This window comes from Lepisosteus oculatus, chromosome 3 (assembly GCF_040954835.1).
Source record: "Lepisosteus oculatus isolate fLepOcu1 chromosome 3, fLepOcu1.hap2, whole genome shotgun sequence".
Lineage (NCBI taxonomy): Eukaryota > Metazoa > Chordata > Actinopteri > Semionotiformes > Lepisosteidae > Lepisosteus > Lepisosteus oculatus.
The window spans coordinates 15,597,003-15,868,098 of record NC_090698.1 but is presented as its reverse complement, the minus strand read 5'-3'; the positions used below and the strand labels follow the sequence as shown (position 1 = coordinate 15,868,098).

General features: G+C 42.0%; 5 protein-coding genes across 18 annotated transcripts; 3 read left to right on the top strand and 2 right to left on the bottom strand.

Moving 5' to 3' along the window:
* The first annotated feature begins 44,218 nt into the window (after positions 1 to 44,218).
* On the top strand, positions 44,219 to 57,805 carry LOC102695055 (glial cell line-derived neurotrophic factor). 4 transcript variants are annotated; one of them, XM_015340260.2, is made up of 3 exons: positions 44,219 to 44,852; positions 47,717 to 47,932; positions 56,266 to 57,805. In XM_015340260.2, exons 2-3 carry the CDS (start codon positions 47,743 to 47,745, stop codon positions 56,745 to 56,747), a joined length of 672 nt encoding a protein of 223 aa, XP_015195746.2. In that variant the 5' UTR covers positions 44,219 to 44,852; positions 47,717 to 47,742; the 3' UTR covers positions 56,748 to 57,805. The 4 variants fall into 4 exon arrangements, 3 of the variants coding, with proteins under 3 accessions (XP_015195746.2, XP_006627328.2, XP_069043038.1); XM_006627265.3 differs by having other exon boundaries at positions 44,219 to 45,207; XR_001477738.2 differs by lacking the exon at positions 44,219 to 44,852 and having other exon boundaries at positions 45,996 to 47,932; positions 56,266 to 56,855; positions 57,501 to 57,805.
* An 8,853-nt stretch (positions 57,806 to 66,658) lies between these two features.
* Positions 66,659 to 178,468, bottom strand: LOC102682553 (WD repeat-containing protein 70). 2 transcript variants are annotated; one of them, XM_006627289.3, is made up of 18 exons: positions 178,378 to 178,468; positions 177,935 to 177,994; positions 176,967 to 177,050; positions 175,689 to 175,794; positions 174,233 to 174,440; positions 166,235 to 166,294; positions 161,216 to 161,349; positions 156,165 to 156,318; positions 151,766 to 151,842; positions 120,972 to 121,146; positions 99,550 to 99,649; positions 98,294 to 98,378; positions 97,239 to 97,377; positions 82,559 to 82,659; positions 80,854 to 80,933; positions 76,568 to 76,684; positions 73,527 to 73,689; positions 66,659 to 68,060 (listed from the first exon to the last, which is right to left on the bottom strand). In XM_006627289.3, exons 1-18 carry the CDS (start codon positions 178,400 to 178,402, stop codon positions 67,973 to 67,975), a joined length of 1,956 nt encoding a protein of 651 aa, XP_006627352.2. In that variant the 5' UTR covers positions 178,403 to 178,468; the 3' UTR covers positions 66,659 to 67,972. The 2 variants fall into 2 exon arrangements, with proteins under 2 accessions (XP_006627352.2, XP_015195866.1); XM_015340380.2 differs by having other exon boundaries at positions 174,233 to 174,443; positions 178,378 to 178,467.
* A 655-nt stretch (positions 178,469 to 179,123) lies between these two features.
* Positions 179,124 to 206,096, top strand: nup155 (nucleoporin 155). 6 transcript variants are annotated; one of them, XR_001477761.2, is made up of 37 exons: positions 179,128 to 179,279; positions 181,068 to 181,227; positions 182,217 to 182,354; positions 183,145 to 183,241; positions 183,475 to 183,545; positions 183,764 to 183,856; positions 184,177 to 184,337; positions 185,008 to 185,113; positions 185,396 to 185,469; positions 185,688 to 185,779; positions 185,908 to 186,005; positions 186,312 to 186,479; positions 186,631 to 186,731; positions 187,540 to 187,710; positions 188,191 to 188,301; positions 188,471 to 188,565; positions 189,519 to 189,607; positions 189,972 to 190,034; positions 190,620 to 190,767; positions 191,099 to 191,165; positions 191,461 to 191,576; positions 191,920 to 192,023; positions 192,915 to 193,048; positions 193,634 to 193,825; positions 194,244 to 194,382; positions 195,011 to 195,146; positions 195,612 to 195,765; positions 196,284 to 196,388; positions 197,183 to 197,337; positions 198,915 to 199,044; positions 199,628 to 199,741; positions 200,270 to 200,390; positions 200,724 to 200,834; positions 202,875 to 203,011; positions 203,569 to 203,675; positions 205,526 to 205,629; positions 205,737 to 205,822. XR_001477761.2 is itself a non-coding variant. In XM_015340376.2 (36 exons), the coding sequence occupies exons 2-36, from the start codon at positions 181,086 to 181,088 to the stop codon at positions 205,873 to 205,875; spliced, it is 4,179 nt and encodes a 1,392-aa protein (XP_015195862.1). In that variant the 5' UTR covers positions 179,132 to 179,279; positions 181,068 to 181,085; the 3' UTR covers positions 205,876 to 206,096. The 6 variants fall into 6 exon arrangements, 4 of the variants coding, with proteins under 4 accessions (XP_015195862.1, XP_015195863.1, XP_015195864.1 ...); XM_015340376.2 differs by lacking the exon at positions 205,526 to 205,629 and having other exon boundaries at positions 179,132 to 179,279; positions 205,737 to 206,096; XM_015340377.2 differs by lacking the exons at positions 179,128 to 179,279; positions 205,526 to 205,629 and adding an exon at positions 179,459 to 179,557 and having other exon boundaries at positions 205,737 to 206,096.
* Positions 203,632 to 212,574, bottom strand: ora5 (olfactory receptor class A related 5). The gene is made up of 2 exons (XM_006627291.3): positions 211,458 to 212,574; positions 203,632 to 203,713 (listed from the first exon to the last, which is right to left on the bottom strand). The coding sequence occupies exon 1, from the start codon at positions 212,572 to 212,574 to the stop codon at positions 211,504 to 211,506; it is 1,071 nt and encodes a 356-aa protein (XP_006627354.2). The 3' UTR covers positions 203,632 to 203,713; positions 211,458 to 211,503.
* Positions 212,575 to 213,751: 1,177 nt separating this feature from the next.
* On the top strand, positions 213,752 to 266,870 carry cplane1 (ciliogenesis and planar polarity effector 1). 5 transcript variants are annotated; one of them, XM_069186933.1, is made up of 54 exons: positions 213,753 to 213,926; positions 216,177 to 216,312; positions 216,886 to 217,021; positions 217,556 to 217,675; positions 218,360 to 218,592; positions 219,222 to 219,328; positions 219,728 to 219,869; positions 220,002 to 220,105; positions 220,294 to 220,476; positions 222,114 to 222,372; positions 223,013 to 223,168; positions 223,585 to 224,273; positions 225,832 to 226,031; positions 226,732 to 226,812; positions 227,156 to 227,320; positions 228,307 to 228,480; positions 229,906 to 230,134; positions 230,514 to 230,659; positions 231,708 to 231,925; positions 232,656 to 232,820; positions 233,880 to 234,015; positions 234,369 to 234,478; positions 235,420 to 235,584; positions 236,148 to 236,259; positions 236,833 to 237,142; positions 237,392 to 238,301; positions 239,263 to 239,468; positions 239,731 to 239,882; positions 240,268 to 240,380; positions 241,193 to 241,269; positions 241,555 to 241,638; positions 242,417 to 242,627; positions 243,817 to 244,092; positions 244,761 to 245,606; positions 247,124 to 247,302; positions 248,554 to 248,641; positions 249,632 to 249,689; positions 250,433 to 250,567; positions 250,898 to 250,969; positions 251,405 to 251,529; positions 251,640 to 251,859; positions 252,635 to 252,870; positions 253,478 to 253,571; positions 256,230 to 256,400; positions 258,127 to 258,157; positions 258,932 to 259,063; positions 260,143 to 260,320; positions 260,951 to 261,009; positions 262,036 to 262,173; positions 262,745 to 262,854; positions 263,302 to 263,397; positions 264,444 to 264,569; positions 265,481 to 265,626; positions 266,324 to 266,870. In XM_069186933.1, exons 2-54 carry the CDS (start codon positions 216,232 to 216,234, stop codon positions 266,501 to 266,503), a joined length of 9,870 nt encoding a protein of 3,289 aa, XP_069043034.1. In that variant the 5' UTR covers positions 213,753 to 213,926; positions 216,177 to 216,231; the 3' UTR covers positions 266,504 to 266,870. The 5 variants fall into 5 exon arrangements, with proteins under 5 accessions (XP_069043037.1, XP_069043034.1, XP_069043035.1 ...); XM_069186934.1 differs by having other exon boundaries at positions 219,713 to 219,869; positions 252,665 to 252,870; XM_069186932.1 differs by having other exon boundaries at positions 219,713 to 219,869.
* Positions 266,871 to 271,096: the final 4,226 nt, after the last annotated feature.

Below are 271,096 nucleotides of genomic sequence, written 5' to 3'. Positions count from 1 at the left end.
CCCTAACTCAATTCTCTTTTTCCTTTCTATAATGTTTCTTAAATTGCTCGAGTATTTTGTTGCAGAAACTCTACTTTGTTTAACCAAAGATTTTACATCTGATGTCTGGGATTCTCTAAGGATATTAAGATCACCAGAACTTTGTACAGTAGGTACACATAGATATGTTAGAAGGAATACCCTTCCAGTCAGGGCATGAGGTTATGGCAGTAGTTGCAATAAAATATATTTATTCTTAAGGGCAATAACTCATTGCAGTTGTTTCTCTACATTCAGAGCTGCTTCTTTTAATTCAGCCTAAGATTGAGGGGTGTTCAGTCTAAGATACTGTACATAAATGCATCCATGGCACTGGTCAGAGTTCTGCTTTACGATTGGATAAAGAGCTAATTAATATTCCATACTTTAATTCATTTAGACAGTTTTTAGAGAAATCTGATTCCTTACACTTACATAGCGCTTTTCTGGACACTCCACTCAAAGTACTTTACAGATAATGGGGTTTCCCCTCCACCACCACCAGTGTGTTGCATCTTATCACCTGGATGATGCGATGGCAGCTTTATTGCTCTAGTAAGCTCAACACACATCAGCTCTCAGTGGGGAGGAGAGCAGAGGGTTGAAGCCGATTTAACTGTACTGTACAGATTACTGAAAAGTCCATTTTAGGTTGTGCAGAAGATTGAAAGCTATTTTTCAGGATGTTTCAGACAAAAGTCTTTCAGTTTGTTAGAAAGAAATGTAACCATAGTCCAGTTAACTTGATTAAAACAAATTATACGTCTGGCAACGTATATACAGAAATCTAACTGGATCTTGAGCCAAAGAGTTTTGTTTTTGTTCCCAGAGGACATGTTTTACTTTTCCTGTGAGTTCTTACAGGATTACTGAAGAATGCTAGCAGAATATTTGCAGAAATACATTAGGGCTTCAGGCTCCAAAATGCTGTATGATGTTTGTTTTCTTCTAGAAATCCTGAAGGATTGTTTGTTTGGGTATTTTAATATTGGTTGACCTGAATTGGGATATACAGTACAATAGACATTTTTGTGGTTTTGAATATGGTCAGAGGACACAAAATAAATGGATTGATGAATATTCTGTTGAGGTCTGTGTTCAATATAAAATATAACAAATACTTATTTCCCTCGTTACTCTAACTTTTTCACATAATAATAATAATAATAATAATAATAATAATCATTTGCACTTTTATAGTGCTTTTCATTCCAAATAGTCTGAAAGGGCTCTACATATAGTATATGCAAGGACCGACTTCATCCCCCCACTGCAGTGTAGCTCCAGCAGAGTGACACACTGCAGGCATTCGGCACCAGCCTGGACAAGACACAGCAGCCCCACTGCACAGTGCAGTCCCACCTGAGTGACACACTGCACAGTACAGTCCCACCTGAGTGACACACAGCAGCCCAACTGCACAGTACAGTCCCACCTGAGTGACACACAGCAGCCCCACTGCACAGTACAGTCCCACCTGAGTGACATACAGCAGCCCCACTGCACAGTGCAGTCCCACCTGAGTGACACACTGCACAGTGCAGTCCCACCTGAGTGACACACTGCACAGTGCAGTCCCACCTGAGTGACACACAGCAGCCCCACTGCACAGTACAGTCCCACCTGGGTGACATGCAGCAGCCCCACTGCACAGTGCAGTCCCACCTGAGTGACACACTGCACAGTGCAGTCCCACCTGAGTGACACACAGCAGCCCCACTGCACAGTACAGTCCCACCTGGGTAACACACTGCACAGTGCTGTCCCACCTGAGTGACACACTGCACAGTGCTGTCCCACCTGGGTGACACACTGCACAGTACAATCCCACCTGGTCACCAAACCTGGACATTTTGTTTTTAAATTCTGGACCAGAGGAAAGTGTGTCACCTACTGGTCCATCAATGCCACATACAGTAGCAACCTGGTTTTCGTAAAATGTTTTTTCAGTCTAGTACTGACCAGACGCAGAATTGCTTAATTTCTAAATTACTTGCCTACTATTTTAGTAATTAAAAGTGGAGACTGTGAAAAGATCAATGTATTATTTGTCCTTCACTGGTACCTTTGGTTGATTGATTATTAAATGTTTGAATGATGTAGCCTGACTGTGTGTTTGACAGTGTTTGACTGTTTTTATCTGAATTATAAAACGAACAGCACCTTCATTTATTGAAATGCTCTTTCAAAGAGTTTTTTTTTTAGTGGAGTCACCTGAAGGTCACTTCCAAAAAGTAACATGAAGTGCATGTGCAGCAATCTTTGACACCAAGGGGCTCCTACAAGTTGAGCCAAGCTGAATCTCTGTAACTCAGGTCATGTTCTAAGAGGGTTTTGATATAGCAGCACAAGGGGATTTTAGCACAGAGAAACAGAAGATCCATAATTGGATCCGTTAAACCTGCTTTGTTGCAGCTCTTTGTCAGCTCTAAAGCTATATCTGGTGTGACTAAAACAGTCCATAGAATCACCACTTCCTTGAGTCTTCTAATCCTTCGGGAAGCTTTTATCTTTTAAGATACTTGCAAAATCTGATATTTCATTTGACAGCTCCAACAGTTTAAAAGTTCTAACCAAATACGGCAGAAGGGGCTGAAATAAAATCAAATGTATCTGAATCCATCCTTTGAATTTCACTTAAAGTTACAAATAAATAATGAAGAGCCTGGGATCACTCTTAGGTATCACAACTTAAGAAGCCGAATGTCTTTTTCAAGTCTGGGATGTGCAATTTTACATAAGTTTTATTTCCTTTTGTTGTTTTGTCACAGACATTAATATAATTGTAACTCAACAATGGAGAAAAAACTAACTTCAACAAAATAGATAGTCTATTAAAACTTTGCTGCTGGGGGTTAGTTTCTGCTGAGATGCTCACATCTAACCACCAGAGAAGCCTTTGTATCAGCAACACTGGACACCTGCTGTCTGCTATTACACCTAGAGGAGCATTAAAAGTCTCCCCGATTTTCCCATATTCACTTCCCTGCTCTTAATCACAATATAATGGATGCCTTGTGCCAAATACTCTGTAGCTCTTTCTGATAAGGCTGTTATGTCCTAAAACCTTGAATTTATATAGCTGGTGCTTATGATCCATATCCATATGCTTATGCAAGGAATCTGAGAGCAATTGTGCTGTTCATTGAGGACTCCTGATAACATAAGAACAGTTACAAACAAGATGAGGCCATTTGGCCCATATAACCTACAATACTTGGTAATTAGTAGGCGAGTGATTTGAGGATTGCAATTAGCTGTTTCTTGAAAGAAGCCAAGTTATTGTGTTCCACAGCATGTTCCAGACTATCACACCCCTTTATGTAAAAGATGTGCTTCTTGTTCTCAATTTTAAATGCACTTCCACCTACAGTAGTTTTCCTTTGTGTCCTCAGGTTCATGTTTCACTGCTGATTCTGTCCACGAGATGGACTTTGTCAGTGCCCTGCAGGATTATGAAAGTATCCTCACTCCCCCGGGCGGCTCAAGAGTGAGATTTAGTCAAATATTGACAGTTTTCCCTCAGGTTTTGTGTTACACAGAGCAGCTTAACAAGAGTCAATCTGCTAATTAAGGAAGAAAGTATCCAAATCCAAGACTTAGTGCAGCTAAGATGTTTCAGCACTTAAAGTTGAATTAATGAGGAACTTTAGGGAGTGCAGATTGTTTAAGCTCAAAGTGGATGTAGCACATTGGGATAAACATACCTTCACCTACAAACAGTGCCCTGGGATCTTTATTGACCAATAAGTCAGGACCTTAGTTTTACATCACATCTGAAGAATTACATCTCCTACAACATACAGTAGTACCCCTGGTCACCATACTGGAGAATTGGTTTGGAAATTCTTGTCCAGGGGAACAGTGCCACCTACTGGCCCAGGGAGACCAACACCACTGACAGTGGAAACCTGGATTTCCAAGGATAGGGAAGTAAGCCTTTCTAGATATGTAATTTTGTCAACAACGACTAGGGCTGTGTGAAATCTGAAATCCAGGTCACCTGCTAGTTCTGAGTTGCCCCTCACCTGGGTTGATGCCACCAAGGAGGCAGAAGCCTCTGGAAAACAAGAAAGTAACACATAGTGTAGCATCCAGTGCGTGAATTGTGATTGAATGGGATTTAATATCTCTTCTGTGACTTAAAAATATCAGCTGTATTAATTCTCTAACATGTTTTGGTGAGCTGAGAAATTATATTCCACTTGAGTGGAATTTTCACAATGAGACTGAGATTTCCGGACTCAGAGCAACCGAGACAAAGTGCTTAGATCACTTTATAGCAACAGCTTAGTAATCATCTGTGCAGAGTTTTTAGAATAGATTTTGTTCCTCATAGTGGCCCCTTGCAAATCAATATACAAGTAAATCATATAGAAATATGAGAATATAGAGGAAAACATGAGATAACTGTCGCAAGCAGGAGAAGAAAAATAAGAGAAAAAGGACATACACAGTATACTGTACCTTTGATAAGCCAGAAGCTAACCTTACTTTCCCACAGTTATTAACCTGCTCAATCACCTGACTATTTGTACAATTTGGAGATCTTATTTTATTTATTTTAATGTATCTTCTGATTATTTTAAGCTTCTAATGTTTCTTATTTGTTAATGGATCATGTTGTGTAAAATGTATTTTGTCTTATAGTTGCCCACAAAGCATATTTCCAATCTGAGACAAGTCATTAATTATTCCTTACACTTACAGTATATACCGCTTTTCTGGACACTCCACTAAAAATGCTTTACAGGTAATGGAGACTCCCCTCCACCACCACCAATGTGCACCATTATCACCTGGAGGATAAGACAGCAGCCATGGTGCACCAGAACACTCACCACACATCAGCTATTAGTGGGGAAGAGAACACGAAGCAAATGTTCAAGAGAGTGATGAAGCCAGTTCTTATATGGGATTATTAGGAGGCCATGATTGGTAAAGGCCAATTGGATATTTGGCCAGGATGATGGAGTAACACCCATACTCTTTTCGAGAACCACCCTGGGATTTTTAATGACCACAGAGAGTCAAGAGCATGGTTTTAAGTCTCATGGCGCTTTTTTATAATATAGTGCCCACATCACTATACTGGGGCATTAGGACCCATACAGAATGCAGAGTGAGCGCCCCCTACTGGCCCCACTAACATCTCTTCCAGCATCTAAACATCTTTAGTTTTCCCAGGAGGTTTCCCATCCAGATACTGACCAGGCTCACACCTAAAGATTTAAATTCACCTACAAATATTCTTTTGTTTAAGCTGAAGCTCAGCCCTCTACCTTCAATGGAACTATATTAGGCAGGTTGAAAGATTTGTTATATTGTTGTTTAACTACGGGTAAGAGAACCGATACCTGTGACCACTCTCACAGCTTTCCTGCTCCAGATTTCATGACAGATGATAACCATTTGCTGCCTTCATCCCACGGTCCCTTCAGTCTCTCCTGTGAACCCCACAAGGCCACCATCCCCCACTGTAGCAATTTTAAAGCTCACTCCAGGATTGAAGCCTGAAAAAAAAAAGTAGGGATGAACATCACAGGATTACTGACTGAGAGAAAGGAGGGGTGCACAGCCTCTCAAGGAAGATTTACATGGTTGGGAGGGATTCAGTTGACCCCAGTACCCTAAAAACCACACCAGCTGAAGCCCTTGTTGCTCTCCTGGCGTTTGTGAGCTTGCAACATCCATGAGTGCCCCCTGGCACTACCAGTCTGTGCTAGCTCTCATGCAGCCACTGTGGCACTAGTAAGTGTGAAGCACAGTGAAACCCCTTGACAGCAATAGAGTGGGGCACGGGCCTGATTCCTGCCCTGTGGCTACAGTTTGGTGCTGATCAGCAACTGTTTGGCAGCTCTGAATGGAATGTATAACAGCAAAATGAAGTAATCATTAGCTTTCCGTGTTCAAGTACTGACAGCAATATTCAGCAAGCTACACAGCGGCGATGACTGAACATGTGAGGTGTGTTGTCAGATCTGGGTTTTGAAATGCCAATAGCATCGTTGCGGCTTTACAAAAAGCTTCATCAGAAGACAAATGCAGCTGGCTTTACAGTCTGAGCACCCTCGAAGATCAAAATGGAGGAGTTTTTAAGTGAGTAAAACTTTTATCATCAGAAAGGCTTTTGGTAATGATTTTCAACTGCATTTCTGAAGGGTTACTGTGACCGGTCTAAGTTATGTTTTCTAAGAACAGTAATCTGCAGTCATCTGTGTTCTTTTCCATAAGACCTCAGAATGACTCAGCCTACATTAACCGTACTCTGAAGGTTGAAATTGCAAACACAGTCACAGTCACCAAGAGATGAAAGCAATACTGAGTCTTGGGGGGAGCTGAAATATTTATTTTTTCATGCCAGTTGATGGCATAAAGAAATACAAGATTGATTTTTGTATTAAAAAACTATTACAAATGGAAAAGCAATTGGTACAAATAGGCAATAATTCCTTCAATTAGATACCGGGGAGATGAAACAAATAATCTACAAGACCTGTGGACATTAGGATGAGAGTTAAGAAAAACTTCGATAAACCTCTTTTTTTCTCACTGTTAAGTGAGACTGTGTGCACATGTACAAAAAACAACAAATAGAAGAATGGTCACAAACGAGAATAGGTCATTTGGCGCTTGCAAACCATTGCAAGCATTGTAGTTGTTAGTTAATTGAGCCAAGAATCTCAGTATCGTAGTCCCCAAATTAAACACGTTCAACAATGTAAATAAGTCTCAGTTGTAAATATAAAAAAACTGTATAATATTCTTAGTGTTCTACTGCCACCTCGTGGCTATAAGGAAATAATACTTTTTTTTGGTTGTACAGTGGTGGTTTTATACCTCTGCCCAGAGTTTAAATGCTTTGACTTTGAGAGCTCACGGAAATTGGGGAAAAGATGATCACTCTTCAATCTTTTGATTTTGTTTTTATGATGTTAAGGACATTGTAAAATGTTTAACAATTACGTTTTTTGCTGTGTGTCCAGTCCGTATTAATCGTGCTTATCACAAAAACGGCAACCAGAGGCGTTTGAATTAGCATTAAAACAGCTTCATTCACAACTGCGATGCCAGGATAAAACAGAGGTCAGAAAAGATAGCAGTGGTGGGCCGTAATGGGCTTCTTATTGAGACTTAAACTCGAGGTAAGTTGTATGATGTGCTGGCTTTCTTTGGCTTCTGATTGTGTAATGAAAAAAATCGTTCACAGGGCATAGATGGCCACAATCTCAGGTACTCACTGGCTTGGACTGTGCATGACACACATCCCTGATGAAAGAGCTCTGCCAGCTAGATGGGTATGAAATAGAGGATTGTCAGGCATTTTATCCATCATGCTCTAATGAGAGATAGACCCCCCTTTTAGATGCCTGAGAGGAGCTTAGCCATTAAAAGGCTCCTCTCGCTAATGGCAAGTCTGAAAGCCACTCAGTCTGAGAATTCTGTTCAGCTGAGGAATGGCGCTGTTGGCAACACCTTAACACCTGCCACAGTTCGCCCTTTGAGGTATCTGAAAGGGTCTCGCACGCGGGATCGAGGACATCAGTGCTGTAGCTCCCATGAGCCATGGCAGGGGGAGTCCGTTCATCTTTCTGAAGTAATGCACAGTTGGCCTTTTCTTTTTTATGAAACAGATACAGATAATCTGTTCATTTCAAGGCTCCTAGAGCAAACTATTTGGCAAAAGACACTCGCAATACAACATCGCCTGACATGACAACGCCTGATCCTGACATGAAAGTAAAAACATAAGAATAGTCACAAGTGAGAGGAGGCCATTCAGCCCATGTGGTAGGTAGTAGTTAATTTACCCAAGGATCTGATGCAGCCATTTCTTGAAGGAAGACAGGGTATAGCTTCATCCTAATTGTTTTAAATGCATTTCCATGTCATTTCCACTTGTCTGTTTTGTGTTTCATTGTTGACTCTGAAGTCCACTGGGTTGACTCACTCAGCACCTTTGAGGTTTTAGAATACTTATATCAGGTCTGCTCTTAGGCTTCTCTGTTCAAGACTACAAGGGTTCAGTTGCTTCAGCCTGTCAGTGTAGGACGTTCCTTTGAGCCCCAGAATACATCTGGTTGCTCTTCTCGGGACAGATTCCAGAACCGTAATATTTTTTCTGTAACGTGGTGACCAAAATTGTATAGAATATTCTAAATGCAACCTTAGAGCTGTGTTATCCAAGTTTAACAGAACATTCCTTGATCTGAATCCTTTAGATTTAACTGCATGCCCAAATATTTTGTTTACGTTGTTTATTGCTTCCCCACATTGTCTGGAGGATGTAAACGATATGTCAACATGAACATCCAAGTCTTTTTCATTCATTCAATACTGAATCTTTATTCATTGGGGCACCATGGGATTTTTAACGCTGTATAGAGGCTTCAGGTGTATCAAACTGCCCTTTTACCGTATTCCTCTGCAATTCTGCAGAAACACAGCTCTCTTCTCAGTAATGCCATTTTTATTTCAAATGCCTGTTGAGTCCAGATTGAATGCAAGATCCCTCAAGCAATTTGCAGTGGGCAGAGAATCTTCCCAGCGGGTTTCACTTCCAATAGAAGGAGGTTGAAATGAGACTAGTCTTCACCTTGGGGTTGCAGCAAATTTCCTCTGCTGGTGTGGGCTTCTGTGCCTTGCTCAAAAGGACCCGTCATTTGATCAGCTTCATCTTCACACTTAATCAAACTTTCAAAGGCAAAGAATACAATTTTCGCCAGAATATCAAGCCTTCCTTTTCTTTTTTCTTCCTATCACAATAGTGTGATGAACAAGTCAGCCCTGACATTGTGTGATATCTTCAAAACACTTGAAACCTGATGACACGCTAAAAGACCGCCATACCAGATTGAGCCCAATGGGCCGTGTGTCACAATCCAGTCTCTTTTTTTCCCTGTCTGTAGCTCCCGGGTACAGTTATCAAATCCCATCTGCTGAAGCTAAGCAGACTGTCTTTCTTTCTGTGCAATGATCCCACTTTGCATGCTTGCTTTGTGACACACCTAGATCCCCTTTCGCTTGTGAAAGAGGCACATCGGCTTAAGGCTGACTTTCAGAGACTTGGCCTCTGAATTAATTCCCAGTGAGTCTCTGCTCTCACTGGAGAGCAAGTGGCAGCAGCCTGTCTCCACTGCTGAGTCATTAACACATTTTCAGAACAGTTCTCATCAGGCGGTTTTGTCTTTCCTCTGTCATTCTTTTGTACTTTTCAGGCCAGTGAACTGCGGGACATGATCCACTGCAGCCTGCAAAAACAACAAAGCAATGTTCTCTTTTCACAGAATCTGAAAAGATGACTGAAAATGCAAATAGAGAGAGAGAGAGAAGCGGCAAAATAAACTCTTAACGCTTAAGGTAACTCTACACCACCTTGTGAAAAACCCTGATATTGTCCAAGCAGTTAACAGTGGCACAAAAAATGTGCCTGAAAAATAAATGGAACACATTCCCGTATATAGACAAAAAGAAAGATATCACTCTTTTATGAACTTGCAATTATTCATGTATTTGACTGATGCTTTTATCCAATCCTACCTGCATTTTGCAATGACAAGACACGCTGTGCAGGAAGGAAATGATAAGTTCTTCTTGCAATCTGGTAGGCAACTTGTAGGATGGATCCCGAACGAAGTCATCAAAATCCATGAAACACTCCATGATCTTTCTTTGACATCCGTGGATCTTTAATCATGAAGGTGGGCGGGTGGATTCTTCTGTTAGTACAAAACCAACACCTGCTGTAAATATGTGAACATAACCTTCCTGCATGGGAAGAATGGCTACCTGTAGCAGATTTGTTTCTCAATGTGATAACAAATGGCCAAATTCCGCTGAAATTGCAAGGTCACTGGCATAGAGAACTAGAGGTTTGTGTGACGTCTTTCCCTCAGACTCAATCCTACCGAAATGCCGACACTGAAAAAGAAGCACATGGAATTATTGTGGGGCATGAATGGACGAAAACTGAATTTGATAGCCAGAGCATCTGCATTTGTGATGGCTAGCAAGGGGGGAAGGTTCTAATGAGCTTCCTTTAGGAATATAAGGAAGGTAATATACAAGAGGAGGTCATTTGCCCATTTGGTAGTTAATACTGTAGCTAAGTGATCCAAGGATTTCATCCAGCTGTTTCTTGAAAGCTGCCAGACTATAGGCTTTAACGTGGCTGGAGAGCTTGTTCCATATTGCCACAACTGTTTGGCTTAAGCAGTGCCTACTGTACTTTGATTTCAATGCACTTCCATTAATAAAAATAGTTTTTACATCCATTATTCCTGCTTAACATGTATTTCTGTAAAAGGTCCCATGAACCTCCTTGGCTTTGACCGCTCTTCAATATACATACAGTATATAAACATGCAAAGTCCTGTTTGATTAGTTGGTTATTTCAGCTGTTTTCATCTAACTGCGAACAGCTGTATCACCATCTGAGCTACCTTTTGACATGACTTTGTTTGGGTTGTTCCTCCATGCGACTGTGGGTAACAGAATCTCACAAGTAGTACTGCTCTCAGATCACATGTCACAGGGTCAGGGGCAGGAGTGTAGGAGCCTCGGGGACATTGGCCATTGATGCACGTATCTCCGAAACCGACACCAGGGGATAACATGACTCTTAATCAGCATGTGTCACTCAGGGCCGGTGACATTGTGCAAGTGGACAATTGGGGCCATCCTCACCCACATGAACATGGTATCTCCAGTTACACTCGGTGCTGGACACATGCTGTGCATTAAAATATTTCAGAGCCGTCTCAGCCTACACAAACAGGGCCACATGCAATGAGGATAACGAAGTTTGCATTGACAAAGACAAGCCAGTGGACTTCTTCAGACAAGGAACACAAGGAAAACAAGGAAACATGAACCAGAGGACGCAAGTGGAAACTACATGGAAGGGCTTTTGTAAAACTGAAAACAAGAGACAATGCTCTAGCCAAACAGTTGAGGAGCATGGAACAAGTTACCTTGGCTTGCTGTTGAAGCCCACGCTCTGATCCCCTACAAGAAATGGCTGGATGAGACACTTGGATCAATAAATTCCTACTATTTGAGTAGATGAGTCGAATGGCCTCCTCTTTTTTAAACTATTTTCATGTTCTTGAACAGCATGATCTCTCAACTGTCTTGAATTCTGATTAAAAATGCAGTGTGTGCTGTAATCAGATTTCAGAATGGAAGCATCTTACTGTGTCAGTGTATTTCAATCACTCCAGTTCAGTATTTAGGAATGGGATGAGAACTACATGTGTTCTGTCTGGTTAAAAATGGTTGCATTCTCATTGTGTTTTGGAGTGCATGAGCAAAATGGAACAATAGGTAAAACATACAGTAAATGTAACAACGGTGCAAAGCAAACTTGTTTAGTTACCAAATATCATACCACTAACAAATTAGACTTGAACATGTTTCACGTGCAGTATGTCTCAGACAAGCTGGCTGAATGTCTGGCTAGACCAGGGTCTTGGTGAGGGCAGCCTGAAGAGAATAGTGTGGTGTGGTAGTGGTGTGTGAGCATCCTCTCTAGACATCAGGTTAATTCAGTGAGGCACAAGGAGGACTAGCACAAGATTTCCACCTGAGAAAACATTTGTGCAAGGGTTAATTATCCAGGAAGTAATCTTTAGATGTACAGATGTATAGGGCTTGTAAAACTGTCTCATTGGTTCTACATGCAATTAGACTCCTGTAGGATATACAGTATCATTTCCTTCTCAAGGAAGCAGTTGTAGTCAGCAAACAGTGCCACCTACTGGACAATCAATCACATCTCCTTAAAACCTTGCCAGTTTGAACTTCCCATGACATTTTCTTTGACATTGCACAGTGTGCCCCAATACTAACATACACCCCAATTTTAAGCCCTAATTAGCTCAAGTGAGCCTAGATATTTTTTCAGTTTAGTGAGCAGTACCCTTCTTTGTACTGCTCACATTGATCAGTTGGCAGGCACTTTCGTGTTACTGTTTTTTTTGTAAAGTATTTTGACTTTTTTGTTTCATGCTTCATTTCAGCATATATTAACACACTATTGTTTAAAGGTAAAAATCCCATTTCAAAGCCATTTGCTATATTTCTCCAGACAGCAATGCAGACTCTCTTGTGGCTGTAAAAGGCTTCCTTGTGTTGTTTTGCCTTTAGACATTAAGCAACTCCAATGGGTCTAAATTTCTGGGACCTGAACGAATACCAGCTCTGTGAAGTCTGACATCCCTGACTTACATTTTCACATGTTTACCAGCCTAGCCACTGGTAAAGTAACCACTATTTGGAGTCTGGTCACATACGTACAGACATCCTTCAAGTAATAGGTTTTAGGACATTGTTCCTCAATCCAGTCCTCTCTTACGTCTCCTGGTTTTCATTCCACTAACAACTTTAGCTAATAGACCATGCTGCTCACTAAAGTAGACCATTTTAACTCCACGTCAAGACCAAAGATGGTGTTTTACTAAAAAGGCCTATAGAAACAGCTGCAACAGGGTCCAGGAGTGTGGGGCATGCATGTCCAATTAGATTTGGATTAGAGTTCTCAAAGGTATTGAAAAGCATCCAGGAACAAAGGCATCTGTACCACAAGTGAACCCATCATACTCACTTGCTTTTGCTATTGACTGCTCAAAACATTTACAGATGTCACTCATTTAATAATACATGAACCCTGTAAACCATATGTTGAACAGTTTTCACTCTATTCATGTTATTAACCATTCAGAGTAATATAAACTAATGGTACACCTTTTAATCCCTTGTTAGAATCACAAATTGCTCTTCAGCCTCTGTTACTTTGGTTGAGCTTTTAAAATGCAGTTTGATGGGTGCTCAGAGCTAAATAATTGCACGTTCATTACATACTCTTTGATACGTGAATCAGCAATCAACCATCAAATTCTTATGTACACATACTGTACATGTAGGACTACCATGCCAGACAAATGGTGTGACTCAGCTACGCAGATGTTTCACAGCGGTGGGGTGGCTTTGAGTGAGTGCGGACATTCTTGGTTCAACATTCAACGACAACTTCCTGGGACTTGCAAGGCAATTGTGAGTTGGCAGAGCTGTCATCAGACACACTGTTGATCCTTCAGTCTGTATAAAATCTCCTGTAAGTGCTCTGGGACTCCGAAAATGCTGAACAGCTGTTACAGAGCAAGTTTCAGAGGAAAGCACAAGCAATCTCCTTTCCCCCTGTGTTGATTACCTTCTGCACAATCCAAATTGGAGGTAATAAAAAAGGAAAAGAACTCCTTAAATTAAAACTGAAAAAAATAACTTATGCCCCTTTATTTATTTGCCTTTATTTAAACTTGCAAAACATTGTGCACTTTTGTAAACAAAGGTCTAAAATATTTGGACAAATCAGTTGATATCAGTATGAAGATGATATGAATAAGAGTGAACAAGCTATATTTTCCTTGCAATCACAAGACACTGAATAATCACAGGAAGTGGACACCAGTCTATAAGGTATCAACAGGACCCCTTAACCTGTAAGAAGGTCCCCCATGAAATTTCCTTCTGCAGGCGCTGAGGTGTCGCGTGCATGAGGTGACTTTCTAAAACAGGCTTCTGGCAAAGGCACGCTGCTAGCACTCTCTGGTGAGCTGCACATTACATAACACAGCACTGACTCCTAAGAGACACAACACTGAGGGGTGGTGACACTAATATAGCAGCCCGCTGAGTTACTGAACCACAGTGGGCAGGCCAAACTCCGGGCTGAAAACACATCAGAAAGAAGGGCAGAGAAGAAAGACAGCTGATGAACTCAGTTCATCCAATGGTCTACCAGCCTGAAAGATTTTAAAATAAAAAAGGGCAAATAGAGATGCTGTCTGGACATGTTATTTCTTGTGCTAAATAACAATATATTCTGAAACACTATTGCTCTTCATTCTGCTTATAGATTCATTCACAGTGGTAACACATTTAACAATAAGAAAGTGTATTGTCTTAGAAGTACACCTTTGCCTCCTTCACATTCCTACACAGGCATGATCAATTAAACAGGTCAGAATTCAGCTTGAGGAGTGAAGCTTGTTAACGAGGAATTGCTTGATTATAAATGGGTTGTTCAGAATGTTCTGAACTGTTGTGGCAACGCACCACCTAGTAACCAAGAGCCCTCTTTAGCCCTTCACCAACTGTTCCAATTTAATAGGAAGCATGTGATTCTAAAACTGTCCAGATAGCAATACAGGGTTGATCTTGCCCTGAATCTGTGATTAATTATGAGTACTGTACAAGGGTTCCTGGTGAGATGATTATCTGAACACAAAGGCACTCCCATGAGAAAGAAAGAAATGTTTTAAGCTTCTGGAATGTTTTCAATGCTAACAAATAATGCAGGCATTCTTTTGGATTCAGTTATTTTGGGAGAATTGGTGCCTGATCTTGTGATGTTACTGTGTTTCAAATCAAAAATCCCCCAAAAATTGATCCCTATTGTGTTTAATTCACATGGACCTCTGCCACCTCACCTTAGCTGTGGCCAGGCGAACTATTTTGATATGAAACTAAACCACTGTGAGGTAAATGTGGAAAAAGAAGCAAAATTATTGACTAGCTAATTTTAATTTGAGAACTTTAATGTGACATGCAGTAGCAACAATTAACAGAGCAGCTGAAAAGGAACATGAAGTGACCAATAGTGAATTAAATACATCTTTTTGGGTCTTTGCAAAATTGAGACAAAATCACAGGAAATCTACATACAGTAGAGTGCAGAGGTATTTTAATTCATTTTACCATTCCATCTAGAAAGAAGAGAATTGGGCAGAACTTAATTTTTCCGACTGACCCCAAACTTTTTTCCCCAAGATATGTCTTAGTATGTACAGTACATAAGTCTCCTGTCTTCTTTTGTGCTGCTTCTAGATTCTCAATCATTTTTTACTTCCAGATCATGCATCCACATTAGTGGAAAACCTTCCTCCTTTGAGCCACAAAGGCACTTCTCCATTCAGGATTGCATTTGATCTTCAGGAAGGTCTCTGTCCCATTCTGACATTATTTCACACATCTGGATGTGATCTGGTAAAACTAATTATCCCAAATATCAGTTCACTGGGTCTATCAATTTTAAATTAATCTGAGGAGGCAACAGAATGAATAAATATATGAGGAGAGCATAGTAGAATCTGGTGAAACAGACAAAAAGGCTGCCTGACTGTAAGGACAAGGCTGGCAGGACACCCCTTGCCTGTGAGCAATGAGCCAGGGACCTGCTGCAAGGGTGAAGATGGCGTGGAGGGAGGATGTGCAAGAGATGTACAAAAGGGGTGCTCAGGAAGCAAGATTCTCATGAGAAAGAGGATGAACGAATACATTTAACCTCCTCAAGAACTATACAGACTCCATTTGGCAGGTGTAACTTCAATCTCTATAGACAATGACATACAGTACTTACCAAGTGAGATCTTTGTCTTGATTCTCAACCGGTAACTGTGGTTTTTGTTTGAGGTTGATAATTAATTTTTGCTGCAGTTGTGAAAGGCAAATCTTTGATGATCAGCTTTAATGAATGGTTTGCAAAGGATGGAAGTTCTGCCCAGGATATACTACCATTGTGCGTTCCAGGACTCAGTTCCAGCCTACTGTGACCCTTACCAGGAATATGCATCTTTCTGATATGGATGGAAAGCACATTTGCACTTGAGTAGGACCCACAGATAGAATCTGAATGAGGGTGTTGGTGCAAAAATCCCTTCTTCTCTTCCTGGGTAAATCAGGGTTTACAGAGCTTTAAAAAACCTCCTTTCCTAAGGTACTGTATGTCCCCTTTGATAGCACAAATTGCTATCAGGCAAATTAACTCGACTGAGCAAATATGAAGTGCCTCACATTTTGGCACAGTGTACACCTTGTTATTGCCTCCAGTACTCAGTTTTACCCACCAAATGGAGATAAATATCCCAAACGGAAATGAGATAGGTATTGTTTTTTGATCCACGCATGAAAGACCCAGTGCCTGGAGTGATAGTCAACTGGAGAGGATCCATGACACCTTTTCCGGGAAAGGCAACACAGCTCTCCTGACCTTTCTCTGTACCCCCTGGCTGTGACCTTGACTAACGACGGCAGGGTAAAACCTGATCCCACCCCAGTTTGTCAGGATGCAGAAGGACCCTTCATCTCAAGGGGGCCACAACTATGTATGAAACCCAAGACTGGGCTGCTTTTAAAGGGGTTGCAGGTTTGCATTCCAGTTTCTAGCTCATCACAAACAAAGACTCCACAGTTCTTGTGAAGAGGAGCCCATTCTAGAATAACTTTCCTCAAGGAAAGAGACCCTTAAGCTACTCTACAGATACAGCACCAAAAATGGAGAAAGCTTAACAAGTCGATTCATCCCAAACTGAATAATATAGACAACATTATCCTGAAGGTTTAGATCATAAACATATGTATGTTGCATTACCGCAAGTACATCCCTGGGATCAAGGGAATGTCCAGTACCAACAGGCTCAACAACAGAGCTTTTTAAATCTACAAAGTGATCTGATCAAGTATTCAGAGTCATCAAAGGCATTAACAAAGTCAGCCCAATGAACCTCAATGTCAGCAGTGAAACACAAGCCAGGTGATAATGCACATTCACAGGAAGCACCACATTACACAGAGGGTTGGGAGACTGTGAACCAAGCTAACCAGCCCTGTGGTTGAAGCCAGGTTGATATCCTGGCTCCTTTCAAGACATACAGTAGCTGCATGAGTCCCTAATTAGCTACTAAAATTCCAATCCAGTTGGATTCCTCTTTTTCACAACTTATTTAATATTCTTATTGTTTTAAAAAACCACCTGAAAATACTGTATTTTGAGATGTGTTTGAAAACACTTTTTTAAAATATGTGCAAATGCTAGAAAAAAAAACAGAAATACATTTGAAGCTGCACTGTCTATAGCGTAAGGGAATTTTAAAGGCATTTGTTTGTATTTAAAGTACAGTTGCTTTTTATCTCTGTCGTCAGGGAGCTCTGAAGTTTCTGCAATGCAGAGACAGGTGTATTAATTATAACACGAGTAAAAGGATAAACTATTCCACTGGGCCCTCGTTTAAGACGTTTCACACTCACAGACACTGTGGCAAATGTATCTGTCTGCAGTCATGCCCTGACTGCATTGTGAAGTTTAGGCTGTGATCTCTCTCTCTGATCTGCTACACTGTTAAAGCTGCGTAACACAATACTTCTTTTATCACGCGGACCTGTAATGTGATGAGACCAGCATTTGGCTCCTCTGGTTAACAGCATATGACACATGCAAGACAGCATTATCTACAGTGCACTGTACAAACTGGAGTGCCTTGATACTACACACCGGTATCAAACTATTTGGTTCTTCCTGGCTCCTGAAATGGGAATTAATGGCACATATGCACTGAAAGGAATTTAATGTTATTTGTAATCTGTCCTTTTACATTTTTACGAAAGAATGAAAGTCTTCATTAAGATATTTTTATGGAAAAACTGAATGATAACTTGAGAACTAGCTATTTGTATGGACAATAAATGCAAAAACAAAATACATAAATACAGTAGATGCCTGATATTATAAATCAATAATTTACAGCCAGAAAAATAGTTTTAAAAGACAGCTAGGACAGACACTGCTCTTCAAAATTTGGCCCTCAAAGGCTACTGTCCAGCAAGGGCTATATGCATGTTTTAATAATGACCTGGTGCAGTCCTGGAAGAAGGGACAAAAGGTAATTTAAGCAAATACCAGTTGAATTTAAAAAATTAAGAACTCAGGTGGAGTAAAACACCTTAACATCTTGTAACTATAAAGGCCTGGTTAGTGCTAGTCAAACACAGCAGTGCTTAGTGTTGAACTCAGGAGTGCTACAGTGTTAGATACAGTAGTGCTACAGTGTCGAACACAGCAGTGCTCTTAGTGTCAGACACAGCATTGCTACAGTGTCAGACACAGCATTGCTACAGTGTCAGACAAAGCATTGCTACAGTGTCTGACACAGCATTGCTACAGTGTCTGACACAGCATTGCTACAGTGTCTGACACAGCATTGCTACAGTGTCTGACACAGCATTGCTACAGTGTCTGACACAGGAGTGCTACAGTGTCTGACACAGGAGTGCTACAGTGTCTGACACAGGGGTGCAACAGTGTTGAACACACCAGTGCTAGTGTCAGACACAGCAATGCTCCATTTTTAATCTCAATCTCTTTAGTCTCAGTCTTGTCTTTCAGTTTTGGCACAGTTGAACTGGCCTCTGCAAATGGAAAACATGGTAGGTAGTTAGATTAGGTCCCCCTTTTCAGGCCATAAAGGCCCATGGCAGAATGGGGGGCATGGGTAATGTGGTCAGCATCACCCTCCGGCCCGCCTATTATCCCCGGAAGGATTAACCTACAGTGCTCAATTGGAAAATGGAAAACATACCTCCCAAAAACAACACAAATTTCTAAACTCAATTTCTGAAGTAAACAGAGGCTCTAACAACAGCTTAACATCATTAGGGACTGCACGGGTACGCCGTATTTTATAGGGCAAAATGCAATCCTAAGTTTTTTGGAAAACATAAGACTGTGTATATAAAATTAAGTTTACAGGCATGTAAAACCTAAGCACTGTTCCAAATGACTGCAGCATACATTGTAACATTGCATGTGTAAAGCAGAATGCTCAATGAATTACCATTTGAAATTTGTCATTTTAAATTGATTATTGTGTCTCAATGACAAAAGTTTGCTTCTAAGCGGCTAGTATGCTAAATATTTATTTCTGTGGTCGTGTTCTTGACTTGGGCACATCCCGTCCAAGATTCCAGGTGCGGAATAATCAACTGATTATGACTTGATTTGTGGGTTTATCTATATTGGTGGGGCACGGCATATTGCGCACAGAACAGTAGCTGCTGGTTCCCTGACCTTGAACGTTTTCCATATGACTTATTCCAGAAGTTCAAGGCCAAATGCAGATTAGGCTGCAATCCTTACTTGCTTGTCTGTGCACACACTGCCATGTCACATTTTTATTCTGATTTACTCAAGCTATATATTGTTCAGGGACAACACAAACAAAGTTCAACGATGGCTCTGGCTTCTGTTTAAGCTAACAATAAACCTATTCAGGTGGGTAGCTGCGCCAGCATGTGTAGGCTGCAAAGGAACAAGTAATAGGTTTATTCCATGCTGAAAAAAAGAAGAGAGAAAAAACACAACATTTCGGCCGTGGAGCCTCCTTCTGGAGCCGAAGAAGGCTCCACGGCCAAAACGTTGTGTTTTTTCTCTATTCTTTTTTTCAGCATGAAATAAACCTATTACTTGCTCCTAATAAACCTATTCTTTACATAAATGTATTTTTAAAACAAAGAAGCTTTTGGGTTTGTTTAGTTATTACACTGTAACACTGTAACCATCTTCCAAAGGTGGGAATACAGTAGAACTATCTACTGTACAAAGGACTATTGCTCCTTTGCTGTGGCTCACGGGCTCTCTTGGGTTTATGAGGGATGTACTTTTGAGCTCATTTGGCACCACCAAAAAGCACGATGCAACTTGAAAAAGGGAGTAAACTATCCTTTCACCTCACAAGGTTATACTGAGGGCAGATTGCCAGTAATCAGTGAAACCAACAAAAGGTTATCACATGCACCGTCTTAACCTTCTAATTTATTAGCAAAATACAGGTACATTTACAGTAGAACAGTTTTTCCCTGAGGATCTACCATCACAGTACTGACCAGGCCCATCCTTGTTCAGCTTCTGAGATCTGACAATATTAATATTGAAGGTAGCTAATGTTACAACCTTCTAACATAATGTGTAGTCTCTGCTAAAATCAGCTTGTTTTTCTTTCAACAAATGAATGTGCAAAACTAATTGTGTGTTTTAGCACAGTAATTATACATTGTCCATCACAGCTCCAATAACTGTTGCTACCCCTGTAATTGTGTAATTGTTTAATGTTTCACATGAACCCTGAATGTTTTCATTATTGTACTCAGAACCTTCTGGAAAAACACATTTCAAACTCAAAACATTTCCACAGCCATCCCAGTTTTCTCCTGGAAGCAGGAAAACATGCTATCTGTGACATTTGTGGTCCAAGTGTTTTTGCTACTGGTACACCACAGCTCGATTTCAAACATCCAGAAAGTGGTGCAGCTTTCAAACTCAGTTGGACTTTGCTACAAACAGACTTTCCATTTAGAAGCCTCAAATCCTGATTATAGCAGTCCTGTCCGCGCTAAGCAATGCACTTACAGTTATCAGGAGAGTGACACCCTGGGCAGAGTACAATGGCACAAAAACACAGAGCTGTCTATAACCCCTTATGCTGAGCATAAGACCCTTCCATGTAACATTGCCTTGCACCTGTGAAAGTGTTGGCCAAGTCCATTTCTGAAATATGTAAGGGCATTTTGCTCTTTGTTTAATCAAAACTTTCAGATTCACGTATTTTGTAATTGGAAGAGCCAATTTATTTTTTAACCTACATTAATTTTGATTTGTCAGATTCTAATCACCTGACTCACCACTACAATAAATTGTGTCAGCACAAGAGTTTTGATGATTGAGCATGGGCTTGTCTCTGAAACAAAGCAAACCTCTTCCTGTGCACTCTGTGAGCCACACAGCAACTACAGTACAGCTGGGCTAGCACCAACTGGAGTACACATGCAGCTCTTACTGACAGCACTGCAAGCCTCCAACTTCTAGCCAAAAAGCAATACGTGGAGACAGTGCTCAGCCAATTCACTCACGTTAGGGAACAGTGCTAGTTGGAAAATTAAACTGAAGACTTTGAAGAACACTCAGAGTGGTTCCCAAGTGGAAATCTGGCTTTTCAACAATGGTATAGATAACATCAGGTTTTGATACCAAAGAAACAGGAATGTCCTCAAGAAAGATTCCTGTTAATTCCTAAATAGATGGCCACAAATTTCCTCTTCTGGATGGGCTGTTTGTCTGTAGGGGATTTTAAAGGAACCCACCCTTGAGAGCAATTATTCAAATCTAATTGCCGGAGTTATTTGGTCATTAGGTACAAATTTCACCACTTCTTTCATCTTCTGCACCACCCGGTAAGATGCTGAAAATCACCCACAAAATGAAAATTAATGTTAGATAATCTGAAGGCTAATTTCAGGAAGTGAGCGTTCCAATGTACTTAAGTCCAAATTCCTCTGTTTCATAATACTGTCTTTGCATTCGCCACATAGGACAGTCTGTAGACCATTTCAAATCACACATGTCTCTTTTTACATAAGCACCTTCAATCACCACACTTTTTTTTGCCACTCTTGGATATCACAGAATCTCCAACAACTTCACTTCAGTCACGGCCTGTTAAAGTGCTGATGTGGTTATTTTGAAAGCAAGCTGCATAAAACACTTTTAACTGGGTCTGCATTTAATTTTACCTCCACTGATAAATTCATTTTACAGCATTTACAGTTTCTCAGGCATACACACGTTGGGGAGGGGGGAGAATTGATAACAATTGGTTAGAAAAATGAACCATAAGAGTCACAGAAGGTCATACGCCAAAGCAAAATGTATTCTTTTTTTCGGCCTTCATTCCTTTCGATGGAAACATTCTCAGGGATTTCAATTTGATCCTACAACCCACTGCAGCTGGATATGTTGAAGTTGTTCCTGTTTGCTTCCCACTGACCCTTTTTTCAGATAAATAAATCTGATCTTACTCTGCTGCTATGAAGTATTGCTTTGGCTGAAACTGTGGTCTTTATTCATGAACCGCCCTGGAAATGAGTAATGTAGGGGATAAGACACATACAGTATTGCACAACTTATTATGAGTATACCTCATCTGTTTAGGGTTTTTACCCTGCATGCCTTTCTCCATTACCCAACCAGATACCAGATATTTCAATCTTGCACCTGATTTGGGAGTGAAAAAGGGCCCAGGCTTAAAATTAAAATGATACCTCCTGCAAGATAATCCTCCTGCTATTAAGTAACATGTAGCTGGGTTTCTTCAAAGCATGCTCAGATGATCACTCTCCAAGTGACACTTACCTCTCTACCCAGCCACTGACATGAAGACAGTACTTGCAGAGTGGGAGGATGCAGATGTGGAACAAACTCACTTACTCACGACACACAAAGTGTCACATTAGAGTAGGACAGAGGGGGTCTCAAATTATTGCAGCCGGCAGAGTGCGGAGGGTTAGCAGACACAGGATCCCAGCCTCTGTCAGATTGTTCACAGGACTGCATGCCTTCCAGGCATCTCTGGCACTTCCTCTATCAATTACAGCTCCCTATTAAACCATCACTGCGTCCGGGGAAGATGACACGAATGTCAAGGCCACAGAAGCAATGACAACTCTTTAGATGATCCTTCCAGCTGTGTAGACCGCTCAGCTTCCCAGTAAAACTGGAAAAAAAGTACATTGCTTGCAGTCTGTTAGTTTAATAAATATGAGTTCAGAGACAGAGTAAGAAGTAAATTACCTTTGTTCGAGATTTGTGAAGCCAGAAGAAAAAACGATCTTAGATCCATGTTGCTGTTCAAGGTTTGAGGTCTGATGTCTGGAACTGAACAGCTCACCTTGAGATATCCAAGTAGTAGTAGTGGAGTGGGAACACAAATTCTTCAACTGCTCTGATATTAAAAGATCTTCCAATTCCATCCAACACTTGGTCAGACCAGCTGTTCTGAACAGTTTCATACCTCAGGAAGAAAATACTTGCTCCCTGCTTCACTTCCTTTTCCCCGAAACATGATTTTCATATAGGATTGTCTCTTGGCTTGACTTTTTCAGGATTGTTTAGATACTAAAATCCTTGCTAAAACACTTCTACATGGATTTCAACTTGTCTTTTCTTTTATTCCTTGAATCATGAGCAGCAGACGTAAAGACTGTATTTTTCTTGGATTTGATACTGCTGCAAGATGCTTCCCTTAGATACCCCGATGTATCATAGCTCTACATCTTATCATTGTAGATGATGTACTGTATATGGTTATATGAATGACTACAATTGGCAGATTCCTCATCTTTGTGAGGAAATTATTAATTATTAAGTACAGTAGAAGCCATATACTGTATAAAGCTGATCTTCTTTACGGGGAAAAAGTGACGATCATTATTTATATATGTGTGAGATTGAAAAGGCAGCGAAAAAACGCTCTGCCTAATAAAAAGTCGCAAGACTATTGCTACAGATATTAGAAGGAGCTATTGAGGTGTCTAAGAATTTAACACCTGGCTAGTGTCAACATTTGTAGTTCTTGGGAACTATGAAGCAAGAAAGGAACTGAGGTGTTTGCTGAGCGGAAGGGTGTCAGAGGCAAATTAATCTTGTGGTTTACCTTGGTTAATGAAGTTCAAGGTAACATTTACATTCCTCAACAGTCCAGGAAAACAGCAGAAAAAGACAGAGAGGGAAGACAAAAAGATGAAAATGGAAGAGGGAAAGGGGAGCCATCAAAGACAAAAGGTCCTTGCCCAGATCGACCTTAGAATTTTGTTTGTGAAACTTGCCATTCTGTTGCTTTTAGGTACTCTGCTTTCATGTAAACAGAATCCCTAGCTTAAAAAGAGTCTCTCCTGGTTAATGGGTGCATTTTTAGAATAGAGAGATAGGTTTCACATTCACTCTCTAATGGTTGGTAGTATTCTGTGTAGTTTACAAGGCAGTTTTATCCTGCTTGTTGGCCCATGTAGTTATTAGATAGGTTCTTCGAATACTTGGTAGCAGTTTTTCTGGTGGGTCAGGACTAGGCCTCGGGGACGCCTTGTTTGTAAATAGAGTAACTTGCATGTTTTATTTTTGTTTAGTGTGCGATTGTCATTGTTAATAAATATGTGTTTAACCTAGAGTTCCAGATTTATTACTCTTTCACCAGAGAACAAAGAACTCTGGTGCCTTTAATTATGCCAACTAATCAAGTATATTCCTAACATATCTTTACAATTTGGGGGGTAGTGATTCATTATTTTAATTCTTAATGATCTTGCTTGGTATTTGTAACAATATGCTTTTGCAAAAAAAACAACAACAGTTTTCTCATGTGCTGTATAGCTTCTGCACACATGTAACAGGCTGTAACAGGAAAGGAAAGTCCAGCAAACCGCTCATTAGACAGACGGCTCAGATAAGAACTGAGTGAGAGCTCAGCTGTCTTTGCTCCCAGTTTATAAGGTCCAAAGGATTTACAACTTAAAGCCCTTGGACTCTCTGTCATTTACTATGGAAAATCCTTGGGCAGAATTTCATTAAGATCTGTTTTGCTGCTACAGGCTTCTGCAATTTATAGGCTTCTCTATACAGTACCACACTACCACTAGAACCACTACACCTTTAAAAGGCTGAAATGGCAGCTGCAAACCCTCATGGCTCGCAAATGCAAGATGTAATTATTCACAAGACATATAACTAGGGAAAGCCATTATGCCCATTTAGCCCAGTAGCTGGTAGTTTATTGATCCAACGATCTCATCCACTAATTTCTTGAAAAACGTCAGGTTATTGGTTTCAACATTTCAGGGACCATTTTCAAATCTTATTTCCGTTCCTATCCCACTGTATGTTTAACCCCAGCACACGGGAGTGCTACCTGTACTTTCTCAGTTTTGATGTAGATTCTCACTCTGGGGTCTGCCCCTGTAGTAATTAGTGAGAATTCTTTGTGAATTTTTGAGCCAGCATTTGAAAGCACAGTACTGCTGACCAGTCAGCGGGGAGCACTGAAGAGAAGATGAAGCATGAGGAGACAGCGTGTTGTTCATAGCCCACCTGTCTGAAGCACAGCGTCGCGTGCAAATCTGTGTGCAGAGGGGCAGACAACAAGCGTGCCTGTAATTCCTCCTTTCATTCCTAGTTTGACTGTGTGGCCCGCTGGACATACTGGCTCCTGCTAGCATTTAGCGCCTTGGAACCAGGCCAGTTTCTCCTGGCTGAACACCAATTAATAGCGCTTCTCCTGGCTGCCACCAGTGCCAGTGAAACATGCTGTGTGTTAGGAAAACGGATAACAGCATCCCTTCGCTCAAGAAGGAAAAGAAAATCATTTTCTCACTTGTATTGTTCTATTAACATGTAAGTCATTTGACGACACTTAGACTCCTTTGAATATTTCTTCAGCACATGTGCATACAGTATGCCTACCGAACTTGCAGTGTCTAAACGTGATACACATAGATGTCTCAGAACAACACATTTTGCATCATATACAGTACATAGTTTGCATATGTGCAGTTTTCATTTTCTGTGTTTTAGATCTCTTCAGCTCTTTAGTTTTACATTGGTGACATGGTCCTGGTATAGCCTGTATTGGCTTGAGTCCCTAGATTGTCATACTAACCTTACTGTCAGATACATTCTAAAAACGATCACAAGATAAAATTCTATTGAGATGACCCATGGCCTCTGAACATGTAAGAACAAACCTCTCTTCTGCCAGGGATGACTGGATGGGTATAGATTACCTCACGGCACTCAAAGACTGATTTTACAGGTGCCAGGAAAGAGGTCATTTTCATGACTCTACAGCTGGGGCTACCAAATGCATTTTCTTAATAATCCCCATTTAACATGTTTTAAGCTTGCAGGTACTGCTTAAAATGAAAGGAAGCCCATTCTAAAAAAATGTTAAGAAGATCAGAGCTTTCACTTTCTCTATATTTTTAATCTAAATTTTTTACTTCCATACAAATCAACAGAAACAAGTATTCCTAAACCTGAAAATGTTAATTCCATTGTATGGTTTTCATTGTTATCTTTCTGTATTCTGGCATGAGTTTAGAATGTATTATTTGGGGTACTACTTAACATGGAGGTGTGGATCCCAAATGGAAAACAGAAGATTGCCACTTTTCCTTAATGTATGTCAGTCTTTACAGAAGAAGAACATACAAGAAACCTGATCTCCAAAGAAGAATTCTCAGAGATGTTGACTAATTTAGGCTGTGGGAAGATTCTTTTGCTTTATCATGGAATTCTACTGTATCTTACAAGATTTAAATGCTTCTTTTATATTTTAAGCTTTACCTTTGGATTTGAAATTGTATTATAAATAATTCATAGTGAGTAATTATCATAGGTAAATAAAACATACAGAATTAAAAACAAAATTCTGGCGAGTGTCTATATTGAAAGTGCTGCCAAAAAATAAAAAGGAAAGAAATCTGCAGGTGCCCTGCCAAAAATTGATCTTAAACAATGTGGGAACCAAAATCCCTAAGGATTGCTTCAAGTGTTCTTGATGGCTTTGAGAATCCTGTGCATCTTTCTGGGATTCCTTGCTGGGAAAGATTACTCAAAGGATCCTGCGGGATTCCTGGAGGAATATTTAAGGGCCTTGTCCCGCGATTCAAGCATATTTATAAGTATGTGGAACAGAATTCTTTTTACAACTATACACACACCTCCTAAAACTGTTCCATTATAAACCCTGGATGTGGCACAGTACTGTAGGTGAAATGAGTCCCTGAAAGGAATGAAAGGGCAGATAGTGAGTGCTTTCACTCTGGCGGCAGATTTGACGGAAACTGTTTAAGATTCCATGTCAAGTTAGATTTAGCCTTTTTATAGCTGGCATTGCAATTCAGACCAGAACTGGAAGAAATGTTTTAATTTTTACACATTGTAACGCACGTGAAGGTAATTAAGGAATTATTTTTTTTTTATACTCACAGGTTGAATAAAAAAAGGGGGGGTTTTATCCCACATCCACTGAAAACAAACTAGTACATAAATTTATCTGGACAGGGTAATACGTTTCCAGTGTTTCAATCTAACACATTCTACAGGATTAGGCAACCTTTGTAATACCACCAAAAAACACTCTCCATGATCCTATCAGCAACAGCTGGTGGTTGCCAGCATTTTCCTTTAAGCCGAGGAGACCTCAAATCAGGTCGAAATCCATAACTAGCATCTGAACTACTGATGTGGATCAATAACAAGCATGTAATGTGAGAGCGAATCTCTTGGTTAAATGTTTTATTTATAAATGCTCTAGATGGCAAATGATTTTGTAATTCCACATCTTTATCCTTCTGTGTGGAGAAGGGATAAGAGGGATATATACACAGGGTGAAGTAATGAGAGCAAACAGAAGCCTGGAAGATGTGCCTCTCCGAGACACGGGAGAAACAGAATCATTGGGGATGAAAGGAGGCTCTTCAGCTCTTTGGGAACTGTCCTTTCCTCTCACAAGAACATGCGTGAGTAGCACAGAACTGTTCAATTCAATAACCTCCAAATTTGAGCTGTCAGAACTTCAACAGTCACTACAGTCTTTCATGTTTTTACAATTCTCTGTGAAAATTGCTGCATTATGTTTTTAGCTTGCTTCCACCCAACCCAGTTCGAATCAGACTATAAAACATAAAGTGATGTGCAGGGGATCCTTCTAGTCCCTCTAGGTGCTAGACTGAAGAAATGAAACATGGCCTTGGGTTTATTCAGGCCTCAGAGATCTGAGCAGCTTCTCAATTGAAGGCATCTATACAAAACAATCTTGATGTCGGAAACTAGCATTTAATATTAGACCATAAGTAGTACTACCAATTACTCAGACTTTGCAGAGTTTTATCTATCTAAAATTAAAGTACGACCAGAAAGGCAGCTATATTTTTTTAACTTTTTCTCACAGAAAATGCTGTACACTGCTGCAGTGAAGTTCAGTTTCTATGTTTCAATTTCTCTCCCTTCCACCCAGAGGTGCACTAAATAGAGCTGTCACACTTTTTCTGTTCATTCCTTATGAAATTTACATGATCAGTTCTTCCGTTTATTGTAATCTTAGCCAGTGGGGAGAGGCACCTTGGCAACAGTGACACGTTGTCCTGCAGATCTATATACTGTATGCGGATGAAGATGGCCCCATTGCTTTTGGCAAGCTCGAGCGCTATTTTTAGCACTGATATTGTCTTGCCCTCTCACACTGTATGTCAACACAAGTTACAACACACCACTGATAACAAACAGACTGCGACTCACAGACTAAAGTGTGTTGAGCAAAAAAAAACAATAGTTTGATAGATTTAAACAGATTTAATTGTGGTTGAAATGGTATTAAACACATTATACAGTATGGCTTTTTCTACTACTGAACTCTACTGCTACTGATCTACTAATCTGGGAATTTTATCATATTCGGATACTTCCATTTAGTATGTGTAGAAGAACTACAGTTTGAATGAAAGCTTCCCTTCACTGCTTTCTTTGATCATTTTTAAGAGGGTAGCTCTCATATACAGTAAGTGGCAATACCTTTGGCTTTGAAAAAATCAGATGCAACACAGAACTACTTGTTTTTTACATCATGCTGTACATCAGCTTGGCCTTTGCACACAAACCTGTCATGCTGAAAATAGCACCCCACCCAAAAAAGTTACCAATTTTCCCAACAGTCCTTGCTTTTACACTATATAATTATCTTTTTATGACAGAGATTCAAGCAGGGTGCTGCATCTGAGTGCAAGCTGCAAAGGAACAAGTAGAGGTTAGTTCCATGCTGAAAGTTAAAGGGAAAGAAGAAAAACCTGTGGAGTCTTCCTCAGGTACGAAGGAGGGTTAGGTAAGGTTTAGTTTCTTATCAGTTCTGCCACACACAATCCATGTTGAGGTACATAAAAAAATGCACTTCAGAAAACTATTGGGATTACCTCAACAGGTTAAAATGGGGGATGAAAAGATATTCTTGTTTGTGTGAAATGAAGAAGTTTGTCTCAATGAATGATCCCTTACCGTTCAAAACTTTTAAAGACATTTTCAAATAGTAATAATGTTTGGGAAGTGGAGTGTGTCTGTTCAACATCAAGTGACAGCTAATATGAAATTGACTGATCTCAATCTGGAAACACTGATAAATGCAAACATCTATTTTTAAAGGGTAAGAGCAAGCTGGAGTCTAATCCAGCAGACAACAGGCACAAAGGAGGTTCACCATGGACAGGACGCCAATCCTTCATGGGACACTGATATGAAGCACACTTACTTTCTGGTCTGTGACAAAAGCAGACGGAGGTATGACACAATTAGAAGGAGTGATTCTTTGCTGGTACAAGAGTTGTTTCTGATGAATAATATCAAGAAAAGATAAACAAAGTCAAAGTCATTCCCCCTGGAAAGTGTATGTGGAAAAGGAAATTCATAAAAGATGTCTTCAGAACAGAAAAAGGAACTGGAATGCAAATGTTCAATACAAGCTGGACCTGCTTTAGAGGACGATTATGTGGGATTGATAGAGGGACAATTGATGTTTTCTGATCCCTAAACTACTGGCAAGGTAATAAGCATAGTGTTCTTTTCTGATTTGTATGTCTACATTTGGAAATGTTTTGTTACAATTTACCTTAATGGCTTTGACAAAAGACTGAGTGTCATTTTAGCTTCATCCCAGTCCCATTATTTAGATCAGCTTGGCAATAGAACAAGAAACAAAGGTACCGCATATCCAGAATAAACAAGATGGACATTTCATGTTTGCATATGTTACATATAGGCAAGAAGGGTTAAAATGCTAGAGTTCAGCTGAGACAGCCCATATGGATACTATTCACGCAATACGTTAGCATCTGTCTTGACTCTGTGCCTGCAGCATAGAGCAGCTAAAACAAATTTCTACCATTGGATGGGCAAATATGAAACAGGTTAAGAAGCTGCAGTTTGGGATTTAACCCTTTGAGATATAAAACAAGTAGTTCTGATTGAAACTTTTCTTTTCATTTTGGTCCCATTTAGCCTAACCAGTAAAGACAGAAGAATGGTGGCTGCCCAGATCTCAGATCAATGTCAATGTCCACCTGTGACTGTGGGGGCAGCAGTGCTATTGGGATAGTGACAATAGCTCCTGTTGAATTAACCTGTACAATGCTATGGCAAGTGTAATGCTGTTCCTGCAATGTGCTAGCAGTGTCCTAAGAAGAAGGCTGCACAATGGTATGGAGAGAAGATTTTCAGAGTTCAAGGGCAACTGTGTGAAAAGACTATAAGCCTCTATTCCCTAACATCAAAGCCAAATAATACCAGAGAGGACTCTAGCCTGCCTAAGTCACAACCATGACCAGACCACAAAATGTTCTTTTTGTCATCAAGCAAACCTTTGAGCCATAGCTACAAAAACACTGCCTTGTTTGCAGGTTATCAAACATAATATAAGAGAATACTGTACTAAACACACAATGGAACAAGTAATAAGTTCATTCCATGCTGAAAAAAAGAAGAAAGAGAACACAACGTTTCGGCTGTGGAGCCTTCTTCAGGTGTCTCTTTCTTCTTTTTTTCAGCACGGAATAAGCCTATTACTTGTTCCTTTGCAGCCTATGCATGCTGATGCAGCTACCCACCTGAACTAAACACACAATGTATGTCTGTATGTCCACATGCAGTGAAAGCCTTCTCACTCTTCTGCAGGGAAAACGCAAGGTCCTTTTGACTTGAGTAAACTCAACATGGAGAATCTGTAGTTGAGAAAGTATAAGCAGCTGTGTTTCTCTCTATAATGAATCCTATATATTAACAATAAGAAAAGGCACAGTGGAGCACAGGGTTTGAGCATTCACCCCTGAATGTGAGAAGGAGCACATCTCCTAGTGCTGGCACGCATGTACAGCCCACTCTGTTTAAAACGCTAGTCACAGGAGTGGTTCACTGCCAATCATTTGGTAGACAGATGGGTTCTTCTAGACAAATGCCACTACCCCTGGGGAGCAGGAGTCTGCAGCTAGTGGGGTATCTTGGAAATGAACGTGAAATCAAACTCCTCTCCTGGTAGTTTGTGGGCTTATCGTAGGCTTTGTACTAGACTAACAGCAAGGTCACACATTTGGGTCAAGCCAGGCCTTAAATGAAGTCACATTGGCTGAGTATGTTGAACCATATGGGGTGTAGTGTTCTCTGACATCCATAAAACAGTGTTTATAGGCATTAAAGCTCTAAAGGCTGCCAAGAAACACAATATTAATCAATCGCTGAACCTATTTGTGCATGATTGTACTATCTAAAAAATTATTGGCTCCAAATTCATACAAAAGACAAATCTTTTTTTAATCACACCTTAAGAGTCCTGTTCATAAAACTCCAGTCAGTATCCAGTCAGTATTCTGAAAATGAATGAGGAGGAAGAAATATAGTTTGGGCGCAAAACTAAAAAGAAAACAGTTACTAACTAGCAGCTACTTAATGCAGGTGGTGCTGTGCACAGAAAATATTTAATTAATATTGCCACGCAGTATTATTCTACCAGTCTAAATCACTCACACATCGCATGCGTTGAGAAACCCTTCACTCAGAATGATTTAAATCCAACCACCATTAGACTCACACAAACACTTGAGGAAATCAAAGCATTCCTTTGGTTACATTTCCTGGAGTAACTGCTGAAGATAAATGATCATGAAAGAAAATTGTCTTAAAAGCTTAAAAGAAACAGGCATTTGCACCATAGATTAAGGTGTTTAGTCTGTGTTTACAGTTTAATGGAAAGGAATATTTCAATGGAGGTTAAAATAAATAACAAAAAGTTCAGTACTACAACTGCAAAGAACCATTAAGGATTGAATAAAATGAACTCAGAACAATAATGAGAAACATCAGGACAAGGAAAGGGAAAGGGCTGATGTACTAAATGAATATTTAACTTAGGTGCTCACTGAGGAAGAGGTTAACAACATATCTCAGGCAACAGAAAGACAAAGTTATGTATTATATCATCATAATGAAGTGTTTCTGGTACTAGAAGCCCTCAAGATGAATAAATCCACTGATCCTGATACCTTACACACTGTACACAGGGAAACAAGATGTTATTCAGAAACCATCAATGCAGCTCTTCCAACAGTGGCTCAGGACAGGGGTCCTACCCATAGACATGAAAATTGCTGATGGGGGTGACAAAACTGACCAAATTACAGTAGACCAATATTGTCTGCTGTCCATGACATGTAACACAATTATTATCAGAACTAAACGAGATGCTCACCTGCACATAAATGACATCCTAGAAAATAGTGTGGACAGAGAAAAGTTGAAAACCTCCAACTCATTTGGTCATATCATATTGCTTGTTTGGTTTCACATAAGCATATGATGTGGTGTGTATAGATTTTCAGAAGACTTTTTCTCAAATTACTGTACATGCTGTTGGAATACAGGGAAATGCAGTTGTCTGAACTGAGAATTAGTGAATAGAAAACAGAGAGTGTAGTTAAGGGATGAATACTCAAATAGAGATGATTAGTAATTAGGGGAGTACCACAAGGGTCTATACTAGGACCACTTTTCTTCTTCATTTATATCAAAAACCTAGTTATAGGTATCTAAGTATGCAGACTGTATGTATCAAGTGTGCAGACTAGACCTCATAAGGATCATTAGCAAACACCTTCGACGCAACAAAGGAAATTTTAAAAAGGATTTATACAGAATTCAGACATAATTCTGACATAATATGAAGATGATATACAAAATTTGAAATGGGTCCACTGTTTGATAAGACAGTGATGCCTGTAGTATGTAGCCTTGAATCAAACTAAAGAGAATTAAACACTTGCTCACAAAAATTTAAACTTTAGTGTGTGTAATCTAATCTTTAAATCTTTAAACCCTGAAGCTGTCAATTTTACTTTTAGCAAAAAAAACTTCACGTCAGCGACTATGTTATATGGGCTACATTATTCTTGAAAATGGTTAAGTTTAAAGTACGCAGGCTTTGTTCCTTCCACCTAAAGAATTAATATCAAAAGCTGGGTATGGCATATTGTGGCTTATTACTGAAGGCAGGGCCAAGTGGTGAGTGTTCAGTATCAAAGGTCGATCTTGTTGCCAAAAGAGCCTGGTTCTCAGGGAGATCAGGAGCAGAGATACCTGTGGCAAACAAACACACACATGCACACACAAGTAGCAGGGAGATTAATCACACGCAGCTGGCTTTTCAGTTCAGCCACTTCACCATTTGGGCCTTCTGTGTCTTAAAAGCATTTAATCCCCAATGCTGCTCAATAATTTCAGAATTCTAGTAAATTCCAAGGGTTATCCCAGATAATCCATTCAAATTCCTCTCTCTAGAGACCCCATATATTGCCAGAGATTTACAGTACAATCAAAACCACATCTGTCACATCTGTCTGCCGCATCCTTTCAGCATTTTTGGGAATTTACTAAACTGTCAGACGTTATAACCAATAACTTTATCATTTAAGTAAAAACTAGTCCAACTAGGCATTCCATCTTGTAATAAAGGAAAGGTCAAAAAGATTATTGCTCAATTCCTTATTAAATTACGTTTAGTATATAGGTCACTCTGTACCATTTTAGATAACATCAGTCACTTATCTTACATTTACATTCATTCAAAATCTGATGACATCTCAACATGCTGACTATACAGACACAAAACGCAAAATACAGTGCGCCCCACGAGAATTGGGACACCGCAACCAAAATTGTTATTTGGAATTTACAGTAAAGCCATTAGCATTCAATAAGATTCGTATCAATGATAAGTACAATAAATTATACTTTTAGTTTTAATGAAATATATACATACATAAAATCCTATTAGAAGAAAAATATACTTTGTGTTGAATGCAACATTTTCAAGCAAACAATGACACATTCAGTTGAAGCACAAGTTGCACCACAGGATCTATGAACAAAGAAGGTGTTTTGCTGGTTTTAATATCTGTAAAGGAGCCCCAGTGGCTGTTTAAACAATAAGGAAGCCCAGGATCTCCCCTGTACAGTAGCCAGTAGAGGGTACCCATATGTTCCAGTAATAGATGAGAAACTCCTCATGGGCAGAGGAACCAGCTGCTCCATTTACAGGTGTGGGACTTTGTGGCTCCCTTGTCTTAAAGTTGTGGCATTATCTGGGGGCGTGTTCAGTGTGGAGACGGGGTCCTGGATAAAGGGTGACGCATGGCCTTACTGAACACCTCTCCTAGGGACGAGCAGAACCCCCACAAGGGGAGAACCTTCCACCAACAATGCTGGAGGGGATTGTGTTCGGTGTTCTTAAAGGGCCCTCACAGCTGCAGCTCGTCCTTAATCAGCCAGGGCAGCTGTGGTTGCTAAGACCACACGTCACCCTTTATCCAGGGCTCTGCCTCCACACTGAACACGCCCCCACGTGATTTCACAAAGTACAGTACACATCTCATCTCCACAACTGTCCAAATTCTTGCCCCACTCTAATTTACATGCCATTGTTTAAATGCCATCTTTGTTCTGCTGTTGACATAAATGAGCAGCGGCAGTAGCTTACCACCCTGTGGCCTGACCTTGTCAGAGAAGGAAAGCAAACCAGGTTCTTGTTGTAAGTAGTGTTGCTGGACCAGTAGGTGGCGATCTTTCATCTGGACCAGAATTTCCAATCTGGTGCCCCAGTGGTGACCATGAACACTGTGCTACAGGAGGTGCCATCCTTTGGATGATACATTAAACTGAGGTCCTGACTACTTGGTCATTAAAGATCCCAGGGCACTGTTCATAAAAGTAGAGGTGATAGCCCCAGTGTCCTGGTTAAATTCCAGTCAGGCCTTGTACAATCAGGCCTCCCTAAAGTAATAGCATAACAGCATGTTAAATCTGAGACAAGCTGTGGGGTAATTTACCACACATTCTAAGATTCCAGCTAAAAAAAAACAACTATGCAGCCCTATTGAGAGAAAAGGACGGGGCTAATAGGTTGTTATAAGGTCTCGCCATCTAAATGAAAGTCTTTTAATAGGAGAGTTTAAATAAAAATGCCTGAAGGTGGGAAAGTTTAAGAAGAAAGTGTTTCCAAGTTGAACAGAGTTGTTTCCAGATGTTAGTCTAGAATTTTCTTCCTTCTGTCATAAATGAATAAAAATCTTAGCAGCAACACTTCAGAGGAAAAGACTGAGTGGATAATCTCTTGATCTTCCACCTCAAAGGCCAAAGAAGAATGACAAGTTCATTGCATGTAGACTCAGGCATGATGTATAAACATAATGAAATATGTATGACTCATCCTTGCATTAATACACTGTGACACATGTACACTCTAACACCATTTTGAAATTTAAATTTACACTAACATCCTTATGTTTATCCTAAAGTTTTTTTGTAGATTTTTAGATCTTTAAATAAATAAGAAAATAATTTATTTTCAATTGATATCCATTCAGAATGAATTTCCAGATGGGATGAGCCAGCAGTTCGCTTTTGGTTTGAAAGTTCAGGTGATGAAACTTCCTTGTGCCAAAGACTACATTCACCAATGAAGTCAGACATCTGTGGATCATTTTGGCTTACTCAGAATTCTTACTGGACTTTAATATATTGGAATCCTTTTCATTAGGAAATAAATGCAAATTTGTGGTACATGAATATGTAAGCTATTTCCTAAAAAAAACAATGACTGATTTCATGGCTGTGTTTAGATATTTGTGTTATTTCCTAAATTTATTCTTTTTTTCTTCCGCAAATAAGATTTTTTCTATTGTGGCTTTATAGATATAACAACACAACTGATGTTTAGACATTCTGAGCTGAATTTTGTACCACTTACTTTCATTCTCAACTGCAGAGCATTATGTTGACACTTTCTGGTCACTGGAGTGCTAAGGAAGGAACTTAAATGGTTCAAGTCTTACCTCACTGATTGCTGTCACTTTGGCACTCTTGGCAGATTTAGCTCTGAAATTAGACTTAAGTTGGGTGTTCCTCAGGGCTCAATACTGGGGCCCCTACTTTTCAGTATTTACATGTTTCCTCTTGGTCAGCTTTTAGATCACATGGCCTCAAATACCATTTCTATGCTGATGATACTCAAATCTGCATCCATACCAAACCTGACACTGATGTGGTTGTCCCTATTTTCTCTAATTGTATCTCTGTCATAAATACATGGATGACTCAATTACATGAAAAAAACCCTAAACTTTCCTTCATCTAAACTGTGACAAGACTGAAATCATATTTATTGCCACACCCCATCAATTTTGTACAGGTACAGTACCAAAGAAGCAGTTTTTTTGGGTGACCCACAGTTTTATGGTCTAGGTGGGCCTGAAGGTTTTAGAAATGCGCCTGTCACACCATTCACTTCCATTTCACTTCCATTTCACCCCTTGCAGCGATCTTTGCCCGTTCCCTTGGATGACAACGCCAACTACTCATTCCCTTCGCAGCTCAGCTTACTCATTAACTCCACACGCAGGTCGGGAGGCAGTGATCTCCCTGTGACAGATAGCGAGCACTCTTGCTTGTCATTACCCAGCAATTAAACTGATCCAGGGAAAGTTAAATGGAGTTTAATGACTATAAATACAAAGCTGCCTGATGCCCTCTTATGTTTCACTGTTGTCTATTAACAACCCCCTTGTGCCAAGTCCAAGAATCTCTCCTGTCGGAAATGAGAATCAGTATCTCTCAGAGGTCAATACTGGACCCGAGTTTTCAGCCACCTTTAACTATTAAGCTGCCACAGACCCGAAAGAACTGGGTTAAATACCAGTAGCTATACTCTCATTATAACTCCAACAACAATTTTGAAAAAATAAGAACAAAATAATCCCACACTCGCATTCAAGGCAGAGAGGCCTGGTTCTTATGTGATCGCAGCTGGAACCATCAGTTATTAGCAGTTATTAGTATTCCCTAAATTTATCACTTCAGTTTTTGTATAAAGGAAAGTAAGTCTGGAATTCACAATTAATAACAGTATTGAGCTGTGCTCTGGTCCTTATAGAATTCCTACCTATTTTCACACATGTAGTCAAACAATAAAGCTCTCAAACCATTTGCTTAAAACTTTGGCATGCTCAAGTAGTAAAGGTCCCATTTTAGAGATTATGTTGGGCACTATATTCCAGAGAGTGCTTGTGCTAGTCTGGGCTACAGTATATCAGGTCAGCTTTGATTCTCTGAGGGGCAGAGCTCAACTGGCCAGGTGTTCTCCAAGGATGATGGGCTTAAAATGGGCTTTCACTGTTATCAGTGAGATCTTCAATCCATCATAATATGTTTTCACTCTAATGCTGAATTGGATTAGTGCAGTGATTGTGTGCTGTTACCCAGTGATTAGTGCTGTGTGGTTGTGTGCTGGTGCACTGGGAGTAGTGTTATGTGCTTGTGTGCTATTGCTCTGGGATTAGTGTTGTGTGCTTGTGTGTAGATCCCCTGGGATTAGTGCAGTGTTTGTGTACAGTCGCTCTGGAATTAGTGATGTGTGCTTGTGTACTGTAGCTCTGGGATTATGCTGTGTGATTGTGTGCTTCCATACCATTGCTCTGCTGTTGGGATAAACTGGAGATATGAGTAGACTGCCTGACAATCAACAATTCAGAAAAAAAAGTACTGTATGTTGCCTGAGTTTCTCCTTTGCTGGAGCAAAATTAAACACTGGTGATTCCAAAAAAGGATAGTATATTACAAAAAATTGTAACTCTAAAAATATAAAAGGGGGACATTTTTGGAAAATATTGAATTGATTTTACTTTCTCATTACCTTCATCTTTAGCTTCATTTAACTTCATTTTTGTCACTCGGGATAATACAAATATTGTTGTGTGATAGCACAAAAAAAATAAAAAAGAGCCCTCCACTCAACCTGGAGTGAAAGAAAGTTTAAAAATCGAAAAAAACACCATTCGGTTCATCTACTTTTTTTACTTCTATCTACTTTAATGTCCACATACAGCACACAGTAAAACCTCATTACATAAACACACTCAGAAAAACATGCAGTATTATTATCAGTCACCTGTTCTGTTCGATGTTTTATGTTGGTAATTTCACAATAAACCTCTTCAATCTGGTTTGTACAACTCAACAAACAGGACTGTAAAAAGGGACAAAGGACTCAGTGGCTTCACACCTGGCAGCCCGTGCAGGACAGACTATGAGTGCCGATTGCTCTGCTGAGCTTGCCTCTGGAGCTGCTAGCTGCGCGTCTCATGGGGTATGTGAAACGTGAACACGGGAAATATGAAGCAGTTTTTAAGTGTTTCAATTAGCAAGAACACCTGCACGCTGTTCTGAGCACCGGCGCACTTTCACTTTCTTTTCAGCCTGTCAAAGAGAGGTGCCTGGGTGGGCACTGTTGAAATGGGGAGGGGTGAAAACTCCCTTAATAGACTGTTATCAAGGTGGACTGCAGGGGATTCCTCACATCTTATTAGCACTCCGCCTAGCGAATGACAAATCCAGTGACCTGGAAAGCACAGAGTTTGATCCAGGTGGAACCAGCCAAACAACTACAGTCTAAATTCCCCAGTAGCTATGACAGTGCAGCTTTCAGCAGAGAAAACAATGGAGCTCCAGACTACAGGAAGTCTGCACAGGTTAAATTGTGTCTTCAAAGGGTGAAAAATATGTAAAACCTTTCAATTTTAAAAGACCTTTGTAATAGGAGCACACACACTAGCCAAGATGGACAAGCAAGCAAGCAGGTTTCCTCACTGATCACTTTAAAACCCAGCTGGAATGAAAACCAGCTGACTCAGGGGTCTGCTGGGATTGGAACTGGAAAGAACTGTTGTGGAGTCTTGGTGGGCTCCTATCAAACAGACTCCTCTAATCTACTTTTTCGGGTTTTGTATAAAGACCGGAACTTGTGAGCAAGGAAATCTTTCACTGTCAAAGCCCACAATACAGTGATGAAGTCCCATTTTAACATAACATCTTGTATTACATCCAGAACACAGAGTTAACTGTATGCTGAACAGCTGAAGAACAAGGACACAGAAAAGGGGCGAACAAACAACAGAACCTCATGAAGTGAAAATGTCATTCAGAGTGCAAGTTAAGCCCTGTGGTCCACAAATGATAAGCTCAAGTGTATTGTTTAACACTAGAGTACTGCGACTGGGGTTTTCCAAGGGATGGCACACTACCAGGAAAGACCTTCCTAACTGTGGCTCAAATTGGGTAGGGTATCCTTACCTCACTGTGTTAGAGTGATTCCTGAAACTTTCGAGGTTTCCTGTGAACCTATCATTTGGTTAGTGAGAGCTGCAACACTCCTCCAGCCAATACTTGCCCTGCTGCCGGCACCATGGGGCTTCAGAATGAATGAGAAACAGGCGGCAAAAGTAATCTGTGGATGGGGCAAGTTTCTATGACAAGCATGTACTCCTCTCATCCTTCCCACACTGACACAAGGGTCACAGTGATATGCCAAGAAGATCAACAGCTGCCGTTTCCTTTTTGGGTGGAGTCAAAAGAAAAATAACGAATGATACCACACATGATAAAAGGAAGAAAAACAAAGAGAAAGCGAGTTCCAGGTTTCAGAGTGCTGAGGTGCAAAGGATTTATTTGGTTACGTGTGCTTTTATGTCAGGCAAGTGTCATTTACAGTATAAACGTTCCCCACTTCATAAGCTTTACAAATGTGCAATTAGATAAGCAAAACAAACAGAAAGGAAATGTGAATCCAAGACAAACAGCAGGCAAGTGCACTGTAGAAAAATGGCAAATTTACAATTTCTTTGCAAATGTAGACCAGCAGTGATAAAGGGTCTGGTTTGCAATACACATGAAGGTAATATGTCTCAATCAGCTGAGGGAAGAGGTTAGGTCACCTGTCAGCTGTGACAACTGGATATGATTAACCAAACAAAGACTGAGCCCTGCTGTGAAATGGGAGCCACAGAGAGTCATTTCTAAAAAACTCTCTGACTTTTTTTGCTCATTTTCTCTCCTCCTTTTTCATAAAGAAAAAAATTAACAAATGCAAAGTGAGTTTCAAAACATTTTTTTGACTATGGGGTAAAAATGTGCCCTTGAACTTTGAAAGATAACTGTCAAAGTCTAAAAATACCAACTGAAAAATAAAAACAAGAAGGAAAACCAACATGTTATTGATTTTAACAACATTTATATTTTTATTAGTTTTATTTGGAATTTGTAGATGCTTCTTTACTGTATGTTTGATGCTCACAACAGAGACCCCTTTACAAAAGAGGAAATGAAGGGAAAGAAGACTCTCCTCTGATCCACACACTCATTAAGCCAGTTACTTTTAGACATGGCAAAAACTCCACAGAGACATATAAGATATAATACATATAAGAACACACGTCTCCTTCAATTGTTTTCTTCATTGAGGTCACCATGCATTTTAAGCCACGAAGAAAGGTTCATGAGTTGCTGTTTTTGCTAAGTGCTGAGATGACCCTGGCAACCCTAGCTCTTGTGGTGCAGGTGAGCACCACAGCCTGGGCAGTCCCAGTCACAGTTGGCTAGTGACATGATCTAGGCTCAAATTGGTGATAGGAATATTACAGGGCACTGCCTGAAGAAATCCCAATCACTGCTGGCTAGTGACTTTATACAGGGTAAAATTAAAAATGTCAAGATCATTGGACACAGCTTGGGGAACCCCAGTCACAGTTGGCTAGTGACATGATCAAGGTTCAAAGTAGAGATGTGAATATTACAGTGAACAGCCTGGACAATCCCAGTCACAGTAGGCTAATGACATGAGCTAGGTTGAAATTAGTGATGTCAAGATCACAGGGTACAGCGTGGGAAATCCCAGTCATGGTCGGCTAGTCACATGATCTAGGTTGAAATTAGTGATGTGATGTGAAGACTTCATGGTACAGCCTGTGCTCTAAATGACCAACATCACTGGCTGAACTACTCTGGAGATTTTCCAGGATTTTATTTGTGTGTTGAAGTAATAGGCATCCCATTCTCCCTAGGCCACTTAATACAGAAACTAGTGTGAGCTCTGGCCCAATGAGCAGCTGTGGCGCTGGTATGGACTTTTATCTTAAAGTACTGGAGAAAACATTCCAAATCACGAAAAACTTTAAAGGCTAACCAACCAAGTCTGTCAGACTGCAATAGCAGATTTTTGTTTCAGGAAAATAGTGCTGTTAACATTTCTTACAAGTGCCTGAAATGTACAGTACCTTCACTAAAATTTTAGCTTTGTCCATTGGGTTGATTTCTTCAATATGTTTTGAGATACTACATACCTGAATAGATCTGCTTTTTGTGAAGAAGGCTTTGTTCCTCCATATCTGCACACCATGCCTGCCTGTGTATGACATTTCTTCCGGGTCTGGAATCACTCTGATCAGTCTTCTTTAAACTCTTTCCAATTGTGTTCATTTGGTAATGTGGTAAACTAAAAAAAAAAATCACACAAAGATTCTATATAAGGGCATAAAATGCTTTGTAGAATTCAAATTTCTTCCCTTGATCTAAAATGTACAGTAACCATCTCAAATTGCCTCATTTGATCTCATCATATACAAAAGATAATGTAACAACCCATATGAAACTTAATAAGACCAAAATAGGCATTGACTAATAAAGATTTTGTAAGTAGAACGATAATAATGGCGTCTTTAAGGGGACTGGTGAATTTAAAACAATGTCAACAGAACTGGTAACGCATCACTTAAAGGCAAGTATAATCCACCTTATACAAAAATGTTTTAGCAAGCAACAAAAGAAGAAGGGATTTTTGCCCTAGGAGTGCACAGTACTAAGTAACCACAGCCAGTCGGTTCCTGATTCGAGCCTTGCACTGCAGCTGTTTTCCAAGCTAAACAAGATATTGAATCTCCTTGTGGTTCACTTTGGCAGAAGGTAAACTAAGTTGCCATTGTGAATGAATCTGAAGCAACATTTATTTGATTATTTTGTCTACTACTCTCTGTCTTGGAGAGCCACTTTTGACAAAAGGTATCTGGCAAATTAGGAATTATCCATCCATTTTCAAACCGCCTCATCCTTTCAGGGTCGAACGAGTGCCAGAGCCTCTCTCAGCAAGCAACAGGCTAAGCAGGATAAGCCCTGGACAGGACACCAGTCCATCACTGGACAGACACACACACAAACTGTGACATGCACACACCGACACATTGACCAATTTTCCCAGAAACCAATTACTTTATCACTGTGTCTTTGGACTATGGGAAGAAATTGTAGCACTCAGAAGAAATCCACACAAACATGGAAAGAATATACAACCTCCATGCTGATAGCACCCCAGGAACTGAACCCAGGGTTGACCACCGTGCCACTATGTCACCCACCCACGAGAAATTATCATTAATAAATTACAAATTAATTTAAAAAAAAGACGGTTGTGCTGCTATTAACATTCTAGAATAAACAATTAGATGGTGGCTGGAACAGAACTCTGGAAATGAGATTGAGAAGGGAGTGGGAGAAGGAGTTCTGCAACCTCTGCAGTGGGTGAGGAACATGAAGAATATGACTATTATTTTTAAAGCTTTATCTGTCTTACCCTCAGATGTAAGCTCCATTTCTTATGTGTCATCACACGCTAAAGAATGAATGACTGCCTGTGCTGAGCCCCAGCCATAAACACAGAGTACCGTGTTTCCATGTATTTGTCTTTTAGATTTCGGTGTATGACTAAGCGATGCACGAAAACTCTCGTGTGACCTGTGCGTCACCCTCTACCTGTAGGTGGCAGGAAAGCCGCGCGCGATCTGGTGCTTTGTGACTCAAAAAGGTGAAAACTTAACCTAACATCTTCAGCACCCGCATTTATTTTTAATGTTCTCACTCTGAGTTTCAGTGAAAGACAGCACTCTTTTCATTGCCGTAAAGTCTTCAGTCTTGTTTTTCATGATGCGTTTTAGCAAATCCCGGTGTAAAAACATGATAAGGAAAACGCTAGATGAACCGATACTTCCAAAGGGTTAGGGAAAAATAAACTCGGTCGTGTCATAAATGAGTTCAAAAACAAACAAACAAACAAACAAACAAACAAACAAACAAACAAACAAACAATGAAACACAAAGAAAGGTCGCATTTTGTGGTAATCCAAGACTGGTATCGATTTATCAAGTGTGCAACTCAAGCTCACTATTTAACGGTACTTTTTAAAAACAAAAAAGAATGAACATATAGGATTCTCGAAAGTTTAAATAGAGTACTATAGGTCCGAACATACACTGCATAATTCTGCTGGTTATTATCTTTACGATTTGTAGACGTTTACAGCCTTCACTCGCTGTGCCTCAGGTGAACGGCTGGTGTATATCTTATAGAAGACCTCGTTTTCAGAAAAAGAAAATGACAGTAACAGATTTGGCGGAAGACACTTGGCGCATGGAGGTCTGATGTCTCGTCTGTTTTCTTGTAAGGGAAATTGATGGATAACATTGCGGGGTTTATGGGAGTGCCTATAAATATGTGCAAGTGTCATTTTGTAAAAATGTTGTCGCGCAGTTTGAATTACATTCAGAGCTAGCAGCACTGTTGATGTAATTCAGGTGTGACCTTGTCCATCTCGTATTTTGTGTTCGTCCACAGATTTCAAGGAGTGTTTGACGAGATACAGGATTTTACTAAGGACTATTTTATGAAAAGGGCAAAATAACCGTATTATCTGAAATAGCAGACGGATAACCCAAACATTGGATTCTTTATACCTTGAAATGGAATTAACACCATCTCCCATGATTTCGAATCATAAAAGTAAAAATAACCTTTGTATTTTCTTTTTTTTTCAATTTATTTTTACAGCACAAGTCAGTCTGGTCTCTTAGAGAAACATCTCTTGGTCATTTCTTCATTCTGACGAACGCGCTTCGTACGTTTTGACGCCGGTATTTCTCATACTACTATGTATTGAAACTTGTCTAGCGTTTCTCTCCGGGCTAGCGCTGCTCCCAGCTTGTGCGCTTTTTCGCGCTCGGACGCTCACCGGAGCGTACTCCGCGGGGTCTTGTAGTGCAATCAGCCTGCCAGTTTAGGAATGCCAGCTTTCTCCTGTGCACGGACATTAGTGATGGGTTGTATAGCCGCACTACCCAAGAACAAGAGCATAAGCTTTTTCAGACAACCCATATGATAATCTTACATTTTCACAACCTATGGACAAATCGCACTTTCAAAAAACAAGAGATGGCGTTTCGGTTCACATAAAACAATGTTGTATTAATCTTTGGCAAACAAATACTTACGAGAAAAGTGAATTGTTGATAATAAATGGAAGCTGTTTTTTTAATGTGGGTGAGTCGTTGTGTATGGTCGATCGTTTTTTGTATTACGAAAATGAAACAAAACCGGCTGCGTGCCTTGATTTATGGTAATACTTTAATATTCCAACAGAAAACTGGCAGTCACTCGTGGTCCTGTAAAACCCTGGACGCCCGCCAGGTTTCACTCCCTGTAGTAAATAACGCATCTAATAAGACTACAATTTGTTGTGTTCGCATCCACTCGGAATCCGACACCTCGTTCCATGAGCAAGGCTCGAGTAGCACACGGGAACGCTGCCCAATATTTGAAGCCTTCCGCATAGCAGGTCATCCAATACAGGGCATGCTGAAAGGCTGACATAAGCCCAGAGACATCCGAAATCCGTGGCTTCGCACTGGTGTAAACGCAGCCGGGTGTGCGAAGAGGTAAACTTTGTGTTTAGATTCTGAAACCGGGAGGGACTTGGAGAGAAACGTCAGCGACGCAAACCTATAAATCTATCTCCCAGGCAGCATCTCCTGGCAAAGAGTTCGCGCTGTGCGCAGGCAGCGGCACATCTGTATTAAGTCGAAACCTGCATCCCCCTTCATCGCTTCCAGCATATTATCCCGGGAGAACAGAAGGGGGATTAAAAGCGATCTTCTCACGTTGTCGGGAGATACCCTAATCAAGTGTGGATTGTAGAAGCGATTCATCCTACTTCTGACATTCCAGTTGGAATTAATATTGCTGGGTGACGCGATCTGCCTTCGTGTACCGAAGACTGTCCCTATTTTTTTAACATTTCTTGAAAAGTATTCGTCTTGATATAACTCAAGAGTCTGGATCCCGTTTCTCAGCTGTTTTTTTTTTATACCCAAACTATCTCAGCCAGCTGCTGTTACAGGAGCCCCGATGTCTTCATTTGACGCCTTGCAGTTGCTGATGGTGGGTATCGCTCAGATTTCTAGCGTGGATCTAAGCATCCAGTTTGCATACAACTGAGTTTGAGAGAGACCGGTCACAGACTGACCGCGCTTGTACCTGTGGCTCCCTGTGTGATTTCTGCACGGTTGAGAGCGGACGCGAAGCGATTTCAAAACTGTGCAGATTTAATTACCCCATCCCCTGCGCGGGCAGGAAAGAAGATAAATCGGGTGTGATTTTTCTGAAATTTGATTTTTTTCCCCCTCTCGGGACACCTGTGGTGTGTCAACGCTGGAAGAATTAAATGCTTTTCTTGCGGTTTTTCTTGGATTTTCTAATTAATGCTCAAAACAGGTCTGTTCAGACCCAATAAAAGGTGAGTTGGGATTGTTAGACACCTTTGGAGTGCTTTTGTTTGACATGTTGATAATCAAGCAGCCTTAATATATATTTTTTAATCCGTTGTTCTAGTGTCCAAACGTTATAGACCACGTACACGTATAACAGAAGATAAGTCAATTTTCTGCATGCTTCACTTTCAGGTGACGTTCAATTTAAAACAAATTCTGAAGTGCTTTAATGAAAGAATTACGATCGCTGAAATATGGAAATTTTCAAGAACACACGCACCTCGTATTGTAGATGTCATGTTTTATTTTTGTTTTTTGCATAACAATGAAATTAATTTAAAAAATCATATATCCTTATGCATACAAACCTTGTTATTATAAAAATAAAGTTTACCTTTACCTACGCACTCACGGCTTACGATATACTGTATAATGCGTTTAAACCTTAGCTTTAACACGTGTTGCCTTTGAACGAAACAAGTGTTATTAACTGCACTTGTCTAAAATAATTTCTATATGCAAATAAGAGACGCTAGCACACTGCACGAGTCACTAGATGTATAAAATGCTTGATGTTTTGATGTCGAGTTACTTTCATATTTCATAAACTTAAATATATCAGTAAGATTACTGATTATTGATTATTACTGGCGTTGTTATTAAAACCTTTCATTATCTTTTAGTTCACAAATTGTCCGAACATGTTTTAGTTCTCTGACGATGGTTTTCGAATGAAAAGACGATGACCCGCTTAACAACAACAACAACAACAACAACAACAACAGTAAAAGTGTTATTTTTAATGCATATGCTCACCACATAAGGGCAATTCTTTTTTTGGTTTAAATACAGTATAATAATTTGGTCTTGTCAAAATACATAGGCTATCGACGTACAGTGCCGCAAGAGGCAGGTTTTTGGCAATGTAAACAGGCGTCACAGGCTACGGTACCTTAAACTGTAAGGTTATTGTGGTTTCTGCGTTTAAATAAGGCCCTAACACAGCGGTGAAAATGATGCGAGCAGCGGAACATGGGAGAAGAACTCGAGTATCCTTTAACAAGTCATTGTAGTCAGTATTTCTTTTTAACGGATACCGCTGGATGCTTGATTTTACTCTATTACAGAGTGCTCAGAAAGACCATTTCACATTTCGTCACAAAGTGTTTACAAATAGATTGTATACTACATATCTTCGGTGCTCTCTTGTGAGTACCATTTTATACGTAGCTCGGCGGGCAGGTGAGTCTTTAAATTTACAGCATAACAGACAGCGATGATTTGACAATTTAACAATTAACACCTACTTAGAATATTCTCTATCAGAATCACAATGAGAAAATATTCCATTTGCAAATGTATACTACTGGTGGCATGAATTCTACACGTGTACTTTCATTTTTTCAAAACGTAATATCAGGTCCTAAAAGGATTTGTATCCGAATCTGAAAATAAATGTTGGAAACGTAGCCCTTAAAACGTAATTTTTTTTATATGTACATATAAGGTTTTCTGTTATATTGCCTGTTGAAAATATTCACGTAGTAAATTGTATTGAGGATTTGAATGCACGTTTTTAGTAAATGGTTTCAAGTTGGTCAACAGACAAATCAAAAAATAAAAAGGCAAAAAATTCACAAATGCAAGGTGTCAGAAACAGATCTACAATCCTCTGCTTTCAGGTGATACCTTGAATCTACAGTATATCCCGCAATATTATCTGGTTTTTACTATTTTTCCTAAAAATATTTTCTTATTTTTTTGGTAATGAAACACTCAAATATATTATCTTAATATAGACCAAATCTTAACGATCGCGTATTTACTGTACAGCACTGCCTTTCCGGGGACTATATACTGTATATATATTTAAATGGCCTACATTTCCCAATCATCCAATTCTTTTACAAAGTTTATGAAAGGCATCCCTTAAACCCCCCAAAAAAAACAAAACAAAAAAAAATGTACTGTACGTAAGGAGAATCTTACCTACAAGCCATTTTTTATCCTCAAATGAAGTGTGTCTTTTGTGTGGGAGATGATCACCGGAGCCCGGTGTAAGGGCAAGGGTAGGGCCTGACCAGGACAGGGACCACTAACCAGGCGTATCCGCAGAAGACTGATGCTACTGTGAATGACAGAAAATTGCGAGTTCAATTGTATTTTTATGTTTAAGCATATAGTGTGATCTGCTCACGAACACACCAGCAAATCCACAAAACTGAGATTGGAATGTTATGTAAAGCTTTTCGGATGCCGTGCTTAAAATAAAACTAGGGTTACAGTACATTCTAAAAAGGTAAATCAATATATATTTAAGCGTTAGTTATTTCACCTTATGATATTATTGCTATATATATTTTACTATTGTGATTATTGAATTAGATAAGTGTGAAACCTACGAATGACAGGATTTTGGGAAGGATGCTGTGGGGGCTGTAGTTTTAGAAGATCTTGTTAACGAACTGCACACGTCGAAGTGTGTTGAGCGTCGCACAATGCTTTCGGTTAAATTCTTCTTCTTCCCGATTTCAGGTTCCTTCGTAGGAATTGACTCTAAAATGAAGTTATGGGATGTTTTGGCCACGTGTTTGTTGCTGCTGAATGCCGTTTCCACGAGTCCACTCTTCAGAAGCAGACGAGAAGGGAAAAGGTCGGAATTTCTGGAACAGCTACGCGAAGTTCCTTCGTTGCTGCTGGACGGATCTGAATCTGTATCTGTCAGCTTAGAATCGTCCCCTGAAGACGAGTGTAAGTGACTCTGTTCTTTGCTATTAACACGAAAACATGATAAAAATGATATCATTCGATCATTTCCGTCCAAATTCTCAGCTTTATCAGAAACCCAGAGATGTCTAATTACACCCTAAATGCCAAGAACTCTTCTGTGCAATGCTAACAGATAAACTAGTGCTTCTGCACACTGTTTAAATGCACCATACAATAAATAACCCTTTCCATTTGCTCTTATATTGTCGTTATTTAGATGTATTTTTCAAATGAAACAAATTAATGTCTAACTATTTCTCAGGCTGAGGTTTTGGTCTGCGACATGCAAACTTTGCTTGGATTTGTGTTCCAGTAAGCTATTGATAGAGGTTGATGCCAAAATGTTGCATTTCTGTGAGACATGCTGTTCTTAATCTTCATAGATTACTTAGGTGGCTTTAAAATTAATGTCATCCCATGCTGTTACAATATAATTAATGAAACATAATTATGCACACTTTACCCTACAGTGTTTAACATTCAGTTTGCATTTAGTCACATTAATGACAATGTTTATCTTCAGACAAAAGAGCAATACCTTTAATGCCTTATGAAGTCAGGCTGTAACAGGATAAGATAAACTTACAGTACAGGAAGCAACTTTTCTAAAAATAGTTAAATTTGACTAAAACTAAAAGTAAATGAAATGTGCATTGAACCAAACAAACCACAGTATAAAGGATTATATGGATTCAAACCTAAAGTATTATCATAAAGCTTCTGTAATTTACAGAATGTTAGTTTTAGCCCTGGTTTATTCAAGGACGGAGCATGGTTCATGGGGAGAGGATTAGTGATGATCACCAAAGTGTGATTTAGAGAAGCAATGTCACAATGGTAGCAGGAGAGCTATCAGAGTACGATAAAAAGAAAAAAGATTAGACAAAAGAGAAAAGATACATTTTCCCATCACATGCTTTCCTAGACCTTCTAAAATGCATAGAATTTTATTAAATGTTACAAGTGATCTTTAAGTACTAGTTTTCCATGAAAACTGTGTTATAGTCCCCGTGAGTACATGTACTGTATGCTGAACAAAAGTTTTTGCAGCTCATAAAATGGCAAATGACAGTACCTCAGCTCACCAACAATCATTCACTCTGCAAAGTACTAGGCTCTAGACAGGAGACTGTTTGCAAGTTTTGAAAGTGATAAACGTTTGTGAAAAAAACATTATTGAATGATATCATACAATCACAACACAGTTTTTTTAAGGTCTTATGAATATAAAACTTTTTATGTGAGAGCCAAAATTCAGCTTACACAGACTTTTATATTGCCTCGGGCTGTTTTCCTTTCAGTGATTTCATTATTTATCACCTCCTTAACAAGGATTATACCAACTGCACCTTTAAAAAACAAGGAACAAAGTATTGATTGCTTAGAATCACACATTTTAACAGTTTAACATCTCCATTTACAAGGGCAGCGAGGAGGAGGAAAAGTGGTATTTGCTCATTCGGATTAGGTTACCACAGTTTATTTAAGAAAAGTTGTGGTATTTTTGCTTTTGACAGGATATATTTTTAATCCAATTGGATGTTACTGTGTGTTGATGTGACAGAGCTGAAAACAGCCAAAACCTTTTCAGGTCACATACTGACAGAGGACACAGCTTTCAAATCCAGCTATCAAATCTGTGCCAGTAGAAAACAGCAGCCAACCACCAAGCCAGACTGACTGGCTATCAACACTTTCATGCTTGGAGTCTTTGTGGTGTCAGTCTTTCTACATTGGAATGACTTTCGTACTGTCTTCATTTCTTAGAATATTCCAATTAAACAAAAGAAGGCAATAAAGAGCAAATCAGACATTTAAATTCAAGATATTGCTCAAAATAAATTATTTAAAAGGCACACGTTTTGTTCTGCTCATATAAGCTGACTGTGAACACTAGCCTCATTTGTAGCTCTTCGCTAACAGACAACTCCAGTCGAAAAAATGATTTTATAATAACAGAGTTCATGTATAGAATTAGGGTTGACAGGCATACATATTTGAACCTTTTTATATGTTTTTTACATCAAAATAAGCATCTTTTCAGAAATCAGGTTTGGGATTATGCTCATTAAAAATCCTGTTTGCTGAAGCAGTGCGTGGGTCTTCAGAGAAGAAACGTCATCGCCAGGCATTTTTGAGGGTCTAGTGTTACCAAGAATGAAATGTTTAAATTTTTCATCTGTGGAGATCCGAAATGAAACGGAGTGTATCACCTTGGTCTGTGAACGTCCGTACAAAGCAAAGAGATCTATGCAGAGCATGTAGGATTCGGGCACTTGTGGGCTTGGGCTCATCGTGTCTGGTTGGGTGCAGCAAGCATAGAGATTGTGGCTCGGTGAAGTCAATGCAATTTTGATTCCTCCTTGAATTTATATCCGGGGTCCAACACGTTCATATTGAGTTATATCATATTGGGCAGAGCGGTGTCTCTGTGGCTAAGGAGCTGCGCCTGTGGCTGGAAGGTTGCTGGTTTAAATTCCTCTTGCCGGCAGAGGAATCCTACTCCGTTGGGCCCCTGAGCAAGGCCCTTAACCCCAGCTGCTCCAGGAGTGCGGTATAAATGTCTGACCCTGCGCTCTGACCCCAAGCTTCTCTCCCTGTCTGTGTGTCTCATGGAGAGCAAGTTGGGGTATGTGAAAAAGACAAATTCCTAATACAAGAAATTGTATATTGCCAATAAAGTGATCTTATATTTGAGTTAAAAGGCAGAGTATGATGGGAGGCTGTATTTTGTTCCTTGGGCGGTCTATGACTAATCGATGCTGGGCTCCATTTTACACCCGAGAAATGTGAGCATTTCCCAGCACCTGCCTTCTCGCTCTGAAAGACATCTACGGGTCTGGTTTGTATAATGTGTGGGCTGGAGCTGTGGCGTCTGGAACAATAACACAGCTCTGTGGCGGAGGCTCACTTTCTTCAGAGCGGGCACCATCGCAAAACAGCACCGGGTTTTGGACAAAAACTCTGAAGTTCATCACCAAGTACTGAGACCTGAATGCTTGTCTGGTCCAGAAAGGCAGTGTTGTCTTTAGAATCAAGAGAAAGCTTCAATAGAATCGGCGTAAGTAAGGCAATGTTGCAAAGCGAAAAAGAGTATGCTTGCCAGGCTACGGCAAAAAGATTTGAAACAGATGACAAAAACCTCTATGTTACTGGGAAATCGTAATTCAAGGAGAATGCACCCAAACAATGTGTGTAGTTTTTTTTTTTACATAGCTGCAAAGGTAAAGAATTTAAATTGTCACAGATCTCCATACATGCCCACATGTTTTTGGTGAACTTTGTTCTCTAAATTTGAGATTGTTAGCTATTCAGTGGGCACTTTAATTATTGTCCATGGCTGACTAAGTGTAAAGAATTCCATATTGAGACTGAATGAAGAAGCTGTTCAGTTGGGATACATGTAAACAACAATATAACTCATTTGTGGTAGTTTTCCACAGAAGAAGTGTAGTTTTATATAAAAGGGTACTAAAATGGCAATTTTTAAATTTTTTTTGCCACTTTTGTTACAAGGAGATAGAAAGGTAGGAAAAAGTAACCAAGAAAAGAAAGGAAAGATACCGGTTATATGTTTTAAGCACATTAGAGATAATATCACAGTTCCCGTTGATGGGGTGTAATTATAGCTTTCACTGAGAAAAGCGTGCCGTAGAATAATTTATGCTCACTTTTGGGAGAAAATAATGTACATCAAATAAGATCCTGCTACAGAACATATTACTTAATGCACTGAGTATCCCTGGCATACTGTAGGACAGTGAATAACAGTACATACAGTATACACAGCATTGGTCCTCATAAGAAACACACTGTATGTACTCAAGCCCTTAATTTTCGAATGAGCGCCCCACACTCTGATCCAACATTGCGGAAGCCAGCATGGCTCTTTAGCTCCTTCAGAGGCCCAGTGCGGCTGAACAATGTAACAGTAGATGACAGGGAATGAGGCCGCCCTCCACCTGGTCAGCGCCAGGCCGCTCGGGGGAAACGTGCACTAAAAAACTAGGGTGCAGAGAGGCAGCAGCCAGCATCAAACACCCAGTGCAGGTTCAGCTAACAGCCTCCGACAACTCAAGCATTACCTGTAGTCCAATCCATCGGTGCTCTAGCAGACCCATGGTCCTTTGCAAAGGACAAACGTTAGCAAGCAAAGTGGTCCAGCTCAAGAGTCACACACTGGAGACAACAATATACAGTATATTCTACACAATGCCAAGCACAAAATGTAGAAGACACAAACACTGCTTGATCTGGAATAGGTTTGGCCCTGCATGTCATTTTGCATTCTTATTATTGTGTGGGCTGTGCATTCAAACGTAATGCAGTTTGTAATTGCCTATGACTGCATTATGATTTTGAGGTTAGAATATGGAACATTTGTGCATGACTGAATGAGGGCATGCTGTTATAAAGATGTGCTCTCATCAATATACATATTGATGTATTTTCTTAAATCAATCACTTATGTTTCAACGAACCTCAAAACAGAGGGGCACGACTTTTGACTTAATGTTGAATGGGTCAGATTGACTAAATAAAACTGGCATTTATAAACAGATCACCCTTTTCTTAACCTGATGCATGAATGATGGTATTGTGTTGTGTGGATCGAAAACTGGAATGCAGACAGGAAGCTGGGTGACACTAGCAGAAGACTCAGCTTCTGACAGAGCTGCAAGCCCGACAATAACTACAATGCTTTGCCTTTCTTTGCTGACAAGAACCAAAGAAAACTGTGTATATCGGTCATTTGAAAGACGCAAAAAGAAAGAAAAAGGCTTTGATGTGCAGTTCCATCCAGGCTCTTGTCTGACAGATTTCTTTGTGGTCTGCTTTTTTTGCTCGCGGCTCTTTTTTTTTTAGGAAGAGCACAAAAGCGTGCTGCAATTTCTGCTCCAGCTAACCCATGAGGCGTCAAGCATCACATATTCCACATGCTTCTGGAATTGTAAAACACTACATGGGCGCAGGAAAACCCCACAATGGCCTATTTAGAAGTGGCTGCTGGCAGCAGAACTAGCTGGCTTCCCAACACTGCCTCAAGCCTCATCCTAAATAACTCGAGAGTGTTTGTACTGACAGCAAGACCAGACTCGCAACCCACCACTCCCTATCATGCACCTCAGTGCGTCTGCCTTCACACAGGCCACTCACATCCTGCCTGTTTCCCTCCTCGGATCACAAAGGTGGAGAATTGTGACGGCAGCTGGAAATATAAAGACATCATTGAGAAGAACGCCATCTTAAAAGTTGTATGATCTGCTGCAGGAGGTGCATTCCGGTCTGTTCTGTTGGCTCATGCCTTTAACAATCTCCTCTCGTCCTTGGATGCTTTGGAACATTTAGGGCCTGAATCTGAAGGAAGCTGGGGAATTTTGGAATATCGGAAAGGAAACGTCCATTTTTTGAATCATCTAAATTTAAAAAAACAAGTGCGGAAAGAGGTTAAGGAAGCTTTTCAGACCAGCAGAGCACTTTTTAAGGAGGTCTTCCCAGAATGCCTCATCTCATGGGAGCTAGGATTTCCCTTATTATCCTGGCTTCCCTGATGTCACTCTAAAGGATCTTTGTCTCATTGGCCTTCATGATATTCAGCAGGTCAACGTCAAAGCCAGCTCACTGCCCTATACTGTTGCTGACAAAATCCACGAGCATAGAGTGATCAGTCTTTCACCGTGCAGTTTTATGAGTTGAGTCAGGTTCACAAAATTTCAGGGGGTGCCAAACATATCCCGGATTGATGTGGCTCTGCATAGATAGTGAAAAACTAAAGCAGGAGGAGAATGGCATTCTGTTTAGACTGCAGGTTAGGCAACTTGGAGTCTCTTGTACAAAAAGTTCCAAGTACCTGCAGTTAAAAAAATAATGTTGTCAATGTAGTTAGTTAAGCAGGTTGTGGTAATACTCTACCTGACTCCTACACAGTCTTTTTGTGAATGGACAATCTACACAGTATATGTGGGGGCTGCCAAGATATCTTCTCCAATCTTCAACTTCTTTTTGAAGGGAAAAGGAGCATTCTTGGAAGTCAGAGGAGAATGGTGTACTTATTGGCTTGCTGGGTGTATCTTCCTTGATGGGAAAAAAAGGTATATAGGAAGAAAACCTTTTTTGTTTCAATGTGATTGGCATTCAGGGGTAAAAAAAAAGAGGAAATTAATTTTGCTAAGATTGACAATGACCATTTCCTCCTACTAACAGCCAAATAAAACTTAAGTCTGGATAAAGGAAAATGTAATCTTGATTGAACAGAAAAATCTTAAGTTAGCTGTCTTTTTTACTATTGTGTATGGATTTTCTAGTGAGTGAGCAACTGTCATTATGTGTTTTTACCGTTGTTGTAAAATATGCTAATATTCCATCATCCAAGTGCTGATCTCTGTGTGAGGCTTGTACTTCCTATACTTTGCAAGCTTGGTCTTCCAAGGGTTGTATAGGGTTAAAAATCAACACATTCAGCAGATTCATGACTCAGCATTTTCAGCCATGGGACTCCATATTCAACAGCTAAATGACTCACCATTTTCATCCTCATGATTCCACATTCAGTAGCAAAATGAGTCAGTGTTTTCAGCCTCAGAACCCCACATTGCATAGCCAAATGAGTCAGCATTTTCAGCCCAGGGACTCCTCATTACAAATCACAGGGCAACCGAACTGTGTGCGTCTGACACAGCAGAAGAACCCTGGTGTGACCAGGAATCTGCTTTTCCAGTCTTGTCATTTTCCATCACGAAAACAGATAACTAATTCACAGGCAACGTCACAGGAATTCGCAGTGCTCCTCTAATAAAAAACAGATGGTCCATGTAGACCAACAGCACACAGCCCAAGGACAGTCTGCCTCGAGTTTTAAAAATAATCTCAGTCAAATATTTGAGACAATTCAAAACAGAGCCAGCTAACACCGGCTCTGGAGTGCTTGAACCCAGTAGTTTTCAGATTATTTATTTGCATAGATGCCTCCATTGAGTTACAATGTCTATAAAACATACATTATGACTAACCTTCTTCAGTTACAAGAAGGTCAAAAGGATACATTTATAAAATAGCCCTAAAGTTAGCACAACCTAGAAATTCCACACAGATCAAAAGTCGACCTTAACTCATTAGTTAGTAAAGACATATGCATTTTGACCAGCTCTGGAAGTCGTGTCTAATTTGCTCCCCTAGAACTGGGGGCTTTTGCAAGTCTCAGTTTTTACTCACTGACAATACATAAAAAAAGCTTTAAATGAGCCATTACTAGCATTTTCATTTTTTAAATTTTAGACATATGAACCTTATAAAGTCCGGATGTTTTCAGAATCAGAACTGTATGGGCGCATACCAACTAGAGGTCCGGTTGTGAAAATATTGCACATGTTCCATTTTATATTCTACTGACAAACAGCATTTTACATTACAGAGTTTATAAAACAAATTCCTTGCTAAATTGATCAGAGAATTGATATTACTGTATAAACTGATAATTATGCATGTGTTACAAACACGGTGCTGGAATGTCACTCTCCGAGACTGGGGTCATCTACATTGGATTTAAGGAATAAAAATTGCTTTTTTCTTGAGTTATCCTCTAAAAAGAAAAGTGACAGAAATGGTACCCAACCAAACAAAAGGTTAATGGTGTTATACTGTGACATAACCTATTCAAAGAACATTTTAATCTGTGTTTTCAACATTTAAATTGCATGGTGTGGGATTCACAAGCACTGACTAGCATCTAACCTGCAACATGGATAAAAGCTTTCAGATTTGAGAAGCTATCCTAGCATCTTTGTGAAGGATTTGCAATGTTAAGCTTGATGCAAAAGGGAAACGGTCATGGTGGCTGTCCTGTGTGAGCAGACTGTGACTGAAGGCATCACACAGGGGCAGCACTTGGGCTGTAGAACAACAAATCATGGTTATTTCTTGCTTACTCAGCTGGAGACAAGGCTAGCACAAACATCATGAAGATACTGCATGTAGACGTGCTGTACCTCTTGAAACATTCACATGTTCAGAGATTTGAATTTTTATAGCTGAATGCAGATTGATCCTTAACTTGATCAATGATCCGGTACAGTATGTAAAGGCTTTTGGTACTTGAAATGCCATCTCCACATTTACATTAGCATTCATCTTAGAACTCCATACAAAAAACCTGTTTGAACCTTTTGTTCTGTATCTCAGCAAGACAACGTTCAGTCTCGAATGCTGCCTATTGAGGAACATTTACTATTATCTGGTGTTGCTGAGGCTTTTTTGATGACCTTCCCAGAGGTGACCTTCACCTACCTTGTCTCAAACACGTTTCTTTCCCGATGCAGACGACATGCCGGAGCTGAATCCAGAGCAGTTCGAGGATGTTGCGGATTTTATCCAAGCGGCGATAAAGAGACTGAAAAGGTCCTCGGGTGGGGAAGTCCCCTCTGGGAGCAAGAGGGACCGGAGTCAGCGGAGGGCCTTGGCGAACGCAGACGGCTCCAGGAAGAAATCCGGCGGCAGGAGTAGAAGCCGGGGCTGCGTGCTGAAGGAGATCCACTTAAACGTCACAGACCTGGACTTGGGCTACCACACCAAAGAGGAGCTCATTTTCAGGTACTGCAGCGGGTCCTGCAACGCCCCAGAGACCACGTACGACTTGATACTGAAAAACCTCACGAAGAACAAAAAGCTGGGCAAGGAGAGAGTGAAGCCGCAGGCCTGCTGCCGGCCCACAGCCTTCGACGACAACCTGTCGTTTTTAGACGACAGCCTGGTCTACCACACGCTCACAAAACATTCCGCCAAGAAATGCGGCTGCGTCTGACCTCGGCTCGAAGCCGAAAGGAAGGACGCGGCGCATTCCTGCAGGGTTGAAACAAGGAACCAAGGGGCCGCAGGTGACTTCTGGAGCCAGGCTGGAAACAGGACCAAGGTTTGGAATCAGGGAAGCTCTGGGGAGTGGATGGAAGGTGGAAAATGAAAACAAATTAAGCTTAGCATCTAGACAGCCAGAGGTGCAACGACAATTTCCTTGTGGAGGTCACAGGGGAAACTGGGTACACAACTCCTCTTTACAGCCTCTTTTTCCAAATTTGCCTCAACCATCCCTGGCCTAAAGGGGCTCTATTCTAGTTCCCTGCTGCCCGATTCTGTGCTCATAAGCATAGCCTAAATGCATCAGAGGAAAATGGGCCCACATTTCAGATAAGAAGTGTTTTACATTCCCGATCAAGTGCAGTTAAAAATAACACCAAAAATAACCAAGTACTTGTTTAGAAACAGAAGACAAAACACCTAGATTTATCCCTTTGATAGATTATATATCTTATACGAGTTTTAAAACTGGTTCCAGTGTTACAGATAAATGATGTATTGTCCAGACCCTGATTTTTTTTTTGATCATGCAGTCAGATGGTGTGTTATTTACAACCCCATAGAAAAAGAACAGACAGACTGGACGACAGTAGAAACTACACAATTAAGAAAAATGCTGTTACAAGCCAGGTCTCCCCTCATTCCTGTTATGTTTGTTTACCTGGCTGGATGTACTGTATAATCAGTACCTTCTTTTTTTCAGTGCACATCACAGGAGGGAATGGCGATTAAAAGGATGCATTTCTTGCAGTCTAGGTCCAGATACTGAAGGTATCAAGTGTGGAAATGAAGGAAAGCTGTGTGTATGAGCCATGTATTGGTTAGCTCAGACCTGGCTATGCTGCTCAGAATGGATTTTAAAAGTTTACATAAAAGACTGCTCTTTCTCCGACAGAACATTTGACTCGCACCAAGGCTGGTCACTGCGGCCGAGAATAAAGTACCTGATGCAATGCATCTTTCAGATTCTTAGATACTGTATATTAAAAAAGACAATATTTATTGAGATTTAATTAACTTATTGTTATTTATTGCAGTCTGTTTGATGAAATATGTTCTTTTTTTCTTATTTATTAAAGCTTTTCTTGAAAGGTGCCAAAGTTGAACTTGCTCATAAATATAACAGAAAAAAAAACGTTTGTATGATGCTGGAAACAGCGCAGTTGAAATTGAAATAACTACAAAGCCAACAAATCGCTAACTTTACCTTTTTGGCCAACACAACGTGCAAATGTTAGAGATAATTGTGACTAGAGGAGTCTTTGCTTTGAACAGCTTACTGGACACATTTTATTCATATCTTATCTATTAAATTGTTCTATACACCACATGGGAAAATCAAGGCACAGACTATTTGTTATCCTCAAATCACACCCAAAAACGAACATATGGATATGCCACATTTTCAGAAAAAAAACAAAACAACAAAACACTACTGAGGATAAGCACAACCTGCTATGATCAGACTTGTGGAAAAAATTAAGGTTAAATGTATTGAACAAAATCTGTTTATCTGTTTGCAAGTACAGTAAAACCTCAAGACTGAACCTTACACCTGTATCTGCATGTTATTGTTAAAAATTAAAACCCAAGTTGCGGTTGTGACTTTGAATTCTGCTGGTAGCCTGATATCCCAGAGAGCCCGAACTTAACTTGTACTGTGACAACACACGTCTTCATTACAAATTCTTACTCCTATGGCTTTTAACAAATCACAGCGGCAAAGATCAAACATACAGGAAGACTTTCTCACAGATAGTTGGAAACACCTTTGAACACAAATTAACCCATTTCCTGTCTGTTTAGTCTCTGTGTCTCGTGTGTTTGGTACAAAGCTACTCTCGTGGGCGTCACTGGCATGTGCTGTCCTACCCCAAAGCAGCTATTACTGCCTCTGTACTGTGCTGCTGTGATCCCCTTTGTTTTAGCGCTACAGTGCTCACCACGTGTGAAGTTCTTGTGTTTCTACACAAATAGAAAAACAAAAAGGTAAAGTTGTGATTTCTGACTCAACAGCAGAGAAACAAGAAGTTGTGTTTCCCACAAGAATTGTTGTATATCACCTACCGTGAAACTAATGTCTCACTCAATTGTGTTACTGAACCAAAGTTCTCTACAGACTTTATTTTTGTACTATATTCATTTTATAACTTTTTATGAAATTAAACTTGTTTCTATCACTTTGAACGGGTGTTTTTTTATAACCTTTGCACAACATTTTCATTAGTCAAAGCAGGAATGTAAAATTTCATTACCAAAAGTAGAAGAAATGTTACTTTTTTCCTAATTTCTTGCTACTTTGTGCAAAGCAGGACCCTCATTCCAGACACAATGTTCTTTCTCACATGTGTCTTATTGTGGGGTATGCAAATACATCTTATGTTATTCCGTTTTAAAAACCGAACCCCTGTGGTTGCTTCCTATTCTCTTCAAGAGTGAATTGTGTATTACAGTTCTAGTGTTGTACTTTGGATACAGCAAAAAAGAAGCTCCCCTTCAGTATATTAAGAAATGCGCAAGCACATTTTTACCCCAAGGGGCATCTCTGAGAAACTCTCGGACTAAACCAGCTTGTTTTCGTACGTGACAGTAGCACAATGCTGCAAGTTGCAGCTGTGCAGATCTGTGTGTGTTGAGTTGATTCCATGGCTACAGTTACAGTGAGCACAGTCAGGCAATGGGAACTCGCTCAAGGGCTTCTTTAAAATGAGGTGATGTAAAGGCTGGTTTGTTTATTCATCATATAAGGCAAGCACTCCCTCATTCATCTGAAATTCTTCTGCTGCACACCAAGCAAATTATTTCATGAAACCTATGTGGGTAGCAACTAGCTGCATGACAAACATTGTCCAGCCTCCATGGAAGACACTCAGAAGATGAAACCTTACAAGCAGGAGTCTCGGGATGGTCCTCTTGTGAGTGCCTTGAAAAACAGAACATGCCAAATAAGGTTGGTCTGTGTTCCCATTAACTTGCAATGTTATGTTCTTCTGATACCAGCGCCACTGAGACCATGCTAGTGCCAAGAGGACTGACTCATGACAATGTAGACATACATGCTCAATGCTCTTGTATACAAATAATAGGGAAAGATGGAAGTTTTGATATGCACATGGCATTCACAGAAATGTTTATACTGCGTGCCTGACTTGCATACACAACTACAGAGGGAAAGCAGGTGCAATGAGCTGAGATCCTCCTTATAAAATGCTGCCCTGCAGCACATGTGGTTTATATGATGAAGGCCCTCTTTGCACCTTTGGTTTTTTAAATGATATTTCAGCTCCTGCTATATAACTTGGGATTTATAAATACATGGAACTGTTTAGGAGAGATTCTGACTTAGAGGTGTTAAAATTCATTTTTTTGCCTTGTGTGGCCTTAAGAACCTTGATTCATATTCATAACATGAATTTGTAACAAACAGAGAACTGAACCCAAAATGGGAGCTTAGGTTCTTTGTTATACTAGGTAGAGAGCAGCAGCCCTAAAGTCGGAGCAGAAATCCTGATAGTGATCACCAATTTAACGGACACACTCTGAGAAACCACAGATGTGCAGCACAGGCTTAGTTATAAAAACGTTCAACATGGAACAAGATCACATCTGAGTGAAACCCCCAGCATTCAAACACAGACTTTTCCACCAATGCCACAATGTTCTGGCTAAGTGTGTCTTAAAAGACCTGCGAACAAATAAGGGATTATTTTTTTGGACAGACACAGAGAAGGTGAATTAGAACAGCACACAGCCATATGCTTAATGACCTCCTATCCTAAATACTTGGACAGAGTCCCAGGATTCAGTAAACAATGGCAAGTTGAAAAGTGACACCCAGTTGTAAATCTGGGCACTTAGGTTAAATATTTCCACCAGTGAAAAGCAATACTGACATATTCTAGGATTATAGTAGCATATACACACCACAATCATAGCCATTTAGATCGTTTTAAATTCGCCTCAATGAAGGTAAAATCTGTATATCACCTTCAATTCTTCAGTTATTATGACCTTAAGTTATGTTAAGTGCTCTAACTCAACTACGTGTGATAAGAATCAAAACCTAAAAAAGAAAATTCAATAAAACAATTAAGAAAACAAGTCTTTGAAATAGTGTGATTGTTTGGATGAGATGCTTCTCAAAAAATGACAAAGATTGAACTCGTCCTGTGTGTGTCCAGACTGAAGCACTGCAGCACAAACAGGGTGGACTCAAACTGAACCTCTGAGTAAGGGACCCTTCTGTTTACACGGCTCTGCGGGTTATCACTGTACACGAGACTTAATTCTCAATTGACTTACCTGGTTAATAAAGGAATTAACAGCAGGCAAACTCATCCCTCTCTGGTGTGATTTGAGATTCCTGGTGCTTGCAAGAAAGCATTAGTCTGGCTTGCATCATCTATTCATCCATCCATCTTCTAAACAACTCATCCAATTCAGGGTCATAAGGGAGCCAGAGCCTATTCTGAAAAGCAACGGGTGCAAGACAGGATAAACCCTGGACTGAACACCTGTCCACCGAGGGCAGACAGACGCAGACACACAGTCACCCCAGGGGACAGTTTTCCCAGAATCCCCTTAACCGCTGTGCCACTGAGCCGCTCTGGCTTGCATCAATGTTGTAATGTAGAGATAGCATCACTCATGGAAAAGACTACATAAGAACATTAATTACCAGGGAACCATAATCCTAATTTTGGTTCTGTAATTAACAAAGTTAAACAGAGCTATATGAGCAAGCACTAATTTGTGTTGCTGAAGTTCTCCATGCATGATTACAATGATGTGAATATTCTGATGTTCAACAGAAGGTTTTTATTTGTATATACATTGTATACAGATTTTCCCCACCTAAGATTGCAAGAACTGTCTTTGTGCATGATCTTCTCAAAGTGATGGCCCTGCAGTGATTAAGGCCTCTGATGGTGATGAACATTGAACTGACATATCCAGAAAGACCACCCAGCCTTCCAACTCTGCCGAGTCTCTGACACTGCGAGCTTTCCTGCATGTTCCCCAATCCCAAATTAATTTCCCTCTGGTATGTGTCAGCCCTCGTGTGAGATGAGGGTGCTCGTAACCACCTGCTCAACCCAGACCTGCCGGACCATCTTCACTTGCCCCACGCTCGCTTCGTCTCAATGCCTTTTCAGGAAAGAGGAACCCAAAACCCCCAGAGCAAACCCTTTATTGCATTTCAGACCAGTGAGGCACTGCATCAGTAATAAAAATTCACATTCATATCCACAGGATCCAAGCACATAATCTAGTCTTCCTGGTTTCCTTACATCAAGATACTGCCGCTTGGGCGTCAGTCCACAGAAGAGCAACCAGATACCATCCAGGTCCTAAAGAAATGTCCTACACTGCCAGGCTGAAGGAACTGGACCTTTTTAGTCTTGAACAGAGAAGACAGCGATAGGATACCTGATATCAATATTCAAAAACCTCAAGTGGTCTTCTTCAGAATGAACAATGAAACAAAATGTAGAGGCTATAGGTGGTAACTCAGTTAAAACTAAGAACAGGAGGCGGTTCTTTATGCAAAGCGTTGTGGGAGTATGGAACAAGCTACTCACCTATGCTGTTGAAGTAAGTGCCCTGGCTTTCTTCAAGAAATACCTGGATCAGATCCCGGGATCAATTAACTGCTAATTACCCAAGGGGTTAGAGAGGCTGCATGGCCTCGTTTGTAACCGTTCTTATGACAACACAATTGAAAATGCAATAACCTGCAATCAGGAAATGAAGAGTCATGCACAGTCTTGCACACGCACACCACAATAGGAGAAGTAATTAATACTTAGTATTTATATATGTGGCTTTACCAAAGGGTAATAACATTGGCATGAATTAAGCGGTTTGCATTGAAAAGGCTCTGTAAACCTTCCATTCCTTCACTGAAATAAAACATTGTCATGTGAGGGCACCTGTAGCTTTAAAAGAAAAGAGGATGTACAGTTATCTATACAGTAAATATTAAATTTTCTCACTGTCAAATATGTTCAATGCGCCTTGTGGCTTTGTGAATACACCATGATGCCATTGAGCTTCAGAGTAGCTCTGTTCATTTGAGAACAAGAAGTTCAGTGACCTGACTGGGAGATGGGCATTGTAGAGCTTGACCTCCGACAGTTGTACTATTGACATATAGGGTTTTCATCCAGGACCCCTGCCAAACCACAGAGTGCTAATTACCCAGTTAAAGAGGGGCAGTGACTCCAGTGGGCATTTGTGGGGTGTGACATCATTATTCCAAACAGTCAGCACTGTAACGGACACTGTGGATAGTGACATCACAGGCTAATAATAGCAGCTGGGATTAAGGCGCAGCGGTGAACCTCCATTGCATTAAGATTTTATCTCAGCTTGGCTTCAATTGACAGTGGATTCTGGCTTTAAGGTTTCTTGTGCTTTTCAGTCACTGTTCTGCCAGGGAAAAAGTGAAGGGGGGAGGGGAGTAATTTTCCTAAGCTTTCCTTGAGAGATCTAGGACTTTGAATCTTTTCTTTTAATTGCTAAAACATAAACCATGCAGACTTGCGGTGAAGGGTTTTCAAATGAAAAGCACAGAGTCCTTCGATTTGCTGCAGCAAAATTCAGTAACATATTGCATCAATCCATCGCAGTTTGACAAGACTTGCTTGCTTAATTTCAAATACTTTCATCAGCACTGCAAAACAGACCTCTTTGCCACTGACTCGCAGTTTTGCATAAACAGCTTTGTGGTAACAGCTCCATGCTCCACATGCTCTTGTCGATTCGAGAGACAGCACTCCAACCTTTCAGCTGCGTAACTAACTGTTCCTAAGAGCTGGAATTTTGATTTCAAGTCTACCTCCGTTTGTCACCATGCACGTGGAGATTTACATTATTCAGTTTGTTTTTTTAAATCATGACCTAAATTTCATCCATCCATCTTCTAACTGCTTCATTCCATTTCAGGTCACAGGGGAGCCAGAAACTATCCCAGCAAGCAACAGCCCCAAAGTAAGATGCACCCTGGGTGGAATGCCTGTCTATCACAGGGCACACACAGACACACACTCACTCACACAAGGTCCAGTTTTCCAAGAAGCCAATTAATCTATCAGTACGTCTTTGGACTGTGGGAAGAAATCAGAGCACCTGGAGGAAATCCTCAAGAACACACAGAGCACACAGAAACTCCATGCCGATAGCCTCTTTCTGAAAAACAGCAAAGGCCTCAGAAACCAATGAGTTATATTTAGCAGATTAACTGGACAAACCTCTCATGTGAGAAGGTTAACAGGCTACAGAGACCATCAAACGTGGAACATTTATTGTCTCAAATGAATCTGGAAAAAAACTCTGTGACACACTTGTCTCTAGTACACCAAAATGCACTGGCAACCTAAAAAATAGGTTAAACTGTTTCAGATTATAAACTGTTCCTGGGACTGCTGTCTGAGAGAAGTGAGTTTATTTTAGAAATCTGGTATTCTATATAAATTAATTCCTGTGACTCACCTACTGTAAGTATTTTCCTTATGACTAAGAGGCACCTAAAGAAACCTCCTCATTATTTCACCTTGAGGAGAAAGGGCTTCCACATTCTTTGAGTCACAGGACAGGAATCTCCTCTGACATCAGCAGTGTGTTGTTATTTCTGTTTTTAAAATGAAGACGGATTTTATTGCCCTTCTGAATGTGAACTAGATCTTATCGCTTGAACCACCCTGCTGCTCCAAAAGCAAATGGTTAGCTCTCTCTTCTGATCCAAAAGGCACTCATACTGCCAGGTGGCTACAATTACCAAATTTTAGATATTTACCCAATGAATCACCCAACTACTCACAGCGTTCAGGAAGCCCCTCAGATTGGCTACACGCTGCTTTGCCACTGTGATGAATTCAGCTGGAAGGTTTTCAGTGAATTATCCATCCTCACAAAGCCACTTCTGGTAAGGATCACAGCAACCCAGAGCCAGTGCCCTAAGCACAGGGCACAAGGAAGGAGTCAGCCCTTCACAAGATGCCAGTCCAACACAGGACATGGACAGGCAGATAATTCAGAGAAAACAGTGAACCTAGCAAGGCTCTTTGAGAGGTGGAAGGAAACCCTGGTAGTCAAGACTCCACAGCTGTGAGGCAGCAGTGCTTACAGCTCCACCATCATGCTACCCGCACAATTAATTGTATAGCACAAATATTTAATGCAACAAACTCACCGACTTACTTAGTGACTTGGTGCAATAATTAAAATAAATAGTGAGATAAAAAAGAATAGAATAAAAACAGCTTTGCATTTCTTCCTGGGTGCAATGGACACTTGTGTGTATATCCTTAGAACAGACCAATCCATTTTGTACAGTAGTTTTTACCCAAGGAATTCACAGTATTCACATTTTCTGTGATGGACAAGGTACTTTGCAAATAACTAAGATAATAGCTATGCAATGCAGGTGTGCTATTTCTTAAAAGAGGTAAATCTATACGCAGAGAAGCAGGGATGTGCACATTGTTTGCAGTTTGAGTGATTACTGCAGGAGCAGCTCTGAAAGGAGTACAGTTGAGAGTGAATACATGTTTATGTACTACAGATCACATACAGTTCTTGAAGAAACAAAATCCCACTTCAGCCTCTCTCACTATTAGGAATATTTTTTCTGAATGACTTTTGAGATTGTACTCGAGAGACGAGATCTAGAGCACTTTGACATACTGTATAACTGATGTTATGATGCTTTGCCCTCAAGATGCATTTTCAGCGCTTCCAGAAGCTGTAACAATTGACCTCTTCTATACTAGTGTAACTTAATAGAGATTCTCCTCTTTCTGTAGCCTGAGGCATGTTTTCAATTTCTAATTTTTTCACACCTGAGTGAATTATTTATGATACTTCATTTCCCTTTTTGTGATCTAAATGTTTTCCTATCTTCAAAACACATTATTCATTACTTCTCTGTTGCTGTTGTAATAGCGATAAAGTATATATTACATTTTAGCTTGCATTGCAAAATTCTTTTTTGGCACAACAAGGCTTCATAATATTTATTTTTACCTGTGCTTCATTACATTTTTTCTTCTTTAAACATTTCATAAGGTTTATACCATAACAATATATATGCAGTACACATACCCTGTGCAGGAGGCAGGTACAAAGACTGCAGTGGTTTGAAGCATTCTGAGTAAGAACACTAGTGGTGAATTCCTCAGGAAGCAGAAGCCTGTTTAATTGGTACATTAGACTGTTATTAACTGTATTAAGTGATATGAGGAAATGAAGATGGCACATCTCCTTGACAGTTGTTCTGCCTTAGCAAAGGGTTTCATTTTGCAGTTTTCTTCAAGCAAAAATAGGGGTCTCTAGAATGCAACTACATTGAATGGCAAGAAAGCTCCAAAATCTAATTTACTTCCATTCCTTGAATGCAGGAGAACCAACAAAAACATTTTCAGCTGTCGATTTGGCAGCACTGCTTACACTATAGGACGTCTGGAGAATAATAAAACAATCTGTCTTGCTACAATTTCGACCTTTTAGTTCTGTACTGGAATGTAGACACTGAAGTAGCAGTACCAGCCCTTAAGTCAAAACCTAACAGGAAGACATTCCATGAACTTCTCATCAGCCAAACGCTTCACCCCACGGCTTCCCAATCTGCAACTTCTGGTTTTCATTCCAACCGAAGTATCAAGTTGGCAGCTTGTTTATCAATTCGACTTACCACTACAACCCATAGCGTACTGCACACACTGGCAGAAGTGGGGCCTGTGAATGCACTCACCCACATGCCTATCCTTTCAAACTGTGCCTCACAGGAGAGGTAGCTCCAACTGGGTTAATTAAGACCTTCACTGAAAATCAAAGTGAAGATGGGAAAAAAAACTGCTGTCATTTCTTTACTTTTTATTATGCATATTATGCATCACCTCATTTTCACCCACCACATATATTTGCTGCTGAACAGACTGATCTGCCGAACAATCCTGAGGAACAGATTTGAATTACTGTTCTACTTCACATTCCATGGATCTGCAGAAGCCAGATTCTCTAAACATGAATCCAGAACTCAGATCCATAACCCAGGCTAAATAATACATTACCACATCCAGCACCTTACATCTTCCTCATTCCTTTTAGACAGCATTCCATACATTTGGCAATTGCCTATGCAGCTATAGAGTCCTGGAGGAATGGTGCACATCTTCTGGATGGACTGCAGTTTGTGGTGTTCCACAAGCAAATCAACAATAAAATTCATTATATAACACCAAGGTGTGTCTGTCTGTGATATTACTCGCAAAGCAAATATGTTCGGCAGACTAATTTCATTGTGTCCTAACAAACCTGGTCAGAGGAGGACACCACATAGAATAGAAATACTTAGCAAAATAAAACACTTTCTATAAGCTACAAGCAGCAAATGATTACAATTGAAAAAACCCATATACTCTACATAAGAGAGAATGTGAATTTAAAAAATGGAACATGATTTACATAAGCAGGAGTAATTGACACTTCCTTTTGGATCACAGGCCTTTTAAGCAGAATGGGTTTGTAAATAAGTATTAAAAATAATTGTAATGAGCTTTTGCAAACAAGGTAATCTGAAATATGGACATACACATCTAGAAAAAATAACATTTGCCACATATACAATTAAGTCAATTCAGTATGCTATAAAAGTAGAGTTTTTCACCCTACTGTACAGTTTTTAATGAACATTAAACTTCAAACTGAAAGCTTTGGAAACTTTTAATCAATTTAAACTTCCCACTTTTAATAATGTTTTGATTTTTAATGGTTGACAGCTGAAAATGACAATCTGTATGTTGGCAGATAGCACTATTTTAACACATCTTGTTGGACACTTAAGTTATCACTGAAAGCACTAATCCCACCTCACAATTAAAATGGACAGTTTTTCACTCCACTGCTGCCACTAGCAGTGAGGCTCAGCCTCTCTTTTCATAATCCGCAATTCCAAAAACTGGAAAAGGGGTTACTCTGGGGGACCTTTTTAAAAAAACAAAAACAATTCTTAAAATAAAGGGTATTGGAACACACAGCCATTCATTAGATATGAAATTAATTCACAAATTTTAAAATACAAATCCTTTCTCCAAGGGAAAAATGACGTCCATGAAGCGGGAAGACTACAGCGGTATAACATCATGTGTATAAAAAGGAATGAAAGCCCACAGTTCAGATTTTGCGTTTTTTCCATTCGGGCTCCTTGTTGGCCTCCTCATCTTCTGACTCCACCTCAGCAAAGATCATCTCTGGCTGGGTCCTGATAAAAAGATTAAAGGTTTTCTTTATTGATAATTACAAAAGCAAACATCTATGAATGGTTACTCAGTGAGTCATGGGTGAAACTCATTTTGTTTCTGAACCAGTGAGGAATGCCCGTCTTGTTGGCTAGGCAGTCAGCACACTGGGAGACACTGGCGTACTGAGGGTGTCACCTGTGGACACACGACACCCTGACTCAGTGCTTCAGTGCTATTCTCTGACGAGAAAGGGTGACGTCAGGAAAAATGGTGATTCAGAAGAGGTAATAAGATACTTTAAAAAAAACACACAAAATAGGCCATATTCTTAACTATTATACAGTCTGTTTTTTTCTACAAACTCAACACTTTTATGTCAGTATTGTCTATCATAACAAACGATAACAAAAAATGAAAGATATCAAATACGTTTAAAAATAAAAGTGAAACTCAAGGCAACAACTTCAAATATACATCTACACATTCACCCAACCACACCGAAAATTGTTCTTTACTCTCTTAAAGCATTTCAAGAGAACCAGGAAAAAGCACTGCATCAATTTCAAAATCTTTTTTTTCTTCCTGAAAAAAGCGATCTAGGCTGAATGGCTATATATTTAGTAATATGTTCATGCTGATCCTGACCACATACTGTATACTATACCACTCTCTGGTTTTGAGATTTGTGTCAGTTGGCTGGGGAGTTTCTATGCCTAAATGAGAGTGATAGGTAGTTAATTGATCTCAAAAAGCCTTCGGGACACCAGTCATCTATCACTGCAGACACTTTTGGAACAAACCATCACAAAATGCACTTAAGTGCAGGCCGACCTGACTTGCTCTGCCACCAGTGCTAGCTACCTGATCTACAGTCATTTAGTTATAAGTCAAACTTATAATTAAATAAGAAAAAAACATGCTTTTGAGAAACATACAGAAATCTGTCTGACAGTGGTATAAAGAAAATTTGAATGCCTTTTCTTATTTATTTTGCTCACGCGGACAGGTAACTGAATTAGATTCCAAATTAATCTTTCAGAACTGGCCAGTCTGGAAGCAGCCAAGAGATGACAGATGACCTGCTGTTAGGAAGAGCATCATGTAGCAGACAGTCAGAGGAGCTGGGTGACTGAAAGGTTATCTGCTCTCTCCTGGGCCTTCTTAGGAGCTCTCGTCAACAGTTCGTATGAGTGACAGTACCCTGTAACATCTACAACGCTCCTGCCATTTGCAAAGTGTCAGTGGAAGATGACAATTCCAATTTCAATAGGTTCATTTGGTTAACGAGTTCTGTTTCTGCCAAAGCCTTACAATGCCTACATTAGTACAGTACTAACGGTGTCATAAGAGTGCTGTGGTGACTTCAGTATTGGCGACCCCTGGTGGACGTCACGGTGTTGCAATTGTGCTAGAAGGCCAAGGAGGCAGATGGGGTGTCAGACCACACTGCTTTCATATGGCATGACTTGGAGACTGCAGACCCTTTTGTGGACGTGTGCTATGCCCCATGCTCTCAGCAGACATACATGTTACCTGGCCAGTCCAGACAGTATTGATTAGGATTAAGGAGTCCAGACCCACAGGTCTTTGGCTCACATTCCAGGTGGGACAATGCCGTTGTACCCTTGAGCAGGCACTTCACTCACGCTACTCCAGTACATTCCTTGCTGTACATAGACATCTCCAGGACACCACAGCAAATGAGAATTTGTTCTCAATTGACTTACCTGGTGAAACAAAGGAATATAAAACTGACCTCAGCTCTAGCCACAGCATGCAGGGCTATGCACCTACACAAAAGTCCCCGTTTTGGAGGGAGATTAATGACTAGAAGATCTTAGTTTTGAAGCATTTTTCAGTTTCACTCAAATTCTGTCATCATGCAGCTTACATTTACATTTAGCTTTACTTTCACATTCCATCCGGGTCTAAGCCTAAAGACATTAACCCCACATTATGACTTACAGATTTTTTTGGGAACATTCAGTAGACGTCTAAACAGTTGAGTGATTTTTTTCCACAGAATACTGCAGAAATTTTAGGATGTTCTATGACCAAAAACCTCAAAGAAGATGGTGGAGTGAGTCTGCTTTTCTATATGGGCAGGTCAATATCAATTCAGCCACTGTCTCTCTGAGAGTTACAATTGTGTGATGAAAAAGCTGTATTTTGCAGTAGAGCCTTGAGCTTATTGAACCAAGCAGAGGTTATCAGGGTGTGAGCTGATCTCTTTCCACACTGACACATGAAGTGAAGCTTGGTTCACCCCCTTACACGCTAGCTGTGTGTGGTGCGCACTTGTATGCTTGTAAGGTTTGGCCAGAGCAAGTGTTTGTTCTGTCCAAAAATATTTAAATATTTACAGTCTGAAGTCTCAGATTAATGAATGCTTAGTCTATAAACAAAAACCCTATTTATACTTTCTGTGCACTGTGTTCCAGGCAGTTACTTGACTGCCATTTCACAACAGGCTCGAATACTCCACTGTATGTGAGGGGCAAACATTTTGGAAAGTTCTTATAAATTCTCAAGGATACTGCTTCCATCAAACAAACAGCATCTTCAACAAAAGAAGTGCTTATCCATGATCTCCTAATGACTGGAGAGCTGAAATGCCATTCTTTGGAAAGATCATGAAGGTCAGGAAGCTGTATATAAACCTCCCAAAGCGATAAGAGAAAGTCCAAATTAAGAACTGTGGTATTACTACTAAGCTTTATGATAGTTTTTAACATTTAGTTTATTCTTACCTTAAAGAAGAGTGGGTCAAGTCACTAGCCAACAGTAACTGGGATTGCCTCAGCACTGACACACATTTGGCTAAGCACTTGCAAAAGCATGGTGGGATTGCTCGGACAAAGATTTTTTTCAGGGCCTGGTGACACTGAGACTACTGTGGCCTCCTGGGTGCTTTCATGCTCTCAACGCGGTCAGTGACGGACACAGTCCTGTGACATGTTAGGCTGTGTGAGTGGCTCAGAGGTGGGCGGGTCTGTCTACACCTCCTTACCACGTGCACGGCCCTGTCATTCTCCAGGATGGGATAAAACACACTGGCGACTCCAGATCAAGCAGGTATTACCAACAAACAACTGCCAATTCAACCTTTTTTAATAAAAGCCGCATTCAAAACACTATTTTTTTGGTAGGCAGCACTATAAAAGAGCACGTTGAAACAGAAATGGCTTTACATTCTGCATATACTTTTTCTGCCTAAGCCTTCGTAGAGAGGACCAATATTTGTTCCAATAGGATGATCAACAACAACAGAGCACATTAAACAACAACTCAGTCCTAAAAACCCATGGAGTACCAGTCAGTACGGCTGATTCACTGGAAAGCGTTCTGGAGTACAGAGTAGCAACTGGTACCAAGCTGTGTGCACCCCTCAAAGGCAAGGTACTCAGGCTTCTGCCCTTCAGATGTTCAGAAACTTCTCTGTGTTCTCTAATTCCGGTTTTGTTCGATCTGCATCACAAGGCCTAAAGGCCACATTCCTTTTAATTACTTACTCATCCGTTCTGATTCACACACAGAGAATAAAGGAGTCCCTAGACACGAGTTTGTGAAGGGGGAATCCTGAGAACGGACAAGTCACATAAATGCAAACATGTGATCCCTTGTCTGCCAGCCAGCTGCCCTCATCTCCAAAGGGGGAAAAAAGGAAACCACAAAACACAGTAGTGCGGGCGGCAGCTCCAAAGCTTTAATGGGGGAATAATGTGCTGTCGTTCAACAAAAATCCACATGAAGCAGACCAGGCAGACTAAGGCTCACACCTCCTGTCTTTTAGAGCCATTCATGCATCAATTTCTTCCTTTGTTTTTTTTTTTCAAAGCAGGAATGACATCTGACAATTGTTCTTCTTATTATAGAAGAGCTGAAACAGCCCCACTACAGTAAAGAATTCTGTTTCACCATATACTTCTGAGAAAAAAACTAAATCTTTCAAGTGACCTTTTACTGAGTGGATATGCTCTATTAGGCATAGCTGTGTTGAATCAAATATTAGACAATATTAAATTAAAATGTGTTATATTTCTAAATTAAATGGGTAAAATGAGCACTCTTAATGCATTATCATTACACTTCTAAAAAGGTTAGAAAGGTTTTCTAAACTTCTGTAACTAAAGATCACACTTTCAAGGCACAGCTGGCTTTACGACACCTATCAGTGCTGAACGTGCAGTTGCAGACATTTTTAAAGGCACTAACTAAGGCACTCAGGGGGAAAATGAATAAAACAGAATTAGGCATCAGGAAACATGCAATACAAACAGGGAAAGCAAACGAGGAGAGTGTCATTTTATTACTGCTCTGGTATTAATGATTGCTCAATAAACATTTAACATCAATGATTATGTGATTTGGCTATTTCTGTTTTCCAAAGTGCTGCGCATGACTCCACACTAAAGAGCTGCAGGTAGTCTGGTACTGTGCCCGATACCACACTGTGCTGCTGCACTTTTCCGAATAGCTCAGCTCACTGGGGTCTCTGTGTGTGGGAGCGGTGCTGGATGCGGGTCTCTCATTTTCTGTTCCGGCCTAGGTGTAAACCAAAAACCCCCCCCTCCTTCCTTCTCTCTGTTTCATTAGTGCCATCCCTTGGCTGCCAGCTTGTCTTTTTTGTTCTTCCTTCCAGCTACAGCTTTGAACAAGAAACTGTAACCAAATCCGCCCACTGCAAACGGCCTTCTGAACGCAGCACAGCTTTTTAAACATTCATGTCGAGAACATCGCAGGTGTCAGGGAGTGTAACCCAAGGACTTCACAATGCAGACAATGGGCCTGTGGCTTACTGGGTTACCTCCCGTGTCAGAGGTGGACAGCTACTACCTGTGTTATCTGGCTCATGAATACACCCTTAACGAGAGCATACCATCGATCTTCAGAAAACTAAAGACAGAAGAAAAAAATCAGACCCATTTCAGCATGTGTAAATAACACTGCAAAGGTCTTACGGCTGTCACCTACAGTTTATAAATCAAAAAAGGAAGCTCATATGTGTATCGCTGAAGATTCTTTGGATTTTACCAAAGATTAATTTCTCCCAGGGGCACGACAGGATGATTATGACTATGGACTATGGAAGACTATGGAAAGTCTTGCCTCTTCAAATTGTACAGCTCATTGGTACCTAAAAGCTGTGAACCTGATCCACTACCTATGTTCAAATTCTGAGCCATAAGCCACAAAATAAAGTGGGTTTGCATTAAGTGTATCAAGCTGTTGCATCAAAGACATGCAGCACCATATACCTGTATAGAGCAGACAGGTATATAAGAGTACAGGCATAATAAATAATATACAGAGTTGAAGATATACAGTATCATGCTTAAGACTGGTATATACCTGCAGCACAATATACATATATATAGCAGACTATTATGTAAAAGTAGTATAGTAGTGTAAAAAGAGCATAAGATATATCGTGCTAGACAGGTATATGCTCATATATACCTGCAGCACAACACACCTGCCTTTACCTGGCGTAAGCTGGAGCCACCCAGTAGGGGTTCTCGGACGCCTCCTGGGCATGCCGCAGTATGGCCTCTCGGGCGTTGCTGTCGTCGGTCTTATCGAGCGCAATGTTCTTCACGATGAAGGAGGACAGCGTCCCGCCGTGTGTCCCCACACGCCCACCCCGACCTGCAGGAACAAGACAGAGCGCCAGCGGGACGCTGAGACACAGGGGTCCAGGATCTGAATCTTAATCTCACAGCTTCTGCTGCCTCGGAACATGAACACCAGTCACATGGGAATTTATCCTGGAGCACCTACTGTATCACTTAAAAGCAATGCAAAAGAGCATTTCAACCCTGAAAAAAGCTAACAAAAGGCAGAGTTATTTCTGCTGATTTTATTGGGCATAAAACCGTTGGCTGTACTTACTGGTAACTCGGTACTTAGCTTTCCAAGGGCTGCCAGATTCTGGTAACACTCATTGCTTTAGTGAGATCAAAGACACACATGAGATTTCGGTGCATACCAGCTTTGAGTACTTTAGCCCTAAACAAAAATCCAAAGACACTATATCTATATTACAGGCTCTGGATGGAATAATTTGCTTCAGTTTTAGGGAAAAAAAGCTTACCCTGTAATGCAAAGAATTTATTATTTCCTATTCTAATTTTGTATGTATCAGAACTGATAGCACAGTTATAAGCTCTATTAAATTAAAATGCGCTTCCCAAAAAAATAAAAAGCTGATGAATATTACTGCATTAGATCATCCAAAAGATGTTGGTGGGGGGGGGAAACATTTTAGAATTAATGGAACTAATTAATATATTTGAGCTATAATTACTTTTAAAAAACTTTTCCAAGCTGTGAAAATTAGCAATGAAAAATAAAAAAAAATCTCAAATGGCTAATGTATTACTTTATATACCTTATATAACCACTCATAACCTTTCCTCAAATAAACAGCTAAACACCAGTCCACAGGATACAGCAGAGCACAATTTTCTTAATTAACACATTTATGCCCCTGTTTTACTCTTTGTCTCCTGTTCTTGGCATTCCTGATCTTCAAATTAAACATCTTAAATTTGAGGAGGAGCTGTGACTGAAGACCAGCTCATTCTGAAGGAGATGCATCAATAAAACAGAAATCTGAGATTTTGGATTTTATTCAAAATACCTGTAGTCTACTTTTCACTTGATGGCACAGTGGGTTAGGTTACAAAGTTCTAGTTGTTGAGGTTTAATGTAAAAACTGCATTTTATGTGGTTCTGACTAACATCAAGCTTGTGTCTCACGCTGTGATGGGTCAGGCACTTAGATAGATTTACAGTTTAGAGAGAAGCCAGCTTCAGAGACAATGCTTTCATACTTCAAACTAAAAAGGAGAGATTGATGGACTCTCCAGAGACATGGTACTCCTATAACATCTAAAAAGTGTTATCAGACCACTAATGAAATGCAGATAAAGGGGAATAATGGTAAATGAGCATAATTAAAGTCAAGATTTACAAACCATCATTTGTTTTATACCATTCATTCCATTTAATACCACTTGTCAATAATACTGCACACATTACACATAAGTGACCTTATTTGAAACACACTTTGCAATTTCAAGCTTTAGTTGTATTGAAATGGATCTTCATTTACTATGGAGATCAGTAAGATTCATTCAGATATAGTCTCCCTTTTTTCACCAAAAACTAAGAAGATTCCAAACATCGGGTTTTGTATTGTGAGACCTGTGTTCCTTTCTTTATCAATAAAGATATGTTTCCAACCCATCACAGCAAAATCATATGCTATGTGTATGCTTTGACTAATTTTTTAACACTTGCAAACAACATAATGACAATTGTTCCTGTGCTTTCTTATCAAAGTACACAAGCTCTTTATTTTATGTGTAGTAAATATACTGTATAAAATTCACAAATGCATATGAAACATTAACAAAACCCATGTAAGCAACTAATTTACCTCTGTAAGACAACACAGTCTCTGTTGACCAAGTAGTTATTTTTTACCTTGTTGTATTATTTGTGCATTCTGGTATTTCAGATTCAGTAGATTTTGTCTGTTCATTTTGAAGTCCGTTAAACTGTGTGTATTATGAATAAAAATCAGTGCTACATGTTGAAAGGGTGGCTTATGCATTTTAAGGAGGAACAGGATGACAGTCACAGAGGATAAAGAGAGACTGCAAATACACGAACGAAATGCAGCTAGTGTCGAAAATTCAGAAATGACGCCTGACAAAATATTTATAAGGAACAAGTAATAGGTTTATTCCATGCTGAAAAAAAGAAGAAAGAAAACACAACTTTCGACCGTGGAGCCTTCTTCAGGTGTGAGAGAGACAAGGCAGTAAACAAAGGTAATGTAACTGGAGAACAAAGGCTGGGAGAGAGGAGGAGCGAAAGGCGGGAGCAGGGGACAGAAAGAGACAGATGTATAGGTAAAGAACATGCATGTCTTTTCCCACCCAACACAAAAGAAAGACAAAAGACAGTGCCTTCTGCATGCACACACAGCTGGTACGATATAAGGCATTTTTTGTGTCTAGTGACAAATGTACACAAAGATGGAGTCTTCTGAAATGGCCGGGTTCTTTTGGGAATTTAACTTGTGTCCATGAAAAACCTTTTTAAAAAACATATTTTGTTTTTTAACTTTTCACTTTGTGTATGGTAATGGAACCAATATTCTTTGCTTTCTTTTTTTTAAGATTTAAGAAATTAAAACAAGCAGCTGTTCCAGAGGGTGTCTAGGATTGAAAACTGCTGAGTGCAAATGATGATTAAAACGAAACTAAGACCTACAAGACTGAGCACAGGGCTATCATAATAGAGTGGGCAGAAACTGGGCAGTAGCCACTTGGATTTCAACACAGCGGTGACCTCTGTAAGTGTAACTGATTACTATCAATTAAAAATTACTGTCCATTCCACATCTGGTGAGTGTGAATTAGAGAAACACTGGATGAGACTTTTTAAAGCCAACAAGTATCATACCCATTTCCTGTGTGTTCAGAGGCACCCTGTGAGGAGTGAGAGAACTTACCTGGCCCTGAGACCGGAGGCTCTGGCTTATGGGACTTCACTGGGTCGAGCCGGTCTTTCTCCAGCTGCTTCCGGGTGCTGCGCTGCCGGGCCTCACGGAACATGGGAAGAGCATGAGCTGGAACGCAGAAGCAAACCAAGTTTCAGGGGAGCTTCAGAAAGCTGACTTACTCATCAAATACCAGGTGCTGCAATCTACACAGCCAGCAGCAACTGCAGAAACATAAAGTAAATCAGCCGGCGTAGATGCTGATTTAACATTGACAGTGATCTGACATTGCAAGATGTGACAAATGCCTGTGCTGGAATGTTTCTAAAAGGTTTGTGTCTCAGAGGAGGATTTGAATTCATCTGAATCGCTGTGGAAACAACATGGGTTTTGAGATGCCACGGACCCACAGCAGCCCTCTATTCATTTTATACAGTGGGACTATTTCCCACACTCCTGGCCTCCAGGGCACACCAGCCAGTCCAGGATTCCCTGGTCTAACTCTGGAGTTGGGTGAGCAAGACATCTAGAAGACCTGCGCCTGGCCATCACACCCTAAACATGAGATGCTGGGAAAGCAACAGAGACTTGGTAACAGGCCTGAGAAGAAAGATGTCCAGTCACCCAATTCCAGGTTGAAGCATCCTCCTGGATAACATGACACTGCTGGGAACAAGCAAAAAATCTGCCTCACATATGAGCCTGTAAGGCCAGTTCCTACTGGTTTTTGTTTTCTCAGTCCACTTGCATCACAGGGCTGTCCCCCCCCCCAATAGCATCAGGTTGTGTTTGAATTTTTTAATCAAAGCACCGATGCTGCTCATTTTCTAACCTGCCGAATAAATAGCAACATCCACCCCCGTTCTTTGTCCTCTGAGGGATCACAGAGAGCGAAAGCTGTAATTTTCCATGCTGGTGTCTTGTTGTTCTGAACCCTAATTGTTCCTACAAGCTGCGCTAGATGGTGTTTGTTAGAAACTGTCAATACACCACCTACATGGTACATTAAGTAAAAAGGTTACTGGCAACAGATTTCCCTTTTTTTGCAATCATTCTGTGTCCTGGCCCTCTCTAATTTTCCACTGCTCTATTCAGGCTAAGTAACTTAGGGACAAGAGCGTAAGGTTTCTTCTTGAATACGTCACATATCCATGAAAGCTGCCATTAAAAAAGCTATACTCCAGTGACATCACGTAATGTTTTAATTATAGCTTACTGTATAATGAAGGATGAAAGCTGTCCTGTCATTTTGCATGTTAAATATCATTAAACTCTTTGATCCTTTAACCTCTTTATCGTTTAACCTGAAACGATAATCACAGACAGGGGGAAACGGAACACTGCCAGGCTTTCTCTGCCTTGTCATTCTGGAGTGGGGTGTTACAGAACTGAGTGCTGACACATGGGCGCATCAGCCCGTGAGTTCACACGTATTGGTTTTAACTTGCAGCTGGCATGACCGATCATTGCCATCCCATGGTAATTCAGAGCCTGAGAGAACTGAGCACTAATGGTCTTTAGCCCAAATGCTTTGAATAAGGGAAAATCCAATTAATACGATACACATTCCACTAATGGCACAAACTGCTTTATAGTCCTTTACAGGACAGCATGGGAACAGCTTAATCCAGCCAAACCCTGATACTTAACAGAAAAAGACATTTTAACCTTAGACCAAGCTTTAACCTTCACATCATACTTTGGCTCTTGGATCTCCTAACACCAACTACTTTTAAAATCTTTTTCTTGAGAATTTCTTGTCTAACCCCAACCCTTTTTAAGTTTGTCATACTTGAGTATTTCCCTCGCACTCTTCCATCTTGAAAGAAAAAGGCAAAGGTGGCTATCCCATGAAGATAACACAGCACAACCAACTACCGATTGTCAATGTGTAAAGCAAGCTCTGAGGAGACATAATGTCAAATGATCAAACAAGCACTAGACATGACACTAAAACCAGCTGTGAAAACATTAAGTGGCACCACCTTCAACAGCATAGGCGAGACTTTATCCATGTGAATTGCAACAGATCCTCAGATTTCACAAACTCGACCTAGATCAAGACACGAACAACAAACGTCTTGAGGATAACCCTCATCAATCCCTACCCAGGGAAACATTCCCATTAACAGCAAACATGAAGTATATATTTTATGCACCTTTGAATACAAGATGACCACAAATCTTTGATAACTGGACATTCAGCCTGGCAGGATTTGCCATTTTACTCAAGTTGAGAGATTCTATCATGGCATCCATCTTAATCTCTTAAAATCCAATGTAGCACCCTGCCCAGCATGGCTCAGTATTTAACTTATGCTCATCCGTGCAACAAACTGCTTGTGTCACTGCTAGAGATCATCTGCATCTTTAAGTTCATACCTGGAAATATTGTATGTCTTCAACATAACTGGAATAATTTTAACATTCATTTTTAACCTGTTACGTCCCAGTGTGTGTTCTGTGTGTGTTTTTTCTGTTATGTCCACACTGCTGACCCTTGATTGTTCTCCCTTCCCCATTGGCCAACCATCACACCAATGTTTCAATATGATGTCATCATCAATCAGCCTTCGAGCCAATCAGAACTCATTTTATTCACTATTTAACATGGAGGCTTTCAGAAAGAAGAGGCCTTTCGTTTGACTTCGGTCCCGGTTGGTTTTGGTTATCGCTTCGCTTCGTTTCGCTTTGCTTATGGTTATTGCTTTGGCTTCGTTTGTTGGTTTGTTTTGCTTTGTATGTGTGTGTATTTTCGTATAGCTTCGGCTTTGTTGTTTTGTTGTTTTTTTTGTTAGTTTCTTTGTACTTTCGTTTGTTTGTGTGTTCATCCTTGTTTTGTCATTACCTTGCCCCAGTGTTACATGTTCAACTTTTGTGTTCTTTTGTACCCTGCTCCTGTTGATTACTCTTGTTTTCCTGGTTCATTTGTGTTTTTGTGTGAACTTTTGTATATAAGGTTAGTTTAGGTTGTTGGGTACACTTTACACACTTAGTAGACTTTGTATTAGTACACTAGTTTAGTACGGGTGAGTGCCGTTTGTCTTGTATGGTTTTGGGTAATCAGTGCAGGTTAGCTAGGGTGTTGAAGCCGAAGACTGTGTGTTTCGGGTTTTCTTTTGTAGTCAGATTAGCTTTCCCTCACTGTCCTAGCCAGCTCCATTTTTGTTTGTTATTTTCTTTTCTTTGGCACCACTCTAGTTCCTTACCCTTATCACGCTTCCTAGTCCCTCACCAAAACCCCCCTGCTTCCAAAAGAATTATCCTAAATGTTACACCCCTTTTCCCCTAGACACTTAGGGTCGTAACATAACCTTTTTAGTTCAATCATTTACAGGGGGTGAAAGGCTGAAATTCTTCACTTGTGATTTTCTTCACCGCTGCAATGCCTAAACAACACAACACATCTTGAGCTTTCTTTTGCCAAAACGATGTGTAGGAAGCAGGATTCCAGAAAGGACAGGAACATGTATCATTCATTTGCCACAATCATTTAAAGAACTCGCCTATCTAGAAAGATAATGATAAACTGAAACATTTCAGGGGAGGAGGAGGAATGAGGGCAATTCATAGAATAAGAAAGGTACCTGTTTTATCAAGTCACACTACCTGTCTAACAGGTTGTTGGGTCGGGATTCAGGAGTGATTCATGAGGCGTTGTCATAGTAAATCTGTTTAAAAATAAATACACCTGAAAATCATAATTACTATCTTTACTGCAGTACTGTAATAACGGTAGGAAATGAGTGTAGTTGTACCATTTTCATCAACAAGGCAAAACATTTTCATGATAGGCATTCATAATCAAAAGTGCAAGGCCGCACACCACTTGTGATTTTGAGGGTTGGCAATTCTCTCTGCAGCTCAACAAAGACAAGTGACATTTAGAGTGGGTCAGGATTTGTTTTTGACAGACATACTACCATGCCACGTTAAAAAGGGTTCGAACTACTCAGTATCGAGCATGAGAAGAGTAAGCAGTCTCATCGGTGCCATGTTCCCAGGAACTACTCTAAACATCTGTCAGTACTGGAACAGACGCTTTGAACCAACTTGACACGTCAACAGAGAAAATCGAACTGGAAGGTCAGGGTGTTTTATTTTGAAGAAAGCTGCAGAAGCTGCATGTTTCACAGACATTTTTGTTCCGGCATTTAATATGGTCTTTTCCTCAGTTGAGTGAGTAGGACGCACTACATTGAGTTTTGTCTGTCGACTGTCTGTCGCGCTGCTGCTGTTCACCTGCTCCTGGGAGCCGAGGTTGTCACATGGCACAGTGAACGGCAACTCGGACTTACGTGTGATGATGTAATCCTGCGTAAGGGTCTCGGCCATCTTCTCCTTTCCTCTGCTCTTCACAACGCACAGTTTCGCTCCTCTGAGGGAAGGCAGAAAAACACGTCACTGCTGCTGCCCCATCTCTCTGCTTCCACCTGGCTAGTATTGCCCCTGACACTGGCCTGTTATTACTGACACACCCTTACTCAATTCTTTTCACAAAAACAGATTTTAGGAGAGTGAAATTTCAAAAATCGTACCACAAAATATACAGCACTGTATATTATCATATATTGTGATCGCAAATTCCAATCATGAAAAAAGCAAGAAAGAAGAAAGTAATTTGTTTCTTTTAAAACATCTATTGGAGATTATGGGCACAGACTATAAACTTGAAATTCTACTTTCTATGGATGCCCCCAGGAAAACTGGGATGTATCTCCATAATTTGGGGAATGACACAGCTGTTTTACAGATGTCCAACCACCGTTCTATCCAGGCAATAGTGGTCCATGAGGGCTGCAATATTCTCAATTTTGTTGATGATCTCCTCATTATTTAGTAGAACACCAGCTGTGTAACTGACCAGACAGTAGTTAAATTATTCCAAACCTTTAGAAATCGATGACTGATTTAGACTATGTATAACACCTGCTGGACACAGTGGCTATTCAGGACCAGTTCAGGACTTCCAGCTCTATGTCCACTCCACATCTAATAATGCTCTGTGACTATTCTCAGCGTGATCTTGAGGCTGGGGTGAAAAGGCAGCCATTCAGAATGGTATACAAAATGACCCTGCTGCTTACAAACATGCGGTTGTATTCTTTTGAGAAAATGACATGCATGAAGAGGAGCTTTGCTGATGTGCAAGGTGGTAATGCTAACAGTGTTTTACTGCATCTTTTATTCATTGCTAGAACCTAATCTTTCTCACATTTGATCTCTCATTTGTATGCAACAAATGGCTCGGAGTGACTGAATTCAGACACTTGCATATTTCCATGACAGAACATATAACTGTAGTTTGTTGCAGCAGGTTTCTAAGGGAGACGGGAAGAGAATTTGCTTAAATTGGAAAATCTAGGTCATCAAAGATAAGGCTCAGAGGCTTTATTAGGTAGAAAAGGGTCACAGAAACAATAGCTAAACATTATTCAGTTTCCTGCAGTTAAACGTTAGTTTTAAAAAGACAAAAAACATCTTGGAAGCAAAGATGATACTGACATGCCTTTTCACACATAAAAGGTTTGGACAGTGTACGCCTATACACCATGTATGTCACTGCAAATAATATTGTGCTCATGGTGTTTAGTGAGTGACAATGGAAAGATGAAAAGGTTAAAACATCTTTATGTTAGAAAAAAAGATAATAATCTAGAGTTACTTATCATAAACCTTTACTATATTGTGTACAGTATATAGGCAAACTGCAGTAAAACTGCAAACTATAATGAAATTATATTACAATCATGGTGAAGTACTGAAAGGTATATTAAATCACAGTAAATATTCAGTAGTAACCCTTCACAGTCTAGGCTGCATAAAAAAGTTATATATTGTACTTAGATCTGATATAGGAACCACACTAAACAACGAGAATCAAAGCATGCAAACCAACGAACTTCAGTTTTGAGGTTTTTTTCCAGTGATCGAACGCAGTGCAGTGATGTTGTGACAGTCACTCATCCTCTGATAATAATAACATGAGCATGTTTTGTGTACCTCTGGCTCTTGACAGGATCATAGTAGACTTTAGCCAGTCCATTCCCAGTTCCAACCATGATCTGGTTCAGCTTCGGGTGCCAAAGGCATCGTACAACACTCTGTCACGGGGGGAAAACACATGTCAATCAATCGACAATCCCAGGCGTGGCTTCTACTGGCTGCGGTCATTCCCTGCTCACTGGCAACATGGGGTGGATGCACATGGAGCACGAGAACCTGCAGGGTTAAAAAGGTGAGAAAAGGGAGCAGCACAGGTATCAAGTCCCGCCATCATGTTACAGACGCACAACCACTTTCCTGGTTCCAAGAGAAGTGCAGTTCTCGAGACCCTCTTTCATTTTAATCACAGCTGCTGAAAACGAGAAGCATTAAAGGGCGGCAGGTAGCGGATAAATCATGTGTTTCACAAACATCTGATACCTCCATGTTACCACCTAGCCAAGCTGCGCATCATTTTATTTAATAGATGTACTACATTTCTTGCACCAGGTTCTCGACAGATTTCCAGATCTAGATCCTGATCATTTCTAGAGCAGTGCTGCTGCTGAGCCCAGTGTGAGAGAAGGTTATTCCTGGTGCTCCTAAGGCAAGGACTATTGCTACATGCACAGCACAGCTCTCTAGCTGTGTGAGCTCCTAAGTCTTTTGAAATGCAGAGACCTGTTTAACAGGAGCAAGCACTTTAATGGAAGCATAAAAGGCAGATACTCTGGGCCTTTAATCTGCTGCCGAAGGTGTGAATTCTGGAGTCAGCCATGTGGCAGAGCAGAAATTATGCCCCTTTGTGTACAAGTCATTTGCCAACAAAAGACCTGTTTTTTTTCTAATGAGATCTCTCTGCACTAAGCAATTAGAATTACTGAATTGGAATATTGATAATTAGAACTGTGACAATGACAGATTCCAAACAATATGAGTAAGAGCATGGAAAAATATTTGTCTCAAGAATGGCTGACGCAGATACTGCATGCTCCAGAAGAAATTAATTTTCTGATATATGCAGTGTCTAATGGCCAGACAAAACTAAGTGGGTCTGGGATGGGCAGGTAAAAGGGCAATTTCAGTTGTCATGTCTGGCGCCATATTTTTAGATCAAAGGTGGTACCTTAATGGACTCAATCAGGACACTCAGCAAACACTCAGATTAGATTTCATCTGCTTCAGATGTAGCTACTTAGTGATAGTGTTGTCAGTGACTTGTTGCACATAGACAAACCAAACTATGTTAACATTTGGAATTCCCAGGAAGCAGTTATACTCAATACAATTTTTTTTCTTGAAAATCACTGGGTCCGCAGTGCAAGTTGTAATATATATAATGTTGTAATGCATATAAATTGACAGAGCAGCAAAAAACAAAATCACTGTCCTTTACTGGGCAACTCTACCTCAAGCTCTCAAGAGTACTCAGCTACAGGTCTAGAAGTGTACACCTGGTCTCAGTAGCAGTCAGCTATTCAGACTGCTCTACAGGACTGGGAACAGTTATAAAGCCTTTGTACTGTGGACAAGTATACTGCACAGAACAGTTCATTCCTAAATGATGGGATTATTAGAAGCAAGGCTCTTCTCTTGTAATTTTGTTTTCTGGAGATGCTACCAGACTATAATAAAAGCAGCCCGCTGTTACAAGCAGCAGGAACGTTTCATAAGCTCCTCTGCTCAACCCTACAGTTTACTATATTTGGCATTTGGCAGAAGCCTGGCTCTGTGAATCAATTGATGACAGATGTAGTTGCTGTCATCAGTTTCAAAAGGCACGTGACCACACTGCCTGGGCCAAACAACAGTGCGTGTGCTGTACTTGTGTAGCACGTTTTCTCAGACGCTTATCTTTGTGAAATGTTGGTCTTTGTGAGTTAGGAATGCTTATGGCATCACCTTCTAAAACAAGCTTTGCTGCTGGCATATCTCCATCAGATTTCACGCCAGATTGCTGAATGTTTACGGAATATTACACATTGGATGATGATCTTACAATGGAATATTTATCCCCTTTCTTTGACATCTACCCCTTTAAAAGGGTGTATTCAGAATGAATTATGTCATTATATTTCAATTGCACGCTCCACAACATCTCCTTAGTACCTCTGTCAATCTCAAGATGCAGTCCTCACAGTGCAGCCTGTGCCATAACAACATTAGAATGGGTATGAAAAGGAGAAGGCCACTGTAGCCCTGAGCTACAAAAGATGCCTTTCTTTCAGTATTCTGATGCACTGCAGCGTACGTGCATGGGCAAATTATAACATTTATGTGGAAACAGGTTATGGAGTGACACAGCAAAGGTGGTGCCATATACAGTATTACTAGGCATTCAATCTCGCGTCCTCTGCTCTTGATTTTTAAATACTTCATGCCTGCCTTTAAGTAGGGGATATATATGAATGTATATTCATCTTTCATTCAACACAGGAAGTAACATTCAGAGGGAAAATGGGAGAGAATATTCTACTAAAATGAGGCATTAGAGATTCCCATAAGGAATTTGTATCCTATAAGAATACAAATATGATGTCAAAAAGCATGTCATCTAAATGTATATACCTTATCGTAATCAGCTCATATAATTGGGGAGCCTTCTTTAGGTGTGAGTTGTTCAGAATGGGATAAACCTATTACTATAAACCTATTAATGTGTGGCAAACACATTAATTGTGTTTGCCATCATAACAATGTGTCATTAAAGTGTTGTGTTCATTTTCTCTACTACGTTTTGCCTGTAGGTGAAAAAAATAGCTTGCCCGATCTTGCACTATACATTAACTGATACACAGCAAAAAATAAAACTTAAGTGAGATCAACATTGATGTGTTTTTATACACTGAACTGGGAATTTACATGAACACCATATGCACATTTGAAATCTTAAATGCACGTAAGAAAGGTGTTTGAATGAGTGGAAAAACCAAAGTCCTATTAATACAGAAACTGCCACCCTTCTTTTATTTAAAGATGAACAGTTCTGCCTTGGGGGAAGGGAACCTGAACTAACTGTGTCACTGTGTAAGCTCCTTAGCCTCCAGCTGTTCGGCAGATCAGTGTGGCACTGTAATTTAAGGATGCCTGTGCAGAATGCTGAAGAATGAGTTCAGTGCAAAATCTTTATCATAGTTTAGCAAGAGGGATAAATTCACACTGAAATTAAAAGAAGGCTGGACTGCTTCAGACAACACAAAGTCAAAGAGTATTCAAGTGGTATTTTAGCACCAACAATACCCAGAGGGGATCCTCAAGGACATTTTATATATTATTTTATCTTCTTGAGAGTATTAAAGGATCCTGGCATCCTAGTCCAGTGCTCTGCATGAAGTTTTTACAAATTGATTGATTCCAATATATCTTCACTAACCAAAGCCAACATCTAGGTTACATAAAAAAAAGCTTGCATGGCATACAGCACAATGTGTATAATTGTTTAACTCTCTGACATCTGATGCAAGGAGATTTTGCAGTGTGCTGAAACCATTTATAAAGTTTTTTAAACTGACAGCTTTAATTTTAAATGGCAGTCTTAGCAATGATCACTCAAAAATGAAATTTCCTTGCACATCACAATGGACTGCTCCTTATCATCGCAAATATTTCTATAACCTGAGCTAGGGGTTCAAGCATGATTTACGAACTAGTAGCCCATACAAAGAAGCACGTAGAAGTATTGATCTGAAACAAAAAGATGGGAAAGATCTAAATAAATTCATTGGTAAGAGAGTTAAACAGATTTTGTGCCGTTACTAAAAGAGTCAAGAAAATGGAGGAAAATCGTGGACTGGATACACAAATTAAAACAGACCAACTCTGGGTTTTAAGAGAAAATATTTAACCAACAAGATGTCATTTTTGGAAGTTGAGAAGGCAAGATTAAGAAATGTGCAAAGAGTGATATACATGAACCCAGCCAAAGGCCTTTATCCAGCAATCTGTAACAACTCCTTTCTGTCCTTTCAACCTGTGCATTGCTGTGAGAAAATGATGATACTTTACCAAAGTTCATGTCTGTTTACACATACAGTATCAAATAGGGCTGTGTTCCTGTACAAGGAGCAAATGCAAAGCAATGGGGAGGATTCTGTATCAGCATTAAAACATGAATGAAAAAAATGTGAATACCATATCTGCCAACAGCGTACTAAAACACATAAACCTAGTCATGTCATTGCCTCTTAGGTCTCAGAACATCTTCTCTTCACCAAGAACATTCTGAATTATATTACAGAGCAGGGGTGTCTTTTTACCAGCTTCATGCCCTTCTTTTAGCACCTGTGGACAGACCTTTTTAGCAATTATTTCTATTTCTTAATATACTGTAACAGAAGTTGAGAGACACATGGCACAGTGACAAGGAATGAGATACTGTACCTAATATGCACAATGCTTACATCAATACATTAGCGTTCCATTTCAGTCAGGAATCTTTACAGGAAGCCTCTACGCACTAGTCTCAAACCCACAATAAAAGCCATTCACAAAATGCTTTCAATGAAATGATGATTCTTTCATTGGAAGAAATAATGAAACATACTGGTGCTCTAGACATTTTTATTATTTTGAGCCAAAGTCTTTGGAATAGAAGATAATCGTCGATTTACAGTATCTCCGTAAAAGCTGCTGCTGTGTAAAAGCTTTGGAGTGCTGTTTTGACTGAAATTGGGCTGGGGGCATCAGAAATGGGTTTAGTAAGGACTTCAGCATAAGGCATGCACTCTTTAAAGCTTCCCACCACACTACGGGGATGTTAAAACAGTCCTGTTTTAAGACGCAGTGTAAAAATCTTAAGAGAACATAGAAGGGAGATCTAAAGTCAAGATGAGTAATTTGAATCTCGAATAAACGACAACAGTTTATGTTTCCAAAAAATCTGTTTACACTCTTATCAAACGATTTTATCATTGTGCATTTTGGCAGGGAAAGCTTCAACAGAGCTTTTTTTTATATTTTTAGGCCAGAAACACACAAATCAGATTAACAGGAATAAATCACAGCTTGAGGAACCTGTGACAGCACTTAGCTTTGTCTATATATGCTGTTTCCCGCAGAATGTTCAGGGCCGACCTGGAACACTGGTAAACAGTCAGAAAATTAAACAATTCCAGCACTTGGTTAAAACGACTTGGGAATGTCGCCAATGCTGTGCTTGAAATGGAATGGTAATTCTGGACGCTGAAGCTGCCAGGAATCCAAAGGTTGACAAGACGGAGGTAAAAAGTGGACAGTGCCGCTAATGTATTTCTTTTCAAAGAGCTTGCAAGAAAACTCACTGGACACTGTAAATGTGTGTATGCACATGCGAAGCAACATTGGGTTGTATAAAGGTCATTATGGTAACACTCTGAAAGAACCATTACATAGCTGTCAGTTTTGTTGTGAGTTTTTCCATTTTCTACAAATACACTGTGTCCAAGCACCTTTTATATATATATAAATGAACAAAGGGGAATAGACAATTATTGCAGTCACTGTACTGGAGGCCCTCACTCACTCAGACGTGTCAAACCACGGTAGGCAACTACCATTTCAGGGCGATCTCTCAGTGGTGACCGCCATGATTGCAGCTCTCTGTCTCCTGGTGGAGATCCTCAAACCCAGTAGTAATGAGACAGCCCTGTACATCGATTTGGGGCGTATTCATAGAACTGTTTCAATACATTGATATTTTGGGGATATCTTACATGAATGACTTGTTTAGGTCATGCCATAACACATTTCAATTGGCTTTCAAAAATGTTACATTTCCTCCGTTTAAGACATTCTGTCACAGATTTACTGCTGTGTAGAATGTTGCTTCATAAACACAGACATTAACCAGTGCAAGAGATCCTTGGCTATTACCCTAGGGTTCTTAATCAGCTCCGTAAGCATTGTATGGTTTGCTCTTGTAGTGATTTTTGTTGAATGACTACTCTTAGGGTGATTAGCAATAGTACTGAATTTCTTCCATTTGTACACTATCTGCCTGTTGGAAGCCTAAGTCATTAGAAATACTTTTGAAATCCTTTTCAGCCTTATGAGCATTGACAACTCCTTTAAAACCTTGTTTGATGAGGGCCATGTTTCACTTCAACAAATCTGTGTTGTGAAGAGTAGACCCTTGGTAACCAAACTTTGAGGGCAGGGCATTTTAAGCTCACACCTGAATGTCATGATTGGAAGTCCTGACTCCATGAATGTTTGCGTGTTGTTTAATTAGATTGTGTTTATATATTATTATGACTTAGATGAAGATGAAATTTCTTGAGGCACAACTAATACTGGAATACAGGTGATTCCAAAGGGCTCAAACATTTTCTCACAACTGTAAGTATTGGGACCTTTAAAGCTCTCTAACAGCCGCTGAGAAAAAGTTGCATTAGTGGTATAACACATGGTAAAAGAAGAGATGCAACTGTATTGGACAGAGGATTTGCATACACTGGATCTGGAACGGGGGTCTTTAGACAGTCTATGGGGTACAGAAAACTGTTTCTCAAAAACACAGTCAGTCCTGCTCTTAACTGCGTGTGATCTGTGAACTTTATTTCAAACATCCAGCACTGCAGACTTTTGACTGGTAAACAACACGGGTGGGACTACATCCACAACCTGAACTGTAAGCAAACTGCTTGACAGCCCATAAATTTGGAACAGAAAACAAGATGACCTCACAGGACCTGTGACAAACACACGCTGCATTCTGAATTTGTGGTTGCCCCCTTTTAATGCACCTCTCAATCTGATGATTTGAAAAAGCTGCTTTTCTGAACTATTTTATCTCCGTAGAATCCTGACAGCAGGGTCTGTCCAGACAAAGATGTTTGCCAAAGTGTGTAGAGTCCAAAAGAAAAAAAAAAAATGTTTTCTGTTCTCGAGACGCCACAGTTGCTTTCTGCCTCAGTGACCATGAAGGTATGAAGGGATCTGGTTGAATAGCATGCTCTGAATTATTCCACTCGGCTGCTCACTGGGAGAGTTCAAGGGCCTGTGGGTAGACCCAGATAACTGCGTGTGTAAAGACGTTTTGACAGCTGCGGTTGAGCACCGTAATTACAGGCCAATGCAGCGGCAGTCAAGCAGGGGTTCCCGACAGCATGATTGCCAGTCTTGTGTGTCTTGTTCTACTGTGTGACTCTCAGGACTGCCAGCTCTACACATAGACTATGAGGCCCTGCAAAGGCAGACTGCCACTTGTGTGGCAAGGCTGACCCACTAGAAGACAGAACAACAGGTGTTTGGAGACAGCAATGCCAACACACAGATGTGTTCTCTTTCCTTCGTACTGCACTGGTTTTCCTCCTCTCCAGACAGACAAAGCATGGGCATACGTGATGCGATTCAGGGGAAACTAATCACAGAACTGTTTCATTATCAAGGGCTACATTCAGCCCTTACAGAGCAAATGGCAGGGTTCTGAAAACCAGGAGCACATCAAACACTTGTGCGGCAAGAGCTGATTAAATAATGTGCCTGCAGCGCTTTCTACAACATGTGAGAATGCACTGAAGATGGCAGCTTCTATGCAGAGGCCTGCACAGTCTAAAAACTCTGCCAGATCTGAAGAATGTAAAAAAATTACAGACAATGGAGTTAAGAAATGAGGATGTACAGCACTGTATTTTATGATGGTCCTCCATATAATTGCTCTATCAAAAATGGAGGTCAAAGTCACTTGCTGAAAACAGGATTTTTTGGGGTCATTTTTAAAGCATTTTCCTCCTGCACATATTTTATTGTTTTTCTATTTTTCTATTTCAATTTCTAAAAAAGTCAAAATCGTTTTCCCCCATCTTAACTGATTTGCTCCATTTACAGTTACTGTCAAAAACTGGGGAGCAGATTCTTGTTTTTATCAGAAGACATTGAGAGCAATGCTTGTTCTGTTGGGTGTGACTCCTTTCTCTGGCTACATCCATTTGGAAAAGGATAACAAACAGTGGCACTGGCCATAAATTTCTATCTTAACTCAGAAACTCATTTTACTGGTTTACACTAATCTGCCATGATTGTGTTGCTTAGATTTCAGAAATAAACCAAATTTCACTGGGCACTGGAAACAGACCACCTAATCTCTCATATTTATAAACACAGAGCACTTAAAAGCAGTAAAAAAGAAAAAGAAATGGCTATTTTCAACTGCCACATTTTTCACATGCTTTCTTCAAAGATGAGCTGAGCTGTCTTCAGTAAGTAACAGAACGATTTTAAGACAGGTTCTCATATCAGGCTACTACACTGAGAGATGTTTTCCACTTTAGTGAGAGTGTCACACAGCACAGAGTGCAGAGCTGGTCAAAACCAGTTTTGAAATGAAATGTCTGAACAAGCAGTAAATACCATAGTGAAAATACAGAAAAACCTAAGAGCAGAAACTAGGGCTGTGGCTCATATCCAACTCTTGTCAATCTTTCTCAGGCACAAATTGCACGTAGTGCTCACTGCAAGTCCATAACACTCAAGTTAATTTTTATCTTGAGATTTAAATATTTAAGTAAAAATAAAATTAGTCAGAAATGACTGTGCCTTGAAAACATTCAGCCCCCAACACATTTTTCACATTGTTGAAATTTTTGGTACTGATCCACAAAGTATTGAGTTTCATGTCAAAACAAATGTTGTAAAACTTTTCTATAATTAAAAAAAACAGAAATGTTTATATTTACAAAGTATTTATACCCCTTGCAATTGAAAGCTCAGGTGCATTACCTCAAAAGGCACAATTTTTCCACCTTTAGTGGATCACCTTTTGTCAGTTTTTGGTAAATATAAATACCCCTCTGGTCACACAGCATGCCAGAGACTTTCCAAAAAAAAGAATCAAAATATAGACAAAAGCGCTTTCTAAACAAGTCAGAGATATGATTATAGAGAGAGACGATTCGGAGGTCAATGCAGTCCATTGTACAGAAGTGTGCAACTACAGCCACTGCCTAGATTAGGTCGCCCTCCTAAACTTACAGTAATTTCCATATAAGAAGGGCGCTTATCAGAGAAGTTACCGTGAGGCCAACTGTGACATTGAACAAGCTACAGAAGTCAGTGGTTGTGATGGAAGACAATGTACATGGGTCAACAATTTCCAAAGCAATCCAGAAAAAAGGCCTTCATGGGAGGGTTGCAAGGAAGAAGCCCTAGCTAAAACAAATCCCTATCCTTGCCTGCAAAGAGTTTGCAAAAGGCCACACCAAGACGATACTGCAGAGATGTGGCAGAAGGTCTTGTGGTCTGACGAAAGCTAAACGGTATGTTTGGCCCAAATCAAACACTGCACACCAGCCAGGTAACATCATCCCCATGGTGGTGGTATCATCATGTTATGGAGATGCTTTTCAGTGGCAGGGACTGGCAAACTCGTCAGGATCGATGGGAAGATGAATGATGGCAGGTGTGAGCCTGGTCAGTACCTGGATGGGAGACCTCTTGGGGAAAACTAAGGTTGCTGCTGGAAGAGGTGTTAGTGGGACCAGTATGGAGCACTCATCCTGCAGTCTGTGTAATAATAATAATAATAATAATAATAATAATAATAATAATAATAATAATTGCTTACACTTATATAGCACTCAAAGCGCTTTACAGGTAATGGGGACTCCCCTCCACCACCACCAATGTGCAGCCCCACCTGGATGAAGCGACAGCAGCCATAGTGCGCCAGAACGCTCCCCACACATCAGCTATTAGCGGCGAGGAGAGTAGAGTAATGAAGCCAATTCATAGATGGGGATTATTAGGAGGCCTTGATTGGTAAGGTCCAATGGGAAATTTGGCCAGGACACCGGGGTTACACCCCTACTCTTTTCGAGAAATGCCCTGGGATTTTTAATGACCACAGAGAGTCAGGACCTCGGTTTTACATCTCATCCGGAGGACAATGCCTGTTTTTACAGTATAGTGTCCCTGTCACTATACTGGGGCATTAGGACCCACATGGACCGCAGGGTGAGCACCCCCTGCAGGCTCCACTAACACCACTTCCAGCAGCAACCTTAGTTTTTCCCAGGAGGTCTCCCATCCAGGTACTGACCAGGCTCACACCTGCTGAGCTTCAGTGGGTTGCCAGTTGTGAGTTGCAGGGTGATATGGCTGCTGGCCATATCCTGTAGGTCCTAATGCCCCACTATAGTGACGGGGACTATACTGTAAAAAGGTGCCATCCTTTGGATGAGACATAAAACTGAGGTCCTGACTCACTGTGGTAATTATAAATTTCACGAAACAGGACATTTCACAAAAAGAGTAGGGGTGTAATTATTATTATCTTTCTTTTGGGGGGGACATTGTGAAGATGAATGTGTTACTCACAAATAAGTGTGAAAAAAGGATAGGGGCAGAATATGTTTTCAAGAAAATAAAGATTTTTGTTTTTTTTAAAACAAGGGTTGAACTCAAAATGTTGTAATAAAATTGACTCTCTTTTTCACTAGCCAGTCTTAAACACAGCTAAGGTTATCACTAGAGCTATCCCACTCCTTGAGTTTCTCAGTAAGTTCAGTGTTCATTCAGCTAGTGCAGAAACACAGGAGGCTGTCCATTTAAAATTAATGTGGCTACTGAAACATTGCAGAGAAAAAAAGGAAATAGATCTAATTTGGAGGAAGGAGGCCAGGCAGACGACAAATGTAAGAAAAATGGCATAAAGAATGTCTCTCCATTTATCTCAGAGGCCCTCACGATGCAGACTAGACCCTTTAGCTCCTGGTATCTCTCACCTCATTTCACACTGACATGTAACTCTTGCTTCGAAAACAGCATAGTTTCCTTCGTACTCTACTGCTCAAAACCAAATGTTATGGGGAAACTTTGCTTCTGAACATGCACAAACTGGAGGACTGTGGCAGGTTAACATTGTGTCCTTTGTTTTTGGCAAGTATGCATTCAGAACATTAGAACAGAAGAAAGTCCAAATGGCCTCCTCTCACTTGAAACATATCGAGGTAATTTAGCAATTAGTTAATTGAAGGAAGCCAGGTTATCAGGTTATCAGCTTCAAAACCATGGGTTGGTATTCCATACTCACACAGTCTGCTCTTGCATTCAAATGCACTTCCAAACAATTTGTACTTGTGTCCTCTACTTCGGATTTCATTGTTTACTCTCAAGAAATCTCTGTGTAGACTCTGTCAGTGCTTTCGAGGATCTTGAACACTTGCATCAGGTTCCTTCCTGGTCTTCTCTGTTCAAGACTAAAAAGGCTCAGTGCCTTCATCCTGTCAGTGTAGGATGTTCCTTCGAGTCCTTTAATTCACATGTGCAAGGCTGTAACATCAACAAAGTATAAAGCTAACAGTCAATGCAGTCAGGCACCAGTGGTCATAACACAGACAGTGACAGTCCAGGTCACAAATTTGCAGGAAGGTGAAAAAAATGTCACTCATCGTCTAACTTACAGTTGGTGATTGGAGATCTTGAGTCACGGTATATTTTTACTCCAACATGTTTAGCAGTATGACTTTACATGTTCCAGGTTTATAATAAGGACAGCACTGAAATCCTTAGGCAACCACAGAAGGGAATGTTATGCAAAATGCCAATTAGAAGCTATTTCTGAAGGTAAATACTCCCTAGCCATAAGTTTTGAGTAAAAAAGAAATAGTTTTCAAAAGCCTGAACTGGCTTCTTTCAAAACATACAAAGCATTTCCATCTTTGAAGAAGCAAAGCCATTTTTTGAGTCTACTTAAGATGAAAAAAAAAACCTTCTTAAATGTTTTCTGTATACTTAAACTGTGCCAAAACCTGAGCATAAAAGTGTGATCTAGACAACTAGTCCTGTTGGTTTACTCTAAAGTGAATAAATGTCAGCCCTACAGATTGTACCAGTAAATTATGAGGCATTAATCTGTGTCATGAACATGTGTTATGACTACATTTACACCACCTTAAATCCAGAGGAAATGGTTGAAAGAAGACTGCTAATGCATTACACATAGGACAGATTCCATCTCCCTCCATGGTGAACAAAATGTGTTTTATACTAGAGGAGACGGTGTCCCATTTTGCCTCGGTTTATTGCCATTATCCTACACTGTCCTGTTCACAGCAAGTCTCACTATTCTCATTTCAAGTTTCAGGTAACATCATCTACCGTATGAGCAGCAGAGGTAAAGGAATTCTTTGTAAGTCTGAAGTGAGAAAAACAACCTGCAAGAATTATGCAACAGCTCTGATCCACATCTGAGAACTATAGGTCTGTGCTGTTTTTCACACCAGCTGTGACATTACTCCTGCATTCTTCAAGGAGTAAGAGCAAACATCTATATAGAAACCCCTATATAAAAATATAATATTTTTTGACAATCCCATTTGATCACTTAAATTGTGTTTCAAGTCATTATACCTCTACTGTTCTGGCTCCAGCTTATTCTTCAGCATTTGAAATTCTGCTCAGTTGGATTTAAATCTGGAAACGGACTTAGCCAATCTAACATTTTCCACCTGTTTTTCCCCGATTCTCCTTGGTTGCACTGGATGTATGTTTTGGGTCACTGTCATGCTGCATGGTAAAGCGCCGCCCAATCATTATAGCAGCATTTTCTTCTACATCAGGAGATAAAATATTTCTGTACACTTCATGATTCATTCTGCTGTTGCCATTCACTCAAATATTTTTTGTTTTCCAGATGCAGGAACCTATTAAAACTCTTAAACAGCAAGATTGCTTTTTTCTCCATAACTGTTAATTGAAGCTCATTTCTTTAAAGAGGAATTTGTTTCCATATCCAAGATCACCAGACCCTGCTGACACTTACCTTTTGCACAACGTCAGTATATACTTAGAGGGCCGTTTGCTTTAATAGGGAACAAATCAACTGAAGCTCTCTACCCTCTCTTAAAAAAAATCCTTAAAAAATGAAAAAGTCATAGAATCAATACAAGCCGAAAAAAAAGCAGGGCCCTTTTCCATCACCGAAAACACTTGCTCCCCTGGCACCACTGACACTCAGAACTGCCAAATCTACAACTCCAATGCCTCCTCCTTTCACTCTGGAGGTCACCCAGGTGATTCACAAGCCGTGCTGTGGGACCTCAGAAGGCAAATCAGCTATGTTTTAAACTGGTGCGACACTGAAAAGTGCCTCTACTAAAATTAATGCAAGAACCTGGTTTTAGCTCAGGCATGGTCACTCAGCAGAAATGAACTGCTGGCCAGCCAATCTTTGAAAATAAGCGCAGGTGAGCCACTGAGAGCCCATAGCATGCTTGCCTCTTGCTACAGTATGTTCTGTTTCCAGTTTGGACTTCAAGGCAACTTAAGATTTAATAATAAATCTTAAATTACAAGTTAATTATAGTAATCAGATGAAAAAAATCTGTGAATGGAAAGAACGACCGTTGCATAATATTTCACTCGCTTAAGTGGCACATTTCAGAATTACAGGTAATTGTAAAAATTGTCGTGCGATGTAAGATTAGATAGAGTGGTCTAACAAATTGCAGGTTAAATTAAATGTAAAAGGCACGTTATGCTTTGGGCAAGTGCAGGAAATAGTGCACAGAATAAAAGTGCAATAAAGTTCTAGTAGTCAACGTGCAAAACTGACAATCAGCAAAGAAACTTTGGAACAGATCTTTTGCAGCACATAACTTTACACTGTCATGCTGATTCTAATAGGCAGCTTGGCATTGTAAATCAATGGATACGTCATAAAGATAAATAAAGTTTTCACCCTTTTAAGAAGTTTTTTTCCCAACTTGACAGAGTAGTAATATATTAATTATCCAAAGACAGGGAGTTTAGGATCATTATCTTTGCTGCCAATTGCTTGGCTGAGTCATAGCAGGATCCAACTAAGACATAATATATAGATATTGCTGCAAGCAAGTCTGACACCCCCCCGAGAGAACTCATGCTTGCATACCCATAAATCTTATAAAACCAAGCAATTAAACAATTGCACAACAACATAAAAGCTTTAATCAAATAAGAATGTTGATATGTTAGCGATTATTTAAAAAAAATACTTGGAGTAGTGCCCAAGAAGGCATCAATGAATGTTTACGGCGTCATTAAAGCAAAATTTGTCATGAACACATCCTGACAACGTGGTAGATCCATGAAAGGAAGAGGTCGGATTCACTTAGTCCAGGATTGCTGACTTCATCGACACATGTAGAAACACCATGCTGATAAGCATCAGCAGTAATGTTTCTTTAAACAACATTAGAGCTAAGGTCCATGTAAATGCAGAGACCTGGGTTACACTCTCCAATTCAGCACAACATCATTGTTTTCTAATTTTTGGCATTAGCACAGGTATAGCATAACTTGATCTCTTTATAGAAAGGCGAATTCAAATGTTTGGCACAAAGCAAAGCCAATATGCTATTTAATCTGTGCAAAAACAGTGAAGACGTTTAAATCACATTAGAGTAATAGGGTGACAGAAAATGACCTGAAGGCTAAGAACAGAAGGCTGAGCCTTGGCAGAGAGCGATGAAAAGTCTTTGAATCCGAGCACTGTTACCTATTTAAGAAGCAAAACAGCAGCATTGGTATTCTTGAAAGAAGTTCTCTCCCTCAAGGAAGATGTCAACAACGACCCAGCCATGTGGTGAGGCAGGCAGAGAAACACTCAGACTTTGGAAATCCGATCTCCAGCTCCCGAACACTTTCCAGTAAAGTATGTGCATGGCTTTCATTAGTGCACTGCAGCCTGTGCGGGGAAAAAGTTTTGGGAAAAGTCTCGGCAAGAAAACGGCTCACTCACCGAATTTGCTACTTCGATCTCATACGACTTCTGAAAGGTGTAGCGATCAAAGAAGACCAGCTTGCCATTTCCCTCTCCCTTCTTCACTGATGTGCCTGTCATCAGAAGCTTGTCATCAGGACTGAAACAGCAATCGGTCCTGGGAAAGCACAACATTTTCTTAGGTGAACAACAGCAGGCATAGACCAGCAACAATCCATTACAATGGAAGGATTATTTACTTTGTCTAATAAAACACACACTGTGAAGGAGATTCCCGAAAATCCCATCTGCAGGGTTTTTTAACATGAGTGATTTTCTACAACACACACATAGTGTTATAGTAGTTACCACAATTTCCTCACACATACAGAGCACTGGGCTCAATTCCAGCTTGGTGGGAACGTCTATACAGAGTGTGCATGTTCATCTGGAACTTTGCCAGGTGCTACAGTTTCCTTCCAGCTCCCAAAGACTAGCTGGTAAAGACTGACAGCCTGTGAAAAACTCTTGTTCCAGGGGGTGGGGTGGGGATTTCATATATAGATGGGTTTGTTCCCATTATAACCAGATCTGCCAGTGAGACTAGAGAAACACTATATATTGAGCATGTGGCCTGAATGCTCTTCACTCAACTGTGGCCTTTCTGATGTTATAATAACATCGCAATAGATGTGTATATTAGAGTGTTTAAATTTGCTATTAGAGAACAGCACTGTAACCATTGTCATCTCAAGGTAATAGGAATGCTTTAAATTAAAGTTTGGACTTCATCCTGTCAACCTGAAGAAGAGCAGAGAAATGCAGAATCACCTTGACAGGCCTTAAAGAGACTAAGTTGATTTTGGTTTTCCTTACTAACATAACCTCTGTTCAAAACTGTATTTTTAATCTAATTCTGAATCAACTGATTCATCAGTGCCAAAAACAAGTTATTTGAAAGCTTCAGAGGTATTAACTATTTACTTGACTCCTAACTCAAAAGGCTTGTTTACACCTGTCTCATCAGTGCAGCTGGTTGAGCTGGTCTACAGCCCCTACTTCTATTGGAAACATTTTCTACTTCCAGTGCTTACATGGGAAAGAAAGTAGACAACCCAGTTGCTACATTGAGAGGCTTCTTAAAGTTCCGGATGTCCCACGTCTTGAGAGTGTCATCTCCTGTCCACCAAAAAACAAAAGGGCAATGTAAGAGCAATTTAACAGATACTTTACATTTAAACAAAAGACATGGTACTGCAGAAAACTAGAGCAGAAACTGCCCTTTCCAGCTTTTTAGATTTGGGTCCTGATTGGGTCCTAAGAAGGATTTTTAAATGAGAATTATCTGTGGAAGAGAGGAATCAGAGGGCTTATATAAATATTACTTATTTAATTTATAAATATTACTTATTTATTATTCACTTATTACTTTAGGAAATAAAAATGACAGAAAAAATAATGTGCCACTGTACACTGTACCTCAGTGTTCTAAACTAAACGTTTCAATGCAATTCCAAACTGCTGCTTCCCCAGTAATTGTGTGTTCAAAAGATTCTTTTAAACAGAGGGTTTTGTGCAGCACTTACTGAACATATGGGAACTAACAGCCCCAGGTATAAATCCTTGTTTTATGAAGGAAAGACAAATCGTCTATAAATATGTAACAGCCCTCTGCCAAACCGTACATGAACTGTGCTTGTCTGAATATTATGTTAAACTTTCTTTTTTTGTTTTTGGTATGTGGCAGGTTTTCTTGGGTTCTTAACACGATGAAGAGCAAACAGCAGCATATGACATCACTCCTTTGCAGGTGCTGGCACAGCTGTTTATGTAACATGTCTGCACTTTTTTCCCCCCGTTATTCACATCCTTCAGCTGCTGCTCCTTGCAAAGCTGCTGTCTGTCAGATGTCACTGTACGCTACTGTCCAGAATCCCAACAAATACAGGTGCAAGAACCTGCATCCAGCTACACAGAAAGGAGTTTTCCTCAAAGCAAAAGGCTGAGGGAGAGACAACAGTGTCAGGAATAACCCCAATGCTCAACTGCAACTCTTTGCTCACTGTCACCTTGAAAAGGGGCAAGGAAAACTTCAGTCTCATAAAACTACAGGCACAGCGCTCAATTTCAGCAATATGGGTATGTGTAGTGTTGCATTTTTTACAGAGCAACAGCTGTGGCTTCTGACGCAGATAGTGCTGCTCACAGTCCATCTGATGCAGCTTCACTGATCCTCTCACTGTGGAATAAAGACAGTCACTTTCTACCTGGCCAGATCCAACTGGGTGACATAAGAATGTATGGTTCCCAGCTGCTTCATTCTGGGAGAGGGGGTTCAGGGTATTCTCACCTCCTCGGGATGCCAGGACTGTGCCATCATAGGAGAAGGACAGACAGGAGGTGTCCGATCCGGGAGTGTGGGCCTGCCGGCAGTGGAACTTGGTGTGCACCTGTAGCAGAAAACACGAAGGCTCAGGTCGCAACAGCGATGTAATGGGCAAGAGGGTTTACAAAAATAAGAAAATTGGAGATATCCAATGCTTTGTTGATTTCACCTTGAAAAGGGGTTAATGCTGATATATTTGTGTTAAAAGAGGCAGCCAAGCAAAGAGGGTGGCCAGTAAACAGGCAGGGAAATAAAAACAGGAAGTGAGTCGCTACTTGAGTGACAGCCTGCATTAACAGTTGATGAGCACAGGTTGGCAAATGGACAACAAGCTCTGCACCAAAAGAGATTAAAAAACTACCATTTATTGTGATATATTCATCATGCTTCCTAACAAATTACTTATTTTTGCCAAATGATACAGGTACTGTATGTTTATAAAATAAGGCATTACATTTGCGCTAAAAGAAAATTAAGAATACCAATTGGGATATCAGCTGTTTCTTGTGTTTGGCTGTCATCAATCGCTATCATGTCAAGCACTGCTGAGTCAGCTACAAGGGGGCAACGAGAACTTAAAGTTAAGGAAAACTTCCATTTCCTAATTTTCTTGGCAGGATAACCTAAAGTAGGGCATTTCGGAATTAAAGGGCTGTTTGCAGAACACATCATTTAAAATTTTTAATCTATAAAAGGGATATTTATCCTTTCAGAAAAATAGATTAAAGGAATTAATAGGTGGTAAATCTCAGATTTAAGAGTGAATTGTTGCCCATCACTATGGAGCAGGGGAAACTCCCACAAGATGTCTCAGGGTCAGACTCAAGGGCACTTCAGGTTTTAAGGGTGCATAGGTTTACAATGTGACTAATATGAAACTTGAAGATAATCACTTTGGTCCAATCAGTAATAAATCTGTTAGTCCTTTCACAAAATCCCTTAAAAAAATGGCCAGTGATCTAAAGAGTGAAAGTCTTAGTACGGAAAAAGATGAGGATTACACAAACAAATATTAGTCTTAATTGAAATTTAAAAAGCCAATAATTATGAAAATGAAATGAACACAGAGAGGAAAATAATCACTGGAACTCTAAGCATATTACCGACGACAAACAGATGACACATGAAAACTATAAAAAACACAAAATATGAAAAAAATCGTCAAAAAGCTTCATTCAGTATCATTTACAGATTTGGCCACTGCCACAGCAGAAAGCCAAACTGCTGAACTGGAGATGACTCTTAGGTTAAAAGAACAAAAAGGTTCTTGAGAAAGTTCTTAGAAATAGACAACACTGATCAGGCTTGTTCTCTCGAAAAAAGTAAAGCCCCAGTTAGCTTCATTCATTGGACAATTTAAGTTCAAAGATACTGATGCTTTTTGAAAGGAGACTTTTGGGAAAACCTGTACATACATTTTGTTGGTTTAACCTTTGCTTGGGCATGCTGCCAAAGAATGCCTTTGTTTTCCAATGACTGTGACATAACAATGCTGCATTCCTAAACCACTTAAGTGTTATGCTACAGCTACACACATGTTCTAACGGATAAGAAAACATTATTAGTAGTAAGGCAGTTAAAGGAGACTCCAGAGAGGCAAAATTTCCAGGGATTTTCAGAATGTCCATCTAGCCTGGAGGTTCTCAATGCAATGCAACCCACTTCTTGGTAATGCCAGCACATCAAATGGTGCCTTTTCAGTAATTCCACCCATCCCTGTCTGAAGCAGCTTTATGTAAGCGAATTTCAGATTAAGGAATAAATCGAATACCATTAACTGAAACATGTCGTGTTTATAATTGAAAAGGGAAACCTGTTTCCATGTCATCACAACACTGAAAACTGAACAGCGTACTTTTGGGATGTATTCCTATCATTAGGTAGCAGAATTATCCAAGCACCCAAAAGGGAATGTAAACTAAGTTTAGATGGTCTTGAAACACGTTAGCTTTACCTTACTGATGATGTGTTGCTGTAATAGTAAGCCAGCTCAGAACAAGAGAAACCACAGGTTCGGACATGTGGTGTCTGTGCTTGGCGGAGAAGCCAAAGGTGTGAAGCAGCCATCTGTGGGATTGACTGAACTCCGCTTAGTCAGAGGCTCCCTAAGGTCCTCAAACAGGGATGAACATTCAGACAAGTTAGAGGTCCTGAAGATCTTGATGCTACAATGACTACTATCTGAACAAGCACCTTTAAGTGTGTTATCAGCTGGGGCGTTCCGCGTGCATCATGGAAACAGGGAGCTTACTTGTTTGATAAGATCTGAGGATCTCAATCAGCGGTTTGTTGAAGAGAAAGGCTTCAACAACAAAGCCATGCAGCTTGCTACAGACATCCACCTCCCTTTGTACAAAAGAGTGCCTTCTGCTTTCCATCTTAAACATGAAACACCATAACGTATATTTAACAAAATCCCTGTATAGCTGGGGCAAATATATTTGTACAAATATTCCCAAATAGAAAAACTGAAGATTTAAGAGGAGCTGTTAAACCTGCCGGACTGCTACTCTCTGAAGAAGAAGTGCTCAACACCCCAGCTATAGGCACAAGGGACCCATTAACAGTGCTTCAAATTTCCGGCGTTTATACGCGATTGTTTTTGGCAGCTGGAAAATTTTAAGAAGAGAAACTGGTACTGACCAGAAGGGGGAAGTTAAGAAGAGGAAAAGCCCCATTTGTTTATGACAGTGGTGATGGCCTGAAAGAGAGACAGAGTGAACGGATGTGCCTCTGTGTTTAGACTGGAGTGAAGAGAGGGATGGGGCCTTTCTACGTGTACTGATGGAAAGATCCACAGACAGTGTGGGACAGCTACAGAAACTTGCCTCCTCTGTGTAGCTCTCCAAGACAGAGGAGTCACAAGTGCTCCATAAGGAGGAGATGTCAGATGCTGCCTAGAGATGTGGGAGGTCAACAGATCAGAACAGTGAATTAAGATCTATGTTGTTTATCAATTAATATGAGATTTACAAAAAGATTAACTTGCAAGATTAAGCTTGAGTTTATTAGGAGCTATGAAATTGGAAAATGTGAGATACTTAGCTAAAATCTGGTTTGTCTCTAACAAAGACTGGTGCCTACAGTATGTTTTGAATAATAGTGGACATTCGATAATCCCGACAGAGATACAGAGAGAGTCTTTGTTGTTTTTCCAACAACAATTTTATGGCGCTGGCCAGCTTATCAACTGAGAATGCTGGAGAGGCGTACTGTATAAGACAACCACAGCAACAGTATTTCAGGAAGTGAATTTGTGTATCAAATCTCCTGCCAATCCAAGACACTGGAATTTCAAATTCATTTATAACATTTGTTTTGCACATTTCTAATGGTGGCATCAGTGGTCCCATAGTTTCAGGCTGGGTGCACAATCACCATGTGACAATTTGAAGCACACAATGTATTTTGCTTGCAGGCATGTAAGTGCTAGACAAATCAATCCCTCAAAAAGGCCTTGTGCTCATTTAATTTACTTTCATACAGGACAAATAGCATGAAGCCCATGAGCACGGGACAAAGGAAACATCTAATAGGACCAAATAGTAAATGTCCATCAGGAAAGGGAAATTAAAATACAAAAACAAAGAGAGAGAAGGAAAGTAAAAGGATAAGGAAAAAACAAGGAAGACAAAAAAGAAATGTGGGGGAGTGCTGTGTACAAAGGGGAAATTAATTTTTCATACTCATATGCAATCTTCTTTAGAATCAACTGTAAAAATTAATCAGGGAAATGCCCAGAAACAACATGGAAGTGCATACAACCAAAAGCATAATCTTATTTTTATTTTGGGGGGGATTAATTAACATGAAAACAATTCATAGTATAAACTTACAAACAACAAACTACAAAGAAAAGAGCATATTAACCCCCCAATATATTGGTAAAACATACAGCACACTGAAATGCATAGCAGAACATAAATATTTAATATTTACTGACAAACAAGATTTAGGAATTGTTTCCACACGTGAGGCAGAAGGAAATGTTACGGTCTAATTAAGGATCAAACATTTAATATTGCTGTGTGCAGTCCCCAACACTCTCTAGAGCTTTACTCTGTGGTGTGGCAGAGAGATACTGCACAGAGTCTAATGGGGGTGAAGGAGGTATTGACAGCCATGAGCTGTCAGGCCTAGTATCCTGTTCTTCTGCAGTTTCACTACTGCCACTCCGCTGCTGACCTCTGGGGGGGTCAAAGAACTGAGGGTGGACACAGTGACCCTTATAAAATACATTGCACTGTCAGCTCATTGGGAAGCACTGCAGAAATTAGGCTGACTTGTTTATGAACTGCTGCACCGAGAGAGAAGCCAACGATTAGAAGCCATCCTCATGAAGTGCTGTTCGGTATTGACAATACTATCAGGACAGTGACCAAAAATAGCTGACCCGAGGCAATGAGAATTCTGGAAGGTGACCACAGGTCAGAGACTCCAGAGCAGCTGTGTTTGAGCCTTTCTAACCCCAATTACACTCATTCAGAAAAGTGTCGCTGCACAAGGTTGGTTCTTAATGAGAAGTTTGAAAATAGAAGTATTGATTTGTACATAAACATTTACGTAACCTCACCTCTGAAGCATCTTAAGGGGCATGACCCCTGACTAGCAGATGTAAGCAGTGGTATATTATAGGGATTGGTTTTAGGCTTGTTCCTCCTCCTGGTCTATATCAATAGTTGAGATTCTGACATAGTTAGCAACTAAGGTACATTTCAGATGATGCAAAAAGATGAAGCAGCAAGTGGGATTACAAAGTGACAGAAATTCATGGTCACACAATTTTCAAATGGTAATAACAATGGTGGTAGGAACGCACTATGCACCGCACATGGGTGATACAGAGCTGCAGGAGGTTGCAGATTAAAGGCATCTAGGCAATTATGTACATTCTTCTAAGTCCTTATGAAGACAATGTGGGGAAGCAATAAAGAGCAACCAGAATACTTGGGCATGTAGAAATATAATCAAGGTAATTTATGCTCAAGCAAGACAATACATTATTAAGACATTTATAATATATTGTATGCAGTTTTGGTCACCAAATCATAAAGAGGATATTAGTCTTTTAATACACTTGATGAAGACTGAAAACTATGATTCCTGGTTTCAATGGATTGTCATATACAGTCCAGGTCTCTATCTTACACTCACTACTGTAAGAAGGATGAGTAGCAAGTGAAAATTAAATGTGAATATGTTTATAGCACAGAAAAGGAAACACTTCTCTACATAATGAGTGGTACTTTTACACAAGCCAGTTCTATTCCAAAATCCCAAATATAGCACAGATGGATCAGCTGCCTTTTAAGAAAGTTTATTTGGACTGTGATGGCTTTAATCCTCTTCTCTAGGTCTATTTGTTTGCGGCTCTCAATAAGTAGAGTCACTGGAGCTGTTTGTGAAAGTATATTGGATTTCATGCCGTGTGTTACGCCATTTCCCAGGCTCCTTTTCTGTACAGGGGACTCGTATTCTCACACTAGAACATGGATGTCATGCGCAGCTGCATGGCAGAGGACTGGACTGCCAAAGGTTATCACAACGATTATTTCAGTTCAAGCCGCTGTAGGTTACTCCTGTCCTGAGGTGTCTGGTCCAGTGGTTAAGGAACAGCGATTATTATCAGAGAAACCCAGTTTAAGCACCATTTCTGCGACTGGCTCAATATGCATCTCCACGAGAAAGCAAGCGAGCACCTTTGTGACGACCTGCGGCAACTTAAGTCTTCTTTGCATTGTTACAGCTATCTGTGAAAATCGCTTCCCAATTGAGTGTGGGAGCACTCACATCATCTTATTACAATGACAGTTATTGCCGTTATTATTAATGTTGCTGCTGAGCCTCAAACAGCCTGGCTTTCTAGCGTGTTTGCCAAGCTGGGGTTGTAATTGTAATGATAATAATAAGAATTATTAATATTAATATAATAAGTATTAATGTAGTTAAATCTGAAATAAAAAATAAAACACTTGTCTTCTGCTGTCTGAATATACTGTAAATACAATGCTCCGCCTATCCTTTTACAGCTTTAATAGGACTCCCAACTGTGGCTCGTCAGTTTTCTCCGTCTCGTTAAAAACAAAACTGCCATCACCAATGGGGAGTGAACGTCTCAGGTTTGATAAGGAGAGGTGAGCCTCACTCAAACGTGAGCAGCCATGTCTGGCTCAGCCCAAGAAGAGGGACAAAGGACAAGCTGAAATTGCTATTAGCCTGCAGGAGGAGGAGAAGATGGATTAATTAACCTGCCTAGTGAAATTCGGGCCTTGGTGTGCAACTGCTGCAACCTGGCACAGAGAGATAAGACTCAAGCCTACCTACGGCGCTGGCTGATAACCCCCAAACCCCCCCACACACACATGGGGTGGGGGGTTGGCTGCCTCTCTCTGAGCAGGTACACTGCTTTAGAGCTCATCACAACTCAAGAGACTCAACTCACTCTGGACTGTGCTACTGCTTTTATTGCTGCCTACCCTGGCTGCTCCATCTCCTGCTGGATTTACATGGAAACAAATCAAAACACAAGCATGCAGTGTGCAGAAGTGTGCCGATAGCAAGTTAATTGTGTTACTGCACCTCTGAATACACATCTCGTCAGCACTGAGCAACACTGGTAAGTGTTTCAGGTTTACAGTCCCTTTGTGCAATGGATAAAGCAGTAGTTCTCCCCATAAGTCCCGTATAATAATATTGGCACACTAATTCAGACAGTCCATTTTTAATGCCTGTGCTGGGCCTCTGATTGAGCAGATCTGGAGTGACCTGTGTGCCTGCAGTCTCGGCTTGCATCATATCCTAAACCACTTCGTTCAGGAAATGGTTTGGCTGCCTGGCCCAGAGGAGAGAGTGCCACCTACTGGTCTACTACGGTTTTACAGCAGGAGATATTTGATTACAGCTCTAAATGATACCCAATTTGGTATGATTACAAGAAACTGTGCAACTCTCCAGTGTACAGTTTATCATATATCATTTTTATAATATTCCTTCTCAAAACTAGGTGAAAATAAGATCTTGTATAAAAGTGCTTGGCAGAACTAAAAAAAAAAATTAAAACCTAGACTAAGCTGACAGTTGAGAGAATTATTGTTGGGAATGGCAATATATCTCATGCATGCATATTACCGAAATTGGAGGTATATTAAAGATTAATTTGTCAATTATCCAAATCTGAAACAGCAAAGAAAAACCTTTATACATTATAACAGTATACAGAATATACAGTGAAAATGACTAATTTTGATGATAGCAAGAGGAGAATTGCACAATGCATATCTAAGACCTCACTGAGAATATCATGCTGATTTGGTAACACTGTAGTACAAACAAGATATTGCTACATTAGAAGAAGTTCAAAGAAAAACAAAAAGTGGATTTAAAAAGCACTGCAAGATTACGAACAGTCCCTCTCTAATGTCTCGAACAAAGGAGGCTATGAGGGGATTTCACTGAAATTCTGTCCTCAGCATTCTTGAAGAAGTCAGCTGAAGAGACTACTAAAGCCCAACAATGAAACACTGACACAAGGGAAATTAAAGAGGTCCATTTATGACTTAAAAAAGGGGGCACAGCTCTACACAAATAGCTGTGGGTTTCAGGAAAAAAAGTTGTTGTTGCCGAGATTGACGGCCCGAAACCCCTCAAGAAACAGACTGAGATTCCAAAATCACCTTCCGTTACTCCTTCAGTTCCCTAACATTTTCACAACGCGAAGGCTCTCTGGCTACGCCAGTGACAGGAAAACAGAGGGGAGTTCTGAGGCTCCTCGTGCCTGGGCTCCATTTACTCGCTCAGAACAGCCGACAGGGGTCTCGTAAAACCCGCGGTGTAAACACTCACGCCAATCTCGGCGTCACCACAGCTTGTTAACTTTTCTAGTTAACAGAACTTGTGCTGCTGCCCGTAACACTTGACCTGCAGGTGAACCCAAACCCCACAGGGACCCCACCGCAGGAGGAGCTGCTGTCAGCACGTGCAAGGGGGCGCACGGCAGGCACCCGCAGCTCTGCCAGCGCACAGCCAAGCCTGAGGTGAAACCAGCACCTCAGCACTCCTGCTAACAGAACACCGTTCTTTCCATGACTGTGTGTACACGAAAGAACTGCAACAGCGCCTGGCACAAGCAGCCGAAAACCCAGAGCCACGCCGAGCCACAGATTGACTACGGCGTGTCCAACCACAACAACCACGATGCCTAACACTCAACACCCAAGCAAAAGGACAACATTCATACCACACTCGCAAAATTGTTTTGACATTGCTAAACAATTCTGCTGTACATGCACAAGGGGCCCCTTTTAATTTTCTCAGAAGACTGTATGGGAGTAATGTTACAGTATTCTAACACTAAGACTCGTACCGAATTTAACTGCACCCCACCTGTTCATCACAAACTGTAAACTCAGAACTTCGTGTCAGATCTTTGTTTGCAAGGGGGCTCTTTTCCCACATTAGTGAGGAAGTCCTCCTTGGTGCAGCAGTTTTGTGATTTGTAAGTCGCAGGTGAGTTGAGGTTTTGATTTTGTCCAGGTCTACAATATTCTCAAGTGTTCAGCCCAATTTTATTGCTTCTACCAAGGGGATTAATGTAAAGAGTACATTGAGAAAAACATTTGAGTACTCTGATATAGCTGATTTTGTGAAAATCAAATCTCGCTGCTTAACAAAAAAAGATATTTACATTTTGGAATGTATCATAAAACACACCAGCTTTCAAAGGATCTAATTATAATTCATTAATTGCATTTATTCAAGCAAAAATTATGAGCTCTTCTGAAAATCACCAGTTACTATACCCAATCAATTATTGACATTTTTTATCAGTAAATTATTTCTGGTAAAGCACTGAGGCTGTCTGGATTGATACAGTAGCCAGGTCTGCTGTTGCCTTCAGAGATGCACTACTGTACATGCAGGTGCATTAACAGTCTTGACCCTTGTGAGTCACACACATTGGCCTCTTTTCCATTATTGGAGATCAGAGAAGACAAGACCTGGTATACTATTACTTTACAGACCTCATTGGAAATTGGAAATACCATGTGCTGGGTCATTCCTACTGCTTTGGACAGGATGATTCACTCTACAGAATAAACAAGTTTTACATTTTAAAATATTTTGGTTGATGGTGCATAGATTGGCATTGTGAATGGATAGGTAAATGAAGTGAGACCTAAACAGATACATTTAATTATTAATTCACATATTTTGAGTATGTCAGATTAGCAGAGCTACAATTGACTACAACACTTGTAGACACAAAAACAGAAATGTTCAATAAGACTTTGAAAACAAAGCCAAAGGCTCCTCAAATTCCAAACTCACAGGGCCTGATTTTCCACTGTGTGCTAAGTGTAGGCAAGCTGCCCGTCTAATTAATTTACTACGGAGTGGGCAGTTTGCCCACAGTGGAAAACATTGTTTATTTCTTGACATAATCCCCTGCAATATTAATGTACTTCTTCCATCTGTACTGAGGTTTCTGGACAGCTCCCAAGAAAAACGACTGGTCTTGGTCTTAAGAAATGACATCTCAGTCACTTTAGAATGGTCATCATCCCATACATTCACATGTTCTCTGAGTTTTCAAGCAAGATAGTGTCAGGTGGGTAAAACTGCAAGAGTTCAAACACACAGCACGCCTGAGTTGCACAGCATAGGAACAAACACAGAAACAAGTGAAAGCCGGAACTAATTTTCCCCCGCAACAACGGGGAAAAAAAAACAAAGGAATACATATCTCCCAAACAAACCTTCCATTTTTGGCAGCCTTAAACATCTCACCCAAGGACAACAGACAAAACTGCGAGAGTAAGTCACACATGTATTTTCTACATTTCTGTTCAGTTTTACGCTTTTTACATGACACAAACGCACCAGTCACGAGCTCATTCACTGTCATGAATAGGAGCTACTGCATTATTGACGGTACTGTAGCTTCATCAAAAAACTCAATTCCAAAGATCTGTTCTTCAAGGGCACTTCCCTGTACATTATTGGGATGATAAAAAAGATCAGAGGGCTCATAAATAGCCACATCTAGGTAACATTAGATGACTGAACCTAGGAGCTGTAGTCCTGATATCCTTAGGGCTTTAAGTTAAGCATAGTGGACACACCGCTTTGTTGTTTCAATACCTCTGACTTTAAATAAACCGAACTTGACATTCCAAATAATCCCCATGAACAGAAACTCAGTTACGGTAATGTACTGCTGAACAAAAAAAAAACACATTGTTAATCTGTAAAGGTCAGCCAGCGGCAGATTTCCTTAAATATTACAAAATAAACTTAGGCTTGACAGATGAGCCTTTGTTTTGCTAACACCTGACAGTACGATCAAGTCTGAGAATGTTTTGCATGTATCCCCTTACAAGTGACACAGATTTCACTATAAGTAGCCTCACATTCAGCCTGATCAAAGAAGATGTCATATTCTCCCGGTACATTAGTGAATTTGTAAGCCTTTATTTTTTTTCCCATATGTAAAATGAACGATGGCAGACTTTCCATGACAGGGGAGAGTCAATGTGGAAAAGAGCAATTTGATACACATTTCCAGGGGGCACTTCTAAAAAGATTCCAGACGAGATTTCACAAGCACAAGAACTCACTTACTTTAAAAAAAGGACTATAAGCACCTGTATCTCATTTGTGTCTGAGATAACAGGCTCTTCACATGCAGTCAGGCACCATCGGTTTTCCAGTCTGACCATCTTACAAGCTACTTCCTACTGCACTGAGGCCAGATTTTCTGATTGGTGTTCTATTAAAACATCCCTGAAATCTGCACTTTGGAAAAGAGTTGGAAAATTGGTCAATGCTGAACAAGGAAACGGAAACAGTGACAGATGCAAATCAAAAACTAAAAACAAAACTGAAGGTGAGACAACGTGAATTTCTAAACCAGTCAGATATATCCCACCCTCATATCTTGCAACTATATTCTGCTTCAACTAGGTGTTGTGAGAATAAAACAAGTCACTAACTTTTAGAAAGCTTTTTCCTGGGTTAGGAGAATGAGTCAACTTAAAAAAACTAATCTATTTTTTTTTGGACTATTGTCCAGTTTTTACAATAACATAATAAGTTTTCGAACCCTTTGCACCAAATATCTGAGTTAAAAACAATCATCAGGATCAGATACTACAGAATGTACAAAGGCCAAGCTACTGTATACTGACATGTCTGTGTGTGGTGTTGTGTAACAACACATCATCCCCCATGTTACTGTGATACGGCAGGATTATGTAAAACTGACATTTAGCAGGGGACATCATAGAGCTGCTCCTCTTTCACAGGAACACCTGCCGACAAATGTTTTAGCAGCTGTTGATTTTCATACCTTAATGATCCACTTGTCCGGGTGGATTGTTTCACTGGACCCATGAAAACCAAATATGTTTCTAAAGGCCAGAAGGTTAGAATATTGAAAACATTCGCCTCAATGGGACCTCAGATGTGTTGTCCACAGTGAGGCCAGACCCAAACTCACTTAGCCCTTATTCACCTGTACTGTGCATATTCATGGAGGTACACTGCCCCTAGGGCTGAACTGCCATATGTGATCAGTGTTCTGAGGGCCACCCCCAGGATTACTCCCATCACAGATCACTCCTGCTCTCAAAGAAAGGCAGCCCTCATCTTACAAGGGCAACTCTGGTCACGCACAACCAGTCGCTCCTCCCAAAAGCGTTTTACTCCCGTGGGAGTTAGTTTTGTTTTGAGACAACGTGTCTTGACTACATGGTGTACACTGCACAGGCCAGCAAGCGGCAGAACTGACTAACTGATCCTTCTACATCTGCGGTCACAACTCCTAAAGACTCAAGTTGAGTACCAAGATATAAAGGGTTGGGCTTGCTGGCAGTGAAATATGTATGCTTGCCAACATACTTAACATATTAACTATTCAGTAAAACATCATGCTTTTTTGAGATATGAGGAAAAAAACAAAGGATATATAAGAACAAAGAAATCTAAGTGCAAATTTGGCATTAGCTCTGCATTGTATTTATACTCTGTATAAATTCATACCCACCACACACAAGCTTAAAGGTACCATATTTATGGAGGTCTGCCAAACTAACAATCGACTGTACAGAAAAAAAAATCAACAAATCAAATTCAGAAGTATGTTTATAACTGTATATATATATTTTGCATTCAGCCCCTGTTTACAAGGAACTCCACTCAGAGCAAACACAGGGATATTCCTGAAGAGCTCGGAAAGGGCCACGTTCTTTCAAAGTCACCTTCCACTGACCCCAGTCGTATCCCCCTGGCTCTGGCTTGGTTCCATCCCATGGTTCTCTTCTCCTGCTGCGTTTACAAACAAGCTGTCCGTGGCCGAGGCAGGTTTACGCTGTGATACTGCTTTTGGGTATGGAGTCTGGGACTCTGTGGGCAGGAGCCACTGAAGGTTTTAACAGCATTCATGCCACTTGGCAAGACTATTAGATAGGTGCCCTTGAAACATAATTAGAAAAATGAAGGAGCAGCCTCCTACTACCAACTTGCCACCCAAGTGTCAGAATGGCGCGGCTGAAGAACCTGGCCACAGCCACCACCCTTATACTCACATACTGTACAGGGACGGTATTCTGTAACAAAATACTTGGCTTGAGATAATCCAGTGGCTTACTCTCCTCTTCATTTAACATTCTATCACAACTGCAAATGTTCAAAATGTTTAAACCCCGTCAAATGGGAGCTTCATGTCAATCTCAAAATGTGAATAGTTAGCCTTCGTTACACCGAACTCAAAAATGATTCATTTTCTCCAGAGGAAAAAACTGCAAACTGTTCATTAATCTGGAAGAAGTATGAAAAAAAGGGGTAAAAGAAAGTCAAAACTGGAGAAATAACAGTGCTAGAAATCAAAGCCTGACAGCGAAAGTGATTTGTAATATCGGATCTAAGCAGCTGTTTCAAGCTGGACGGCAGCCACTAGCTCCTCAGCAATGTCGAACAGCATCTGTTGGAAAAGTTTCACTATGAAGAGCTCTCGCGAGTGGGGGATCTTCTGCAAGAAACAAAAATATTTACATAAGTCTCCAAATAGCTTTGTCAAAAGCAGATGTGGTTATGTTAAGATCCTTATCGATTCTTAAGATTATAAATGCACCCTCTACCCCTAGTGGAAATGTCAAACATCTGTAAAACTGTCAAGGTCAAAGGTCTTTGTCACAGTTGGCGGTATTTGGCACCTTTAAATTCACAGACAGCGTTTGCAGATTGTATTATTGGCTTTGTGATAAAGGGATATTTAATTCCAACAACAGAGTGACAAAAATCCCACCCAAAACTAAAGGGGAGTGCCTGGGGCAACCAGACAGTACACCACAGCCTCTCGGCATCTGGGCCTCACATTCACATGTTGCTGCAGCCCCGCAGGGTAGATAAGAATGATCTCTACAGTCTCATCATTGCTGTAGCTGATTATCCTTCCAATCCAATTAACAAAACTTCATGGGGAAAAGTGTCATATGGTGTGGCTTCTCCAACTCTTGTGGAAGATTCCAAGATACAGAGATTCTAGTGACTCTATTTTGAATAACTGATACCGGTGCCATTCCTACTGCGCAGGAGTCTCTAGTGTCTATGATCACTGGGGCGCAGGTGCGCTCACTGTTAACCATGTAAACTGCAACCAAATTTGTTTCACCAATCAGTTTAACAGCAATCAGTTTGGTTGCAGAAGCGAACACACTGGGATCTTTCAAGAAACTTTTAGACAAAAACATGAGATCGAACAGCTACTAGCAATGACACAAGAAAAACGGGGTGGAAGGGCCACCTTCTCTTTATGACCTTTATGTTCTCTATCAGGCTCTTGAAAGCTAATCGTTCAACAGGTCTAAAGGAGCTCAAGTGCTTGGAGTTCTTGTTGCATGTCTAAAGGTATACACTGGGAAAAAGTCATTCACTTGTTGGCATAAATGCTTCTCCCTGTATACAAAGTACACATCTACTGTATAACAGAATAATGATGGTGACATTAAACAAAGATCATGTTTATGAAATGCTGAGTTTCCTCTGACTCAGGAAAAATAAATAAGATAAATAAATTAACCAGAAACCATGATACGCACTACAGAGTCCAGGTATCCCTGTAAATGCCCCCCGAGAGCAGATGTCTTGACAACTTCTTGGCCTGATATTCTGTTGTTGTACAAGGAAAACTGCCAAAGAACCACAGAGGAAAAAAACAAAAACAGAATGACTGGAAAAAATGCGAGCACATACACAGAACTGATGAGTTTTAATTTATTAGCACCAGGGCTAAAATTAGATCTGTCCATCAAGATGCCTGCAATTAGACCCTTAGTAGGTTACTGGAAACAAAGTTTTGCAGACCAGACGCCAACCCTGACTACTGTTCTGCGTTTCAAAGCAATGCTCCCAAACTCAATTTCCAAAAGACACAGATGCACCAGCTTTACCACTATAATAATGAACAAGAGACAGATGTGTTGCCTAGCAATCTGAAATGAAGGCACACATCAGTAGGGTGGTTTGAGGGTTCAAAACCAAGAAAAGGTCTGTAAAGACAGAAACGATTCTTGTAACCTAAATTCGAGACAGTCGCCATCTAATCGAACTTTGATTGTTACTGCAACTTATCACGACATTAATTGTGATTTAATTTTTTACATCCATCCATCTACTTTATTTGCCTATCTCTAGATGATTATGTTGCCACAAGTTGTGCAGCAACGTTTTGCATCACTGCATACCTTACTGCATTAATTCTGAACTATGTTCTAGTTTGAAAACTCAATTTATTATGGCAGTATGTAATTTTTTTACATTTACCAGTGAGCTACTAATGCATCAAGTCAAACTACACAAGACTTTCAAGCAGACTCACTCTTCAACAGTTGCCAATTGTTTTCCACTGTGCAGTAATGATAAGCAATTTTCATACTCCGTATCTGATTCTCGGTCTGTGTTAAATCTACACTATGGAATATGAAAAAGAAGCCAAATGAAGCCAAATGGAAAACGAGCATGGTAGGAAGAAGAGATTAAACACTGCTCACGTATGGAGAGCAAGTGGAGAACTGTTGCATCTTACTCCTGTCAAGCCATGAAGGAGTTTTCAGCAGGACTGGGCTGAAACACTGCAGTGCTCACTTACAGAGACGTAAGGCCATGAGAATCACCAAATGCCACTTTTCTGGATTTATCAACCTAGACTTCCAAAATCAAAGGTTAGCAGTTTCATCACTCACTCTCTCCCCTGCCTCTCGCTTCTGGGTTCCATCATCTTTCAGTTCAGTGACGGGGCACTTGACACACCTGCCTGTAACTCCAGAAGACTAAGGGTTGTGCCAAACCTGCCCTAAGGTGCCAGACCCATCAAAACTGATGCCCTTTTTGTTTCTCACACGAGTCCTCAAATGACATTGTTATTTTAAACCCAGAAAGGAATGCAGGGTAAATATTTAGTCTGAGTGAGAGGCCCGGAATAAATTACAGGTTTAACCTGTCATCCGTGGACTACAGTGGGGTGGCAGCTGTAGGTCTTCGGGAAGGACACGGAGCCGTTAAATAAAACACAGACTGACACAGATCAACTTCAGCGAGGGGGTGGGGATAAAACTAGGATGGACTGCTCCTTTTCTAAAATCATATGAACAGTGTAAAGAAAGTACAGCTCATCAGGGCTATTGCAGTTCACTCATTTCCTATAGATCTGTTTTAACTCTCCAGAGCAAAGGATGCTCTGGTTCTGGAGTGGATCTCCCTGTCTGCTGGCTATCAAACCTCCTGATCCTTCCATTACTACTAACTTCACCAGGCATTATGCTGATAATTTGGATTTTAAAGGTACCTTGAAAACTGCAATTATTAAAATGAAAAAATTAAATAAGCTAATTAATAATTCAATTAGATCACCAGGAATTGAATTAAAATAAGCACCATGGTGAGTGAGTCAACATTCAAGGTTATTCAAACAAGAAAGCTGAAACAATGCAGTGCATCAAATGTGAGAAAAAATGTCTCTGTTTATATTTTAAATGTTGAGAAACATTTTTCATCTGGATGAAGTGCTTTAATAAATAATTACTATTCCTCAAATTATATAACATTACTACAAATGCTTCAGCTGAGTTCAAGCTTCTATAAGGGTATCTTAGCCTTAGATCAGTTCTCAAATCACTGGGAATTGTTGACAACAGGAAAATAAAAAACGTTTAAGAAGTTATATTGTCTTCATTAACAATCCATGCCTCATACATCCTGCATATACCATATACAAGTATGAAATACTGTTTAGTCATGACGGGGGGAAAACCATTATCTTTTTGTTCAATCTTGGCTTAGAGATAGTCCAGGATATTTTTATACATTCTGAGAATCTAGAGACCCGAAACCCATTAGCTCTAAACTACCAAAGGAGCAAGACAGGCCAAATGGTCTCCTCTTGCTTGTAACCCTTCTGATGTTTTTAGTTGGGAGCGTTCATCTTAAGACCCTTTCTCACAGGCTAGAGGAAAGCTGGAACTCAGAAGGCAGCCTGAAACCCTGAACTGTCCTGCTGTGTCTGATTCTCTTTGCCTAAGATTTAAAAACATTACGCAACCTTAAGCTCTGTTAGGTTACTGGGCAGACTGCATTAGCAGTAAAAACTTTTAGGCTCTCTTTGCTATCATGTGCACCTCTGAAGATGAGAGGAAGCTTCTGTGCATATAGACTTTTCCCTGTCATTGGAAGCTTCAGAGAGAAGTACTTTTGTGCTTATTCACTGAAGCATCAACAAAACTGGAGGTCAGGGCTCCACTTGATGTATTTATTTTTGATTGTAATGAGATTCTGATGATTTAATCATCTGTGTAAAGGGAAGCATTTGCTTCCTAACTCAGTTTAATGGTTTGGATAATTACATGGAAAAATCAATGTTTTCCAGTCAGTCATCAGGAAACATTATCCATATTTGCAGTATACAACAGTATATCTGCTCAAAATCTAGTGTATTGTGAGGCCATGAAAGGGTGTCAATCATTTGCATTATGACTACGAGCAAAGCGTCAATGAACAAAGAGGCAATGATTTAACATTTCCAGCAAGATCTCAACACTTTGTCTCCCCACAATAATTAGCAACTTGTAAGAATGGAGTCTCTGATTTGTATTCCATACTCTCTCATGATCTGAGAATGGGTGTTTGGGTGTTTAAAACCACCTGTGCTTTATTCCCTAGCCATCAAGAACAAATATACTGCATCAAAGACCACCTTTGAACATCAAACAATTTAGAAGTGTGGAAATTTGGAGGCGCACGTGGTTTTTGTATTCCGCTTTAGGTTTTGAATTTAAGAAAGTTCTCCAAGAAAAGTGCCAGAGTGAATAAGGGAACAATGCAACTCAAACAGATCCAAAACAAAATCCCCCAAAACAGATTAGGATAAGTCAGTGAAATGTACAGCTACTTCACTCCTAAAAAGCTAAATCTGAAGATTTGTCAGTAAAAAGAGATGCATTGTCAGATGTGTCGAGCAGTTCTTTACTTTTTATACAAATCACCCATCTGTGGTGAATACTCTTTTCTTGCTGAGTTGCTTATCCCCAGGGGAACATCAGGCCAGACAATGATAAAATCATTCTGTGGTGACCATGACTCAAATTCTGCCTCACGAGAACATGGATGGCACTGTGTGCACGTACATTTAATCGATAGTTTGGAAAAGAACAAGGGCTCCAGTATCCGTATCACCACCCAGAAAAGGAAAAAAAAAACATGAAAGTCTAAAGAGTTCAAAAGACATCTGAAGAAGGAGCCAGCTTTATTCTCTTCTTCTTGCTGACAGTGTCAACCAAATGCTGAACAGGGTTGTAGTGTTCTTTTTCCCATCCCAAAACCTCTATTTCGCTCCCTTAACGTTTACAGTAAAATATGAAAGGCAAAAGCTAATTACAAAACATTTGGTTTATGGGGGGCTTAAAATCTGAAACATCACAAATAATGTAGTAAGAAAGGCTCTAACATCTACACATCATTGTGACTGAAGCTTGAAAGGTATGGTATGGTAAAATCTCTTACACACAGCGGACCTCAAGCCCCAGAAAAACTGTTGATTGTGACCAGTGACCAGCACTGCAGGAAGAGGGAATTTTGAAGGACTGGCTGCTATAGACTCAATTCCAAGACAGGTTTCCTGTAAAATAAATACAGTAGTTTAAGTGTTACTGCCATGCAGCACACACTTTAGCCTGATCCAAACACAGGAAACATCTCAATATAAACCACACAGATGTCATTTTCTAAGCTTCAGAAAACGAATGCTTCCTTATGGAATAATAAAACAATCGGTCAGGGAGACAACCCATATTTTTAAACAAATGAGCAGCAATCAAAGATTTGACTGCTACTGACTTGATTTGACTGCTTTCGCCGTCCTTTGGATGAGACGTAAAACTGAGGTCCTGACTCTCTGTGGTCATTAAAAATCCCAGGGCGTTTCTCGAAAAGAGTAGGGGTGTTACCCCGGCGTCCTGGCCAAATTTCCAAATACCAAACACAAACTTAATTATAGCTACATGTGAATGATCAGGAATGATCAGCATTTCCCACTAATGTGATCAATTACCACATTAACACCCACTCTGTAGCTATTTACAAGAATAGGAGGAAGAAGCTACAAGGAGGAGGAAGTGGCCACTAGTGGCAGGTCAGCTCTAACTGCATCCCTTTCTTAAGCAGGTCTGCTACGAGCTTAAATATTTCACAGCCCAAATTGCACCACAATGTTCTCACCAACTGAAGAACATCTTAATATCTTCTTCGCTGTCATCTTATTATTTGCCAGTACCCTGCAACCCAGTGGAACTCTGCAGTTGTCACCCTGGCCAGGACAGTGATGCAGACACTATACTAAAAAAAAAGGCGCTATCTTTCAGATGAGACTTAAACCAAGGTCATGACTCTCCATGATCATTAAAAATTCCAGCACATTTCTCGAAAAAGAGTAGGAGTGTTAACCCCAGTGTCCATATGAACTGGTTGATGATGTGTGATGAGTGTTATGGCGCACTTTAGCTGCTCTTTCATCACTGAGGTGGGGCTACACAATGGTGGCGGTGGAGGAGACTCCCTGTTACCTGTAAAGCGTTTTGAGTGGAGTGTCCAGAAAAGCGCTATATAACTGTAAGGAATTATTATTAAACAGCAATTCTGCATAGTGCAGTAAAAGCCAGCCTGGTTGGCTCAACCTATAATATAATATTCTGTTTACTCAAATATATAATCTAAGATCACTTTATTGGCCATATACAATTTCTTGTATTAGGAATTTGTCTTTTTCACATCCCCAACTTGGTCTCCATGAGACACAGACAGGGAGAGAAGCTTGGGGTCAGAGCGCAGGGTCAGCCATTTATACGGCGCCCCTGGAGCAGCTGGGGCTAAGGGCCTTGCTTAGGGACCCAACGGAGAAGGATTCCTCTGCCAGCCATGGGATACAAACTGGGAACCTTGCAGCCAAAGGCGCAGATCCACCGCACCTTCCCCCAGTATTATGTGTTATGGGTATGATGGGTTACTGTAAGTACTAAAATTTTCTTAGCAAATTCAGCACTAGACAGAGGAGAGAAAACACAAGGACATACTCCAAAGGAAAAACAGTTACATATGACTTTCTATAAATTCATCCTCTGGTGCTTTTCATCATTACTTGATATTTTACATTAATAAAGCCTTCCATTCAAGAACGAAACTGCCAAAGAAATCTACAAAATGTGGAATTCCCCATTCACTTCCTTTTGCACTCTGAGTTTTTACACATCACATATTCCCAGTAACATCACCACATCAATTTCTAGGAATGAAGCACTTGCGCCAAACCATAATTATACAGGAGTTCAAACAACAGCACATTAATATTGTTTTAATATTGCAATTGTTTAAGAATGAAAAATAAAGTCCAGAAGGTCCAAATTATGCCTCCCTATATTATGATCTTTAAAACGAGGAACAGCAGTTTTTCATTTGTGTGATGCAACACTTTGTGTGAAAGGGCAAATATTCATTCCCATCCCAACATGTGTCTCCCTAAGATGAAACAAAAAATAAAAATCTCAGGCACATGAAGCACCAGTGAGCTGCTGGTGCTTTACAATCACAAGCAGATGGTCAAAAAAAACTTTTGGAAAAAATGTGTTGTTAGAAAAATTTAGGCTTTTCTTGAGTTAAGTACTCTTCCATGTAAACTGGAAAACAAAGGTAGTACCAGTGTATTGTGTGCACTGACATGTCTAATAAGAGCATACTTGTCAGACTAAAATTGTAGTCACACAGCATTGCTCAACATAACTAATAAAGAAAACATGTCAATGTGTGTGTATGAAAGATCCCTTTCCTCTCACGTCAGTCTCTTTTCCCAAAGGACTGTTTAATCATCACAAATGATTTTTAATTTTTCTATGTAACCTCAGTCAGTCATTCTAACCCACTCATGGGAAAGAAATCTGAATACAGGTATGTTACATCTTTAAAGAACAGTTTCCCAGGCCTAGCGTAAAATCCTTTCAGAGTCTGACCTTGCCATTCCCCACAGTCTACAGGCCTGGGCAGCATCAATGCTCCTGCGACAATCACCCCAGCCAAGATGTATTGTTAACCGTTGTTTTCACACCCACGGAACAAGTAATTCTTCACCAAAGCTGACCCCTGGCTCTCCGGCCACAGGATTTTGACAAGTGACACAGAACATGCCCTGGTCTACCAGTGATTGATGACCCTGCACAGCAGGAAGATCTAAAACACAGCACCATCCTGCTCCCAGAACTGATGTGAGTGGCTGCAGCCATCCCAAAAGGAAAACACTACTACGAACTTTTAAAAGATCTAAAAAAAAAACGTTCTGCTAGCTTTAAGATGCTAAACGACCCTCACAAAACTGCATTTTGAATGAGCGTTAATTACTGAAAAGTCTGTTAAAGCCTCTAAGCAGTGAGGGAAACGTAATTACAAATGGTTGACTCCGCAGAGTCGGACTATAGCCAATCATGCACAAAAACAGCACAAGGTAATTCAAAACTAATCATCCTCAATCACTGTAGTCCAACAAAAACAAAACCAAGAAGTATTAACTCCTGTCTTAAAGAAGAACTAGATTTGCAAACCTACTGCATAGACCTTAATGCAAAATACTAACCTTTGGGACATTGAGATTTTTTGCTTCATCACAAAATGCATGCATGACAAAATCCCCTTGGATTACGACCATTTATCCAATTCTTCGGACAATCCTTATTATCCTGCCTTCACCGTTCCACTGTTGAGATCCTTCGCAAAGATCCTCCACTCTGTGTGCCTGAGCCCTACCGGGCACTTGTACTAACAGTAAGCCAGTTAGACAAATCGGAAGTACTACTCACACTGAGGTTCCTGTCCCAGATCTGGATGGTGCCGTCCTGGCATCCAGCCGCGATCATCTTGCCATCCCGACTGTAAGTGCAGCAGGTGGGTGTGACTTTCTTGCCCTGCATGGAGCGGGGCTTGAACACGCTCTTGTGCTTCTTCTCGTTGTTAATATCCCACGTCCTCACAGTCCTGAAAATGAGACGCGGAATCAGCCCCATCACTTTATCACCGGCACAAGGGCCTTAGCACTCATGGACTTTTATTTTATTTGACACTTTCATCCAAAATGAATTAGAGTAAGAGTAGCATCAAAACGGCAAATAAAACCATAGAAAACAGTGAGCTCAGTATCAATTAAGTGCCAAGATGTGGCACAGTACTAAGGACTCTCAGTGCTGCTTGACAGACAGGAAGTAGTAACATAAGGGCAGAGTCCATAAGTGAGGGTCAGTCACGGGCCTCTGGCGTTGGGAATATCGTGCATATACGAGTTCTCAGATTCTTTGGGAATATGGTGAGTAAATCTGCAGTCCCGACTGTGGCAGGTAGGTCATTCCACCACTGGAGGGCAGCACAGAGAACAGCTGGACCTAACAATGGCATTGCAGAGGAACTGGATCTCAGTGCCCTAACTGGAATCATGGGGCCTGACAGTGGTTTGGAGTCTGGTCTGCACTCCCTCATTATCCATAGACTCTGAAGTCATGGACAAACTTCCCTTATTTCAAACTGGGTGTCATTCTGTTCATTTTGAAATACAGCTAAAGTTGGACTATTCATAACTGTAGGAGACATTAAGAGATCCTACATTTTGCAAATGAGATATGAAAACATTTACTAGTCTAAATACTACCAAGATAAAGATGTTCTCATTACTTATTCTTATTACTTATAAGGTTGGGAATGAAACCTTAGATGCAAGAGGATTAGCCTGATTCCAGTTAAAGTCGCTCCAAATTCTCAGACCTACAATTTTAATCACAATGTTTAAGAGGTGGTGGTGATTTATAGACACATATTAAGCTTCACCTACAAAGCTGAAAGTTTAAATCCCTTAACATCCATTCACTTTCATGCAGATTTATAGGAGGCTTATAGAAAACATTTAAAAAGCAATTATTTTGACATGAAACTGCACAGTAAGGAGGATATTCTAAAATGTTATACAAATAAACTATTCCTGATGGATTTTCCAGAGATCTGAGTGCAATACAGTACTTTGACTTTTCAACTTCTTTTCTAGACTCTTTCACACTGTTGGAAGGGATATAAAGTGAGTAACTGTTTATTAACCATTAATATGATAAGAGAAAATACTTTTATTTCAGTACTACTGTTAAACATGGGTGTAGCATTAGGTTCTGCAGCTTTGCTTAGAGCAAAACAAGCCAACACAACAGAAAAAGAAAATAGACCTGAGCAAAGAGATGAAATTCAAATGAAGTTTGCAGAAGTTATGCAAGCAAGAGAATAACTACATTAAACAAAAAACCTCTGGGAATCAGTATGTGTTCTGTACATCAAAAAGATGGAACTTTGAAAGTAACAGTCATAAATCTGAAGATAAAAAAAACATTTGCAGTACATAATTTAGCTACAAGAGTTGGGAGAAATCTAGCCACCATCTCAAGGGTTTCAACTGAAATTCAAGGAAGAAGATACAAGCATGCCAAAGAGCATTATTCTCACTTCAGGCTCTTCAGTATATTGCCGGTGTTTGTTTGCTGCCTTGGAACCACATATTCTTCCCTTGATAATATCTGGATTTGTATATAAACTTCTGCTGTCGCAATTCAGAGTCTAATGAAACAATGATTTTTCACAACAAATCCTTCAACAATATGCACTACACATGCAGTTATGTTACAAGACACAGCAAGTAAAACTGACTCTGAGTTTGGGTAGACAATGAAGACCCAGGCTCTGGAAACTGAACTCCCTCTGACAGGCTTTTACAAGCTGTAGGGCTCTTCTCCTGAAGCCACAGTCAGATGCTCGATATTTCATGTTTGTTGTCTTTGTTTAAATCAAAAAGACATCATACAAGATGATTACAAAGAAAGTTACAAACAAGAGAGCCCATTTGGCCCATTTAGATTGCAGCAGTGAAGTGATCCACAGATCGCATCCAGCTATCTCTTAAGAGAAAGCAGGATAGTAGCTTTAACAACATACAGTAGTTCGGTAGCTTCCTTATTCCCACAACCCGTTAAGAAAACAGCTTCCTGTATTCAGTTTTAAATACACTCCCAACAAAGTTTCTACATATGTTCTCTGATTTGTGTTTCACTGTTGACTCTGAAGACATTTTTTCTGTGGAAATTAGTGATGCTGTAGGGTTAGGGTTAAGGTAGAGAACCATCATTTAAAACAGTTCAGGCTGCCCTGCCTGACTAACATCAGGAAAACCCTACATATCAAGAAAAAAATATCAGGAAACATATATAGCTTTTCTGCTTCAGTGGTATAATTTGCTGGATTGCCAGCACCTTTGTAAGGGAGTGTCATAATCCAGAAAAAGTAGACTAAAAGGGTAGTTAAAAAATTATTCTTGGAGAACTTCAAACAGTGTTTTGTTCACAACTTGAAAACCTTTCCAATACATGGATGCCAGCTGAATAACAACGCAAGCTTATGCTGAGGAGAAGTGGTCCTTTTGCATCACTTCTTACTGGGTTGCTCCTTCTGTAGACTGCAGTGCATTCACTTCTCTTTCTAAATTAAAAACTGCAACGGCGAACTCTTAATCAACTGCACATCCATACTACAAAGGTACTTTATAAATAAAACATAGAAAATGCAAAGAAAGACAATAGATTTTAATGACTTTTTCGAGGTTAGGCGAACATTTTTCAATATTCTTCCCTACATCTGTGAAACAGATTGAGGCCTTTTTAATATCCACCAGGAGAGAGCTGTGAGTTCTCTGGCTTGCCTAGAAGCAGGCCTCCTCCTGTTTCATGTTTCTTTGGGTTCACCGTGAGAGCAGTGGCCTGCAACTGGGCCATATTGACGACTGCGCAACATAGGGCCGCCCATGACTTCCGGTGCTCTGATGACTCCTCCAGTGTAACAGCAACAGCACTCTGCAGAGCTCTGTACAGCACCAGTCGGACTTGTGAAAGTGAAACAGGAGGGGAAACTCACTCAAGCCTGTCTGAAGTATTATACTGTTCCAAAGAATGAGCTGTGAGGAAGAGTTTCTTGAGGAGGGGTAGAGATGTAGAGAGATGGTACAAACTTGAAAAAGGTGTTTCTTTTCTCCAGGATCTACCAGCACTTTCCCGATAAAATACACACTGACGTGTACAGGTGTGAACTATTTCTATGGCCAACCTCTTCTCTCAAGGAAAGACAGACTCATTAAACATGTTCTACCACACTAACTTTGCCTTCCTAATACAAATAACCACTAAGTTGTAAAAGGTCATATACACCCAACCGTCAAGTTTACAAAAGAAATCCATTCCTCGAAAACCTGTGCAGAAAATGAAAATGTGTAACAAAAATCACAATTCCCATTTCTTTACTTACCACATTTTAGAATACAACCCAATATTTCTCATCATTACCCTAACAGAGCACTGAATCATCAAAGTAAGAAAACTACTCCTCGGGATAATTACCCTTTGTACCTTAGTATGATAGTGAACAAGATAAACAGACCAGATAAACTATGGCATATGCACTGAGAAACTGCTGTGGGAGGCTGTACTGGGAGGTCACGCTATGAGGATGGTGTTTTCCGTTTGGCTACAAAGGACACAACTTTGATATACCAAAATTCTGAAACCAGGTGTTTGTAAATTGAGGGATAAGTGTATATCTTTCAGGAAGCTGATTTAAGAGTCCCCAGAGGACAGTCACCCACACCCAGTTCTCTAGACATCTAGACATTCTCTCTGCTGTTTTCTGTTCCGTCTGAGCGCTCTGTTACTACAGATAAACTAAATACATAAATCATTTAAATGTTTAAATGTTTAAATTCAAAGATCTTCAATAGAGGCACCCATAAAACAACACAGATTAATATATATATATATTTAAAATGCCACAATTAAACGTTTTTTTATTAAATAAATTACTGTCAAAGAAAAAATTATCAGCACCTTTCATTTTGCCTATTAATACTAATTTGGTATCTTTTCCGTTCACTGAATGCCTATCCAACCCGGTTTGCTCTGGGTGTGAGACTCAGGTAACCACACAGTCTGGGATCTGGAGAGACAGCTAGAAAGGCAGCTGTGGAGATTCCTTCTGCAACATTAGGAGGAAAATTTTTACTTTCCCAAAATTATGCAGCCAACCGAGTGTGACAGCAGCTGCTTATAGAACTGGCTGACTTGACTTTGTGATTGGCTGGTCTCAAGCACGAAACTAAATATCCTGTTTAAACAGAAACAAATGGTTTCGTTTTCAGATTGACAAAAAAGAACACGTTTCATTTTTTTGGGAGATTGTTATTTCAGACTTCAAGTCATTTAATATTGTTTTGGTAAACTGAAAAAAAAACTTGCTCCTGCACACAGGGAGAAACATTAATCCTTGTCAAACTTAATTTTATTTTTTATTCTAATTGTACATCTGTGTTGAGGTCTACAGCACAGAAACGTCCCAGAACCTAGCATCAGTGCATCAGGAAACAGACAAAGAAAACATCTCTGGCATGTTTCCTCACAAACTGTCAAGTAACGGTACCAATCATTCGTACTGTGAAATTCAACAGTAGGGGGAAAATCAGTTATCCCAGGGATAAATGTACTGAAACAATGGAAAAAGGCAGAAGAGAGGGCAGTTTACTGTTGATAAGAGAAGGGAAACTAAGGAAAACATCATCTTTCTGCTGTTCAGTGCTGAGTTGTACCTGAGATGCCCGGATGCAGAAACATGAGAAGGATTGCTAAGATCTTTTATGAAAATAAATATTTTCTTAAGTGAAAATAAAACTCTTACTAGTTTTTTTTCAAAGGAAGATCAATTTCTGTTCTTGGGATATTATCCTTTTAAAAAGCAAACTCATTGGAAATCAGCCCTGCTTCTTAATTAAAGCATGCATTTCCATAGACTATGCTTATACAAGGATGTAATTCACCCACCGCTCTGTGTGTTTTACAGGCAGGTAAATCCACACTTCACTGCACGTATCCCATCAACTAAATTCAAACAGGCAATTTAAAATGATTCTTTCACTGTCAAGAGCAAACCACTACCCTTTAAGAACTTAACGCTGCTTTTGGTTTCATGCAGCCATCAGGTCCTGTGTAGACAAAGGTCAGAAGTGTAAACAAAAGGAATCACTAACCAATTTTAAAATACAAAATGTGAACCCACATACACTGAATAACTAAAACTATAATTTAATAATGTATTATTTATTATTAAAAGAAAATGATCAAATGATCTTATGCTTTCCCCCTCAAGTCACTTTCCTTGTTTCTAGAAACATTATTTTTTTTCCTCAATTTCCTCAAAAAAATCATTTTCTGGTGATTTTGGGGCTTTTATTTAAAACCTTGCTAATAGAAAATTATCCCAAAACACAAAGGCCAAAAAAAGAAAACTAAAAAATAAATCCAAAGAAGCAGATGTTATCAAAGTTAAAACCCCATCTTTTCAAACAATAGCTCAATTTAGTGTCTTTAAGAAATGTACCCCTTAAAAAATGAATGATCTTCAGAGCCCAAGAAAGGGCAGCCAAATTTAATCACAGCACCAGATCTGCGTACAAGTAGTTATGATGCTGACGGGTTCACACCTGCTGAAGACTTATCTTTGCAGGACTTCAGCTAGAGGTTTGGAGGTCCGCAGGACTTGTACTGACCCAATGCTGACACATGAAAAAGACTTCACCAACAGTACCAGAAATCACTGAAGGCAGATCAATCACACACAGAGCAGGAACAGGCATTAAAAAAGCTACACAAATAACGTTGTTTTTGCACAAACTATGTCAGAAATGTGGTGCCTGGGTGGCTTTGCACACAGCCAATTAATTTCAAGGATCTGATCTGTGGGTATGTGTCGGTCAATAGTGAGTACAAACGCGGACAATAAAACTGTGACACGCTGTGTGAAGGGCTTCCAATCAGTAAAGGCTGATTTACAGAAAACATTTGTTAGACATAAGCATAAAAATAATAGCAATTATACTGGGACATTCCTACCAAATAAATGATCCTTCATTTAAATATTCAATTAAAACCAAAGTTGATATAAACCATATAATTTTGTACACCACAGTTCCACAGTTTCTAACCAAGCCATTGTAATTCTATTACAAAACACGTAAACGGAAACATCTGGCGACTTAATCAAACCTTTAACAGGTGCTTAGGAGATAACTGCACATAAGAACAATACCCTAGCACATTGCTCTAAAACTCTTAAATGTGAAAACAGCTAATATTTCAGTCTAATGGCACAGTATATTTCAGTCTACAGAGACTTGCAAAACATTGCACAGGAGCATTTTTTCTGTACTATCCAAACTAAAATGAATTACATGCATTAGTAAATAAACATATTCTAATGTGCCATTAAAAAAATCTGTTTCTAAAGTAATGAGGCAATAAATCTTGCAAATATGCAGTTTGTAGGTAAAAGACCTGACCTCTCCACAACACTCATTCATCATATTTTTAAATGGGTTCAGTGACAGGCTTCAAAGGTACAGAATTTGTCAAAGCATTGCAATGCAAGCCAAAGATTTTGACAGCAGGAAAATATATAGTATTAAAATAAGAATCCTTTGATTTAATAAGCATTCTATATAACTAAATGTAAATAATGTAAAAAAAATACTTTTCTATTATAAATTATTAATTAATAATTCACATTTCTGCTAAGGCTGTTAACTGTTTTGTTAGCAAAATAACAAATATATTTTAGTGAACAAACTTCTCAATGGGGAGGTCAAATCAATTTTCAGCTTGTACAAAATAAAACTGAAAACAGTTTTGTTTGTTTTTTCCATAGCTCACAAATTCTCTGCTGTAAACTTTCAAAGCAAATTATCTTATGTCAAGTAGTCCCTCCTATAAATACTCAACAAATCCAATATTAAACAAAATTGAAAAACAAAAGAGTAATTTAAATATTCTTGCATCTTGTCAAGTTACAAGTTTGATATACTGTACTCAGGAGATGAGCTTTTGTGTGAGACATCCTGAACTTTCCCTGTAACAGAGTAATGCTTTATAGCAGGGTTGAAACTGTGCCAAAGAGGGCAAATCCAGTTAAATCCAAAGAACTGCATGTTTATTTAACACAGAACCACTTTACAATGTAGCACACTTTTTCCATTTTTGCAGTTAGGTGCACACACACAAAAAAGAACCAGATGACTTCCTCAAGAGGTCTCCTCACTATCGACAATAAATCTAATCCACATGTAGCCTTAATGCTGCTCTGACACACAACTCTGTTGCAATTAACTACACTTCTAGGGCTGACCTACAGGAAAAAAAGGCTATATGTTTTCAAGCCCTAGTTTTAAAAATGGCACTTTTGGTGAAGGGGAATCACTAGATTCGGTCAATTCATCACCCTGGTCGAATTAGTATGATCTTAAAGTCACATTTTCACCAGTTGTTTCCCATATTTAATACCTACTAAAATACCATCAGAAGGGAAGTACTTTGTTGCCTTGCAGCGCTGCAGGCCTGAGTTCAATTCAAGACCTGCAATGCTTTTTACATGGACTTTGTATATTCTCCCCATGTTCAAGTGGGTTTCCTTTGGGTGCTCCAGTTCACTCCCACTGTCCGAAGACACATATAAGTTAACAGGCTTTTGGAGAAATTGGCACTGGTGGGATTCTGTTTGTGTCTGTGTGTGTCCTGTGAGGGACTGGTGTTCCATGCAGGATGTATCCTGCCTTGTGCCTCCTGTTTGGCGGGATAGGCTCCAGCGTGACCCTGGATTGGATGCGGCCGTTAAAAAATGGATATAATTATGAAGTTAATCAAAAAATGTAAATTGCTTGGAGGGCTTTTAGGTTAATAATAGACCTCTGTGAAGTCTGAAACCTCTGACAAGAGCAGACTACAAGGTAGTAACATGCTGCCAACACCCTGTTCCTTCTGAAGGGATGATCTGTAAAGTCAAACCACTGTAACAGAAACTCAGAACATTGTTATCCAAGAACACAGATAAACTGTCCTAATTTTCCTGATGGCATTCACTTGTCATTCATGCAAAAGAAATTAAAATAGTCAGACAAAAGGCACAAAGCCATGAACAGTAAAACTGTAGGGAGAATTTCTAAACCTCTGCTGATGGTCATCTTCGACATAACTGGTGGTATGTTGATTAAAATAGCAATCATGCAAAGCAGTTTTGCATGAAACTGCTAATTCTCAACACTTCAATATATTTAAATAAATTCAGAATTAGGTATGAAGTATAAGTTTACATTAGCTTCATATCAGGTTAGAAAACAACATTTTGAACCCAATTATTTTTTTATTGTGCACAAAGCTAAATGAGAGATGAATCCTGGAATTCTCTCAATTCTGCACATGGAGCTTAATGGAGTAACAGGATCAGTCAGCTTGCAACAGCAAGATAAGCAATAATGAAAACAGCAGAAAGGTACTGTGTTCTGTACCAGATGTTTGATATTTGGAGCACCATTTGCACAGTACACAGTCCAAGGAACTGATTCCTTTTCCAAAATGATGATTGTTCCTTACAAATTCTTGTTCAACAAAGTAGCCAAGTAAACCATTCGTTTTCTTAGCAAAGGCCTGAACAGCAATGCTTTCTTTTCTTCTACATCAATAGACTTGCCAAGAGACTGCAGTTCAATTAAATCTGAGAAACATCAAAGTCGTAAGCAATAGGCTGTAGTGCTAACACCCCTAATTTATGATTATTAACAAAAGATCATGCTCCATGGATGGAGTTGGATAAAATAAAGGTTATTATATTGCGAGGTGAAAAAATTTCACCGCCAGAGCACTAGGAAATTTAATCTGCAACAAATTCAAATTTATTCTTATATAGTGCGTTTCAATACAGAGCAAGTGTTATACCTACATTGCATATTCTACAGGACAGTATAAAGAATATACAATAAACCAAATATAACTGAGAAACTAAAATTCATTAGAAAAAGAGACTCTTGAAGGGAAAGGCTGGGTTTTCCAAAGGACGAATGTGATTTGCACAGAGGGCAACAAGTCAACAAGTGGAGGATTGCCCAAGGCTTTTTCTGGGGTGAGCAGTTCCTAGTATTTTTTTACTTTATCGACCCCCAGTCAGGAAACAGTCCACACACAAGTTTATTCACTACCAGAGACCGATAACACCTACAGTATGGGTGGTGAGCCCTGGACAGCAGTTAAAATGACGCCATTGTCACTTTTGATTACAAGACATCTGGGGAGACATTAAACGTGGCCCTCCTAAAAAAGTCTCAGTTATATTTAAAGAAACATTACGAATAGCCTCATTTTCCTGGCAGGCGCCTGCGTACCTCCTTTGAAGTCATTATAAATGTGAATAAAGTTTAATAGATTAAACTACATACCCAGACACACACAACTCACAAGAACATTGGACAGTCTGGGCATGTTTCTCGTAGGGAGAAAAGTTTTCACTTTATCCACAGCACACAGCTGTTTAAGGAAATCTACCAAACTGGTCAGTAAAGGGACTAGCCTGTTTATGCATAGGAGATCTCGATAAGATGACACAAAATGAACCTGAGGACAGCTAAAGGCAGAATTTTCAATAATTTTATTTGGAAGCACTCTAGACAGTGCAGAGCCTGGGAGAATTCTGAAATACACAATGTTCAGTAGAATAGAATCAATTCAAAGAACGTCTTGAAGGAAAATGATATGCAAATGTTGAATTTGGCACATGACTAGGTAAAATATAGCATAGGTTTCTTTTTTTTACTTTCATTAAAACTGTCAGATCAGATCATCTTCATCTTAATTTCTTATTATATCTGGTTTCCTCAGTCTTGTGTCCTTATCCTGCATCTACTGGCTTTTGTTTCAATTACTTTTGCTGACTGGAGCCCTCAATTCTATAATAGAGATCTTGATTGTTTTTATTTAAAAAGCATTCAGTGTTAGAAATTGGCACTGAATTCGTTCCAGAACCCCCTTTATTTGGCATTACAGACCAGAACTGTAGTATTACAAATCTGAAGACAAACTGAACAATTCAAAATGATATTTTTTCTAGGCTACAAAATATCTCAATCAAGATACTGATGAAACTAAGGAGTGCAAAGAAATTCTTATATCAGATTCAATTAAGAAAACCGGCTAAATGAATTAAGTAAAGCAGACCTACAAGTGGCTCAAAACCAGGAGAGGCAGATGCCTGCCCAAGCACTGAAACCAATCATACAGCCTATATGTACCATATTTTCCCTCTGATATGGGCGAGCATATACAGTACATGCGAAAGGGTGTTTTTGCTTTTCGTTGTTTTCTTTGTGTTTCTCCTTAGCTTGCATTTGCCATGCCAACTAACTGACTTAAATCAACAAGACCTGACCTGTGGAAAGACCAAACAAGAGGAAATGACCCAGGGAAGCACATTAATTGTCTTTATAGTGCTTTTCCAAAGGGCATTAGTGTGCTCCACCTGTGGATCCAGGACTCTCAGATTCTGGGAAGTGTTTTCAAAGGCTGATGTTTTTACAGAGCAATTAAATGCAGAGGTGGAAACCAATATAGGTTTTGAGTTTTATACAGAATACCGAACCAACCCAGAGAGAATACTGCTGCCTGAGCGTCACAGTGAGAAGGCTCTATATCTGGATTTTGGAAGCATTCATGTCAAAAAGAGCTTCTTCGCCAAACGCAACCCAATCTTCCCAGATGAATTCAATACAAACCATTAGGAAGGAAAAGATGAGATGAATACATACAGTATGTGATGTACTTAAAGTCACCCTAAACAAGTTCAAGCCATAAAAGGTTAAACAGGCATGATCTCAACAGTTCATAGTGCTTTAAATAACAAATGGCACTTTGTACATATACAATGCCTAATCTCCTGATGCTCAATTGTTTGCAAGTAATGACTTGACTGAAGGATCAATTCTTTTGGTCTGGTGGGAGAAGTCTATTTTTAACTTTGTATGTAATTCATTACTTCCTTAGCAGACACTTCCTTACCCAGGTTGACTTGAGTTTGCATAAGAACAAGGACCAATCGTGTGAAAATAAATAAAAAGACAATATGGCTTGCACAAAATAGAGGTGCGAGGTACTTGCCACCCCAGTGAAATTAAAAAAGTAACTATAAAGCATACTAAAGTATGGTACGGACTGCTCCTGAATCCAGGAGCACGTTACAAAGCAGCCCAATTACTTGTGGAATAACTGGAGATACACACCCATGGCTTAACCTGCAGTGGGCACGAGGCATGGTGATGGCCTGGACATCCAGTCTATATACAATCAAACAGATGAGCACAAGCAATCCCTGAGTAGCTAACGATAACTTTCCCCCAGCAGATGCCCACACCTCCCTGACATCAACACAGTTTATTGTGTTTTTTATGTATATGTGAAGAGATGCAGCCGAGCTTTAAGAACGTTTAAAAACACAGCTAATTTATTCCTGAAGGTTGGGGGTCAACACAGGCATTTACACAGCCGGTGAACTCCAATAGCTGTAAAGTCTGATGCCATCTAAATTGAGGCCCTTTAAACACAATGAACCCACTGGAGTACACAACTCCCTGTCCATCTAGATGAAAGGATAAGGAGCGAGGTGTGAAAAGCCCCATGATCAAAGGATTTAAGTCTCCATATCCTTAATTAAGCGTTTATTTTATGCTTGATCAAGATAAGGAAGGGAAGGTCTCAGGAGAATACAGAAACAGGCAAATCCCCCAGGCCACATATACTATTCCATCCCAGGGGGCTACTTGAAGGGCTATAACTCCAGTCCCAGAGCTGCCCATGTGTCAGAGACCACATTACACCAAGCAAAACTCAAAACCTTGTTTTTTTTGTAGAATTGTCACAAACTCTGTATCGCTGGACTGTAAACTTACTCTTTTTATTCAGATTAACAGCTGCAACGACAGTATGTTTGCAACTTGTTTTTTTATTCTTTTCTTTTTCATTTTAATTTCAAGGCTTCTTTCCTAAAGACATGATTTTAAATTTGTATAGTCAACTATATATGCCCGTTTTATTGCTCGGATACAGTGGGCTTAGGAATGTAATAATGCCAGAATTTTCCGACTGTTTAATGCGTTCTGGTACTACTATATGCTGTGTGCAGCTCATTTGGATGACTGGTTAAGTCTAAAACTATGAAATCCACCTGTATTTAAACTTACTTGCCACATCTATGTTGTGTAATAACTCTAAATTCTACCAGATCTCCAACTGACTCCAGGCAAGAAGAGTCTAAAAATAAGTCTGGTAGCTTCCAGTTCATGTTTATTAAGTAATAAAAGTATTGTTTGAGGAAATAAATTGAAATTCATTTTAGAAAATGAAAAAAAGTACTCATCTGTGAATCCTCTGGTGCAATATTACTACAACCTTTGTATGTTACTGAAGTAATAAATTACTAAGATCAAGATTTACATAATCCGCATTGCATCCATCATACCTATAGTAGAGTTGTGATAAGTAATATTGGACCAGTGACACAAAAGTAGGTGTATATAAACTGATGAATGCATCAGTCCTTGATTAATCAATCCTTTGACTAATGCCTGAAATGCTATTTGCAAAATAAAAACCGTGTGAAGTATTTCAAATTTAACAGCAGTCACCAGGTCCATCCCCCTTATCCTTGATATAAATGATTTCTCAAAGAAACAGCAATTCCAGCTTTCAGACACCTGGCCTAAAAGTGAATATACAGGAAAGAGGAATAGAATGGGATTTTATCCATTTGCTAGCAATTCATCATAAAAAACCTTTCAATGCATGTGGTGAACACATGTACTATAATTCACTCCTATACACACACGTGAACAAATTCTGATAGATATGTAAATTATCTCTTATAGGGCATGTCTTAAGCATAGAGGAAAAACTAAATGCTTTTTTTGTTGCTTGTGGAATTTCAATGCTTCTAAATAGACCCAAGCCTTTAGTTTTTAGTTGTTTTTCGCAAGATCTTTACAGGTTTCAGGTACAGGGTGGCTGTTGATCATACCACATAACCTAAAAATATACAACAAAGTGGCTGAGCCCTACATGGCTGAGCAGGTAAAGGTGTATGCTAACATACCAGTCTTCTGTGTCACAAGAACATGCCTCCTGTGCTGCCCATCATTCACTTTGAACACAGATATGACATAGCGATAGGTTATTTTAATATTATAATAAATACAGGAGCTGTTTCTAAATAAAAATGGTTTATATTCACTTTTTCAACTGTTAAACTAAAGAAAACATCTAAAAAGACGTGAGTACATGCAAGTCTGGCTTGTTTTCAGTGATGTCCAAATGTCTAAACCCTTTTGAAAGAAAAGGGTTAGAATCCCACATAATATCACCCATGAGATGAAACCACACTGCTAAGACCCTAATTAGATCATGCACATTGGGCCTCTCTGCTCTTCATGGGAACAGGGGTATGCTTTTCAGAAGGTTAGCTTATATTTGAAAAAAAAATGTTCACCATAAAAACTTCAGTGACCACAGACATGTATTCGATGCAAAACGCATCTCATCAAAATAAATGTTAGTTATTAAAGAATATGGCTGCTAAAAGAGTATGTTGTGAAGTGAGGTTAAATGGAAGATAAATAAGCCTTCTTTTAATATTAAAAAATTACAAGAGACACTTAGTATAATAATTTTAATTTTTTATGTTTATTAACTCTAGCCAGATACTAGAAGATGGAACTGTAGTGGGTCACTTGATTTGTTGAAGAGCTAGAAGCCACCATTAGACATACAGGATAGATCCTATAGTTACGAAAGCTGGTTTAAAGTCGGGCAATATTATTGTGATTAGGAGTTCCCATGCATCATCTCGGAACACAGTGGGTTTGCAGCACAAAAAGAAACGCAGTGACAACAGGGAACATGTTTGAGGTAACACACACAGCTCCACTTGGGGTAGAGCAGAACAGAATATATAATGAACAGTAATTGACATTTCTCACACATCTGCTCACAACATTACCTGTCAAGACATGAAGAGACGATTCCATAAAGGAGGAACCAGAAAGTTCTGCCCTGTAACACCTTCAATGAACGCAAACCACGGAAGTTCGGGCAGGCAGTCTTCGGCTGAGATATTTTTAATCATGAGCGATACATTTCAGCAAGGAGCTGTGACAGTCACAACTCAGCAGTTTAACAATAAAAGCTCATTTAACAATGGCGGCCCAATGCCATGAAAACATAGAAGTGTATGAACAAAAATGAACTGCAATCCAAATTTCTCAGAGCTGTTATTAAATCTAGGTAACAAATTAATTGATAGTATTGCATCGAATTATGCATAAAATTTACTTTATGGGAAAGTATGAAAAGTACTGGATGATCACTATGTTGTTGAAAACCACTGGTCTCGCCAAGGGTGAGAACAACAGTTCACATGAATTTCAACGTGAAACAGCCCTTCCTGCTCACTAGTTTTGTTGCCTCATTCTGAATTGCAGAACACTGTACATACCTGGAAATTTAATCTCTTTTGTAATGTAAATTTGAGGTTTTACACATTTTAACTGTTGTTTGAAATGCATTCATTAATGCCTATTCTTTCTAAAACTAAAATATAAAAAGAGTGTTGTAATTCTCCTTTAAACTGAATGGCATAACGCCAGTGCAGAGTGAAAGCTTGGCACTTTTAAATGGGCAGCAAAATGAAATATCAGACATCTAGCCTCTGGGACAGACATGACGTGAAATGAGGAGTATCCCTGGCATATGAAAGCTCATAGCAATTATAAGAGGGTCAAGTATTTTCCTATAACCCATGCTACAATTATGTCTCATCGAAATTCCCTATTCTTAGGCATGCCACCACAAGATCTTTGACAACATTCCCACAGGAAAGGGAAACAGGAATTGTTCTAAGCCTCTGAAAAGGTACAGTAGACAAGCCGAAATACAAGTTCACGGTTGGAGCTCCTTCATACCAATCCAATCCCTTTATCAGTCAGTGAGACCAAAGCCTCAATGGTTCCGTTTTAAAGAAAATGGACCATTACAGACCGCCAATTATCAATTGCTGGAAAACTGCCCTTTATTAATTTCCCACAAGTCCCTCTGCTCTTTGTATAAAGGCAACATTTCAAATTAACAAATTCTTTGACTTCAATCAGTTGGAAAAGAAATAAATTAAACAGCCCTAGCATGCCAGGCCATGGGAACCAGAGGGCCACAGTCAGACACTGTTTGGAATGAGAAAGTCTGTCTCCATCTCTTTAGCCTCAGGACTGCTGTGCTATATTCGAGAATAAACTTCCACCACTGAAGCTGAGGACTCCAGTTATTTCCTAAAAAGCCTTTGCTAAAGAATCACTGGAATGAAGGACAACACAAGCACTGTTTAATTGTGTATTTAAATTAAACAAAAATGAACCATGCTTTCTTTCGCACTCAGCTAAAGATGTTCCATGAAACAAGTGAGCACGAACTCCTGAAATTATTTTTTTTTTTTAAATGGCACAAAGGGGACCTGAAGGGATTTAACAGCTGAAGACCTGTATTCAGGCTATAGAGCAGACCCTCAGCTCCAGTTACAAACCTCTGGTTTGTATCTGGACTCTGACAGCAGTCTGACTGGGACTGGGAGTTCCCAAGGAATGGCTCACAACTGGCCAACATCCCCTGGTGGCGGAGCCAGAGATAACCATACCTGTGCCCTTACTATTTATTCGCTTAAAAAACAGCTTTATCCAGAGCAACTGAAAATACACTTTATATCACATCTAAGTACAAGAGACATTATGAAAAATACATGAATAAAATGTCTATGAAGCGTACATGAATAAGAAGGTCAATGCAAAAGCCCCATAATAAAAAAAAAACATGGAATTAAGAACCAAGAGAGTAGGCCATCTCTTCATCCCTCTGGTAAGGCTAAAGCTGCGAGCGTCACAGAAAATGTGAAATAACTCCATTTGTTTGATGTTTTTCAATAAAGGAATAGAAAAACATTTGATTTGTTTCAAAGTGATTCCAGCTGTTCCATTCTTAAAACACATGCCAATCAGATGGAGGGGGAGCTAGAAAATAAAGCAGTGCTAAATTTTGACCGCTAGTCAAAGAGATAGGGCTATTTCGCCATAAATGACCAAGGTAAAACGGTAAAGAAAAGTGACCAAAAAATGGATATTAAGACTTATAAGCATCTGTTTTGAGCTTCTTGAAAAACAATCACCAATAAAACTAACTTATTACAAGAGTCTTACTGGAAGTAAACAGCAGCTCTTGCAAGTTTCCTAAATATTCTTCTTTACCTGTGGCGGAAAGAGACATCATTACTGATACCCTTATGAGCCTGTGCAAGATACATCAAGACCATACCAATTGTTCTTTACCATCTCTGCTTTCAACAAACATTTGAATTCGTTTCAATTTTGCAAAATGTACTTAGTTTCACTGATATAATACTTCACTACAAATCTCCCGGTGATGCACTATGAATATTCTTACTATTTTGCAGATGCTTTTGTCCAAAAGGAATAACATTTTATTCCAAAATGTAACCTTCATAAATACAGAAACACTAAGAATAAGCAGGGAAGCCTCTCATTCTTTGGGGATTGGAGATTGCTTTACTTGCAGAAGGAGAAACAAGGAGTTTTGCCTTATGCGAGTAAGTGCCTTTTAATTGTAGTTTAGTCTCCTTCATGTTTTCCTTGCTGTAAAAAAACGAAGGGTACAACTGAGGCCAAGAAAAGGCTGTCTTAGCAGGGCAATGGAGCAGAAAAGCTCTAGTCTCCAGACAGTGTGCAGTTAATTGGAATTTACATCAACCACCTTGCTTTCTGCAAGCGCAACAAATTAAAGATCTAATTTATTTGATAACTCCCAGCTGGTGCCATGTTCCAGACACAAAGGGTATGTTGATTTCCAACATGCTTTTTTCAAATAGCCCACACACTACAACACTGCTATTTTTCTGAGGTTTAGTTGAAGATTTTCTAAATCCATTTTCGCTGATAAGCTGACACATGATGTGTCTAAGATAAGGATATCGCTGGTTCAAGTCTCGGGCGCACGAATGTTGGGAGATCTTGTTACAAAACGCGATGTAAATAAAATATCCTAAGAAATCAAGCTGTCATCACAGCAAGGATACCCAGGCTTGGACGGACTTACTAAATCATGATTACTATTATTACTAATTTTACTGGGGGATGCTTTTATGCAAAGCGACTGACATTTGCACCCATTCACACAGCCAAGTATTTTACTGGAGCAAGTACCTTGCTCAAGGGTACAACGGCATGTCGCACCTGAGATTTGAACCCGGCAAATCTGGTTACTTGCCATATTGGGTGGGTGCCCCATGCCAGAGACACCAACAGGAAAAGATTCTTTCAAGTAACATCAACAATGCAGTGACAAAAGCTCATTAAATTAACAAGACGTTAATTAACAAAATGCAAAAAAAAAAGAACTAAAGCCAGCATTAGATCCAAATGTTTCAAAATCAAATGTTTCAAAGATCAAGTATCATCGTAATTCAAGAAATCAAACGGAAAAGATACAGAAAATTATAAACAACTTGCAGCAGTACAATTTCTCAGAGGCAGAGTTATAGCTCATTCAAGGTCACAGGACTTAAAATTTCCCTTTATATTTATGTGGTGGAAGTTGTGTTTGTGTGCTATAAAGGTGTGCAATAATGTGTTTCATTAACTAGTTACACGGCTGCAAACCAGTATATATTCTAACTTGGTTAGCCAACGCAAGCTGTAAATCACTTTAAATACATGTCTATCAAAATAGAGAGCAGGTTTTTAATGCAGTCATTTTATTTGACCCATACTTAGATACGATTTACACGAGAAAAACATTCCCATGGTGGAAACGCTCACCACCAATCAACCTAGAGAAATGGCTGATCGAAGTCCTTCAAAAAAGCAGTGGGCTTTTAAGTCCACAACATTAACCAGCTCGTTTCAACCTTTACCGAAAATATGACAAAAAGCTCCTTTGACAACTGTCATAAACTGACTTATTTTACAACAGCATTAAGGCATGTGATACTGTCAAGATGCCCACAAGAAACCCATGAGCCCCCCTTTTCCCCCTTCCTCTCCCCCTGTACAAGTGATATATTTCACTGCCCATGAGCAGCCTGACATGCGTCTCTGTGCGAAGTGCTAAGTCTCAGGAGAAATGCCTCCCAGATGCAATCAATTACACGAACATCCTCAAGAAGCACAGTTCCAGTCTAGCCAAGAACCCCCATACATATTTCCGCTTTCTTGTCTCTACCACGATACCACAGGCCCAGCTGCCAGTGCGATGCTTACAGTACAAGTGCTCAGCTTCCATCTTCTTTTCTTACAAACCCATTTCCTACCAACTCCGACCCGTTCCTCCACTGTTCTACAACGCACTCTCAGAACTGTGATATTTCCAAGCAAAGAGAACTCTCCATAAAGATCTAATGAGGAACCAACCATTTTGAAAGTTTTTAATATTAATGTAAATAATAAAGATATAACTTAAGTATCTGGAATGAAGAAATGCAGTACAAATGTGAAGCTCAATAATGACTTTAAGCCTACTGAAGTAATATGTGTTGTACTGCAAAGCTGTAAAGTGCAATAAACTGTTACCAGCACTACAGCAGGTAAATGTAGAGCAGTGCTATGACCACAATTTTTTATATGGGAAATGTATACCACATGCTTGTTTTTATTCTGGAAGGAACTCAGTGGCAGGGAGAGAACTGACATAGCTCCTACTAGCCATTATATGCACGTAATGCAGCATATTACTAGAAACAACACTTTCACCACATTTTTATGTGGTGAAACACTTTCACCACTGGGCTTTACAGGCTGCTCTTATATAACATATAAAGCAATGTTTAATATTTCTGCCATCACACGTTGTCTATAACGCCTATTCATCACCCAGCCATGATTGTCTAAGGACCTACAGCTCACAAATATTCAGAGCTCTTTGCAATAGGATTCATTTTCAATTCCCCAGACAATCACTGGACAACTCTACTTCCTCCTCAGATGCATGAATGCTGCCATTCCACTAAAAGAAAAGCACATCTAAAGTATTAAAACGACACAAAGTTATAGACAATGAGGAACTCCAAGGCTTTGCCCTTAAACCTCCACTACTCAGCTTCTCGGAAAGCCAGGTTGTTCGTTGGGAAACCTTTCAGTGACGCACACACAGATGTGGACCCATCAGACTTTGGAAAGGTTTCCAAAACTCTGAATTTTCATTGGAAAAAGGACAAAAGATGTCGTGAGAAAAGTGAAAAGCTGACAATATCCTGCTGTCAGCTTCCATGAAAACAGATTTTTTTTCTGACAGAACGCGCAGACATATTCACTAAAGAAAACTGCATCTGCTGTTCAAATGACAAGGAGAGTGATTTGATGTTCATGAAAAACAAATATCCATCCATTAACAGGACATAAGGGCTAAACTATATTATCATTGGAATCTGGAATACAAGAAGAAAGCAAAATGTGCTAATGTAGGATTCTAAAACAAATGAGTAATAACTTTGCAATCGGATTAGGTCATTGTAAGGTCTTAAACACATTTGTTTTATGCTTTTTATTTACTTCAAGATTAATAATCTATTTAAGAAAATCAACTTGCAAAAATCAACAAGCATTTTTATTCACTGGACTTTAAATCACAATTAACATTTTCTGTATACAAGGACTCACTGTTGGTCTGTGTTTTAACGGTCTCAGATGTTTAGCAGGGCTTGGGGGCTGACCGCGGCAGGCGTCTGTTCTAAGCCCAGTGAGAGCCCAGACCGTGCCCCCCATAGGACCCTCTCGCCCGAGCTACAAAACATACCAATGGGCTGTGGGATGGGAATGTTGTTCAGAAAGCTAGCTGGGGGGGAGAGCCTGTCCCTCCCACCCCCTCTGTGACCATCACCTCCCTGCCTGTGACCGTGCTAGGTGACTGCAAGGCTCGGTTTCACCGTTTGCAGCGAGAGCACTGCTGGAATATCTCTTGACCCGGGACAGGGCACACCTGCTGCTTGGAGTCCGAGAGCTCTTCATTCTCTCATATCAACAACAATAACACTCAAATTAAAGTGCGATAGGACATTTTCCAGATATACTGAGCACAAATCCTCCAGTTCTTTTGCAGTCATGCTGTAATGATTTTCGGTTATTGTCCCTTTCAATCAGAATCTGACTTTTTTTTAAACTTAATACACCATTGGGGTTTTTCTCATTTTGCAGGGATTTATTAGGATTTAGATGAATAGTCTTTCCACACAACCTTTAAATACTCCCCATATTTAGCCACCATTTGTTGCAATCACTATGATCCCCATGCCAGCAGATGAAGACAACTCGAATGTGTCATCTGAAGTGTCCTCTGCCACCTGCATCTCTCTACACTACAGGCTCACATCACAAATAGCAGTGGGACATTAACAGAGATCTTGCCAATATTAAAGCGAGCTGACAGGCACCCAGCCAACCAACAGGCATCAGTAAGACAAACCCACCCAGCCTCAGCAGCTCTCAGTCAGCGTGGGTTCTTCCCTTTCCCACAGTTACAGTCAACCAATTCCCAAGCCCAGATCTGAACTAGTGGTGTTTGTACTTGAGGGCTTCTTCTATGATTTGAACAGATGCCTGTGCTGGTTGAACCACATGGAAAACAGACAAACTACAGGGCGGCATGGTGGCACAGGGGTTAGCATTGCTGCCTTGCAGCACTGGGGCCCCGAGACCGATTCCAGACCTGGCATGCTCTCTGTGTGGAGTTTGTATGCTCTTCCTATATTGGCAAGGGTTTCCTCCAGATGCTCAAGTTTTCTCCCACAGTACAAAGACATGCTGGTGGATTAATTGGCTTCTTGGAAAAATTGACCATGATGCTGGTGTTAATGTGTGTGTCTGTGTGTGCCCTGGGACTGGTGTCCCTTCCAGGGTGTAACCTGCCTTGCGCTGTTGCTTGCCAGGATGGGCTCCGGCTCCCCCGTGGCCTTGAATTGGATGAAACAGGACAGAAGGACATAAACTACAATAATGATGAAGAAGTGGAATAAAGGGGAGATACTCTTACACACAATTAATTGACCACTTTGGACCAAAATCTTCTGCCTTAAATCTTCACAAAACAAGTATCCAACAGGACCGACAGGAGGCAACAATGTTAACTGGTGATAAATGCCCATTCAGGACTGACATTCCCTCCACATCTGGAAAGAAATTATTTTGCTCTTATACCAGTTAAGTCAGTTTCAGGAAGTCCCCATGCCAAAACAAAAAATAAAGTCACACAGTCTTTTGTTTTGTTTTTTTGACACTGCCAAATAAATACAGCCATAAGTGGAAACAAAACAGGCCCCCTTTTCAACATACAAGCTGTGGCACAGGGAACAAAGTGCTAAACAGCACTCTAGGAGAAACACAAGGCTGTGTTGTCAACAGCCCTCCTCCTTCAACAAGGCTATCCAGAAAGCCAAATGCTCAGCTGCACTGGAGTAATTAAGGAAAAGAATCACAATATACCTAAGGAGGAGGGCAGTGAGGCTCTGGTGCTGAACCGACTTCCTCCTACCAGCCTTATAATGTATTCCTAAACAGAAAAATCAACTGTTGTCCTGCCCGGCAATAAGACATGCACCTGCCTTCAACTAAAAACCATCTCACAGAAGAGTAACTTCTCCTCCTGTGCCTCTGGGTGTGTTGAGACTCTTATTTTCTTGTTCACTAAATACTGCTATAAGTAAAACTGCCTGGCGAGATAGACTGCTTGGGATACTTATCAGAGTCTAAAAGACTGCAGATATTTGTTCAGCATAAGTCAGTGTAATTGTAAGTAATAGTCCCTGCTATCAATTTGTCTGAGCGACACTTTTTTCTAAAGCAACTTACATCTGTACCATTTACACAGCTGGATATTTTTACTGGAGCAACGTGAGTGTAGCACCTTCCAGTCAGGAGCCCTAATCATTGCTGCAACAAGGAATAAAAAAAAACTTCAAAATTATGTCTTGCAATGGAAAAAAAATGGTAGCAAACCGATTAGTATAAGGTAGAAAAATTGATGGTTGCTACTACAGGTCAATTTTGCGAGCAACAGTTGCTGAAGAGTCAGTGTGGTCCCCCATCACACTACCACGGAGGGGACATTCATGCCTTAGGAACACATCCCAGACAAGCTGTTCTTCAAGGTCAAGTCCTCTGAGTGGGGGTTACAACTCTACACTCACGATATTGCCCACTGTACTTGCTATACTATGCACTCTTGAAGGCGAACAAAAACAACTAAAGAATTACCACAGTTTTTTCAAAACAATAACAAACCTTCTGATAAAAGCGTAAGCTCTCCATGGGCTCTCCTTTCCTTTTTTCTTTAACGGGATTTACACAAACGAGGAACAGTTCTGAAACTATAAAACAATGCACCTCATAAAGCTGCTGCAGGAGGAAAGATGTCAAGGACACTATACTAAGCCTGTCAGCAGAAACATCCATGGAACCAACTGGTTTTGCTATTAGCACAAATATATTTAAAAAAAACCTAAAAATAGTGTAGATATAAAATAATACCTCATGTTGGACTTCTTTCGCTGGGAAATTATAAATTTGCTACAAATGCTCACCTTGTACACAATTGGCTGTAAAAAGTGGGGCCATATTATGTTTTATGGACCACAGGGACTCTTACAATAAAAAACAGTGCTGTGGGTCTGGGATTTGGCAATGCGTGTCCAAACAAAGCAGGAGACACTTTTCCTGCACTGTTGCTAAAACCTGTCAAAGCTTAATGATTGTTCCTCACTGACAGATTTTATAGTGTCAGACAGAGTAGTCTCAAGGTAGAATAAGTAAACTGTAAGGGCAGTGAGTACATCTTCCACACACTTGATCTTTATCCAGGTACAAATGAAATGGTAGAAAGCCATACCAAATGAGTTTACACACTGCAACAAACCCCACCAAAGGGCTACAGGACTGTGGGTGGTGTCATTTTAGAAGCTCAGCCCATGTGATACTGAGACCACTGTTCCACAAACGTTAATCTCACGCCTGAACACAGGACCTGGGCAGAACTGTCAATTTGGGCTCAAGAGTCATCAGGACGATTACTGGACCAGAGGGATGCGGGGTTTACACTGCTGCGCTCTAGCAGCTGTGAGAAATGAACGGGATGTGGAGATGGCTGTTCACAATTTCGTGCACCAAGAGATCCCCAAGAGGCTAAACAAAGAAAGGTGCTTGCCTGGAGCAAAGGTTTTAGCAGAGGCAACATCATAGGCGGACTATGTCGCGAAATCACCAAGATGGAGCACTATTGGCTAAGCACTGCTGGTGTTGTCTTGTCCAGGGTACACGTCTTTAAACAGAATAGTGACCCCTATCACTAGCTGGGCTCCTACGAACTTGTAGTGGTGCCAATGGCAGGCCCGTCCCTCCTCCAGTCAATGCGAACTGTAAAGTAACGATGTAAAGTAATTCTCTTATTTCCTGTAACACTATTGTACCATCTTCCCTGTTGGTAATGTTTGTAATTCCTTGTTGTTTTAGACTGTGCAATGAAACAAATTTCCTCCCAGAGGATAATAAAGCTTGAACTAAGTTGAACTTTCCTCTGTGCCTACGTGTCTAAAAGCCAGCTGCAGTGACAGTGGGCATGTCCTCATTTTCACCTTGCATGAGCAGGGCCTGAGGTGCACAGACAAGATCACTAATAACGGCAGATTTTAATCTAAATATATAAACCAGAATAACTACTGAGCATTTCAAAGATGAAAAAAAACAATGTTCATACCTAGATCTCAGTAGCAGGTGAAAGTTGAGCATTGTGATCTAATTTAAATGCAATTCAGATCAGGATCTACATTTTTAGGCAATATTGAATATTAAAAAATCAGCCCTTAATCCAAATAGCTATAGGAAAAATTGAGATAATCTGAATCCATAAGAACATTGAAGAGCTTTAAGCATGTATTTTGCCACATTTCAGGGAAAGGAGCAAAATATAATTCTCTGGTCAAAATCACTTTAAAAACAGCTTGCACTACTCTACATGTAAACCCAGCCGAAATAAAAAAAAGGAAATGAGAAGCAAAAGACACTCCTGGCTTGGTGTTTTTGCCTTTAAAGTCTGCTGTTGCTATGGGAGACCAAATAAATGTTGCTTTTCAATCTCACTCAAAGTTACATAAAATATATATAACACTAGAAAAGTATGACAAAGAAACAACTGAATAAATACCTAAATGAACGAACGGGACTGAATGGATTTGCTAGTTGGAAATCTAAATGGGGATGTTGAATGCAGTGATTCCAACTGTTGGCGCTATTCTTCACTTTTCAAAACAATGACTTAATAAAGGACTTTTTTAAATTATCTTTTTTCTTCAGTACAGGCTTGCCTTTGGCCCACAATTCAGTGTTTCAGTGAGGCGCTTTAAATATGTGGCCAAGTAAGTCCAGAGACAGAGTAAAAAAACACTTTTTACTCAAACCAAATCATAGATACAGGCTTAGATGACCTATTCTAAATCACATCGGAGTCCAAGGCCATTTGTTGTTTAAATAAGTGGACTATACTAAAAATGTAAAGCGCAGCTTGTGCCCGACTGGCACAGATGAGGGGGGAGGAATTTCTAAGGATTCTCAGTAGTAGATGTACATCTCTGCCCTCCTTTTGTGTCTCAAGGGCTATACATGCCACCTGTTGGTCACATGAGGTATGGCATGGAAATTCATTCTGCAAGTTCAGGGTACCATTTATTTACTGGTACAATTCAGGGTAGAAATAGATGAAAAAAAGAAGAGAAAGGTTTTTTCATGGTTTAAGTTAGCTTTAAAAAACTATTAAAATATTGAATGCAAGTGCTCTGCTCCTTTTTAGATCTCTATCTGAAGAAGTTTCCAGCACACTCTGTAATTCATAAAAGCTTGAGAAATTTTTTTTCCAGCTAATTTAAAGGATTAGTTTGGAAGCTAAAAAGAAAAAAAATCATTTAACCTACCATACTACCAAATACAATAATTACAAATTAGTTTTGCAGAAATAACACCACGCTATGCATCTGAATCCAGCTCATTACAGGTCTGCGTCTACACACTAAGTGATGTTAGGTAATGAAAATGACATTTTCTCTGGCCATATTCTTTTAAAAAATATCCTTTAAAGTTATATTAATCCCTCCTCAGAACAGAAGCACTTTCCCATGTCCCAATATCACAAATTGCCTTCTGGAGTGGGCAATCCAATATCCAGCTTCTTCTGAAGTTAAAACTTCAAAACATTTTGAAGATTTATAAAGAAAAAATGTTGGTTGGGTCAATACTGAAACAGTACAGAGTCTCAGTTATACACTTTACTTTGGCAACCCAGGCTTTTATGTAGATATTTTATGCAAGAGTAGATGTAAATTGACGTTTCAACTCTACATTCTCTTACTGCACTTGTAATCTACACAGCAAACAACAGAAAAACCCTTTGTTCTATGAAACAGGTTTCATTGCAAACCTCACCAATGATTCTCTTCCATAACTTCAAACCATTGAGGAAACCAAAAGAAAAAAAGATGACACCTATGGTTCATGTGTCCTCGTGGACAAACCACCGTTTTTCCATACCGAAGGAAACACAGGACAGTTCATAACCAGGGACAGTCCGATTCTTGGTCTCCAGAAGAAAAAAACAAAACGACACCCACTTTGAAACCCCTGCAGCTGGGGAAAGTGCTCTGGAGGTGTGATTATCCAGGGGCTGGACAATTTCCCTTTTACTTCTCCTAACATCCTTCCTTCTGCTGCAACTGGAACATTCCTGACGTTTTCCCAGAGTCCAGTAATTGGATTCGTCATTCTCCCCTGTTCCGCCCACAAAACGGCGTCTCGGAGTCTACGGTTTCAAATCACAGGTTTAGATTCCACTTTCCTATCTGGCGGTGGGGAAACCACAGGACACGGCCCGGGGAGGGGAGCCTCTCTCGCCAAAAGGCACCCAAGCAAGAGGGCGACACCAGGAGTTTCCTCTTCTGGTCCGACGTACGGTGCTGCCCCGAGCACTACAGCAGCTTCAGAAACACACAGATGAGCAGAAACCACTATGCCCCATGGAAGAACCCAACACTGCGTACTGGCCACCATAACGGAGCGAAAAGAACCACCGGGAGGAAATGACATCCATTTGTCCATTTGATAAGTAACCTGCAAGGGCACGGAAATGAAAAACACATTCCTGCTTATTGTTTCAGTGATTATTGGGGGAGTTCAGGAAAAGGCTCCCTGTCTCATCTCTCAAAGAGGTAAAGTAAAAGCAATACCTGCCTGCCAGATGAATGTTCCTCTGGTCAAACAGTGAAAAGTAATAAGTAAAAATCCCATACTTTGTAAAAAAAAAAGGAAGGAAGGAATACACATAAATAAATATGTACAAGCACAAACACAATAATGAACAAAACATTTACCAGCTAATATGTTCTTTATTTCCAACTTCATGCTTTTTTAAATTGAATTTCTAAGTTTCTGCTCAGAACATGTAACCACAGCAATGGCAAACATTCTATCCAACCACTTGCACCATGTAAATAAGCCTCTTTGTAAAATGGGATGCACGCATATTATACACATTAGAGCTTCACATTTAAGCAGAGCAGTATCCAGTAGTCAATAACAGAAATCTGCAAAGGAAAAGTGTGAAAGGCATGTAACAGGCCATGGTCGTCACCTGATATGAATCCTGTAAGCAATTCCAAAGGCAGCTGTGATAGCATGAAACAAGCCAATAAGGAATAAACTCAATTCACTACTAAATGACACTGGGATAGAAATTTGAGGTATGAGCAAATCAGTAAGAATACTAAAATTAAAATAGACTGGTCACATCCATACATATGAGATACACACATACTGCATAAAGTGGGTATATAATGCTTTCAGTTGGTTGCTATACTTACATTGTATTCCCATACGATTCTAATTTAATCTACAAAATGTGCTTATGACCACAACTACACTGTTGATTTCTTTTAGATAATGAGACAATACAGACAAATTAGTATAAAATGCATACTTTTTTTAGATTTAGAAAAACATGATCAGATTAAACTGGTAAAGACCATACACAAGGATAAAAAAATGAATGCATCTGCAAAACCGATTTTGCATTTAGAAATGTTTTAGAAAAGTCTTTGGCAGCGATTACTGAGGGAGAACATGAGTGCTATGCTGTCCCCCACCTTGAGCACTTGAGCTATGAATGCAGACCTGGACAGGGACATGTGTACATGGGCTGTAGGCGTGCACACATGTAGCACGTGTTGTGTGTGGCACGGACAGGCCCGTTACGGCAGAGAGCACAGAACACAGCACTGAGAATAAACCTCCCATAAAAAACAAACAAATCCTACTCCTGCCATGAAAATATCCATGCCTTTATTGAAATGACCTTGAGGAAATGAAACATGTCCCATTGATACTGCCATTCAAGGGAAGTGAGAAATATCAACGGATACAGTTTCTACAACAAACAGTTACAGACAGCAATAACTCTGGCTTTTATTTTCTACAAACTCTCAATGCTTCTGCACTGGAAATTAATTAAGTGCATCTGAATTAAATACAATTCAAATTCCTCTTAAAACATCATCTTTAAAATACTGTGCTCATATACATTATTTCATCATGCATTCTTAAAATATCTATTAAGGCACCGAAAATATTAATTGACTTTCCTTTTTTAAGCACATTTAGCACTTTTTAAAATAACTGTTATGCTTGCAAAAAGATTTGCGAACCCCGTGGTTGGGTGTTTTGTATTTATTTTGTCCCACCCCTATATTTTTCTAAAATTTAAAAGTTGGCCTTGTCACAAACCCAGTTTGGCCCAAAAAGGTTTGACAGGATTGAAAGCCAGGTGCTATAGCAGCAATGTTTCACCCAGTTCCTCCTCCTTTATTCGTACTAGAACATGATGAGAGCTTCTAGCATGGGAGAAACTGTTGTCAGTTTCCACCTTCTGAATAACACTCAACTAACTGTGATTACTAATTAGAACACAATCCCTAACCAGTTTCACAGAATCCTAAACATACTCCACATTAAATTCTTCGGATGGCTGTCCTACACCGTCTTCTCCCAAGTTAATCAAGTTGCACAATTAATCTGACGCACAGATTAATTACAGCAAACATGAGAAATCCTTTCCACTCTATTTCTTAAACTAGGGACAAAAATTCGGTTCTTGATGACAAATAAATATGACAGTTCTTGATAAATGTACATTTATCACACACACACACGAAAACTGAAGATTGCTTAAGCCAGCTGGAACAGGTTGTCATTCAAAGTAAAGTTATTTCAGCAGCTGCTGTAATTGTGGAGATCATTTTGAAAAGCTGTCAGTACCACACACAACTGTGTCAGATTGGTGGCACAGAAGAAAAACAGTGCACATCAAAATGCTATTTCCTGTCACCGCTGTTGATTTTTAGCAAAATGCCTTACCTTCTTTATTCATGTTATGCACATATTCTCATAAACACCAACTGGAAAAATATTCAGTTTTTTTTTAAATCAGCCAATAAAAAGAAGCAATGAAAAATCTCTGAACATTCTCAGCTTAATTGCTGTAAATGCAGAGGTGGTTTATTCTAGGAATTTAAAGGTTTATCTGAAAAAAACATACTGCAAGCAAATGATCAATTACAAGGACACAGGCAAATGTTACTGTCAATCTGAGCTGTCAAGAGAAAACTACTGTCTCAAGCTTTACTGCTTGTGCTGACTCCTTGACAGCAAATCCTTCAGCCAGCCTTAACTCCACGATATCCCAAGCACTAGCTATTCTTGTTTCTCCTGACTTCAACATTGACTCTGCCTTCTTGCTTGTTACAGTGTCCTTTATTACTGCTCCTCACAAGCAAGAGCTTTCATTGGCTGCCAAAACCACTTTTCTCTGTTCTCCACCTTAAAGCAAAATTACAGTTCAATCCCCAAAGTGAACGATCAAGATGCAAACATCCATGCACATTAGCCACATAAAACCGACTTTGTAAGGAATAATTAAGTTAATTAAATTAAAAACTTTAATGCCAGTTCCAGTCTGCTTTTCTTGTCATGTTTTGAACATATTGTGTTCTCTGATAAAATAAATATGCAAGTGTGTTGGTTACTGGACTAGAAATCTGGACAAGTACGCACTGCTGCGTACAGATATTAGTGTTCAGCTCCCTTTGTAATATGGCCTGCAGTTTAAGTAACCCATGTGTCATATAGTGGAATATAAAACTGAACTGAGGGTCTCACACTGGTGCCGCGAGGGGGTATGGCTCAAGACCACAGTGTGCAGAGAGTTGCTCACTCAGTGGCAGCATGATGTTATGCTAACAACCAACTTTTTCATGGTAATATTGAGCGCTCACAGCCCTTAGAAAACATCTGAGAAAAGGAAAATTGAAAGACATTATCAAATCCTCACAAAGGAAGGGCAAGAACCTTTGAGTTTTTATGATATCCCCTTTCCTTACACTCAACCCCTTTATATGTTCCAAAATTCTGGTTCAACTTACGAACGACTCAAGTATTGGAAGGGCCTTTGGAACACAACCCGCTAGTAAGTTGAGAACCAAGTGCATTCTTAAAGCACTGACTGATGCCATCATGAGGACCTTCCACCTATATGTTCTACAAATACTTAAAAGTAGGATTATTTAGGATTAGACCACCAAGACTGTTTAAACCACTGACTGATTGCATTTGCATATCTTAATAAAATCATGAGAGAAGCAGTCTTTGAATATCGACAACAGGAGGTTAGAAAATAAAATACCCAGTGCTGCTAAACTGTGTGGAAATCTTACATGGTCCTTCTTTTAATGCGCAAAACTCAAAAGCATTTTTTCTTGGTGAATGTGCGGGGATCCTCTAGGCAGCCTCTCACTGTGAATTAAGATAATACGTCAATAAAACCCTTCCTCTGGGACAACATGCCTTATGAATCACTATGGGAATCTGCTATGAATCACAAGTGACTGAGAAACACATGGAATTTCTCCTGTATAATCGCCAAGAGAAAGTTGGTGAACCAGAGTGGAGAGACTCTGTTAACCGACGACTGCGGCTTTCCTTTGGGGTGACTCAGCAAATTAAAGAATTATGAAAACCAAACATATGGTCACACATACAGACACTAATCTTATGATGAGAATATTTTCCAAAAGAAAATGTCTTCTTGAATTTGAGTATTAAAAGGCCTTTCATTTGAAACTCTCTGATTTTGAGAAAGCAGTGACTCAGAGAGCCAAGAAGTGTCTGTACTATCACTTAGCCAGAGAGGAAAATGGGGAGACAAACAATAAAACCACTGAAAGAAAGGTAAAAGAAAAGGTAGGAGAGAACAGCAGCGTGAGATTGAGATTGAGATAAAAGTACTGTGCAGGATGTTTGAAAACAAAACCTATCTTTTACGCCAAGTCATCTTTGCAACAGGACTGTTGGCCAACAACTTTTTGTTTAGAACATGCTCTGTAAGGTGCATTTTCAGAAAAGGATCCTGGGACCTACTGGGCTTCCGGGACACACAGAAGATAAAAACTGAAGTCCTTCCTGTGGCCCCACATGCCCTAACCAGTTTCATGGAGGACTGATGTCCATCACGTACTCTCCAAGAACTGAACTCAGGCCACTCACCCATCATTCGAGCACGTCAGAAACTCTTCTTTGACCTTGGGGTGCCAGCATCCACCATTGAGCATGGCTGTGTGTCCCTAAAAAACAGTTACACAGGGTAAGCTCTAGCTGAGCTTAGTCTAAAATCTGTGACGCCATTTTCATTGTGCTACATATGAAGCATAACTGCTTCTTCCTGAACTGAGACATTTAGAAATAATGCAATTTTTTTTAAAAAATTGTAGCATCTTTAATTTTAAGCTAAATTCTATGTTTAACATTAATTTGTTAGCACAGATTGTCTTATGTGACACTTAGTACAAAGCACTTTGAAATGGCGTTGTCCATTAAAAATAAAAATTGACCACAGTCAATTTTTAATGGTATCTTTTTTTAATTATTCCAATAAACCACCTTTTAATTTATACATTTCAAACAACCAGAGATGATTGCAATCAATTAGCATTCAGTGTGAAGATCCCCAAGCCCCATTAATGGTTATCTTATCTTTAATTTAAGAGTAGCACATAACCCTGGAGAAATTTGCACAATTCAGGTCTGCATTGTTTGCTTCATTTCAGCACCAGGTAGCAAGTGTCTCTTGAAGGAGCCGAACAAAGTGTTCGTGGGGCAGGAGAGAAACTCGCACGCTCGCAGCTTTTTAATTGCTGCTGCTGAACCACGGACCATAACTTGGAGGAATGGGTCATGAGATCATCAATGGGGCTTCAAGTGCTTCCCTCTGTTAAAACAGCAGGGAAAAAATTTGCCATAACAAATAACAACTTCAAAGGCAGCTCCCCGGCGAGCCGCTCAACGGTCACGGCCTGCTGGTCGGGTACTCCGGAGAAGAATCCGATTCCAGGGATTTGGCTTTCAGCTGCACTGCTGCATGCCGACGGGCCTGAAGCTTTGTGGAGTCCACTTCCCATCTGGGTACCACTGCAGCTTCAGCCTCCCTTGCTGAACTGTTCCTGGGCAAAACTCTCCCTTCTTCATAAGCCTGCTTGCCTGGCTGTCCACAACAGGAGCTTAGTGCTCTGGCTAAGGGTCAAACCAACTGTCCATGCAGCTGCAGCTCTTTCCTAGCCAGATCAGCGAGAATACAGGGGATGGGATTCTACAGTGCTGCCCAACGTCTTGCTCAGAGAGAACCCAAGGCTTCAGCAGCCCTTGGGATAATAGCCTAGGAATGTACATTGTCATCTACTTGTCTGCTATTTGAACCCAGGTACATGGAGTCCAGGCAGCATGACACCTGCCTGGCTTTTTCAGGTGTCTGCTAAGCCCGACATGCAGAGACCCCTGAACTGGAAGTGTTCTCCCTGTTACTTATGGGTAGTCTGTGAAGTTAAACAAACTAAGTCAGCATTACCACTCCAATCACTGCTACAGGTAAGCCAGTCACAGATATTGTGGGGTTCAAAGTATGAAAAAAACAGACAGTTCTGGCAGCTTGCATTTGGTAGAAGAGCTCTAGCATTAAAAAGGAAAGTAACAGTGATTTAAAATAAAAATTCTGCTTAAGGTCATGGAGACTAAGCTATGGTATAAAATAAAAATGACCACGTCTGTAACAGACATCTAAAATTTCAGTTACAGTGCAGGAGAAAAAATAGCTAATGACTCCATTAAGCTATAACTGACACACAAAATAAAAAAAACGGAACGCCACATTTCAGAAAGCTCAATTATTAAAACATTTTTCTTATTATTAATCCTTCTCAAGCAAAGTCCTTTGGTAAACAGTGTGACTGCCCAATAAAAACAAGATGAGGTAAAAAATAGCATCATGACCCGCAGCATTTATTTGGGTTACCTTTCTGGATAATTGCTAGGCTTAATTAAACTAACTTTCCTGCAAATTGATGTAATTCAGCTGCAAACTGTGTCTTGGACCATTGATCTCAAGCTTCTTATAAAAACACGAGAGAACTCTGAAGCATGTTCTCCACCATCCCAAAGTTAGAGTTATCAATTTGTTTATTCATATAATTGAGCTAACCAAGCTAGGTTTTTTCTGAACAACCAGTTTAGATTTTAGTCCCAGCGCAACTTCAACGTTACCACAGAAAACCATGAACAAAAAATGTCAGAATGAATAAAAAAGGGCATGAACAGATGCTGAATCATTGACATTTCTTTACATCATGTGTTTCTGTAACACAGAACAAACTGCTCAGCCATTGTGTCTACTGACGCCCTGTATCAGTTTTGACAAAATAATGACCGTCAAAGTTCAGTTTTTTTTATATTAGCAGCATTTCTTTAACATGGACACATCTGTTTCTCAACAAAAGTTTTCTTTATCAGTTCTATTTTAAGCAGCATCAATTACATGCAGTTGCATAATGCATTTTTAATTTTAAATTAATCTCATTAAAAACAATTTAAATGAATTCAAAGTTCTTTCCCAGTTCTTTATTTGATCATTCATAATAAGAATTTCTTGCATCTAGCAGTTTTCAGCCAAAGGGATATCTTTTAACTTTCTTATAGGGAAAGGGGACTCACTTTCCTTCACCATTCAATTGCACCTGCTGATGTCCAGCAACCAATCTACACCAGCAGCACCACTGCACAGGTGCAAAAATGGCAAGTTACTTGGACTAAGGGGTAGCTTTAATCAGCCAGACCAGATAGTACAAGCTCTTAGTGTATTTAGTATTTAACCAGGTCACAAGGGGTTAACACTCCTACTCTTACAAAGAGTGCCATGGTATTGTTAATGACCAAATAGTCACGACCTTGTTATAATGTCTTATTAAGTTAGATCATTTCTAAGATCTTGCAATATAGTATATCCATAAATTAAGAACCCTCAAAGACCCAAATATGTTTTTCCTTAGTTTCTGATCATTTTTGAATTGTCACTTCATTCGAAAACTTGCAGCTGACCCAAATGTAGAAAAGTGCTGTTTTAGAAAATCAATATTTCTAAGGGGGTTGAATGGGGTTTTGAAAAGACCACTGACTTATTTGCAGAGGACACCTTTTAAAAGTATCCTAATAGTGGTGAAAAGGGGAACAGGATTCCAGTCATCTGTGAGTGCAAGCCACACTCAACTTAAGAATTCAGAAATGTATTCACCCACATAGCCTTCTCATATTTAAGTTGTATTTCCCCCTGAACAAAATCCAACTTCCAACACAAGTATGCAGTGTTCCACTGCTGTGATTTTTCAGACAGACTGGCTGGTAGCTACTGTGTTAGCAGAGCTCCTCTCAACATGCTGTCTTTAGCTTTACATGCAATGGCTCATCGGCAACAAACAATAACTGCAGCAGCCTGTTTTGGGTTGTTCGGCCTTGGTGATGGTCTTTTCACGTTGTTTTAATTTCGGTTGTCTGAGAGGCAGGAATGTTCTGCAACGTTTCTCAAGCCTGCCAGGGCTTTTCATGAATGTTTTTCTTTTTCTGCTATGAAACGGCACTGTAAAGAGTCAAGGCTGCTGATTCCAAGTGTCTGATCCTTTAGAAATGTAAACCTGTGCCCTTCAGGAGAAATGCTGGAGGATTCCTGAAATGGGCTTTTGCCCATTCCTCTGTACTACTTTCAACGAATACATGAGGAAGAAAGTTACACTCAGTCCCTATAGGGTCTGCTTTGCAGTTCTGGATGCTCCCTCAGTTGCAGGATACTGCCTTTTCTGGCCTGGATTTTGTTCCTCTACCTCCGACAAACACCTATCAACACCTGAGCCAGACAGTCTATGCCAACATCAGAGAAGCCCTCTATTCTTTTGCCTTTACTCCAAGACTGTGGTGTCCTGGAGAGTATCTAGCAGCCTGATCAATTTCATCAGGCTGTAAAATAATATGGTCTTATGTGCTTTGAATACATAGCCCATGGCTGACTACAACTGCAGTCACAGGTCAGGGGACTTGCATCTGCAGAACAAGCAGCAACACACCCTTTGGTAGCAGCTCTGAAATTACTATTGAAATGACTGGGACCTGGAATGACTGGATTGAGATCTGACAGCCTGCTGTGTGCAAGAACGAAGTACAGTGACAACTCTTCTCATTCTTTTAGTTAATGGGGGTATCCACACGTACACCTGAATCTGGGGGAATTGTGAACCTATATACGAGTTTGTGCATTTCCACACTGTGGTACATTATCAGTGACTTCAAATTGGGAAGAAAAAAAGTTAATTATCATTGTCCTGAACTTCACCTATAGCAAATAAGTCAGCCCTCTGCATCAGTATGTGCTCAGTGCACAAGGCTAGGTAATGGGATAATCATATGTTTGTGTGTTCTGCATTGTACCCAGTGTTTTTCAAAAGGTGCATTCTTTTGTAAGCACTGCTCATTATAAAATGCAGCAAAGCTCCTTTTCTGCCTCTGCATAACTTGATGCACAATTTTTAGAAAAAGAGAACAAACAAGGCTTGTAGGATCACAGGGAGTTTACCTTGGTGTTGGCCATGTCCACGATGTACTGGTCCCCCTTCATGCACTCCAGGACCTGGAAGCCATCTCTATCCAAGACCTTTGCCTGTGCATTCCCGGCTACCACTAGGAGGACATCTCCCGTGATGCTGTACTGCAGCGACCTGATCTGATGACTGAAAAAACAAGGACACAAATCCCCACAGTTAAACCTTAACCGACCATCAAGCGACAATTTCGTTCTAGTAAAACCCCAGCAGAACTAGCAGTTGTTAGCACCACATGAGCCTTTCCTCTGTTGCAACCGCTGCAGACGTGCTGTTACTGCACTAGTCCAAAAAGTACATCATGGAGGAAGACCAATGTCCTTTGGTCTTCCTCCATGACCATGACGTGATCCAAAAGGTACTGAGCAGATCTTTCACTCTACAGAAGACCACATACACTTATCCCTCTGTATTCCCACAGGAACTTCCACCCTACAGCAGATTTCATGAGAATAAGCCAAGAAATTAGAAGGTAAGCTTTACTCAATGTTCATGCAACCACTCATTTGTATTTTCCCGTTTCTACTTGATGAGCTTTTGGCAAAGATGTAAAGTTATTTACTGCAAAGTTAATTTCTCCTACACCAACAAGTAATGAAACAGAAATATTCTAATCAAGATTAACTTAAAGCTAATCAACAGTACTACTACCACATAACTGTGACAGTTTCTATTCCACATTTCTAAATCTACAGCTTTGCTCTTTGTTTTTTGCTAGCTAGTTGAGTTGTCTCACTATATTCTACTTGTATAACTTAAGCATGATAAATCAGCCTGTTGAAGAAAAGCATTATCAGTTTTCCTTTACATAAGCCATGGTGAACTGTTTAAGGCTGATCATAATACAGAAGGGCCACTATATTGTGTTGCAGTGCACTGTAATGTATTGAAGTGCAGTGTTACAGGCCTGCGTTAAGAAATGAGGCGTCTTCACAAACTGGTCTACCGCTTTACGCATCTGTCTGGTCAGCCTTCTTGAATAGCAGGAAAGGACAGCTCTGAGGGGAAAGAAGCCACCGCAATTGTCTTGTATTCGCCACAAACCTGCAGCACTGACGTGACAAGCACGCAGACATTGTTTGTACTGTGGCAAAAGCAGTTCGTATTTAAATATCATAAACTTGCCTTTTTTAGCTTAAATTGTAGGTTATGCAATTATGAAACAAGAAATAGACATAACCCTGAAATCGTCTCTGAACCAGCTAAATATGCTTTTCATGGTTCATAGCAAATGAGTAAGAACATTTAAGCACTCAACTTTCTCACCAATTTTGCTCCAAACATGAGATGCAAAATGTGAAGTGAAGATTGGATAGTTAATGGTTTGTTCTGCTGCCCGAGTCTGCTGGTAGCTCATCAATTCCAAAATCTTGCCCTGCCTTTAGCCCAAGAACTCGTGCTCACAGTCCTTCTATGATATTTGTAGTTGAATAAGTAGCCCCTTTTGGATTGTCTGCAGGGATTTCTAGGAAAAACGCCTATATGAATAGCTCAATAAAAAACCCTTATAATCACCACAGTATACACCTTTCAAACAGGAAATTAACCTGGCAGCTCCTTGAACTGTTTCTAGAGCACCTAAGCAGAGCACTAGAACACCTGCTTGAGCCACAAGACCTTGGCAAATCTCTGCAGGAGAACAGAAATACCTACAGCCTACTCAAACACTGCAGCATGAAGATGGAGGAAGAATTGACAACAGACTGAAGGCATCATGCTGTTGTTCCAGTGTCTGCACAGTGCAGTGCTACAGGAGCCCAAGCTTTTCAACAGTGTGATTGGCAGTGATGACTTGTAAGACTGTGATCTCCCCCGGACAATGAGAAATGTACATCTGAGCTTGAGTATTCCAGCATCAGAGCCAGCTCTTCTGTTGACACTGGCCAAGAGAAGAGGAACAGATAAAATGCATGGCATTTCAGGAATTATGCACTTCTGAGCGTTGGATTATGGGATCTGAGCTCATATATAATGAAAGGAATCTGCCACGATTAAAAAACAGTTCTTAAAGAGTCATTTTTCATCCTGACACCAACTTCTCGGAAATTAAGTACTTGGATGTTTTGGCAGAGCTGAGATGGCAAGCAACATTGAAAGATGTCTTTTTGGGATGTGCTGGATTCTCAAGGATGAGTGACATTCACCTCATCTACATCTACTTAAAGGGATCTGTTAGGTTTCAACTTTAGAAATATGCTCCATCCCACACCTGATTGGCTAGGTGGAGCTGTGCTAAAGGTTGCTTATAGAAAATTGGAGTTAACCATATACATATGGCTGCAGACATACGCCGTTCCACCCTCCATTTCCAGGAATGGGGTTGATAATATACTAGGTGTGGTCCTGGTTGTTAAACTGCTTATTTCATAAAATCATCTCTTCCACATTTACAGATACACATCTTAACAAGTGGTAACTAAAACTGTAAGGAAATTAAAAATAAAGGACGTGAATGCTTATCTCTTCATCTTTCTAGAGAAAACATGCATTTAGTGAAAGTAATCCTATATTGTATATCTGAAAGATAAACTGATTCTATGAGTCACAGCGTGCTTCTGTAAGAATTGAGTCTCAACTGCCTGAAAAGGTGCCCTCTTTGAACACACTTCCTTACATACCTTCTTGTGACTTTTGTTCTTCTGTCAAAATTCTCACTCCATGTGATTAATTTATTTAATATTGATGCGTTTCAATGAAATTAAACATGCAGCTCACAGGCTCCCTCCTCAAGGTGCTAGGAGTTAATTATTGTCAAACCAGGCAGGGAGACAACCAAGACAGCACTAGTAACTGGCACCATTATTACAACAATGACAAAACTGAGCCAGCACTAATTAATGGGAACGGATGACTTGTACCCTCCTGTCACTGGGCTAGGGATGAAAGTGGCCTGTAACCTCTGGTTTGCCCATTTCCCTAAATTCCATAGGGATATGAAAAGCTTTGAATTCCAGCACTTTTAATTAATTTTTGGAGCTATCTCACTAAGTTACACAATTGGCACGAGCATAAGCCATCAATAAAAAAAAATAACTGTTTCATCTGTGCTAGATGTTATTTTGTGCAAACAGAAACATGTATTGGCACTCTTCATAGTCTCAATCACCGACATGAGATAGGCATCTTCAGAGACATCATATGAACCAACATATTAAGACAAAAGATATGAATAGTTATTTTAGCAGCTTTATAGAACCAACAAACAAATCGAAAAACATATAAGGATAGATCAAATGAATGTGTCAGGGGCCCACCAGCTCAGCAGTTAGGAACAGGCACTGGTTTGCTTCCTGCAATATCTGCAGGCTGGTATCCCACAGGAAACAACCATGTCACAGTCATTAACACATAAATATTACTTATAAAAACCGAGTTTCTGTCCTAGAAAATACAGAAAAAACAAAATTCATCACCAGAAATGGGCTTTGGATATCCCAAATCTTGGCTGTAAGGAAGTATGAGAATTTTTTTCCCCAAAACGCGACCTGGCTGTTCCCTTCCTACTGTATTGCTCCCGCCTGCTAACAAGACCACCTGTGCGATCTTATGTTTTGAACCAATGTTTACATTCAGAGGTATAGTTCAGGTGGGTAGCTGCGTCAGCATGCGTAGGCTGCAAAGGAACAAGTAATAGGTTTATTCCATGCTGAAAAAAAGAAGAAAGAGAACACAACGTTTCGGCCATTCAGAGGTATGTTTTCAGTCTTATCGCAAACCAACAGTATTTAGACACAATCATGGGAAAAATGATAAAACAGGGTTCAGAGAGTCATATAAAGGAGCTATACAGAAATTCAAACCCTGTTACATTAGAAAAGCTCTTCTATACAATGTGTGTAGTATCTTGATAGAGGTGGTCTTATACTTCAACAATCTAACTTTATCACTTGCAAACTGACAAGGGCAGTAAGAAGAAAATCGCCTTACTTTGGGAGAGTCACTTTGCTATAGCATGCTGGAGAGCACATCTGAACAGAAACATAGTAAAAGAAGAAAAAACAAAGCACTTTTCCCCCCCAGTTCAAACATTTAACTGAACCAGGAATCCCCACAACACCTGTCTGTCTTTGAAGGAATCCCATGAACATCAATTTACCAGGTACTGAGAGCCTAAGTCATAGTGACCAAAAAGACACATAATATAGTTCTGATTGCAAAAAGCAAATCATTCACATCTGGTTGCATTTGGTTTTTGGGTAATCTCTCCCTTGCTATTAATCATAGAAATGTACTACCATACAGTGATGAAATGTGAGAAAACTCACATTTCTAAAGGCTGAACAAGAGTTGGTTAGGGCTTCGTCTCTAAGGAATACTATCCTTGTCTCGATTTGAGATTCTGAATATTAATCAGACTGCAATAACAGTGTGCTATCGGTGGAATAATACTCAAAAGTTTTTTTAAATGCTTACCTATAGGGATATGCAAATGATAAAACAGAGGTGTTCATAGCACCTGCATGGCTACATTTAATTCAAAGGAAGCATCTTTCATTTCCTCCATAATTCTTGTACTCCTTTTTACACGTCATTTAATGCAAATCTGGTTTGGGTCCCACCAAGTCTTAAAGCACTCTGGGGAAAAGACAGGATAGAATTCCCACTCACTTCAGTCTCTGTCCCTTCCCTTCCTTATTCCTTCTTTGAGGAGCCTGGTTTCAGTGAAAGTCCTGGCACACAGAATTGAGGGTGGGAAAGAGAATTAACTCTAATTCACAAGGTGGGCTTCAGTCATCCCAGACTTTATAATGCTTTTGAGTTCTGCTATGACAGTGGGATTAACACTCCTGCTCTAACAAAAACTCACCATTGCATCCTCAACACCCACAATGCAGAAAGGACCTTGATGCAATGCATTACTGATGTCAACAAGGCAGCGGCATTTGCCCCTGTTGCCACAATGAGTGATGTCTGGGGATTAAAGTTAGCTACAGATGCACTGATTCATCTGCCAGCAGCAACCTGATTGTGGCTCAGATCTTTTCCCTCCATGCAGCAGAGCGAGACGTGATGGGGTACACCTTACCATTCGCAGGGCTGCAGCGATCTGAAAGCCTGGAGGGACGCATCCATGCCTGCAAAATCCCAGAACCTCACATCGTAGTCATATCCCCCTGTGACCAAGCGTGCACCGGATGGGTCCAGTCCCAGTGCAGAAACCTGCAGGATTAGAAAGTACCACCCTGAAAAAGCTGCCTCCAAAAACATGCCCCTTATATATCCACAAACAGATATGTTAGTTTACATCAGAGTAGTCACTGTTTTAGAAGAAAACTCAACTTGCCAGCATGCATAAAGTAAACCCCTTGGAACGCAACAATAGATCAAAATAACTTTCACAGGTTTAAGTAAAAGCAGTAAAGACTTATGAGCCTATCCCTTTTTTTAATTGGAAACAAATGCATGATAAAGAACTCTATGAAATGTTCCACCTTTGTGTCAAAAGAAATCTGAACAGCTGTAACAAAGCAAACTAGGCCAAGGCCTTGACTGCCTGCCGTTCAAAATGAACAATAAGCCTCAGATATAAGTTAGATTTAAGCACACAGAGAAAGAAGTGGATTTGAGCATTGCACAGGTTCAACAAACACAGTTAAGATCTTATGACCCAACATTTATAGTTAAATTCTAATTTGCTATGTCATGTCATTTGCCAAACCGCTTTATACCATATGGAATTTGCAAGGTTTAAACCCAAGAGGCACAAAACCCAAGTGTGCCAAGAGGAAAAATAATTTACTTCTCTGAATGTGATAAAGAATGAACATTGTGGTAATGGGGGAAAAGCAAACCCATTCTTTCAAGCTGTGCAAAACAAAATTCAAAGAACAAGTAAAAATAACAATGATTGAAGGCGTAGCCTGGTAGTGCGTTAATGGTTTGATCATGCTAGGAGTATTTTTTCCAAAGACGTCAGTGCATCATACAGTTCTGCCCAGAGAAAGTGGCTGAAACCCACACGGTGCTGATCAGTCCGTATAAAGTGTAGAAGCACAAAACACAGCCGACACGGACACTACAAGACATTCCTCTGTTTGGCTTTACGCTGGAAATTATTAGAGCATGGAATAAATTACCAAGCCACGGTTAAGAGGCAGGGGTCCTGGGTTCTTTCAAAACAAAGGCTGACAGTATTTTGAAAAATAAAAAGAAGTTAACAAATACGCCTGACGTCGAGTAAAGCAGAGCTTACAGAGGAAGCTGGCCGGCTATGATAGGCAGAACGGCCTGCTTTCATCATCATATTCATGTGCGCTTAAATTCCTTCCAAGTCTCAAACAGAACAAACAAGAACACCACAAACATAGCAAGCCTCCTTCGGTGTGCCCCTTTTCTATGAAAGTCCTTGAACCCTAATTACTGACGAAAGTGCTGGCAGGAATTTCCTGGAGTGCACAGGACTGGAGGAGCCTCAGATGGGGATATTGTATCCATCATTACTTGTGGGTCTGTGTGACTGGAGAAGAAATATTTTGAAGAAAACACAAAGCAGCGACCCCTTGGCAAGCTCCTGAATGCCTGGATTTTGTTTGGTTTTGCACATTGTCAGGACTGAATCCCTTTGACTCGGCTCCTGCAGATCTCCTCTAAAGAATTCCAGTCTCATGAAAAAGTGCGACAGGCAGGACACTGTACTAAACACTGTAATGTTAGGATTGTCTAAGTAATAAGAGCGCCCATTCAAAAACGATTATTTCATTTGTTAAGAACCAGTTTCATACGACGGGGAGATGGGCAGGAATGTAAAACAATAAAGGTCACACATCAGAACTTTGCTATAGCTAACGCAAATGGAATGCGCTAACTATCATCCACTCAAGGCTTTCTTAATGAATGTGTTCTTTTGTATAACGTTTCATAAAATACCAAGTAATGGAAAATTAAGTAAATCGGTGAGGCCAAAAAGCAACTTTTTAAATCCAAGTAAAATTCATTAAAATCTCTCTCATTACGTGAGAATGATGAGCTCTTTCCAATAGACATCCCAAAAGGATTTTTTTCCTATTAAATTGATATTGTTACTCGTATTTCCTTATAAGGAAATACATTTCTTTCCGGGCAATAGTAAACAACATTGTTTAATCATGCCACGTCAACTCTTACATCCAAATGACTCAGAGGCAGAAACTCCTTAAACATTTGTGGAAAATATTTAATATTACTCTGATACAGGAGTGGCATAACAGTGACCGCACTGTTGAATAAACGTGCAAAATAAATGTGAAATGTCAGTAGCAATGTCACTCCATCAAATGCTGTAGTATTGTCAGAGCATTTAAACAGATACTTTTGTATTGATCTAATTTTCTTTGATGGAATGTAGATTTTAAAACCCCAAATTCTTTAAAATTTACAAAGGAAGAAAAGTATAAGCTGGATAAACTGCACTGTAATCTTCAGCATCTGTGGAGAACATGACACATTCTAGCCCATCTCTTCCCACTCTGTGCCCATAGATCCAGACGAGAATGACTCTGCCTACTGGGCCACTCGTCACCAGGATGAATCCAAATGTGCCGAATTCAGAGTGTCAAATTATTTTGTGGCTATAGGTGTGAAGAACAGCTGACAATATTGAGACCTAGTGCTTTTCTGCCAAAACATTATGATGTACGTTCACTTTAAAACCAGACCTCTGGGATTAAATTGCTTGATATGGTGGAATAACTCACAACTCAAACACAACATAAGAGATCTCAAACCCTGGTCTTTAGAGCCCTGATCCAATAACTCTTCCACATCACTCAGCATGTGTTTAAGATTAATTAGATTCGTAATCTAGTAATTAAAAATAAACTACACAAATAACCCATGTAATTAAATGAGACCACAGGTGGACCAAACTCTGCAGTGTTCATTCAGGAATTTACATGTCACAGCAAAATAGGTTAGCGTTTTGGAATAGCAAAGACGAGAAGCCCATCACGTTAGCTGAGCTGACAATAGCTTTAAGAACTTTCCACTGGATGGCCTCCGACACAAGCCATCCACTGCGTTTCAGCTTACAACTCGACTGCCACAGCCTCACCTAATAAACTCCATTGAAATAACGAAGTTATTGCCCTGTGCTATGTTAACAGAGATCACGTTAAAAGTAAGAAAATCATTTCCATCTGTCTACTGCATTTCTTTACACAGTGCCTGTAGTTTCTGCCAGAGCCATCCTGCTGTTAAGATGTGCCAGGAGTTGGAAGCCCTGGCTCTAGCAAAGGCTTTTGTTTGTGCCTAAACATTGACAGGGCTTAAGATCAGTTACACAGGAAAGTACAGGCCAAGCAGCCCATCTAACCTATGTGGTAGTTAGTAGTTAATCCACTGATCCATTCTGTCCACATGTTTCTCCCGAGAAGCCGGGGTATCAGTTTCAACAAAATGGCTGGGGTAGCCTGTCCCGTACTCCCACAACTCTTCTGGGTTAAAAAGTGCCTCCTATTCTGAATTTTAGATGCATTTTCCCATCGTCCTAATTTGTCTCCTCTGTTTCACTGGCGATTATGAAGAAATCCACTGGGCAGACATTGTCAATGCCTTTGAGGATTATGAATACTAGAATCAAATCATATCTGTTCAAGACTAAAAAAGCTCTGTTCTTTCAGCCTATCACTATAGGATATTCCATTAACTCCCAGAAGGTTTCTGGTTGTTCTTCTCTGGTTTGACGGATTCCAGAGCAGCAATATCTATTTTATAATGTGGTGATGAAAACTGTAAACAGTATTCTAAATAAGGCATTACTAATGCACTGTACAATTTTGCCATAACATTCCTTGACTGTCTATGCTTTTTAACTATCTAACATTTTTTCATTGCTTCTCCACAATGTCAAGATTGAAAAAGAAGCATCAACATAAAAATCTTAGCCTTCTTCATACATAGTATCTTTTCAGTGTTTCCTATTTTGTATTTATAATTTATGTATTTTAATGTTATCTAATTTTAATGTTTTTGCTAACATATGCAAAACCTACACTTATCTACCTTAAACATCATCTGCCAGGTGTTTGCCCAGGCTAGAATTTTATCTAAATCTTTTTAAATTTCATTTGCTGCTTCTACAGTGTTTGCTAATAATCCTGATTTGGTATCTACAAACCTGACTAGTAACTAAACAAAAATCTACATCACTTATATAAACTTAGGAAGAGCAAAGAATGCCTACTATCTGCAAGTGGAGAATTGATGCTTGATAAGTAACTTCATCAACTTTATCAAAAGCCTACTAAAAATGTATATGTTATATTATACACTTTGTATGTATCCATTAATGCTGTTGCTTGTTCAAATAACTTTAACAACCAAATATTTTCGAAATCCATGCTGACTATATCCTAGAACATTATTTCTACATAGGTGATCCTCTAGTTTAGTTCTAATATTTGTCTCCATAAAAATGAATCCTATCGAGACATATTATCCTATGATTACGTGGGTCAACTGTTTCTTCCTTATCGTGGATGGGTGCTACATTAGCAATTCTTTGGTCCCTCGGTACTACCCCTGTATCGAGGATCTGTTGGAAAAACTGGATCAATGACTTCTGAATAACCTCTGTTTCTTAGAGTATGACTTGTAAGACACCATTGGGACCTGGGGATTCATTAATCATGTTTTCTTTCACTTATACTAAATTGGCTTCTCGTATGCCAACACTGTTGAATACGGGACTTTGTTGATCTGCTGGCTGGCTTTTTAGTGAACACTTGGGATCAACTTAGCAGATGAGCCATTTCTCATGATTCTATTATGATGTAATGATTTAAATTGTAAGGGTTTGAAACTGCATCCATCTTCTAAATTGGTTCTAATCATCTTCTGATAGAAAGCACCTCCATAACCTAGGGCATGCATATTTTTCTTTTTTTTCTTTTGTGGAACAATTGTGCTACCTTTTTCTCACTAAGCCATTTTCACAAAGCTGGTATTGGAGTTCTGCATTGGATTAAACTGATTTTAAAAATGCATGTACTATCCGGAACAATGAGATCCAGACTCACAGTCCACCCCCAACGCCCGCCAATGAAACTGCACTGCAAGAGGGTCCTACCGTCTTGGTCCCGTGCTGCAGTGTAATCTCGTGTGTGTCAGGGATTCGCTTCACAGGGTTCTGAAACAGAGAGAAAATACTGGAGGTTAACAGGTTGAGAGAATACACCCCGGACATGCACAATTACACAGGATTTCATTAGAAAACAATCAAGAAATTTCAGAACAGGCTACCAAGAGCAGGAGGCCTTTCAGCTCATCGCACAACCACATTTTCGAGAGCAACAACACAGAAATTCAAAGACATCTGGACATTCAAGTGCTTTAAAGGAAGAGGGGAAATTCTTGACCCATACTAATAAAATCTTTGGTGTTCATAAACCCTATTCCTGTCAAGTTTATTTCTTCATGGGAGCTGTTTAACTAATCGCATTAAAACAGCTTCAAAGGCAGTTTAACCACAGCCAAAGTGAGGTCCTGATAATGATGAGATGGCGATTTGCAGAACTCATTGTTTAATATGATGAAAGCACAATGTACAGAACAGAATAATAGCTAACTGCACATACTGTACATAACATAATATGCATATACATTGTAATACAATATATTTTTGCTCTCCTAATTTCCTATTACATTTTTTAAGCATAACCAATTGGTGTTGAACTGCTTTTTGAGGCCATGACCTGCTACTAAAGAAGACCAAGCTCTCACAAATCTCCGAAGAAGTTTATTGCTCACCCAGGATGCATCCCACCCCTGCTAACTTTACTCTCGTTTCTGCTGAAATGAGAGACCATTCGGGCAGAAAGTCAAGATCCGCCCGAGGCGTGTGAGTGGTTTTCTCTGAATCCCAGGGGACGGTGTCCCATATTCGTTCGTCCTCCACCACACCTGGCCGGAAGCCTCTGCTTCCTGCGCTCAGATGATGTCATCCAGCGAGGTGGACAAGTCAGTTAACAATCAATCATCACGCCCAACGCAGGCTCCAAGCTGAAAAGCTGGGATTTTCTGGAGCCTGCACATTGTCAGCGGCAACTGGTCCTGTAGCTAAAGAGACATTTATTGTAAAGGAAACCCTGGATGTGTTTGGTCACAACCACATTTTCTCAGAGTGAAAATAGTGTTATGCAGCATGGTGTGCAAAAACATTTTTTTTTTCCTGCGAAAACACCAAGAAAGAATTTTATTAAATAATTATCAATAGTCTAAGGTGCAGTGATCAGTTTTTTTAAGAAACTAGACTACCGTCCTACAAAATACTGACTAAAACGCCAACTCTAACACATCCAATTCAACTCCCTTCACTGCAAATGGTCTGGAGATTAATGGGGCGGCTGTGGTTTTGGAGTTCTGCGAGTGGAGTTTTGAGTTTATACCGAAGTAAAACAAGAACAGTGAAGTAAACCGAACATCTCTTCTTAAAATCAGAGATAATACAGGCAGGGGATTTGGCTTTAGTACCGTTGTGGGTTTTACTCCCCACATTCCCTTCCTTGTGAGCAGTCTTTGGCACTGCATTGCGGTGACCCAACGTGTTTGAAACGTTCCAACAACAGAAACCGGTCTGTCCAGACCAGATGTTGAGTGGAGCTGCCTGCCTCTTTCTCTCGGGTCTTGGAAGTCTCCTGCGAGAAATCAACATCCCCCGTCCATGGAAGATGTGTTATTGCTGCATTCCACAGTAGGATATGACATGGGTTTCAGATTTATGACAAAACGGTTGCAGCGCCAGGGGGAGGGCCCATGTTAAGAAGAAATCTGAGTGATGGAGGCTTCATCTTCCATTATGGGAACATAAAACTACGTTACTATATCGTCCGGACCATGGGATGGGATAAACGACAGAAAATACTAACTACACTGTTTTGTGACCTGCAAGCCGAGTTTAAACTATCATCAAGATAGAAGACACAGACAAAACATTCTTGCAATGAGCATTCTTAAAATTGGTTTCACCGACTGAGAACTGAACCTGGGCGATGGAGGCAAGAGTGTCGAATCCCCATCATTACTTGTTCAGTAAGACTGAAACCAACTTAACCAATGTCTATACATGATTTTCTGTATCTTCTGTAACTTCATGTAACTTTCTCATTTGTCTTGGAAGCTCTTCTCCTTAGGATCTGGGCAGCACTCAACCTTTATGATGTCCTTAATGGAGCACAGCCAAAGCCCTGCGCAGCATTGTCTCGCAGGCAAAAGCCGTGAAGAAGTATCAAAATATTTCTGTCCACCGCTGTATTTCAAAGTGGCCCACCTACATTCATTCAGAGAGAATCCAGCTCCAATACAGGGAAAAAAGCAATACCTTGAGGTGTTGTGTCCAGGCAAAAACCACCACCAAACGCTTTACTGTATATTAAGTGACTTATATTTGCAACCATTTACAAAGATAGGTTTGTAGCTAGAACAATGTGGGTGGAGTACCTTGCTCAAGTATCCAACAGCAATGTCTTAGCTTTAAGCAGACACTTTCAGCAGAAAGTACGTCCTAGACCTGCAAAAATACAGGTGGCCAGCAAGCCTTTGTTGTAGACGAAAGTGGAGGATAATCCTATTTAAACCAGTCCCAGCAATGCTTGGCCAATTAGGTACTGGTGCTCCTGAATTACCCATCACAGTAAGCTAAGCCCATGGCCTAGATTCAGAACAGTAATCGCTAAGGCCTATCCTATGTTTTGAATAAAATATTTACTTGTTACATGACTGAAAAAGCCTAGCATGCGCTATGTTTTAGCTTTTCCTATTCATCATTTAAGTCTCAAAATCCTTCCTCTTAAAGAACTTCCAGTCGAAGCTACTGTTTGTCTAACATGTAGGAAACGTCTTGGAGAAATTGCCAATCTGACAGCCCAGTCATTGAAAGGACAGAGGCAATAGGTATTTTATAAAGTAACTAAATAGCAAAAAATTAAAAACCAGAAAAAGAGCATTACATCCTCAGTTTTAGGAAGGAAAGACTGCTTCCTATCATAGTCTTACAGCTGGTTTCAAATCTGTTATGCTTTGATTAGCAATTCTGTCAAGCAGGCAATTAATTTCACCCCAAGTGACACAATGTAGCTGTGATATCAAGAGTAACATGAACTGGTACAGTGACAAATTGTGACATGACTGTAAAGCGCTAATCAACCAATTAGAATGTAATGACTTTACACAGATGAGAGCCTTTTAGAAAAAACAGTGAGAGTTTAATTTTTAAAAAATAAATTAGAAAAATAGAAAATTACAGCTGTAAGGAAGGTAAAATGAATTTCACAAATATCACGGCCCATAAAACTCTGATATCACGCTCTAAGAGTCATGATTAATTTGTCCCCAAAAGTTATTTCATGGCAGTAGGAATGATACAGGATGCAAAAGACACTTTATTTCTTCAAATACAGCACTCTTGATGTGACCCTGCGTAGGGTTATGGCTCTATGTCAATTCCTTACTACGGCACTAAAACACTTCGGGACTGATGTCCCCCACTGTAACAAAACTCTGCACAAAATGACCAGGTATAAGGAATTAAGGAAATAATCTTTTAAATCAGTTTTGTTATATTAATTTTTGAGCTACTTTCTGGAAGGATCAAATGTCATTTGCAATCTGTATTACTTATTATAGAAATAACTTCTCACTCTCAGCAGTTAAATGTAAGTTTTTCTGATTATTAGACATGCATTATTTCTTGGTACCAGTCAGACATATTTTGCAATATATTTCTGAAAAAAATCATGTTTGAATGTGAATATATCCTCATAATAAGCCTATATATATAAAAAAAAAATATTGTTTAATGTTAATACCCCATACCAACACAGTCAAAACTGTAGTTTCTGGGTAGAAAGTAAACATTGTCCGTTTTCAAGGCATTAAGTGTTTCCATGTATTTTGGACTGCAGGTGCTCTAGCAGGGCTAGCACCAGCAGAGATGGTCCTTCCAGCACAGAATTTATAATGACTCGGTAGTGCCACACGCGACAATGCTCTCTGTTGTTTTACACAATGAATTCTGACCTGGTGTTTCATGTGACTTAGCATTTTGAAATGTAGGGGACACACTGTTCTTTACACCTAAAATGGTAAAATGGTATTATGGCTTTAAAAATCAAAGAAGCCTGTGCAGGGCTCTTGGGGATATGCGTCTCGCTTAATACCAACATAGAAATGTATAAGTATATATAGTGTAGATATGCAAAGGAACAAGTAATAGGTTTATTCCATGCTGAAAAAAAGAAGAAAGAGAACACAACGTTTCGGCCGTGAAGCCTTCTTTGCAGCCTACGCATGCTGACGCGGCTACCCACCTGAACTATAGTGTAGATATGATATACTAAAATCGTAACAGTATTGCACACAAAAAAATCATTTGTCATACACAAATATAACACTGTGCTTAAAGGCTATTAAAAAAAACTGCTTGTTTCCTTGGTTAGGTGGAGTAAACAGTTAAGTGCAGTTGAAGAGGTGCAATAAGGTTTGCTAGCTGTGTCAGAGTGTGTGCTGAAAACGAACAAGTACAGGTTAATTCCAAGGTGAAAGGTAAAGAAAAAATAAGAAAAATTACATTTTGGCTGCAGAGTTTTCCTTACATGTACACACGTGTTTTTTTTAACCACAAAAGCCTTACTCCTTATGAAAATATTGCCTCCCTCATCTTTTCTAAGGTGGCCAGTCACTTCAGAAACAAACCTCACTGGCACACATTCAGCCATGCTGAGAAGGAGTTGTGTGAAATTCGCCCTGTAGAGCACAGCAGAAGGTACGTGGCCGATTAAACGCTGCTTTTTCTTTTCCAACTGGAAGCAAGTGGCACATCGTAAACACTAAACAACCACTTATGTGCAGGAGAACACAAGCACACTTCACTGCCAACATTCAGGCCTGGAAAACAGTCGTTCACTTTCTCAGGGTCTTTTGCCCATTTGGCAGATCTCAGACCATCTCCTTTTGACACTTTGTGCTCCTTGCACTAGTAGAGCTTGCAAACCAAATACAAAATCCAAAGCGAGGAACTTCTCACATTGTTAGCTAGTGCAGGTGGAGCCTGTGTCACCAGGCCTGGAGTCTGACTCTTTTGGCCTCGTGTTTTGGAAGGGACAGAAACTCAATATGGCGACCACAGACACTGTTCTGTAGGAGTTGCTGTCCTTCAGATAAGCTGTTATACTAAAGTCCACTTGGTCATTTAAGCTCTTATGACAGGATCTGGAAGAGCTGTAGAAGAGAGGGGGTATAACCCCAGTGTCCTAGCTAAATTCCACTCTGACCTTGTACAATCTAGGCTACCTGCAGTTCCACATCAATTCAACTGATGAAGCAACTGCTCATTTCTCTGCCAGATCTGCTGAGCAGTGGGGCTGCTGCACCAAGATCCTTTGGAATAACAAAACAGCCATATAAATACAATTAATTCAACCACATTCATTATTTGGGGCACCACTGGTACTGAGTCTTTGAGATATGTGGCTGCTGGGCTGCCTGTCAAATGTCATGAGAAAATCATCCCAGCAGACCTGCAGGATCTTTCTCAGGCATCTATCCACACGGAGTAAGGGTCAGGGCACTGGACTCACTAGATGGTTGTGGGCTTGTATTCCCACAGTGGTGCACTGCTGTTGTACCCTTGAGCAAGGAAAAAATGGGTAGATATTGAAAATCGAGTCGCTTTGGATAAAAGCATCAGCCAAATAAGAACAACCTGCTTTCAAAAACACAGAGACAATGTCTTCGATGGGTAAAAAAAAAATAGGGATCCAAGATAAAACTAACAAGAAGCAAACGCATTTTTCATAATATTAATTTTCCTCACCCTCAGTCCCTCAGAGCACAAAAACGGCACAAACCATCACGCCACAATCTGAGCCTCAACAAGGAGTTGAGCCTTTTCATTAATTGAAAAGCTTTTTTTAACCCACCATCAAGCAACTGGATACACGATGCTCTCCTCCCTGGCCACTATTTCATCTCTGATGTCATTTATCTAGAAGAAATTAAGTCAAGGTGTTGGAAGAACTGAACTGAGCTTCATATGCAAAAACTGAAGCATCCCAGCAAACCTTTGTGTAAATAAACCTCAGGTCAAATTGGAGCAAAATTACAGTTAGGCACTGCTGTGTGTATACAACACGGGAAGTGATATTTAGTGGCTCCCTTTGAAATAAAAATAACATACTTGGGACACCAGATGAATCATAAACCTTAAACGTTTTATGACCAAGATTACAAACTTGTAATTTTTTTTTAGCCACCGTCACAGAAGTGAAGGCAAATGATTTTTAAATCCCTACTTTTGTGTAGTACCCAAGCAACTGGATTCCTATCTGTCATATAAACATGCTGCCCCCATGTGGCCAAAGCTCAAATTGTTTTTTCCAGTTCAGTTCACACCTGTAGAAGGCATCAAAGCTGCACCTGAAATTTTGTTTCTCTTTTCCGTTTTTCAGCATGGAATTAACCTTCACCTGTTCCTTTGCAGCCAATAAACTCTGATGCAGCTCCCTGCTTGTACACCTGTTATTACTATGCCGCACTGTGAAATCACTTAAAGACTCAATAATAGATGATGCAGATTCCCTTTGAATCTTCCTCAACTGAAGCTCCAAAATTCTTGAGCTGCTTCCACATCTGACTTGAACAGCAAGCACAACTCAGCACCTGCCACGCGAGGCAGCTTTCTGCTCACACTTCAGACACACTGGCCACTTCACAGCCTTTTCAGCTAGAAAAAGAAGTGTATTTGCGGAGTTTATTTCTTAATTTAAATGATTAAACTGGAAACAAATTGGGATTTAACACACACAGTACACGAGAGACTCCCAGCTATCAGCAAAACTGCAGTTTCACAATGCAGAATTTTTCCTTCTCGCTATTACTATCATGCGTAAAAAAACAACAACCTTCGGACACTCATGTAAGGGGTAAAGACACGCATTTTCTCCAGCTGGGACATAAATCTAGGAAGGAAGAAAGCCGTGCTGCTGGAATGATAGCAGGAGTCCGAGAAAAGGAAGCCTTGCTCCTGGACCCCGTCCAGAGCCATCCCTCGGGCTCTCCCGTCGCGCACTGCGCCAAGCCCGCACCTGCACGCGCGGCCTGCTCTTTCTTTACAACACGCTGCTCGGCAGCAATAAAAATCACCAGCCATATCCGCGACAAGCAGCAGGCGCTCGGCTGCGGACACCCCGACGTCCCCCCGGGGGCGGGCCTGGCTGGACACGGCTCTGCGCCTGTAATGGGTTGCACATTTTATTTTAATCGGGGCTCTCAACTGCTTGGGGGTACGGAATCAGGAAACGACGACCAAGATCTCTTCCGCCGCGCACGCAGAAACCCGACCTGTCTTTTCTTACCTCCCCCCCCCCCCACCCACCCACCCACCCGCCTCCCTCACTCTCCCATCAGACATCTGGAGTCCTTCAGACTGTGGTGTCCAGGCCACCCCCCAAGAACCTAAAAGCACCTGAGATGAAGAAAATAAATCACAGGCCAGGCTATGCAGATTCATCTTCAGGGCAGTAAAAGGCATTTGCTTTAGCTTAAGAACTGCTGGTTTGAACATTTACAAAGGCAGACCTTATAGCCTTAAATGCAGCTGTGCAACTTCAATCTTCTGCAGCTTTATTAAAGAAAAAAGTGGAATTGTGAGGCTTACTGCAACATAACCTACACACCCTATACTGAATAAGATGACTAAAAGCAGCTATTCTGATGAAGAACGAGAACATCAGCCTTTTCATTTGAGTGCACAGCAGAGTGGAGCAACAGAAACGTGGATTCAAATCCCAGGTGGAGCTCAGCTGTTCAAGACACTTCCGTGTCACTGCCACTATTTTGACACATCGATAAAATGTCAGCCTGTATCAATGGGTACGAATAATTAATGACACAAAGCTCATTAATCATTCCATGCACTGTTGTTTGACGTAGTGCTGTCCAGAAAAGGCTGTGACCAACCAAAACCTGAACTAGAGGTAGAGGCTAATATTGGATCGCAGACACCAGGATCCAACAAAAAGCATCAGCAACACGTCTTTCCTTTTTAAGGAAAAACAATTCTGAAACTCACGTCGTCGTCGTCGTCATCCTGAGCCTCATCGTCTTCGTCATCGTCGTTTTCTGTGTATCCAGGAGGCAGAGGTGGCCCCACGAATTCTTCTTCGTTGTCGGCCCCTCCCCGTGTGGCCATGGCGGGGGGCAGAGGGGGTCCGATCTGCTCCTCCTCCGAATCCTCGTCCTCACTGCCGCTGCTGCTCTCACTGTCGCTCTCCTGCCCCCTGCTGGAGGAAAGGAGAGACCCATGAGGCTGGCTGTCACCCTGACCTTCTGAAGCTCAAAAAGAATTAATAGTAATAATTGCTTACATTTATATAGCGCTTTTCTGGACACTCCACTCAAAGCGCTTTACAGGTAATGGGGTCTCCCCTCCACCACCACCAATGTGCAGCCCCACCTGGATGATGCGACGGCAGCCATAGTGAGCCAGAACGCTCCCCACACATCAGCTATCAGTGGGGAGGAGAGATGAGTAATGAAGCCAATTCAGAGCTGGGGATTATTAGGAGGCCATGATTGGTAAAGGCCAATGGGAAATTTGGCCAGGACACCGGGGTTACACCCCTACTCTTTTCGAGAAGTGCCCTGGGATTTTTAATGACCACAGAGAGTCAGGACCTCGGTTTTACATCTCATCCGAAGGACGGCGCCTGTTTACAGTATAGTGTCCCCCGTCACTATACTGGGGCATTAGGACCCACATGGACCGCAGGGTGAGCACCCCCTGCTGGCCCCACTAACACCTCTTCCAGCAGCAACCTTAGTTTTTCCCAGGAGGTCTCCCATCCAGGTACTGACCAGGCTCACACCTGCTTTTGAGTCACACAGTCATAAGTCACACAGTTTTTGATTTGTCGTTCCTCTGTCATGCTGTACTGGTCCACCCAAACAATCCTTCCTCAGCCAAGCTTTCATATGTCCTAATGCCTTTAAGAATCTAAACAGATTTATCTCAATTTTCAAGGGTATTATTAGATGTTGCCTTTTATACTGGACATTGCAGTCCTGACTTGCAAAGATTTCCATGTAATTTTCACAAATATTATCCGCTTTCCAGTGGCCCAAGTCTTTAAATTCCAGCCATCCATTTTCTAAATAGGTGTGTAAAGTTATACATTTCTTCTGTAAAGTACAAGGTCACAGGGGAGACTTTTTTTAATCAAACTATTCTTATTGCACTTTGTAAGTCCTTAGAGAGAGACTCTCTGGACCATTTATATTTTAAGCAGATCTGGTAAGATCTTTAACATCAGATTAAGATCAGTCTCCTGACTGATAATGACAACGATGTCCCTCTCCGACTTAATGCATTTCCTCTCTGCTTCTGGCTCAAAGACAGCATGCACACTGATATATGTAAACAAAGCACATTTCAACTAAAAATATTAAAATCACTTCTCTACCACAAGCAGTCCAAGAGGTATTGACAAGGTCCTGCATAACCCACAGTAAACCCATTCCTGGTTTACCTGGAGGCAGACGGTGCTGACATTCCTCTCCTAGGCTGCACAGGCGCCTTGCTGGACTGAGAGCTCCCTGCAGACATCTGCTGCATGTTCTCCATCTCTCGCTCCTCTGACGGGAAAGACAGCACATTCACCAACTCACTGCATTTCCCCAGAGAGCAGTGGGACCTAGCCTACAGAGGCCTTCTTACACCTTTTACTTCTCTTGCCAGTTATATAAGAAACGTATACATTTGAATAAACGAAAAGTAAGCACAGCCTTGATTTATCTGGAAAACTAAAAATCGAAAGCAGAGGAGACAGGCCTTCCCTGCTGCATGAGAATTTCTAAAACCATTACCTCAGCATGGTGAACAGAAGGCTCTGCACTGTATGAAATGCTGTGTGACAAATGAGACGTAAAACCAAGGTTCAGACTGCTTGGTCATTAACAATCTTTAGGTACTGTTTGTAAGAACTGGGAGATTAGCTATGGTGTTCTGTCTAAATTCCATTTTGGGGCTTGCAAAGTGTGGCCTATCTAAAGAAGTGCAGTGGGACTACTGGTGCATATTGGCTGCACCTCAATAATAATAATTAATTATTATCGTTAAAGAGTATGGCCAGTATTGCTGTTAAATTATCACTGTAGTGTTAGGTAAGAGCCCACTCACCTGCTGCTTTTTTTCTGAAAACAATTAGTTTTATTGAGTAATTGAGTGCTCAGCTAGAGCAAGAAAAAAGTAGGTGTCGGCGATCCACTACACTAAAGCACTTAGGGCTGTGCAGACTTCCCAAGTTCAATGCCAATATGAAGCAAGCAATAGATTACTGACTTGCTTGAGCTGCTTTTGCAATTTGGAATCGAAATTGTACATTACAATCACAAAGCTTGAAAGATCAAAAGGCACTAAACTAATGGTGTTGCGTGAATTAAAAGAAAGATTCTGCACAGTATTCTGAATGAAAAATGTTCATGACTTCTAAAATAACTACTTATTACAAAAATAAAATAAAATTATAAAAAGCTTCTCCCATTAAAAAAAAAAATACCTTGATGAACCTGGTTTCCGGGTTTTATTTTCATAGACCATTCTAGAAAAATTCCTAAGACCATTTAGGTTTTCTGTGAGAATAAAATTTTGTAATCCTCTGTCCCCCACCTGAGCTACACGTGAGGATTCACAGCTTTGAGTGGCTCCATCGCATGCCTTCACCAATTAATGCCTCACACAGTGGTGCAGCATACACTGTAACATCCTCTGTCCATGACTTCAAACCACCACCTCGGGATTTCCTTACCTAAAGCTTTCTGGCTTCTTTCAATGGCAGTTCTTCTGGTTTGCTCGAATATGGCATCAAAATCAAAGGTGCGGGCTTTCTTCCCTAGAGAGAGGAATGACATTAACTTGGTGTCAAGGCATCTGCCAAAGCCTGTGCTATTACATGTTCTGTGAACGGCTTTTGTGAACTCAACCGGAATGTTTTGTGTAGTTACTAATGTACTGGACTGACACCTTTATGCAAAGCCACTCCAATTTTTACCCATCTACTGTACACTGCTGGGTATGTTACTGGATCAGTTCAGTTGAAGTTCCTTGCTCAAGGAGACAGCAGCAGTGTCTCACCTGGGATTTGAACCCACAACCTTCCAGTTGCGAGTCCAGAAGGTTGATCACTGCTCCACACTGCTACTAATTCACTGTTGGAAAATCTTGCTGCGCGTAGCAAATTACCCAAAGAAGACTGCAAAGGCAGTACAAATTCACACTACAAACCTGAACCACCCAAGTCTCAGTGTTGAAATGCAGTGTGCAACACTAAAATACGTCCCCCATAATCACTACCTGTCTCTCAGCTCTGAGAAGCCCGTTCATACATTTCCCAAGGGAGACATAAAGAGAAACAGAGACTATCACAACAATTACTTTTACTATTCTGCAGATATTTTAGTTTGTCTGCTTTTATTCTGGTTAGGGTGTAAAAGACGTCGTGAACAAAAATAAGTACGTACGTGCAATTATAATATATTGCAGCTTCTTCTGCAGAAGCAATAGTAATACGGTAGTATTAGTAATAACTACATGGTTTTTCGTTTATGGTCCACACTTCTTGACGATTGTTTGGTAACCATAAGAAAACTGTTTATTGAGTTTAATCTCCTTAATTTAAAGGGGAGTAAATTAATCGCTCCGAAGTTCTTGTCATGCAGTTTAGAAACAGGTTGTAAAAAGCTTAATAAATAAAAAGTACTGCAAGCATATACATACCGAACCCGGAGAATCCCATAACAGAAGCAATGTCCGCATCCTTGTCGGAGGTCCCACAAGCTACAAAGAAAGCGAATTCAGCATAAGTTTATTCTTGGGGAAAAAAAAACTTTAATATCTTAAAGTTTCACAAATGCTACGAGCTGTACATGCATTAAACTCGTAAAAAACAGCAAAAGTACAGTAAAGATATTCGATACAGTTATTGAAATTACTGTAATAGCTAGGTAATATACATTGAACCCCACTTGCTTTCAAAATGTTTTTGTAATACACATTGAAAATTAAATGGACAGCTATTAATCTTTGCTGATATTTTAACATTTTCAATCCTAAAACAGCCTACCGTCTTCCAAAAGCCACCCAAAATAATCACAAAAGCTCTACTCTATTTGTATGACACGTTGTGAAACAACCTAATATAAAAACATAAATCGTCTTACAATTCTTGTCTTCACCGGAGTCCATGATTTCAGGTTTCCAATATTTTGCATGACCCGGCAAAACAAAGAGCGCTCATACGAACAGCAACTTAAAATGTGCCGTAATGCCCAATTTGGCCAGCGCCACCTGGCGGTCACTAGTGAAAACTCCCAAAATATTTACAACTGCTCCGTGGTGTATCACAGCAATCTCAAGCTATACAATCATGATAAACTGTGGTATAATGTAGTGAATTCTTATTAATATGGTAAGATACTTCATCAATATCATGCTGAGCAGGATGGGGCCGCTTTATGAAGAATTGACAAATCAATAGCAAAGCTAGCTCAAGCATGTGGATTTTAGGTGAACAGCACGCGTGTACGCTGCACCTTTTAGCACGGAAGATGCCAAAGCTCTTGACGTGGACCTGACTGTGGAGACACAGCAGCACAGCTAGCAGATTAGGCGGGCTGCTGAATGGGCAGCTGCTGTGTCAGTGGAATTAAATAAAAGCCTTTAAACGCCCAACAGAAATGGATTTCGTAAAGACCTAAAAATGTGTCTCTCCAGCTGGGAAACGTGTAGTAAACGAATTGGAAATGTACGTTAGGAAACGGCAATACTACTGCTTTAAATATCTCTTGATATTTGCGGAGTTAACAATATGCTCTGTTTGTTCCTCCCGTACGAGTGCTTTAGTCCACCAGCCACAGGAGCGGCTCTCTCTCAGACAGCAAGTTCACCATAGATATTCAGGACACGGAAACGACAGCCGTGACCTTTCACCCCAGGGACATGAGGCAGGCGGGATACAGGCAGCACGGGAAGAAAAGCGGAGCGAGTGCGGTGTAAATTGTAGTTCTACATTAACTTCATTTTTTACGTTCTTGCATTTCTTTTGCTGTTTGTTTCGTTTTTGGTAAGTCGATCTTCACTATATTAATGATTTCATTGAAGTTCAGGTTTGTGTAAGTACCAGGGTTTGACAGAAAACGCAAGCATGTTTGGTAAGTTGCGAGACAACGTCTATGCCAAGTGATTTTATTAATCAGCTGGCACTGAAGGATATTGCTGTTGACTTCTTTGTGACGTACTTATTTGCTGTTCCTGCTCATGTGGCAATCGCGCTGTGTTTCATGTGTGATGTGAAGCACTTTCATTCAGATCCCGTGATCTGAGCACGCACGTTGAGCCTGTGTAAGCCGTTTAGAATTTGAAGGGGGCGGGAGATGTCTTTAATCGGGCTATAGCTACTTTTCGTTACTATTTTCTCCTTAATGTTTAGTTGTTAGCGTGTCTTGAGTTTTTGTGCTGGGGAGCTGGTCAGCCATCCAGTATCTTAAGGGTGATCCTCTTCCGCACTAGACTAGTGGTTTTGAAGCTCTTAAGAACTGCGGGCATGTTTTAGAAAATACTACTACTGTGGTTCAGGGACCATCCATTGTAATATGGCATGAAACCAAACACTAATGCTGGTATTGGCAGTCAAATCTGAAAGAAATAAATTCACTGCCAGCTACTGAAGACATTTCCGCCTGCATGGGTGAATGTGATTGAGGACCGATTCAAATTCTTGCTGAAGTGTTCCTTCACCGGATCTCGGATCTCACTTTCAGAATCCTTGCGGTAGAGAATCCCTTCAGATGAGTGAATGGTTTACCGTGTCAGCTAGTTTGAAGATTTATGTGTGCGGGCAAAAGACAAAGAAGCTAGCTAGATAGTGGTCGTAGTTAAAGCTAATTGGGAACTGTGGTCTCAAGCTGATCTTTTCAAAGCTAGCTCTGCGTAATTCCAGAAGACCCTGAAACGGCACACTGCAGTGTGTAAACTCAGCTGTCAGTCTGGAGCACATCGCTGAATATAGCCAAGTTAACGTGCTATTGCAGTTGTCAACTTGCTTTTTAAAGCTTTCTTAAGCTGGTTATTGTGGTCACAAGATGTTTCTTGGAGAGTATTTAGTGATTAATTGCATTTGTATCACACTTTTCATTCAGAATGCTTCCCAGATACGAGGGCGACACGCTTGTATCTCATGATGACCAGGAGGCAGAGCGAGAAGCTCACCAGTTCAGTTCAGGGGCAGCTTTAGGGAGGCCCAGGGAGGAATTTAGGCAGGGAATGCCCCTACTGTTCCTCTGCCTGCCCCTACAGAAAACACCCCTACTGTTCCAGAGAGCACCCTGGGATCTTTAAGGACCAAGCAGCCAGCTTGAACGTGTCACTTGAAAGATAACACCTCCCCCGGCGCAGTGTGGCACTGGTTTCAAAATCCTGGTACACCAGGAAGAGCACCACCTACTGGCCCAAGTTACCCATTTGGGAGTGCCTGTTCTAGGTTAGGGGTTCCCCTCCTTTATCCTGGAGACCCCCATGTCTGCTGGTTTTTATTCCAGTCCAGCTACCAGTTACATAATCTTACCCTTAGCTGACCTCATAATAGGGTTAGTTTGTTTACAGTTCCTAAGCGGTGGGAGGCTGACTTTGAATTGTCTTCGTTGCTATACTTTCAGTAGTAGCTTAAGACGTCCAGCTTTTAAGTAGAAAATAAAATTGCTCCGCAGGTTTCACTCAAGCGTCCTATGGGCTCAGCGGGCATGTGGGTCTGGTTTGGACTGTGGTGCTGGACTGCTCTCTCACTCGTGGTGTAAATTCCTGCCCGGCTCGGCATGGGGCTGCGCTGACCCGAATCTCTCCTCACCTGCGGCAGGTGGCTCTTCCCCACACCATGCCGTCCAGCCTGGGTGCCAGCAATCCTGCGGCCGCGCTGCAGGAGGCGCTGGAGAACACCGGGAGGCTCATCGACAGACACCTGCAGGACGACCGCTGCTTCCCTGACCTCTCGGAGCTCCTCAACGTCCCGGCGCACAGTGAGCATCGACTCGTTCGCCGTCTGCCTTCCTGCACCATACCAGTCTTTGGTAGACCTTTGAAAACTGAGGAGAGGACATTGTAAAAAAGTTACAGTCCCCTGTAGTGACTCCAGAGCAGGATGATTCATATGTGCAGTTCACACATTATGTTAGAAATAAAACTGATTACACTTGCATGTTATGACACTTTTTATGATCTACACCGGTACCTCTTTTTACAAACATAATCCGTTCCCAGAAACTCTTTAGTACATCGAAATAATAATAATAATAATAATAATAATAACAACTAACATTCATACTGTTGTTTGTGTTTTTAGTAATAAAAACATGTATTATCTAGTTAAGTGTAATTACACACTTAAGTTTTCTTAACACCTCTTTAAGACCCTCCAATTTCCTCCTTAACACCACGATAAAGTTTAAACCACAAATACTCTTGTGAAAAATAAGAGCGCACACAAGAGCGCATAAAGCAAGAAACGATGAACTGTATCACATATTTCTCTTGTGCCCCTGCGCAGGCTCTCTGCTCACTCTCACCCATACTAGCTAGAGGAATGTGATGCACACACTCGGTATGAAATGAGTCGTATGACGCCTTCCTCTTCACTCTCTGCATTTGGCATCGGTTCTTCGTAGATACAAAATTGGCTTTTGTTTTTCGAAATGTGGGTAACGATTCACATGCTTTGTAGTATCGAATTTTCATAAGAAGAACATTCGTAAAAAGTGGTATGGGTGTATTGGTAACGTAAAACACTTAGCGCACTGCAGGCTGGGATCGGGTTGAACACAAAGCCCAGAATCCCAGCAGATGTAAAACGTGTTCAGGTGGCTTGTTGATGAATGCAATGATAGCACTGTGTTTGCTCTTTCTGATCGGGGAATGCAGAGAAATAATGCAAGGCAGGAACAGAATAGGTTTTGGAAGCTTAAGCATCGCGTGAGGACCGACTCTCACCCTCTTTTCCCCTTGTGCACAGACATGCCCTCCCTGTCGGGAATGTCGGACATGGACTACCCCCTGCAGGGCCCTGGGCTGCTGACCGTGCCCAGCCTGCCCGAGATCAGCCCAGTCCGCAGGGTACCCCTGCCCCCTGAGCTGGTGGAGCAGTTCAGCCGTATCCTTCTGTGCTCCAAGATCCTGCTTTCTCCATCTGCACTCCATCCTGTGTGAATGTTCCCCGATGCTAACAGCACGGGTGGCCCGAAAGCATGGGTTACATTTTTTCTCTCGTCGCTGTCTTGTACAAATAACAGTGAATGTACTCTGTCTGATTGCAGGTAGTTTTAGATATCTGCTGGGGTAAGGAGAAGACAGAGTGCAGCGCAACTCTCAGCACAGCAACATGTCAATACAAGAATGGCACTACAACAAGCAGCCTAACACCTAACACTTCTGTCTTTTTAAAGTTCCACTTGATTATTAATAAATAGCAAGGCTGTAGATGTTTCAACATTTGTCTTCGGTCTTCCAAATTGAAGCTGCCTCGCTCTCCTTCGAGCTGTGAGCTTCCAACCCCAGCAGGCATTTGGGGGCCCAAGACTGTGCCCAAGACCTTCTTGTCTTTTCTGCTAGAGAGTAAGAATTCCCCACAACTCCTCGTGTGTTTCTGCTCTAGTTGAAACAGTCCGGCACAGCAGGGACGAGTGGCTGTGGTGCGTCCATTGCCTGCTGCTGAAGTGTTCGCCAGTAATTAAGCTTTAATGCTGAAGCTCTTTTTGTTTGTGTCATCAGGTGGCAGTTGCCAGCCAGGATAGTGTCTTGATTTAAGTTGGGCCTTAGCTACAGCGTCAAAACCGCAAAGAGCAAGGTTTTTTACCCTGCAGTGTAGCACTGATATTTTCTGTAGAAGTCATGTGTTTGTTCCTTTTGCGCTGGTTGGGTTCTTTACCTCTTCTGTGCACCAGACATGCAGTGCAACTGCATGATGGGAGTCTTCCCAGAGATCAGCAGGGCTTGGCTCACAATCGACAATGACATTTTCATGTGGAACTATGAGGATGGGTACGTACTGATTGCCCCCACTGGGCATCACTCTGGTTGCTCACCCTTTCCCTTCTAAACCTTTTCAAGATTGATTTGTCCTAGAAAATGTTCACAAATGACAGGTCTTACTTAAAATGGATGTGAACCCCTCCCGTGCCAGACCGGCCATAATTGGCCATGGCATGTAATAGTGGGGAGTGGGTGAGTAATGAGAATAGTGATCACAATATTTCTCTTTCACTCCACGGCAGGGGGGATGTTGCCTACTTTGATGGCCTTAGCGAAACCATTCTGTCTGTGGGTCTCGTAAAGCCAAAAGAAGGTAAGAGCAAATTGTACCTGCTTACTGATGCTGAACTCGCTTTCTTTTTTAAACTGGCGCCATGGGCAGTGCGATCTGCAGCGTACTTGTGCATCTGTTGTCACAAGCCTGTCAGTGACCCCCCCCCGGGCTGCTTTCAGGAGTTGGAAAGGGGCCGGGCCTTGAAGTTGCCTCACAGCAGAGCCTGACGTGACACCCGTGTGCTTTCTCCTCTGCAGGGATCTTCCAGCCCCACATCCAGTACCTGCTGGTGCTAGCTACGCCGGTGGACGTCGTCATCCTTGGGCTGAGTTTCCCTGGCTCCCAGGCAGGTAGGGCCTCGGTCTCCTGGTCTTTACCGAACCAAACTGGACCACTGTAAGGGGATGTTTTCGGTCATTCTATTTCCTGCGTGCATGGTTTTCCTTCGACGCACGTTGAAAATGTGGCGCCTTCTGTTCTTGGGTTTTAAATGCTTTTCCACATCGCTCCCACTCGCACCCTCTGGTTCGTGTTTCACTGTTCATTCTGAAGACGTCCCTCCACCGTGTTGACAGTGTTAGGTGATGGTTTGGCAATACTGAGGTTTTATTGTGTGTTAAGAGCTGCGGCATCTCAGTCACGCTTTACCTGTCTCTCCGGCCGATGTCAGGGGCTCTGAATGACAGCATGTCCAGCGGGATGCAGCTGCTGCCTGACCCGCTGTACTCCATCCCCACTGACAACACCTACCTGCTGGCCGTCACCTCCACCGACCTGGGGCGCATATTCCTGGCGGGAAAGGACGGCTGTCTGTACGAGATTGCCTATCAGGTACAGCAGAGACTCCTACTCCCTGAAGCTGGTGCTGTGCAGCAGAGCAGAGCTGTCCCTCTGTGCTCGCCTGGGCTCGGCAGGGCCCATTGCACCAGTTGCATTAGTATTTGTTGGTTCATTTTTTCGACAATGGAGTTTTGTTCCTTGTTTTCTTTAGAGGTCTGCAGTTAGAACCGCTGCTCATTCCACAGACAAAATGGGAGAAGGGCCACCGATTTCACAGTTTTACTGAGATGTCAGTATTAATAACCTTTATATTTTCTGGAGGATTAAGTAATCAGTGGGTTTGGAAGAAGAACGTGATGCACTCCTTTTGACCTGTGTTTGTTACTTGCTGACTTGGCTCTCAGTATAGGTGTTTTCATGAAGAACAATTTGATTATTGCAGATGAATGCATCCCTGCAACCACCTCTGGACACCTGCACTGTGTCCAAGTCCTGCAGCTCTGTACCTTTTGGCTTGAAATGAACCCAGCTGTGGTTAGAGTTTGTGTTGTTGAACTCTGAGAACTGGATTTTTGCAGAAAGGGTCTTTTTGTTGACTTCTTTCTCCGATCAGTATATCAGTCGATTGGAGAAAGCTCAGGGGTGTGTTACCCACACGGCCTGTTGGCAGACAGTTCTTTGGCGGGGTTGTTCACCACATGCTCCCTTCTTCGTATCCCAGGCCGAAGCGGGATGGTTCAGCCAGCGCTGCAGGAAGATCAACCATTCTAAAAGCACCCTCTCCTTCCTCATTCCCTCCGTGCTGCAGTTCACCTTCTCCGAGGACGGTGAGTCGCCCGACCAGCCGCCTCTGGGGTTCACGTCCTTAGAGCTGGGTTTCCTGTTGCTCTTGTTCTCAGCGATTCTGGGGCGCTTTTCAGCTTGTTTTCTTGCTCTCTGCCTGTTCCAGGCAAAACGGTATCAGTAAAATTCTCCATGTTGGTTTGTAGGTGTATTGATGCAGCTCAGAGGTCTCAGTACCACTGAGGGTGCACTGTAGACCTCAGTAGGTGTGCCACCAGCACGTTGCCCTGTATGAGGCAGATTAATTATTTCTTTTTTTTTTCTAGATCCCATTGTCCAGATAGCCATCGACAACAGTCGCAACACTCTCTACACCCGCTCAGAGAAGGGAGTCATTCAGGTAGGACTTTCACCCAGTGTTTTTTCAGGAGATCCAGTGGTAGACGGCACAAGGAAAGCCTAGTAAAAAAATTCTGTAATGTACTTAGTTATTTCCTGCAGCGGTACTGCCTTTTTAATCATTTGGTGTGCTGCAGAAAGTTTGGTATGTTAAAAGTGTGGCAAAAGTCTGTGTCCTGTTCAGAGGGCCGTGCTAATCCCAGCCCTGTGTTGTCCTAGGTTTATGACCTGGGAGTGGACGGACAGGGGATGAGCAGAGTGGCCGGCATGTCCCAGAATTCCATTGTGTCAGCTGCGGGCAACATCGCAAGGTGTGTTTTCACTTCGACAACTGTACAGGCCCCTGCTCGCAAAGAGAGAATCACTTTTACCACGACGGCATCTGTGGGGTTTGAGGTTTACTGTGTTTGCTTCGATTTCTTTCCTTTTCCTCACTCAGGACTATTGATCGGTCGGTCTTCAAGCCCATTGTTCAGATTGCAGTGATTGAGAGGTCTGAGTCCTCGGATTGCCACCTGCTGGCCATTACACATGCAGGTACGGACAGGTGTGATAGAGAGGCACCCTCGCATGTACAGGCAGGTGTTAAATGTATAAGACCCATTTCCACAGTGCAGTATTTGAGTGGAGTAGTCTGGGTGAACTGTCTTGTTCAAAGGTACAACAGCAGTGAGATTCAAACCCACAGCAATTGAGTTGTTAGAGTCCAGAAGCCCACAGAACCTCACTACTAGTCCAGAGTGCTGCCCCTGTTATCTAACTCTTAGTAGTCAGTCAGCCAGCCTGTGTCTAAAAGTTGGCCCCTCGGGATTCTGGAGTTTTGTTCTGACTTTGTCTCTGCAGGTGTTCGCCTATACTTCAGCACCACGCCGTTCTCCCCACCCAACGCCAGGCACACCTCTGCCCGACCCGGCATGCTGGTTCTGGTCCATGTCCGCCTGCCTCCAGGATTCTCAGCCTCCGCCACACTTCAGAAACCCTCCAAAGTCCACAAAGCCCTGTACAGCAAAGGTGCCTTAAATCAAGACATTATTAACCACTAACATTGAGACTTTGTGCAAGAGTAGACTTTAGACAGACATACAGTGTTTGAAGCATAATTGGTGTTTTAGTGCTGTTCTTCAAGCACAGTTGTGTTCTTGCGATTTTGTCGCTGCTGTAGGTGTTCTGCTGATGGCCGCCTCAGAAACAGAAGATGGCGATATCCTGTGGTGCATCAACCACGACTCTTTCCCCTTCAAGAAACCCTTAATGGAAGCACAGGTACATTTCAGCAGCATCCAGCAAACTTGAGTGTGCTTCCAGGACCCCCGAGGATGAGGTTTATTGGATATTTAATACGTTAGTCCCATAATTGGCTATTTGTGCTCTCATATCTAAAGCATTGTAAAGAATCGGAATCATTCAGTGAAACAAGAACGTGTGGACACAGGATTTAAAGCAAGAACAGGAGGTACTTCACAAAACCCAAAGTGTTGGGAGAGTGTGAAACAAGCTACATGTTGATGAAGCCATTGCCCTGGCTTCTTCCAAATAGTGAATGGATTAAATAGATCCTTAAATCTCTTAACTACTCCCAAACATGGTAGATGGGACAAATGGCTTCCTGCCAATGAGATTGAAGTAGAAGATACATGTATTTTTTATCAGTTATTGTAATTGTAAACTGTATTTATTTGCTCTTACATTACATTATATTAATCTTTATGGTGACTAGTGAGCACGAAGGGCCGTATCACATCACAATTCCTGGGACCTCGAATGCTAGTTTGCGACAACATGGCGACTTACGGTACTTTGACAAAGTTCTTGATTTGAAATTTGTAAATTTGTTCTGTGAATTAATTTATTTAATAACCGGTCTGGGAAATTGGGACTGCAGTTCCCCTTTAAATGCTGTTTTAAAGTGACATTCGGAGCTTGCGGGAAAGTGAAGTTTGGAAGGCCTCCTCAAAACTGAAATGTTTTGCATTGTGTGTCCTTGTGTATGTCTGACGCTGACATCATGGCCGGGTTTGGACAGATAATGTCTTGCCCAGCAGTGCCTTGCAGTGTTTGCTGTCGTCCACAGATGACCTCGACTGTGGATGGACACACGTGGTCTCTGTGTGCGGTCGAAGAGTCGAGGGCAGTGAAGGTCGTGACTCCGCTCAACAGGGACCTTGTGCCACACACAGACTCTCCAGTCGTGGTTCAGCAGCACAACATCCCCCCTAAGAAGTTCGTCCTTCTCTCGGCCAAGGTACCTTCACACTGCCCGATTCCTCAGCCTTAGTGCTTCAGGTGCACTAGAGGAGTAGCAGGCTTTCTGTTTATTGTTTCTGGTACCATTTGGTTTTTATTTTTCCTGGGCATCCAACACATCTGGATCTATAATGACCAGATGCAGTACCTAAGAAATGTTTTTTATGTCCTTTTAGTTACTTTTTTTTAAAATTGGAGCTTTTTGTGTGGCTTTCCAAATGATAATGCTATTTGCTTGAAGTATTCTTTCTGCAGAATTAGCGCCTGAAAACAATTTTTGCCAAAGAAAAGTTTCTTGCTTTGAGGCAAAAGACAGCCGCCTGTTGTGTCCTGCCAGAGGGTTTAATAATCAGAAAGTGTCATTGGAACTGACCGCGTTGCATCTAGAAATGAGCCCAGTGAGTGTGTCCTGTGCTGGAGTCCTCACAGAAGGGCGGCCCTGTCTGCGCAGAACTAGACGCTTGTGTCTTTGCTTCAGGGAAGTCACATCTTCCACAAGCTGCGCCCCGTGGATCAGCTGAGGCACCTGCTGGTGAGCTGTGCCGGGGGAGATGGGGAGGAGATCGAGAGATTCTTCAAGCTGCACAGGGTGAGCGTTGCGGAGCGCCGCTGGCTTCAGTGGTGATCAGTTTATGCTATTTTCGAATTACAGATTGCATTTCATCCTACTAGGAGCCACAGCGGTGGCACATTGGAGTTAGGGTTTCTGTTCCCAATGTTGCGGTCCCTCACGCTGGACGTATCTTGTGTCTCTGCAGGAGGAGCAGGCCTGTGCCACCGCTCTGATCCTGGCCTGTTCCAGCGCTGCCTATGACAGAGAGGTGTCCCTGTGGGCCTCCAGGGCCTTCTTCAGGTGCGGCACCTTTCAGCCTCTTCCAGAAAACTGGTGCATTTGTCAGTGGAAGACTTCTCAGAGGAATTATCATGAAGCAGCAGTAAAAGTTTTAAATTTAAAATTTTAACGTATATGTGGGCACTGGTTTGTTTTGATGTTGTCCCATACAAAATAGCATGATGGAAGCCAGGTGTTTCTGATGCTCTAATTTTTCAGTGAATGCCTGGTTTCAGGATTTCCATTTTCTTGATTTGAATCTATCTTTCATTGGCTTTTGTAAGTATAGAAGTGCTTTAAGTAGAAGATAAAAAGTTTTTTTAATCAATTAAAGGCTGCTAATTGTAACAAAGTATAATGAGGAGTGGTGGCTTCAGTTCCTGCAGGAGAGAAACTGAGGTGATGCAGTTTGCAGGATTACAGCAAGGTTTTGAAAATTTGGTGTCAGCTAGATTTGTAACAAGTCAGTTGGAGCAAGGGTTTGAAAAACAACAATTGTCATGGTGCTTCTCCACGCAGTTTCCAGCACACATTGTCTCTGCGAGTAGTCAATTACTCACAAACAAAAAAAACTCCAATTTTTTCTTCAGAGCAATAGCCGACTCCTTGAGATACCGATATAAGCAAAGCGGGCCAACTAAGCTACTTCGGGGCAAATAAATAAGAGTTCAAATCGAAGCAGTAATCTTCTCACTTTCACTTCGCTCCATCTTGTGACGCTTCCACTGTGCTGCAGCGCCTAGTTTGTCCACAAGCTGAGCCCGCCTTTTGTCTCTCGCCTCCACCTTTCTCTTCCCTGCATCTCCAGGGTCAGCTGTGACCTGTCACCGGGGAGCCTGGGAATCGCATTGTTTCAGGAGGCAGTGAAACGCAGCTGGATTTGGTGTAACAATCCTGCAGAACCGCATTGGAAATTCTTGGAGTTGCTGGAGCCCTGGTATATAACTGCGGCCTCTGTGCGTGCTGTGTTGCAGGTATGGAGGAGAGGCACAGATGCGCTTCGCTTCTGCCCTGTCAGCTCCTGTCAGCAGCGTGGGACCCATGCTGAGTTCACCCGTGCCTGGTAAGTGACAAGAGAAACGGGATGGGGGTGCATCTCAGAAATCAGTGGAGCGTTTGTTGCAGGATCATTACTCAACACTGCAGGTATGCCTTACTTCCAGAGTTCTTAACTTTCTTTGCTGTGGGACACTAGGAAGACCGGTTTTCAAAGCCTTTTTAGTAACTTCAGTTCAAGCCTATAGTGCACTTGAACATGATTTTCTGTAATCTCAATATTGCCAATTTGCTGTTTAAGCTTCAGTGGTTTGAGAGATTCTTGACTTCTAGCACGGTGTAGGTGTGTCCTTGAGACGTCTTTGATTCTGTGTTGTGCAGCATTAAGTCATCGCAGTGATGTTTGTTTTCATCCTTTGCTCTTGCTGTAGGTTCCCCTCTGCCCATCAGCAGTCCAGTTCCCAATCCCAGCTTCCTGGCCACCCCTGCTCCAGGTACTCTACCTCTGGCCTTCACACAGGCCCTGTCCTTTCCTTCTTCTTTTCCTTCTCAGCATCCTAACCAGAACAGTTTCTCCATCTTTAGTTCGTTTCATTCTACAGCTCTGTAGTATGACCTGGATAGGGCTGGCTGCTTAAAACGAACAGTTCTGAAGTACATCATGCAGCTGTAGACAGTGTGAAGCGAACCGCATGCTAATGAAGCATGTAGTTACACAAGTCTGCACGGGTCACAGTCTGGGAAGGGGTAATGATCTTTACATGCAGAAATCTCTGTGACAGGGAAGCTTCGCTTGTCGCTTTCAGAAGTACAGTCATCGGCTTGGTACGTTAGATACTCTTGAGGTATGGCAAGTCGAGCAGATGTGTTGTGTGCTGTTTCAGTCTTAGGTGGCAGCTGCAGCGTGTTTGGCATTGCACACCACTGACACTATTAAGATATCGGGCTTTTAAAATTCATTTCTCCAAGCTTTTCTGTCTCAGAAGGATATTTTCGGTCAGAGAGCATATTTAAAACTTTGTCATAGCTGGTTTTCAGCCACATGCCATGTCTCTTGTCGCCCCCCCTCTGTATCTCAGGGTCCTACCCCCCGAGTGTGTCCACCCCCTTTGTGCAGGCGCCCTCCATGGGTCAGGCTGGAGCGCCCATCACTGCCATGGCTGGACCGGAGGTGGTGTTCTCGGGGAAGCATAACGGCATCTGCATTTACTTCAGCAGGATCCTGGGGTAAGGCTCCTGCTCTGATCCCACTGCTAACACCACTCACACACAACTCGTCCCTACACAGTTGCCTCGTATTCAGCAACTCATTGCTCGCTCCAGCTCGGCTACGCCAGTCGGTGGATAGAATTGTGCAAAGTGTGAATGGAATAACGATTTGTAATTAGTCTCTCTTAGGTAGCAAGCAAGGAACGGCAAGCCAGAATGACGAGCAGATTTTGAAGGATAGCTGTATTGGACGTTGATTTCAGCACCATGTCCAATGACAGTGTGTTGTTGAAGTTTTGGCTGCTGATCTGTGGCTGTGCGTTGAAAAGTGCTTCCTTTATTTTGATAGGAATATCTGGGATGGAAGCCTGGCAACGGAGAAGACCATCAGTACAGGAAATCAACAGGTCACCATTGTGAGTAGAACTTCAAAATAGAAAGGAAGCGTTTCTATTTAATATTTTGAGATGTTCGAGCAATATGTGTATAGAAGCTGTTGAGCTTGGGTGTGAATCTACTTCTTGATATCGAAGACCAAATGGCTGTTCACTTTATCTCCTGAATTGTGGTGTTGGCATAACTAATGCAATAATATGCGAATAAGAAAATAAATAACAGCATAGTAGTTTAGCATGTTTTTCATGTGGCAGAAAAGGCTGACACATGCCTGCTGTGTCTGCAAGACTGAGCTGATGAATGGCTCAATTTCAGATGGAGAGCTCTGTGCCTTCCTCAGTCCTGGAATCGGTACTTCAGGAGCTGAGGGGGTTGAAGGATTTCCTGGATAAGAACTCACAGTTCAGCCCTGGCTCGCTGGGAGCTGTCAGGTAGGAAAAAACTGTGTAAAGGTTACAAAAAAGAGGAGGCCATCCGACCCATGCAGCCAATTTGGTAGATAGTAGTTTATTAATATTTAAGACACAGTGATTTCCAGCTTGATGGATATACTTGAGACCTTAATGACCCAAGTTATAAACAGAGTTTTGGAATATTTGGGCCTTGAGGACCAAGTGTGTCATAAAATATGTGTTAGTTCTTACTGGTAGAGGTACTCATATTCTTGTAAGAGCTTTTTTAAGATGTGGCTGATGCTGTCCAGCCCCTCTGTGTCTGATTAATGTGAAAGCAGCACCTAGTCACGCCCATCTCAGTAACGTGTCTGTGCTGTAGTTTCAGCTCCCCTGGCAACCTGCAGCAGAGGCTGCTGGGATTCATGCGGCCGGATGGAGGCAGTTCACAGCAAGTGCAGCAGGAGCTGCAGAGGAAGTACCACAGTAAGTGCCCCTGCGTCATTCCACATTCCTGCCACACCCCGTGTTTCGACGTTCGTTTCAGTGACCTGCCTGCCTTTAGAGATGTTCAATCCCAAATTACTGACCAAAAAAGGCTGATTTGACTGTGTATTCCAGTAGTGAATGAAAATGTAAAACATGCACTTGGCACTTATCTGCTTCCTTTTGGTGGGTAAGTAGCTTGCTTTTAAGTTTTAGGATAATTGTATTCTCATCCTCCATATCTAGTTCTTAAACTAGATGGTTTGCTTTTGAAACAGATATCGTGCTGAGCAAATCACTCTTGCCTTAACCAGCATCTGCAATTCATTTGTATTGACCTATAGGTGATACTACCATCTGTTTATTTTCAAAATAAAGGTCATATTTTTATGCTTATGATTTATCTCTGGCTCGGGGCTAATCTGTTCCATGGCTGCTGGTGGGTACATTTTTGTGTCTTCTCAATAAAATGGTTTTATTCTACATCTTTTAGAAATCCAATTACTGTTATGTATCTGAAGGAAGGATGTAGCAACTACATTGCATGTGGAAGTGTAGACTTGAGAAATTGATCAGAGGACCGATTATGCTTTGCTTTAAAAGGAGAGCTAGTCATATTGCAGTTTGCAAGGTGCGCATATAAACCTGCTGGTGCAATGAAACAAGTCATTGTTGCTTCTTTTTGGTTTGGCCTAAAGGCTGAAAGGATACCAGCCTCCCTGTGAAGAGCTTTCTGTTTTTAATGTAATTCAGTTCATCAGGAGGCACTTAAGACAGTAGCTGTGGCGATAATTAATGTCTTGCTGTACACAGTCCTCAGCAGGATGTTGCAGCATGGTCCCAAGTACGATGCCTGGTGGTGATGATGATGATGATGTTCTGATCTTGCAGCCGAGGCCCAGGCCTACGAGAAGATCTCGCTCCAGGGGATCCAGCAGCTGGTCCACCACACCTGTCAGACCCTGGCGCTGTGGAAGCTGCTGTGTGACCACCAGTTTGGCCTCATCCTGAATGACCTGCCCAAGGTGAGCCCTGCAAACCCCTCTGGCACTTAGCAAGAGCTCTCGCTGAAGGGCTCTGCTGTCTCCCCTAGCACTGCACCTTGGCAAAGCTATTTTTATTTCAAGGTCTGTGTGTTCCTGTCCTGGTACCTGTTTTTTGCAAAACACATGTTTTTTGTTTCTAAGATGTATATAAGATGTTCTACATAAGGCACGCTTTTAGTTTTGGACAGTTTGCATGCAGACATGACACCTCGGACTTTGTCCTTGTGATCTAAAAAGCTAAGCTAAGAGCTTTTCTTCAAGGGCCTCAGGGAATTTCCTTTGAAATTGTGATTGGGTGGTTTCCTCCAGACACCAGCTCTTATAGATTGTGAAATGCTTTGCATCCTATAACCGATTATAAGGAATCATATTTTCTCTGGGTTCCCCCTCTTGTTTCTGAACAGGTCCTTCTGTTTAGACAGTCTGGATTTGAAATACAACAGTCAAACCTTCCCCTGCACTCTCCTCTGCTCCAGAGTGTGCTGATTCAGCACCTTTAACCTCTTAGTGGTTGGTTGTGGTCTTGGCAGAAGAAGTTTGACGTTTTTTCTTTGCGTTTTCCAGGAGTTTCAGGAGCAGGTGAAGGTGAGCAGCTTCAAGGACATTGTGATCCGAGGGAGGGAGCTGACGGGCGCGCTCATCACCTCCCTCATTAACTGCTACATCAAGGACAGCGCCTCTGTGGACGCTATCAGCTGCCACCTCCGTGAGACCTGCCCCCTGCTGTACAGCAGCGATGACTCGGTGTGCTCCAAGGTGAGTCCCACCCTCCCCAGCACGGAGAGGAGTAGGTGTGTTTGCTCTTGCCTTGGTCTGATGCCTTTTCTACTGGGTTATGATTTAAAGTAGGAGGCTGATGTACAGCCCAGATTGACACCGTCTGAATTTGCTCTCTCTTTGGCATTTGAAAATGGGTTTTGGACAGGTTGGACACAAGTGGCTGGAAATGCAACTTTTATAATACCTTTGAGGCTTAGGAACTACCAGCCTGTTCATGAAATGAAATTAGAAGACAAACAAAATACTCCAAAGGTACAGAAATTTAAAGAGGGAAGTTAACCAAAATGGTAAATGAGGGCAATGGAAATAGAAGGTCAGAGGTTGCCTCTTATTTGTTTGGATATAAGTGGCTTCTAGGGCCACCAGTGCTGAGAGAACCTGTCTTGTCCTCCAGGCTAACGAGCTGCTGCAGAGCACCAGGCAGATCCAGAACAAGGCGGAGAGGGAGAAGATGCTACGCGAGTCACTGCGCCTCTACCAGCAGATCAGCCACCAGACGGACCTGCCCCACGTGTGCGCACAGTACCGCCAAGGTGAGGGATCCTAGCTGCTCTGAGGGAGGGACTTGGGGCCCTGTGCCAGGAAAACATGCTTAAGCACAATACAGGTGCTTCAGATCTGCAGCATCTGGTCAGTGGCTTCCAATACTAGCTGTTTGTGCTCTCATGCACAGGTGATTTCGGGTTGAGGAGCCAATTACAGTTGTGCTATGCGTTGTGTTATTTTGTTTGACAGGGCAAAGCAAAACAAAGCGCTACTATTTTTCAAACCTAATTGCATACATGCACATTTGATGTAGTGACAGTTTGATGATCAGTAGACCAACTTGCTTAAGAAAGAAAGGTATTTGCATCCTCCTATAGCAAATGTTACTCACACCACTGGTTTGCAGCTCTGGTCCAGAAGAGCAGTTGGTTGATCTGGTATTCATTCCAGTTGAGCCTTCAGTTTCTTGAAACAGGCTCTTTGTGTAATCACTCAGGACTAATGTCACCTGACTGAAGTTGCTTGTAAAAGCTTAAGGAAAGGGCCTGGCCTGGACCATAGCCGTAGTCTTGCTATCCTCTTGGATGCTCGTGTCTCAGCTGTCCCTCAGGCGTCCTGTGTTTCACACAGACCTAGCTGTGGCTGTCACGGTCCCTGTCTTTCTCTCTGGCTCAGTGCGCTTCTATGAGGGAGTGGTGGAGTTGTGTCTGACTGCAGCTGACAAGAAGGACCCCCAGAGGCTGGGACCCCATTTCTACAAGAACGGGGAGCCTGAAGAGGATGCTGCCGGACAACAAGCCTTCCAGGAGAGGTAGGCCTCCTTCTGATTTTACGTTCGGTTTCTGATTAAACCGCTCATTCAGTACCACCCACTAGTAACAAGCCCTGGGTGCATCACATGCTATTGAATAAATTTGATGTCATTTTGTACTGCTGGTGTGCAGATGTACATACCAGATGTAGGCTCATTATTTGTTCAGTAGTATGTGCAAGCCCCAATCCACTGCTTTATCTTTATTGTCCAAAAAATATTAAAATAGGAGGTTGCCAAATTAAGAATTCTGAAGTATGGTATCATTTTGCTAGATAAATGACTGGGTGTGCAGATCAGGTATTAAATTATGAATAATTGTACGTACTCCAGTGCAGTTACTCACACCACAGGTGTGATGAAGGAAAATGAAAATGAAGATGGATGAGGAAGTGTTGTGTTGACCTGCTGCTCGGGGTGTTGTGATTTTCGAGCTGATGGATGACCATGTGGTCCTGTGTGCAGGTTAAACAGCTACAAGTGCATCACCGACGCAATGCAGGATTTGGTGAATCAGAGCAAGGCGGCCCCCCAGTCTCCCAGCGTGCCCAAGCAGCCCGGCCCCCCCGTGATGTCATCAGACCCCAACATGCTCAGCAACGAAGACGCAGCTGCACATGTCAGTACTGCTTTCAGAAGGGGCAATGTGGTTTCTGTCTCGCAAATGTAATCTTACATGTTGGGCTGGTTTTTAATCCAGAAGGTGGTTCACTCCCCTACCTTTGTTCCTTGATCTCAGTTTCTGTTCTTAGAGTGCAAAGTGTTTTCAGAAAGACTTCTGTGCTGCCCCATACTGAACTTTGTAGTGTCTGTCCAAGAAAGCTCATAGATGCTTTATTTTTTCTCAAGAAATAAGGGCAGCAGCACACAGCTGTCTTTATCTTTGCAGAACTTTTGATTATGAATCATCTTTTTGTTTATTAATGTGCTCTGAATTTCTAAGTGATTAGGTCCATAGTTTAGTGTAAACGAGCCTGGAGTTTGATGTTGGGATTTAGCACTAAAATGAAACTTGACCCAGGGTGATAGAGATAGATAATACTCATTTTATTTTACAATAAGTACAGAACATGTATTTATGTCTAAAAACTTAAAAGACGTCTAAAAGACGCATGTTTGTGTCTTTTCTGTCCACAGTTTGAGCAGATGATCGGGCTAGCCCAGCGTTCTAAGGACGAGCTCTTTCACATCGCCCTTTACAACTGGCTCATCCAGGCTGACCTCACCGACAAGCTGCTGGAGGTGAGAGGGAGCTACAGCATCTCAGGAGTGCGATCAGCATGACTTAAACAGTCCCTGCAGAGAATTTGAACAGCACAGTTCTCTCTTCCACACTCAACAGATGTTTGCAAATCCAACTGGGCTGTTTAAATCATGGCCTTAGACTCCTACACAGTGGGTTTTTATTGATTCGTGGAAAAAAATAATTTTCCGGAGGCACATAAAGAACTGTTGCATGCTGATGAGTGTCCTGGGCAGTGTTTGACTGTTGCCAGCTTTGGAACCTAATGTAAATTCCCCATTTACATGGAAAAAGGTCTGGTTTTAAAGAATAGACTATCCTGCAAGCTTGTTGGTGAAAGCTTTCTTAACAATCGAGGCGAATTAAATGCAGGAACATGGTACCATGCCTCTGTAGCATTGTAGGGAAATGCACTGAGGGTCAGAGCATTTTTGACCTGGTGACTTTTGTAGAATCATACTGAGATTTAAATAACTCTGGTTTTCGGAGTTGGTGGCTAAATCGAGGAAAACCAGGGCATCAGCTTCAACAACATTGCTGTGTGGCCTGTTTTAAATGCACTACCACGTAGTTTCCACCTGTGCCCTCCAATTGGTGTTTCAGCATTCATTCTGAAGAAGTCCGCAGGGTTGACTGAATGAAGGCCCAAAAACATTTTGAATGCTCATATTCAAATTGCGCAAGTCTTTTAAAGGAAGATCGACACTTCTGGGTCTCCAGCTTGTTGTGAGTTTACTGCTCCCTCCTCGAAGCCCTTCAGCTGCTCACTCGCACGGCGTCCTCTTCCTCGCAGGTAAACTCCCCGTACCTGGAGGAGCACTTGATGCGCATGATGAAGCAGGACCAGAACAAGGTGCGCTACATGGACCTGCTGTGGCGCTACTACGAGAAGAGCAGGAACTTCAGCAAGGCCGCACACGTGCTGGCACGGCTGGCAGACATGCACAGGTGAGCAGCAGGGTCACTGCTGGAGAGGTGTGTGTGTGTGTGCACAGTAATCGACAGGCAGACATGCACAGGTGAGCAGCAGGGTCACTGCTGGAGAGGTGTGTGTGTGTGCACAGTAATCAACAGGCAGACATGCACAGGTGAGCAGGCAGGTCACTGCTGGAAAGGTGTGTGTGTGTGTCTGCACAGTAATCAACAGGCAGACATGCACAGGAGAGCAGCAGGGTCACTGCTGGAGAGGTGTGTGTGTGTGCACAGTAATCAACAGGCAGACATGCACAGGTGAGCAGGCAGGTCACTGCTGGAGAGGTGTGTGTGTGTGCACAGTAATCAACATGCAGACACGCACAGGAGAGCAGGCAGGTCACTGCTGGAAAGGTGTGTGTGTGTGCACAGTAATCGACAGGCAGACATGCACAAGTGAGCAGCAGGGTCACTGCTGGAGAGGTCTGTGTGTGTGTGCACAGTAATCGACAGGCAGACATGCACAAGTGAACAGCAGGGTCACTGCTGGAGAGGTGTGTGTGCACAGTAATCGACAGGCAGACATGCACAAGTGAACAGCAGGGTCACTGCTGGAGAGGTCTGTGTGTGTGCACAGTAATCGACAGGCAGACATGCACAAGTGAACAGCAGGGTCACTGCTGGAGAGGTCTGTGTGTGTGTGCACAGTAATCGACAGGCAGACATGCACAGGTGAGCAGCAGGGTCACTGCTGGAGAGGTGTGTGTGTGTGCACAGTAATCGACAGGCAGACATGCACAGGTGAGCAGGCAGGTCACTGCTGGAGAGGTGTGTGTGTGCACAGTAATCGACAGGCAGACATGCACAGGTGAGCAGGCAGGTCACTGCTGGAAAGGTGTGTGTGTGTGCACAGTAATCAACAGGCAGACATGCACAGGTGAGCAGCAGGGTCACTGCCTGGAGAGGTGTGTGTGTGTGCACAGTAATCGACAGGCAGACATGCACAGGTGAGCAGCAGGGTCACTGCTAGAGTAGTGTGTGTGTGTGTGCACAATAATCGACAGGCGGACATGCACAGGAGAGCAGGCAGGGTCACTGCCTGGGTAGTGTTTGTGTGCACAGTAATTGGCCGTCTTTCTAAGTGTGTCCCAATCTGCATCTACCTTCTAGCAGCCCACTGCAATGTTACAACCGCAGAGCAAGTGTCCATCACAGTGATTTTAGCCAATTCTTTGTCTGCTGTACACAGTTTTTCTCTGTACAGATTTGCATGGGCTCTACTGACTGGATAATGTGACTTTGCTGCGTAACAGGAAACAGACACCTCAGTTATCCTGCTGTGGCTGAGAGAATGCCTTTTAGGTATAAGTGATTCTTTTCTTAGTGACGGCTTAGAGAAACGGATAGCAATTGACAGTAACCTGCTGTTAACTGCTGTCCATTGCGGCCAATGTTTGGAAATAATTTATTTTAAAGGGCAAGTTTAGAAAGAGGAGGTCAGTGGCAGCTGGGGGAAGTTGCCCTGTGTTTGCAGCGTCAGTTTGGGCTATGAAGCAGATGGATGAGTTCCTGCCTGACAGGTCTCCCCCCCCCCCCGTCCTCTGTCTCCACAGCACCGAGATCTCCCTGAGGCAGCGGCTGGAGTACATCTCCCGGGCCATCCTGAGCGCCAAGAGCTCCTCCTGCGCCTCCTCGCAGGCCAGCGACGGCGAGTTCCTGCACGAGCTGGAGGAGAAGATGGAGGTAGGGATATAATCCCAGGGAGGAGTTGTCCGGGTCTCGGGATCGTGGTGTCTCTGCCAAGGAAAGCTGGCGTGTTTCACGCAGGGGGGTGTCAGACCTGGAGGGGAGATGGCTTAAACCTTACTTTTCAAGAGCAAGTCCTCATAATCTTTTTGTTTTCAAAACAGACCTTGAAGATTTTGCGGATTGATAAATAAATAAACTGATAAACACGTTTTATACACGTGGAAGGATACAAGACATTGGCCTACCTCAATATTTACCTCGTAAAATATTCAAAAGTACAAACTAACTTTTTAATTCTAGGCTAATTACAGACATTTTTCAACGCAGCCTCTTTACAAAATTGGTAGACATGACATACTGCTTGCAATCATGTCTTAATCCAGTGGTTTAAAGTTTGAATTAAAAAAGCTGATTAGTCCACATTAGCGTTAAAGTAGCATTATTAAAGGGAAAATAATAAAAAATATATTTTTGTACAGTTAATTATCATTTTCCAGTAGGGCTATGAAATGAAGGGATATATGTGTCTTTTCTTTCTCAGTTTAATGCAGTCGCATGATCTCTGCTCGTTTCTCAGGTGGTTCGTATTCAAGTGCAGATTCAAGAAACGCTTAGCAGACAGTATTCCCATCATCCGTCAGTGCAAGGGGCAATCTCCCAGCTGGATTCGGAACTCATGGACATCACCAAGGTATACTGGCTCTTCAGAAGACGGGAAATGTCCATGTCATTATGCGCTTTGAGGAAGTCCCCAGTGACCAGGGCCTGGAAATGTCGTTTTTGTAATTACAGTAGCATGTCGAGACAATTTTGAGGATATCAACCCAGATATCTAGCATTGGAATTTGGTCATCGGTGATTCTTTATTATAGAAATACCTAATTTTCCTTAAAAATTATTATGGAAAACCAAATTTGCATGGGAATTATTTGGTCATCACTTTTGGTCACATTTGTACAGTACAGACCTGGCATAGAAACGTCAATTCTAATTGATATTTAGTGAACATCTTCAAGGTTAATAATAAGCTAATTATGCTTATTTTTTACATAAAATGTTTATTTTTTGCCTTGTTTTTTAAAAAAAACAGTGGGTAAATTGTAACCTTTGAAATTAGTCATCCCAGTGCAGATGTTCCATTTAGGTCACCGCCTCCTGTCCAAACAAAGATCAGAAATGTGGTTTTATCTGTGTTTTACTCCCTTTCACTCTGTTGTAGCTGTATGGGGAGTTTGCGGATCATTTTCGCCTGTCGGAATGCAAGCTGGCCATCATTCACTGTGCTGGCCATTCAGAGCCCATGCTGGTGCACACCCTCTGGCAGGAAATCGTAGAGAAAGGTAACAGGCGAGACCTACTACCAAGTCCAGGATTTTTGTCCACGATGACTTAGGTGCTCAACTGATTTATGCTATCTGCACATTCTTACCTTGTACGCAAGCCATCCGTGTTGCTAGGTCTGGTTAACATGGATTTGCTCAACCACAGCTCTACTGTACTCTAAATCTGTATCAAGTTTCCTGTGAAAAAGCTGGTGTGATATGAAACTTGATACAAATTTAGAGTCAGTTTCTAGGACCCTTCGATTTTTTTGTTGTCCGTGCCTTTTTTTTTCGGATCGCCACTAAAACACTCGATTTAATGATTTGAACTCTCTGAACTGTGCTTTGCAGAGCTGAGTGACAGCGTGGCGATGAGCCCTGCAGACCGGATGAGAGCCCTGAGCCTCAAACTGGTGTCTCTTGGGAAGATCTACGCAGGAACCCCGCGCTATTTCCCCCTGGGTAGGTCCGGCACACTGGGGTCAGCGGCTGGGAGCCATGATGTTGTTAAAGAGGAACTGCAGTCCCAATTTCTCAGACCAGTTCATAAATCTCGGTGATAAGATCAATTCTTTGATGTGAAGAAAAAGTTACACATTTAAAATGAAGCACACAATCGTGTCATTCAAAAATGAAGGTGCATTTCGTGAGCTGAATAGTTTGGTATCTTTGGAGTGGATAGTGCATCCAGCATATGCAAAAAAGCTAGAAGTAAATTGATCATTATTAAGCAGGGTACAATTATTTATTTTTTCCTGGAATGTTATTTGGAATAATGTTGCCAGGGAGAAGGCCTCGCACAGAGTTGCGTGTCTCTAAGTGAGGGGGAGTAGTCATGCTTGATTAGGCAGCTGCTGGTAATTAATCTCCCCTTCCTGTTTCTGTGCTGAGTCCCAGAGCTGAGAGCCCCCATTAGCTTTTCAGGGGCCCTTCTCTCTGCAGAAAGACTCTGGTGGCGTGTGGGATCCCACTGGGGAGCACCCTTCTTGTCCTATTGAGGATCCACAGACGCTAATGGCTTGTTGACTGCCTTCCTTTAAAGACTCCCCAAGAGAGGTAATTTAGACAGCAGCAGCACTTCTGTGTCCTGGATATTCAGACGCTTTCTGGGCACCTGCAGTGTTTTGGAGAGACAAAGCAGAGCAATCTAGTAATCTAGTAATCTCTCTTGGTCTTCCATGAAAAGCTTCACTTTACAACCTTTGAGAATACGGACTAGTGTGCCGTTTTCATTTTCGTCTTTTATATCTGTGGCCAGAATGTATTAAGCTGACATTCAGATTCATCGATTTCTGCTGATTATGTTTAACTATTACAAATAATGAAATGGTGGTTATACCCATTTGAAATAAATTACCCATCACAAAAACACAGGCTTCTGTAATTAGTTGCAGTAGATTGGGCCGCACTTGGTTTTGTGCTGACTGTTGCAGTGTGGTGTCTTTAGTGCTCTTGCTAATTTTCAGAATTCACCCCGTACAGCACAAGTAAGGTGGGGCAGCACTTTGTAGAGGGGGTAACTGTCAGTTCTGGTTCTCTGTGCAGATGTTGCTTTGCCTGAGCTTGATCCCTTGAGGAAGGTACTTTACTCCACTGAGCTGTATAAGTAAGGACCAGCATTGCTGAAGGGTGTAACCACTTTCATGGACTGGGGAGAGTCATGTGCTCTCTCATTCACTTAATGCTCATAAACTTAACATAAACTTAATTCACATAAACTTAAGGATGAGTTCTGGCCCCGTGAGCTTGTTGTGGACTTGACCTTTTTTTAACTCCATTGGTTGGAAGTCTGAAGGAATGAGATATGGTAATCTGGCACTTATCTGTGCATCAGAATTCAGTTCAATTCAATTTATTTTTATATAGCGCCTTTCACAACAAGGTTGCCCCAAGGCACTTAACAAGGCAAGTGAGGTTGCATCAGACGTGTGCATATCATTTCAACAAGAGTATGAGGCCGTTGGTTTCTGTTCCTGCTTAATATTTTATGGTCTCGGGTCCCTGACCTTTTAAAAGAACTGTGGCTCATTGTGTCATATTAACCCACATTGGCTTATGAGTCTTTTGCCCACCATTGAGATGTATGTTTAGAGATGTCATATGTCAAAAGTCCTTGCCATCCCCTGCACTCTGTTACAATAAAGTTACAAGTGCCAGTAACTCATACGGTATTGTGATGTGATGTCTTGTGACACCTGGAGCATCTTAAATATTGCGCTAAGTATTTTTTAGTGTTGCCCACCCTTACCCGAAGCCATGATGACGTTAGAAATTGCAGCAGCAGTTATTGTCACTGATGCCTTCCTCCGCTCTGACCTGTGTCCTCTTCTTGTTTTGTGATTATGGTCGCTTCTTACAATTGAGCAAAAGACCTCGGCTTGGTGTTGCTGTCCCTTTCTGTGAGCATTCCAAGAAGCCCTTTCCCGAACAGAGTTTCGTCCTCCTCCGCTCTCGGCCCCCCTGCTCAGCGGTTCTTGTCCTCTGCTTTCCGACCCGCTCCAGAATTCCTGGTGAAGTTCCTGGAGCAGGAGGTGTGCCGGCTGAGCTGGGACGTGGGCTTCGTGACCTACACCATGCAGGAGATCGGAGTGCAGCTGCCGCGGCTGCTGGAGGTGTATGACCAGCTGTTCCGAGCTCGGGTAAGGAGAAGCTCGTGACGAAGAGCGCTCTCGTTCCGGAGAGACTCTCTAGGACCAGGAAAAGGTAGCAGCTACCTTTAAGCCAACTATTACCACTTTACTTCTCGAACACATTGACTGCTTTCGTGTGTTGCCTCTTGTGAATGCTGGGCAGAAGAGGTGCTTTCCATTTGTATTGATATGTTTAGAGGGTGTGCTGGGAGCTTGGCTTAAGAGCAGATTAAGAAAAATACAATCATTTAGATTTGAGAAACTCAATGAGTTCATAGGTGACTTGAAAAAATAAAAAGGAAATTGCAACATAACTAATGATATTTCATGGTTTTAGAAATAAATGACTTAAGATATTGAAAATAAGGATTACAGCAAGAAAAAAGATTGCTACATGTTTAAAATAGCATTTAACTATAATAAATAAAGGTTTCTCAGGTGGGACCTCCAGCCAGTGTGTGCACCAGAATGCGCTTCATTCTCTCCATTAGTGCCTACGGGCAAGCGAGGACTGAAAGGCAGGACTGAGGTTCTCCTTCTGGCGGTAATGGTTGCGATGTTTTCAGGACCCCTGCTGGCAGCGACTGAAAAGGCCCCTTCACCTGGTGGAGTGCATTCACGTCCTGCTGTCGGGGTACGTGGAGGACCCGAGCAGAGTGCCCTCCTACGACAGGTACGCCCACCCCTCTTCAGCTTGTTGAGCGTCCTTATCTGTTTAGGGTGTAATAATAGAGGTTACGGCGCTTCTAAAATAAGAACTACATAGTCAGCTATTAAGACTGAAGTCCTGTTCAGGCTCACTGTCTCACAGGACAGGAGGCTATCCTGGTTTCTGTGTCACGGGGCAGATGAGAGTACAGAACTGTGCTTGGATGGGATACTTGAGGTTTGCAGGTTTATCCTGAAGCAGCACTGGCATTTGTTCAATCAGAGCGAAGCACCATACTCCAAGGAAGCAAAACTCTGGGTCCAGGTGTTAATGTTGATAAACTGTTAATCCACTGTTCATAGCGCCTTCACACAGTATATTCACACCAGCTAGCCTTGAGGCGGGCAAAATAGACAATCTGAGAAACCTTTCTCTATGTATTTCAGTGTGAGAATCAACACTGAGAAAAAAATATGAGCGCTCCTTATACAGGTCTCTTTGGGGTTATGTTGCCCTGTAGGTGGCAAATCTGTGCTTGGTAAATACTTGGGTTTATTGGAAGTAAGGGGTTAGCTTCTTAAAGTCCGTGTTTCACTCATCGACAGTTAAACTGAAGATTTCTCAAATTATTTATACAATACTGTGAATTGTAATTCAATATATGAATTACAATAAAAATATAATTGGTAGTGTGGCATTACGTGGGGTTTGCCCAGTGTGGAAGGGCGACGCCTCCCCTATATAGTCCCAGCTGTCCCGGCTTCTGACGAGCCACAGCTGGGCAGGTCCTATAAAGGCACACTGGACATCCTGAAGGGACGAGCAGGGACAACCCCGGAATAGGGAATTTTACACCTACGGTCCCAGAGGGGATTGCACCTGCGTAAGGCGGTCTTTTTGCCAGTTTTTCCGCATCGCGTATCTTCACCGGGGCAGACGCACCTTTTTCACGCACTAAGTTTTTATTGTGTTTTTTTTGTGCCTTACGCGCCCTGCTCTACCAGACTGGACCCCGTTAAATAGGGTAAGCCCAGTCTGGTCACCGCTGTGCTAGCGGTTCCTTTTTTTTCCCAGGCTGGACCCTGTTAAATAGGGCATGCCCAGCCCAGGGTTCACCTGGCACAGCGGTACACTTTCTACTTTCCCTTTTGTTCATTTTTCACCTCTAATTGTATTAATTTTGGTCCCTGCTAACCTCACACCGGTGTTTCCAACCCTCAGTTAGGGGCGTCGACATTTACCGGTGCTCGCCACAGAGCCTCCCACTCCACACTGTCACAGTAGAATAATGAAGAGTAATAAAGTATAACTGGTAGAAAAATGGAATGTTCTTTACCTTGCATCCTACGATTAAAAAAAATGGCAAAAGACTTGAACGGACTTCAGAGAGCACTGAAATCTCGTGTGCGCATGAAAACATGACAAATACACAGCTGGGCGGAGAGAGGCTGGTGCATGAGCGAGTGAAGACGAAAAAACACAGAGTCATGGGTTGGTGGAGAAGCCGGGCGCTAAATCGATATGGAAACTGTGTCTGAGTGATGCTGTTGGTGAGGGAAACCTGGATTTATCCCAGCGTGCTTTATACTGTATCCATTTCATCCACCACTGCAGTGCAACCTCTGCCTCAAGCAGCGAAATTAGAAATTGATTCACCAGTTGAATAAAGGGGGAACTTTAGGGAGGTCACGTTGTGCCGACTCGGAGTGGGATTTTTAACGGGATGGCCGTGGGATCTTTAATGACCATAGTTGAGAGAGTTTAACATCTCATTGGAAAGACGGCGCCTCTGACTGCACAGTATCTTTGGTTACCATGACTGTCCCACCTGTTCCATCATCGTCTCTTACAAAAGTATGCTGCTTTCTGTGGAGGTCTCCCATCCCAGCAGTGAGCAGGACAGGAGGATAGCAGTTTCGTTGTTCAAATCCTCCCCCCTCTCCAGCCATACACACCTCTGGTGTGTACACCACAAAATGTGAGAATGCAATAGTGCTTTAAATAATCAAAATCTGCCTCGCCATCACACTATAATGCTTTTACCGGGATTTTTATTAATGTTTCTCTTTCTCTCTCCCCACGTAGGCGGAGGTTTACAACCTTTTGTCTGGACTGCATTTGTGGGTATCTGGTGGAGCTGCAGTCTTTAAGTCCCAATTCTGCCTTGCAGCAACTCATTGGAAACTTTAAGTCCCTACAAGCAAAAGTGGAGAAAGTGCTCTGAGGTGAAAGTGCCCTGATTTGCCTCTGCCACAATAGGACTGCACTTGTAGTGGTACTGACATCTCCACCAGGGGGCAGCATTCTGCCGCACACCCCGAGGACTCACCAGCCAGGACGGCGCCCTGGCTGACCCAAACCCATTCACTCAAAGAAAGCCACGAAGCAGCAAAACATGGAATTCTGGTCTTTAAATGGTCAATACAGTGCTTGGGGTTTCCTTTCCCAGTTTATTTTTTATTTATAACTTTAGTTTAAGTTCTTAAGCAAGACAAATTGAAGCATAGTGACATAGGAGTTTCTCCGAAGGTGGATAAGTCAAACAACTTAAAAAACAGATTCTGTTTCTTCCCTCAGTTTAAAAGCCTCCCCCTATGGTGCACAGATTCCATATGTGTTCTACTTTCATTTCTTGTTCTGTGGGACGTTTATTAAGTAGATTGAAATGTTAGGGTAGAATAAAACTACACCCTGGGCCTCCTTACATGGTGTCCTGCCAAAATTGGCCACAGCCCGGAAGCACACAAGACTCGCCAAGGACATCAGACCTGTCCTGCACTGCATGTGATTCCAGGAGGCAGCTTGAAATCTGCCTGGCGTTGGCCAACAGCCAGCTTGCAGTGGGTCTGTGTACAAAGTCAAGAAAGCACCGCTGCCACAGTGTTGCGATATGTCAAATTATGCTGCCAAAGTATTCCACTGTTGTTTCAAATAACCGTAACCAGCTTTGTTCTGGAATTACAAGATCATGCAATGGATGCCCTTTCCATCATGGTTTATTTATCCAGATTCTGTCACGGTAAACTAAGCCATATCTAAGAACTGCTTGTGAGCGTTGACCGATTCAATTTTATGTCTCCTGCTGTGGTAAAAAAGAGTTTTTTCTTTCCTCTTTGAATGAGGAGGGTGTTAAGCCGGCAGTTGTGCAGCCAGCAAAGGACATGTGGAGTTCCAAACTGGCTACTCCTTGAGCTGCTACAGGGACACTGTCGACATGCCTCTGACAGCTCACAGTAGGCATGTTCTGGCTTCCTTGCCCAAATTACACCTGAGCTACCCGACATGGAAAGTGTAGGATTTTACAGTTACCCCACTCTTGAGGGGTAATGAAAGCTGTATTAAAAAACGGTCTTGTGCACATTGCTAATAACTGTTCGATGGCGATATTGCCTTATGAAGTGGGCAGTGTGATCGGTCAGGTTAAAGGCTGAACTCTTCATCCTAGATTTTCATGTGTGCAGGCGTTAATCACCAGGATACAGACGGGCCACAGAGTAAGCATTGCGTGCCAGTCTGCATAGGGAAGCTTTCACCTTAATGGAATGGTAGTGCGCTAATTTGCTGTTAAGACTAAAATGTTGCATAATTAAACAGCCAAGGGCTCAGGAACTGATGTACAGCTTTTAGAAGGAAAACATTCTATTCACTTTCAGGCCGAGCTTCTCAATTTTCGTAAACATGATCTGGGAGAACCTCAGCTATCAGAATATTTCCCTGTTTTTTTTTATGTTTTGTGAAAAGACGGTAGAAAAGTGGCCTTTCTCTTGGATAATTCTGGATCCCTCGCGACTAATGTTTTAACGAGGAATAAACTACACTGCTGCTTCAAAAACTAAATGCTCTTGTTAATGAGTCCTTTTGATAAGAACAGGCATTACTTAATGAAAAAAACTCATTTTCTCCTGGTAGGAAAGAACAATGAAAACATTTGTTTCTGTCGAGGTTTAGTTCAGTGCCACAAATACAGATATTTCCTGGACATCTAAACTAATTGAAACATTGCCTAAAAACAGTCCTATGAAACTAAGAATATTAATGTGTTTGGCATTCACAATACACTGGTAAAATTCTAAACCACAGAACTGAGTCATGGTCGGTTGTAAAGAAAGTACAACTATAAAGAAATAATTATTTTCCAGTTGTTTGTTTTTCCTGTTGAATAGGTAGTTATAATAGACCACAATCCAGTTCTGAGCAAATATATATGTTCATGGTAAGGGCTTTTGATGAATTTGATCAATATGTTGTTGTAAAAATGGAAACAGTTTTATAATATTAACCATTTTTTTTACTGAAACAATTTCATCAACACTGTTTTTGAATTTGCCTGACATCTGTAGAAAATAAAATTTAAAGAATCTGAGAATTATTTGAGTTTATTTGTCTCAATGCATTGTGGCAAAGAAAAGCTGTGCCACCTTTGTCTCTTACAGTCGCCCGCTGTACCCCTTTATTTCTTTGCAACCTTTACTTCATGTAGGTGTCTAAGGTTTAATGGGCCTCAATTTTTACTTGTTTTCATATCATTTTAGAAGAGCCAGTTATAATTCAGTTTGTCCGCTGTACCGAGCTGAGAAAGAGAGCGGTTCTCCATTCCTGCAGAGGGCCGTTTTCACTGCAGTCCCCAATTTTTAAAAAATAAATATTTGTGTAAAATATAGGACAATGTATGCAGAGACCACGATGCTCCCTAACGAGTTAATCAGACATTGAGTCCAAGATGTTTAAAAAAATCCTCCACAGACCCTTATTGGTTCATCAGAGACTGCTTGATCCTATGTGGTAAGAAAGTGCAAGTGGTGGTACAAATGCTGTCGGACTACATTATAGCTCATTAAAATCCATGTACATGTGAATTAAAAATGTTTGTTAAAGCACCACAAACTCATAATTGTGTTTTTTTTATTTTGCAGAGGTCATGTTTGTATAGTCAAGCTTGTTCATGTCTGTAAAACGTTAGCTAAATTGTTCTCGGACATGAATGTACGTAAATAACCATTAGGTCTCTGAGGTTATTAACATGATCTTCCTGAAGTGCTAATACTATTTTTCATCTTTTTAATGCTAAAGGGGGTACTGCTGCTTTTTTTTTCTGTGACATTTTTGGAAGCTCCCACCTTACAGCTTACTGGAATAGGCTTCAGGCCACTAAAACCGTCAAGTGGATAAGCAGTTATTGTGTTGTGATGATGTGATTTTTAGAACCATTTTGCAACTAGCAAGGGACTACATGATGGATCTTAGTAGGCAAGTTAGCACCTGCTGAGATAATTTGTTAATAACTGCTGGTTGCGTTAAAGAGCTCTCATTGTCCAACTGTCCACCTGCTGTCGGCACCAATTATCTAATACAGATGATTTAGGTCATTAGGAACAAGGAAGCTCCTGTACCTGCTGTTTGAGGCTCTGGATGACTGCGACTCTCCTGGGATGATGCAGTTACTGAGATGGACAGTTGAATTTTGATTGATTGACCTTGAAAATTGTAAATTAAGTAAAGGGAAGATGTGATAGGTAAGGGTGAAATTTGGTGCTTTCTTGTTTGTCAAAACATGGTCTTAGATTTTGCTTGTTCTATAGTGTCCTGGAGCTAATTATTCTAAAACACCTATTGATCAAAATAGATTGTGATGTTTGACTTCTTTTCAAGTTGTTAGCCAGCTGGATCTTGGATTTTAAAATTAGCCACTACTGGAAACCCATTCTTCATTGATTGTAGTTTAACAAAGTAATTTGGGCCTACTACCACAGGATCAATGTGTCATTAGATGATTATATCGCACATTATAATTCACAATTCTAAGTTGTGTACAGAAACTGTCCAATTCCATGGAAATTAACAAAATTCTATGAATTATTCTTTGAGACTGAACACAACAGGTCCCAATACGTAGCAAAGATAGTAAAAGAAAACACAGTAACAGGGCCTAGAATTTCTGGGTGAAAAGTCCAAAAGGGAAAGCAACTCAACATTAAAAAAATAATGGAAAAAGTAATAGGTTTATTCCATGCTGAAAAGAGAAGAAAGAAAACAATGTTTTGGCTGTGGAGCCTTCTTCGGGCGTCTTACCTGAAGAAGGCTCCACAGCTGAAATGTGTTTTCTCTCTTCTCTTTTCAGCATGGAATAAACTAATTACTTGTTCCTTTGCAGCCTATGCATGCTGACGCAGCTACCCACCTGAACTATTAAATAATAACGCTCACTGCTTTTATGTTGCACTTAATTAGAAAAACTGCCTTTTTTACTGAAGGAGCTCTTGGCTAAAAATTAGTTTCCTGTATATTATTAACCTAAAATGAGTCTGATGCAGTTTATACAGGATAGATACAGTATCTGAACACAATGAAGGATATGCATAATACAGAGCGGTGGTGAGGGCTCTAGAATCCTACCAAGCAGGTTGCAAGGCTAAATCCTGGGAGATTTTGGCTAAGATTTAAACAAGCAGCATAAAAATACCCAGCTGCAGTAATGTAAATCGGTTTTGTTAAAACTGCCAGACCAATAAAGTCATAACATAATATCCAAAGAGTGAATAACAGCAAAAAAATAGTGTTCCATATTGGTAGTGACTTTCTGTACTAGAAAGAAAACCAAAAGTCTTTAAGACCTTTCAGTATACAGAAAGATCGTAAAAATGCAATAAATGAATATTGGAACCAATGGTATTTTTGCATTTTTTAAATACCTCTCCTTATCCGTAAAATGGACTGTTACCTGCTTACCTCGGTCCTTAATATCAGCACTGGCTCAAGTCAGGCAGTTATTTTATAGGTCAGCTCTACTTCAGAACTCAATTTTTGCAGAGACAAATTCCCCAGATGCTCTTTATTGGTGTTTATGAATAGTTTATTTGCTTGTATTTCTTCTGTACCTTTAGGATGCAGTAGAACAGTGGGGATACTGTTCCAAGCCCGTGATTTAAACAAAATGCAGACATGAGGATTGAGGACAAGTTTGCAGAGAAACCAGGAACACCACCTGAAAAAGAGTCCGGCTTTTCCAAGATGCTTTAGAATCCAAACACATTTTTCCCAGAATAAGGAACCACTACTGTTACCGTTACTGTTTTGTCACAGAATGGACATATAACTATACTTGAACCCTTCTCAGGCTATGAACAATATAAAGAAAAATAACAGGTGTGTTGCATAATCGTCTGTAGCAGCTTGCTACAAATGTTAGAATTTCATTCAGTTAAAGGAAAATATATTTTTTTACACAAGGTTTCTTTAAGAGGAAGTACATGCTGTATCAAATCATGAAAAAGTTCAACAGAATCAGACGAGCATTATTTCATAGAACAGGTTTCTAAGCAGCATCATTTCTAAAAACACAATCTGACCTTGAGTACCCGTTTTTAAATTTTGTGTTCCTTTTATTTAGATATTTAGATTTCATGAATGCATCTTGCTTTATCTCTTGCATTCTTTAGTAGTAAAAAGAATATAGTAGTAAAAATGAATAATTGCAATACATTAGATTTTCTCTAGTAGTCAGATACTCTATATCCTGAGAAAAATGTTCCTCATGAATAATGAATAATGTAGCGTCAGATGCAGACAGGATGTACAGTCCCTAAGAACATGAGTTGTATTACTTCATGGCATTCATAGTAATTATATTATTTTATAATGGTGTAATTTCATTTTTTGTGCTAGTGCTAGCGTTAAGTAGAATTATTTCTGACAGGTCTTGTGCCTAAAGTCATCTGTCTGAATTTCTTATCTCCATTTTTGATGCGAATCAATTTGACCTAATGCGTGTAACAAACAAGGAGTTTAAAGCTCACACAAATCCAATACCCTGAGCTGTGATTTCCTGGAGTGCGAGTCCCTGTGTCGCGGGCTGTCACTTCCAGCAGCGGCAGGAGAGCTTCTTAACCCCGTGCAGGAAGATGAATGGGATGATGCAGGTGTACGAGGCTGCGATGTAGCTGGCGATCTCCACAATGGCGGACGACTCGTTCACGTTGCTCGCGATCCGCAGCAGCAGGTGGGTCACCCAACACACGAGGAACACGCTGGCCACCGCCACCACGCTCATGGCCGCCCTGACCTGCGCCCCCGGGTGCTGGCGCGGTGCGTTCCCGGACCGCGGAGGAGCTACTGCTGCTGCACGGGCGAGAGCGTCCAGCCGCCCCTTCCCGGCAGGGTCGGCGAGAGCCTGACTGCTCGGGGTCTGATTGCCGGCGGGCGTAGAGACAGACGAGAATCCCCGTGGCGAATCCGGCCCCGTGCTCGTGGGCTGGGCGCGCTCCGCAGCGGGCTGGAGTCGGGCCTCCTTTTTCAGAGCCTCTATGCGTTTCCTCTGCATCAGCAACGTGATCACTATCTGCAGGTTGGTGAAGACCATGAAAGCCACTGGCACTGCATTGGCGAGGGTCAAGTAGGTGGCCTCATACGTCTGCTTGGAGGCGTGGGTGGGGAAGTGGGCTTGGCAGTCCTGGCTGGCGCTTCTGTTGCTGCCCACGGTCACGAAGGAAAGGAGGGGGACGCTGAAGACCAGAGCTGCGCCCCAGCTTGCCGCCAGCAGGCCGCAGGACAGGCCAAGGCTGTCCAGCTTCACGGGGGCGTTGCCCCGCTTCAGCGAGCCCACCAGCTTCTGGTACCAGAAAACGCTGATGAGCAGCGTGGTCAGCACGCTGCTGGTCTCCGACAGGTCCGAGCAGAACAGGAAGATCCCACAATAGGCCTCTCCCAGGAACCAGCGCCCGGCGATATCGGCCAGGGTGTCGGGCAGGTCCACCAGACAGTTGGTGATCAAGTTGGAGGCGGCCAGGTTGATGAAAAGGACTTCAGACGTCTTGAGGTGACTCCTCTTGCTCGGCAGGGAGTGCAACACCAGCATGCTGTTTCCCATTATCCCCAAGAAGCACATTGACGCCCGGACAGTCGATTCTATTACACCCACGGTATCCATGCCACCAGCGTACACAGGAACATACACATGTACTGGAGAAACACGCACTTTCCGAACACAGATCGGATTTCTTCCCCTTCAGCTGCCTCTGTTAGGAAAGGCAGAAAGAACAGCTCTGATAAAGTCTAGGGGCTGCACCTGTGTCCAATGGAAAATCCCCAGGAGACTGGAGGCCAGAGTCTCCCCTCCCATCAGCTGAACATCTTTCATTGTCAGTGATGGGCGGTTGTAGGAGAATGGACGTGCCACCCATACTATGCATGAGAGATGCACAAGATGCAAATGTTCAATAAAATTTGGATTTATATGTTTTCTAGATTTCTCCTGCCTTCAGTGATCCATCACAATGCATTGTGTGCAATGAAATCGTTCACTCATTTTGTATTTTATTGTATCTGGCTAGAGATGGTGGTGCTGTGAACCCCCTAACTGAATGCTTGCATCAGACTAGTGAGAAATGAGGCATCTTTCTAAAACATGTGCTGTAAATTGTCACAACACATCAGATTACTGGTGTACACATATTTCGGAAGCCAACTAATAGGCACTTGCTAACTAACCTGTTTGTGTTTCAGATGTCGCTGCAGCCACTCTCGAAATCCTAACTTCTGAGTGCAGAAGTTAATTTCCTAACAATTCATAGCAGCCTAGCACAGTTCATCACGTTTCAAGCACACCGTTTAATTCTTGCGTAATAATAACAGAAACAACAACATTAATAACGCAAGCTTTTCAACACTCTGATGAAGCCAACATACAGTACACCTCGGCATGACAAAAATTAACTTATTTTTGTCCCTGCAAAGTGTTAATGCATCATTATTTAGATAGGTTTACTCTTAAATAATTTCTCATTTTGCTTTGGCTATCGGACGGACGTATGTTTAACTGATAGGTTTGGAGGTAAAATCATTTTTGCTTCAAACATCGTTTTCTTTTACATAATACATTTTGTGTTTTCGGTTTGTTTTTTTGCATGGCCTTTCCCCTTGCAGAAAAAACCCTGAAATCCTGGCAGTGCGACAGTAATCCGGACACAGATTTCCCGGGGAATGTATTGAATTGTGCACTGTACCGCTCCTTGGTTGTGCCAATAACAGGCAGTTCCCCCAGCCCCCGGCGGAGGCCGCTGTGGAGCGACTCCAGCTCCCGGGAACTGAGCTGCTTCTCCCGGCTTTTGCAGCAGCGGCGGCCGCTGGAGAGGCGGTTGGCAACCGAACCACGGCTGCGTTACGCACTGAGCGAAGACCTGGGAAGTTGTTCTGGATTCCGGAAGCGGAGGGAGATTTAAATGCGGGGATGCTAATAAGTTTTTTTAAAAAGACGTTTATCCATTGAACAGATGAATCGCGGTAAGAAATGTCAAAATGTCTAAGGGAAGGCTCTTGTTGCAGTTAGCGGCGCTGTAACTGTATTCAATCGGCTGGGAAGGAAAACAAGCTGTCTCCCAGGAACCGGCCTGTCTCTTTTCCTACATTAGCGTTTGCGCTTATAATTTCGTTTTGATAACCGTTTCCTTAATTCTACGTTTCGCGAAAAATAGAACAAGACCATAACCGTACAGTAACAAGCAGTGCTACATTTTAGTTACAATAGATTTTAAGTCTTTTATTTGCCGGGTCGACATAATGTATTATTTGATGGGAAAAGAGGCACACTTCACTGACAAATGCAGGTTGTATTTCAAGGAATGCACTGCGACCGTGTCTCCTATTGATATTTAAATTGATTTATTTAATCACCTCCGATGAAACTGCGGTTTTGAGTTTTTTTTACCTGCGGACATTTAAAGGAGTACATTTAAAATGTTAATTCGCGTTACTTTTAGACGTGCAAGTATCCTAAATCCGTGACAGCAGCGAGGAGGAAATACTGTATGTCTGCTAAATTCGCAGACCTGTGCCTTCACATCAAAACTGTACTTGGTTTTAATTTGACGAGTTATAAAAGTTGCGTGCAGAAGGGGTTAAATCACAATAGGATGTTCTTTTACTGTTATTGATCATGGCGAATAAACTGCGATGGGCATTTTTTAACGCTGTTTTCAGGTTAAGCAAGTGGCCCTTTATCATCTGGTGCTGGAGACCAGGAATTAAATAATTTCAAGTTATTTCAATTGTCTTTCCAATCCATTCCAGCTACTTTTTTACTTTCTCGGAATTGCCGTTACAAAACGTAATTGGACTCCAGTTCTGCTGGAGAATCGCGGGGTATAATGTTTTGATTTCAGCCTAAACTCTCTAATTTACCGAATTTGGGGTTTATGAGCTCGTCTAAAACACGGAGAAAATGAAGCACTTCAGCTGCATGTAAAATCAACGCAGTTTAATTGCTCTGATGGAGTTGTTGGATTTGCTGACTTACAAGTTTGATTTTAATATTTCGAAAGTGGTGGTTGCCTTATTTATATAAATTATTATTTCTGCTTATTTCTTGAAAAGGAATACCTGTAAGGTGATTGCAATTACGTGAGTGTGTCAGACGTTCTGTTTCCAAATCTCTAACCCCTGTGTAGAAACAGGTCATTTTAATAATAACTTTATTTTATATAGCAATTACAACCACTTCAGTGTCAGGTTTAGTATGGATGTAAATCTGAGTATCATCAGCATAGAAATGATCATTTAGACCATGTGATCTTAATAGCTGACCAAGTGGTAATACGTTAATGCTGAATAGAGTCCCAATTTCTGAACTGAAACCTCAGAGAGAAAAATCATGAGGTAAGACTTGAACCATATAAGAGCAGTATCAGAGACTCCAAACACAGTCTCAAGATGATAATGTAAGATATTATGGTTAATGGTTTCAAAAGCAGCACTGAGGTCAGGGAGAATAAGGATAGAAAGAGAACTGGAATTAGCAGCCATAAGAAGATCATTAGTGACTCTAACCAAGGCAGTTTCTGTGCTGTGTAGTTGTCTGAAACCAGATTGGGGAGATTTGAAGAGGTAATTTCTAATGAGATGGTTTAACTGTTTTTTGCGAGAAAGCATAGACTGGATAGAGGGCCAAAATTGTTTAGGTTGACCAGAGCCATGTTTGGTAATTTAGGCACGGAGTAACAACAGCTGTTTTGAAGGCTGTTGGTACCACACCAGTGCTCAAGGACTCATTTATAATGTTGAGGACAACAGAGCAGAGAGTAAAGAGACAGGATTGAAATAAGACAGTGGGAATGGGATGTAACAGGCAAGTGGTGGATTTCATACACGATACCAGTTGACTAAGGCATGCAGCGTCAGGCAGAGTGAGTTAGAGAGAAGGGAACCAGCAAAACTAGGCTTGCAGGGAGGAGGTGCGGAGGTAATATGCATTACAGAGAGAATGTGATGCCAGATGTTGTTGAACTCGGAGCTAGAGAACTCTAAGAATGTGTTTCAGAGTTGGGATGAGGTAGGTAATGTGGTGGGGTGGTTTGGCTCAAGCTGTCTGTTGATGGTGGAGAACAGGTGTGTAGGATTGTTGTGATTGCTCTCAATGATGTGGCAGAAGTCACTGGAAAACACACAGGAGTGTGAATCTTCCTCTTGCGTCTTCCCTTCATTGCACTTCCCGTTCCATTCGTTTAATTGGATGAACGGTTCTCCTGTCTTTTTCAGGCACAGTGGTGTGGATTACAAGCCCACTCCTCTAGACCTTTGCTGTGGGGTCAGTATGGAGGTGAAACTGGAGGTGGTGCAGTCCTCCAGCATCAAGAGGAGAAAACCATGGCCTGCGTTCTGCTGGCTGGGGCAGGTGAGGAGTCTCCGCTGTGCATTCCCCCCAACTGCAAGGTCACAAAAAACACCAAGCAGAGGCTGGAGCAGGTGCAAGTGACCCCCCGCCCCTAAATATTGGCCTTGTGTGTCACGAAGGGCCTGATGTAGCCGCCTGTGCCAAATAAAAGATCAAATTTACGGTGCAAGTTCAGAAGGACTCAAGGAAGATCAGATCCTGGGAGTTGTCATTTTACTAAAAAAAGACTTTCTGCTGTCTGTCATAATGTAATCCTGTAGCTCTCTTTTATTGATTACAATCTCTATTCTCTAAATTGCCTACAAGAAAACAGTAGAAAGGCTTACAATTATTACAACAGGCTTTATTCTGCTGGTTAGTTTAATCAACATGTAAAAGGAAGCATATTAAACTGTTATTTTGGTTATAAGGTTGTGTTTTTCAATAAATCAGAGTAGAATGGAAGTGGAGATGGAGAGTTCAGCTAGGTTGTTATTGCATGACAGGGTTTAAGAAACTAGAAGTCCATGACACTCATATTGTAACTCTAAGATGGTGTGCATGTGAGTTCAAGTTGCTATGTAACTTCTGAAGGAGAAGGAGTCTGTCTTCCTGCTGGATGACAAGCGGATCAGCGAGATCAACCTGGTGTCTGGAAGAACAAAGAAGAAAATCCCCAAGCTTCAGCCTCTGCTGAGAAACGTGATCACCATGTCAGGGTCCGGTAACGGTGAGTTTCCACTGAGCAGTATCAGCTGCATGACCATCAAGCTTGTCCAGCAGTCCATTGGGTGGATAGGCAGGAGTTTTATATGTGAGATCTTAACAAACAGACTGTGGCATAATTCCATTTTGAACACCCCTGTGTTCTTTAAAAGTATCTTAAAAGATTGACAAGACTTTAACCTTTGATCTTCAGATACACCAGGGTAAATGTATTTGGCTTTGTAGATATAAAGATATGTGGACTGTGAAGATATTCATACAAATATGTGGAAATGAAGTAAAAAGTTTTTGGACCACCAGCTCGTGTCTGACTTTCTCGCACTCATGGCTAAATTGTAAATTGTTATCCACAGCCTTTTGAAACATGTTTCATCGTAGAGTGACTTGTATATGTAGACGTGGATTACCTTCCCTTCTCAGCTAACCACAAGATGTATTATTTATTTCCTGATAACCTTGTCTTGACATTTGCCAACTGTAAGTTATAATCTAACTCCTGATTATACTTGAGCCTGTTCAGCTGGTCTGTTGCTTCCAGGTGCATGGCTGGCAGGCCTTCTCAGCTCTGGAGAGCTCTTCCTGTGGAACAGGGACCGGGACTGCCTAAAGATGGTGGCCTCAGCTCCTGAAGTCACTCAGGTGGTCACAGATTCCCAAGGTAGGAGTATACCATGCTGTGGATTCAACGGCTTCCACGGCACGTTCTCTGCCATGTTTTGCTCCCTCAGCAGTGCTTATCCTGGCCAGTGTTAGGAATGAAAAATCTACAGAGGAGGTCATATATTTATATGTTAAACTTCTAAAAATGAAAACCAAATATATAATTAATGGGAAGCTTATATCATCTACTTTTTTGTTTTCTGTTTTGCCGTCTTTCATAAGTCAACATGCGTGTGACCAGGCGTTCTGTGATGCCATCTGTAGTCACACTACCAATTCACAATTCTGTTTCTCACCTGTACTAATGTGTCAGTGAGCGTCTCCGTGGCTCGTTTCTCCTCAGAGAGCTCAGTGAGGCTGTCCTGGGCTGACATGTCTTAGTGAGCATCTCTGTAGCTCATTCTCCTCAGCGAGCTCAGTGAGGCTGTCCTGGGCTGACATGTCTTATTGAGCGTCTCCGTGGCTCGTTTCTCCTCAGAGAGCTCAGTGAGCCTGTCCTGGGCTGACAAGTCTTAGTGAGCGTCTCCTTGGCTCATTTCTCCTCAGAGAGCTCAGTGAGCCTGTCCTGGGCTGACAAGTCTTAGTGAGCGTCTCCGTGGCTCGTTTCTCCTCAGAGAGCTCAGTGAGGCTGTCCTGGGCTGGCATGTCTTAGTGAGCGTCTCTGTGGCTCGTTTCTCCTCAGAGAGCTCAGTGAGGCTGTCCTTGGTCGTATCTGGGGACGGAAAGCGGGTCCTTCTTGCTATGGTGACGGGACTCGTGTTTCTTTGGGAGAGTACCACGAGCAGGGACATGACTACAGCGAAGGATCCCTCAGTGAAGGGGAGGTGGTCACAGATCCTGCCGGGAGAAGGCACGGTCCTCCCGACACACGCTGACAAAGAAGTGGCGCTGCACGGCCGCTTCATTCAGGAAGAGGTAATTGATCATAAAAACCTGCTCGCAGCTGTGCAAGAGCAAGATCTTGAGAGCAAAATCTAGGCATGTGGAGATCATGAGACTGGGCTGCAGAAATGTACGGCACCTTTGAAATTTGGTCATTGATCATTGAAAAGAGAATCAGTGATCTGTTCAAATGTATACATCTTTGTGTATGCAATGGATATTTACAATTCATATCTACTGTACTGTATAAATGTGTTGTAACAGGTGGCGTTACAACATTTCTGCTTTGCAGTGCTGGGGCCCTGAATTCAGTTCCAGTCCTGGGGTGCTATCTGCCCATGTTGCTGTAGGTGCTCTGGTTTACTCCAACAGTTAAAAGAAGTGCTATTAGGTTTATTGGCTTCTGGGGAATCTGGCCCTAGTGTGAGTGTGTGCATGTCTCTGTTTGTCCTGTGATGGACTGGCATTCTGTCCAGGGTGTATCCCACCTTGCGCTCATTTCCTCCTGGGATAGGCCCTGGCTCCCCCACCACCCTGAATTGGAAGAAGCGGTCAGAAGACAGATCTGTTGTAACTTATAGGAGGGTGTTCCCTCTCATTGAGATCCGTGAACTTACCTGGAACTGAATAATAAAACTAATTAATGATGTGTCGTATTGCAGGCCACTGGGGACTGTTGCTTGTGCTCGTTTGTGTTCACCTCTGAAGAAAAGCTGGCTGTTACGATTCTGAAGATACAGTGGGGTGACAGTGCAGAGAGAAGTCACAGGTTTGGCTCCGAATTCTCTCGATTGTTTTTGTCAATTCGAGCCCCAGAAAAGTGTATTAAAATTGAATACAACTGTATTTTCTCATTAAAATTCAGTTTCTATTTTATGTACCTCTGCATAAAGAAAAGACACTGTGATCACTGATGCTTTGTGAACGTAGGGCACAAAAATGCCCGCAGGTGTATAAATAGATGCTGTGTTCCTTCTTTGGAGGAGGTACATTGGCAGAGTGAGTGCGGTGAAAAGAACCATATGTGCAAGATAATTGCAATATATATTTTTGCATAAAACTCCCAGCTGGGAAAGAGAAGAGTCTTTGTACATTGGGGATTGTACTCTTCAGGGAGAAGAAAGGCATGGTCATTGCTTTGTGTCATTCTCAGCTTGGTGCCCTACAGCGTGCAGTGGGTCACTCAGATGTTCCCCATGGGCAGGATGACTCCCCCCTGTCACCCTGTCAAATCCAGGGGAGCCCTGGTCTCTGCTTTCTCTGGAGACGGACTGGTGCTCGCTGTTGCTGTGAACCAGAAGGATCCCAAGGTATAGTAAATGCCCAATCTCCAAGTTTGTGATTTTTCCCTGTGCGAGTAATTTGTGTTAGATTAAAAGTGTTAAGTTTTTCTCGTGGTCTTTTAGTACCATTGTTTACCTGTTCTTGAATTCCTTCTGCAGGCAACCCAGGTCTTCTTTGTCAGCACCTTGAACTTTGTCACCATCTCCAGCAGCCTCCACGGCTGTGGCAGCAAGGACCTCCGAATCCCTTGCAAATATGCCAGGTGTGTACCTGGAAACTAGGGGTCTTGCCAGGACACAGTGCTTGTAACGCTCCGAAAATTGTTGATAGAGCTGTTGGAATATCCTTGGCCCATGGGGTCTTCTCAGGGAGTCCTGGAGTCTGGGGTTTGTCAGTGGAAGCTGTGCAGCAGTCAGTGCTGACGCGAGCCATGGGCTTTGTGCTCGGCAGGTCATACTGGGTGGGCAGTATGAGCTGGACCCCTGACGGCCTGTACCTGGCCTGTGTGCTGAAGCGCGGAGCCCTGCTGTTCGTGACACGCCTGGGAGCCCTGCTCACCCTCTCCACCACAGGCTGCTCCATGGAGTTTGGCCCTGCGGAGTTCATTCCCCTCCACCCCCTGGTCACCTTCAGGTGAGTCGCCATGTGGGAGGGCTAAACGCTATAGGCGACAGTGTCACCATTGCACCCTGGTTGGTTGCAAGGTCACACTTGACTGATTAGTTAAATTAGAAAAGAACTGTTTCTGAAAAATAGTTAATTAATTTTATTTCCATATTTAATCCCAAAGGATGTTGTCCACTGACGCAGATTTATTAGCTCGGAGACTAGACAGTTCTAGAAGAAAGCTGGTCTTACACTTTGTCCAAGAACATGACATACCGTAACTTTACACCGTACCGTTCTTTTCCACTAGTAGGTGCGATGCAACTACATGACTACAGCTTGGCTTTGGTGATTCTTTTTATGTTGATTTTTATCCATTTCCTTGCGCTCTCCGCTTTGATTTGTTTGAAGTGTATTGCAGTCCGTGTCGGCCACACTTAAGAAAGTAGAGTGACATTAAGAATTCTTGCCAGAGGCAGGAATGCTCGATCACAGGATTGGTCATTACAAAGCACTGGAGCAGAGCCCTCTCTGCCTGTGCTGCCAGCCCCCAGGCACTATGACTGTCATACATCCACTGTCTGTGTCAGCTCTTAACACCACTGTTGGTCTTTCTTCTATCTTTCTCTTTCTCCTGTGTAGTCTTCTGCTCTTTCACGTCCTGAGCTCTCTTCTGCCGACATGGCCTTTGTGTCCTGTTGGCCACGTAAGTACGAGAGTGCTGGACTAATCTGCGAGGCGATGTTACACGTCTTAAAGCCAGTGTTGAGGTGCCATGTCACATTTTGCATCGACAGCTGCATGTTGCACTTAATTTTTTTTCCTGCACGTTCGGTTTGGACTGTTACCCTAGTTCACATACTTTCCAAGTGCTGTTACTCAGCAGCGACGGAGTGTTTTGGCCTGGCACTCATGGAGGTACACAAGGATGTCTGACTAGTTTGAATTTGGATTTTAAGGAATTTAAAGATGGCCGAACCTAATGGTGGAACAGGCGTCTCATCCCGTTAGCTGCTGCGAATGAAAATAAGTAAGGAACGGAATAAGCCTGCTGCTGGGGCTCTGGGCATTTTAAGGGCTCAGTGTGACTGCTGTTCCAGTGTTTCTCATTTCTACATGCCCGTAGACCTGTTTGAAAATAAAGCATACTTCTCTTCCCTGGTGCCCGTGTTCACATTATCTTGTGCCTGACATTAAAATAATGTAAAAGAAAGGTGGACAATATGCAGTTCTGTTCTGCAACTTCCCCTTTTATTTTAAGTTAATTAGTCATCTCCCTCCCCTGAAATCAGGTCATTTGACCTGCCAATGAACTTTAAAACAAAGCTAATAAAAAAAACTATATGAATGGGCTTTGATCATCGTATTTGCTGGGATCATAAAACCTGTCAAAAACTGAGGTAGCAAAACCGGCCTCATGACTAGAGGTGTTCTTTTGGAAATGCATTGGCTGGTCTGCAGAAGACTGGTGGTTGAGGATAAATCGAGTGTTTGTCCTGTGGATTATCTGCACTCTGTCAGGCATCATAACACAGTTTTCACTCGATCGCTTTGTCGATCAGGTAGAATGAAGCATTTCCTGTGCAATATTCCTGCTTCGGAACTGGTTCTGGGATCCCCACAGTCATCCAGCTGACTCCCGGTGGTGCTGTGTGTCCCTCCAGGCCCCCCATGCCCCAGCTGAGCAGTCAGGATGCCCAGCAGTCGGCGAGCTCTTGTGCCTCCGCGCAGGACCTCCTGAGGCAGCGCTTCTCCGTGACCGCGCACCCTCGTCTGTCCTACCTCATCGTCTCCGACGGCTACATGGCCAGCGTCCTGCGCGTGGCCAGCCCCGCCTCTGCCTCCTCCCTCATGGCCTGCCTGCTAGCGGACACGGCCAGCCGCCTGGAGCAGCTGAGGAGCGGCTTGGCCGGGACCACCCAGGTAAAACGAGATCCAGCCGGAATCGGAAACCGTTGAGCCTAGCCCTGCTGGGGGGAGGTCCTGAGTTTCGGGCTTTGTTAGGACCCAAACTTCACCCAGAGTTAGCAGCGAGCTGCTCAGTGGGGTGGCGCCTAGTGTTGCGTCACACGTACGATGCCAAGTTTTCCCAGCCAGCTAAATGTTTATTCACTCACTAAATAAAACTTACAAATAACATCATTCTTATTACTTCTACTTGACTTTCAATTATAATTACCAAAATATTTTCATATTGTACATGTATATGCTCCCCTACAATACATTTGAGATTTCTCTCCACCAGTTAACTGTTGAACAGCAGCTTGGAATGTTTTGTCCAGTTGGGCTTGAGGGTCATGGAGCCTGCAGCAGTCTGGCTTGTGTGTAGGCACCTATACAATTGGTCAGTGTGAAAAAAAGGGTTTCTTAAAAATACTGGCTCTGAAAGAGAAAACTATTTGGCTGAAATCAGTTTTATTACCAAGATTAGGTTTTCTGAATCCTGGTCGTGGAATCTGTTCCCGAGTTCTTAAAAACACTGATTTTGTCTACGATGTCAAACTGAGGTCACCTGAGGTCGCTCTGACTTCTGACGGGAATGGTGTCTCTTTTGTGTTGTCAGCCCCACGAGAGGTTGAAGCTGGAGTCTATGTCTTCCTTGAAGATGCTCAGCCTGCAGGACTTGCGGCCCAGGGAATCTACCTTGACAACCGTACCCCACTTCCTGCTGGGGGCGGACGTGGCGACGGAGCTGCACGAGAAGACGGCTGACGTTCAGGTCAGTGGCAAAGACTGTCTTACACCGTGCTGAAATACCTTGTCGGGTTGCTCCTCATGAAATCACCCAGTGAATGCGTTTTCCATTTGTTTCGAGGTTATATTATTGTGCTGTTATATGGCCTCTTTGGATCGGGATGTCAACTAAATGCCTTTTCGGTGTGTGTTTAGAATGTAACTGATCAATTTTCGGAATCAGGTCAGGATCAGATTAGGATTAAAAAAAAAACCTTTAATCTCCAAATATTTGGATTGTAAATCTGTTTTTATCTGATTAAAATGACAAAGTTCTTGTAAGAATTGACAAACGACTCATTGGCAGCTGAGCCCCGGGCCTGAATATCGGGGTTCGGTGGCATGTGCCTGCTCCGAGAGCTCTTGGCTGCTCACGGCTGCGCCTCTGCTCCTGCCCTGCAGAGTGAAGACGATTCTGACGATGGCACCGTCTTCTCCAGCCGATTTGTGGAGGACGGAGGCCGGCTGGAGTTCGCCTCCATGTTTGACACCGTCCATGCCAGGCCTGAGCCCGCGCCTGCCCTGCCCGGTGCCGCCGGTGCCTCCACCGTGCACCTCGAGCCGATCCAGAGGAACCTCCTGACCGTCTGGACGCTGGGGGTCTCTCTGGGCAGGGTGGCGGAGAAGGAGCGGCTCCTGAAGTGCGCTGTGCGCTGCTTCGTCCGCTTCGCTAGCCTCCTGCAGCTCGGCGGCTGCCCGCTCCCAGCTGCCCCGGCCGACGCCGTGGACAGGGAGCTGTGGAAGGCCCTTCGGAGGGAGCCCTGGGTCTTCCGGGTCCTGCGGCTCCTCCGGGCCTTCCTCGCCCTCCTGCCCTGGGACGCCCCTCACGTCCGCTGCCTGGGCCTGGCCGTAGAGCTGACCAAGCAGACAGCGCGGCTCCTGCTCACTCCCCAGCGGGTCTCTGCTCAGTCCCTCTCGGGGGCCCTGCTGGTCCTCAGGCTGGCCTCCCGCAGCGTGGACGCCACATACCAGCCCCAGCGCCGGGCCCCAGTGCACTCCGATTCCTTCTGCACCCCTCTCCTGCAGGAGCAGGAGCACAGCCACAAGTGGACATCCGGGGCCGTCCGTGTCCGAAAGCTGCCCTCTGACAGGCAGGTTTTCTTCACGCCATTTATAAGATAAGATAAGACCACTTTATTGGCCATATGCAATTTCTTGTATTAGGAATTTGTTTTTTCGCATACCCCAACTTGCTCTCCATGAGACACACAGACAGGTAGAGAAGCTTGGGGTCAGAGCTCAGGGTCAGCCATTTATACAGCAACCCTGGAGCAGTTGGGGTTAAGGGCCTTGCTCAGGGGCCCAACGGAGTAGGATTCCTCTGCTGGCTAAGGGATTTGAATCGGTAGCCTTCCAGCCACAGGTGCAGGTCCTTAGCCACAGAGCCACCACACCACCCATTTCATAATGTGTGTGGGCTGCCTGCAGTCCAGTGAGCCAGAAAGCAAACAAGTGGTGCTTATGTGCATGCCTACTTCACTGCACTTGAGGGGAAATGTGTAAGATGATGCTTCTTCTGTCATTCTGGTCACCACATTCAAGCCATGTGTGTGTCAAACTAGGAGAGGTCAGTCACGTGGTCCCTAAGGGTGTGGAGTGTAAATGAACACCTTGCAACAAATGCATTGGTTACTGGATTTGCTGTGTCTTGGGTTTTGCGAGTTCTGGCTGCTCAGAAATGTCAGTCTTTTGCTGATGATGCAAGTGTGGATTTCCACACTGGTTTTAGGGACGTGAAAATGGATGCAGGCTGTTTGTATAGCAAAAGAGCAGGGACCATTTCAGCAACTGCTTTTAGATAAGGTGGAAACTGCCAGAGATGTTTATAATTCTGCAGTGATATGTCTCATTATTATGGGGAAGATTTTAGGCTTAGTGTGTGAGGGGAGAAAGACGGTGAAATCTGGGATTTTCAGGGAAGGTTTGCTTTCATACTCCCTCCCTCACTGCTTGGTGGCACTGTTGTCATCTCGTGGGCATGAGTGTGGCGCTGCGGTCAGGGTTCGGGCTCATAACTGGAAGGTCGTGGGTTATTTCATCCCAGGTGAGGTTCTTGTCTACTTAGTGAGCTTAGTATTGCACTATGCAGTGGCTAAAAAATGAGAAGCTGAGGTAGTCAGGCACTCCAATCCATTCCCTTTTCAAGCTTTTACCACAGCCTTCTTCATTAGTTTGACAGCTCTTTTGTAATGAAAACAACAACAATAAACATCCATTTTTAAATCTGTAAACCCATGGGAAATCAGCTGTCATCAGCAGCAGTTTTTCTATCTGATTTACTATGTCAAAACCATGCACTGTACTATATCTTTTATATATAGAGTGTATTTCTTCCAAGCATGTTCTGTTTGTTCAGATGTTACCATCATCAGTGTTCTGCCTCAGCCTTGCAGCAGTAGGACTTTAACTTTTATATTAGATATATTAGATTTTATATATATATAAAAAGTACCGTTTGGTGTTTTGAAAGTTCAGTTTACCAGATGGACAGTTCATTCCGAATCAAATGAACTGGAAAATGGGCACATTTTGAAATGGGCAGTTTTGTTCAACCAGGCAACCATCTCAGAAAGGTCATTTCCTCCTCGCCAAAGCATTAAGAAGGGTCTGATCAGTGTCTGTCGTGTGCCTTCTCTCGGTCCGCTCCAGGCTGGCGGGGCTGTGGAAGGTGCTGTACCGGCAGGCGGTCGTGTACCGCGCGGAGCTGCGCGCCCAGGCCAGGCGCGGGGACCACCCTTCGCTGCTGCATGAGGCGGGCGAGGTGTCCCGGGTCATCGCTCAGATTCAGCAAGTGCTGCAGTCAGCTGGGCAAAGGCTGGCAGCCAGCAGGAGGCTATGCTCCGTGGCAGGTGTGATCCACAGCCTGATTCTTTCATTAAAAAACAGTATTCCCTGAAGTTTGGAAGTCACGTATCTCTTGGCGATATCCTGCTGACTGCTTACTGACACCACCCTATGCACACATGCCCTAAAGTCTGGGCTGCCTCTTTTCACGTCTGAAACACCAGGTGGTCTCACACTGCTCCCACAGAAAAGTGCAGGCTCACACCGAGATCACCGAAGCAACTACAGGCACTGCTGTTTCACTTACACTCATCCTGGTGGGGGTTGATCAAGTATATATCACGGCAAGGGAAGCAGGGCACATGGTTAGCTGCTAATCATGCCACTGGATCTGCCTCCCTCCTCTCCACAGTGAAGGAGTCCCAGCCAGGCTCCCCAGTCTGTGGCACAGTTCATAGTGTCCTACTTCAACAAGCCTGGATCTAATCCAGCACAAATCGTTAGCCTAGATCTGAACCAGCGACCTCTGGACTACAGGCTCCAGCCGAGTTCTGAGCAGATCCCTTTTCTGGTTTGGAAACGTGGGAGTTCCTGAATTGATTTTTCAGAGGAGAAAGATTTGTAAGAGAGAATGCATACATTTTAATCATTTAGTTGCTATTTTATACATTGCAGACAGTTGTCATAACAGTTGAATGGGAGAAATATCTTAGATTTTTGTTGTGCTTTCTGTAGATGTTCACTGGTATGTACTTGTGCCCCTAGGAGAACAGCACTTCCTGTTGGGTTCCTACCCGGAGAGCCTGCGGCTATGGAAGGCAGCGTTGTGGGCAGAGCATGGCAAAGGTACTGTATGGGTGCCACACTTTGGGGCACGTGGCTTGGGGCTTAAAGGTCAGGTGGTTAGGCTTATGGGTGGTTATACTGTAGGTGGTATGTTTAGGTTAATAATTAGTTTGTGAATTGCTTTCTAGTTTGTGTACATAATCTAGTATGCACCTGCAGCTCTCTGCTTTTGAGTCAATGTTTTGTGAAATAATTTTGCTCTAGAGGGGTAATTTTGATAATGAAAGAGGCCCCAAGAGTGTAGTTTGCCTTGCAGGCGCATTGTGTATTGCTGCATCCTTTCCTCTCTCTTTTTATTCCTTCATCCTACTCCCCAGCATCCTTGATAATTGTCTTTCTGCAGACAGTAGCAGAACCTGCTTCCTGGAGACCCGCTGTTACCTGGCCATCCTCTACTGCCACCTGTTCCAGTACAATCTGAGTGCCGCCCAGGGGCTGTGTGACCACTTAGCGAGACAGGTGCTCCGACAAGCCCAGCTGTACCCTGAGGACAGGACAGACGTCACCGGTGAGGAACCAGAACTGCATTGGGACGGACACTTCATCTGGTGTCATTGTTCTCCTGCAGCTCTGAATACAGACTGGTCCAGTCTCAGAAGCAGTCAAAACTACATGTCTTAAATCATTTTAAATAATGATTATGAAGGCAGTGTTTAGATTTGCTTCCACTATCTCTGAACGCACTGTTTTGACTTTATTCTAATCAAAATAAGCACAAAGGTATGTTGAATTTGAGAGAATTGTATAGTTGTCCTTAGCAAGAGAGGAATACTTTGATTGAATTTAGGCCCAGGTTACCTGTAATGGGCACAATGAAACAGTTGCTTTCTAATTAAAGATGAAGCAAATATTTTCATTGTGTGAGCAGGAGTGGTTTGATCACATTGCATACAGTATATGACAAAGGGCTCATGTTTGTGTGTGGATGACAAAGACATCCCATACACTTCCCACACTTTATCTGTTGTGAATGCTGGAGAGAGAGCTTAGTGTGGGCATGTCTTACCCCCCTGGCGTGGTGGGCTCACTAAATAACTCGGTACATTCTCAAACAGGTTCTTCCTCTTTCACGTTCATGTGAGATATTTAATGAGCAAACTGGATCATGCTTGCACTAACAGAGGGGTTCCGTGTTATATACAGATCATTTTCAGTTTTGCTGGGAAAGAGGGGTTATAAACAGGTGATGCAAGATCTAGAACCAAGCAAAGAACCTAACCATTAAGTAATGATATTGGTGTTTGTTGAGGGTGGCCATGAGCTCTTTAACTGGGACTAGATCCTATGCCATCTGTCATGTCATTATACCCACTCATCTGTCTGCTTTACTCACAATGCAGCATGCTTTCTGCTGTCTACTGTATATAGTACTGTATGTGTGACCCAGTATCCCCAGTAGAATGGTTGGTTTTAATGATGGTGCGTTATCACTGCTGCCCGTAGCTGTGCCAGTCAGTAGCTGGCCTCAGCTCACTCTCTCCTTCCTCTCCACAGTGGAGGAGTGCCGTTTCTCCCCAGCCGGGCTCCCCAGAGAGGTGCACACAGAGGCCGCCCTGGCCGTGGTGCAGTCTATGGCGCGGTTCATGGCGGCCTACTTCACCAACGAGCCTCTGGGTGTCCTGCCCCCTCACCACGTAGATGTGCTGCCCCCCGTGCACATCAGGCCAGGTAAGAGTCGCACCCGCCGCGGATGACAGCTTGTTTATCTTCATCCCGCAACCAAGCCATCATCAAGACCAGCGCCCAGGACAGCCGCGTCCACGTCCACGTTAATGATGAGAATCGAGGACCACAAGGTCTCGGAGTAGTTCTTTTGACATCAGGTTGGCAGACACAGACTTAATGAGCAAGTTAGGATGCACGTATTTCACCTCCTCTGCTTCCACATCGTGCATGAAATGGGATTGGGAGGGGCAGTAGTTTTGTGTCTTTACTTGCAGAGGTTCTGAATGTTCCGTGAAGGCGCTGTCCCATGATTTGCTAAACCTTTCATAAAATTGATTTACATGCGGACCTTCAGAGCCCATATTGGAATCCCTGGCCATGAATCTGCTGTGCTGTGATGAATTCATGAGCTTTGTCTAATTACTTGTGCCGTAGGCGTGCAGAACGAATTACAGGCAGTCTCTGAGACCTGCTTGGCTCAGGGATGTACAGTAAGTCTTGTCGTGGTGGCATCAGCAGTAGGGATGACAGAAGGATGGAAGACAATAAAGGCTGATGAAGAGTTTAACTACCTGAGTAGGAAGATAGATCTGTGAAGTACAGTAACAAGGACTGTCTTTTCTAGTGAGCTGATGAAAACCTCTTGTTGATCTTCTAATAATTGACTGATTAAATCAAGTGGGTAGCTGCATCAGCGTGCGTAGGCTGCAAAGGAACAAGTAAAGGTTTATTCCATGCTGAAAAGCGAAGAAAAAGAAGCACAAAGTTTCAACATGGAATATACCTTTACTTGTTCCTAATCATTGACTTAATTAATTTTTTTATTGATTTTGAGTGAATAAGAAAAAAAAACACACACCCACACACTGTGCTTTTATTTTAATAGTGAAGTAAGATTTGCAAAGCACCATTTGTAGGCGTTTTAATTTCTTTAGACTAACTTTCTTCGGCCTGCTCATTACAAGTTTGATCTTCAGTCTAAAAGGATTTAATCTCCAGGTCTTCATACCCCCCTGGCCTGGGAGCTGCTGCTTTTCTATGCTCGTTTTAGCTCACAGCTGTGTTCTATAAGGATACATTAGGTATCCCCCTGTGCCAGTTCCAATAACTAAGTACAAATCAAGTTTAGAGATTGTCATTTGGAAAGTGATACTCTAATTGACTCTGATTAACTATCCCATGACTGCAGTGTGCAGGGATTGTTTGTAGCTGTGCATGGGTAATGGCTGTAGACAGTGCACCCATGCTGTGGCTCTTTGTCTGTAGCTCAACGTCAGTTTTGTGATGGGTCTAACCCAGCACATGCATTTTTATCTGTGAGTTATGGGAAAAGATGCCAGACCCTTTACGTACTAAACCCAAAAGCAGGGTTGTGGTAACCTGTGGTGGGGCCCCGTGAGTCAGCTCTGCGCGTTTGTCCGATCTCAGCTGGGCTGCCTCGCCCGATCCCCCTGCGGCACGGCCGCGTGGCCGAGGCGGCCCGGGCGCAGCAGTTGTCGGGAGTGTGGACGGTGGGGTACGCCCTGGACCTGCTGCTCATCGGGGGGCTGCTGCCCGAGGCCATCTGGCTAGCCCACCGGCTGGGGGACTGGAAGATGGCGGTTTCCTTGGGCCTGGCCTACATGCTTTACTGTCAGAACAACCTCAACTTGGCAGAGTGAGTATTTAACCCGCACAGATAAAGTAATCCTCTCACACTAACTAACATCTGAAGGTTGGTCATTCCATTCTTAGTCAACTCATTACCAAAATGATTTGTGGATGTTGCTTAATGTTCATAAAAGACATTTATGGAAATATTCCTAAGCGTTGGTCAAAATTTTCCTACTGGAATTTGGTCACACAACATCCTGGTACATTAGAATGCAGAAGCAAAGTTCTTCTAGACTAGAAAAGTTGGATACAGCTCACTGTTGTAATGCAAGGACCATTTTCCTATTAGCTGGAGGTGCCAGTCTTCTGATTGCTGTGGTTTTTGTTCCAATGATCTTCTGGTCATCCTGATCGGGTTGCTATGAAGTGCAGTGTCTTCACAGGCTGAAGTGGAGAGAGCTTCACCTTCCCTTGGAGCTCCGGCCAAAACAGCTCTTTCAGGAGAAGTTGCAGTCGCTGCTGGGGAGTCAGGCAAACCCAGGGGAGTCCAATCTCAGCAGCAGTGCCAAGAAATACAGGCATTTCACAGGTACTTTCACACATACTCTCTCTGTCCCCCAATCAACTGGACACTACATCTGTCACATTGCAAATGTGGCTCAGAATTCCTCACAACTCAGATCTCCTTAAATTGCTGGGTCTTGTTGCTTAGGTGTACAATATTAATGCCTGTGCCTTTTAATTCTGAGACATCCTTTCAGTGAAAGATAAATTGTACAGTGTTGTGACTAAAAGTGCCATTGCCCCACCCCACCCGTTGATGCTGACTCTGCAACAGCTCTTGTACAAGACGCAGAACAGCAATCAGCCCAACTGATCAGCCGTTGGTGAGTTAAAATTTCAGGGGTATCAGAGGAAAATAGTTTTGCTTAAAGTGTTTAAAATTAATAAAGACTGTCAGATTTATATCCTGGGAACAGTATATCCTGTAGAAGACAGGATGCCCACATTGTTTTGTGATGAAGGAAAGCATTTTTTTTTACCACTAGAATTTTAGCTAGCAGGTCTGTTCCTCCTGCTACTCAGTGATGTTTCTGGGAAGATGACTCTGGATTGCACTTACATGAATTGCTTGTTCTCCAAGCTCGAAAGTAGCTGCAGCTACAATGGAACTCTGAGCTGGGGTCCCAGGTAAAGGATAACCAATGCACTCTGTCCAGACTTATCCAGCTGTCACTGGGGAAACCCTTCCACAAATCGAACAGCAATTCTTCTGCAGTAGGACTGACCATTGTATCGTTCTTTCAGTGAGGAGTGAAAGACTTGAACGTGTCTCCACGTGCTCCAAGATCCATAGAGCATTAAAAAGATGAATTAAGCAGCTTTGTAAAGTTTTAAAATCACTAAGATTTGAGCAGATCCCAGGACTGAATGATTCCTGAGTTTAAAGAAAGAGAAAATGTCTCAGAATCAGGTACTTCTCACTTCACAGCAACATGAATGTGCTGAGCAAATGAGGTAAAAGAAAGAATTTAACAGCAGCACCATGAAAACCCCAGCTGAGAGGAGCTTGTTCCCTTTGGTTTCTGTATTGGATGCTCACGTTGGAAGTCTTGATTTCTTCCTTTCTGCCTCAGACTCCATCGAAGAGGAGGATGCAGACCTCCTGTTCGTCTCTGTGCAGGAGATCCTGAAGGCGGCTGTCATGGCTGAAGTGGACATCCTCTCTCAGACCTTCAGTGTCCTCATGGAGACGTCCAAGGGCCTGGCTGCTCAGCTTAGTGCTCTTGTGCCCCCAGGGCTCTACCTACCTGCCCCACCACTGTACTGCCCACAACCCGCTTCTGACCCCAAGGTACAGCCTGTGCCTCGCACACCTTCCCAATGTTTTATTCGTGAAATCGATTAGTCTTGAAATCAAAGATTAGCCAAACATCAGAATGGGTCTGGTTTATAGTACATTTAAAGAGCTATTGTATTAATCACCTTGAAAAATAAAAGATAGCATCCGTCTAGTTAGGTCACCTTGCTGCCCTTCCCTGTTGTGTTCATGTTGGATTCTTGCGTGATGGTCAGCGTCAGTCCCTGCACGGTGCACAAGTCTGGGCCTGCAGGTGTGGACGTGCTTCTGACTGCTCTGTTGTTTAGCAGCTTTGTTATCCCTGCCTCAGGGATGAGCTGTTTGAGCACGGCAGGGCTCTGCACACATATTGCCCTGCAGTAGACTGTAAACGAGTTCTTAAATGGCTTTAAACCAGTCATTTCCTGTGACGGCTGTTTGCAGAATGAGTGCTCCCTTTGCTGCGGCGCCTTCGTGAGTCTGGTCTTGCAAGCTGAATCCATCGAGAGACGTCTGAAATGGTTTAATCAAAATGGTCATTAACTGTGTCTCCACTTCCTTTTATGCATTATTAGTCCAATTGTTCATGTACTTTTTTAAATACTCCAGAAATTCTGTTTCAGTAATTTAAACATTTAAGACGCGTTGTGTTGATGCCCGCTTGTATCGTCACGTCTGTGGGAAAGGTGCCGGGGTGACGCTGTTGCCTGCTGTTTGAGCGCCCCCCTCTCTCCGTCTTTCTCAGGACACCTCGGGCGATGCGGGACTGATGTCGGAGCTGGTTTCCCGTCACCGTGTGTCCGGCGTGCTTCAGAGGGTCCTGTTGCTTCTGCGGGCGGCCCGCTGCACCCTCCCGGCCGCCCAGTGGTACGTCCAGAACCTCAGGCGGTGCCGCCGGGTCATTGACAAGGTACGCCTCTCGAGATGGGGGGCCTCGTTGCTGGGGGGTACGTGTGGCACTTTCTCTGTCAGACTGTGTTCCTGCACCACAGACTACGCCTTCAGTCACACTAAGAGCTCCAGAACCACAGACTTTTGTCAGTGCTGATAAAAGGACTACGTCATTATTTATGAGTTATAATTATTCACCTCAAGAAGCTTTATTGGCATGACCGATTAATTACAGTGTTGCTGAAGCATATACAGTTAACACAGCATCTACAGACATTACAATACAGACATTTATATACAACATGTAGAATATTATCGAGAGACAGGCTCACTCTTCCTCAGGCTGTGACAGGAGATCACATACTGTCCTGCCAGTTCAACTGAGTTCCCTCCCCCCTCTCCAAGCAGCATTGGGAGTTGTTTGGGTTCTGGCAGGTTTGGCAGTTCTGGGATTAAATTTGTTAATTTGAGGAAGAATGTCTCATCCCAGAACAATTGTCAGAGGGCAGTAGAAAGTGCATCTGTCTGTCTCTGTTTCTCCTCGCTGCCAGTGGGAGCATAGTCTGGGTAGCCATGTCTTCCTGTGTCACCCACTTTCAAAGGCCAGATTGTGATCACTGAGCCTTTGTCAGGGCCTGTTTCTTTTGGCTGTTTCTTACTCTGGTCGAATATTCAGCTAGCGTGTAGTGCCTGTTCAGGGTTCTCTAGCATTCCAGTTAATGATGTTTTTGTATGTGTGTGTCCCAGTGTGTGGGATATTTTTGTTTGCTCTGTGCTGTGATGTGGCTGATTCTGATTTGGAGTGTTCTAGCAGTGCTGTCCTGAGGCTGTTAGCCCTCCCCCCCAGCTCCTAGAGACACCTACGAAGGGCTGGCACTGATCCCTCCTCTAGGTCGTTTGTTTGAAACGTGCTCAACCTCCTGCCAGTTAGCTATGAGATGCTTAAAGTCTTATTGCCGCTCTGTGGGGGAAAACAATATAGTACCTGCCCATTTCCAGTTGATTTCAAACCTTTGCAGATCTGTGGTACTCATGGTGCCTGTCTGTATAAGTGCCCTGTCTGTTTCTGACTTTGCAGATTCGTTTGAAGGCCTCTCAGGCTCCCGCAGGCATGTTCCCAGAGGGGCTGCTGAAATACGCCAACCGAAGGAACTTCTTCAGACCCGGGCCCGCAGGAGACAGCCAGGCTGATCCAGTCGCCATACAGGCAATAAGTATGAGTCCCAGACACACAGCTGGACTTCAAATCAACTGAAACTTCATATCAAAGAACATACTTAAGACCACAGTGTATTAAATGGAACAGAACTATTTCTAATACATTTTTAGCACTTTGTCAAGAGTCTTATTTCAGATTTAAGGGCTATTTCAGATTTAAGACAAATATGAGCTGTAGCAACAGAAGCTTTGTCTGTGGTAAACACATTGTGCTTGGAAGATGAAGTATAAATATATCGCATGCTTTCTGATGACTGTAATAGCTATGTGTCACAAGAACAATACTGTCATTTGTAAAAGTCAGTGATAAATGGAGTTGCCTTTCATGAATGGCCTGCTCTCCTCTCAGCGTCTTTCAGGGAGCTGTGTGGCCTGTGCTGGATGTGTCATGTCCGAGAGCAGCTGTCGGCCAGCTGCAGGAGGTACCAGAGGGCACGGAGCTGTGTCCAAGACCTGGAGGTAGGGCTCCTGCGGAAGACCTGGGAGACTACTCGGTGGGTCAGGGTGGGAAGGACCATGATGTTCATCAAGGAAGAATGATCAAAGAACACATTACCTAAAAGAGGCCTCTTCAGAGGTCTGCTACCTGAGCTCGGCCCGAAACCCGATACTTTGTCGGGCCTCGTCGGGCTGGGATCGCTTTTTCACGTACAGCTTCGGGCTCGGGCCAGGTTCTGGTTTGTTTTCTAATAAGTCAAAATGAATTATTATTATTCTATGTTTTAAATGTATTTTTATTAGAAATTAGTCATTCATTTTGCACGCTCACTTGCTCGTTCTTTCTCTTGTTTGTGTGTAAAAGTGCCTACCTAGCTAACTTCTTTGCAATGGATGAAATAAAAGGAAAACTCAAAAAAGGGAGAACTACTCAAAATGAGTTGGGGACAGCTTCCTTATGGAAACATTATGACCTTGTGATAACAACGGATAAAAAGGTCGCTGCCAGACACATTGATTTTTTTTGTCACTACAGGTGTCTCCCAGGGCCCTGGAGTGCATCCGAGCCTTCTGGTTGTTGTTCCAGCAGAGCTCTGAACTGACTCAATTGGAGTCGTTAGTTTCTTAATTAGTACAAACTCATGTTGTCTCTAGCTGATTGTTTAAATGTTCCCATGAAAGCTACAGGCCTGTGGCTCCATGGCAGCAGTCCACTTTTTTTCCTAAAGTTTTTCCAGTCAGTTTTAATACCATCTCATCAGTTTGTTTGTATCGAGAAACAGAGCAGTTTCCTGCGACGACAGGGTCTTGACTTCGTGGACCAGCCCAGAAGACAACTGTTAGTTTGCTCTTCCTCCTGAGGTGTGCACAGGCCCGTTTATCTAGGGGCTGGACCGCACAGAGCGGTGCCACCGGGCCGGTCGGGTCTGAGGGGCGGCCGTGATGACGGTGTGTGGTTGCAGGCCGGCGCAGGGGGGCTGCAGTACGACTCGGCCGTGGTGGAGCACTGCCTGGAGGCCCTGGAGTGGGCCTGCCGCCTGCTGCCCTTCGCCCGCTTCATGAACGCCGAGGAAATCGTGCAAGACCTGGTCCTCAGTCTCATTGGAGAGCTGCCCCCTACGAATAAGGTAACTGACTGACTGGTGAGCCCGCCTGAAGACCATAAACGCAGTTAACAAAGGAGGGAAAAACTGCCGCCTTGGGTTTTTTGTACGTCTTAAATACACACTTTAGCGAGTGCTGGTACGAATCATGTCCTCGATAGATGAAAGTCGAAGGAGCTGATTTCCTGGACTCTGTAATCTGTGGCCCTGAGAAACTGTTCTGGTTGTGGTAGATAGACTGTATGGGACGGCTGGGGGAGAATGTTGTTATTACCGATTGTTCTTGAAAAATCAAACCCAATAAAGAGTGCTTCGCACACAAATGTGGGTTCATCTGTCACAAGGCAATGCAGCACTGTCCATAGCTGAGCATTCCAGAGTTTTTTTTTTTTATTGAAAACCACAGGAGGGGAGTGAGCTTTTCACTGTGAGCTCGCGTGAGTGAGTGTGGAGCTCGTGGAGATGAGTAGGAAAGTGATCCTTGCCACTCTCACTTTCCCATGGCTTTCTAGTGAGTGACAGCACTAGGCATTACTGTATGTCCTCTCGTTTCCATGGCAGCTGCAATTGTGTGGTCTTCTTCCCAGGTGGCTGAATTTATAGCTAGAGCCTTTCCTGATGAGGAGGACTCGGTCCGGGTTCCTCTCCGAGAGAAGTACAGCTCCCTCCTGAAGCGGCTGCGATGCTCCACTGTCACTGGTACCCCATTTTTATCTCAGTTGCACATACTGCTTACTGCTTAGCTATCCAGACCCCTGATAAAATACTCTAAATCTCTTTTAATGCCTCACTAAGTTTAGATGCTAGTGGGTTTAACTGTTTTTTGATGGGATGTATTCAAAATACATTAAAGATCAAATGGTGAACTAGCAAAAGGAAATGTACTTTTAATTTAATATTTAAATGCCAGTTCCAATGTGCTTTTTATGTACTGTCATGGTTTCGTAAATCCGGGGTTCCCTGATGCAGTTTTTTGAAAGGGTGCCTTATACAAGAAATCTGAGTAAGTGAACAGCTGCGCACCGATACTAATGCTCAGCTTGCTTTGTGTTATGCCTGCAGCATGAGCGAAAGGAAATCCCAGAATGCAACGCACAGAGATAAAGCCACAGCAGAAATGAATTGAGGTGTTCTACACATTGATTAGTTTGTATCAAACCACAGTCGTATGTGGCCTCACTTGTTTCCGTGCTAGATGTTAAAGGGTCACCAAAGGTAGGATTTGTAAATTACTCCATCTGGGCCTCTTGGCTCTGCTGTTGTGTGTCTCAGGCCCTGAGGCTGGAGAGAAGATGATGACAGTGGTCATACAGGACTTCTTGAGAATGAGGAGGAGACAACTGAAGCGGGTGGTGAGGAATATAGGCCCAGTGGAGCTCCACCTGTGGGAGAGAACTGAGGAGGGGGCAGCCGAGGACGACACTCCCCTCTATGACCGGCTCTCCCTGGGCACCAGCCTGAGCCGTAGCACCCTGACGGACTGCGGCTGGCCCCTGGTCTCCAGCGATGTAGACACAATGGACACCATCTCCGATCCCCTTTCTCCACAACAGAGCCACTTTTCTGGGAAAGAAAATCAGAGGTGAAGACGACACCTTTCCTGTTTTACCTGGCATCTCACGACTTACAAGATTTACACTTCTTAGGTTATCTGCAAGAACTGCTAAATAAATATTTAAGGAAATGCTAAAATAAAGATTTGTGGGAGCCAGCTGAAAGTAACAGCTGTATGTAGCTTCTCCCTTTGATTGGCTCTTGTGTGTAGTCTTTGATCATCCAGAGCCTGTGAAAATTAGTTGTGAATAAACCTTTAACTGTCTTTTGTTCGCAGAAAATCTCAAAGCGCAAAGCAGAAGCCCGATACTTTGAAAGGATCGGACAAGCAACATGAAGAGGTGCAGAGCAAAGGAGAGCTTCAGGAAAGTCCTGCCTTGCCTGTCGTGGGAAGTTGGGAATTCGAGTGCGAGGACGAGGAATATGTCCAATTCCTGGAGCTCTTCCTGAGCTATGTGCTGGAGAAGGACCAGGCGGACAGCAGAGACCCCAGCGTTCCCTTCCTCAGCTGCTTTTCCTCACTACTCAGGGAGAAGGAGCTCACCTCTCTGGTCTTCGACGTTCACACCACGCTCAAACGCCGCCAGAGTCGGAGGAACGGAGGAGGCAGCGTCTTCAGGCCTGGCAGCTGCTACCAGTGGCTCCCTGAGCCTCTCCACTCTGGGGGACCCCCGGCCTCGGTGCACAGTGAGGCCTGGAGCATGGAGTCGGGGCCCTGCGCCTTGAGGAGCAGCCTCGGCAGTGCTCTCCATTTCCCTGGCGCCCGAAAACCAAAGCAGAAAGGTCTTTTTGGCCTCAAGCAACAAGCTCTCCTGGAGGCAAGAAGCAGCGCCAGGTCGGGTTCAGAAGTGAATCGGACCCCGTCAGAACCCCGCTGCTCCCCCGTGGCCGGAATTGCTAAGCCCGAAGGCTGGCTTTTCAAGGCCGTTTCTCCACAGGATCCTCCCACGGAGGCCCCCGACCCGGAACTGGAACCCCGGTTCCGGGTCCTCGGCAGGCCGTTGGAGTGGATGATCCGCTGGTCGGACCGGCGGCTGCTGTGCGTGCCCACCAAGGCACCGCGGCCTCCAGAGCGCGGAGCAGCGATCCGAGTGAAGACCTCGGCCCCGGCGGTCCTCGCCGCCCTGCGCCTGCTGGAGCGGAGATACACTGCAGGCCTGCTCCTGGAAAAGCCCTCACCCTCCCCGGTAAACATGAGGCGGGGGTGTCCTCAGCAGGACAAGCTTTGTGTTGTCCAGTCTTGTGTTCTTGCAACCGTCTTCCCGAACCTCAGTCTCGCAGGCTTCGCTGTTAGCTTACGAGCTCAGGCTGAATGACCTCCAGAAGTCATGACTCTCGAGGACTGGAGATCGGGAGCACTGGTGTAATCCCTCTGTCCTTGTGCGGTCGCTGTTTTTAGTTTGGGCTTGTGTGTGCAAGCCTGATTTCAGCGATAAGAAGCAGATACTTTTTAGAAAAGGCTACCAGTAGTAAAGTCCAATTGTTCAATATCAGGTCACTTACATCTTGAACAGAAATAGGGTGGACTTCCTCACACAGCGCTTTGTGCTCTTAAGTCATGTGATGGGCTGAAACGTGTATGCTTGTAACGCCTTTGTTGGCACTGCACAGGTTACTTTATTGTTATTATGTTGCTGTATTTACTGTAGATTCAACTCGGGGACATCATTTTCAAGCAGAGGTTTTTTCCAGTATGAAACCTGTTGATATTTCAATATCTTACCTATGAGTTTTAGCTGAAGCCATGGGTGACATTCAGACATAACCTTGAACTTTAAATCGGGAGCATAGTGCTGTGTGTGGGTTTGTTTCCAGCTGTGTGGTTATTAGGAACAACTTTTGGGGCAGATTACTAGGTTGTAAGCCCTAGTGTCAGAGTGTTAAAGAGCATCCCCTTACAGGATGGCCGCTCAGCCATGCTGGACTGGTTGATTTAACCGTCGTATTTCCTTTTTTGTTCATCTGCTGCGATTGCAAAATACCTGGTCCACATTTTTTACTATTATCTGTGTTTTGTAGAGGGAATATAAAGCAACAACACATTTTCTTACTTTAAAAGTTGTGTATCGAGGTAAAAAGGAAGGGATTGGGACGGGTGTCTTTTATGGCATGTCACTCTGTGATCGTGAGCACTGTCATTTTTTGTAGATTGATGGTAGGAGGCGAAAAAGCATTGAGAGACCATGCCCCCCACCCCATGTTCCAGAGCAGAGGTACACAGTAGCGCCAGTTGTTCTGGCGGAGATGAACTGGAAGGCCGAGAGGGAGAGCAGTGTGGACACAGGCTACCCTGGCTCTGCTGGGACCCCCATCACCATACTGGACCAGGAGCCTCAACACAGTGAAGTGTCTGAGTGAGTAAAGCTCAGGGGTAACCTGGCACTGTTCTCCTGTACTTCCTGAAAAACTGAGATTTGTGGGGGAAATAGTAAATCAACCATTAACTTTATCTCACCTGATGTGTCATAAGTACAAAGGCTTCATATTTCAAAAGACGTAGATTGAGAAACCTGCGTTCGTAGTAGAGATTTGCAGCTTGAGCGTTTCTAGGGTGAGCTCCGGTAAATGGAATTCTCGGACGGATTCTAGAACTCTCCCCTCTGTTACTCATCGCAGAGCGTCAGGCCTGGGGGACACTGTTGGAGAGATGGAGAGAGACGAGGAGCCGCCTCGCGAGGATGAGCTGGAGGAGATGCTGTCTGATTTGGAGAGTACAATAGACAGAAACATGCCTGAAGGAGAACAGGATTTGCCCTCTGAACGGGAAGGTAGGTTGGGGTCTCAAGGCAGTTAAACTCAAGGACAGGTAACACTGCATTTATTCAATGTACAGTGTGCCACAGTAGGAAGGGCTGAGCTTAGCTCTTGCTTAAAACCTTTTTTGTTTACCCGTTGAAAGAATCTTTTCCCTAGTTCTTAGCTCTTTTACAAAAGTGGGAGCTTTAAAGTTGTAAATTGCACAGGCGACTGCTTAAATTGCTGGAACTAATTTAACGTGGCCTAAATGAATCATTAATTGACATAACTTGGAGCTCAGCTGGAAATTAGACAGAAACAGTGTGCTCCTTTTGAAATGGCTTTAGGAAGGGTGGGTGAGAGGTTCTGGTTTGCATGCCCAGTTCGGACAGAACAGCGCTGTGTTCTGGTGTGCAGGAGGCAGCAGTCCTGAGGATGGGTGGGAGCCCCCTGACCCAGCTCTGACCACCCCAAGCATCTCTGTACACATCAAGACCATTCCCCGGCCAGGCTCTGCACTCCAGGACAGGGTGAGTGTGATCAATGTACACTCCTGCTTGGCTCTCTTAAGGCCAGAGAATCTGTTGTTGTTCGCTTGTCTGGTTAGCATAACTGCTCTAGATGAGGGACAGCCCCATCCTAAACATGCCTCCCAGATCTGAGACTGCAGATATGGCAGTAAGCGCCTGTTACCACAGCAGTGTGCAAGGGCCTTGACTGCATCTGCTGTTCTATAAACATTTTCTGGACTCTTATTTAGTGACCAAAAAACATAACTTGACCTTGCACTTCATATCTGCTACTGGAATATACAAACTAAGATTGTATCCACTGATACATTTAGCCCAAGCTGGCTGGCGTTTGCTTGTACTGTAGCTCTTTCATCTGGGTGAATGAGTTGATAATTACCGTGATGGCCTAAGAAAGTTATTACAGTCCTATCCTGGGTGAAGAGTGGCCAATGAGCTACACTTCACTTCTCTGTCCAGCTGTGATTGTAGGGAGGATGCTCAAAATACCAAGAAATATCTGTAACTATCAAACATATCCATCTTAATGATGGCATGAATGCCTGAAGAAGCCTTACTGTAATTACTTGTATAGTGGTGAATGTAAAATTGATTTAAATTTAGACAAAATAGTCCTTTATTAAAGTAAGAAAATGCAGAAAGAGACCAATTCTTTTGCATTATTTTTTTGTAAAAGGAGGATTTAGAGCTATGTCATTAGAATTGTTCAGAGATGTCAGACAGGTTAGCTCAGAAAGGCTCAGTGTGGATGGCTATGTACTGGAGTTGTAATGGCTACATGCAGTGTAAAGGGTTCACATTTTCTTTTCCAGACTCTGAAACTCTCAGACTTGGAGAGTCCAAGATCTTATCCTGCAGAAGGACCACAGGACAAGAGAGTGGTGTCCTGGTGAGTGTGCTGAGAAAAAGCCAACGCAAAACAAATGTTGCTAGGAAGCCTGAGGTGCAGTCATTGAGTGTTTCTTTCAAACAATGACTCGCTGATTGGTTGCCTTGGGGAAATTGTAAACACAGTATAAAGTTGCTAGTGTAGTGGCTTTCTGTACAGGACTCTTTACACCGAAAGGGCTCAGTTTCCTGTTTGGTAGTTAATTAGAACTTCTTTTGACGATTCTACTTCCTGTTCTTGAGTAATGCGACTCATCTCATCTGTCTCCTAACGATGGATTCCTAGGACCGAAGAGGCAGACACCCAGGAATTACCCAGCATGCCAAGTGACGTACCTACAGACTTGCTGGCAGAACTGGCAGCATCAACGTAAGTGCGGTGATGCTGAGCTTTCCTCAAAGAGATGTTTGTATGGGTAGTGCTTGAGGCACTATAGATTCACAGGGCACTTTTGTGCAGATAAACCAGGACTCACAGCTAAAATAGGCCAACAACCTAAGACTTGCAGAAATATGCTTGTCTCCGGAGGCTAATTAATGGTAGTTCTGATCCATTCTTTTGCTTTTCCACTGTTGGTTAGAAGGTATTTGCAGTCTTTTTAGATGGCACAGTACAGTATATTTGGAACCTTTAGTCATTGAAGGTGCCATATGTACAGTACAGTTCTTGGACATGAACAAGAATTAAGCCCTCACAGCGTTTCTCACTTCTAAACACAAATACCACTCTTACCAGCCTGGACGGGATAATCTGTATGTGTACCACATTCTTACCTCCTTTGTCCAGTGGCCTGAAGCTCCTTGCTTCCATCTCTTTCTGTGTCAAGTGATGAAGTTCGGTGCAGGCACTCATAAGGCATATTGGGCTATCTGTATGGGTTACAGAAGACACACTACTGCATGTGCTTTCACTTGGACATTGTGTATCATTTTTACCCCGTACGCATTGTTTAAATATGTCAGATTTCTATTCTGCGTTCAAAGTTTTTGCCAGTTTTCCTCTTTCAGTTTCTAAGTGACATGGCTCCTGTTTCTCTCAGATGAAGATTTTCTTCTGTTTGGACTCACCTCTTTGAATACCGTCTGGAAAATTAAATACAAAAGAATAGATGGCAGTCCTGTCAGAACTTTTTCTGTATTTTTCCTAGTGCAACCAGCGAAGAAGTTCCACCCACAGTCTCTACTGTCCAAGCGAATGTTCCGTCGATTCCATCATTGGGCCTACAGCCTGGGCCTCCAGTAAACTCTATCCCTCCCAACTCAGACCAGCTCTTGGGGAGCAACCCAGGCACTCAGCCCCTCCCTCAGTCAGATGCCATCAGGCAGCTGCTCCAGGATGAGATGTTCCGGCTTGTGCAGGTGAGTAAAAACACAAAGGGAAATTAACTCGGCAAGAACGAAGTGTCCACATTATCTTTAAAGAACCTGGACTTGTCTGTCATGTGTTCACAAATCCCTTTTCTCTTGTGTACTTACTTTGTCCCCGTTTCGAATGGTTTTGGAAATTTTTCAAATATCTTTGTGCAATGTCTTGTGAGGTGCAGAGGACGGGCTATTATGCATCACCTCTTGCCGCTTATAGTCCATAGCCAAGTGAGGCTGGAAGGGAAGTCTAGTCGGGTGGGGGGGCAAAGGGGGCGGCCGCACAAGGCTCCCCAACCCCTCCAATCCTCACTCCCGCTTCACACACACATAAAAATATAAATCCATGTTTAAATATTTTAATGAAGCAACATAAAACTCGAGATGAAATCTAACATTAGTGGGAAAACAGATGCTTTATTCAGATCTGGAGGCGTGTTCCGCACTCACTACGCCATTGGCCATCAGTTGCCAGCTAAAAGTTATTGCAGTATAACTAGCTTGGAAAAAGAGTTAGCTGTTGGAAAAATAGTGAGCACAAGCAGAGATAGGGGCAGATTTCGAAATTACTACAGTGGGTGTGAGACAAGAAGAAAGACACAGAAGAGGGAGGATGCAAATGTGGCACTTAAAGGGTCTTTGGAATGGTTCGTTGTGAAAACCAGGAGAGAAGAAGAAATTAACACTAGTGTTGATCTCGACGACGACAGGGATACTGGCGTTATGACACCTGAAGGTACCGATAGCATTAGCAACAACGGCATTCAGTAGTTGTGTTCAGTCCTGTATGTCTGTTTGCGCAGGCCAGTAAGGGAGCTATTTCATCACCTCAGCGCTGCTCCCTGCCGGCACCACTACACACAAGAACCCTCCCACCTCTTGAGACGGCCCTGGGTCTAGTACAGTATATGTCCTTGGATTTTTTTGGGGCATCCTTCACTCTTCTTATAAATTGTTCAAAGGTTTGATCAAATCGTGGGGCAGAAAAGCCCAAGGAAAATGGGACGTATGACCCTGAACTAATGTGAATCCATGTCCCATGCCCTCTGCACATACTGTACATAAGCCCGAAAGCTCCGGCTCGTTTGAGAACTAACAGTTCCAGTCACAAAGGAACAGTGCATTGCTGTGTATGTGGTGCTCCGAGTCGTATACACTCTTGTTTTACTTTGTCTTTGATCCACAGTTGCAGCAGATCAATTTCATGAGTCTCATGCAAGTGGTGGGCGCCTCCTTCACGAACCTCCCACATCTGCAGCTTCACCTGCAGCCAAACGCACCTGCAGCTCAGAGTAGCCGAGGGCCTGGAGCTCAACCAGCTGGGCTCGGCTCAGACGAACCGGGCCCAGAGACTGCGGGTCAGTCTGCAGGTGACAGGCCCAGCGGCCAGCAGCCGGCTCCCATGGAGAGACGAGCCCAGAACATCGAGACTGATCAGAGTAACAAAGAAAACGTTGCACAGGTAAAGAGCTTGTGAGGCATGCTGGTGGGAGATTCAGGAAAACAGAATTGTTTTCTGAAACTAGTTGCTTCTGTTTGTCAGGACCTATGCGTTGGGACAAGTGTTAAATTAAGGCGCAAACTCGGAGTGTTAATTATTGAGACATGCAGCTAATTCACCTCTGACCTTTGCCCCTGATCAAAGATGAGCTTTTGATGGATACGACTTGGAAACAATGAATACAAGAGATGGCAAAGCTGGTCGTCCTTGGTGGCTGAACTGGTACAGGCAGGAGAACCCTTTGATCCAGAAGTTTTATCCCTGGCTGTATCACCAGGCAGCTGAGACCGTTACTCACCAACTGGAAGTGCACAATCGGCACAGTTGCTGTATGTGGGGCTGGGATTAGATGAGTGGACCTCAGTGACATCGGGCAGGTTTGCTGTGATGTCATGCCTGCGTGAGAGACATGCTGTGTGGTAGCATTAGTGGAACATGTCTTATTCTTTCCCAGCAGGTGCAGACGGCAGAGCTGAGTCCTCAAATCTGTTGTCCTCTCTGTGCAATGTCACACGTCACAGCTAGCAACATGATGCAGCCTCTAAACCTTGACCTCAGAGCTAAGCCCACCACTGACCATCTTATTGGCTGTATGACTTCTCTTTTACGGCGGCTGTTTTTCATTTCAGAATCCCACTGAGCTCAGTCTTCACTTGGACGCGCGAGGATGCCAGGGGGGGAGTGAGGGTCTGATCCCCGCCTCTCGTGGCCTGCTGAAGACCGCCAACAATAGCAGCCATGGCCTTCCGCTGCTACTGCCCCTATCGGGTTCGCGTGAGACCCCAACGCTGATTCCCCTGGAGAAGACCTCTGCCCCTTCTGCCTCCTCCTCAGGGCTCAGGCTCCTCAGGCTACAGCCTCAGCAGCTGCTCCAGCCTGGAGATACTCCTGTTGTAAACCTCTTTGCTCCTCTCCTTCGGTGCTCAACACAGACCCAACCTCCTCCTCCTCCTCCTCCTCCTCCTCCTCGAGAGGCCTGGGCCCTGCGTTCTAAGGAGCACCAAAAGCGGAGGGACGTGGCTCCACCCCCAGCTCACTTAAACATCAACCAGTACGACCCCAAGGCCCTGAGGACAGCTGAGGAGCAGAAGGTTAGGTGGGCCGAACGAGTGACTGCAGGCCCTCCTAAACACCTGAACCTGGAGCAGTACGCTGGAATCCCAGACACCAACCCTCTGCCCCAAGCGCGGCCTACTCCAACCCATCCCCACAGCCTCGACAGCCAAGCAGGGAGACTGGCGGGGGGTCCCCCCGTCTCTGTGCCTCCACAGCCCCATGCCCCCCACCAGGCGCGTGGTCTTCCTCTCCTGCGTTTCCACCCTGCTGTCCACCAGCTCCCGTCCAGCTGCATGCTCCCCCAGATCCTGCCCCCTTCACAGACCGCCCCTCTGCAACCCTTGACCCCTAGCTCTGGACCCTCAGAACACTATCCCAGCATCCCTTTGCTGCAGGCGCAACCCGCGCCACTGAGCAAGGTACAGTTTTTTTTCCTAATACTGAGAAAAATATATGATGGGAACTGTCCAGGGTCAGAGCTTTTTTTGTGTTTTTGAATCGAAATCACTTCAGAAGAGCTCTGGTTCATCCGGCCACACAGTCCAGTGGGTTTTCTAGCACGTAATCTGTCAGAAGCTTAACAACCCAAGACCCCATGGCCCTAGAGTTTACCACATCAAGCAAGAGTTTGAAATACCCAGTGCGTTCACCTCAGCACTTTTTTACAGGCATTAATAAACCTCCTGGGGACACAAAATGTTGTATTACTCCTACAACCTCTGATCTTCACTGTTGTCCATTGATATTGTTGGAAGCAATAGTGGAAAAGAAGCCAGAAGTAATTCTTTGCGAAAGTTGTTCATGAGAGGTTAATAGCTTTTGTATAAAACGGTGATATTACCTAATATGTTCTACACCTAAAATCTAAGGCATACAGCAGTGTCATTTTTTTGTCAAGCAATCCATGGGACTGTTACAGCACCTCAGGGCCTAGAAATGTATAATCTGTAATATTGTAAAATTTTAAATATTTGGTGAGCACTATTCTCACGCAATGAGCATAGTTTTACCTAACGAGGGCTTCTCCTGCTGTCCGCCTTCATGTTTTCCCTTCATTGTGTGCAGCCCTGATGTGAGTGTGTGAAGCTCTCACTGTTGACAGCACAAGTGATTGAGAGGAGAACCCCAGTGATCCAAAACTGAGATCTTCAGAGTATCGTCTCTGTGGGAGGGGCAGCGATCCAATCGAGGTCGTCTCAATGCCTTGCTGTACAGGTGCTTTTACACGAGCTCAAAAGGCCCTTGCACATTTGTAGCCTATCTGAAACCTTTGCTGAGGAGAGGAAGCAAAAAAAGAGATAAAGCAAAGGTTTCTGAGCAGCTCCAGCACACTGTATAAGACTGTACGGTGGTCTTACAGCTTGTAACTTGAAGTGATTGTCACTTTTCATGGGTTACCTGACAACAAGTGACATGTGGAGTGGCACATTAATGCTTTATTAGGTTTCATTTCATTTTTCCACAAAAGCTCTTTAATGCGTCTTCATAAAAGTCTACATTTTCCTGTTTACATATTATTTTAAATATTGCGTGTCTGTATGTTTAGCTCCGGTATGACTTCAGCAGTGTTGTGGGTGTGCACAGTCGCGTTGGATGTCTAAGCTGGTAAAAATATAAGTTGACAAAGCTGACGCAAACATGTGAAATGCAAAATCGGACCACATATTGAAGGACGAAGCACTTGGAATGAGACTGGGATGCAGTAGTGAATTTAATTTGAAGAGAGCCAGTTTCGCTTTCGCCTTCAAAGACTCACTGATGTTTGCCGGAAGTGTCTGCGCTTCTTCTTGTAGCCAGCTGAGTTTCACTGAAGCACGAGGCCCCTCTGCGGGGTGGCGGCGGCAGTCGAGCCAGTTAAGCAGGTGACCAGAACCAGCTGAGAGCACCAAGGCGTCCCCTGCTCATTTTCCCCCCGCTTCTCCTGTCCCCCTCCCAGGTGTTCCCACAGACCCTGCCCTTCCAGCCTCCACGGCTCATCCCGCTGCAGCAGCTGGCTTCCCTTGGCCCGAGCCGGCGGCCGGGTGCCCCCGGGAGAGCCCAGCACGGGCAGCTGCAGCTTCTGCAGGCTGGCGAAGAGCCGCTCCGCAGAGACTGGGGCCGGGAGTCACTTAAAAGGTGGGAGCCCTTCCTGACCTTCTCAAAGTCCCAGTCCGCCATTACTGTAAGGCTGTCCAGTGCCAATGAGGGTGACATACCAGGGTTCCTGCTGTTCAACATATACGTGTGTATATGCTTGTACGGACATACAGTATGTCTATAAATATACATATATACATAAGTAATAGGAGAGTTACAGAATTTTAGTAGGTTGCAGATTGCAATGTACTGTACAGCACAGCGGTTTACATGGTAATCCAAAGCTCTGGCATAATAAACAATCATAGAAGATTGAGTATTCCCACAGGAAAATGAGAACAGTAGTCCATTTGTGTCTAATGTTTATTTTTGCTGGAACGTTTCAGCTGTGATGCAGTATGTTTTCAGGGTATTCGAGACACTCTGAAAGCTGGAAAAATTGAAGTTTTGTTGAGGCAAATGATGAAAGCTGTTCTGGTCTTGTACAGGCGGCAGCCTCTGGTGTCCCTGCTGCCATGGTTTTAAGTCGTTCTCGCTGTACGTCAGCTACTGAAACACAAACAGTGGAACCCAAGAAAGAACAAAGTCAGCCAATAGCTTCAGAACAGCCGTTGAGTCCATGAACGCTTTGAGCTGCTTGGCTGCAGTACAGTGACATTTCGCGACCTTTTCAGATGACAGGCCCCTTTCCCATTGGCGCATAGATGCGTTTCAGTAGTGCTCAGGTCCCGTTCCTCCTCCTTCACAATGGTTTCTTTCTCCACTGTTTGCCAAAGTGCTGTGGTGTTCATCTACAATCAGCCTGTGTGTTTCTTACCTTTCGATGTGATGACAGTTGCTTTCACTTGCAGGCAAAAGCGAATCTTATCTGTATTTAAAAAAAGCTTTGGTGCGATACGCAAAATTGCTGTCTTTGCTGCCGAACTATAACTCTCCTCCGTACCGTTTCTTGCAAAGCTTTTTAAAATGAGAGTTCCATCATTAATTATCTTTAATCCTGAGGTAACTGAGGTAAGCAAGTCTGGGACTCCTGCTCATCAGGCGCTGTGAAACTACCAGGCAAATCGGTGTGAGAAAGGCCGGTGGGGAGCTTGTTCTTTATTGCGGGATACAGAAGAATTGCATGACGGAAAGAAGGGAGCGTGGGAAGAAGCAGTGTGCAGCAGCTTCTAAAAGAAGGAGAGGAGAGGCGGTCACGTTCTTTTTGTGTACTCCGGCAAGGCGTGTGGATCAATACCCCTGTCCTCCAAGTTGGCATTGATTTTTTTTATTTCTGTTTTCCTGAAACAGACAGAAGAGGCGTCGGGAGAGGGCACAGGAGGGCCGCAGTGCTGGTGTCACGTTCCGGCCAGAGGACTCCATTATCCCCCCCGAGGAGGTACAGGCGCAGGAAAGTGCCGCAGCCCCTCTGTCAGCTCAGTCTGTTGTGCCCTGGGGGAAAGAGGAAGAGAGTAGGAACTCATAATGGCAAGATGGTGGCGAAGCATTGACCAGTAGAAACCGTTAGTTACTCAGTGCCTTTAGTGAAGGTAGCAAAGCAAGAAAAAAAAACTCAGCATCGTTATCCCCATATTGAAGACAGCAGACATGATTTAAAGGAATAAAAAATTGTCAGAAGCGGACGAAAGGTCCAAATGTTTTCAGCTGTGAAATTGAAGGGTGCTTGGCTTCCTTGGCAGATGGTTCGAGTTGTTAAGCGTGATTTGTGCTGTGGGAAGCAGCTTCAAAGCAAAGTAATAGCACTAGTGATTAACATGTTCATAGGTGCAGGTTAACGAAGGTCACTCTTCACAACAGAAGGGCTGAATGGACCAAACCTGTTGCAAAATTATTTTTTTAGTGGTTTGCTTCTTATATGAGTGTTGAACTCCAAACTCGTGTATAGAAAATTCCTATTGAATGCAGAAATACACCCAAATTGGTAGGTCTTCTGGATAGTCACACTCTTGCTTCTGTGGTCTTTGCTGGTGGGTGGTGTCCCTGCATCAGTCACAGTGTGCTCACAGTGCTGTCAACCGGAACCCACATGCAGTACTTTTGGTAACATAAGATGTGACCTGCAGAGGCTCGGAAAAAGTCATCTTCCTTGGCGAATTACTCAACAGCTTCATTGTGTTATGGTCTTGTGAAAAGCAGATCTTAAATTTCTTTTGAAAAAACACTGCTTAATTTCTTAACAGATTTCAATTAAGCTTTTCCCCACTCTGTCCCAACATTTAACATTGTTTTTTTCAGAAGCAAATCCATTAAACTAACATTGCGACCAGAAGAAGCTTTTTGTTTTTCCCTGAAACTGGCCATGGTTTTAGCGTGCTGCTGTATTTGTATTCCGAGAGAATAATTGACCATTGTTTTCTGTGCCTTTTAGCCAAAAGAAGCTGAGCCACAGCAGTCTGAGTTAGGAGAGGGTTTTGTCATTCCTCCTGGTGAGTTAAAGAGAAATTCAGTGGCCATCAAATTAGTCGATAAAATTGTGAATGGAAGAAATCAAAAGAGGAACTTTGAAATCAAAAGACTGAAAATCTTTTCAAACTTATTTCAGCTTTTAACAGGGTAATTTGGAATTAGAAACTAACTCTAGTCTAGGTTTTTGCTTTCTAATCACATCTCAGTGACCTGGTGGAATTTAAGCTGCTGAGCCCATGTATAATTTACAATGCTTATTGCATGGGCATTTGACACAGTACAAGTTCTGCCTGTGGAGTGGAATGGCAGCTCAGCAAGAGCTGTTTAAACAGGTGTACAGTAGCAACAGGTGAAGACAAATTGATCAGAGGCCCTTTGGCTAAATTCCAAACACAGCACAGCTTAAAGCAGAGTGTTCAAGGGGAGAACAGTCCCTAAAGAACCACACAATTAAGAGTTCAAGAAGCCTTGGATTTTTGGACCAAGGAGGAATATAAACTGGAAGACAGAGTGGTTTGCAAGGACCAAGATTAATATCTAATGCTTTAGATTTTCTGCCCTTAAATTGTATTTACCCTCCTGATTTACTTTATTTAGGGCTTTTTGTAAGTATGTTTATTAGAATTTTGGTATTGTTTTTCTCCCTTAATTGCTTGCCACCCACAGAGAGAGAATAAACTCCACTGTCCACTGAGGTGCAAGCTTGGGGAGAAGGCAGATTCAGCGCAGTGCTTACAGCAGCTCTTCCTTCTGCTTTCCCCAGGCTCATTCGACTCCCTGCTTGCAGGAGTAGAGCCGACCACAGGGCCTCTGTCCACAGCAGCTGAGCTTCATTGCTTTGCAGCCACAAAGAAGAGACCGCCACAGATACAGGACGCCAGTACCAACACTGAGCCAGGTACAGCGGTGCCCCCTCTGGGTGCACTTAACCCTCCTGTTGCACTTCTGGTTTAGGACAGCATTACTCTTACCTTGACTCTCAGGACCCTCAGGACAAAGCTTGTGTCCTTTTCAAAACTAAAACTCAATAATGCTTGAAGCTGTTTTTACTTTTTTTTCCATTGCATCTTAGTCTGTGTTGAAAATGTGGAACGAATCATTGGCCAAATAAGTTTTCATTAAATTTGCACAGGCAGTATCTGTGTTTGTGGGACCTGTTTCTCTGTGAAGAATCATACTCTTTTCTACTGACTCGAGATTTGCTGTCTCTGTCTTTCTGTGCCTGTAGTTTGTCCTCGTTTGCTTGCTGATAAAGGAACTTCTGCACATTTCCTGGTACCACAGTCCGACACTGCAGTCAGTAAGTGTGGTCCAATGCCCTTGTTTTTTTCCAGCCCAGTCAATCTTTGTCAGGGAAGAACCCATGACAAACATTGTAAAGGCATATGTTTCAATCTGAAAATATTTTTAAATTTGTCAAATTTCATTGGCTTAGGTCAGAGTTCATGGCAGGTGACCAGCCCATCTTTGTTGCTCTGCTAATGGATTGTATATTCAGCTCAGCATTGCACCCAGTTCCCTTTAACGATTAGAATATGATGGCAGTCTGTTAGCTAAATCTGGAGCAAAATGGTTTCAGGCCAAGCAGCGTGCCTAATTGCTCATTTCCACTGTGAAGAATGGCTGCTCTTGACCGTCTGGGTGCAGGCTGTGTGCTGTTTGAATAAAACGCCTGGCTTTTTGACTTTTTGTATGAACTGAATCTGTGCCTAAAAGCAACAATGTTTTCAAACAGCTTGTGGACCCCCAGCAGAAGTCCCTGCAGTTCTTCCTCCCGAAGTTTTCCTGAACCTCAGATTCCCGGAAGAGCCCACCGAGCCCAGCGCAGCCCCAGCTGGCCATGAACCCCCGGGAGAAGGGGTAGGTTTTCTCTCGTGTACTTCAGGCTGGCCTGCTGCGCGGACAGGCGACCTGGGGGACGAGGACGAGCTGCCCTGGATTCCTCTGACGCATTCGTTCCTCTTTCTCAGGACCTCTCCGGCCGCCGGTTCATTAACGTCATTGACATCGAGGACGAGCAGCTCCTGCGCGCCCTGCCGTTATCTGAGGAGGCTTCGGGCTTGGCCCCAGAATGCAGGACGTCGCCCCCCTCGAACGCCCAGCTCCACCACATGGCCGCTTCCGTGACCAACGCTTTTCCCCCGGACGCCTTCCTGCAGGAGACCGAGGACGACAGACCAGGAGCACAAGGTAGTTTCCAGAAGGATACATGGGGGTGCAGAGTCAGCTCCTGACAGCTCCTGGTAAAGGATCTCAACAGTTGTGTTTCCAGCTGTACTGTGCTGCTGTAACAAAACCTCCAAAATCTGTTCCCAGACCCTTCCTAGATGCTACATCCTTGTTGTAGCAATCATATCTAACTTGGCTGTGCAGAGAGTGGCTTTCTGCTAGATTTTTTTTTGTTTTTGCCTCTAAAAGTATTGATTTGCATTCTTTCTTGTTAGTGTCTCTTGGTTTTCCACCTCTACAACATGGTTTTCACCCTTTCAGCAGTCACTCCCAATAACCAAAAACAGGAGCTGCTAAGAACAACTGACTACATCTAAAAAATACTGTGGGCCACATTCCTGCTCTTATAACATGAAATGCATTATTTTACTAACACAAAAGAATTGAGAACTACTAAGGCTGTACTGAATGCTGATGTTTAGATAATTAGTGAAGAATATTTTGAACGAGACCATTATATTTTAGCTTGGAGAGAGGTAGGCCTTAATATTGCACAATTTGATGCTGGTGTGTAATGTAACTGGATTTTAATTTTGAACATAAAGCAGGCTGACCAAACGCACTTAGCACCTAGCTGTGCAGGTTCAAAGCACTGTCCTCTTTGATGTCAAACACAAAGTTTCAAGCACAGGCATCTGAAGAGGACTGCCCAGAAACATCTGCATTCAGCCCACACTGCACATCTGTCCCAGTACGCTCACTGTCAGATTGAGCTGGTCTTTGTGCGGGGGTCTAGTGTCCCCCCCGTTGTCTTCCCTGTGGACAGCAGCTGGGCGGACGGCAGAAGCAGCAGCAGATCCCCTGGGAGCTGACGTGACCCACAAGCTGCTTGTGCGCAGCGAGGCCTCTGGTGCGAGACGCCCCGTCACTAAGAGCCAGTTCGCGGCCAAGCTCTCCGAGATGGACGTTCAGCTGGAGGCTTTGCAGGACGTTGCTGACCACATGGAGCGGGAGTTTGCCAGCACCAGAATGGTGAGGAGGCCCATGGGCTTACATCGGCTTAGGGAAGTGCTGCTCATTTTGCAGGATTGAAAAAAGTGTGAAAATATGTACACAGTTACTCCAGTTCATGTGTTTCTTGTGTTAACTTCAGCTCTTCGACACAAAACTAAGGAAATTCTCTCTTCAATCTGTTTTTTTTTTAATAATGATGCATATTTTACATTCTACAAAACAGACCTCACGAAGAGTAAAACCTAAAAATGAATGGGCTGATTTTTGCCGTTAATAATTATGTAGCGTCACGATAATTGCAGTTTGTGAACTTGAATGTGGTGTTAAGGAACGGTGAGCGATACACGCCAGCCACTCGCGTGGAGTGAAATCTCGACAAGGATCAGTCTTCTTCAAAACGACTTTTTCACTCTGTTTGCCACCTGCTCCTCTCTGTTTCTATCCTTCTACAGCGTCATAGTCACTGACCCCACCATAAACACGCCAAAGACTCCACACTTTCACTCCTGCCAAGTGCCTGTCAGCTGGAAAAAGAGAGGATGATTTTGTTTGAATAAGAGGGCTTTTATGTCGGAGGCGTTCTGCTGCTCTGTGGGGGTAACCGGTGTGCGTGTTCTCTCTGTAGCTGGTGAACACCATTGAGAACCTGAGTGGCGCTGTGGACGTGGGGCTGGAGTGGGAGCCTAGCAAACCCAGAGGAGTGCAGGTCACGGAGGCAGGTAGGACTCACACGTGCTGGGGAGAGGATAGGGCTTCTGTGTGGCAGGTAGTGATTGAGAGAGTGCGAGCTGGCAGCCGGCTGTGTTATGATGAACACAGTGCTGCAGGAGGCAAGCTGCTGATCAATAGTGTCCCAGTTTTCTTTGTCGCACCAGGGCTTCGTAGCCTGGCTATTTCATTGCAAAGCAGTGCTGGGTTCCACTTGTCTTTCAACCGTGCTGATTGCACCAGACTTCTTTAAATAACGGCTTTAGATCCCCACAGAGGGCTTTTCTATAATGGGGACATTTGGGATGGACTGTGCCTTATCTGGAATGAGATAAATCAAATGGTTTAAGTCTTACCTCACTGATCGCTGTCACTTTGTCTCTCTCAATGGGTACAGGTCTGAAATTGGTCTTGTCAAGTCTGGTGTCCCTCAGGGCTCAATACTGGGCCCCTTGCTCTTCAGCATTTACATGTTCCCACTTGGTCAGCTTTTAAGATCACATGGCCTCAGCTTTCATTTTTACGCTGACGATACTCAAATATACATCCATACCAAACCCGACACTGATGTGGCTGTCTCTATTCTATCTAATTGCATCTCTGACATAAAAATTTGGATGACTCAAAACTTCCTTCATCTTAACTGTGACAAGACTGAAGTCATGCTTATTGGTACCCCCCATCAACTTCGTAAAGCCAGTCCTGTAACCCTGTCTGTAGATGGCTCTGTACTTGAGCTCCAATCAAAATTGAAAAACCTTGGGGTTATATTCGATTCTGGCTTAACATTCGACCCACATGTACAGCATACTGTCAAAACATCTTTTTTTCACCTTAGAAATATCGCAAGACTACGCCCTATGCTATCATTAACTGTGGCTGAAAAGCTGATCAACATATTTGTATTCTCTCGAATTGACTACTGCAATGCTCTGCTCCCTGGGGTATCTAAATCTACTCTGAACAAGCTGCAGTATGTCCAAAATTCAGCAGCCAGAATCCTGACCAGATCTAGTGCAAGTGTTCACATTACTCCTATCCTGGAGTCCTTGCACTGGCTTCCGGTCAAATTCCGCGTAGACTTTAAAATCCTCATGCTCACCTACAAGGCTTTACATGGCTTGGCACCTCAATACCTGTCTGAACTTTTATCGCCCTACTCCCTACCTCGCAACCTCCGCTCTTCAAATTCTGCCCTCCTTACTGTCCCCCAAGCCCGTCTACATTGTATGGGCGACAGGGCCTTCTCCTGCTATGCCCCCAAGCTCTGGAACTCCTTGCCCAAGGATATTAGAGAGTCACCTTCTCTAAACTCCTTCAAATCCAGACTCAAAACCCTCCTTTTCAGAAAAGCCTTTACTTAACTGGTTCCATTCTTCACCCCTCTGCTCTTCTTAATACCATCTTCCACGGTCTCCTCTATTGTTATTGTTGTATTGTTGTAATTATAATTGTGTCCTGTCTTGTGAAATTTTCTTATTTATTGTTGTAGTCTTCTTATTTATTGTTATTGTCATCCTGTAAAGCGCTTTGAGAAGCCACCTTTAAAGGCGCTATATAAAATAAAGTTTATTATTATTATTATTATAAGATGATGACTTTTCACTTTCCTTATGCATCATTTTTACTTTGCAACACAGTCCCCTGCAGCAGAAATATCCTCCTCCCTTTGGTGCGGAAGACTATGTAGGCCCTAACAGATGAATAGTGTTTCCTCAGTCCATTTGAACCTATCTTATTCACACCCCTCTCAAAAACTGATGCCTTCCTCACAGTACTGTAAGTTGAAAGACGTCGGCTCAGCGTTTATAAGTTTTAACACCCAGCCAGAGGTGGTGAACAGGGCTCCTGGAGAAATACCATCTCATCTACAAACATCTCGTAAAAAAATGTGGATTCTGATATAATAAAAGGACACCCTCTTTTTTGCCTGGTTTGATTTTTCCTGCATACCCCTCTTTGAGTGTTGTCATGAAAACTTTAATCAAGCCACATTCTTACTGACAACGAGAGGTGCATGACACTTTTCAGTAGAGATTTTTATGAGTTACTGGTATTATTTAGTTGGCATTTGCTATTACACAAAAATAAAAAAGAACAGTTATTGCTCAGTTATTGCTCCTCTAAACTTTTTACAAAGTTGCTAGAAAGTGACACCATTAGAGTGAGTGCCCTTTTCACAGAAGTTGACAGGGGATAACTCTGCAATAACTTTCTGCTGGAGGTAATGCTGACAAAAGGTCTTTCATCTCCTTTCATCAGTTGGCATTACACACGAAAGCTGTTTGGTAGCCTTCCGATTTCGCCCCCGGGCTGTTTTTCACTTTGTACCACATTAAAAGGGATTTTTCTCCGGAATCTCAGCTGGCTCCAAAGGAATTGAGAGAGAGGCCTTCACCCATAGTAATGATGTCCTGAATGTCATTACTCGTGTCCCTTAGTCTCCAGGCAGGATACCTGATGTCACTGCACTGAGCCATGTGGTCTGCACATAAAGACAGCATTCTCTTGTTTACAGTTCTTAAAAAAATAAAAGCCACAATTCAGGTCAGGGGATGTCAACTCTACTTCCTCGTATTTGTCCAAATAGCTTTTTCGGACACTAATAACATCTAAGAAGTTTTTTTTTTTTAAATCCCTCTCCTGCTTCCTTCCTCCCTGGATGCCAGTGCGGATTCTGACCGGGTTAGAGGCTGTGAAGGAGGAAGATGATGAGGAAGATGTCGACCTTGAAGATCCTCCTGCTGCTCTTACTCCTCCTGGCCTGCGGGGGCGCTGTCCCTTCTCTCCTGCCTCTGCTTCCGCCCGCACATCCTCCCCACTACAGGCTGCTTCTGCTGGTACACGCTCTGTTTTCTCTTAAGCCCTTTGCCTTTGCACTGTACACGATGTGCGCTTTCACATGCTTCATGAGTGAACTAAAGCGTGGGATTTTGTGATTATGCAGTGAAACATTTCCTAGGTGTATAGTGTTTTTGATCCCAAATAATCTTAAAATGCCTCGCATTTAGCTGTGAACCCATCTTGTCCCCCAATGAAGCTCAGCTCCTGCCTATGTGACACATGGCAGCCATTCTGCACCAGCAGCCCCACTGCTCTGCAGATCACAGTGGAGGACTGAGACACTGCTTCACCGTTTAAGGGGAAAATTTAGGGAGACTAGACTGTATAAAGTAAGAGTGGAGTTGATCTGGGACACCTGGGTTACACCTCTTCTTTTACAAACAGTGCCAATGGATCTTGAAGTGTTTTGGACCTCAGTTTAATGTCTCATCCAAAGGAAGGCACTTCCTACAGCCAAGTGTCCCTGGTCACTATAATGCTGTGTTGGTTTGGAAATTCTGATTCAGTGTAGTGCCCACCAGCACCACTTACAACAGCATCCTGGAATCTCCCATTCCAGTACTGACTGGGCCCATCTCGTCTTAGCTTCTCAAATCTGCTAAGATCAGATTCCACAGTGATGATGATGCTGCTGTCGTGCTTAGTTTGCCCTGTGTTTCATTGTTAGTTATTGGAGTCATTTAGAGGAGCAGTGCACTAATGCAGAATGTTTCCGACTATGTTGACATTGTTCTTTTATTTGTTTTCATATGTTGTTTCTCAATCATTTGCCATAAAACCTGTTTCAGACTAACAGCCTCATAACAGACAGTAATCCTTCTTTCATTTGAGCTATTTTCATTGTTCTGTTACGATCATAGGTTTGTTCATGCATATCTAAAGTACCCTTTTGAAGAAGCCTTTTGCAGGCCTTAATTAGCCAGTGCATCGTTTGTTTTTGTTTACAATCTCTGATTTAGTTTTACCTCCCAGTTTGGAATAGCTGATTATCATTCAACACAACTCACCCCTGTACCCCCAGACCACCAGACCAGGTGCATCCCCTGAACCGTGCTCTCACTGCTAACACCTCAATCTCACAGGTGCCTGACCAACATCAGGGTTTCCTAATGTACACTAAGGGCACTCTGGACATGATCTCCTCGGATCTTTTTGGTGAACCAGTTTTTATTTTAAAAATATTTAAATATACAATGAAATAAGAACAAGGCAATAGCACAACAAAATCCCATGCTGACCGTAGGCAAGAATTAGGATCTGTTTGTCTTTGGATGTTGTGTTTTAGGATGCACCACACTTGAAAGCCACTTTGGCAGCTCAGATGAAAGCTGTCCTCACTTGCTGTGACGCTGTTAGCCTGTCTGTGTCTGTCATAGACCGCTTTTTGTATGTCCCCATTTCCGTAAGAGTCTTTAAATTAGTCATCATCTGCATGATTTCCTTTTCTCGCTGCTATTTCTTGTCCCTGTTTAACGGTTAATGTTCTTGGACAGTGAAACCAGAGGAGTTTGGTCCTTTCCCAGCGTGTCATGTTCTGCTGGGTGGTGCCCTGCCTACTAATTAGATGCTTGTATCCCTGGAAGATCTTGTGACAAGTCTCTGGGTGAACAAGCGTCACGGGCATGTTGGTGCTGAATTGTCCACTGCGGGTTTCTCTCCGAATTGTTTTCTCCGCGGACTCGGGAGACACGGAGCAATAAACACCACCTTTTTGTTTTTCAGACCTTGGTGTTATGCCAGAAGAGGCTGACAAGTAAGTCATTATTTTCTTACTTTCTTTCTGTTTTCCCTTCCTATAAGAATTCCAAAATTGTTTTCATTTTTTGTTGTTGTATTAATACAAACGTCTCAAAGAATTCTTATCCTTGTTTTAAAACTGTAACAAAAGTTACAAACGAGAGGAGAACATTTGGCCTGTCTAGCCTGTCTGTTTTGTAGTTAATAGCTAATTGATCCCAGCATCTCCTCGAGACATTCTGGAAGAATCTAGGGGGATCAGCTACAGCAACATGGATGGGTAGCTTGTTCCACACTCCCAAAGCCTTTTGGGTATAGATGTGCCTCCTTGCTCTCAGTTTTAAATGCATTTTTCAGGCACCAATGTGTGATTTTTGTACTTTAGCTTATCCAGGTTGTTTCTGTATATATATATTTGCATTATAAATGCACTCCCATCTTTACTGCCTCTTCTGTCAGGTATGATAAAATAAGATAACAAGGAGCGTGCAAACAGGAACTGTGAATAGGAGGTGCATTTTACACTAAATATGTGCCACAGCTTGTTCCCCACGTTATCGAAGCCGATACCCTGGTCACTTCTAAGAAATAGCTGGTTGAGCTCCTTGGAACAATTAACTATTCACTACGAAATGGTCTAGAGCTTAAGATTGGTCACCTCATTTTGAAGTGGAAGTTGATGCATTCCGAGTATATTGAGGAGATGAATGAAAACTGTACTCCACCTTTCCCAGTCGAGACTAAAGAGACCTTCTCAGTAGTCCTCTTTTCCTGTGGTGTGTGCTGTCAGGTGGGCAGAGGACACCCTGGGCCTCAGTGGGCTGAGTGACATCGCCGATATCCTGGGGGAGCTGGTGAGGGGCGGAGGGGTCTCGGCCAGTGCTTTGGGTCTGTCAGAAACACAGGCAATAAGACTCTCGCGGTGAGTAACTAGGAGGGGATATGACTCTTAACACATTAACACACATTAATTCCTTTCTTTCCTTGCAGTGGGTGAGTTCACAGGCTATGAGCATTTTAGAAGAAGACTGTGCCAAGAATCAAGCATAAAGACCCCAACATCTGCTTCACCCACTCATTCCTACATTTAAATCAGGAACACAGGGACATTTTATGACTAGAGTACGCATTTTGCCATTTTCCAAGAAGCTGAATGACTTTTTGTAAGTTAACTTTAAAAAGATCCCCCAGTATAACATCTTCCTCTTCGCAGTTGATATCTTATTTCAGGCATGAGTAATTCTCTATTGTTCCTTATTGAGAGGTAGATCCTACTCCATGATGTAGCTGGTGTGTAGTCAGCCAGATCTTCTGAGTACTCGCAGTTACTTCTAAAGCACAGAGAGAGAGACATGCAAAAGGGTTTTGCCCTGAGGCTGTAACCATGTTTGATTGCCTCGCAAGGCCGATGCTGGATATTCCATCCCGCTGGGTGGTGAGACAGACAGAGCAGCTAATGATGCTGCCTGCCGTCCTGGAAAATCTAATCACAGTGTACCATCGCTTGTGAGCTGCACAGCAGAATGTGTAATACAGGCCCTCCTTCTCCACTGTGACCAAACTGCCCACCCCTATAATACACTGGACAGACCCAGCCATTAATACATCTAATCAGAAACCTGAATTTTCCATCCAAAGGAAATGTGTACATTTTAGTGTGCTTATCCACTTGCATTGTAACGAACCGAAGGAACTAGTAAGTCTAGTAAATTGTGCATTGAGTGGTAGTATCAGTATCACTTCATCTACAGCGGGTGTTTAGAATTATTGTGATCATTTTGGTTAACTACAGTGTATTTGTTACCTGTAAGATCTCTTGGAGCTGTATTGACTGTTGATTATAGTTTTTAAAACTGCCGCCTTTCTTTCCCCGATACAAACGGACATGTGGGCTCAGTCTTACGCCCCTACTGAGATGCCACTGTTAAGAGCGGTTTCACACATGACGTCTGCGGAGATTACTGCTGATGCTCATGTCTGTGCCTGTGACTGCTGATGCAGGGCGGGAGCCCAGCAGCGCGGGCAGCCGGGCCGGAAGGTCAGGAGGTCGGAGAGGGAGAGGAGGGAGGTCCGGGAGTGGATGAGGAGGAAGCAGCGGGAGAGGCTCTCCGAGTTCCACAGGCAGCGGGAGGAGAGGAGGCAGAGGGAGCACAGGCCCTTCGCTGCAGACAGCGTGGCGGTAAGCCCCAGCCTGCTCCGTCTCGACACGGAGCCGAGCTCCGAGAGGTTGGACCGTACTCCATGCTCTGCCTCATTGGGCCCAGATCCAAGTCAGCCTGACCCATTTTCACATGGGGGGGCTTTTGGACTGAGCTTTTGTCTTAATGTTTCTGTGAGTGCGCCCCTGTATGATAATTGAAATTGAGGTGGAATATTCTATCTGTGAAGCTGGGCAGTTACCTTGCACATTATCCATTAATATGAGTAAATTCTTAATCTCATTAATATGAGCGCATACTTAAGCTCAATAAGACTATAATCCTGACGAAAACTCGGCTAATAACAGTATTAAAATATAAATATGTAATAATCCTATTTGTAACTAATTTTTACATTTAAAGCCAGCTTTTATATTATCCTGTTGCTCAAGGGAGCTTGATGTCTCCTGCTTTACTGCAAACATAGTTGCTTGTGTTTTATTTTAAGATGTTCAAACATAATGTGGACAGAAAGGCTGATCATTACTGCACAGTGTTTTCAAAGGTAGCTGTTTCTCACGGTTCACTGATAAGGGCCTTTCAGATATCCGGTCATTTCTGATCTGGTCCTTCAGAGGTGCTGACAGCAGCTTTTGATTTTTTTTTTACAGAGGAGCCCCACTTCTAAAGACATCTCCATCAGCCAGAAAATTAAAGAAGAAAAGGACAAGTAAGCTGACTTAATTAGATGTCATCCTGCATTGTTATTCTGAAACGTACACCTCATTAGGATCACGGACAATTCAGATTTGATTTGCTGGGTGTGGTCTTTTCGGCAAGATAAACCTCATTAATTTTGTGAATATTTTATTGCTGTGATTTATTTCTAGAGCCAGGGTTAATAGTTCATTTTGAGTCTCCAGGTAATTAATGTGAATCACTGCACTACCACACATATAAATGTGTCCCAAATTTTGTACATTCCATTTGCGTCTAATGTCAAAAAAGATTTTGGATTAAGACTTTTGCACTTATCATTTCTGAACATCTGCATTGCACCGCTTGAATAGTTTTCAGGACGTCATAGGAGAGCTGTCTGTTGGTGACTATTTTTTAAATTATTTCTTAACTTGTGGTAGTATTAGAATTCATACAGTAATTTTGAAAAACACTAGGTGTAGTATGCGCTATTGTGTTATCCATCTCCATATATAAAGAAGCACTTTTCAGTGGCTTAAGTAATTGTCTTTAGCGAGACAAAAAGGGGATGTTTCCTGTAATTTTGGCTATACAGAGGAAGTTGTTTGTTATTAATTTTTGACATCAGGATGATCATAATTTTGTTCTAGCTGATCTCTTAATTGCCTAAAAGAACTCCAGTTAAGAAGCTAGTTATCTCCTTAATTAAAGTATACGGTCCAAAGTTCCGTATACAGTACTTTAATCTCCATATATAAAGAATCACTTTTCAGTGCCTTAAGTTATTGTCTTTAGCAAGCCAAAAAGGGCTTGCTTGCTTGTAATTTTGGCTATAAAGTGGAAATATTTTGATGTTAATTATGGACGTCAGGATGATCATATTTGTTTTTTTTTAGCTGATCTTTTAATTGTTTTAACTGAGTCCAAAGCCAGTTATCTCCTTAATTGGTCCAAAGCTGGCCATCTCCCAAGCCGTCAGCAGGCGGCCGTGTCAGGACAGCCTGGTGCCGGTCTGCAGCTGTGCTGATACTCCTGATGCTGGTCTCTGCTTGCTCAGGGCGGCACTGCTAGAGCACCACAGCCGGAGGACCAGGGAAGCCCTGCGGCTGATGGACGAGATGCTGACGGACACGGTGCCGCAGCCCACCGCCCATCCACCCTCCCTGGCACACACCCCCGGGAGGAGCAGCCGCAGGTCAGGACGCAGAGAGAACACGGGCAAAGTGGCAAAATTAAAATTAAGGGTTTATTGGAAAACCTCCTGCTGGCACGTTTTAAAACTGCTCTTCACACGCCTGAAGTAAATGTCAGGAATTGTGTTGGAAGTGGTGCAGGAATCCTGAGCTGTCCGCCTGTGTGACAGTGTGGGGCGCATGAAAGAAAACCCAAAGGCGTGACAGTGAGGCGACTGCAGAGGTCAGGGCCGAACTAAGAGCTTCAAATGAAAAACGGATGAAAAAAAACAACCAGCCAGGAACAGGGAAGGGGGAGGACACTCGTCTCTTCCACTGTTGAGTCCTCTCTAGAAGGTGCTTAACAATCTCAGACATACAGAAAGGAGTTGGAAGAGAATTGAATTTGCTAGATTACAGATCATTGCTCTGTGTCCATGGTGTTCATGCAGCCTAAATAGTGCAGGTTTATAATCACAGAGACTTCTCTGGCCAGTTTGTTTATCGCTGTACAATGTGGTCTACCACTTCTGTTCTAGATGCCCTTTTCATTGTCAGGCCTACACCTTTAAATAGTAATTGTGTGTGTTTTAGGGGCAGGGCTCCTATTCGTAGCCAGTCTGCGGGGAGGACAGGGAGAAGGCCATCCCAGGCAGGCCAGGCTCGGTCCCTCTCCTCTCCTGGAAGAACCCAGCTATTCACAGGTACGGAGTTGTAGCACACACCTCTGGGGAGCTGGATGAGCGGCCAGAAAGGAGTTCTCAGATCATTGTTCCACGTGCAGTACGTGACACAGTCAGCATTAGAAATTAGAGATCAGGTTTGCATGGCAGGTTTCATGAAGGAAGCATCATTATCATTATTTATTTTGCATAGATACCTATGTATATATATTTTCTGCAATCTGCTATTATTTGACAGCTACTCTGTAACTCCTGTCATTTGTGTCTAATTGCTTTTGTTTAATCATTTATCATGGCGTTCTTGTTCTATCATTGCCTCATTCCTTTTATTTTGCCACAGTGTCAGCCCTGTTTTTTACAGTGTAATAATGTGTCATTCCGATGGGCCCTTTCTTCGAGTCCTGTTGCAGTGTCGCCAGCAGGAGTCTGTGTGAGTTAACGACCCTGCTGTCTGTGTGCTCTTGCCAGGATCCAGAGTTGCAGCACCGCAGAGCGAGACCCCTGCCTGGAGGGGGAGGGCCAGCAAGGCCGGCAGGGCCAGCAGACTGGGGCTGCACAGGCCAGGTGGGCGAGTGAGCTTTTTAAACGAGAATCCCGGAGGCACTTATTGGGAGACGGCAGCTTTGCCAGATGCTGTAATGTGCCCCGCAGGGAACCACGTTAATCCGCCCCCCGTCTAATCTTAATAACTGATGGGACCTTTTGAATGTTTCCATCTGGCTTTACAGATTAGATTCAGCTCAAACTGGTCTCACATTCAGGGCAGAGTAGCTCTGACCTCACTAAACCCAATGCTGGCCAATGGAGGAATAAGAATAAAAGATCAATTGTAAATCATCTGGCATTGTAATAAATGTCCAGCCGCTTCTTTAGATGAAGCTACAAAAGTGAAATAGTCTAAGGGACGTGGAGTGTTTCTGGGTTAACCACAAGCTGCTGGTTTCTGATCTTTCCTAGAGAGTACAAGACTGATGTCAGAACAGCTCTTTCCTCCTGATTGTAATTATACCTACGAAATCCAGTGTTTAGGCCCATGATGAAATCCATTGTTCTTGGTTATTTAGATTCATTTGGACAGAATTATTACTTCTTACTTCTGTAGTAATTTGTAGGTCACTTAGCGGGGGGTGTATATTCCTCACTGAAGAAGGGGTTACCTGGACTTTGTCAGGACATGAATAAAGAGGGGAACCCTCAGATTCCAGAGGATTGTCAGACAGTGCTCCTTCCAAGACGGCTGTTCTTTTTTTTCAAGTGACATTTTAGGCAAGGGTCTCCAACCCCCAGCTACCTTCGTCTACTGATCATTTAGAACAAAATCTGAGCACACTCTAGCCCTCAAAATAGCAGGGTTCCTTTAACTGATCCAGATTTCAGAAGCAGTTGATTTGTAACTGGATTGGAGCCCTCGAGGCTCAGAACTGAAGGACCCTCGTGCAGTCACGCCTTGTTGCTCAGTTAGCTGGGGGAGATCTCCCCCAGAGCCTCTTTAGGGTCTGGCTGGACCGCCGGTATTCCTGCTGCAATTGGTGAAGCCCTCGTGACCGAGGGCGATGTTGTAAGTTGTCCCCCGGCGCGCTCGACTGAGTGTGTGCGGTCTCGGTTGGCAGCGAGCGCACTCCCGAGGGACCGCATGTCCCAGCTGACCCGCAGGGGGATGGTGAGCGACCCGGACCCGGATGCCTGGCGCAGCAGACGAGGTGACAGGGAGCGGGCAGCGCCAGCGCACAGCCGCGGTGAGGACCAGCGCCTGGGATCGGCCCGCTCAGCCGGCACTAAAGATCTGCTACCTCCCTGAGAAAGAAACGAGGACCATTCAGTTGTATATGATGTGGACCAGATTTGGCCTTGTGTTGATCCCTGCTTTGTTGTCTTAGTGTGCCTTTAAAAAGGGTGACTCTCTCAGACTATAAAGATAATAAACTTGCTGATTAGTAATTTATTTGAGTAATTTAAAAATGTCAGGAAAAGGTACAGTTACTAGTTCCACAACTTGACAGATTGAGAATTACGAAAGCAGGAATCACCAGACAAACTCTACTCAGCAAATAGTGCTTCCTGTTGAACAAGTACCTGTTGGCTGTGCCACAGAACTGCAGCGGATTTGAGCCAGCAATATCCGTCCCAGTGCACTTATGTTCTAATCCACTGGTAAGCAGTTCTGTTCTGCAGTATGCCAATTGAAAGAAGACGGTGTGAAACTGCATGACACAGTAATGACTACAATACAAGCAGAGAGTGACAGCTTTGCATACCATGCTGATCAGTCACAAAGCTTTTGCATTTATAGATTTAAATTGATGTTATTTACTATACTGCATGATAAACTCCAGGGACATGCTGTGTTTTGTTTGCTGAAGTGTATCCTGCAAACAAGCGAAGCCTGTTCTTACCTAACTTGTAAAGTTTCACTGCCCCTTTGATCCTCTGGTGCGTGTCCTTGTTTAGACGGAGGGGTTGTGTGTATTATATTTCATTTACCTAACTCTCTTGCTAGATCAATTTGTCATTTTTACTACTGTATTGCAGATTGCTACTTTCTGTGTGTAACTGTTGACTCTTCACTCTTGCCTGTAGGTACTCATGATTCAGAGCTCCAGATTCAGTACCGTTGTTCCCCTCTAAGCTGCTGTTTTCTGTGCCGCAGGGAGGAGAGGGGAGGCAGGGAGGCCTTCTGTGAGCCCCAGAGGGAGCAGAGTGGAGGCCCCAGAGGAGTGGGGGGCAGTGGTCTCTCCGAGTACCCCAGCAAAGTTCCACACATTGCGGGCTGTGGAGAATGAGCTCTTCCTGCAGGTAGGGGGCACTGACACAGGCCACACAGCATGAGGCAGCATCCCTGGACACAAACCAGTAACTACTTCCCTGCGTGGAGACTCTCCAAAGAAATGTTCTGAAGAATTAATTTTTTTTTTATTTATATATATATACTGAGAAAATTGGACCCCAACCAAAATCTCATCCCCTTCATTTCCAGGAACACTGCCTAGCCCCACTTGGGGCAGAACTCCTGCTTTTGGGCCATTTCCCAGGGAAAGACGGAGCCATGAGTGTGGGCTCTGGGAGGGCCTTACTGTCCAAGAACACAATGTGTTTGTCAGATTCAATCTGAGTGTGAATTTGTCTGAAAAAGAAACACAAAGTAAGCCATTATACTGGCAACCATGGGTGTTATTGTGACCTCCACTTTAAAGACCCATCTCTCTTTCACAGTGGACTGATCTGAGTGACCTGTCACTGTAGCACTGACTAATCTTTCCAAGACGGCAGTGGACATCTGTAGATTCCACCTTTTCTTCCCAGTATTAATCTAGGTGTAGAAATGGGTTCCTAACATCTTCATCCATCTGGGGTGTGCTGGGATGGCAGGATTGTACTTGGAATCAATGTCCACAGGGGCCACAGTACTCTGAGTGCTTTCTCTGGGAAGGTGCACAGTGTGTGATCTTTGATCGTGACTCTGTAAACCCCTTCCTCCATTCATTTGCCACAGGGCCTCTCAGGCAATCGGTCCCCTTTGAGGAGGGCAGATCTGGACGGGCTGAACGAGCTGGACGCCCTGTCTGACAGCACAGGCAGCATCCTGAGCAAGTTGGACTGGGCAGCGATCGAGAACATGGTGGCCAGCGAGGGGGACGTTGAAATTGCGCAGGACTGGGAGTTACTGTCCTGAACAATGGTGTAGAGAGAGTGCCTGATCGCTGAGAATGGACTGCATTATTTCACTTCAGGTGCTGCTTAAACTTGACATTTTCTAAGCAGGAAAGGGTGTGCAGTGCTCTGACTCGTTTAATTAAAAATCCTGCTGGAGGGTTTCAGAAGAAAACGCTTATTTGTCCTGGATGCCTTCTCGGTCGCAATGGTGCCTTAACTTGAGCATGGAGCTGTTCTCGGATTGCTCCAGAGGTGTGAATGGGTACAATTGTGAGTCACTAGAGATAAAACCATCACCCAAAGAAATCATAGTAAATTAATTGACCTTATCTTGGTCAACACATTATCACTGAATTTTTCGTTCAATAAATGAAAAATTGAGCTTAGTGATTGTATCGTGTGAACATGCTTTTTTAACTTATTGTTTTCTTTTATTGATTGTGTTGTATTACACATGAAAATGTAATTTATTTTGCAGCATTCTCAAAATAAATCCTGGCTATTTTTTTTAATGTTATTGTAATTTTTAAAACCTAAAATGGAAAACAAGTTCATTCTCACTGTGTACCTGACCATCTAAATGTCACCTGTTTTTTTTTTTACAGCAATTCAAAAAGCAGGATCATATGTTTTTCTCTGGTCATTTGCATTTTACAAAAATAAGGACAAACTTCATTTTTCAAATTTTTCATTTTCACCCAGTTTATTAATTGCACCTTGGCACATGGGAGTATTACAAGAGATTCAGGTTAAGGTTAAAGTATTTTAACTTTAAAATCTGAGGTAGCACTTCTGATAAAGACTGTTGGCACAGTATGGGAAAGCTCTCTACAGTACAGCCGTAGAGGTTGATCAGGTGATGGAATATTCTGTATATGCACAAAAACTAAACAGTCTGATTTCAGACCTTTCAAGAACTTTATCCATTGAATAAACTATTAAAATAAATCCTAAACTTCACTGGAAGCCTGTGCAGGGAGACCAGCACAAGGGTGGTATACAGTCTGGTTTTGAATTTGGCTTTGGCTTTGTCTGAGCCACAGATGGGTCAAGCCATAGTCCTTGTGGAAGTCTTCCTGATTCCTAATTTATATTCTGTTCTAGGAAGAGTGACAGACACTGGGCTGTAAACCAATATTACTGTTGGATATGACCTAGGCACTTCTCCCTAGCTGGATAGCTTAAATATGACTTTTGGGGAATCAGTCTTTGACATTCAGCTCCTCCAGGGAGCAGGAGGACAGTCTTGTTGCCTGTTGCACCAAAGCATTTTTGAAAAGGGGCTTTCTTTGTCCATGTTGCAGGTGTACTATTGTTAACACTGGCAATAGTATGAATTGTTTTTTTTTTTCACATTCCAGCAATGCACATCTAGTTCCTCAAGTACCACCACTACCAGGAAAAAAAATCCAAATTCTTATAAAGCAAAAAAAAAATGAAGATAGTTTGGGCTGGATCACTGTTTTTGGTGAGATTTAATTTCACTGAAATGTGCTTTGTGAAATTGTTCTGATATCAGATATTAGATTTTTTTGTGACCAAGAGACTTTTTGAGTTAATGCTGCAATTACCAAATTGCTCCACTACGGGGCAGTAAAGTGCCATAAATCCCAATCCTGTAACTGGTTTAATCTTGGTGAACCAATTAAAATCATTACTTAAACTAATGATATATACATGTATGTAGCATAATCATCATATAAAATAACTGTCAAACACCTGCTGTGTTTAATTATAGTTAAGTATTTTTTTTTACCATCTCCACATTCTGAAATGTCATCTTCCCTAGACTTGTCAAAGGCTACTTCTTACATTTTTAAAAGCTAATTTATGCCTTGTACCTGTTTCAGAGACCTGCTCCCCCGCAACCCTGAATTGGATAAAACAGTTTTTTTTTAAAATGTGGATGCCAAAAAAAAAACAACATACAGAGATAATTTCGATAGTTTATTAGTGTCACCCAGCTATTCTGTATTTGGGGGAAAGCTCGATTCCTGCAAGATATATATATAAAAAGGAAGCAGAAATTCTTCACTTATGTTGGTCACAAATGTGTGTTCTCTCACTATACTTAATTTGAGAAATTGGCTTGGAGGCCAGGAACAGGGGATACCTGTACTGTAACCCTGTGGGGTTGAACAGGAGGAGGATGTTAACACTTTGGCATAAAGGTACAGAAATGATTGTTTTAAGGCTTTAGTTAAAAGCTCATACTTAATAGCATTTGATATTAACAGCAATAGAAAAGAAATATCATGTGTACAAAACAAATTAGCTCCCAGATAAAACGCAAATGTGAATTTTGCTTTCAATTAAATGGCAAGAGAAAGGTATGTAGTGTGAAATTCATGTGAATGAGCTTAACCATTAAATTGTGCATCAGACTGCACTATATGTAAAATAATAAGAATGGCTGCTGCTTTCTCCCATTATAAAACAAACTTTTATGCTTTACTGTATTTCTCTAGGCAACGCCAGATGCTCTAAATTATGCCAAGTTCCAGTTTTTAAATTCAGCAAATGAAAAAAATCAGGTACCAACATTGTATCGGTCCTTATACAACTTCAGCTTTAAACTTGTGGAAGGTCACATTGTGGATTCTCATCTGCCATCTCTCAAGAACGTCTGAGCTAACTGTGAAGGGTTAATGGGATGATGGCCTGGTCTTCATCAATAAAACCATGAAAGGTAATCTCAATTGAGTCCAATCATCTGTTGCTGCTGGTACATCACAGGCTAGCTGCAGTGAGATGCACTCAGAAGATCCTACACTCGACCTGTGTACCACCTTTAGCCTGTAGGCATTTGGTTCAGCCTTTCCTCTGGAAGCAGCATTGCAAACCTGCTCCAGCCCGTGTGTGTATTAAAGGATGCAGCTGGGTTTTTGTCAGGGTGAAATGGAGGCAACGCACCCATATAAGTATTTGCCTTGCACAGTCACCACTATTGCAAACGGTCTAGTTTAGTTCACTGTACTTTTCTGCTAGGGAAGCGGTTTCAAGTCCTGGCTCTGGAGAATCCCACTCAAGCAGGTTTGTAGGACACCATTAAACTACCAATTTGTAAAGCTATGGAAAAGTTTGATTGTGATCCATTAAATATAATCTGTTAGAGATCTTGTAGAAGTATGACAGAAGATCCCTTTAGCTCTCTCAAAGACTAGAGTTCTCTTAAATGAACAGATTACTTGTTTGAACCATCATTAGCTTACAGGTGTTACCAATCTTAAATAGAGGTGACCTATAAGGAGTCCATTTGGGGTTCCTCGGGAGCAGAGCTGGAGACTCCTTGCTCCTTCGGGCTTAAACTACCAGCCACAACACAACAGTGATGGTCAACTTATTGCAGGGACCCAGCGTAAAACCTGTGTTCACAGCAGCTGCACTTGAACAGAGCAGTCAGCATAATGTCAAATTGCAAAACTGGTCAAGGCAAAGAGAATATTTCTTGGAGATCTAACAAACAACTGTAAATGAACATGGGCAGTTCTCCACTCCAAGTGGCAGTTGGCTTCTTGTCCTTAAGTACATACCTGTTCAATCTTGGCTTGAATCTAGCCAGTCTAAAAAAAGGCATTTATCATCAACTGCAACATGTGCGACTTCATTCTGAAACTCTCAATAACGTTTTAATACATACAACGTGCAAGGTAAATGGAACGCTTTTTATTGACCTGATTTGTGTTCAGAGGATTCCAAAGTGTGTGTATATATATATATAAAAGCACTTTCAAATACAAAACAAAAGATTTTTTTCAGTGCTGATCTTTCATACAGTCTTTTGTAAAAAGATTAAATACAAATGTAAAAGCATTAATTGAACTGCTCTATCCTGGGGAAAATGCCACCAAGTTAATACAACTTCAAGGTATATATATAGTTAAAATCTGGGTTCTCAATGTGTACTTAAGATATGCTACCAATTCAGCCGTTCACTTTTAAATGAAATAAAAGCAAGATGAGGTACCTGAAGGTTAACAAAGGCTCTCAGACATATTTGCTAACCAAAACATCTTTCTAACAAAAATTCTCATTGCTCAAGTCATCTTGTATTCATTATAGCACTGCAGTAAGGTAGTTTATGAGCAGTTTTGAGCCTGGATGGATATGACACTGAAGCACATGAACACTTAGGTGCCTGTACAGTAGACTGAGTTAAACGTTTGCAGAAAACAACCTGAGAAAAGGTTCCATTGCGAACAACTGAGAGAACATCCCAGGGAGTGTAGTACAGTACTGCTTACAGTCACTTTTCTTAATTAAAAATACTTTTAAGCTTTTGCAATGATGTCGCCAAAGAGTGTCACACCCTTGCAAATAAATGCTTAAAAGCAACCTTTACTGGTGTAAAACCCATTTTTTAGTCTTGGAGACAGTTTCTATTTTGGGCAACAGCTGTTTACTACACAATACATTTTTCTTTTATTTCCAAGCTCTTATCCTCACCTTTTCAGAGTAGTTAAAATGACAAAGCGAGAAAGCAAAAGATCAAGATGATGTATCTGCAAGGATTTGGTAAAACAACTAAGGCAGGTCTCTGCCACAGAATTAAGCCTCCGAGGCCTTCATCTGCTGGCCTTGACACCACAGCCAGACATTCGAAAGCTGTTTC

Excerpts from the sequence above, each read along its gene's own strand:
- LOC102695055 (XM_069186937.1), top strand. The coding sequence starts at position 47,680 with ATGCTTTCGGTTAAATTCTTCTTCTTCCCGATTTCAGGTTCCTTCGTA. Across the intron at positions 47,933-56,265 it reads ATCGTCCCCTGAAGACGAGT|ACGACATGCCGGAGCTGAAT; the intron begins GTAAGTGACTCT and ends TTCCCGATGCAG.
- LOC102682553 (XM_015340380.2), bottom strand. The coding sequence starts at position 178,402 with ATGGACTCCGGTGAAGACAAGAATT. Across the intron at positions 166,295-174,232 it reads AGGATGACGACGACGACGAC|AACCCTGTGAAGCGAATCCC; the intron begins GTGAGTTTCAGA and ends TCTCTGTTTCAG. Across the intron at positions 82,660-97,238 it reads AGATCGAAGTAGCAAATTCG|AGTGTTGTACGATGCCTTTG; the intron begins GTGAGTGAGCCG and ends CCCCCGTGACAG.
- nup155 (XM_015340376.2), top strand. The coding sequence starts at position 181,086 with ATGCCGTCCAGCCTGGGTGCCAGCAATCCTGCGGCCGCGCTGCAGGAG. Across the intron at positions 186,480-186,630 it reads CAAAGCCCTGTACAGCAAAG|GTGTTCTGCTGATGGCCGCC; the intron begins GTGCCTTAAATC and ends TCGCTGCTGTAG. Across the intron at positions 187,711-188,190 it reads TCGTCCTTCTCTCGGCCAAG|GGAAGTCACATCTTCCACAA; the intron begins GTACCTTCACAC and ends TCTTTGCTTCAG.
- ora5 (XM_006627291.3), bottom strand. The coding sequence starts at position 212,574 with ATGGATACCGTGGGTGTAATAGAATCGACTGTCCGGGCGTCAATGTGC.
- cplane1 (XM_069186932.1), top strand. The coding sequence starts at position 216,232 with ATGGAGGTGAAACTGGAGGTGGTGCAGTCCTCCAGCATCAAGAGGAGA. Across the intron at positions 217,676-218,359 it reads GGTGGTCACAGATTCCCAAG|AGAGCTCAGTGAGGCTGTCC; the intron begins GTAGGAGTATAC and ends GTTTCTCCTCAG. Across the intron at positions 238,302-239,262 it reads AAAAGCCCTCACCCTCCCCG|ATTGATGGTAGGAGGCGAAA; the intron begins GTAAACATGAGG and ends CATTTTTTGTAG.